This window comes from Sarcophilus harrisii, chromosome 3 (genome assembly GCF_902635505.1).
Source record: "Sarcophilus harrisii chromosome 3, mSarHar1.11, whole genome shotgun sequence".
In the NCBI taxonomy this organism is placed as follows: Eukaryota; Metazoa; Chordata; class Mammalia; order Dasyuromorphia; family Dasyuridae; genus Sarcophilus; species Sarcophilus harrisii.
In genome coordinates this window covers 383,160,035-383,448,392 of record NC_045428.1, presented here as the reverse complement: position 1 = coordinate 383,448,392, position 288,358 = coordinate 383,160,035, and the positions used below count along the sequence as shown (strand labels likewise).

Below are 288,358 nucleotides of genomic sequence, written 5' to 3'. Positions count from 1 at the left end.
TAAGGATTCTTAATATCAAAGAAGAGATTAACAAAGTTGAAAGCAAAGTAAACCATTAAATTTATAATAAAATTAGGAACCAATTTAGGGAGGAAACAATAAAATATGCAACTGCTAGTGTAATCTATAAAAACAGAGAAGTTAATTAAAGTGTTTGAATCAAAAATCATATTTCAAATGACTATTGATAGATTTGATTTCTTCCTCTGAAAACTGTCATTTCAAATCCTTTGACCATTTAGCAATTGGGAAATAGCTCTTACTTTTTAAAAAAATTTCACTCAGCTTGTACCTTTGAAAAATTAAATCTTTATCAGAAAAATTTGCAACAAAAATTTCCCTAGTTTCCTGCTTTCTCCTGATTAAGACTTTACTGGTTTTACTTATATAAAAACTTAATTTTGTTTAATCAAAATGATCCAGTTTACCTCCTGTGAACATCTCTATCATTGTTTGATCCTGAACTCTTTCCCATTAATAGATTTGACAGATCATTTCTTCTATGTTCCCTAAATTTGCTTATGATCTAATCATTTATTTCTAACTCAGGAACTGATACAAAGTGAATTAAGGAGAACCATTAGCACATTATACACAAGAACATCAATATTGTAAAGAAAATCAACTGTAAAAGATTTAGTTGCTCTAATCAATATAATAATTCAAAATGCCAAAAGATTGATTATGAAAAATACTATTCACCTCCAGATAAAGAACTGATGGACTCAAAGTGCTGACTGAAAGATAATTTTTTCCCTTCCTTTTTCTTGTTTTCTTTTAACATAGTTAATATGGAGCTATAGTTTATATAACTTCATATGTATAATGGAGATTGTATTTCAAGAATTCTTAATGGATGAGGGAGTTCATGAAGGGAGGTAGAGAATTCAGAACTGGAAAAAATAAAATTGAAAGAATATAAAGAGGAATTAATTAAACAGATCAGGTATACCAAGCAGACATGAATGCAAACATAGTAGACTAGTGTTCAATTAATCTAAAGACCCCAACTTCTTTTTTTTATTAAAGCTTTTTTACTTTTCAAAACATATGCATGGATAATTCTGCAACATTAGCCCTTGAAAAACCTTGTGTTCCAGTCCCTCACCCCCACCCCTCTCCTCTGAATGGGAAGTAGTCCAATATATGTTAAACCTGGTAGAAATATATGTTAAATCAAATATATGCACACATATTTATACAATTATCTTGCTGTACAAGAAAAATCAAATCAAACTACAAAAACAAATGATGAAGAAAATAAAATGCAAGCAAACAACAACAAAAATAATGAGAATGCTGTTGTGAACCACACTCATTTCCCACAGTCCTCTCTCTGGGTGCAGATTAGCTCTTTTGATCACAAGACCATTGGTACTGAAGACCCCAACTTCTGAGGTAAGGACTCACTAATAAAAACAACTGGGATAACTAGGAAGCAATATGACAGAAATAAAATGCAAGTCAATATTTCACATCATCAAAAGTATGAATTATTTTAGCTATTCTGAAAAGGAATCTATAACTGTACCCAAAAAGTCACTAAACTATCCCATGTTCTTTGACTCAGTAATATCACCACTTGACTTTATCAGCTGAGAACTGAACCTGGAAAAAAAAAATTAGAAAGAAATTTATCAAGTTCTCCAGCAAAGGGAAGAAAGGAAGGGAAGGGAAGGGAATGGCCTATGCTTTTGATCCTCTTTAAGTTTTACATTATATAGAATTCAAACAAAGATACACACACACACACAAATAGTTAATTGACTAGCACATTTTCATATAAAAAGTTGCTTGAGGTGTATGTATTATGTTATGTTATGCTTGGGATGTATAAGGGAAGGAAACCATATATTTCTCAAAGAAATTTTCAGCTCTTAGGAGGTTTCTGAGGTCAGCACAACCTGCAAGTTCTTGTTAAACATTAAACAAGTGTGGTCTTTAAGCATACAGGACTAATTTCAAAAAAATAAATTTTTCTCACAATTTCCCTCCTTTGGAACCTTTAAGTCATTCTTATTATAGTGGAAGTATAATTATAGAAGCAGAGAGCTAAATTAAAGGTTAAAAGAAAGTTCATTAAAATAACCTGTCAGTAGAGGTATTCCCCACTCACAGTGTTCATCTTATAAATAGCTTAATTAGAATTTCTTTAAGGAGTTATAGGGATCTGATTGGTGACATAATTTTCCCAATATCTCATAATCAGAGAAGTCAAACTGAGTAAGCATCAAAGACTTTAAGTCAACAAGCTTAAACTTGCATCAGAAGACAAATGCACTACATAATACAGAAAAATCTCTGTCATTGAAAGCAACAAAAGATAACCTATATAGTCACAGTATCACAAAAAGTTAAAAAAAAAAAAAGACATTCATATTTCCATATTTCCTTCAGTATTATAAAAACAGAATAAACTTAAGCAGGGTTGATAATCTCACACAAAATAGCTTGTAGTTCTCTGGTTCTTTAAAATTTTGGAATGGGCCTCATTTTCAGGGTCATTATGAAAGGGCATTCCTCCTACTACATCAGTTTCTCTGGTTCCAAGTCACTCACAAAGATTTCCTAGATAATTCTGCTAAAAACCTACCAATGACAAAGCTTAATACAACTTATTGGAGGCATAATACAGCATTTTACCATTCATTTGGTCTTCTAGTAATTATTTCATGTAGTGAAAACTAGTTCAAACCTTATAGAGTCAATGTTATACTGGTTCTTTTGTCATTATTCTTAGTAGAAACATTTGAAATACATTTATCCTAGTTTTTAGGGAAAAAAAAAAAACTATGTAATCTTGTTGCTTTTCTCAAAGCAAGGTTATCACATTTTTGTCCTATCTGCTTTGAGGATTTGTATTATCCTTATATCATTCAGAAAGAATGAGATACTTCAAAAACCTAATTTTGTACATAATTACATAACTATTATCAAATGGATAGCAAGTCTAAGAACTGACTATCTTAAGTTGAACCACAAATTCATAACAGAAAATTTAAAAACAATAAAATCTTTCATTCTTGCATCACATTAAAGTAATTTGGAAATACTAGCTTATTGCAACAAGATTCATCATATTAAAAAGTTTTTTACACTTCATCTGTCATGATCATAGAAATTTTATATGAAAAGAAGGGACATGGTTATAATAATATTAAAACTATCTCTTCAAGAGTAGAGACTGACTTGACATAATCAAAACAAAATAAAGCTTCATAAGCTCTATTTGATTCTTGTTGAGTCAGTTAACCTATTTTTGAACAATCAATGATATAGAAAAGTTCCACATTATTCACAAGGTATTATAGTCATGCTCAAAATTAATTGGGTGGGAAATTTTTCTATTAAAAGAGAAATAAAAACATGGAGAAAATTGGTCAAAAGGATACTATTTACCTTTGCCCATTCAAGGTCATCCCCTCAACCTTTCCAGATAGATATCCACTTGTAGCAATTTTCAGACTGAATTCCTTTTGAGTAGTACATGGCATTTCGTTTAAATGATGGACTATTGATTTAATGACAATGCTAACAATCACACTTGAAATCAAAATTCACAACAATACCAAATTTCAGTTTCAAGAAAATTCACCTCAAATAATAGATTTTACTAAAAATTTACTAACTACTAAAAATACTAAAAATTAGGGCAATATTGTTATTATTTGCATGTTGCAATAACAGTCAAAAATAAACACATATAAGGCATTATCATATTTATCCTTTCTAGTTTAGATCTATCCTGGAGCAAAAAAACAAAAAAAAAAACAATCATTTAGGAATTTAAAATAATCACTTTCTGGCATTTTGCAAATATAATAAATACAAAATAGCTTACTCAAAAATCAAGCAAAATGTCAGATACTATAAACCTCCAGACAATTGGATATTTATATTTCCTATTAAACCCTAAAGCAAAAATAAAATCTTTAATAAAACTAAGACCAGTTGATACCATTAGCTCAAAGATTTACATCTTCAATACAAAGTAATTCGGGATACTTTAATAGTTTTCATAAGTAATAGCCCAACAATCTATCAGATAAAATTACTCTTTACTATGTGAAAAATTGTAAATTCTTTTCTTAATCTGTGAAAGAGCTTAGGTTCTCATTAAATCACTTCCTTACTTTAGAATCTGACCATCTGTTGTCAGTAAGGCTAATAAGACCTTAAAACCTTCCCCAAATGGGAAGACTGAAAAACTTCACAGACAACAAAAAGGCAAGCTGTACTTTTTCCCCAGATAGTAAGTTGTTGTCATTATCATAATTATCATCCATTTTAAAATAAAATATGTCCAATTAAATATTTTATAATTTTTACATTACGTCCACAATCTTTAAAAGCTCCATTTATAATCCAACAGCATTCAGATTAAAAAGAAAATACTTTTCTAATGATGCAATTGTATCATTCTCTAGACTTTTTAAAATTAACATTTTTTATTGTATAATGATTTTGTAGAATTAACAATATAAAAATATTAGACTAACAGTAACATGGTATATTACATAGAATTTTTGTCAAATAATATTAATTCAGTTGAATGAATTTATTAATCATCTTATACGGGAAATCATATCACTACCAATTTGGCATTCTATACTAATCACACTGAAAACATTCATATAGCTTTTTCCATGTGCTAAGTAGTTTACTATTATTATTATGTAATTTGATCCTCACAACAACCATAAGAGGTAGATGTTCTTATCATCCAATTTAATAGATGAGGAAACTGAGACAAACAGAAGCAAAGTGATTTGGTTCTGGGCCCCACAGCTAGTAAATATGATTTGAATTCAGATTTTCCTGATCCATGCAGTTTTCAAGTGTATTGCTTTAATGCTAGTTATAAATGTATTTTACACTGAGTTTGGCTTTACAATGATTATCTTAATAAGAACATATTTCTCTTCAAATAAAACTATAATAAAATTTAGTTTCTGAACAAACTTCAACCCAATCAAGTTTGGATTGATGATAAATGGTAATATTGAAAATTTCAATTATCTTGAGCCATTAGCTCCCAATACCTCAAATTATAGGCCTACTGCTTCCAGTTAGCATACTTTCTGTGGTGTATAGCAGTCTCACAGTTTCATCCACTTTTGGAATCCATGAGCTTCTTAAGATTATGATATGCCCTTCTAATGATTCTTTGAGGAAAAATTTTTATAATGCTATACTCAATTTCATGCTGTAAATGTATTTCTATATTTTCTATTTGGCAAAGGTTATAGCTTGATAAAAACATAGTCTGTCTGAAATTGCCAGTATATATTTCTTTAAAAAGCTTTTCATATCGTTCATATCGTTGATCTCAATGAGATCAAAATTTTTCCCAAGTCTCTTTCCAAAGCTCCAGACCCATATTTCACATATTCTCCATTCACTCTGTCAGTACAAGGGGACTCCATACTTCTTTAAAAGTTTTACCCATTGTCTCATCTCTACTTGTCTCTTATGTTATTTTTTTTTCCTTTCAGAGGACTTTAATTAAAACCCTTCAAACTTAAAAACTTTATATTTTTAACAATCTTATACTACATTTAATTTTCTCTTCACTACTTTTCTTAACTTCATCTCATCTTCTTTTCAGTTATATTCTAATCTGACACTCTACTAAATCTCTCTTCTACAAAGTTGTTGTATAATATCAATTAATTGTACTTCTCAAATTGCATAGTCTATTTCAATTTAGGTGATTTTGTTACTAATTTATCTAAAAAATGCTGTTGAATCATTTCAAAATAACTTCAATTGTTTTCTTTTATAGATGAAATCATCATCTACCAGAACAAACACCCCCTAGGAAATGTTTTGTGTATATAATTTTAATCCTAACTCTATTGTAGTTGTTGAGTTGTTTCAGTACTGTCTTGAATCTTTATGAGCTGATCTGGGATTTTCTTGGCAAAGATACCAGAGTGATTTGCCATTTCCTTCTTCAGTTCATTTTATAAATGAAGAATAGAAGTAAAAGGTTAAGTGACTTGTCCAGCAAATCAGTGAGGCCAGATTTGAACTCAGAAAAAAAGAGTCTGTCTGACTTCAAACCCAGCACTTTCCACTTCACTATCTGACTTTCCTCTTAACCCTAGCTACAAACCTCCAAAAATCCACTAAGATGTTTTAGCATTACCTCTGGATGTTATAATTATGTCTAAACTATCATTTTAAAACGAGCATTAAAGATTCTACATTTCAGTGATGATTTTAGTCTCTCATTTATAATGGCCTAAATTTCTGTAAACTAGGAAAAAGATGTCCTTTTTTCCTGTCACTCTTTACCTCTGTAATTTTCAACCTGTCCAAAGACTGTGAAGGCAAAGAAAATGAAAGAATTTCCGTTTTTATCCTTCTCTCTCACTGAAAGCCTAATCAAAAGTTTAATGAAAGTCCCTGCCCAATATAACAGATAGATAGAAGAGTTATTTTAGGTTTGAAGCTTCACTAATCTTTCCCACTCTTCTAAGCTCCCTTTCTGCTTGGTTGTTCCCCTTCCAAAATCTCTCTAAGGTAATTGTGTGTGCTGGTGAACTTATGAAATAAAAGCCATAGTCAAAGTCTATCTCACTGTCTGCCAAATACAAATGCCCCTCACTAACCTAGGACCTTAAGTGTAGAATGAATGTAGAACTAATGCTAACCTCAATCTGCTAAACAAGATAAGACATTAATACTAATAAAACAGTTCAACTCCTTTCCTGTCAGGACACAAGGCTGACCTGGCAGCCCCTGGTTTCCAGTACTGAATTAGATAGATAGTAGATAGTCTCAGAGAAGGGAAATCTAACATTATATATCAGTAGTTAAATCAATCTAATTTGGGGAATCAAAATAACAAGCTTTGGATGAACTCAAAACAACCTGTTAGGGACCCAAAACCCATGGGGAAAACATTTTTGTAACAAGTATCTCTGATAAAGGCTTCATTTCTCAAATATATCCTTATCTCCAGTGGCTTCTCTGGAATGTTTCAAAGTTCAGCCTGGCCTCTAAAGTATGCTTTCAAGTTAGACAATTTTCTGCCCATGTAAAGCTAGTTGAAACAATATTAATAAATAATTCAGAACTTTTTTCCACATAAACATCTGAAAGGCTTTCAGGTAGAAAGGAAATTAAAATTACTCTACTTGATCCTACAGGATAAATCTAGAAACAATGAATATTAGTTCTACACAAAGTTAAGTTCTGTGTAAGAAAAGTTTTTCTAATAATAAAAACAGTCCAAAACAGTTAACACAATAAATAGTGGGTCCACCATAATTGAAAATCATCAAACAGTGGCTATATAGCCCCTTGATAATTATGCCACTCATGACAACAATTTAATTGAAGGTTATTTGTGTAATTACTTGGAGTTTTAGAGGAGGTGACTTAATCAGATTTTGCTGCCCAAGTCCAAAATTTGGCAGCACACCAACCTATGCTAAGAAGAGAAATAGAAGAAAAATTCATACAAAAAATGTGTATGCCCAAGTGAAATTTATTAAAAGACAATTTTTTAAGCATTTTTATTTAAAGTTTTGAGTTCCAAATTTCATCCTTCCCTCCCTCCTTCCTTCTCCTACTCCTTAGGGAGTAGGTACCTGAGAAGGTAAGCAGATGTGGGTTATACATGTGCAATTATGTAAAACATTTCCATATTAGTCATTTTGTATAATAAGACTCAAATAAAAGAAAAAAATGAAAGAAAGTGAAAAAAGCATGCTTCAGTCTGTAATCAAAGAATAATCAATTTTTTCTCTGGAGGCTTCATTAATCCTTTAGGACTAATTTATCAAATGGGGAATGACTTGTATTTTTATAAATGTGAATGTTCTAATTTGAGAAATAAAGTCTTTATCAGAGATATTTGTTACAAAAATGTTTTCCCAATTTTGTTTTCCTTATAATTTTAGTTATAGTGGGGTTTTTTGTGCAAAAACTTTTTAATTTTATATGAGCAAAGTAATCTATTTTACATTTCACAATGTTCTCTATATCTTCTTTGGCTCTAACTTCTTCCATTCAGTTCACCAAATACTGAATTGCTATGGTCTTTTACTATAATTTATATACAATCTATTCTACTAATTCATCACTTACTATTTCTTAGTACCAAATTGTTTTGATAATTTAAAAGACATTCTGTAAATGGACTTGATACAAGAGGACTGTGTGATCCTCCAATCTTCATTCATTTGGGGGCAATGATTTATCACTTTCAAATTACATTTCAATTTTTCCCTTTTAAATAGGAAAAATATTCTGTTCTAGGGATGATAACTCACTCTTTGAGGGCTTTCAGGTGGTAACTGTTGAGGAAGTAACATTATCTATCTATATTTTGGGATTTTTGAGCTTTGTAATTGGTTGAGGAGGCAAGGGAAGGATAAAAGGAAATGAAGAGGGAAGCTGACATTCTATGGCTAATTCCTTCACTTAGAGAGAAGAGACAGCTTTTCTATGGCCTTGGCTAAACCTCTGAGAGACTCTCTTTTGTACAAGTAGAAATAGTTATGAGATCATAAAAGTAACAAAAATGCCAAAATTTGCTCACAGGCTAAATTTCCAAATAAACTTTTAACTCTCCAGCACTAGTTTCCAGTCTCTAAATCATGCAATAGGTACAATGAATATACTTATATTTCCTTAGAGCATTTTGGTTATTACTTTACATAACGGAGTATCTCTTGTTTAAGAGAAGGATCAGTAAGCACTTGCCCAGGGCTAAAATAGCTCCCAATATAATCAGTAGCATATATTCTTGTTTAGGTACTATTTGGTCTAAATCAGTAGTTATTAAATCTGAATGTATTTGTATCATGAATCCCTTTGGAAGTCTGATAAAGTCCTATGAATCCCTTCTCAAAATAAAGGTTTTCAATGCATATAATAAAAGACAGAAGATTGTAAAGTAGGTCAATTGTATTGAATGAAGATTTTTTGTTTTTGTTTTTGTTATTAAAAAGCAGGTTCACAGACCCCAGGTTGAAAAGTTCTGCTGCTTATTTGACCAGTTGAATTGAATTGAACAAAGACAAACATACGAAAAATTCCTTTAAATCTGCATTTCTATATTTTTGTTCCTATCATGAGTTGATGTGAACAAAATAAATCATAACCTAATGGCCATCTTTTTCAGTTATAAGCCTCTTTATCCTTATTTGAGCTGAAACTTTTTTGAGTTTGGTAGAACTTGACAGTCTCTGTGCTCCTTTAGCACAGGTCAATAATTTCTCTTCACTTCCATATAGGAAGGAAATATTAAAGCACAAGTTCTGAAGTGCTCAGGATTTCTAGATACCAACACATATAGCCCATGCTAAAAACACAAATATTTGTATTTTTCCAGAAGAAATATTTTAAATCCTTTTAAAAATAATTCTAAACTATTTCCTGAACAATAGCACAATTTTAAATATATAAAAATATGATTAAAAATATATGCATTCAAAGACCAATACTTATTAGATTTTCTAATTCTTTTTTACATTAAAATGACCAAGATTAAAATCATAGAACAGATGTTAGTTGCAATAAAATTGGAAGAAAAACAAAAAAGCTTTCTATATAGACTTACCTTAGAACATTAGCTTATTCTTTGGAAGAATTCTACTTTGTTCATTTTAAAGGCACAATTTCCCCTCAGCATTGAAGCAACATTAAACAAGCATTGTGCCAGATTTATGAATTCTAATCTCTTGGCTGCCATACTCCCAGGGTCATTAATGATAAACCTTTGAACCTAATAGTGAGTACCTGCAAGAAACTCAAAAATGCACATTTTAATTGAGAATTTGACAGTATATTTCCCATGGATGCATATGAATAGGTCACATTAACATAAATAAAATTACACAAATAGTTAATGCTGTAAAGTTACCCATGCATATAACCTGTAAATAAAAGGCTATTAAATAAATTTTAAAAAAATTTTTTACAAATAAAAGTACATGGAAATAAAGGCAAAATAAAATAAAATAAAATAAAATTACACAAATATATTATTTATTTTGAACGTGATTCATGGTTCATGGAAAGAAATGCTTCTTAGCATGCAAACTTGGAAAATTTGGTACTGAGCAAGTAAAGATTTTTATTATTATTATTATTATTATGTGTGGCTCAATTTTATAGAGCTGTCTCCAAAACCACACTCAATAACAAGGCTCAAACTACATGAAATATATTCAACCTTATTTATATACTTTGATAACCAAAAACACATATAGTAATTTACTGAATAGAATTCAAAAAGGAACTGAATATATAGGGATACCTTTAAAGAAATGAATTGCATTTCCAATTTAAAAAAAAAAAAAAAAAACCTCATTTTTACACTAGAAGCTCAAATAAAGTAATAGTGGAATAATTGGTGAAACAGATGTGGAGAAATTGAAAGACCCTGGGAAGGAGAGTGCAACACTGAAGTAACTCTGGCTATGATAATAACTGAAATAAAGAACTGTCTACTATATATCTGAATGTATGGGTAAGAAGTCATGATAAATTCAAACAGAACCAGATCACTATGTATCACACACTGAAACCACAACTTCATGGAAAGGAAAATTCCTAGATCACATAATTCGAGTTGGAAGAAACCTTAGAGATCATGTGGTCTAATCTCTATTTGAACAAGAAACTTCCCTTAAAAAATGTCCCTAATAAGTGGCCATGAAACTTTTGTGAAGGATAATGAGTTATCCCAGCAATAGTTAGAAATAATCTGCTCCCTAACACCTATTGCCTGTTTCCTTGTTCTCATTTCTCTAAACCAAATCTTGCCCCTCACATTCCCTCTCATCAACTTCTTACCCCTTCCTCTGTGCTCTCTGTAAATCCATAAGTGACAAGCTTGCTTTCACCTTAAACCTTTTCCTTTCTCAATTTCATTGTACTCACTGAGACCTGACTCTCTCAGGGTGGAGAGGCTTAAAAGACCCCCTTCAAGCATTTATTGCACTTTCACTTATGGCTCTTCCCACAATTCTCTAGTCATGGTGGAGGACTGAGAATACTTGTTCCTCATTGCTACTTTTAAACTCACACTCTATTATTCTAACTCAATAATCTCTCTTCCTTTGAGGATCATTCAGTCCGTGTATGGCACCTAACCCAGACTCTGATCCTGCTATCTGCCAATCTTCAGGACACTCTTCTTCCTTTCTCAATGAGTTCAATGCCTCACAGTCTTTCTCTTCTTCCCAACTCCGGACCTTCCACTAGGGACGTCCAATATACATATTGATACTCCTTCAAACAATGTAATTTCCCAGTTCCTCAATTTACTCATTTTCCATGACCTTCTTCTCCACCCTACATCAGCTATACACAGAGATGGTCCCTGGATATATTTGAAACCTTTCCAGTCTGGCAGGACCTAAATAAAAGAACTTGTATTCACTTTTTAGAACCAAGGATCATTTCCACCATAGTGAGATTTTTCATAGAGGAAATATTTATTATTCATTTCCAACTATCTTTGATAAGGACGTATGAGCTCCAATTAGAATTTGAAGATGAAACATGATTACTGTTGTCATAATTGCATACAATCAGAAGTATAATAATTATGTTAATTGTGTGGCTGAAAGGTTCAAGAAGACATCTTATTACTTCCAGGTTCACTTCTACCTTTTACAGGAGACAATAAATAAAGAGAAATTGACTGAGAAAATAAAAAATAAACAGAAATGGAAAGCAAATAAATAGAAAATCTGCATGCTTTGCAACATAAATGCCATTTCTATGACATCAAATAGCAAGATTTCATAAATAGAAGTCACTGAGCTTGATACCTTAATTTTACATATCAAGAGTTCATAGATAGAGGTCACTGAGATTGATAACTTAATTTTACAGATATGGAAATTGAGACCCAAATATTATTGAGACCAGACCAGGAAAGGTTAAGCAGCTAGTGTCTAAGGCAGAATTTGAACCCAGTTGATCAAGAGATTTAAGTTTCAACCTACCCAGTTCCTCCTGCTTAACCTGTAATGTCAAATGTGTGTAATCCAAGTGAATAGTAGTAAAATAGGAAAGCTTCATATTGAAATAGATAATCAACTATGAAATAATTGAAAGTAGCCAAATTTCCCTAAACTAAGCCTGCTAGCTAAACTATAAGTATAAAGTACCAAAGTATATAATAGAACCATAGAATTAGAAGGAAACATAAAAATTGTATAAGACCAGTCTCCTAATAAGGCAATGGCAGCAACTGGACAAAGTGGTTAAGGAGTTTGCAGAAGGAATTATGTAGCCTCATAAAAGGAGAGTTCTCAACCTAGATTCCTTAAGAGAAGAGGGAGGAATCTGGACAGTGCTAATATCCCAAATACAACTTACCAAGGAAAAAACATGGAACTATATAGCCTACATTACTATCATGTGCTATATGGATTGTACATGTCTAATGAGTGTTATTGACCCCAAAATGCATTCCCCTGGAAGGGAGGAGGGCCCAAATCACAGGATGGTACTGTGAACAGAGACCATTATCAAAGAGTAGGATGCTGCAATGAAGAACAGAAGATTTTTTTAATGATCATTATTAAAGTACAGTCATGCATCTTCTATATGGTTTGCATTTTTCCTCTAGTATCCTTTGAAATGTTACACAATATAGTAAAAGTCTAATGTAACATAGGTAATAATCCTTTCACAAAAATCATTGTCTTATCTCTCAATCCTACTCTATGTGAAATATCCTATATTTGCCGCATAGGAATTGTTCCTTATTTAATTAATTTCACATTAAATATGAAAGTTTCAGGATATGGTTTCTATAAAGGAAGAAAATACGGTGTAATGGAAAGAAAACTTGACTCCATGCTCTTCCACTTACAAAATGTGTGACATTAGTAAAAGTCTTTTTAACATCTCTAAGAATTACTTATCTGTAAACTGGAAATAATAATACCTTTCCTGCCTTTCTTGCAGGATTGTTATGATAATCAAGTGCTTTATAGACTATAATATTCTATTAGAATGTAGATATTTATAGCTGTTTGATGTTACAATGAAATCTACTTCAACATAAGCACCTCAGAATTCAACATTCAATGATATATTATTTTTTAATCCTACTACTGCCTAAATAATTTAGGAGGAAATCAAGCCTTAATAGTAATGCAGTAACAGCAAGTTTAAAAAAAAATTGTCAGTTTGCCTTGTAAAGTACTCCAAGGAATCTTTTTAAAGCTCAACAAATCCGTGAAATATTCGTGTTTACAATTTCAGCACAATTTTCATTCTTTTAATGATTACTGTAGTGCTGATGTTATTAAAATAAGGAAAGCACATTAATAGAATTACTGAGATTTTTTTTTTTTTTTAAAGATGTTGACTGCCATCTCTTGGACTGTACTGGCATTGTCCTTTTTTAAAATACTCCAAATTCAGCCTCCAAATTCTACATATATGGAGTTCTTTCAGGATAGGGGAAGAAAAAAAAAAAACTTTTAAATTTTAGGTGGGGGAAAGATAAACATGTAAAGCTTATTTATTATAATTTGAACATTTAGTTTTAGAATCACTAGTGTAATATAGGTATCTTATTGAACTATTCCAGTCACATGCTTCTATTTAAAGCTCTTCTGGCCCCAAAGAAGGGCCCAAAGTCCAAGTTTGAGATACAAAATCAGTCACTATGTACTTTTCCCAGCCTCTAGTTCCCACCATATGATTCTAGAATTAATTTCCTAGTAGAGAATGATTGCTTTGATGGCATAATTGTACCCAATATATAAATGCCCCAACATCTTAGGGGACATGAATTTAGAAGAATCCACAACAAAATTATCTGTGCTCCCTTATCTCCAGCACCTCTCTACCAGTTTTAATATAGAACTAAATTAGAATGGCTGACCTAGATTTAATAAAATAATCATGAAAATTTAGGTATCTTAGTAAAAAATTATTTTCCACATCAATAAACTGGCCCAAAAAGTAAATATATATTATTTTAATTTATTGGATTACATATATGAAAAAACATGTTGCTAAAACATCATTGTGTTCTGGCAAATTTGTGAGATTTCCACAAGAGAAATTTTAATAAAATAAGATTAATATGCATTGGCATATTTTACTTTCAGTTTCTGCTGCAAATCACTGCTTAGACTATTCTGTTTATTCATTGATTCCTCCATTACTGACAAGAGATAGGTTCTAAATGGTCTTTTCATGTCTAGTCTTTGGTTTTATAATGAACTCTATATAGTGCAGAGTTTTGCAATATCAACTAAAGTATCATTCTTCTTTCTACTATGCTTTCTGGCACATCTATGATCACAATAGTAATTATCTCTTTTGTTACATCAGTCATTGAGGATGCTAAAGATAAGTCAACCCCACTGAAGAAAATTGATAAGTTGGATTCTATCAAGAAAAAAACACAACTAAAAATTAGTTTAGTCATTAAATCTTATTTTTGTTTTATTTGTATAGAAGTCACATTAGTAAGATGCTCATTAAATACTGGCAAATTTCTAGAAATCTAATCTCACTTATAGTGTTCAAAGAAGATATAGATAAGAAATGACATTTCAATCTATTCCCAACTTTTATAATATTTACATTTTTCCTTTCATAATCAGGATGCTAATGAATTAGAGATAACCGTTTCCCCCTATTTTTGATCATCACAAAGGTAAATACTCTATATTTTTCCTACAAAAGTTGATGCCATCATTTTTGTTTCCTAATTCCAACTATTTCTAAAAAGAAAAAGGCCTAGATCTCTTATCTATTATCAAATGAAATGAGCTCCCTGTAACAATAAATGCAAAGTAATGATCAAGTATTTATCTTTAAATGTGTCTATTTTTAGGTATATACTTGACAACTATTTTATCTAAACTTTACTTTATCTTATTTTATCTATACCTATTTCAATCATTTATGAGTTTCCTGATTCTTTGAGATATATACATGTTAACCTTTTGCAAATCTCAGGAAAAGTCAAATACAATTTCAATTTATATTTTCTTAGAAATTCATTATTTTTGAAAGTTAAATTATATCTGAGAGGCAGTTTGGCACAGTAGCTAGAAAAAAAGTTTGCCTTAGGATTTTTACATAATCTCATTTATCTTAGAATGAATCTGAACAACTCATTTAACCTCTCTCTGCCCAATTACAATTTTTAGAAGCAGTTTCCTCATCAGAGTTTCCAATACTTATGAAATCATAGCAAACTTCCCACTAAAAAAAAAAAAAAATGTGTATTCGATTTTCTGGTTGATTTTTTTCAGATAGATAAATATGTGTTTGTTCAAGTTTAACAAATGAAAATTACATAAGCTTTCATATTTTAAAATCAAGTTCCTAAACTTCTGGAATATATAAGGTTTATTCCTTTCAACTATTATTTTGTAACTTTCTTAAATTAGGCACATAAGCTTCTTGATGCAGGAACTGCCTTTCTTTTTGTCTTCTATCCCCAATGCCTAGAATTTAATAAATGATTGCTGAATGAATAAAGAATCCAGCAGGTTTTTTTTTTTTTCCACTAAAACAGAAAAGTTAATGATTAGTATAATCTTGAAGAGTCAAATTGTCTAATTACTATACCACCAAAACAATTATCAGCTTCTATAATTTTTAGGACTTCTTCCTAAAATTCATGGTGTTAGAATGGGAGAAAGGAAGGATATAAGCATTTATAGAGTGCTCATTATATAAATAGGAACTGTGCTAAGTGAGCACTTTTACATATATTATTTCTTTTCATCCCATAGAATCAACAAGAATGATATACTTAATATAATATATAAGAGCAACAAACTAGTGGAATTGTCCAGCCTTCTAATTTTTATAAAAATTCTTACTTGCCCATAGATAAAGATTGTGGACTATTTGCTCTAAGTTTGCTAAATGCTGATCTTTTCTTATTAACTTATCTTCACAAATTTTCGTTAATTTTTACTCCTACTCTTGTCCAGGTATATGTTAAGTCAATAACATAATCACATCAGAACTTCAGGCCTGCTTTCAACCCACAAAGAAGTGTACCTTTCCAAACTATAAAGAAAAAATGCAAATTGAGGATTCTATAAGGAATTATACTACACTACTTCAATATGTACTTGGAACAAAGAGAGAGCAATCTAAAATACAGCATGTACAACATAAATAAGAGCTCTCCTTAAAGAGAAAACTATAAGGAAGTAGCATGATGGCTAGAAAATTAAAGAGAAGTCAGTCAAGACAATTGAGTTCCAATTCAGGCTTTAACACTGCCTAGCTATGTGATCTTGAAAGTGATTTAATCTCCCTGGCCTTTATTTTTCTTATTCATAAAATTAAGGAACTGGTCCCTTCCAGAATAACATCCTATGATTTTACATTAATGAAGTTCTCTCCTTATACTGTAGCTTTCCTGAATATTTTAGTAGCTTGGGTCCTCCTACCTTAGAAATGTTTGGATCTGATCTCATTTATATACATTGTTCAAAAAAGCAAAGAATAGAAAGAAAAAATATATTTGGTTTAGTGAAGACACTCCAATAAGGAAAAAAAAAAAACACTCAGAGCTCAAAACAAAAGAAAAATAAGGCAAAAGACCCTAAAATTAAAAAAAAAAGTTTTTTCTAATCTCTATTTTTAAATCCTATGTAATCTTCAAAAACTAAATTACAAATGAATTGATTTCACTTTTAAAAATAATACCCCATCATATTTTTAATAGGTGCTAATAAACTCAAATGCAATAATTTCACTATCTCACTGTGAGTATAAATGGTAAATTATTAACAAATAATAAAACATAGTGATGACATGAAAATAGAGCATAACATTACCTCAGATTTGACAAACATCAACTGCAGTTTTTGAAACTTGTCTTGTTCAACCTGAAATAATTTGAGAATAAATAGTAAAGAAAATCTGTTATAAAATATTAATAATTTTAAAATACATAACATTAGAACAATCATTATCATGTCAATAAGTGTTGATTATCCATGCAATATTGTTATTGTCTAACTCACTATACAGGCAGTCTGGGATTAGACTACAAAAATCCTATGGAATGGTAAAGTGGAATATATTAATCAACATGAAATTTCTAAGCGTAAACTTTGCTTCCTTTTAAAAATGTAATTTTATGTATTTAAAAAACCCAATCCATAAAGGTAAAGAAGAATTTAGAAAAGCTTTTACTGAAATGAAGGAAGCAGTATGTATGGTTTCAGAGTATACTAATTATGACATCTGGTGGCTATATTATAAATAGCAAGAAAGCCAACTCTTCCACTTGGAATCTAAAGTACATTTGTGAGAATGGGCAATTTTTTTTACTATATATCATTCAACTAATCATTTTTTTATTCCCTTCATTCTTCCAGTGTAATCATTTAAGAATTTATTTAAGATTTATTCTTGTAAGTTAATAAAGATGACTTAAATTTACAGAAAACTAGAAGCAATTGAAATTTTTAGAAAAACCTTAGTTTAGAGTCAGATCATTTCATCATATTTGTCAATACTATATATATGTATACATATATACACATATATATGTATACATATATATATATATACATACACATGTATATTTATTCTGGCAAACAGTAAAAAAGTCAAATTATTGGAGTCGCTAAACTACATATATATAGCTATCCTTCTAGTACATGTCAACTTAGAAAATCATATATACTATTATCGATATTCTATTGTATTTTTTATTTTGTTAAATATTTCCCAATTTCATTTAAATATTTTCAGACAGTACTTGGATCTGCAGGCCAGCTACATGTTGAACACCTGTACTCTAGGTCACCAGTAAACTATTGCAATAGACTAGGTATGAGGCATTGAGAATCTGCACCAGAGGACTGGCTTTGTCAGAGGAGAGAATGGAGTGTATTCCAAGAGATGTTGCAAAGATAAAGTTAACAATTGTTGGCAACCAATTGGATGGGTAGGGGGAAGAGGGAGAGATGATATCTCCTACATTGTGAGCCTGAAGAACCAGGGGGATGGTTCTCCTGTACATATACTCTACCACTGTAATGGAGAAGGTAAGAGGGAGGAAGAGTTAAGGAGGAAAGATAATGAACTCTATTTTGGACATGTTTAGTTTAAAATGTCTATTGAACATCCAGTTGAAGATATTTGAAAGGCAGTTGGAGATGTGAGACTGCAGAGAGGCTAAGGGAGGATAGATAGGTTAATTTGAGAATTGTCAGCAGCATGGAGATGGTACTTAAATTCATGATAGTTTCATCAAGTGAAGTAAAAGTCCTATCCATTATCCTTAGTATTTATTGAAAACCCTGGGCTGTAATCTTCCTGTTTCTACAGAACTATTTTATCTTCTCCTCTCCATCTTATTACTTGCCCCTACTTTCATCTTCTGTATATTAAGAGAAAGGTAAATTTGTCAGATTATGACAGATACTGCCTTAACATACAACCTCAGGATTCTGAAGAGAGCAAGTAACCGTGGAACTATCTGAATGACATGTGGCTATTTAATAGTATAATTTAACACTTTCTTGGGAAGGTTCCTCCAGACATACATAACATGACTTGATCTTAAAAGGATTCATTCAAGGGCATGGTACTCTGCAACTTCTTTTGGCTTCCTCAACTCAAGACTCAGAAGACAATTAAATGAGTTCAGGCCAGGCTGAGTACAGGTCTTTCTGAATACATCATCATTTTAAGTGCCCTCCATTGAAACCTAACATAAATATTCATTATTTAGCCCAGGAGTTAGTAATATTTCTGGATACGATCTGAATACTAAAAATTGAGTGCTAGTTTGGAATTCAGAAGATCTAGGTTTAAAGCTTATCTGTGACAACCTATTTAAATATGGGCAACTCACTTGGGCCTTTTTGGGCCTGAATATCCTCATCTGTGAAAATGAGGGGTTTGAACTAGATAATCTCTAAGGTCCCATCTAATTTAAATTTAGGATCCTACAGAACAGTTCCAGAACTGAAATGAGTTACTAAAGACTTATGGGGAGGTAGGGGGGGAAGAGGAAGTGCTCAAAGATTTCACTGGTTTAAGTAGAAGATATTGAAACAATTGCTTGAGTTGTGCTCAGACTTTGGAGTAGAAGAGTTTACATTTCCAGCTTGATAGGTCCCAAGGAACAAGAGGCCTTTAAATGAAAGAAATATGAAGTTCACTCCCAAAATTTGGCAGCACTGAGTGGTAGGACCATCACTTCCTGAGTCTTGGTAACTATATGTTTTGGCCTAGATGTGATTTCATAAACGCAAGCATGTCTCATATTGGGAACTCTTTCCACTAATTCAGATCAACTTATCTAACTTCAGGTCACACAAGTTTTCTAGGACACTAAGATGTTTAATGATTTACCCTGATCATAGAACTGGCTTCAAAATTGTTCCTCGCTGTATTATCCCCTTCAATACAGACTTTCATTGCTGAGTAGATATACTGCCCAGAAGAGTAGTAATAACTCCATTATGCTGTCCTGATCAGACTTCTGAGGCACTGTATTCTCTTATGGGAATTACATTTTAGAAAGGGCACTAGCTTTCTCCAAAAACAACAAATAAATAACAATGAGATCAGGCAGGATGTTGATTGAGGAAAAGATATCTTTTCCTCAGCCTTCATCCTGCTTGATCTCGTTGTAGCCTTTGAAAAGTATTGATTACACTCTTCTTGACATTCTTCTTTAGGTTTTCATGACCCTACCTCTGGTCTTCCACCCCAAAAAGATTGTATGCCATTTATGAAGCAGCTTCAAATATGATTGAGGAAAAACATGTAAAATGTGTTTTTAAAAAATTATTTCTCCTGCATTTATATGACACTTCCAGAAATTAGAAAGTTCACTCTATCTATTTTAGGGATAGCTATAATGTTGCCATGACAATGAAGCAAATCCAAGTCACATGTATTCAATTGTGAATTCTGAGAGTAAACAAGTTCTATTTGTCCCTTGGTACAAGATAATTCTAGCTTTTTATGAAGCATAATTGTTTAACATTTTGAAAAAAAAAAAAACATTTTATATCTGAAAAATGGTACATATCAGACAAGAGTTAAAAGCTACTGTGAAACCACTTTCAGATGTTAATGATCAAGAGTTGGGAGAGGAAAAGCTTTATTTTTCTAACTACCATCAGCATATTTTATAATTACATGATTTAGTTGTGGAAGAGTTACAAATTTCAAAAATGCCACCTCATTACTGCTTCATTAGTTCATCACCCAATGTCCACAAATATATTTGAGAAAAAAAAAAAACAAGGGACTTTTTGAAATATTTGCAGTTTTGGTTGTTTGCTGTTCAGTTATATCAGGCTTTTCGTGACCCTATTGAGGGTTTATTGACAAAGACACTGAAGCAGTTTGCCATTTCCTTCTCCAGATCATTTTACAGATGAGGAAACTGAGGCAAATAAGATTAAGTAACTTGTACAGGGTCACACAGTTAATGTGTCTGGGGACAATTCAGAACTCAGGTCTTCCTAATCCCAGGCCTAGTGTGGGTAGAAATCCCATATGGATTTTCATAATTAAAAGGTGGGGGTGACCAAATTTGACTATCAGTAAATATTTGACTGGGTAGAAATCCCATATGGATTTTCATAATTAAAGGTGGGGGTGACCAAATTTGACTATCAGTAAATATTTGACTTGAATACCTTTTCTATAATCGTATATGTCGAAGGTCATGTAAAAATTTCTCAGGCAAAAAAGTGGAAAAAGTTAGTCTATCTACTGTGCCATCCAGTTAATATTTACATAGCTGTCACCCAAAGATGATTTAACGGCTTTAAGATTCTTTATTAAAACATTTTAAATCTATTATTCTCATAATATAAATAGGCAGCCAAAAACATGTAAGGTAGACAGCTGGCTTCAAAGAAAAACTAAAGAAGCTGGACAAAACTGTATTTGCATTGACAGGAGTTTGCATTGGCAGGTGTTTCTTTATATAGGAGTTCCCAAACAAAAAATCACAGGTTCAACTCCTCTCTCAATTCTAAGATAAGTTAAAGATTATATCTTACTTATCCTGCAGGAAAGTAGAAGGGAATGGGATAAAAAGGAGAGTGATATGAGAGAGCATATTGGGAGAACAAGTGGTCTGTAGCAAAACGTTTGAAGAGGGACAGGGTGAAAGCAGACAATAGAATAAATGGAGGGAAATACAGTTAATAATAGTAATTATAACAAGATTTTTGAAGCAAATTTCTCGCTTCTCAGAGAGAATTGAGTCAAATTTATTAAAAAAAAGAAAAAAGCCACGCCCTAATTGATAAAAGATCAAAAGATAGGTACAATGCCCAAGGGGTTATAAAATTATGCACATTCTTTGACCTAACATTACCACTTCTAGGCATAAATCCCCAAAGAAACTTTTTTTAAAAAGCAACCTATATATACACAAATATAGCAGCTCTTTTCAGAGCAAGAAATTGTAAACTGAGGAAATACCCATCAATTGGGGAACAACTGAATAAACTGATGTGACTATAATAGGATATTATAGTTCTATGGGAAATTATGAGCAGGATACTGAGAAAAACCTGGAAAATCCTCTCAAGTTATACTGTGTACAAAATAGCAATGTTTTGGGTTGATCAACTGTGAAAGACTTTGCTATCACTCAGCCATACAATGATTCACAACTACTATGAAGAAAGAGAAATCCTATTCATAACTAGAAAAAGGACTGATTATGTCTGCATACAGACTGAAGCTTACTTTTTTTAATTTTACCTTTCTTGAGGATTTTTTAGGGGAAAGATGTTTTATTTCAACACACAACATGACAAAATTTCACTTGTGCTTTCTTAATGGTGGCTGGGGATAGGGATGACTTCTAAAGCAAAGTTTAAAAAATTAACGTAAAAAATTTGCTTTAAGTATAATTGGGGAAAATAAAAATATTAATATTAAATTTTAAAAAGAGAATTAATCCTTTGGACATGACAACTCAAAAAAAATGTTGTAATGGTAAATAGAAGAGGTTATGAATCAGATTTGGGCTTGTATAACTGTAGCTAACTGTAAGTAAGCTAAATGGGAGATTGTCAATTAATATATCCCAAAGTTGGGAAAGACTAAATCATAGAGATGTCATTCTCAATATAAAAGAAATCAAGAAAAAGAAAACTGCAGTGAAATAGATGATTTAATCATATGATGAGATGCTTCCTGTGCTTCCATTCTGAGAAACTGCCTAAAATTACCATGCCTCAATTGTCCTCTCAAAAATTAAACTTCTCAGGAGGCCTATAGCTCTCCTACCTTGGGTTTCTCACAAAGTCCTATTCTCATTGCTCAATTCCTGAGTCTCATTTTGGAAAGAGGTATAGGTCTGGCATTTTTTATTCTTCTCCCTGCTCTACTTTCCCTTTTGGCATTTCCCCCCTTCCCAACACTACCATCCCACCCTGCTTTTTTCAGCTTTTTTATCTTCCCCCTGTTGGAATGTAAAATCCTTAAGATCCTTTTTTTTCCCCTTTTTTAATCATTTGTGTTTGTATTCCTAGTACTTACTACTAGCACATTGCCTGGCAGAATAAGCACTTAATATTTTTTACTGGTTGGTTAATAGATGCTCTCTGAAGCACAAAAAGTTTTGTTAAAGTTATGACAGAAAACATTAATACTGTGCAATAATTCTCATTTTATTTGAGCCACACAAAAGGAAATGTAAGTAATATGAAGAAAAATGACAAAAATATAACAATGTCAACATTCCATCATCAGAATGATAGTTAGGAGGTTAACAGTAAATAAATGCAGAGAACAGGATAAGCAGAGAATTTGTATTTTCAAATGTATACAGAATATGCACAAAAATACTAAATTATAAATGGCAGAAATAATATATACTGTTTTATTAAACTAAAATCAATAGATGTCCAAGAAAATGTAAAGTACTAAATAAAACCAGTTTTAACAAGCACTTATTACTAAGTATTACCATACACTGGTCTCAAGTGAAGGAGAGAGATGTCCATTAATAGTAATGTTTCAATTTGATATTCCTGAATAACCTGTATCATCTAGAGATAGTTTGTTCTCAAGATGAATGGGAATTCCATGTGACAAAAAAGGGACATTTTTTTCTATATTTAACAGCTTAATCTGATCACATATACTCATAAGTCTTCATCTTCGTTTATCCACTGCTCTGTTTGGCTGCCAATCTCTTATCTCTTTCTTCAGCAATGGTGAGACGGATACCTTTTCCACGAGGCAGAGAAATCCAAGGCTTATTACCTTTGCCAATAACAAAAATATTTGAAAGCCTAGTGGCAAAGCTATTGCCATTGGCATCCTTCACATGGACAACATCAAAAGAACCTGGATGCTTCTCCCTGTTGGTGATCACACCAATTCGACCCAAGTTAGCACCACCAGTCACCATACACAAGTTGCCAGTATCAAACTTGATGAAATCAGTTATCTTGCCAGTCTCTAAATCAATCTGGACTGTGTCATTCACTTTGATTAAAGGATCTGGATAACGGATTGTACGGGCATCATGAGTCACCAGATGAGGGATGCCTTTTGTAGCCACAAAGATTTTTCTCACTTTGCACAATTTATATTTTGCCTCTTCAGCTGTGATGCGATGAACAGCAAAACGGCCCTTGGTGTCATATACTAGACGGAAATGTTCTCCTGTCTTATCGATGCTGATGACATCCATAAAACCAGCAGGATAGGTAATATCAGTACGGACTTTACCATCAATTTTGATGAACCGCTGCATGCAGATCTTCTTTACCTCATCTCCTGTCAGAGCATACTTAAGTCTATTTCTAAGAAAGATAATAAGAGGGAGGCACTCCCGCAGCTTGTGGGGGCCAGTGGAAGGTCTAGGAGCAAAAACACCAGTTAATTTATCAAGCATCCAATGCTTTGGGGCTGCCACACGCTTCAAGTGTTTCTTGGGACCACGAGCCATGGCTGTGCTGAATCTAGGGAAAGGTCACAACAAGAAATTAACGATTAGACAAGACAAGCCATCAAAGAATTGTCCCCTCTCCCAAAATGTACACACACACACACACACACACACACACACCCTCAGATGGAATTCCAAGGTGCATTCTTTCAAACCAAGAACAAATTATCCTTAGATAACACAGGTTATTCAAAAATATCAAGATGAAGCATTACTATTAATGGACATATGTCTCCTTCCACTTGGGACTGGCATGTGACAAACAGTGGACTTTTAACTGATTTCTATCAATCTCTTATCTAGTGCATCTAAAAAAATCCAATTATCTCAATAAAAAAATTGAGACAATAAAATGAAATCAGGAAAAATCAAAGGATACACTAATATAAAACAAAATAGGATAATTATAAAATGTAACCAAAATAAACCTAATCTGGATTATAGTAAAAAATGACAACTTCCAAATTCATTTATACATTAAAGGATTTCTAACAAAACTAGATAAAAGACATTGTAAAACACACATGGGAAAAACAAACAGAAAACATCAAGGGATGCAATGTGGTTAAAAAAAAAAAGACTATGGCATTGCCATTTTCAGACTTCAAAATAAATTACAGATGGATTTATCATCAAAATTATCAGGTCAATTGTAGGTGAAAAATGAAACAAAACAAAAATATATCAATAAGATAGCAGACATATATAAAATATCAATGCTTGATAAAGTTATAGAAATTTTGTAAAATAAAAACTAGGGAAAGGATTCATTTCACATGCATTAGGGGACTTCAATAGGTTGGTTTGATTACTGATGATTACCTGGGGGTGAGGGAGAGGGGAGGTAGTATAACATCATTAATAAAGATGCAAAATGAAATCCTGAGCTACCCTCTAATAGGCAAAGATTAAAGAAAACCAGAACAAATGAGTACAACCTTATTAAAAATCCATCTAACACATATGCAGAATTTATAAAATCTCCTCTGACCTACTAATTTCATTGGTAGGAATATGCCATTACTACATTTTTAAAGTCTTTTTCTAAACATATTAGAGAGATTTTGTATTTTAACAATCATTTTACTTCAATACATCATAGATTCACAATTTCATCATCAATGACGTATACCAAACACTTCATTAGGTATCTCTTTCATGAATTTCTGCGTCTAAAACAATTAATCACTGATTCATTAAACCTCTGATGAAGGGTCTCTCTGAATTTAGCTTGGCTAATCCTCAATTGTCAGATATTCCTTTATTACCAAATAAGTACCAAACTCAAAGCTCAGCAGGACCCACCATATTATTACTTCTATGCAACAGAAACATTTCCAACCACTATATATTAACAAATCCTAGTTTTTTGTTTTATTGAGCACAGATTAAAACCAATTCTCCCCCCCCCCAAAAAAAAAAAAAAATTAGTCTAGGAACTTAGAATATAAAATATGAATGGAATTATTTTGTCTCTGAAAAAATATGCCCGATCATGGGGCATGAAAAGCTCTTATATTTTTTTTTTTACAATAGCCTTTTCTTTTTCCAAATACATACAAAAATAGTTTTCAAATTCCCCTTCAAATTTTTCTCCTTCCTTTCACTCCCCCACCAGACAGCAAGCAATCCAACATAGTATAAAACATGTACAACTCTTTTAAACATATTTCCACAAGTCATGCAGCACAAGAAAAATCAGATCAAAAGGAAAAAAACAAACAACAAAAAGATGAAAACTATCTATTTGGATCCACATTCAGTGTCCACAGTTCCCTTTCTAGATGCAGATGGCTCTTTCCATCACATTATTGGAACTGCCTTGAATCACCCCATTGCTGAAAAAAGCCAAGTCCATCACAGTTGATCATCACATAATCTTGTTGCTATATACAATGTTTTCTTGGTTATACTCACTTAGTATCAATTTACTTTACATTAGCATCAGTTCAAGTTAAGCCTTTCCATGCTTTTCTGAAGTCAGCTTGCTCATAATTTCTTATATCACACTAATATTCCATTACATGAAATATCATAACTTATTCAACCATACCCCAACAGATGGACATCCATCCACTCAGTTTCTAGTTCCTTACCATTATAAAAAAAGGCTGCTACAAACATTTTTGCACACATGAGTCCTTTTCCTTTTTTCAGAATCTCTGTAGGATACAGCCCCAAAAGACAGTGTTGGATCAAAGCGTACGCAGAGTTTCATAGCTCTTCGGGCACAGCTCTTTAAAATGATTGGATCAGTTCATACCTCTACCAACAATATATTAAGAGTTCCAATTTTCCCATATTCCCTCTTTTCCTGTCATTTAGTCAATCTGAGAGGTGTGAAATGGTACCTCATAATTATCTTAATTTGTATTTCTCTAATCAATAGTGATTTAGAGCACTTTTTCATATGCTAGAAATGTCTTTAATTTCTTTATATGAAAATTGTCTGTTTATGTCCTTGACCATTATCAATTGGGGAATGACTTGTATTCTTATAAATTTTAGTCAATACTCTACATATTTTAGAAATAAGGCCTTTATCACAAACATTGAATGCAAAAATTTTCCCCCAGCTTTCTGCTTCTCTTTTAATCTTGACTATATTGGTATTGTTTGTACAAAAACTTTTCAATCTAATGTAATCAAAATTATAAGAGAATACAAAGAGAAAATTCAATGATTTACTTATTTCAGAAATCAAATTTGAATGAATTCAATTTAAATTAATTGAATTCAACAAACTAATCCAACACATATTAAGTGATTTCTATATGGAAGGTACCAGGGATTACAAAATAAAACAATCTAATAGATGCAAATAATAACTATAATACAAATTAAAACTTAAATGTTTAAGTCAAACACAGAAGACTGAAACTTTTGGGTCCCTTTCAGCTCTGAATCTACGACATTTTAGCAGCTAGATATGTGGAAGCAGTTCATTTTGAGCAGTAGATAGTCTGCAGGAATACATATAGAAAAAAGTAGTTACTAATAGGATCAGAAAATGCCAAGTAGTCTAGTCTGGCTACAGTTTAAAATGTGTACTAGATGAGAGCATGAAATAAAACCAAGTCATACTAGTCAGATTGCAGTGATCTTTGAAAGATAAAATAAAGAATGCAGATATTAGAGCAGCATTCAGAGAATCATACACCTAGAGCTATAAAGGAATCGAAGGTCATTCAGCCCAACTCTCTCATTTTACAAATGAAGAAACTGAGATATTAAGTTAACCTGTTTCAGAAGGTAAGTAACGAAGTGAGTTCTATATATCAAGAACATGATTTAGAGATGAATATAAAATATGAAGAACATGTTGAAGTCTAAGCAAGAAGATCAGGTGGTAGGCTAGTTAGTAATCCAGACAAATGATCTCTGAACTTTTTGATATACTCCTGTCTGGGGGAGGAAAAACAAACAAACAAACTACTTTGAACATACATCTTCATTTATTATATATACACTTGGAACTGAAGTACTAAGGTGATGAATCTGGATGACTAAAAGGATATGAAGAGAGATAGATGAGTGGCAGGGTATAGAAACATTTTTGAAACATTTTTAGTTCAACCTCAAATGAATGAATGAATTGACTATGTCTTTTCCAGATTTTTATCCTTTAGTAAAGTTTATAAAAGGTTAAAAATAGAAGTTAAAGCCTGGGGAAAATAGACTATAAATGGTAGCTAAATGCCAAAAAGGGAAAAAATCCTTCTAATAAAGATGAATAATTACCTTTCAAATTTTGAAGCTATCAGGATAGTAATCTCATTGGTTACTCTGGGAGAGGTTCAGAATGGAGCTGAGTATTTAAAAGATATACTCATCTGCTGTTATATAGAAGTATTTTTTTTGTATGTGACCTCCACTAGTAGCCAACTAAAGCCAAGTCCCTTCTCACGTTGCTTAAATATATAAATTAGTTCCAAAAAAAATTGATATATTTATTTAGAAGGTTATGAAAATATTTTTCCCAATCCAATTCAAAGACTTCATGAAATGAATTCACTTACAAAAGTCCCTAGACCCAATGATCAGAAACTCAATATGCTGGATAGAAAAAAACAAAAGCTAAACCCTTTGAACATACTGAGACCTTTTTTGTTAAAAATTTTCATAAATGCTACCTCAAAGTTTCTTTTAAGAATAACATGTTGAGGGAGTGGGGTATTGAAGAGCATTGTCACTTTGAAAATTTCTTTAATGTTTGGATTTGGAACAATGCTAATTGATGTTTGTTTCTGACAGATTTGTACCTAAAAAGAGTATAGCACTGATATTTAGACTTTTCGTAAAGTGTTTTCTTTCAAAGAAAAGATATATAAGAAAATTATGAAACTAAAGGGAAGGATTCCAAAAAAAAAAAAAAAAAAAAAAAAAAAAAAATTAACCTTTTTTTTAGTTTTGTGAATAATTTATCTCAAAAATACTGACTAAAACAAAAATTTGTTTGTAAAGCCTAATAAGTTGTAATACTCTTTGCAAAGATTTAGGCCATGAAAAGTATAACAAAGAGCCAACACAGTCAGACTTGAGAAAATCTTAATTTACTGAATTGCTTCCCTTCTTTATAAAAATTTTTGTCATATAAGACTGCTCCCTAGCTAAGGGATGATATAGTGGAAAACAAAGTAATATAAAAGCAAGATATCAATGAAATGTCAAAAATTACAACAATAAAATTTCTAAAAAATGTTATTTAATACTGTTCCCTGGTATCATCAACATACATATTTTGAGCATTTTGAAGTTTTAATTTGATAGGTTTAGTATCAAGGATCTAAGTTGCTAAGGAATGAACAAATTTAAAGACAGATACTATCTTCAATACAACAAAAACCCCATCTTAAAAAAAGTGCAGATAATAACCTCTGGAGAAAATGTTATAGTTTAACTTACTATCATACATTATTTGAAAATATAATTATTTTGCCTCTTATTTATAACATTACATGAACGTTCAATTAAAATAAAGACTACACTGAACAGTAAGCTTCATTGTTATTCCCATAATGTAATGCAAGATATCCTTTTTAAATATTTATCAAACATATTTTCATTCTCTTTCTGTCAGACACACACACACACACACAATTCAAAAGTCTTCACCATTGCCTACAGGACATAATACAACATTTTCTGCATAGAATTTAAAATACAGCAAGATCTAGTTTCTTTCACTTTGTCTTCATTCCCTGGACATTCCAAAGTGGCAAACCGCTGTTCTTCCTAAAAACAACAATCCATTTTCTGCAGCAATGCTTCTGTGCAAGGCGGCATAACACATGTGAAACACCATTTATCCTTCATAAAATCCTTCACAGCACATGACTCAAATGCACAAGGCTTTCTTGAACCCTCTTATTTAATGCTCCTTACACCTTAATAAATTATCTATATGTCTTGTATCTTTCTTTTAATCATACTTATTGTAACCCCCCCACACACACACACACTCCCAGTAAATAAAGTTGTTGAAGGGCAGATGCCCCTCTAGGATTTTTTTTTTCCCAAGTTACACATAATAACGAACTTTTAAAGGTTTATTAAACTGAATTCAAAGGTCAGTGGTGACAGCATAGTGAAAGGAATCCTCCTGGGGTTCACAAAGATCAGTATTATTTCAAACACCAGCCCTAAAGTCAGAAGGACTGAGTTCACACTTAACACTTCCTAGCTGGGTGACTACCCTAGGCAAGTCACTAAACCCCAATTGCCTCAGCAAAAAAAAAAAAAAAAAAAAAAAAAAAAAAATCCCAACAAATGACTCTGACTGCAACACTATAGTGAGGAAATCAACGAGTGGTTTTTTGTTTCTTTTTAAAGAAGCTACTGACACGTTAAGGCCACGTGTACTTTTCAATGAGGGTGGGCAGTTTCCACCACTTAAGGTGTTTTCTTAAGATCATCCGGCCTCTTAAAATGGTACATCAACACAGAAAAATTAAGATACCTGGGGACCCCAGACCCAACACATAAGCGGAGAAATAGGGTCTCCTTCAAACCTCTCACCCTCTAAGTCCACACCTGGAATCAAGGGCACCAGTCAAATGAGCCTCGGGTCTCTCGATAAGTTTTCAGCTGGCCTGGGTCCGATCGGAGATTTGGAGCCCACCTCAACTTCACTCAAGGAGGCAACGCGGCTTTAGTTCACACAATTCGCAAGGAATGGTGGTCACTCCAGAATTTGCCTGACCTGATAACAAGAAATGAAAGTTAAATTGATAGGTGTTTGACAAACAGAAACAAGGTAGTAAAGTCACTCCGAAAATAAGACGCTACTTACCCGCGGGAAACCACGAGGTCGTCTTAGAACTTCCGCTCTCTCGGCCACACCTTCCAGGGCGTCCTAAGCGTACCTGCCAGACGTCAGTCGCGCAGGACCTCCTGAAGGGGCCTGAGGTAGCGGGACGACGTGACGCAGAGGGATTTCCTATCCTCCCCTCTCCCAACACGCTAAAACGGCGCATGCGTATCCCTGCTTCCGGTTACTTCTATACAGGAAGCCCCCACAATGCTCCGCGGCACCGGTTCCGACCTGTCGCAAAGGCTGCTTTTCGGCCGGGCGTGAACGATTCGCCTTCCGCGCTGGGCTGCGGTGGTGGCGGTGGCCTTCTTCCCTTCCCCTTTTCCCCTCCATTCGGGTTTGAGCGGGGCAGTGCCCTGAGCCTGGGCCGTCTCCGCCATGCCCCCCAAAAAACAGGCTCAGGCCGGGGGCAACAAGAAAGCAGAACAGAAAAAGAAGGAGAAAATCATTGAGGTAAGAGAGCGACCCCTCCCTCTTCCCTCCGGAACTGGGCCCTCCTGAGCGCCCGCGCCCGGGTCCCGCAGGCCCTTCGATCCCTTGAGTCCACGTGTCTCATCTCAATTCCAGCCCTGCCCCCTCGCAATCCTTCCTGGCCTCCTCGCCCACCCCTTTCCCACCCTCTTAACTTCTCTTCTCCCTGATCCTTGTAGTGACGCTTCTCTTCCAATCGTCATAGTGACTATGACCAGCGGCTGGTATGCGCTAGGAGTGGGGGAGGGAAAAGGAGAGGCAGGTACTGCTCTTGCTGCCCCTCCCCCACCTTTGCAAAACCTGTACTCAACATTCACTTTGTATTCTCTGGGGATTTTGTACAAGTACGACCATCCCCGCCGCCCCATTCCCCAATGTCCTCTCCTATATAGACTGAGGGTCTTTGTCCTTTTCATCCAGTACACTGTGTTTGAAGAGTTGGAAAGGTCACGTTTGGTCCCGCCAGTGATTTCTCTTTTAGCCTAGCAATTTCTTCAACTTTCTGGGCCTCGGCTTTCTCCTTTCCCCTACAGTCGCTTAAACAAAGAAAGACAAATGCAAAGAAAAAAGATTTCAAGAAATGTTTAGAGGTTTTTTGGTCCCACTCTCCCTGTATTATTGCCGTTCTGATGTCCTCTGTAAGGAAACTACAAAAATAACTTACAAGACTTACCCGATTTAAATAGTTTGGGGGGAGGGATCAGAGTAATTAAGATAGAATTTAGAAAATTTGTCACTCCAAATTATACATGGCCATAAACTCTTGGTGTCTGTTTAGCGTTAATTTATGAGGTGTTAAAGTCAAAAACAAGTTTTTAAATTTGGAAGTTTTTTAAAATAGCTCAACTTACCATGTACTTCTAGTTCTAGAATCTGAAGAAAGTGACATAAAATTCTTAGTGCCTTAAAAGGATTATCCTAAAATTCTTATCGTTCCTTAGTGTTAGTGTTGCTCATAATTATAATTTTAAAAGAAGTAAATTTTTCAAGACATGTATAATAGCTTTTATCTGTTTCCATCAGAAAAAAATTTGAGGTTCTTATTTCTCCAGTGCTTTTAAAAGTTAGTTCTCTTTTAGTTGCTTCTGTTACCACTTAATAGTTATGAAAGTCCAGTATATGTAGACCAAACCACATCAGTCAATTTGAAACATTTTATTTCAATAAAATATTTATGAACAAGTATTTGATAAAATAATTTGTAACAGTATAAAAGGTATTTCCACTCTCAGAATTTTTTTTAAAGGAAGAGCTTATTCCATTTTCAGATTGTCACAAAATAACATTAAGAAAGCTCAAATCTTTTCTCACCTCACCTGAAGCCATACTGTGTTTCAGTTAAGAATTGTAGGTGTAGAGTTGTTACCATTATTTGAAAGATTAAGTGGAGAATGGGCTGCCTCCCACTTTACTGGGAATATTTGGATTTTTTTTTTCACCTGCCTTTAGTTAGGGATAAGAAAGTAGAATGGCCTTTTACTTATCTACCTGCTTTCCCCAAATCCATGTCCTGTATATTGCACCGTATCTCACACTTTACCCAGGTATCATGAAATCATAAAAATGATTGTTGCTTGAATTATTCTATACTTCAACTACAGAACTTACATTACAAAGGTATTCTGGGGCTGTCATTTCATTCAACCATCTAAGTGTCTACTTTATGTACCTTTCAGTTATATAATATGTTGGATTTTTCTAGTTTTTTAGGAAGTTTATAGGCACTTGCAGTTTTCTATCTTCAGCCGGAGTGTTTTCTGCTAGGTATGTTATATTCAAATAACAAACTTTTTTCTTAACCAAAATTTTTTTTAAGCTTCATTTCTAAATAATTCTATCATTGCTTCTAAAAAGAACTTCAAATGTCATCTTATCTAATTTTTGAAGGGCAGTTTAGAATTTGTCCAAATATATCAAACTTTTTTAAAAAATAAATTTGAACTAACTCTTAAATCTTTAGGCTTGTTTTACTCAATAGAGAAACCTCCAGAGAAAAATATTATATCTCGTCACAAGAAAGCATTAGCATGACAAATCAAATATCAAAATTTAACTCTAGCCAGCTATTCAACTAAGATGAAACCCCCCCCCCCCCAAAAAAATACAGCTTATTTAAATTAAGAAGAATAAAGTTGGTAACTGAGGTTTCAAAACCTGTTTAGAATTATGCCTTAAATTTGCTTAGCCAGTTCTCTCCCATACTTCTGTGTCTTTTCAACCTCCAAGTTTTTACTACCATTATTATGTTTTTATTTTATTCTTGATGTAGACATTTTCATGTTAACAGATTTGTTGTGCAAATCCTATGAAATTTAAGAACTGGTTATGTTCAATTTTGTGCTATATGCAGATGAATGAACATTTCGTTGTATAAGTGAAAAATAGAATTTGACAACTAACTCATTAGATATTGAAGTTGCTCATTCTGTCAGTAAGCATTTATCAGATTACTTTGTGCAAAGAACCATGCCAAATATTGGGAATACAGAAAGGCAAGAAATATTTTGTAGTATATAGTATCTCACTGTCTTGTAGAAGACAGCAAAGGAAGAATATTTATATTAGAAACCTGGAAGATAAAGATATAAAGCCTTTAGCATAAATAGGAAAGTTTGAGAGAGAGGAGTGTTTGTGAAGAGGATATTGAGTTTGGTTTTGGATGTGTTAGGATTGAGGCATTTTAAAATATTCAATAATTGGTGATGTGGGACTGAAAATCAAGAGAGAGATTGGTTCTTTATATGTCGATCTAAAAATCATCTGTATTCAGGTGATTTGAACACATGAAAGTTGATAGTTACCAAAAGAGAACATAGAGAAAAGGTCCTAGGACATTATCTTGAAGAACACCCACAATTAAAGTATATGGAAATAATAATGAACCAGCAAAGGAGATTGAGTAAAGAAGTGGGTAATCAGGGAGGAAAATAACTGGAAAAGGTATTCAAAAATGTCAAAAGAAATAGAAGGACATGGACTGAGAAAAAACTAAACAAATTCAGTAATCTTTATTCATTGGTAAATGAAAAGAATAGTTTTTAATTAGTTTAAAAATAATTTTGAAGAGAGGAAATGGAGACAAAAAGTAGAGACAATTTTTTTCCCCAGAATATAAAGAGAGGAGAAATTAAGGCCATTTTCTTGAAGGAGATGGTAAGGGCTAATGTTTTTCTTTGTCAGCAAGACCAAATCAGTCTCTAACCTGTGTGTGGCCAGAACCAAACCAAGCAGGCTACACAAAAGAGTAAAGGATTAAACAGAAGTTTATTTCAAAGTGAGCCAGGACTCTTTGTCCTAGTCCTTTACTAGGACATCTTTACTAGAGCCCTAGTCCTAGTGAGGGGATCTGCTTTTAGTGTGGGGAGACATGGGTTACTTGAAATGTGCAATTGTGAGAAAACTCCTTTGCATCAATTTTTGATTCTTAGTTTCCTGTTACCCTTAATTAAAGGTCTCTAAATAGCACAGAGAGATGGTCCAGTTTCCCTGCCATGTTAGCACTAGGTTCAAACAATGCAATAAGTTTTCTCCTAATTTCCATAATTTCATAATTACCGAAAGGTCAGGTAAAAATCAAACCACTAAAGGGCTCACAGACTATTTTTAAGAAGGGAGATGTCACCCAGGTAACCAAGAAAAATCTTAAAACAGAACACTAAGATGATTTCTTCACTAGTCTCTATACTAATAATGCATTCTCAATATCTTCTTAATCAACAATATCTTTTGAGTCCCAGACGTCTCACATATTTATCTGATCCAAATATATCTTTTCTTGGACAGTATACTTTTTCTCAGGACAACTCTGAGATGGGCTCTGGTTCTATATCTTAGAGGTTCCTTGATAAATCTGAACTAATATACTTTAGTATAGTCATTGAAATTTGGTTCTTAACTTTACATACTACATGCTATTTCTGCCCTTACCTAAATCTGTATGTAATCTTATAAGAATCTTGTAGAAATTTATGAGGGTCCAACTGCAAAATGGACTCTTATGCCTTTTAAAATTATCACATAGATACTTTAGTAATGATGAAATAATTTCACTTTACCATCATACAATTTACAGGTAAATCCAATTTTTAGAACTTAATACAAAAACATATGCAAAGCCTGAATTTTGGAAGCCAATTCTGCATCTGTTTATAATTCTTATAGAAGTCTAATCCTGTTATTTTTCTCAAAATTTATTATTCCACTTAATTAGAAAACTTTTACATTACACCTTTGTGTTATTTGTTTAATCATTTTTCTCTTAGAAGAATATTAACTTTTTTTTTATTAAAATTTGGCCACAAATACAGGTTGAAGTTGTAAGATGTTCATACTTGTATCCTGTTATATAGTAACTCAGATATGTCCCAATATTACTTACCTGATACATTTAGTATTGTATTTACAAAACTTGTTGATTGTAAAAATTTGCTATAAAAAGGTAAAAGAGGAATGTAATTAAGTAGTCTTAACTAAGTTGTCATTATAACCAGAGAGGAAACTCCCTTAGTGTTGTTTGATTCTAGGCATGAGTCAGCTGCAATAGCCAATCTTGTAATCACAATGTATCAAAAGCAAATTTCAGGATCAATCGGTTGGGGAAATTTCCTTTTTGGAAAGGAAATAGCACAATGGAAAAATAAGGTGAGGAGGATCCTTCCTACCTGGGTTGAGCCTAAGTCATCCCCAAAACTTTTCCCTGGCATGGATATCCACCTGCAGTTCCCAGATTACAGCACATGCCATTTTCTATTCTTAGCTTCATGACACTTTAGACAGACAAGAATACCTGTAATCAAAGCTCGAAACAATAGTAAATTACATTCCCAAGAATTTTTACCTTAAATAGCAGAATTTCACAACTTAGGGCTTGAATATTTTTCCTGATGTTTTCCTAATGATTAACATTGCATTTATCCTTTACTTATAAATTAAAACTACTTATATTCAGGGACTTTAGATATACAGCAAATACCTGATAATTGACTCATCATTAATATGTTGAAGTTACAACTTTAATATAACTTAAGGATGTGTAACAGCATTCAGATTAAAAGGTTGTTTTGTCTAAACAGCTTTTCTGTTACAATGGTCTCTCAAATTTCAAAATATAAGAAAATTTAGAAATATAACAAACAGTAAATTTTAGTGATAGCAATTGCATTTCCAAATTATCCCATATAAAAATCATTGATCTTATTACCTTTGACATTTTCAAATCACTTTAGAGTTATCAGGTATGGAACAATTTCATTCAATTAAAGCAATAATAATAATATAGGGCTTAGCATACACCAATAACTATTAAATTTTGCATTATGTAATATATAACATATACGTGTGTGTGTGTGTGTGTGTATAAACACAACAACCCAGGAAAGAGTACCATTATTTTCTCTTTACACATTAACTGGGGCAAACAGATACAATAACTTGCTGAAGATTAATTTAAAAAAAAAAAAAGAAGAAGAAATTCTGCAACCCAAATAGAGAAGGATGAGCTTCTTTACCAAGGGCAAAGGCTGCCTGGGCACTGCTACCCTGCCCACGCACACGTGCACACACATGCTAGGTCTTGCCAAATGCACCAGGATCTTCCTGGGTAACAACAAGGCTTGCCAAGGGCTAGGTCTGCACTGAAGATACTGATTAGGCTAGAGCATGGTGGGAGGGAGGCAGAAAGTACTGGCTGCAAAATGGGTATCCCAGGTGCAGGTGTCAAGATCTTTCTATTAGTGTTAGCTCCTGGCCTCAGGGCAAAGTGGATGCTGGCACCATTTGCAGTCTCTGGGCAAGATTTACTACACTCAAAGTTATGCTCCCAGGCTTGCTTTAGAGAGGCAGACTGCAGGATGCCCAGGGCCATAGACTCCCCAGGGTCACTGCCAGTTTATGGCATTTCTGTAACCCAAGTGGACCTTCTTAGACAATGAACTACAAAGCTGAAGATGTAAAACAATTCAAATTTCTCTACATTTTTCTAATGTTTTTCCTTCTAACATCTGAGGGTGTAGGAATGAGAGAGGGGTTAACTGGGAGAAAGTTTGTTGATCTGGGAAAGTAATAGGTGATCTCTAGTTTAAAAACAGTATTCAAGGAAGGGTTAAGAAAAGGTTGCTGTTTACCATTTTTCCCTTCATTCTGGAATTAATTCAAAATTAGCTACCTTTCTTCTTGCTCTAGAACAATGAAGCTATTAATCTTGCTATTTACTTTCAACACTCTTAACCTTTATTTTTCGTTCAAATATATTCTATAGAATGGTACCCAGAATTTTATTAAGATATTTCAGAAAGGAATGAGTTCCTAAAATTACCCTGAAGTCTGAGGAATTTTGCTTTGTGATCATAATTCATTAATCTTTAAATTCCTTAATCTGCTAAAATGTTTTAGTAGTTCCACAAATTTTGATTATCTAACTATTTCTATAACTTCAACATAGCCAAAGCTGAAAGAAATCACAGGAGGAAAGATAACTTACAAGGTTTTGTGTTGGTTTTTTTCTCTAATAATTCTCTAATAATTCCTGCACAAAGCCTAAAGTGGGAATTATTCTTGCTTACTGGGGCAGTTGTTTCAACTATGAAAGTTCATTAATCTTTTCCAGTGTTCTAATCTCTCTGATTACAGACCTTAAAAGTGGCTGTGACTGTATTTTAAATCTTTCAAAGTAAGAGATTGCAATGCAGACAAGACAGAGATGTTTTACAAACAATTCTTAATAGAGTACACTTTTACAATTACAACTCTGATTCTAACTAGTTGGACTGAGGCACATTGTACCAAGGAATGCACACAATCACAGGTTTTACTGGACTGTATGGTGAAGGATCAGGGTTTGCCGAGAGGCCAGTTTATAAGAGATGTGCAGTTAAGAAAGAGTATTTTTTTTTTTAAACAACTTTTTATTGCCAGAACACATGACAGGGTAATTTTTGACAACATTATCCCTTGCACTCACTTCTGTTCTGATTTTTCCCCTCCCTCCCTCCACCCCCTCCCCCAGATGGCAAGCAGTCCTATACGTGTTAAAGAGGTTACTGTATATCTTAGATACAATATATGTGTGCAGAACTGAACAGTTCTCTTGCTGCTCAGGGAGAATTGGATTCAAAAGGTATAAATAACCCGGGAGGAAAAACAAAAATGCAAGCAGTTTACATTCATTTCCTAGTGTTCTTTCTTTGGGTGTAGCTGCTTCTGTCCATCCTTGATCAATTGAAACTGAGTTAAATCAAGAAAGAGTATTCTTAATAGAATGAAGATGAACCAGGTCTAGGAAGGGGCCCTGGACTTAACCTCAACCAAGGCAGGAGCTCAGATTACAGCAGAAACAAAGGCAAGGGACTCTACAGAGAGTGATTGGGATCAGACTCTGGAGAAATAATTCTCTGCTGGTGCCTAATCTGTTACTACTGGTACTGGAGAGTCTAATGGTCCAGTTCTGTTCCCATTTCCACTTCTGACACCAATTAATGTCAACTGGTTAGAATGGCCTCTAACCTGAGGCTGGCCAGAGCCAAACAAAGCAGGTAAAATAGAAGAGTAAGGAATTAAACAGAAGTTTGATTTCAAAGTGAGGAAAACTGCTTGCATACAAGGACATCTATGCTAATCCCTACCCCTGGGAGGGGGACTCGCTTTCATTTGGGGAGATTTCAGTACTTATAACCAGTGACTGTACAGTGGGGTATAGCTCTGACAATGAAGGGTTAATAACAGGGCTGCATGACCAGAAATAATTCTGGGATTTTGCTGTGGCTGAGAACATTCAGAGAGTGAATACAAATACTTGTTATACTAATGTCAGGGCACAATTTGCTTGCAGAGCCTTATCTCTGGTTAACAGGGTATCTCCTAATATCTTGACAGTTATGGGGGGTTTTTTAGGATTTAAGGGAAGTGAGCATGTTTTTAAGACAACAGGGAAGAAATCAGTAGATAAGGAGAGATTGAAGAATCGTGAATGACATGATTGGCTTTGCAAGTCTGCTGGAGAAGATGATAGAGCATGGAATCATATACAGGTATAGTAGAATTGTCTTTGACAGGGAGAAGAAGTGCTGTCAGAGATTAGAAAAAAAAGAGTGGGGACTAATGGGGAGGGGTTTTCAGATGAAGAAAATGAAAGAAGTAACTCAATTAAAAGGCATCAATTGTTTCAGTAAAATTAAGAGGCAAGTTCCTCAATTTAGAAGTGAAAGAAGAGGGAGATATGAAAGGCTTAAGGAGGAAAAAGAAGTTTTATAATAACTTATATGAAGAATGGGAGAATCAATTGGGGAAGAGTTAAAGGACTATCTTGCTGCTGAGAGGGCCTAATTAATATTGGATAATCCAGGATAAATTTGGCAAGAGATAAATTGAGCCTTGTAACAACTGAGATTAGAGAGCCCAGTAAGTGTGGAGTTAACATTGCTAATTAAGGGCAGCATTCAAAAGGAGAAAAAATGAACTAAGGTAAATGGCCTGAGCTAGTACTAAGAGATGAAAGAATTGAAGTTCTCAAGAACAAATAATTGATTTAGGAAGGGTGACACATAGGAAGAGAAGGAATAATTGGTAATTATTATTAAACTATATATCATATGGACTATGGAGTAAAATTAATATAAACATTAGTTTGTATTCTAAATGCACATCTATGTATTCAAATGTATCTCAAGATAAACATGCATCCAAAAAATGACTGATTAAAAAAGTAATATGACAAAATAAACTAGACTTTGAAAAATGTACTTTTATCTTTGTCTTTAAAAAAACTCTTTAGGGAAAGGGACCTGTATGTGCACGAATGTTTGTGGCAGCCCTCTTTGTAGTGGCTAGAAACTGGAAACTGAGTGGATGCCCATCAGTTGGAGAATGGCTGAATAAATTGTGGTATATGAATATTATGGAATATTATTGTTCTGTAAGAAATGACCAACAGGATGATTTCAGAAAGGCCTGGAGAGACTTACACGAACTGATGCTGAGTGAAATGAGCAGGACCAGGAGATCATTATATACTTCAACAACAATACTATATGATGACCAGTTCTGATGGACCTGGCCATCCTCAGCAATGAGATCAACCAAATCATTTCCAATGGAGCAGTAATGAACTGAACCAGCTATACCCAGAGAAAGAACTCTGGGTGATGACTAAAAACCATTGAATTCCCAATCCCTATATTTATGCCCACCTGCATTTTTGATTTCCTTCACAAGCTAAATTGTACAATATTTCAGAGTCTGATTCTTTTTGTACAGCAAAATAACAGTTTGGTCATGTATACTTATTGTGTATCTAATTTATATTTTGATATATTTAACATCTACTGGTCATCCTGCCATTCTGGGGGAGAGGGTAGGGGGGTAAGAGGTGAAAAATTGGAACAAGAGGTTTGGCAATTGTTAATGCTGTAAAGTTACTCATACATATAACCTGTAAATAAAAGGCTATTAAATAAAAAATAAAAATAAAAAAACCCTTTAGGTCTTTCAAGTGCTTTGGAATCACCAACATCAAATACATTTTATAGTCAGTTGAACAGAAATGCTAATTAATAAGTCTAGCTATTGAAATTAAGAGTTCACTATATTTTAAACATTGTTAGTGAAAGGAGTTTTGACTTCGTAAGAACTAGGTGTTAGTCACCTTACTATTTATTAATTAACAAGGTGATGTTAGACAAGTCACTTGACCTTCAAAGAAGTTGAATTAAATGAATTCTTTAGGGATGTTTAGATATTATCAGACACTATTATGGCAGCTTATAATCCTTCTCTATTCATCTTCCAATCAAGTAAGTATTACGTGCATACTCTGTGTCAAGCAATATGCCAGAATTGGGTATAAAAAGCTGAGAACAAAAGGAATCTGTGTTCCATTGAAAGAACAGTAAGTGCATGTATGTACAAAATAAATACAAGGTGATTTGAAGGACTAAAAATCATGAAAAGATCTATGTAGAAGGTAGAACTTTAAAGGAAACTGGAGGCTTTAAGAATTAAAAGTGAGGACGTAATATATTTCAAGCAGAAGAAGGGTGAGGACACAATGCAAAAAAGAGTATAAAAAGAAAAGTGGGGAAACACAAGAAAGCCAATTTGATTCTAAAACAGAGTATCTGAAGTAAAATATAATCAGACTGGAAATATAATTTGAAAACTAGTTTTAAAGTTAATGAGGAGAGAAGATTCTGGGAAGAGGACAGAACAGATCAGAAAAGTCTTAAGTTCTCCAGATTTTTGCTAACAAAATGAAATTGCACTTCAAAAATGTAGGCCAGTGAAAAGCAAATAAGACCTTGTCTTCTATTTTAAAAAAAAAAATCTTTTCTTGGGATTTTAAGTTGTTTCTTGATTTCTCAAGAAGTCATTAGATTTCATTTACTCAATTCTAATTTTTGAGGAATTTCCTTCATTGAGCTTTTGTATCTCATTTACCATTTGACCTACTCTTTTTTATTTTAATTTTCTTTAGTATCTTCTGCATATATATTTTAATCTTGTCCCCATTGTAACTTTCTATGGTCAATATTTTTTTTCTTGTTGTTGGCTTATTTCCCCAGCCTATTTCTTGATTTTTAATTCTTTGTTAAAATAGGGTTTTGCTTCCAGGGTAGAGGATATACCACTCCAATCTTGAGTTTTGTGCAGCTTCTAGGGACCTATAAGTTTTTGGTTTTTTCAAAGGTAGTATGATCTAAGAAGATTTACTCCTATTCTGGTCTGTACACTAATCTAGGAATGACCACAAGAATTTTTTTCTGCCCTGGAATTATAACAAGGGTTTCTGTTCCACTGCGGCCACGGGCTCTAATGTGCTTGTGCTCCTCCTCGCCCTGGGACTGCCCCCTAGGACTTTTATCTCTCTCCAAGCATAGGCAAAGCAACAGAGGACTGCCTCAGTGCTAAAAAAGAGATCCCAATTATTCAACTCACTACCATCTGTGGATTGAGAGTTCCAGAGCAGTTCCTACAAATACTGATTGAGTGGTTGTAATGTCCAGGCTAGCTTTCAGGGGGACCTCCGGATGGGCCTTGGTCTCAGCAGGAAAGACATCATAAGGATAGTCAGGAATAGAGTCTAAAATCTCTTATTGTCTCCTTTACAATATGTGTGTCTGTCACAGTCTGACCCAGTCTTGATCTTAGTGGAGGAGTGCAGGAGGCAGAAGAGCCACCAGGAGGATGGTCAAAGATGAAATGTATCATTTCCAGTCCTCTCAGCCCTTAAATATCTCAGTATGATTATGATTACATCATTACAGCACACTATATATGTGTGAATTAGAGAATCATTACATCTGCTTACTAAGTATATGTCAACTAGAGAACCATTATTAAGTTAACACCTTATTGTAAGTATCCTTGTTTCAAGTATACTTCTCCAGAGTTCTGGCTCTCTACAAGTGGTCCTAAGGCCTGATCGTGGGTTTGCTAGAGTTAGGTCTATACCTGTACTGGACTGTGCTTTACTCTCACCCAGGTGTAATAGACCTTTCCTGCTGACTTACTAAGTTGTTTTTGGTTGGAAAATTATTTCAACCCATCTTTTTGTGTGTGTTCTACTAATCCAGGAATTGTTTTACTGAGGATATTCAGAGAGGTTTGGGGGAAAGTGCAGGCAAGTCCCTGCCTTTTCCTCTAGCGCCTTGATTTCATTCCTTCAGACTTATTTTTCAGAAATAGCAGCTACAGATAGTATGGAAAGAGGAGAAATTGAAGGAAGACCAATTAGGAAACCATTGTTGTAGTCCATAAGAGATATTGAAGTCACTCTTAATTCAGGACCTTAACACACTTCTTCTGGACCTTTACAATAATTTTTTCATTTGATTTTCTAGTTAGTTGTACTAAGTACTAACTTTCCAAATAATTTACTTGTTAGTAAATTTGTCTCCCTAAAGTCTCTTTATCATCTTTGCCAGTTTGGTTAATGTGAAATATTTAACTAATATTTCTTTTAATAGCAAGCTTATATTTGGGGGGGAGGGGCACTCTGAAAACATGTATCCCTTGACTTTTTGATCTATTAGGAATTTCTACTGGTCTTGAATATTTTTGCCCTTTCCCTATGCATCTTGGGTATGAGATTTTATTTTTAATGCAAATTACTTTTTTTAATGATCACCTTTCTACCTTATTTGGTTCTCACAAGCCACAGCTATGAAAAAGGTTTCCTTCTATTCTCATAAATCTTTGTATGATAGGACTTTTTTACATATAAGTTGAGTATATATTTGAAGCTTATTATTTATGATTTTTTTAAAAGCAATTTATGATGCTGCACTAAATCTCTGCCATAGTATACTTCTTTCTAGTTTTGTTTTCGTGGCACATGGCAGGTGCATACTGATTAATTTGTGGAATGCCAGATCATTTGGCTATGTTGTGTGATTTTTGGATAGGAACCTCAATTAAAATTAAGGCATAAAAGGAAGTTTGTTGATGTAAGAGAGAACTTAATGACTAGGTAAAAACCTTTGTCTTTTTTCTTGGTAAAGACCCATTTGTGATATTCCTCATTTAGGACAAAACTTTTGGTTTGAAGAATAAGAAAGGAGCAAAGCAACAGAAGTTCATCAAGGCTGTGACTCATCAAGTTAAATTTGGTCAACAAAATCCACGACAGGTAAGTAATTTTCTTGTTAAGCTTAATTGTATAACTAAACCGAGAAATAGAAATAGTATTTAATCATATGAATTATTATTCTACATTTTGATAAGCCCCTTTCATTCTTTAAGCTACCTTGACTTTGGTTTGAATGGTTTTTGATCTTAACACTGTTAGGAACAAGAAATATCTGTTAATTGGAACTTAGTTCAGAAAATTGATTCTCTTTTCGTTTGATTCTGTTGGTGTCTTCCTATTAATCATATATACACTTCTGACTCCCAAGGAGGGAATAATCTTGTTTTTTAAAAAGCCCATAACTGGTAGAGGACAAGATTTGCAAAATAATCATAATAATAATAATAATAATATGAGTTTTTGGTTTTTGTTAAATTCTTTCTTCCCCTTCCTTGAGCATCATCTTTTATACCAATTTTTTTTTTTTTTAAAGATGAGAAAAACAGTTCAGCAAAGCTAACCACAACATATTTTAAAAGTCTAATGCTATATGTAGTGTTCCATGTGCCTGTTCTCTACTCTCTAAGGAAATAAAAAGTGGTGCCTTCTCTTTTTTGAGGGGTCTAAATTGGACATTATTATTTCTCTACATGCAGCTTTAAATATTTTCTTGTTCTTCACTAACATTATTGTAATCATTCTATATGTTGCTTTTCTAGTTCTGCCTATTTAATTTTTGCATCAGTTTTCCTGTACTACTCATCAGTTTTATTCATTCTTACATCATAGTTATAGTCTTTTACATTTCTCTCTATATGAGACTGTTCAGTCTCATAACCCAGTCTATGGACATCTATTTGTTTACAATTCTTTACTGATATAAAAAGTTTTGCTGTAAATATTTTGGTGTATTATTAATAATCTTGAAATATATGCCAAAAAATCCTAATATTTGGGTCAAACTATATGAGCATTTTTATCATGATTACAAGTTGCTTTTCAGAATTAAGCCAATTCACAGCTCCACCAACAAGTATCAATAGGCTTGTCTTTCACAACCCATTCCACATTTACTATTCCTATTTTTTGTCATCTTTGCTGATTTTCCAGAAGTGAGATGAAACCCCAAGTTATTTGGTTTCCATTGCTTTTGAGAATTCTTTATTCATATTTTTGACTGCTTATCCATTGAGGAATAACTTTTAACTTTATACATTTTAAAAATATTTTTTATGTTTAATTTAGTTATGAAATTTACAATGTAGCTCATATGTTTTCTCATTTTACAAGAAATTAAAAGTAGCAAATTAGAAGGGTCAGCATAAGTTATATCTTAAAAGCATATTATGCATTAAATAGCAGCCATTCAAAAATTTGGGAAAAGTAACATTAACTAAAACAACAGATATAAGAAAAAAGAACTAATTAAGAGAATTGATGGAGTAGAAATAATAGGAACATTGGTGTTGGGCATCGCGATAGAAGAGTATGATAACTTCATTTTAGGACATAGTGTAAAGAAGGTGAACAGAGCATGTCATGAGAAGATAGATTTGTAAGAAAATATGCATAGGACTCCATCTTCTAAACTTTTACAGAAGAAATCATAGGAGGATTAGTAAACATTCAAAGATGAATAAAAACAAAGTTTTGTTTAGAAGAAAAAAGGCAAGGGTTTACACTTGTGTAAACACTAGCATGTCAGTTGAGCAAGCTCATTACCAAATAATTTTTTTTTTTTTAATTTTAAAAAGCATGACATGAACTTATTAAATGGTATCAAGAACTAATGTTGCCTAGGAATTGTACAAGAGTGGGTGCATCTTTTCAAATTTTCTTTTATGTGAAATACTTCATAGTCATCACAGTTCCAAATAAATAATGTTACACCATGTACTTTTGCAAGAATGTTTGTGCATGCATGCATTCATAAATTCACATGCATAACTTTGTTCAAATAGATTTATACAACTGAATTTAAATGGTATTGGCCAAGTTTACAGAACTAGCATACACCTGTACTGACCGCCATAAGACTGTAGGAACTTTCAACTACTGTCACTTTTCTGTTGATCTTTGCAGTAAGATTTTAACAAATGTACCTCTTAAAGAAACTTGATAGAAGGGAAAATTGATTTAATTGTGTTTTAGTCAAGAGAATATGGTTCAGAAGATTTTTGACAAGTGTATGAAGTACTTGGGAAATAATTATTAATCAAAATGTTTTAATAAACAGAGCTAACAGTCCTTTGTAAGTTTGCTATATTTATAAGAAATTTTTTGAGGTATTTTCCAGTATGTATATTTCCTTTGAAGAATTACTATAAAATCAAAAAGAAAAAAAAAATATGACTTTAAGAAAGCTATCAATTCCCGGTAAAGAAAAAAGCCATTACTATTAGATAGACAAGGATAATGCCTGCATTGTATGATATAAAATTTTCTCTGTGCTATGGGAGCATAGCTTAATGTATGATATAACCAATCTATAGCATAACAATGCTTTATTGTATTTGATCTTTGGAATGTAAGTAATCTAAAACTAATATTTTAAATCTGAAATAATAGGCTGCACAAAATGAAGGTGATAAAAAATTGAAGAAAGATGACAAGAAGAAAGAACTTCAGGAGCTAAATGAACTATTCAAACCAGTAGTTGCTGCTCAGAAAATAAGTAAAGGTAAAATCGGAAATTCAGTTTCTTTTGTTAAGCATAACTCATTAAAAACTTTTAATCTGTTTTATTTGTATTTGTATTTTCAAAGCATACTTACTAAAAATAAGTAGCTTGTTGTTAATTAATGCTCTTTTAGGCTCAGTCCACCACTGATTAATAACTCCTTTTTTTTTCTGTTTGAGTCTATTTCTTTGTTTCTCACACATGGCATAATTGTGACATTTAAAAATGTTTTAATTGAATTAAAATTATTTTTATACTTTTATAGAGTACCTTAAGAGATAACTACAGGTAGTCTGAGACATTAATTTTGTGACTGCTTTCTCCCATTCCCCCAAAAAAGTCAGAATAGTCAAAAAACTTGAGTTACTCTTATTGCTATTACCCCCAATACATGACCTGACCTCTTCCCTAAAAGTTATTATTTCTGTATCTCATCTTTGCATGGCTGTGACCCTGTGTAATTCAAAGCCTTAGCTGCTTAGTCTGTGTCTCTAAGCTACATGAAAGCGTGTTACCAGCCTAGAGGACCCATTCATCAAGTATATTACTAACTTAACTAACTTTCCCACCTCACCTCATTGCAGCTTTGTTCTCTTTGAAGAAAGGGGCCATTGCTCCATGCCCCTTCATCCTAGATCTCTTTCTTTCTTGTTCATTTAGTCATCCTTTTCTCAATTCTTATGCTTTCAGCATTTTTTGATACTATCAATACAATTCCCTGCCTTCTAGATAGTTTCTTCCTATGTTAGTTGGCCTAATTGCTGTGTGCAGTACATAACATTTGATCTCCATGTTTTGTCCCTTGCCAAAGAATGAGTTGTCTGTTCATCTATTTCAAAGAATCCTCAGCTTCTCTCAAACTTCATGCTTATAAAAATGTCCACATACAAATTACATTGTATATGTTTTTTCTTTTTTTTTTTCTCTCTTTGCATTAACATATTGTGTACATTTTATTTTTCAGAAAGTTCTTTGAGGGCAGGGATGGTTTCATTTTGATATTTGTGTGCTTGTATGTAGCACATGCTTGTCACAAAGTAATTTAAAGAGATTTGTTGAATTAGATTAAATAGTAAAGAGATAACCAGATTTGATGGTTGTGAAGTGATCTTACAGTTATCAGAAAGACTTAATGCATAATAGATGTGTTAACCACAGACAAATATCTTAACCTCTCAGTGCCCCAAGTGCTCTTATCTTTAAGTTATGAATGAGTTACTAATGTTCTTCTATGGAGGAGTTTCCATATTTGTTTACCCTATTATATCATAAATCTGGACTTTTAAAAATGAATAGCATTATTTACATAATAATTATTGCTCTGTCTTTTATCAGTTCATTGAACTTATCAGTTTATTCCAAAACTTACTATAGTCCATACTGAAATGGTTCTTCTTGTTTCTTATGGGGTTAATAATACCTGATTCACTTATTTGGAATTTATATCCTGCCTACTTCCAAACAGGATCACTAGAAGATTATAATGCCAAATTTTCTTTTCATTTGTTATAGGTGCAGATCCCAAATCGGTAGTATGTGCATTTTTCAAACAAGGGCAATGTACTAAAGGAGATAAGTGTAAGTTCTCCCATGATTTATCTCTGGAAAGAAAATGTGAAAAACGAAGTGTTTATATAGACGCAAGAGATGAAGAACTTGAAAAAGGTATGTATGTAGTTTTTCTAGCATCAAATACGAATATTACTTTTTAGTTCATTGGTAGTTGGGTTCAGTACCTTAAAGAATTTGAGTAAACATATAATTTGAATTGCTTGCCTAAAAATTGCTCTTTCTCTTTTGACTTGTAAAATCATAATTCCTTATCATTTGGGGGTTGTTAAATTAAAAATATGTAAAGAACAATAAATTGTACTAGTACTCATTTTGTGATGATGTTTACTTTGAATAAAATATCCAGTTTTTTCTTAGAACAAATGTGTAGAAAGGAATAAACTGTTATTATATTAATTTTAACATCTTTCATATCTAGATACCATGGATAATTGGGATGAGAAAAAGCTAGAAGAAGTGGTGAACAAGAAGCATGGTGAGGCGGAAAAGAAAAAACCAAAAACTCAAATAGTATGTCCTTTTCTTGAATTGAGTTTGCAGTATTTGTTATCATTAGGGAGAAATTAATGTGGCAAGGTATTTGGCCTCTTAAAATAGGTCATGCCTTAAATTAATGTTATTTCATTGATTTGGTCATCCATCCAAAGGTGCATATTCCAGTCATTTTCTATAATCCCATCTCTCATAGGCCAATTCATTGTTTATCTAGAATATCTGCCCAAAATAATTACCTAGAACATCTAGTCTTCCAAATGCATGGCATAGTCAGAACAGTAGGTATTTTTCATTCATTTAATTCCTATAGATTATGAGGCTGATTTTTAAGGGTTCCTGGGAGGGATGTGAGAATGCCAACAAGATGGAGGTATTGTCACCCTTTCCCCATTGTAATCCCTGTCTCCTGGATTTTATTTCCCTAAAAGCTTTAACCTCCAAGCCAATTACATTTTTCTTTGATTGCGGAGGAGGGGGGATGGCAGGACACAAAAAGAATTATCTCATTCTCCCACCTCTGTTTAACTGCTTGTCCTAAATCAGAGAGTCAAAGGTAAGCTTCTCAGGAAGAGTTGATGCTTGTGTTCCCTTGGTTTCTCTGAGGGGAACTAAATTTCAACCACTTAGTTGGAAAAAAATGGCGACATTGGGATCTGGAAAATTGAATATTAATTCTTTTGTCTCACACAATTCCCAACTTCTGTTTACTTTGTAAAAATAGGTTCTTGCTATTTGTAGGGGTTAATTTTTACATTTGCACCCTTTGTGATATTTTCTCCCTAACAATCATTTTTTTTACTTACCATGTCTTCCCCATTTCATGCTTTGCCTGAAATTTTATTACTTCTTAAAAAATAATCATGATTTTAAGGCAAATCAGAATCCTTCCTTTATTTTTTCCTATCCATGAAAATTGGATTTAAATTTTGTAATTAAAATTTCAGTTGGTATAATTTTTAATTATTAAAACTAAAAGGAAACATTTTTCCATTTGAGGAGACAAGTTTTAGATGCAGAATGGCTTTAGCAATCCAAGGTATTGATATGATGTTCGTAATCATATCAATTTGTAGTTATTTGTAATTTATAATTCTTTAGTATGCTTTGTCTTTTCATGTCTCCATATTTCTTAATGCCTAAATTGTCATTAGAAATTAATAGTGCCTACATAATTATCTCAGATTACTAAGCTTGCATTTTATAAGGCAAATAAACATTTAGGATAGGTTATTTTATTATTATCTTTGATGGCTGTTAACATAAACTTTATAAATGTTAATGCTGAATTATATGAATATTTCATTAAGGATTCAATTAAATCTATGGTGGGTAGGTATGTGTATAAGTGTAATTTTTAATTAATTGACCATTACATTATTTTACAATTTAAAAGCTCCAAAGTTTTTCTTTGCATTTTTATTTTCTTTAAAATAATTGTTTTTAAGCTGAAATTTTGTGTAGACAAGAATTTACCTTTTCTGTATTCTTAATATTGTCACAAAAAATGTTCAAGGACAGAGGAGCAATTATCCATGAACATTATTGTTTCTTTACAGGTGTGTAAGCATTTTCTTGATGCTATCGAAAACAACAAATACGGCTGGTTTTGGGTTTGCCCAGGGGGTGGTGATAATTGTATGTATCGTCATGCTCTTCCTCCTGGTTTTGTATTAAAAAAAGATAAGAAGAAAGAAGAAAAAGAAGATGAAATTTCATTAGAAGATTTAATAGAAAGAGAGGTAACTATAAGTTTTGTTTTATTTTTTTTCCTCTGACCCTAAAGAAAGCCTTTGTTTGTGAGTTTTTAATTTTTACCACTTGAGGGCAGCAGCACTGTTTTGTTTGAAAAATATGATTAGTATAGCCTGTTTAATTGTAAAGATTTTATTGTTCTGACATTGAGCTCATGTTATTTTATTGAGATAGCTTCAAGCTTTTGCTCGGTAACTAGTTGGCTCAATGAATAGAGTGCTAGGACTGAATTTGGAAGACCTGAGTTCTCAGATACTCACTAGCTGTATGATCCTAGGCAGGTCAGTGAATTAACCTCTGTTTGCCTTAATCAGTTGGTAAAGGAAATGGTACACCACTCCATTAACTTTTCCAAGAAAATCCATGTGGAATCACAAAGTCAGACATAACTGAAGAAGATATGAGAAAGAAAAGATTTTGAGATAGAATCAAAATCTTTCCCTTTTGCAACTTTAATTATAGTGAAAGTTTTATCAAAAAGAAAGGGATGAGCAAGTCAATTTAAAAATATTTATTAAGTGTTTAATGTGTGTCACTTAATATAGCTTAGAAAAATCCCCCAAAGACCTGGGGGAAATAACACATAAAAGAAAGTTCACCTGCAGGGTAAATGGCAAGGCCCTAAAATCTTGGGTTACTTAGTTTATTTGATGTGCCAATGGACTTGAAACCTATGAGCCCCTTCAAGTTAAGATTCCTTGACCTGCAGCATCTTTAGCAGGCACCAGTGAGATATGTAGGACTTGGTAGGTCTCCATTTCATCAGAAGGAATGGAGTTATTGATGACCACCTCATTTATGACCTGTCAGCAATCAAGCAGCTCAGCCAAGGAAGAAAGAAGAATAGGGTATAGAAACTGACTGAAATGAAATATGGATTGTTTGGGTGTCTCAAGGTTTGTTTTTTCTGTCTCAGCATGGATAATTTACAATTGAGCAAAATTATATAAATGGGCAGTTTATAATATTATATGGGTTCATCAGAAACCTAATTCCTAAACTTACAAATTACATGATTCATGATCTTCAGTTAACATTTTTATTTTTCATTTGTCCTTATCAATAATTAAATTACAAGAAAAAATTAAATAAAACTTTTATTTTACTGCTTTCTTGGTGGTAATATTTAATTTTTTTGGCTCTTGAGAATATAGTTCTTCTGTGAAATACTTTTGAGAATTGCTTCTAATTTTATTTTTAAAAAAATTTGACTATTCAAAGTATGATATAATTAGATTTTAATACATTAAGTTGAACCTCATTTTTAAAGAATTATTGTCTTTTGATGTTTTGGGGGAAAACTTAAATGATGTTAACCTTATTTTATTACAAAAGTCTTCAGAAATAGTTCTTAGAAACAGGGACATTATAAAGGAGCTATCCTTTTGATAAAATATTGGAAACATGACTTTCTAAAAAAAAGGTATTAACTATTTTTTAATCTCTCCTAGCGTTCTGCCCTAGGACCAAATGTTACCAAAATCACTTTAGAGTCTTTTCTTGCGTGGAAGAAAAGAAAAAGACAAGAAAAGATTGATAAGCTTGAACAAGATATGGAAAGAAGAAAAGCAGACTTTAAAGCAGGAAAAGCACTAGTGGTAGGTTCTAAAATAATTATGTTAGTATTAATGATTGTATCCATATATGGATCATTAGACAAAACACTTGATGTAGACAAGTTTTTTCATTTTTTTTAAATTCTGAAATTCTGACATTGAATATGCAATATAATATCTCTGTGTGTGTGTGTGTGTGTGTGTGTGTGTATACATGACTAGATCAGTGGCCGTGAAGTATTTGAATTTCGTCCTGAGCTAGTTGATGATGATGATGAAGAAGCAGATGATACCCGGTATACCCAAGGAACCGGTGGTGATGAGGTAAAAGAATGCTTTTGATGGCTAATTATGACTTAGTTGTTGTTATAAACAATAGATTTTAAAGATAATGTTGAATCCAGTCCCCTCATTTAAAAGGAGGGAGGTGAAGCTTCTTAACATCACACAAGTAACAAAGCTACAATCAAGTCTAGGGCCTCTGATTTCAGAATCCAATTCTCTACCTACCAGATCATCCTACAGAATCCAGAGCATTTTGTAGAAAACTAAGTAAAACAAACCAAAAAAAATCAATAGAGAACAGAATTATTGGGAGTAGGTGGGGTAGGGAAGAAGAATATAAAAGAAGTAATGGGGAAAGCAGAGTCAACAAAACAATCATATTTGTGAATACACGTGGAAGTAATAGCAAATAGACTGGCTAAATTCTTCTTCTAGAAAAGAGTAGTAAGGATAAAATGACATTTCTGGGAATGACCATTTGCCCTTTCAGGAGCTCAAAAAGAAATTAAATAAGCATAAATCGCTTAGATTGTCATTCAGAGTTGAGCATTTTTACCTAGTGTCATGTAATATTAGTTTATTAGGTCATTTGAGAGTTGATTTTTTTAGATAGTTATGAAAAGTGTTACAAAAATTACATTAGTGACTGATTTATAACGTTTATAATTGTAACAAAATTTTCATTTTTGTGCTTTTTCTTGAAGGTTGAAGATCTGGTAAGAGTAAATGATATAGATTTGAGCCAGTATATTCCAAAGGATGTGGACGAGACTGGTATCACTGTGGCTAGTCTTGAAAGATTCAGTACATATACTTCAGTAGAGAAGGATGGTAAGTAGGCTAATTTATGTATATTTCCAAGATGAAGAAAATTGAATGAAGTTATAGTAAAAAACAAAAACTTTTCTCAAGAATTAAAAGTCACAAGAAATGTGTGGTTTTGTGATATATTTCTGCTTCTGATTGTTAAGAAATGAATATAATAGTAAAAGGTGACTATAACATTGTATATATTTCCCTTGGTTTGTAACTTCACTTGAGAACTAAATAAAGTATATTTTCTTTATCTCTTAGATGACATGATATAGCACTTTATTTTGTAAGATTCCCTTAAATTTTGGTGTGGTCTTTTGCCCTATTTAATAATTACAATAGTTTTGAGACTTCACCATTTTTTTTTAAATTAGACAATCAATCGACACAGATTATTACTGGAAAGTACACAAGACAGACAGTATATTTGAAAGTTGTATTTCAAATATTACTTAATGAACATCTTACAGAATCTATAGATTTTAGCAGCAAACTACTAGCTTTACAGTTAAGATCAGGAACCAAACAGTGAAATGGTAAGAAGATTATAAGTTGCAGAGCTGAAACCTAGATCTACAGACTCCAAATTGCAGCAATATGCTGAAGCTACTAGATGAATTGTCTGTCATAAAGAAACTTTAGGTTCTGTATAATTTTTTTTAAAAAAGGCAATATTTCAGCTTATTTATCACTTCTAAAGTTAGTAATAGGATTATAGTTGCATTGTTTAATGTTATTAGAGTTTCAATACACATATGATGTGTAATCAACTTGGTATTTTGACATCATTCTGACATAAAAGGTTTTTATAAAAGTCATACTTCAGTACTGTGATGGATCTTGTATCTTAGGACTTTCTCCATTAAATACTTAAGTACTCTCTATATTGTACAGATTCCACTCCATCCATCTGTCTTCTCATCCTGTCTGAATCTTGTCCACATACTGCATACATTCTTCAAAAGAGATCCACCAAAAGTATCTAATTCACTGAATATTTACTGACAATCTACTTTGTACAAGCAAGTGTACTACATCCTTAAGGAAGAGATAGAAATGAGTAAGACACATCTCTTCTTTCAAGGAACTTTGTTTTGGGGTAGACATATATGTTTTGTTCTCAGTAATACCATAGTATATGGCAATGAAACAAATACTAAGCGTCTCTTATAAACCAGTTTTTAAGTGGGAAAAAGAATAAATAGGAGATTTTCAGCCAAGTGATGGAATGGCTATTCTATTTTCCAGGTTTATTGATTTTTCTTTATTTTCAGATAATAAATTGAGTGAAGCTTCAGGAGGTGGGGCAGAAAATGGAGAACAAAGTGATTTGGAAGAAAATAATGAAGAAGAACAGGAAAATGGAGTTATTGGTGCTGTTCCTGTTGATGAAAACCTTTTTACTGGAGAGGATTTGGATGAACTAGAAGAAGAATTAAACACACTTGATCTAGAGGAATGACAACAAGCAAGTCAAATGGAAAAAATTTTCAGCTCAGCATAAATAGAAATTGACTACAATAATTTTTTTTTCTCCTGTCTAGAATTCTTAAACAGGATGTTTATGGTTTCTCACACTGATTTGGGGATGTACCCTTTCCTCAAAAAAAAAAAAAAAACAAACAAAAAAAAAAAGGAATATTCATCCTTACCACCTCTATTCTGACCTTGACTACACCTCATAGTAAGTTCAGAGTAGGTCATAAGAAATTTGAAATATAATGGTTATTACAAAAAAGATTTTGTAAATAATCGAAGTAGAAAGTATAACTGCTTTTTTCCAACTTGTGAGTTTCATTGGGCATGTGTTATTACCAAGTACAACATACATATTGAAAATATCCCTCATTTAAGCTGCATCTTTTTAATGAGTGATTTGATTTCATTTGTATTTATATATTTTAAAAAACAGCCTAAAATAAGAGCACTGTACTTCATAGACTACTTATGCAGATTCAGTGTTGGGTTTCTTTGGATAATTAATCAGATGGACATTAAAGATGCAGGTTCTTTAAACTGACAGCATCATCTGGAATGCCCTTTGTAAACCGTTTTAAATTTTCCCTCTGCATTTTTTTGCCAACAAAGTTGTAAATAAAGACCATCAAACGTTAAAAATCAAAATATGGGCTTTTTATTTTTTATGATTTTATAATTTTTATATATGTCATAAAGTATGTTGGCCATACTGTATATTTGTATGAAAATTTTTGTCTTGGTTCCATTTTGGAAATTAAATTTCTTCTAAATAGGTTGACAGTAATTGGTAGCAGCAGACATAGACCCTCAGGACTATATTGTTCAACTAGAATGCAGGTTTAAACATAAGCAATTCTAATCTACTAAGAAATCCATTTACATTGATAACAATAGCCTCCAAGACATCTATTCACTACTTAACCTAAAGTGAAAGTGATACTAATATTCAAGTGATCTCTTAAACTATTTAAAAACTTTAAGCATTAATTTCTCTACTATTAGTTAAAACTTAGTGTGCGCCATCAGAATACTTAAGGATTATTAATGTGATCTAAAGCTTAAGATAATTGCCATTGGCAATCTAGTCTTACCTTTGTCTTTAAAAATTAGTGTGACAAAAATAAAATCATTTTTCTTTTAAAAGAGACCTTTGACACAACAAAGGTAAATGATTTGATTATGCCGTGACAAATACCTAAACCATAAAACTTATAACTGGACACCTAATTAACAAATGAAATAGTAAAGAGTTGGTTGTATCCATAATATCATAAGAGAATTTAGGGATAGGGTGAAATTACAATAGCTAGCTTTTCTTCTGAAAAAGTGATGGTGATAATGAAACAGCTTAGTTCCTTGAAAATAACTCTGATTGTTAGCCTATTAATCATTCTGGGATCTCCGAGTCCTACTGGAACTAAAGCCAGACCCTGGGGCATTAGGGAAATACAAAATCATCAGTATTATTCAGTGAGTAGTTTTAATTATCCATTAACATGGTAATACAACCTTAGTAGAGAATGTTTATCCAAATAATATGCCTATTTCTCCCTTGTATCATAAATTATAAATGTTCAGAATTAAGACAATTCTTCAAATGCAACTGTATCATCAATTACCATTGTTTATGATTCAGAGTGGATATTATTAAAAGAAATTTAATAAAGAGTGTTATAGTAGAAGGAGCACTGGCCCTAGAGTCAGAGGGGAGATAAGTTTAAATCCTTCCTCTAATATATCTTTGTGGCCTTGGGCAAGTCACTTGGTTTCCCTGGTGCTCAATTTCTTCATCTGTAAAATGACTTTGGATTTGACTGGCCTCTGAGGACCCTTCTACCCCTAAATCTGATCCTGTGAATTATAGCTTCTGGGTTCTAATCTCTTTCTCGCTAATTAACTGTTTAGTCTTAAGCAGATCACTTCATTTCTCCACCCTCATTTTCTGTTAAATCTAGGAAATGCACTGGTTTACTCTCTGAAGTCCTTTGCTTCACCTAGAGTCAGATTTCTAATTTGTAAAGATGTTAATCACACAAAAATTGCTTTTATCTAAAAAGTGCTATCACTGGAACTTATCAAACTTTTGTGAAACACAGGCCATGCTTACAAGGATTGGATTCATTTCTTACCAAAGTAAAAAGGCATATTTAACTGGAATTCTTTATGTGGAAAAGCAAAATTTCTAAAATTTAAATATAGGAGTTATGTCTTAACTTTTCCTATCTAAGACCCTGATAGCTTTTTCAAAATGTTCATCACAATATATTATTAAATAACATTGAATTTTTAGCAATTATTTTCAAAACTATTTAAGAAGCTAGTCATTGGAGGAGAGGTAAGTGATATTTTCCCCCCTCCTTTGTCTTTATTTTGTAAACTAAATAAAGATCTTTCACATGCTAAATCAAGAGAAGTGAAAGATGACATTGACTTTGGGCTTTGGTTTTTGCTGCATTAATATGGGCCAATATAAATACTAAAATAAGATGACATATTTTGATGGCATAACTCAAGTTTAATTCTCTGGTCAAAGAAAAAGATTGTTAGTGCCTTAAAACTAATATATGATTTTTGAAGCCGCCAAATACCTAAAAAACCCGAGTAAAAAAAAGGGGAAATGTTTCAGTATTAAAAATTTGTCCACATGTGGCTGACCATAATTTTCCTTCAGCCAGTTAGTTTTTTTTTTACTCACTGTGCTGCTGTGTTGCTTCCATCTATCGGAGTCATGTACATTGGAAATGCAAAATTATTTACTCAGGCAGCTATCAGCATAATGGATATTATATCAGGCCTGGAGTCAGACCTAAGTTTGAATTTTCGTTCAAATTCTCTTTGAGTCTGGACAAATCTGTTTCCCTTCGTTTCCTCAATTGAAAATGGAAATAATAATAGTACCTATCTCACAGGGTTGTTGTGACCATCAAATGAGATAGTATTTATAAAAACTTTAGCAGTGTCTGGTACATAGTATGCACTGTCACAAATACTCTCTTCTATTCCCTTTTAATTTTAATATTAACCAGAAGAAAATGAAGTGGTCCTCTGAAGTATTGCAATGATAAATGTTTTCAAAAAGAGAGAGAGAAAGAAAGTACTTTTGGCTTTTCCATACCATGTTTACCTTTCATTTGTTCAAATAAATGTGAGTTAATACTACTTTTTGAAACTTTTCCAGATTACCTTAAAGCTAATTCTTTTTTTTTCCTTCTTGTTTAATACAGTTCTGTAAATTATCTTTTTCACTCTTGACAAAAGAGAAAATACTTTTAATCTTAATTTAGTCATTGGGTTTATTAAGCCCAGTCTTTAACCTTAAGCTTTTTATTGTAAAATAAGACTAGAATATAGATGGAAACTTTATCTTGGCATTTGGTATATTTGGTAAGATGCAGTCATTTTTCCAAAAGTTTGAAAACAATATTCTATTTGTTGTAAAGTCATTATTCTCTACTATGGTTTTGTGGGTTATTTTTGTTGGATTTGGCAAACTGCTTTTGAAAATGCAAGGTGTTTGAAAATAGTTAGATTGTAGATTTTATTCTACCTTTATTCACCATTATCAGAAGGCAAGGAATGTCTGGCTTACCATTAATGTGTATGCATAATTGTTTCAGCTTAATTTTTTTGGTCATTGGATTTGTCAAGCTAAGTTTATTCTATCTGTTGTAATGTTTAGAGCAATGATGTCAAATTCAAATAGAAATGGGATATACTGATCCATACCTAAAGATTCTAACTCACATATTGCCTTAGTTTTAAAATGTAATGTTAACTATTTTTTATTGTATTTTAATTTATATTGCTAAATATTTTCCAATTACATTTTATTCTGATTGAGCCCACACTGTGCCATATGTCTGACACTTCTCAATTCAAGTATGGTGCTAATAAGTTGAATTATGAATTTGTAGCTGGAAGTAACTTCAGAAAGCATAAGTTAAGTGGCTTGTCAACATTCATGTGGTATCTAGTTAGTGTCAAAAGTTAGTGTGTTTGGTTACCATTCAAACCACTTAATTTCTCCTGGGGAAAAAAAAAAAAAAAAAAAAAAAAAAAAAAAACAGCTTCACAGGTTGTCTGATTTGTGCCAATAAGTCTAGTTTGGATTTTTTTTTTTTCCCATCTTTTATTCAGTTGTAACAGCCTCTCAATAAAAATATATGAGGATAGATGACATTTGGTCAGCTTGGTACATACCCTTCAGCGCTACTAGGAGATATTTTGGTATCTTTTTTTCAGTGACAGAACAGTGTCTTTATAAATATTTAACCCTGTTGACTACTCTGTCCTATTTAATAGCCTTCCATTGTTCTTCCTGATTTTTTTTTTTAAGGTTCCTGTTCTTAATCCAGCCTTACTCTTGAAATTCATCTCTCCATATTTCTTTCTCTTGATCTATATCCATCCCCATGACTCAAAGAATCTTCATCACATATTATCAATAACTGCCCAATATCTCTTGGTGTTTCTCAACTCTGGTTTCATTTTTCCAATTGGATGTCTCCACATTAAAAACTTGATCCAAAGTTTAATTCATCTGTCTCTTCTCCATTTTTTGTGATGTCATCATATTCCACATCATCCAGATTCTCAACCCCAGAACCATCCTAATTTATTTCCACCCACCCACATATCTAATGAGTTATATCAAGTCTTTGCAGTTTTTCTAACCTTTCCAATCTGTCATTCTTCTATTCAAAACCTTTCTTAGTTTCCCATTCCTTGCCAAATAAAGGATGTACTCTTAGTCCCAATTCCAGAAAAGATTTCCACAGTCTGACTCCAATCTTTCTAATATTTCTCAAAGTACTCCTATATTAGTCTGTTCATTAGCCATAAACTTTTTTTCTTCAGCAATCAAAGCTGATTAATTTCTTTGTAAAGTTAACTGTTCCTCATTGGATTGAATCTGCCACCTTGGTCTTAGCCTTAGTCCATCCAGAATGACAGTTTTAATTAATAAATATTATGTTGGTCTTAATGGGAGCTACATATTTTCTCCCTAAATCCAGCTTGTATAAAATTTGAGTATGTTGTGCAGTTGTTTTGCTTCTTTTTCATTTCATACTGTCTTCTCTCAAGACAGAATTACCACCTTTGACCAATTAATTCATCTTTAGAACATTCCAGTTTTAATATCACTTTGTTAGCTGTGTATTTCCATTCACATTTCAACTGTCTTATCTTTCCATATGTGTACATCCTAAGTAGCGTAAAACTAAACCATGTCTCCAGACAAGACTATTCTTCATTTTAAGTTGGAACAGTGTAATGAGATTTGAATAATTCTATTATTCTTGTATATAATTTCAGTATCAGTTCTTTATCTTAATGATCCTTATTCTCCACATTTTGGTAATGTATATCTGTGTGTCATATCATAAAGAAACTTGTGAAATTCCAGGTATGTGAATAGTATTAAAGCTTTTAATGTTACCTGCATTTACTATACTTAAGTTGTCAGAATAACCAGTTTGTAAAGATTTCAAGTGACCGGGGTCGAAGCTTATTTTCAGGTTGTGAATGATTGTAAATGCTATTTTGTTAATAAAATATTTTTTCATAGATGAGATTCATTCTACATAGCTATTTGAGTACAAGACAAATAGCATTTATGCATATTAGTAAGAGACTTCATCCTTCACTATACAGTGAATCAACAAAATGAAAATGTAAGATAATTGTATAGAATGTTGTATCATAACGAAGTGATTTGGTCGTTTCTTAACAAGTTTTGAGAAGTAAGTAGTAGAGTTATACATAAATGAACACAACATTTGTGGCAAACTGAATTGTGATTGTCAGTCATACATTAGGGCCAAATTATGCAGTGCACCCAAGAAACAGACTCTTCAATAGACACTTTTAGTACCATTAAACTGCCATTTCCCTTCTCCAATGGATTACCTGCTACAAAAAGGAAGCTAATGAGTAAATTCTTAGTTTCCTCACCATTCAGCCAAGTAATCCATTGAAGAAATGCACAAAGTTTGAGTTTTCATTATATTCAGTATTATATATTCAAAACTGATTTGAAAGATGATAGATGTTTTCAGAAATTTGAAATGGTTTCTTTGTGATAATTCTAGAGACCTTGTTTCATTTATCGGTGTTGTCATTGTCAATTTGTGGCTGAACATACTATTGTTTTACTTATCAGAAAAATAAAATACTGCAAGTGTAAACTTTGATTTTTCTGACCTCTAACCTTCTAAACCTGTAAATTTCTGGCAGCTTCATCCCTAGTAATACTCTGCTTCCTATCCCCAAAGAAAGTCTTTGAATCAAATAATCAAAATAGGAACAGCTGAATATTATACCAGGCATGTTACAAGGTCTGTTTGTTTCAGGGAAAGAAAACATTGACTTATATGACTTGGATAAAGCTATCTTTTCTCCATAGAAGACCAGAAGAGGCAGAAGAAAGAGATTGTAGAGGACTAAAAATTATAGCAATTTACAATAGAATGTACAAGAGAGTCGATGAAAACACTGAAATTGGAAAAGTTATGTTAGATCATCAAGTAAATCTCACAAGGGCAAAAGACCATATTGAACAATCATGGAAGTAAATGTGTGGAGGAGGATGTAGAGCAAAAAGATGTTTTAGGCTATTGCAGTAGTTCCAGACAAGTGGATATTCCTGAAGCAGAGTTTTGACCATATCATCAGATTAGAAAGCTTCCTTATCTCGCTATTGTCTTAAGAATAAAATAGCCTAGCATTTAAAGACCTCCATGATCCAGGCCGTAACTACCTTTCCAGTATTATTTCATTTTGGTAAACTGACCTAGCCTTCCTTGTAGACTTCATTCCATTTAATGGACATACTTTGCACAAGTTTTGTCCATACTTGAAACATGTTCTTACCTTTGTTTTGAATCCCTAGCTTTTTTCAGTGCTCTGTTCAAACCCTTGTTCTCCCTTGGTTAAACGTGACCAGATAGGAAATGACTTGAAAGGTAACCAAGTTAAATGGCTTTAAATAACATCTGACAAGCTTTCATCCTAAAGATAATTGGCAATCACTGACATTTCCTGAGCAGATGAATGATTTGATCAGTCCTGTGCTTTGGGAACATCAGTGTGACAGATTAGGAGACTGAGACACCAGTTAGAAGACAGTTGCAGGGGGGTTGAGGGAAGAGTAACCAGATGGAATCAGGAAGATCTAAATTCAAATGTAGCTTCAGGCACTAGGCAAGTCTGCTCTTTTACTCAAAATTCCTTATCTGTAAAACCGGAACAATAGCACCTAGCTCCCAGGATTATGAGGATCAAATGAGAAAATTGCAAATAGCACAGTACCTGTCACATAGCATATTTAAAGTTAGCTATTATTTGCTTTAATAACGGATGCCATTTCTAACCTAGAAGAGATTGGATAATAATGCTGAAAATTTTTGAATAAGGGAAACAGGATTCATCAACCATGTTTTTCTTCTGTGAAATCATGAGTTTTATAAGAAAAGCCATGATCAGGAGCAATTGTGATTAGAAATGTGATAAGAAGTATATTATGGGTAAGATTATCAAGTAACATCAAGGACACAATTGGGATTATATTTTAAATTTTTTATGAGTAAAAACTCGTGCCTTCACTAAAAGATGGGAAGGATAGGAGAGAAATTGTTTGTTTTGTTTTTTTTTTTAAATGGAATGAATAATGAGTTTATTAGTCACTTGATTTTTATTTTTGAGTTCTTTTTCCAGGAGAGGCCAAAATAACAAGGAATCAAAATCAGTCAATCAGGAGGCAAAATGAATGTTGCTTGAGTTTGGCATACCAGTGATCTTTTGCAATGTCCATTGGGTGTACGTAGAATACCTCTATTGTGCCAGGAACCACAGGGCTGACACAAACTTGTTCATACTGGTCCCAAATGGATAGAACTTGCACAAACCTCTGTTTTCTTCTTATTGTCTTGCCTGCCTTTGTTGTAAAACCATATAAACTGTTCTTACCCAATCTTTGAAGCAGCAGATTAGATTTTGCACACGTGTATATGTGTGCTGTACTCACTCAATAAACGCTTTCAGATTTTTGTATTTATTACAGTGGCAGAAGAAGGTGAGGAAAGAATAAATAGCTAGAACAGTAAGGGAGCTAACCTCACAATAGGATCAGTTAAGGAAATTGAGTTGTTTAGTCTGAGCAAAAGGAAATTGAGAAAAGGTAGTGGGAAATTCGGTAGTTGTATTCAAATAAAGAAGGAAAAGAACAAATCCCCTATAATGCCCTCTTATCCTTTTGCCCCTCTGACTACATTGTTTCACTATGTCTTCTGGAATTCTCAGTTTATAATTCTCAACTTCATTTTAGACCGCTTCCTCTCATGCAATTTCCTTCCTTTACTTTCACTAAGATACTGCTTCCTTGACTTTTCCAGTAGTGATTGCAATATCTTTCATACCCCAACATGTGATATTAGTTACCCAATAGGAGTTAGGATATTCCTCAATTCATTTCCAAACTCCCTCTTTATTTCTATCATTCAGCAGTTTTCTACTCCTTTGAAAATATTCAAACTTAATCACCAGAACAATTCCCAGTGGCTACTATCTACCAAACTATTCCACCCCATTCCAGCATATTCTCTTCCTCTTTTTTCATTGAATTAGCTGCCTAACTGAAATTCCCTCTCCAGCTCAACTCCTGTCCTCCTTAAGGGACTTCAACATAAATGTTGATGTTTTCCTGAAATCCCCTAATCTTCCAGTTCTTTTGTCTGCTCAGTTTGCATAAACTACTCACTCCACCATAGTTATACACAGGAAGTCATACCTTTAAACTTGATATCATTCTCAAGTATTCTGCTTCCCAGATAAAGAACATAAATTCCTGTTACCATACCCTCTCATTTTTATCTCTGTCTCTGTATCTGTCTCTTTTCTTTCTCTTTTTGGCAGATCACCATCACTTATGCTGTAACTACACTCCTCACATTTCCCAGTCTCAAACTGATTGAAAACTAGTTCAACTTTAAACTATCCTCTATTTTTCTTGCTCCTTTGCTTCCTAGTTCTCTCCACTCAAACTTGCTAAATTCCAACCCTGAAATATGCCCGCCACTTGCCTTCTCTGTTCCTTCTTCACATGCTCCTACACTGAATTAGAATTCATGCAACTGTACAGACTTAAGTCCACTACAATTTTATTACCTAATCTTAACAGGTCTTTGCTGCCAACGAAATCCTTTTACTCTTATTTCATTGTTTCTCAATCAGTGTTCCAAATTTTCCTTCTCAAAGAGGGAATAAGGAAGGAACCAAACATTTATTAAACTCCTACTATGTGCCAAGTACTTTACAGTTATGTCATTTGATCCTCAAAACTTGTGTTGAGAGACAGGTGCTATTACTGTTACGTTTGGATTAACTGAGGAAGTCTGGTTAAGTGACTTAAGGCCAGCTCTGAGACAGAGCACCTGACCTAGAGTCAGGAAGACCCAAGTTCAAATCCATTTTCAGATACAATAACTGGGTAACCCAGAGCAATCAATAAATTCTAGTTTATTGAATGAAAAGCATGTTGAATTCCATTTTTCACAAATTTCTCACCTAATTTTCAAGAGTTGCTGTTCTCAAGAGTTTTCATATTTAAGAACTAATAAGATAGATTTTTCCCTTAGCACTACACTATGATTAGTTCTTTAGTGAATGCATGCAGTTTTGTCAAGCTAGAAATGTAGATATGAAGAATCACATTAAACGTTTCCACCATGATGCCATTTTTTTTTTCAATGTGACAAACATCACTCCTAGGAAAATTTGTTTGCTAATCATAAGACTCAACTGATAATTGAATTAATAAACCTTTATTGAATGGTAGGAAAAATAGAACCCTCTCTCTTATATTATCACCCTAAATCAGCATCAGATAGGATTAAAGATAGCTCCTTGGGTTGAAAAATCCAGGCTCTAACTTCATAAGATATTTCATACTTACCCACCTTTTTTGATTTTTCCTTTTGAATATACAACATAAACCTTAAAAATGCTATAAGAAGTCAGCTAAGATATTTCCTGTTAGGAATTGCCAAATGATAACATACTAATATTATATTTTGTAAAAGTTGGAAATGGTTAAAGTTTCAATATAGACAAGGCCTATCATCCGGTTTTGGGGTTTGATGGAAGCAATAAAATTTAGTAAGGTGGGGTAGGGAGGTTTAGCAGTAAAAAACTATTATAAATTATTATAAAATATTTTTTGTCTTCACCTTCGCCTACACACACACACAAAAATGCTTTGTAGTCTTAATAATTTATATTCCCTAAAAAGTTTAATTTTTTGCAAATCATTTATTTCATACTGTTATCAAAAGAAATTTTTACTGCTTTCTTCATTAAGATTTCAAATTTATTTAAGTTATGTCTGTTTCTACATAAAATTTTAGATCATTTCTGTAATTTTCAGTTTCTTAAATTGGGAAAAAAAAAACAAGTAAATATGTAGTATAGAGGAAATAAGTATTCAACAAAAAATTTTCTTTCTGCAATTTACTTCTTCATATACGGAGAAGAAATAATCACAATGTCTTTTTTATACATTCATTTTTAAATTTCAGATAGTATTATAACCAGTTTTCATTAGATCTTATGTCATTTCATTTTATCAATCTTTAAGTAACTTTTTTTCTTGAGAATGGCAAGTTTTGATATAAAGATATACTCTGAGTAAGCTACCTAGCATTTAAAATCTATATTAATTTCAGATTTAGCTACCATTTCATTGGTAACTGTGGACAAAGATCTCGGGCATAATGCTTTGATCTTACTGACTTATAAATGAGAATAAGACTCTCAAATGAGAAAAAGCTTAAATGCTTGACTACTGGAGGAATTAAATGTTGGCTAATTCAAAAATCCTATCCATCAATTTCATCTTCCTTTTTCCTTGATAAATACAACATCAGAAACCTGAATATATACATTAGCTGTCAGAACTTGTCCTAAAGCAGACAATTCACAGTATATTGACAGAGATGAACCAGTAGCATTTCAGAGCCCTTGTCAAGAGCATTGCTAACAGATGTTTTTATTGTACTGGTATTTATATATTTATTGAATATTTTGTAATATGCTACTTGGACAAAAAAGATTAAAGTGGGTGCAGCTATGAGAAATTTTAAAGAAAAACAATTTTAACAATATTGACTTTGCGTATACGGTAGGGCTTATATGATGTTCTCTACAATGTTCCTCAAATAAAATTTTCTGTCTTAAAAATGAAATATGAAGTCATTTGTAGATTTTTACATAAAAATAAGTTATAGATTTTAAAGAAAAGAACAGAATAAATTTTAGGAGCTAGAAATGTTATTAGTTTGTGAAATGACTCAAAAGGGCTTTTTAAAGAACTTTATACTTTTCAATTATTAACTTCAAATGTTCTCTGACTATTGTTGAATAGATATCAGCTAAGATTTGCATTGAAGCACATATGAATTAACAGGGATAGTTTTAGAAAGGGTAAATATCTGAATGAATCCTTCTATTCACTTTTATTTTTCTGTAGACATTTGGGAGATCTTACAGTCTATCAAATCCCATGTGAGTCTTTCTACAATATAGTGTCTTTTCTCAGGGGATTTACATATATAGTCTCATCTAATTATATGTTTAGACATATAACAAATGTAGCTTGACTAATTTTGGAAGTGCTCTCAAAAACTCAGTGCTAGAAGACAGATTTAGGAGCCATCTATTCTAACTTGTATCTGAATAAAAATCTCTTCTATGATGTACTCAACAAATGGTTACTAAGCCTTTCTTTGAAGATTTCCCAATGATAGAGAACACAGCACCATCCAAAGCAGCCCACCAACCCTTTACAAAAGCTCTAATTGTTAGGAAATCTTTCTTTACATTGAGCCTAACATATCACTCTGCACCTTCTCATTATGTATGGCTCCTAATGCTTTGTTTCTATAGCCAAACAGAGCAAGCCTAACTACCCTTCTATATAACAATCCTTCAAATACTTAAAGACAATTATCGTATTTTCCCTAAATCTTTTATCCAAAACCAGTGTCTCTAATATCTTAATCAAAACTCATATGGCCTACAAGGCTTTTAATGATCTTTCCAGTATGAAAGATTCAAGACAGCCTAAAAATAAATTATATGTGCCTATGAGAAAATTATGATGTTAGGGGCAGTTAGGTGGGACAGTGGATAGAGCACCAGCCCTGAAGTCAGAAGTACCTGAGTTCAAGTCTGGCCTCAGACACTTAACACTTCCTAGCTGTGTGATCCTAGGCAAGTCACTTAACCCCATATGCCTCAGCAAAAAAAAAAAAAAAAAAAAAAAAGTAATGATGTTTCTTAATCATAAAGTTCTTTGATGAGCAATATTTTTCCACTCTTACACATTTTGAGTGAGATTCATTCTTTATATTTTAATATTGCAAAAAGATGAAAACAAAATAATGTGATAACATTATAAGGAAACATTGAGGTACAAATTAGCTATTATATAAATGTAATGGACTTCAGAAAAAAATCAGATGTTGGAATCACGATGTTTGTTTTTTAGGATAGGAATAATTAATCTTGTCACAGCACATTGATCCCTTAGTTTTACTGTAAAAGTGACTGATACTTATTTAAAACAACATGATGGATAATAGTTCCAAAATAAAGATTCCCCTTTCTTTCCTAAAGATTCCATAACCACAATAACACTAATACCAAGTTATTTCCAATTTTTTAAAGAATCCATGATTTAAATAAGTTAACATTTTAAGTTCATCATTGGCACACATGCACATATATATACATGAAATATAGCATGGCATATAATTAAGTAATTTCTCTTTATAATATATCTTTTATGTTGTTTCTGACTAGTAATATACTGCAGTTTATGCTCTACATTAGCCTTTGTGGAGAGCCAAAATTTTAATCATTCAGAAATTAAAGTCCACAGTGCACAATTGGAAACCCACAATTGAAAGAAAATTGATGCTAAAAAAATGAGTTTTTATTCTACATGAAAACTTGAGATCATTGCTGTTTATTCTCTCAAATGCATTTCAGTCCATTTTGTTCCACCTTTTTGGTCTAGTCATGGGAAATTCCCTCACTCCTGGAACTTGCCTATAACATAATCACAGAGAATCATCTGGGCCCTTTAAGTGAGTTGCCCATTTTTACACAACCAGTATGTTCAGAGGCATATCTTTCTGAATCTTTTATTGATTACACTATATTACCTCTCAAGCCCTATATAAGAAAAGATGAGAAAGGTAGCTACTACAAAATGTCATAATATCTTTCTATTCTATAATGGCATAAAGATCCCAATCAAAGCTTTTGTAAGCTTTCTGCTTATCAACAATGAAGTAACTTCAATCCCTAAAAATAAAAACTCACACAGGTCAAGCACTCACAAGGTGGTCAGAAAAAGCAATGCAAGGACACTCTTAAGGAATCGCTTAAGAATTTTAGAATTGATAGTATGACAAGGGAGATGCTGTCACAGGACCACTCAGCATGATATAACCTCATCAGAGAAGGTGCTGTGCTTTATGAGCAAAGCAGAATTGAATTAACTCAGAAGAAATGTAAGATGCGCAACGTTAGGGAATCCATCCTAAATGTTCATATGGACTATTCTGTGTCCGACCTGTGGCAGAGAATTCCAGCCTTAGATTGGTCTAATCAGCCACAGTCAGACACACTGTTAACTTGACCTTAACATAAGGGATGTCATTTTGGTCCTCCTCAAGAATGAAAGACAACAACCAATTAACTTCAAAACAAAGATTAATCTTTTTATGTCAAATGGCTAAAGGAGATTTGATTTCAATGTTAGAAATGGTTCTTTCCAACTTATATGAAAGGAAAGGAAGTGAAGTAAACAGAACCAAGAAAATGATATACTACAATAAGGTAAGTGGAAAGAACAATCAGAATTCTGCAAAATTGTGACTGAGCTTGATCTCCCCAAAAAAGATAGGAAAAGATAATTTCCTCTCCTCCCTAGTCATAGATATGGAGCACTGTATATATCATTAGAATTTTTTTTATGTGTTGGTTAATTTTGCTGAATTTTTTTTCCCCTTTCTCTTTAAGTTCTTTATTATTAGCAAAGGCTTTCTAGAAGGGGATAGGGAAATAGAATATAGTACAAAATGTCAATGATGTAAAAATAAAAAACATCAATAAAATTAATCTCATCAATAAGATGAAAAAACTGAACTTTTTAGTGATATTAGATCACCATTAATATCTGAAGTAAATTCATCTTCCATAATTTTTTACCTTGATACTTTTTGTCATAAGCCAAATATTAAGAACTTTTTTTAATTGATAAGCTACAGCAAATTAGCTGTACTTTCTCTTTGACATTACTGTTTAAAGTTTGCTTGCAAAGAGTTATTCTGTGATTCATTTTCTTTCCCTTTAAATCAAATATAATTCCAGCAGATTAAACCATTTGTCATAGAGTTTCTTTTCAGTGGTCTCTTTTCAGTATTGTTTTTCATGGAGATGATTTTGTTAAAAGAAATAAACTAATAAAACCAAATTATTTACTACTTATAGTTACTGAAGCATCAAATAAGAAAGACAAGCTTAAACATTATTTACTCTTCCTGTAGTATAATTTGAGTTTCTTTGACAATTGAATGGCTATTTATAGATGAAGTACTTCATGACAATATTAATATTAAGGAAAAAAGTGTTAATTTGTTCTGTAAAATAATAAGTAAAATTTAAAAATCATATCTTATATTTTTCACTAACTAAAGCAGACTGAATAGAGTTTCAAGATATGTTTATATTCCAACCATTTTTCTAAAATTATACATTTATCAATGACAGTGAATATGTATAATATGTAGATATCTCATCTAATTCCTTTCACATCTAAATTATACTAATGGAGACAGTAAGTGCAAGCATTTACTAAGATTGTAAAACTTGGAGTACATTGATAAATAATGTCATTGGCATGAAAATAGCTTATTTATATTCATAGGCCATTATCCTTATGTCATCAGTGACACTGTCATTGTATAAGATTCTGAAGGGAATTACAAAGGACTCATGAGGCAGTGAAGTGGTACAATAGATACAGCATTGGTTCAGAAATCAGGAAAACTTAAGTTCAAATTTGACCTCAGAAATTTATTAGTTGTGTGAATTAGGTTACTTAATCCTTTTTGCCTCAGTTTTCTCAACTATAAAATGAGCTGGAGAAGAAAATCTCAAAACACTCCAGCATCTCAACCAAGAAAACTATACATGGGGTCACAAAAAATCAGACCCAAATGAAATAACTAAACAAGTACATGAGATACCATCCATAATTTCAAAAATTTGTAATTATATAATTGAAGCGGGTTATGGTCCCTTTAAGAAACTAGTCCTTTCAGATTGATTTATTCCATTCTGATTCCCAACCCCTCCTAGCTAATGCATTATCAATTCAAGAAGCTAGGACCTTTGATTCACAAATCCTGGTCAAAAGCACCCCTTTGAATTCCAATAGGAGATCTGGGCTTGTCTCAGCTCCCACTGGATCTGAGCCAACTTGGGCTCTCACAGCCCCCATCAAATCTGAGCCAACTTGGGACTCCACCCACGGGCCTCTTTAACTAAATCTCTCATTATAAAAAGAGCCAAACTAAAATCCTCTCTTTGCAGAGGTCCCAAATATGGCTGCCCTATGCTTGGCACGCCAAGGATCTCTGCCCGCTGGAATACTGTTTCCCACGCCCTCTACTCTCTACCCTCACCTATTTCCTTAACTAGACTTGAACCTTACTTCCAACTCCCATAATAAACCTCTTTTATCAATCTAGGTTTTCGGGTCTGTAAATTCCTTTACAGGGTACTCTTGCGCTGCCACTAGACCTCATTTAACTCCCTGACCACCAGAAATCATAATTTCATTTGGGTACCCCAAATCTAAACTTCATCATAATCACCTGAGAAGAGATGAATGGAACTCAGAGAAATGTTTGTAAAAAATAAGAACAGGAAAAGAAAAATCAGGTCAAATGATTCGTTCTTTTTTCAACTATTGTGTTCATCCCCTTTATTACATAGTATATTACTACCAACATAACTGTTTGCTCACAAGATAAAAATAATTTTTTTCCATTCTAAAAATAGTTTCCAACTAAAATTAAAAGGAAAATCTTACAAATGTAAGATCAGAAAATATGGGGAAAGAGAAGGCATTTTAGTCTACTACTGTATCTATTTTAGGTTTTGGGAATGACATATGGCAAGATAATTATTTAACTAATTTCACAATGTCAGATCCTATAAACCTATTTGTTATCTTTACTTGATACTTCTAATACCAATATAATCATTAAAATGCCTTTATTCATAAACCCATTTACTTGACAAAAGAAATAAGGATTACATTATTTCTCAGCTGAATTCCAACAATTTCTACCTCAAAATCAAATATAAATAAAATAAATGTGAAGAGGGGGAAAAAGTTTCCCAACAAGGTAAATTTTTCTGAGAAAAACAATACAACAGATGTCTGCATTATATACCTATTCTCCTTCCCCCACCCTCAACTATATTAGCAAGTTCTATTCTCAATTGACATTTGCCAGACTTGAATTTTGAGCTTTCTCCGAGTCTTGCACTGAAAATTTCACTTTCCTATCAAAGTTTTCTTTTAGCAGTGATCCAGCCTGACCACCCCCTACCCCCCCATACATTCACATGCCCACACATATGCCTGAACTAGATCACTGATCACCCAGTCCCAGAGGGATTAACAAAGGGATCCAGCAGAATAAGGGAAAGAAGAAAGAAAGTGAATAAGCATTTATTTAACGTGTAGTGTCACAAGTCAATAACCATTTCAAATCAGATTTGAACTCAGGTCTTCTAAGCCATAGGCCCAGAGCTACTTAGTACAGAAAGAAATAGATTACTATACAATATGTATAGTAATCTATGTAATGGAGGGATATAAAACCCTTCCCTGACTTTTCTGCACAGCTAAGATCAAACTAGACAATCATTACTTCCATGCTTAACACAAGGAAACTGTTGGCATCAGTATTCTGGACAGAAGTAAAGCTGTGACCATAGATGGGGAAGGAACACAACAGTGTACAGGTCTGATATAAAAGTATTTAGATCAGAAGAGAAAGGAAGTATGACAGAAAACTAAGGGAGATCTAAATATCAAAGATAGCTCTTACAATCTAATAGCCCTTTTGGGCCATTCCACCAAATTGCATTTGAACTCACAGACTGGTTCCCCAAGGTGCTGTGGCTATTTCAACTTCCAAGTTAGTTCTTGCTACCTCAGGCAATCAGGAAGGACACTAGATAGATTGCTGGGCTCCTGGAATCACAAAATACCTGAATTCAAATTCAGGCTCAGATATTTCCTAACTATGTGACCCTAGTGATGAAGTCCTGGCTTACTAGGTGGGCTTGGCAGAGAAAAACTTGAAATACTAATACAATTCCTCCCTAAGGGAAACAGGAAAGATGCAGATAAGGATAATTTTAATCTTATAGTCCCATCTTTTACAGAGGTAGGGAGTGAGTAGCCCCACCTTACTCTGTCCAGCCAGAAATCCAAATTGTATCAAACCCCTGAGGTTGTTCCCCCTATAAAACTTTCTGTCCATAGCTCATGCTATTTTTGCTGAATCCTTTATGGGTAAGTCTACCATAGCTTCTGCCTCATGGTATCTTTCTCCTCCTCCCTCTCTTATGCTTCCTGATGTCTTTCCTCTCATCTCCCCACCACATGTCTTTCCTCATTCCCCCACCATGCCTCATGGTGTCTTTCTCCTTTTTATAATTAACTAACTCTTTTAGGATGTTAAATCCTTTTTAGGATTTAGCCTGCCAGTTAAGGGGATGCTCCCACCTCATGAAGTATTTCCTTTCTCTTATTTTAATTGTGAGTTCCACTAGGAAACCTGTCTGTTCCATTTTAATTGTTAAAAAAAAAACAAAAAAAAAAAAACAAAAAAAAACTTTCCTGCTAACTATATGCTCTCCCAATTTTATTTCATATTTAGTATGTCTATTATATCTCTTCATTTTGTCTGTAACTTCTCCTAAATAAACTTACATTTCACCAAAGAGAATGGCCATTGTGAATTCTTCACATGACTGAACCCCAACATTTGGTGCCTATCTCAACCTCATCATTTGGTGGTAAACCCCATGATTTGGAACTAGGAATTGCTACCCTGAACACATCACAAGGCAAGTCATTTAGTCTCTGTCTATCTCTCTTTCTTCAACTGTAAAATGGAGATAAGTAAAGAATTTCTCTTGCAAGGTTGTTTTGAGGATCAAATGAGATAAAGTTTGTAAAAGTGCTTAACAAGTGCTGTTACATTGAACATACTTGACATATGCTTATTTCCTTGCCCATTTCCTAGAGTACTGAGGTGGCATAGTAGATAGAGCACCATTCCTGGAGTCAAGAGGACCTGAATTCAAAGCCAGCCTCAAACATTTAACACTTCCTAGCTGTGTGACCTTGGACAAGTCACTTAACCCCAGTTACCTCAAAGCAATTTTTTTTTAAAAAAGTGAGATAATAGACTCAATTATCTGTCACCAAAGGCATTTAATAAAGTGTCATAATAAGAAAGTAGTTATAAAAAACACCCCTCCTCCCCAGGGTACAGTCTCTCAAAAGTATATACTTGAGAATCTGTAAGAATAATAGACAAAGTATAATGTAATGTAATGGGATATACATAAGTTAATAGTGAATATGTTCATGGTAGTTCATACAGGGACTTGATTTACACTTCTTTCCTATGGAGTCCTCCCAATACTTCACTTTAGAGAACTCAGGTAGGCTTCTAAAGTCAGTTCTGTTCTTTTTTGCCAGGGATAGTTCTTATGACCATAATATGTGGGACAGGGTGCTAGACCCCTCTTTCCCACTCAGATACTATTCAGAGGCATCTTACAAACAGAAAGCATTTATTTGGTCCTGGCAAGGAGCAGTCAAAGTACATCAACTGGACAATCCAGCATGATGTGTGGCACATAACAGAAGCAGAGAATGAATTATATAGCAGAAAAGATGCCCTCCCTTTCCTGTTGATTTTTAAATTCATTGGCTGAATTGAAAAGGAAGTAACCATTCACCAATGGTTAGCTACACTACTTCCTGTGGGTCATGTTGATGAGGTCTAGATATGGGGTACCTAAATGAAATTAGGGTTTAATTGAGGTCTAGTGGCAGGTTCGGGGTACAGGGAGTCAAACAGAGCTCCCCTGCAACCCCCTTGGATTCAGCGCAAGGATATTGAGTTAAATGAAGTGTAGTAGCAGCGTGAGTCCCCAATAAAATCATTTATTGGCCCGAAAAGCTAGATTGATAAAAGAGGTTTATTATGGGGTTTGGAAGTAAGGTTAAAGTATAGTTAAGGAAATAGGTAAGGATAAAGAGATAAGAAGGGCACTGGAAATAGGGTTCCAATGGACAGAGGGTCCTGGCATGCCAGGCATAAGGCTAGCATGTTTGGAGCCTCTGCAAAGAGGGGGTCCCAGCTGGGCCCCTTTTATAATAGGAGATTTAGCTAGAAGGGCCGGTGGGTGTAGCCCCAAGTTGGCTCAGATCCATGGGGCTGGGACAGGCCCAGATTTTCTATTGGAATTCAAAGGGACCAGGATTTGTGAATCAAAAGGTCCTTGATTGATAATTACATCAATTAGGAGGGTTTGGGAATCAAGAAGAAAGGAATAAGTTAATTCTTAAAGGGACCACACCTGAATCAATGTGACTTCCTGAAGTTTATACCTAGAGTTTGATCTTTTCTGCTCTACAGCCCTCTGCCAATAGGGATCCAGTGACTTCCTGAAATTTGGGCTTAAAGTCCTACAGTCTCTGTGAAATCTTCACCTAGTCCTATGCAATATCTCATTTTTAATTTGTCTGGGGAATGTCTGTCTCTATGCAATCAACAAAATGTACTTTGAGCTTAAATTGACTCTGCAGTTGCTGCATGTGGGATCTCCTGAGTATCTTCACTGCTAGATGTCACAGCCAATGGGAGTAAAGAGATTCCCTCTTCCCAAGACACAGAGGTCTTCTCCACCTATCCTGGATTGTCTCCAAATACTATGATCTCCAGACCTTAGCAATTCAAGGCCCTCAGCATCTTGGCAAATTTCTTTTCTCATTCACCAGCCAGGTTCCCTTAAATCCAACAGAGAAAGAGGTACATACTTTATAAAGGAATCATAAATCAACATGCACTTTTGAAATCCTCTAGTAACAATAAAAATAGCAATTAGTATTTATAAAGTACCATATTCTCTCATTTAATCCTCACAATGACCATGGGAGGTAGGTTGCATTATTATCATGCCGATTTTATGGTTGAGGAAACTTGTTCAGTGACACAGAGATAGTAAATGTCTGAGGTTAGATTGGAACACATCTTCGTGACTTCAGGCCCTGCATTCATGAAGCCATCTAGCAACTTAGACTCATAGAAATCAATTTACTTCATTAATTAGAGTGAAATGTGTTACCAAAAAAGTTCTGTCATACTTATACAAAAAAAAAAGAAGAAGAAGAAATAGAATCTTCTCTTCTTCCCAAGATTCCAAAATCTGAACCCTAGATTGCAAATTGGGGGAAAGGAGGATAGCAAATAATATAATAGAGAAGGAGGAGAAAATCAGGAAGTATACATGGTTCCTTATTCCTTATTATTCTCCCAAGATGCTTGGGAACTCCACTCCTCTCCATAATAATTAATATACATTGCTAATACTTCTTATGCTGAAAATAAAAAGGGTATGGCTGCACTGGAAAAATATACAAGAAGAAATATAAGTGCTAAAAGGACTCTATGACCATAATATGTGGGACAGGACTCTCAGCTATGTTCCCAAATATCTAACACAGCACATTCATGATAAAACTGATAATACTCACCCAGTTAGAAATAGATAATTCTTGGGAGAACAGAAAAGTAAGATCAACTATTTATAAAATAAAATGGGCCATTTGCACATGACCATGATTAGCTATAATCATAAAACAAAAAAATGAGCTGAGGAGAGCCAGAAGGTAGGGCTAAAAAGGTAGTATAAGGGAATAAAATTGAAAAAAGAGAAGTGAGTAGGAAGGGAAGATCTGCAACAATAACTAGATAAAAGCATAATCAATGCTTAAAGAGTTAATAATTAGTCCTTCATAGAGGAGTTCTTAAACAGAAAGCCAGAATAATGGCTCCTTTATGTCATATAACCCAATTATTGAGACTTACATAGATTACTAAGAGAACTTATTTCTAGAATACAAATAATGCATTCAGAATAAATGCTTGTAAAAATAATAAAAATAATTTCTGAACTAGAGAGATGAATCTGGAAGTAAGTATTTAAAGAATTGTTTGGTTATCCAATGAATTAAAAACAACAACCACCTGGCATTTATTGTTATTTTCTTGGCTCTATAAAGGACACATTTCTATCAGGTCGCAACCCCCAAGGTTCAACTAATCCTTAAATAGCCTTTTGTAGAGGGCCACAGATAGTGGGGAAACTCTAGCTGAGGTAAAAGACTCTTCAGCCCAGAGGAAACCTGCTAACAATATCTGGTTCAGCTCCCCATCTCCTCTAAGGGCTCTTGGCTTTCCTGAGAAGTCAGGGGGCTGTAACAACCTGTGTTGTGATTGGAGCAGAGTGATACCAGGTGGCAAGCTACATACAATAGCAAGCTATTTATGTGATCCCACTTGAATAGTATATACTTAGCACATGTGCAATAGATACTTAGCACATGTGCAGTTGCTTTGGTTATATAAGGGTATAAGGCTATATAAGGGAGAAAGACCTTGGAATAAATGGACTCCATATTTTCACCATGCTCTGGAGTCTTGCCTCATGACTCTTCCACTAAGATGTTATGTTTTAATCACATCAGCATGGGGGCTCTAAAAAGCCTGTTATGTTTTGTCACCCCAATTTGGGGGCTCTAGAAAGCAATACAAAACAGCCTTTGTAGCGCAAAAGGGGAGAACCCTTAAGGTAAATGACAACAGGATTTCTGGGACTTTGGATTGGAGTGAATATATCACAATTGTTTCATAAATAATATCTTGCACTGTTCTGAGCCCCTAAAGGCACTTAATAACAAATTTAAACCATTATGAAATAATTCAAAAATTCCCTCAATTTATAATGCTTAGAATGTGATCTATTTATAACTACAACTTACTAATGAACAATCATCATTTCATATAATATTGCATAGTATACATCTACAAAAAAGATCTCAAGAAACTTTTAAACTTCCATCAGCTCTAGATATTAAACTTGAATGCATTTGGTAAATGAGTATGAGGTCAACTGTTCTATCTGTATATAAATCCACATCTACTCCTGTCATAGAAAAGCTTTCAAAAAAGGGAAAAGATGTCTTATTCTGAAGCCACATTTAGTCTTTTTTTTTTTTTTTTTTTGTCTTTTAGATGCATAGGTAGGCAATCTTGGTGTTTTTTTTTTTTTTTATATATAGGATCATAAATTATGAGTCTAAACTCTTTTTGGCATCTGATAGCCCAATTATAAGAAGGCAGCTACACGACTACCCTTGACATTTTTAGCCCAAAAGAATTCTTTCACTACTTGAATTTGCGGCTTCATTGATCTAATAAAAGAGGCATATCTGTAGAGAACACATTGAAGCTCAAATCCAGACTGTTATTTTTGGTGTATTATAAAAGCAATCCCAGAAGAAAAAAATTAAAGAAATACAGTCCTCTTCCCTTCTCTTATAGAAAAAATAATAATTTATATCCTTTTCACTGGAGCACTTTAGTATTAACTTTATATTAGTGACAATAGTAATGAAAACAATAATAAGAGACAATAAAACAATAGACAGAAAGCTAACCTCTCTTTTTTGAACTGTGCTCAGACATAGCTATTCCTTTACAGTAATTACTTAAATTTAGGTCAAATCATCTCTGTATTTTATTTCCTTATATGTTCAGAAGGAAGTAACATCCATTAGTTTTTACTAAAAGCTTTTTTGTTAAAGTTATAGGTTTAATGTTCTAGCCCTAAAAGGGACCTAGTAGGCCAATTAGTACAATCTTTCCTACCCCTGCCTTACAATTGAGAACATGGAACCCTGATATTGATTGTATGACACTAAGCAAGTTACTTAAGCTCAAAGTGCAACTCTAAGCATCTAAATTATGGAATAGTTCTCATATGCCTCCTCCATCACTAAGAGTTCCCCACACCAATAAAATCAAAACAAAATATAAATATGTCTAATGCCTCTAAAGGTGAGAAAAATGGTTTGGGCCTACAGAGACTGATGGATTTAAGTCCTGAGGCAAGGATATATAGCCAACATGATTTGGGACTAAAGTGGGACTAAAAGCAAAGTTGGGAGGGAAGGGAGGAGAAAAAGAGAGAATATACCAAGAGGACAAGAGCTTCTACTAGAAGTCCAGAGGCAAGATGAAGCAGGAAAGGAGGGCTCCCTACCCCCTCTCCTCTACCTTCTGACCCATAGGGAAGGGAAAGGAAGGAGAGAAGGTGTTAAGATCGTGTATTTTAAGATCAGCACGAGACAGGAATTCAGGTTAGGGGAAAATCGTCAGTCTTTATTCTCAGTGAAGAAGGATCAGAGGTGGAAGAGAATTGGCGATAGCAATGTGTGCAGCTGAGTCAAGAAGCTAGCTCGACCAGCAGCCACACAACCAGCAGCTTGGAGTCTCGAACCCAGCTCAATCTCTCCCCACTTGTCTTCCTCCCTCTCTCTCTGCCTCCACCCACCAAAATCGTCATTTCCTATACAACACATCAGGACTTGCACGGAGAGTGGGCAGGGACCATTCTTTATCCAATCATGTATATTAATAAGAGTATAGCCCAATTACTATCTAGCCTCATGTACTTGGGACCTCAGTGCATCAGCTCAAACCTCAGCCCATTACATTTCCCGCTTTCTTTTATTTTAGAACACCAGTGGTCATGCCATCCCTGACTCCTCAGGGAGGTCAGAGCCCCAAGGGAGGTGATCACAGCCTCCTAACTTCTCAGGGAAGGAGGTGAAAGCACCGAAAAGGAGGTGATCACAGCCTCCTGACTTCTCAGAAAAGGCGGTGAAAGCACTAAAAGGAGATGATCACCCTACCTGACATCTCAGGAAGGGAGATGAAAAGCACCAAAGGGAAATGGGGTTGCTAGCGGGTTTCTGGGCTGAAGGGTTTTATTATGCACAAACCCATCAGCATGGGAGGTATTACACAAGCACATAGCAATAAGCAGAAGGCTATTACAGGATGACCCTCCCCTCAGTCAGTGCAGGCTCGATGTGGTGTAACAAACATGAATTGTACACAAAGTAGTGGAATAGCAAACAATATAAATCAACATGGTGTTGGAAAAGATCACCAGAAGTCCTAGAAGGTGGGTATGTAAACAACAGTCACACATACACCTTCTTCAGCAGCCAAGAAGATAGTCCAAAACCAATCTATTGTCCATTGTTTCACATGTCAGGGAATCAATGATCCCCTGAGTTTTTGAAGTCCTGAAAAGTCTTTTTATGTGTTAGGGAATCCAATGATTCCAGCAGATTTTGAAGTGTTGTAACAGTCTTATCATTTCTCAGAGAATCCAATGATTCCTGAGAGTTTTCAATCCTATGTCTCAGAGAATCAATGATTCCTGAGGGTTTTCAAGTCCTATGTCTCAGAGAATCCAATGATTCCTGAGAGTTTTCAGATCCTATGGCTCAGAGAATCCAATGATTCCTGAGGGTTTTCAGAGTCCTATGGCTCAGAGAGATCCAATGATTCCTGAGGGTTTTGAAGTCCGACAATCTTTGATGTCCATGAGTCAAATGCCATAATTGCCACGCTCTTTCAATGGTGAGCACAATCAGCAACAGCACCACCCGATATTTCTTGGGTCTTCTCCTTTGTTTCAAAGGTCTGCTCAAATCTCTCTGCGATGGACAAGGAATATGGCTCGTTGGCACCCATCTGATTCCTTCTCCACCTGTAGAGATACAAGCAAACCCTCTCCCCAAAGCAGTTAGCCTATCTGGTCCTTCCATTCACCACTTTCTGGTCTCTCCACATCACCTGGCGATTATCTAAAGAGATAGTGGAGCTGCTTGCACTGGACACTGACCTTCCGGTGGGTTATAAAACCTGTCAGCGAGCCAGTGCATCTTTGATCAAAATCAAGAGTTAATAGTATAAAGAGCTAGATTTAGAAGTTCTCTAGGGTTACCTGTGACTCCCCTTTCTTTTTGTTTTGGAGTAGTGTCTTAATATCTCTGTTTCTCCTTCTCACTATTGCCTGTCCTTGAGGATTAAAAGGTATGCCTGTGGTGTGTAAAATCTTATACTGTGCCAAAAGTGTGCAAAATGTTTCGAAGTATAAGCAGGACCATTGTCTGTTTTTATTGCTTTGGCATACCCATAATGGCAAATGCTTGTATGAGGAATTCAGTGACCACTCGAGGCTGTCTCTTTTGCTGCTGGCATTGCAAAAGTGAATCCTGAAAAGGTGTCTACCTACAACATGGATGAAAGACAGACGACCAAAGATTTATAATGGGTCACATCCATTTGCCAGATTTCATTGGGTCTCAAACCACGAGGGTTCTTCCCTGGAGGCAGTGTAGGAGCGTGGAAAGGAAGGCAAGCCGTCAGGCTTTTACTATGCTCCTAGCTTCCTCTTTGTTATTCCAAATTGTAAACGTAAAGCTCGAGCAGCCTGATGATATTTAGAATGAGATGCCTGGGCTTCTTGGAACAAAGGGGTATTGACCAACATAGTTAGAAGGCCAGCTGCCTTTGAATTGCCATCAAATATGGGACCTGGAAGTCCACTATGAGAATGGACATGTAATATATAGATCTTACCTGGATGCTTTCTCACTTGCTCTTGAAGTTTCTTAAAGAGCTGATATATATTAGAGGCTGCAAATTTTATTTGGGCTGTGGCAATTCTGTGTACCACACCTACTGAATAGGCCGAATCAGATATTATATTTATGTCTCCTGGATAATAAGTAAGAGCTAGAATGATCGCGTACAATTCATTCTGCTGAGTGGACTGAAAAGGAGTTCTGACTACTCTCTTTATAGTTAGATCATGAGAGTACACAGCACAAATATTATGTTTGGATGCATCCGTGAAGATTGTTGGTCCTTGAAGAGGAACTTTAGAAACTTTTTCTTCAAGAGTCCATCGCAATTATGTAATAGTCTAGTTATCTTTAATGGAGACCACGTAAAAATTTGGAGCCATGGCTAATAAATTTGCCACTCTGGATGGTCTCACAACACATTAATTTGTGTATTGGTATAAAAGGTGTATATCTTATCAGGTCTTGTCCCAGTTAATTGTACTGCTCGCTTAGTGGCCTTTAATAAAATTCTAGCCACAAGTACTGGGTAGGGTGTAAGGCTTTGATCTGGTTGTGCTGGGAGGTTCACCCACTCTATCACACTGTGTCCTTGATGAAGGACTGCTGTGGGTGCCTCTTGTGTGGCAAAACTGATATCTCAAGGGTTTTTGAGTGACTCTTTCAACCACATTGGATAAAGCCAGTTCAACTTCTCTCAAAGCCTCTTGAGCTTCTTTTGTAAGCTGGCGTGGTGAATTTAAAGCACTGTCTCCCCTTAAAATGTCATATAACGGTTGTAACTGATAGGTAGTCAAACCTAACACTGGTCGCATCCATTGGATATCTCCTATCAATTTCTGAAAATCATTCAATGTGTTTAGCTTTTCTGTTCTTAAGGAGAGTTTTTGAACTGTAAGCACCTTAGGGTATACTTCATATCCTAAATATTGAAAAGGAGCATGTCTTTGAATTTTTTTCTGGTGCTATGTATAATTTGTAATTCCTTAGTGTTTCTATGGTCTTTTGTAGACATGCCTCTAACATTTGTTCCTCAGGTGCACATCCCAAATGTCATCCATGTAATGTAATAGCATAACTTTTGGGAATGCTTTTCTTACTGGAGCAAGAGCAGCAACAACATACATTTGACACATAGTAGGGCTGTTTTCATTCCCTGTGGCAAAACTGTCCATTCATATCTTTTATAAGGCTCAGCTAAGTTAATGCTGGGCACTGAAAAGGCAAATCTTTTCATATCCTCCTTATCCAGAGGGATAGAATAGAAACAATCCTTAATATCTATGACCCAAAGAGGCCATTCTCTAGGCAACTGAGTAGGAGATGGAAGTCCAGGCTGAAGAGTTCCATAGTTTCCATCTGTTCATTCACTTTTCTTAAATCCGTTAACATCCTCCATTTTCCAGATTTCTTTTCACAACAAACACTGGGGAATTCAAGGACTTAGAGAAGGTTTAAGTGTCCTTGGTCAAGCTGTTCTGTACTATATCTAATAAGGCCTGAATTTTATCTTTACTTAAGGGCCACTGCTCTATCCACACTGGTGTATCAGTTTTCCATTGGATAGGAACAGGTGAAAGTGTTGGCAGGCCTTCAACAGCAGCCCTGCTTAAAAAACCAAAGTACTCATTTTAACCCTAATTGCTGTAAAACGTCTCTTCCCACAGATTGATGGGGATTTTTCAACTATAAAAGGAGTAAAACTCCTGTTTTGCCTTCAAAAGTCCATCTCATAGGGGCAGTACTAACTTCAGCTGCTATTGATCCTCCTACACCAGACATGTAGGTGTCTGCTTTTAATCTTTGGCCAGTGACTGGGCCAGCTGGCACCTCTAATGACCGTCCAATCTGCACAGTGTCTACCAATCCTTCCAATGGAAGGCCATTTTATAGATTGTGAGCATAGGTCGGTCCAGTTGTTACAGCTGCTGTCCAGTAAACTGCTGGATTTTGTGATCTGGAATCAGAATCTGGGTGACTATCACCAGGCTGCTTATTAGGATTCTGTATGAGTAAACCTGATGCTACTATTTCTCCTGGGTGATAAGTCCACATTGTCTGCCTGTATTGGTGACTGGGATATTATCTACACATTCCCCAGTTTCCCACATCAGTATGTGGATAGACACTGTTTTGTATGTACTCTCAGGAGGTAAAATGGTCAAGCCTACTGTGCCTGGAGGCAAAGGATGCATAGGCTGGAGAGGAACAGATTTCACCTCTCCAGGGGTATCTCAGTTGTCTCAGCTGCATACAACTCTATTCTCCTAATTGTAATCCTTTCTTCCATCAGGTTGCTTCCTGGCTGATTGATTGTGTAATCCTTTCTGCCATCATATGGCTTCTTGGCTGATTGGTCATTATTGGGGTATTGGCGTCTAGGCACTCTCTGGGTGCACCATTGGCTGCCATCATGCCCCAAGTGTTTTTGCCTGGGGCCCTGGGGCTGGGCCCCTCATCCGTTCCTGAATCTGTCTACATTCTGAGGCCCAATGGAAGCCTCTGTTGCATTTTGGACATGGGATACTGGGTCTTGTTCTCCCACCTGCTTTCTCACTCTGCCTCTATACCAACATTGAGCTTTAGATGCCCTACTTTACCACACTGAAAGCATTGCCGTGTCTCTCTAGAAGTCCCTTGCTGGAAGGGACCCTGTCTACCATGTTGGGATCTTGGGAAGTCTGCATCATAGTCTGGCTATAAAAGGCATTTGTGCCACTGTGGCAAGCGTCTTATGAACTCCTCTAAAGGAGCATCCTTGGGCAGTCCTAGTATAATCCTCTGACACCTCATTAGCATTTTCCTTAGCAAGTTGCCTTATTAAAACATCTGTTGTTGGATTTTTCCCATTAGTTCTTGTGATAGCAGTCTGCAAATGTCCTACAAAGTCAGAAAGGGCTCATTGGCCCTTGCATTATTTTGTGAAGGCCTCACCTTTTATCATTTTATTGTGAATCAGAATCCCGCTTTGATAGCATTAGCAGCAATTTGCTCATATGCTGCTACTGAATAATTAACCTGTGCTGTGACGTCTGCATATGGACCTATACCTTGTAGTAGGTCATAGGTGATCGCAGCATGAACACATTTGACTATTTTGTTGGGCTTGTATCCTACAGAGCTCACTATATTCAGAAAGCACATGTAATTTTGTCCAGGTTCTAGGCATACCCTTGCTATAGATTTCCAGTCATCAGGAGTCAAGACTTCGAAAGCCAAATTCTGTAACAGCACCTTAACATAAGCTAATGTAGCCCCATAATTAGTGCAGGCCTTTTTAAGATCTTTAATGATTTCTACGTTAAAAGGAGCGTATCTTCGACTTTGTTGACCTGAGGCATTAGACTGGGAAATTACAGGAAACATAAGTGGTTGTAGCTCCCGGATGTCCACACCCTTTTCTTTGGCCTTCATTAAGCCCTCTTGAAGCCTGCTCAAGGTTGGTCCCCTCACTGCCCCCCCCACTGCCCCTCCTCCCTCCATCCCCGAGGGTGGAGTTGGTGGAGGAGAGTCAATCACTTGCTCCTGGGGTGGGGCTGAAGCCGCCTCCTGAGGGGAAGGTCACCACACCTTGCTCACTTAAGTCTCCATGCCCTGTGGGATATGGTCATTAATCTCTTCATTGTCTTCCTCCTTAATATCATGGCTAATTTGAGGAGGAGTGGAAGGAGCTAAGGGTTTTTTCTTTCTTCTAGGGATTCTTAGTGCTAACTGAAATACATTGTATAAATAAAATGCCTCCATGGAAATTGAATGAGGACCATATTCTCTGAAATGTATGAACATCTCTTGTCCAACCCGGGACCAGTTATCTCGAGAGATCTGCTCCTCCTCTACGATCCAAGGAGAGATGCAGTTTAATATACCCACAAATCTCGCTATCTGTTCCCAAGTTATAAGTAACCCATGTATTTCTGTCAGCTTAATCATGCCTTCCATAGCACTTCCTCTTGGGTGGGGTTGGGCAGGGATGAAGAGTCTTTAGCTAGCATTTGTCCCATTTTAGCCAAAAAAAAATTACTGGTTTAGTTTTTAAGAAAATAAGTTCCTTATTTGTCTATTAACAATACTCACCCAAGTTCCTGGTCACGGAGACTTCTTCAGTCCTTGGTTCCACCGTTGGGCCAAATGTTAAGATCGTGTATTTTAAGATCAGCACGAGACAGGAATTCAGGTTAGGGGAAAATCGTCAGTCTTTATTCTCAGTGAAGAAGGATCGGAGGTGGAAGAGAATCGGCGATAGCAATGTGTGCAGCTGAGTCAAGAAGCTAGCTCGACCAGCAGCCACACAACCAGCAGCTTGGAGTCTGGAACCCAGCTCAATCTCTCCCCACTTGTCTTCCTCCCTCTCTCTTTGCCTCCACCCACCAAAATCATCATTTCCTATACAACACATCAGGACTTGCACGGAGAGTGGGCAGGGACCATTCTTTATCCAATCATGTATATTAATAAGAGTATAGCCCAATTACTATCTAGCCTCATGTACTTGGGACCTCAGTGCATCAGCTCAAACCTCAGCCCATTACAAGAAGGGAATGATCAAAGAATTATATAATGCTCTTTTGGACAGCAACTGATAGCAAACTACGCTATTCGTATTCCCTACCCCTTCAACTGGGTATGACTGGAAGCTGTTTCTTTCTTATCTTACTATAAATTGGGATTTCCTGAATTAGTTTCTGCTCCCTCCTCATTGGGATTTCCTCAAATTAGTTTCTATAGAAGTGGTGCTGTTTGAGTGGTCTAGATTAGTGGCTATAAGAGAGTTGTTAAGAATCCCCTTTAAATTGGCCACAGGTTTTAGGAGTGAAAGAATTCACTCATTCCCAAATTATTAGTTGCAAAATGGAAGTTTATTGTTAGATAGAAATCAGTTTATTAAGAGACAGACTTCTATAGTGGCAGATCTATGGAAAATGGAGTTTTGCACTGAGAATACAGTTCTCAGTGGACAGAAAGTCCTGGCAGCAAAGGGAGCTGCCAAGGTCCATCTGCAAAAGACCTTGGTTGATGGAAGCTATTATATTGGGTGTCTTGGTGGGGGCTGGGACAGCCCAAGCAAATCAGACCCAGTTGGGGCTGGGACAGCCAGGACCTCTTTTTGGAATTAACAATACTTCAAAGGGATGCTTTTTGACTAGGATTTCTAATTGAATCAAAGGCTTTGGCATCCTGGAAAGATAACTTATCTTGGGAGAATAAGCCTTCCCCAGAAGGGGCTGAGAATCTCAAAGGGATCACAGATCAATAGGAAATACAGTTTCTTAACCACAACCAGCTTCAGAAGTTTTTCATAATATTGCATCTCTCTTTCAAGTCATGCAGAAACACTATAGTATATTTTCTCACCATTTTCTCTTAGAGCCTGGATTATCCTTCCATCATGAAGGCTGAGTTCTTTCTGGGATCTCACATTTGGGGGATAAGCCAAGAAAAGTCTTGCTTTATTCCTTTCTTAGTTATGTTTCTAACTCTCCAAATATCTGCACATTGCTTCAACATCTTTACACCCTGTATTTTCCTTTGTGCTTTAGGACCTTCTTTTCCTAGAATTTGCCTTTGCCATGGCAGCTCCAATTTTCGTATTGGTGAGTTCCTTCTAGAACCTCCATTTTGGGAATGCACCCAGCCATGATTCTTTTGCCTCCTTACTATGCTTTTCTGAGCTTTGCATCTTCTATTCCCTTTTCCCCATTCCACTTTTCAATCTTTTTCCACTCTTTTTTTGAGTTTTTTTTCCACCATTAAACTCCCTGAGGCAGAAATTGTTTTTCTATTTGTTGTATTTCTATCAATGGTGCTTAGTGTAATACTTGACACATAGTAAGTGCTTAATAAATATTTATTGCTCTCTGTGAGGGGGCAGGATGGTATGAGGATGCAATCAATAAAAGAGCACTGGTTCTAAAATTAGAGGACATGACCTTGATGCTTATTATCTGCACAAAGGTGCACATGTTACTTAACCATCTTGGACTCCACTTTTCTTATCTGCAAAATGGGAGTAGAGGAATTGGATTGAATGACCTCAGAAGTCCCTCTCAAATCCAGAGCTATGATTCTATGAATCATATAAATATTAGCAGAGCTAATTCTTTATTTCTTCTTCACACTGCCTGGAACACAATAATTTCTTAATCCTTGTTCACTTCATTCCACAAAAAGGGACTTTTGCAACAAGGAAGTACTTTGCTTGAGATATTATTACAGTGAAGTAGCTGCCTCAGGGCACAGTCCAGAAAAGAGAGACACATATGACCAAACCACCCATACCCTTTGACAAAGAAAAGCTGATATTGGGCATATACATGTTGCATGAAAACTAAAGACAACTCAATAGAAACAAAGGTTCAATATGTTCTAAATAATTTTTTTAATAGCAAAGAACCAGAAACAAAGCACATACCAATAGAATTGAGAATGATTTTTTAAAAAATCAAAAAAAGCTCTGGTATATGAACATAATGGCATATTATTTTGTGATAAGAATTAACAAATATGAGGAATTCAGAGACATATGAGATCTGATATGAACTGAGAGAGTAAAATAAGCACAACCAACCAAGAGAACAATATACACAATGGCTACAATATCATAATAAGTTAAATTCTGAGAAATGGAGAAAAATTCAAAATCTTAGGAATGATGATAAAGGAAAGAAGAAAGAAAGGAAGGAAAAGAGGATGGAGAGAAGCATGAATGGGGAGAGAGGGAGAATAAGAGGGAAGGGAGAAAGAAGAAAGGAAAAAGGGAAGAAGAGGGATGGAAGGGAAAAAGAAAGAAGGAAAGAGCAAGATAAAGCAGATTTTTGTATTTTTTTCTTCCTTAGAGGGACTATTTTGGGTGTAAGGAGGGCCTAAAGAGGCTAAGGGAAAAGTCTTCAAGAGAGACTTTTATTCCTTCCAGCAAGGGAAGAAGAAGGTAAAGCCAGAGGCTGGCCATTTTGCTGCCATCAGAGAGTGGAAGTACATGCTGGAATTATATCCTCTCAATTATATATTATTAGTCTAGGGAATGTAATTTCAAGGTTCAAGCTAAATTCCTGATTACTATTTCTTAACAGAGAAGAAGGGCCCAAGTTTTATATCCAAGGTTTAACCACTTTTCTACCAGATAATAATTTTACATTGAGCACACATAGAAATAACAAACAACAATAACAAAAAAAACAACAAAATGCCTCATTTATCCAAGCCAACCACAAAACAGAAATCAGAGAAAATACATATAAAGAAGCTCTTCCATTGGCAATGAGATAACTCAGCTCAACTATTGGATTGTGAGCTTCTTGAGAGCAGGGACTGTATTTTGTCTCCTTTTATATCTCCAAAGTTTAGTATAGTATCTGGCACATGATAACACAGAATTTAATGAATGTTTGTTGATTGATTAACCAACCAAAAGAGAGAATCCAGATCTCATTTCAAGGGAAATCCCCCAAAGTCTCGAATGTAGCAAGCTCAAGCTAGGCACATCTTTAAAAGTCTAAATACCATTTTCTTTCCACTATCTTAGTCCTTGAAGAGAGGCTGGCATCTCATATATTTTCTCTTGACATTGCAATCTCAAAGAACTTAGAGAGGAGAGAGAGATTGCTCTTGCCAACTCTACCCCACCCCCGCATGCAGGTGCTGGGTATTGAGCTAAAGAGTCTCTCATACCAAAGAGCTTTAATTCTTAGGTTACATTAATGAGAGTATTATGCAGAACACAAGACATCTGTGCATGTCATTCCTAGGACTCTTTCCCATATCCTTCCATAAGTTCATAACAGGCAGTCTATTTAACAATCTAAAATATATCTCTCTATTGGTTATCTCTCACTCTATATGATGGACCTCTCTTCATTTTCAGTCATACATTTCATTGATGACATTCTTTACACTGTTACTTCTTCATATATTCTTCATATTTCCTCATTATCTGCATTAGAGACCAAACCTTTGAGGAACTTTTACCATGAGACCTATTGAAGATATTGATCTCCCAAAATGACTTTCCTGGACACTATTTCAGGAAGCCTCAGTTAAGCTAAGTTTCATTTTCTCCTTTTTGACCACTTCACCCACACTTTCTTTACCAATTTTGCCATTTCATAAAATGTATCTTTTCATCCCCATTCCTCTCTTCCAAGTCTGGAATCAGAATCTTAATAAAATTAACTGCTATTGTCCCAGAATAAAGCATGTCAACATACTCTTAAGTCAACCTATTAAGGGAAAACAGATTTTGCTTTTGTATTCATATCACTAAGTATAGTGCTTGACACAGTATCATTTTTAGTGCTTATCAAAAGTTTTCTCATTCATTCATCATTGTAATATAATATAACATGATCAGGTTCACCAGGACTTCTTCATTATATTTTGGGTGATCTCCAACTTTAACTATTTGAAGATTGTAGAATATTATGCCATACTTTACTAGAAGAACACTGATGGGAGTGTTTCAAAGAGAAGTCTGGGGTCATCCAAGAACTTTGCAGTGCCACAAAAGCAATCAAACCTACTGTGTAACTTTGAGCCCAGTTTCAAGCTTTGCAAATATTATAAAGGATATTTAATCTCCCCAAACCAGTTCTCCCTTCTAAATTTCCATTCTTTCTTCTTTCTTTCTTTCTTTCTTTTTTTTTTTTGCAAGGCAATTGGAGTTAAGTGACTTGAATAGGATTACACAGCTAGTAGTGTCTGAAATTAGTTTTGAACTCAGGTTCTCTTGACTTCAGGGCTGGTGCTCTATTCACTATACCATCTAGCTGCCCATCCATTCTTTTTTAATAGTGAAAGACAATATGGTATTAGGATGGAGAGAGAACCTTGAAACCAGTAATACCTGAGTTCATATCCCACCTGTGATACATACTGTCTTGTGTGAACCTTGTAGCACCTCCTTCAGGTCTAGCTAATTCTCCAGCTCCCACTCTTAGTGGTCGATAGAGCCCCATCTGAAAACTATTTCTCTCCTCACAATTCCAAGATCAATATCAAGGGATAAGGTTTTTAGTAATGTTCCTAATGATGTTGTATTCCCAAATATTATTATCCATAGTTAATAAGCTTAGGCAGGAGGGAGGGAGAAGGTAGGTAGTACCATGAATAGAGCACCAGATTTAGAACCAAAAAGACTCATCCTCCTGAGTTCAAATTCAGGCTCAGACATTTATTAGCTATGTGACCCTAAACAAACACCTGTTTCCTCATCTGTAAAATAAACTGAAGAATGAATTGGCACACCATTCTAATTTTTGTTGTTTGTCATTGTCACAACCATCACATCAGGGAAGTGATGCTATGACACACAAAGAGTTGGATTTAAGTGAGGGAGGTCTATGCAAAGTCACCTCCAGAGCCGTCTGAGTCTAGTAGCAAGATATAGATCAGGATGACTGAAAATAACCCTAAATGCAGTGGGAGATCTTGACCTTTTTAAGCTAAGGTCTATAACTGATCTCAATTTGACTAAAGCAACCATATTTCAGTGATGAAGGCTAGGTAAGAAAGAAATGAAGGAAAAATTAGCCTTTTTTACCTAGTTAAAAAAAATCTGGGAGGGGAAGATCTAAAGGATTTCTGACCAAAACAGAAACAAGAGCAAATTACATTCACTCTGAAGCAAAGATACCCAAAAAACAACTAAAATGGAGCTTAGTCTGGGACCTTTTGTTGACCAATCAATGAAAGCCACAGTGATTGGGTTTAATGCTTGTTCCTTAAGAAAGAAATTTAGCCAGTAAAAAGGAAGGGGCAAGGAGGAAGGAAGAGAAGGAAGATGTGTTGCTCAGTCCTTAATGGAATAGCTCCTACTCACAGAGATTGTTGTTTGGCTTTTGTTCTTGAAGATGACCCTGTTATCTGGGAGGTCATGCCATAATATGTAAGTGAATTGGATTTAAGTGAGGGAGAGCTAGGTAAGTCACCAACCTCACTTTCTCCTCTGGAGCCATCTGGATGTCTTTTCCCAAGAAATCCCAAAGTGGTCAAAGAGAGTTGTATATGATTGAAAAATGACTTAATGATAATTAGCTTTTAGAAAGAGTGCTTATTGAGCAGATATAACAAGGACAGTTACCATACAAATATATTTTCATAATGGAGACACATTATGCTCTTACACACACTAAATACTTGAGTAAAGTGAGCTCAAACTTAGAAAGCACATATGGTCAAATGGGATTTATAGGGTGTTCATATTGTAAGAAATAAAATATCTTACCAATAACTCTACTGACTCATTGATGAATGCAGGAAAAAATTTCATTTTACATTCTTGAAAGAATGGATACCTAGGTTAATAGATACACTTTTGAAACTGCAATGGTAGTATTTTATTTCCTATCCTAAAACGCAAATCCCTCCCCTGATTCTCCATTAATTGGATGTTACAGAAGTTATCCAATGTGAATCTCCACCTCTCATTCTATATCCAGTTCCTGCTTCCAAGGAGCTTACTTTCTTAAGAGGGAAGATAGGGGCAAAAAATAAAGTATTCTTTTCAAATCTCAAGCCAACATTCCTGATTACAAAAGCTCTTCCCTGACCCCAAGGAGCTAATGTTCTTATGGAGAGAAAATTTTGAAGGACACTGTTCAAATCTAAAAGTTTCAATTTTCTAACAAGTTTCATTTTTCCAGTTTAATTTTCATAACTTTTATAACAATTACATAACAATTCATAACAATTGCAAATCAAATGCCCATTCATTTCTTACAAGATGGAATAGCACTTCTGGTGTGAAGACTTGCCAAATCCTTTTCAGGGGGGCTCATCTACCTTTAGTGTCTACATGATTCACCCAACTCTCTCATTTGTGGTTTCAAAAAGCTAGAGCTTCTTGGTGGCTATGGTGGCCATCCTCTAGTAAATCATCTTGATGGATAGGCTAAACCAGGTTGAGATAACTGACAGGACTCAAACTATTAGTCCTGTCTTTCAAACTATTAAAGAATTAAAAGGGTGTCTACCCCGAGCATGTGAAAACTTTCCCTGATGGAATGGATAGATCAGAACAATTCATTACAATAGTCACAAAAACAGCTGAGACATATGTTGTGGAGATCTTAGAGCTTGGTCAGAAATCAAAGATCATGCATTTCATGCTGAAACATCACAATTATCTTGATTTTTGTCTTGCCACTGAATTTTCATGACTGAGGTTGAAAAAATGACCCTCAACACACTAAGGCAGCTTCAGGATTCCATTAGGGTCATGACCTGTAGAGTTTGGTAGAGAGCTAAACCTAAAGGAAATTTCATTTCTTCATGAAGGAAGGAAACAGAGTTATTACGTTATTAGAACTCTATAGGTCATGACTGTGATGACTGCGCTAGCACGGGACACCTTAGAATCAGCCAGAGTCAGGATAAGCAAAAGTCCTTAGTCTTTATTCTTGGTCTTTAGGGATAGAAGTGAAGAGGATGGAACTAGGATATCCGCAACCACCTTATTCCTCATCTATGGCCAAAGTGACCCCGGCTAGTCTTACTCCACCCCCTAGTCCCTCCTACAATTCTCTGTATACACCAATCATCAAGCCAAGACAGGATAGTGGGAAGGGCCACTTTCCAAGAATATGCCCATAGAGTATTGTCCAATCAGTAGTTAGCCTCAATGCTTGGCTGTCCTGACCTCAGTGCATCGACTCAAGAGTTTCAGCCCTCTACATCTCCTGCTTTCTTTTATTTTAGAACACAGGTGGTCATGCAATCCCTGACTTCTTAGGGAGGTGAGAGCCCCCAAAAGGAGGTGATCACACCCTCCCTGACTTCTCAGGAAAGGAGGTGAAAACACCGAAAAGGAGGTGATCACCCCCCCCCCCCCCCCCCACTTCTCAGGAAGGGAGGTGAAAGCACTAAAAAGATGATCATGCCCTCTCCAACATCTCAGGAAGGGAGAAGAAAAGCACCAAAGGGATGTGGAGATTGCTAACGGGTTTCTGGGCTGAAGGGTCTTATTAGAAACGGGTATGCACAAACACTTCAGCATGGGAAGTATTACACAAGCACATAGCAATAACGCATAGACTATTAGTGATGACTCTCCCCACAACCAGTGCAGGCTTAATGTGGTGCAACAAACATGAATTGTATATGCAAGTAGTGATATAGCAAACAATATAAATCAATATGATATTGTAAGAGATTTCCAAAAGTCCTAGAAGGAGGATATGTAAACAACAGTCACACATATGCCTTCTGCAGCATCCAAGAAATAGTCCAAAACCAATCTATTGTCCATTGTTTCACATGTCAGGGAATCCAATGATTCCCCATGAGTTTTTGAAGTCCTGCAACAGTCTTATCATTTCTCAGAAAATCCACTGATTCCTGAGGGTTTTGAAGTCCTACAACAGTCTTCTCATGTCTCAGAGAATCCAATGATTCCTGAGGGTTTTGAAGTTCTACATCAATCTTATCATGTCTCTATGCCCAAAGTGACCTTGGCTAGTCTTACTCCACCCCCTAGTCCCTCCTACAATTCTCTGTATACACCAATCATCGAGCCAGCACAGGATAGTGGGAAGGGCCATTTTCCAAGCATATGCCCATAAAAGTATTGTCTAATCAGTAGTTAGCCTCAAGTGCTCAGCTGTCCTGACCTCAGCGCATCTACTCAAGAGTTTCAGCCCTCTACACATGACCCTAGTGGAGTCCTGAAGCTGCCTTAGATTGTTGAGTTTGTTCTTTGTGTGACTGGGCTCCCAGTGCAGATATTGCTGTCAGCTACTCTTACTCCCAATATTATTTCAATGGGATGTAGGAGCTGTGAGGGACTCTATTCTCCTTCCTATAAGAGCAATTGACCTCAGGAGGCAAAAGTCTCCTTTGACCATCATTCTACCTTGATAAAGTTTTAAGAATCTAGTACCATGTTTTTTTTTTTTGTTTTTGTTTTTTTTTTTTTTTGTCATTTTTCCACATCTCACATGCATTCAATATTTCTTGACTACAAAATTATTTCCATATTTTTATTAGTATTTTCTCTTACAAGACAGAAGTTTCAATAATTGCTGAGTTGATGAATCCAGAGATATCATTCAAGGTTTCTGTTTTCTTTAGGTCTGGTTTTTTTTTATGTCCAAGATATAATTCACCTGATGTTTTACTGTTTGCACAGTACTTTATATGTTGCAGATCCAAGTATTTACTTTCTTTGGGCACAGAACTCTACTACAATATATTGTCTCTCTTTGTTGTCTGGACCATCACAATACTTTTTTCAGCACATCTCCTAGTCTCTAATTTCTCTGTTCTGCAATGTCTACCACCAAATTGTCAAAATAATCTTGCCAAGACACAGAGGTCCCCTCTTCAGGGATCTTTAAGGGTTCCCTTTTAAAATTACATTTTTTTGTTTGGTGTTTGAATTCTCCATGATCTGACTCCAACCTATCTTTCCAGAGTTATTTTTTTTTTATTTCTTTCCTTCAAATTCTCTACATTTCCTGAAGATTTATTTATTTATTTATTTATTTACATTTCCTAAGATATTAGATAAACTTGGCATTCTGGCACATAGACTACCTCACATATTTGAAGTGCATTTCTTCCTCATTTCTGCCTCTTAGAAGCACATTCTTCAAGAGTCAACTAAAGTGACTCTCAACTGATAAAGATCATTATAATTAGCATTTTATAGCATATTAAAAATACTGTCATATTTTATTTTCACCACAGCTCCAGGAAGAAAGTATTTAAGGATCATTACTCTCATTTTGCATAGAAAGAACCTGAGACTCCAAATGCTGAATATATCTTGTTCATGGTCATAATAAAAGTCTAAGACTTTTGAGATACTGTCCAAATTTTGTAAAGAATTCAAATGAGTTTTTTCTAACTATATGCCCAATACTCTTTATTCCATGCTGTCTTTGCTATGGCATCCATTAACCCTCAATAATAAATAACTTGTCTCAGTTTTAATGACCTTATTCACAAAACGGAGATGGGAAAAGAATAGTTTTATACTTCCAATCTGACAAGGCTGTTGTGAATTTCAAATAGGTATTGTGATATATTCAAAACATTTTGAAAAGTATGAAGCACTGCATAAACATTTGCAATTCATTGCTTTCTGTGATCTATAAAAATTCAGTGTATAATGTAAGTTATTATTAGTTTGATGCTATTTCACACAAAAACGGATTCTCAATATGATCCTCTGCTTTGTTAATTTTCACCCCTCCCCCCAGGATCCAATTGCAATGATACTCCTATCTCTGGGTTTGTTTTAGCCACCTCTACCAAAGCCAAAAGGGGATAAATTTGGCCTACTCCCCCTCTTGATATAATTGGACCCATGATCAAACTATTTTCTATATCAACACTACAATCTCATCTTATCCCCATCCCTAGCTAAATCAATTTGCTTCAAGCATATGAATTCTTGAGTGACAACATTATATGGTGGATAGAAAATAAGCCTTGAACTTGAAAGATCTACCTTCAAGTCCAGTTTTTGTGTGATTCTGGACAAATTATTTTACTTCTCTGTGCCACCAGGCCACTCTCCATACCTTTAATTGTAGTCACTCCATCCTAGTAGAATTTAATTTAGTTGGGAGCTCCCAATACCAATGAATTTTCAGGTCTAATTCCATCTCCATAAACATTTCTAGCTAAGGCAGAAAATTTGTATCCACATCTTAGACACATACCAGTTGTGCAAAGTTTTGCTAATTGTATAAACCATTTAGCTTCTTTATGAACTTAAAAAAAGTAGGACGGAGAAGGGTTGGACTTATTAAAATGGATCACTACTATCCACTTTTGGTGATTCAGTTAGTCATAAATGATAATTTAGGAGAAACAAATTTTGTCTCCAAAAATTCTGAAGTCTTGGGCAAAAAGCTCAAGACCATAAGGGCATAAACTATAATTTGTTCATTGCTATCCATTGGTAACAACATATATAATAGACAAAATTTGTTTGGGAAAAGAATAGCTGGCTGAGAAGACAGTGCCTAACAATAGGATTTGGACTTACACTACAATTTAAATATAAAAATGTCAGCAATACTGTATCCCTAACCATGGCTGATTAGACTATATTTGCTAGTATAATTACAAAAATAATCAGAAGACCTTTAAGATAGGGAAAAAACTGTTTGTTTCTTTGTTTTTTTTTTTTGTTTGTTTGTTTGTTTGTTTGTTTGTTTTGTTTTTTTGTATTCACCAAGCCAGGTATTTTAGAAAGTAGATATTTCAAAAGGTAAAGGATCTGGCAAGGGGAAATTCTATTTTTTTATCTGACTGAACTAGTAGCTAGGGTAAAAATAATGAGAATCTTAGAGGAGATAAGACTTTCATAGAATTTATGATAAATTAGGGGAAAAATAGTCTGATATGTAGCATAGATTTGAGGAGAACAAAATTTCAATTATCAAATTTTCAAGATGGATCTAGGATTCTGTAGACTACAATTCTAAAAGGAAAGCCAACCCAGAATAGATGGGAAACTCTCAAAAAATAAAATTATAATTACAGGTTTGAGGGGAAAATGAAAGGTATTTGGGAATTTAATTCAGCAAACTCATCAAAAATATAGTAAAATATATATAAAGGACAGATGAAAACAAGGGCAAGTAAAAGAAGATAAATGAGTGTCAAATGGACAGTTAAAAATAGTGTCAGAAGATCTATATGAAATGATGCAGAATAAAGTAAGTAGAGCCAAGAAATCAATACACACAATAACTACAATAATGTAGATTTAAAGAGCAGTACACCAAGAAAAAAAATCAAAAGTAAATGTAACAAAATTAAAAAGATCAAATAAAACTTCAATGAAGTTACATAGGAAAAAATCCACAACCTAACCCTGTATGGAGGTAGGAAATCCACAGGTGTTACATATTATACAAGTTTTTGAACTTTTTCAATGTATCATTCAGTTGTGGTGGTTTTTCTCACTTCATTTAAAAAGAAAAAAAAAAGCTTATTTGTCATATAGAATGGCTCTCAGGGAGTATCTTGAATACTCTAATGATATGAGAAACATAAAATATTAATAAAAACTTTTTTTTAAAATAAAGCTTGTTATAAGACAGTATAGGAATCCCTTCAGTTTTAGACTTTTAATTTTTCAATTAGCACTTTCTTTTTCTAAAAAACTGAATTACTAAATGAGTATCATTTATTACTCAGAAGAATGCTGAAGATATGGTTTAGTATCTTTTTTATTGGAAAAGAAGTAATATGGATTAGATAATAATATAATTACATAATATTCTGACCTGATTGAATGGCTAGAACCAAAGAGTATATGTTAAGAATTCAACTGTCAGGAGATCTTTAGTAAAGTACCTCCAAGGATCTACTTGGCCCAGTGTTATTTAATATTTACAGAAAAATCAGTTATTTAGCTAAAGGGATATATGGCTTGTTTCTCAAATTTGTGAATGACAGAAAGCTAGGAGGGATGGTTCACATAGTGGACAATAGATGTAAATCCCTGAACTTACTCAAACAGGATAAAATCCAGTAAGGATAAGGAGAGGCATATCCTTGGATTAAAAAAAAAATCAACTTCAAAATTTCAAAACGGAGGAGACATAGATAGAAAGAAAGAATATTTATTATATGTTTACTATGCCAGACACTGTGAGGAGCACTGGGGATACAAATATAGTTAAGCAATACAATCCCAGGCACCACTTGAATGGGGAGAAGACAACACATAAAGGGGAAATGAAAAGAAGAAGGTGGGGGATGAGAAGAATAAATATTTATTGACTATGACAGGAGATTGATTCTTTTATCAAAGCAAATTAGGCTATCCTTTGCCTCAATTCTTATTTAGCTTTTAATTATTGAATAGGTTTTACCTCAGAAAAACCTTAAAAAGGTCAAGCTTTGACCTTTTCCACTGCATCAGGGTCCCTCTTATAGTACTGATCTATATTTTTGCCACTGGACCCCATGACCCTGGTGGAGAAAGTGAAGCTGATGACTATGCACATCTCTGCCTCACTTAAATCCAATTTGCTTGCTAGTTAAGACATCACCCTCCTGTTGCCATTAGTCTTCCTCAAGGACAAAGGAAGATCAACAGCTATGTGCTAAGTACTTTACAAATTGCTCATTTGATCCTCAAAACCACCCTGTGAGATAGTGAAGTATAGGTGTTATTATTACCTTCATTTCACAGTTGAGGAAAGGTAGAAAGATAGATGTTTACTTAGTTTTATATAGATGGAAACTGGGAGGAATCAGCATTTATACAGAAAGATTCATATATTTATGTGACAGGCACTACTAAGTGCTTTGCAAAGATTACCTTGTTTGAGACCCAGAACAATACTTCGAGGCAGATGCTATTATCAGTTCATTTTTACAGTTGAGGAAACTGAGGGAAACATAGGTGAAGTGACTTTCCCAGGTTCAGACAGCTAATGTATGAGATTAGTTGTCTGAGAATGAATTTGAACTCAGGTCTTCCTGACTCCATACACAGCTCTCAGTACACTATGTCACCTAGCTGCCTCAGATTATTTAGTCTCTGAGCTTGTTTCTTTTTCTACAAAATCCCCAAAGGAGTCTGTGAAAACTATTTGTAAACCTTAAAGCATTACATAAAAGTTAATTATTATAATCATTTTAGTTATTTATGCACATGTTTTATCTCTGCTGCTTTATTGAAAGTTCCTAGAAGGCAGAGACTGTGTCTTATTTATCTTTGTTGCTTAATTAAATTAAGTCCCTAAGCCCAGGGCCTAGTCTAATACAAAAGCAACAATTCTATACATAAAGAAATATCCTTGTGGAATTTATATATCATGAGTATTTCCATAATCACATCTGCCACTCAGCTTTAACCATTAATTGATCCAGCAATTCAGAACAACCAGTAAAAACAACTGTGGTTGTCTAAACATAGCAATATCACTTCCCAATCTGCTCTAGGTGTGTGTATCAAGTCTGAAATTGAACTTAGAAGCATAGATTCAGAGCCACAATGGAGACTGAAGACCAGCTAGTCTAATTGTATCATTTTATAATTGAAAAAACTAAGGTTAAATGATTTTCTCAGAATGTTTTGGTCTTCATAAGAACCATTGATGCTCCCACATTCTGCCCTCCTCATCACTTTCAGGTCTCTTTTAGTCTATTGTGTAGAAATTGTATTTGCTTAGGGGAAGCTTTTTGTCTGATCTATTAGGATCCTGAAATTCACATCTTGTTACATAAAAACCTGTGCAAATGCTAAACTTTAGGAGGAATTTAGTACTTAGTCTGGCAATGTAGAAATTAGAATTTAATGAGTTCAATTGCTCCTGCCACAAAGACAAAATGAGTTTGCCACATGTGGAAAAATATCTTTCTCAGTTCTGTACTCAGCCTAGCAGAAAACAAAACAAAATAAGCACACATATAAATGTGTATATGCATTTTAGTAAGTTTATGTCTATGTGAAATACATACAAATCTAGCTATAGATGTGTGTATGTGTGTGTGTGTGTATGTGTGTGTGTGTGTGTGTGTGTGTGTGTTTTGTATATGTATCTAGGTAAAATGCCAGATCAACTGCAGAAGTATTCTAAGCAGTTGTTTACTGAAACACTCACTGGAAGCCATTTTTCTCACTTTAAGATCAACTCCATAGGGATGAAAGGTTAACTCATTGTTTGGGACTCTGATAATATATAAAGAATGTTGTGTCCTGGATAGGTTGAAAAATTCCCACGGAGTGATCATCCCCATGAGTAGATTGAATAGATGTATAAAGGACTCCGATTATGTCTCCTTAATATGTCTGGACATTTCTGTGGAGTGATTAAATCTCAGCATAGGAAATGCTTTGATTGCTCAGGCAATCATATATTTGATCCAAAGATATGCTGGTAAACTTTTACCAAACAGCTCTCTGACAACATAAGACAAATTTTTAAGTTTGATCCGCATAAGCAATATTTTCTTAAGTCTCAACTCTACAATCCACAAAACAGTATTTGTCAATTTCTGGTATGTAAATGTTTACCCTGAAAATTTAACAATGGTTCTGCTATCTCTAGCACACACGCCCCCAATTTTGCCACACTTTAATACTTAGACAATAAAATTGAGACAAGTAGATCTTCCAAAGGTCAGTTGGACAGTCAGAGAAAGAGGTCCAAAAAAGTTAAAAAATCAGGGACTTTAAAGTTGATGGAAGTTCCTAGAGAAATGAAGCCTAATCTTCTGCACATTTCTCACTGCTTAATCTTACATCAGCTGAAGATGGTAGAAATGGAGAAGCAATGGCAGAGACTTCAGGACAAAGAGATGGGAATAGCTGGGAGAAATGGCAGATTGGCAAGTGATCCTGAGCTCCCATACCTGCAATAGAAAGGCAGTCTCTCTAAGTAACCCCAATTTTACTTCAACCCTCCCAAAGATAAACCTGAGTACATTAAACCTGGAGAAATGTTGCGATCTCCAGTGTAGTTTTTGAAGGATGGAGAGGCTAGAGTGCTGGGGTTGGAATCAAGCAAATCTATTTGAATCTTAGCTTACTTATTAATTATAGCTAGTCACTTAAACTCTCTGCCTCATTTTTTCATATCTAAAATGTGAATAATATCATTGACTTCAGAGGGATCATTGTAAGGATTAAATGATATAACACTGTGAATTTGAAATTACATAATATTGATAAAGGGTTCTGTAAACCTTAAAGTGCAATCTAAATGGTAGTTGGTATTGTTATTGGCACTAATAAAGTGGTATTTACCAAAGGAAAGGAAAGTTATTGCATTATTTATTATTTCTTTTGCATTCTTTATGTGAAGTAAAATAAAAGTTATTCCATATTCGATAGGCATTGGGATATGTGTATGTGTTTAGAAGCAAGTGTGACTTGCTCCTGGTCACATAACTAATAAGTGTCTGAGGTCAGATTTGAACTCAGGTACTCCTGACTCCAGGGCTAATGCTCTATTCACTGTACCATCTAGCTAACTCCCCGCCACCCCCAATATGTGGAATTTTTGCATGGAAATTATGGCTCCTTTGCTCACATCTCTGGAAATCTAGACATAATGTAAATTCTGAGGTTCCCAAAGAAACTAGGCTCAGGGCCTCATCAAAGAGAATGATTTGGGGACAATCCCCAAGATTGAACCTGGGCCATGTAAGCCCAGAACTTTTAGTGCAAAACCAAAGTTTATATAACTAAATACCAAATAAGTACAATTCCAAAAATGCTGACCATTCCTGTTTTATTTTTTTTAATTAGCAAAAAAATTTATGTGTTTGAAAAATATTTTAAATTACCATTACTTGTTCATAAAAGTCATTAGTTGGGAGGGGGGGGGTAAAGGGGAATATCTGGCAGTGTGTTGAGGCTTTCTTTTAAGAGCTCAAAGCCCTTTGATCTCAGAGGCAAGATGAATAAGGTGGGAGACTCATAGAGTGTGAAAAGAGCTCCAGTTTATTATGCCATACAGCCTTGTTAATATATATTTTTGCAAGTGCAATCAGTGCATGAACAGTAGGAAATCCCCAACACCATTTGGAGAAGCAGCTTGTGGGTTTTGCATATACATGGTATCTGCCAATGGGAGGAGAGCCAATCCAGCAATTCAGCAACTTGATAACCAGCAAGAGCCCTTGTCAATGCTTCCCTGCTCATGAGCAACTAGCTGTGACCCTCCAGCTCAATACTCATTCCCATAATCACAAATCAATATTTCTTGCTCAACAAAGATGTTTCTGCAATATGGCAGAAAACTTATGCATCAAAGATCGAGGTGGCCTTGGTACTTCCTCTCGGCAGGGTCCCATATCTCAGCAGCATTATAAAGTCAAAAAGCAACCATAGCATTTTGTCAAGTTAAATAATAGTTCATAGTACTTTATATATATTCTCTCACCTTATCCTCTAACAACCATGCTAGAAAGATAGACTAAGTATTACTATGTCCATTTTGCAAGAAATAAACCAAGTTTCATAAAAGTTGTAAATTATCTAAGATTACAGTATTATTATGTGAATCTGGAACTGAATCCTTATTTTTTTCACTCAAAATCCACTGTTCATTTTACTCTACTATAATGAAGTATTAGGGGCAACTAGGTGGTGCAGTGGACAGGATACTGGGCCTTTGTGAGTTCAAATTGAGTCACAGATACTTACTATCTTTGCGAACCTGAATGAGTCATTAAACTCTGTTTGCCTCAGTTTTCTCATCTGTAAAATGAGCTGGAGAAGGAAATAGCAAATAATTTCAATATCTTTTCACAAAAACACAAAATGGGGTTATATGGAGTCAGTCACAATTGAAATAACTGAACAACAACAAGGATGTATTGTTTCTCTAATTTGTTCATTGTAAAAATGGCTACCATCACATCCCCAAAGTACAAAATACAGGTTCATCTTAAATGTAAATGTTGCGTGAGCAGCACTTTTATTGATAAATTTTCAATGTAGCTCTCTTAAAATAAATATATATTGAATGTCATATTGAAATGGTTTCATTCTTGCTAAGACAAAGAGTTAAAATTCCTTCTAAAATCAATGGAAGTGTTGTGCTTAAGATTATGTGACATGTAGCTAGAAATAAAATTAAATCAGTGATTGGTTGATCCTGTATCAGAGGGAGGGAGTTAGAGTAAAAAGATTCAAGTAAGTCACTAAGATTCTCTGGACCTCAGTTTCCTCCTATGTAAAATAAGGATTTAGAAAAAATGATCTTTAGATATTCCCTTTCAGTTCTAAATCTATGATCCTATGAGTAATATAAATCAGTAAAGTGGTATAGTAGATAGGGCATCAGACTCCGAATGAGGAAAAAATCATCTTCCTGAGTTCAAATCTAGCCTCAGACACTTACTAGTCTTAACTAGTGACCCTGGGTAAGTAACTTAACCTGATTTGCCTCAGTTTCCTTATCTGTAAAAGGAGAAGAAAATAGCAAACTACTTCAATATCTTTGCCAAGAAAATCCCAAACAGGGTCATGAAGAATCAGACATGACTGAACAACAAAATGAATAATATCCTCATCAAAAAGTATTTGTTAAACTTCATATATATATGTGTGTGTGTGTGTGTGTGTGTGTGTGTGTGTATACATATATATATATCTCACTATGCTAATTTCTAGGGATGTAAAGATTTTTTAAAAAATGATCCTTTCTCTTCAAAATATATACCTAAAAATAATAAGTATTTAAAGAACAGGAATAGATCTATGATTTCATTGGTGTGTATCAGTCAAAACATTTAAATGCCTACTATATGCTGGGCATTGTTCTAAAAGATAGGGATTCAATAAAAGGCAGATAGTCCCCGCCCTCAAGGAGTTTACAATCTAATGAAGTAGAGAAATGTAAATAGTTATGTCCAAACAAAATATAGTCAGGTAAATTGGAGAAAAGACTGAGGGGTAATAAAGACATTTTGAATGAGAAACTCCTTGCATCAATGCATGATGGTGCTTTCTCAACTCTTTGAGAATGCCAAGAGATTAAGTGACTTGCACAAGGTCACATAGCTAGGACATGCCAAAGGCAGGCTTTGAGCCCACTCTTAGCTCCAGGCCAACTCCCTTTTCACTCCACATCAAAAAGTGGTCCACATTGCTAATCATCAGAGAAATATACATTCAAATAATTCTCAAATACTGCCCATCAAACTGGCAAAGATCATAAAAGTGATCAAATTCAATGTTAACATGTATTGCTAATGGAACAATACATTGGCTCAAATAACTTTAGAATGTAACATGGAATTATACAAAAAGAGTAATCTTCTTTCCTTTCAGTCAGAGATCTCATTACATAAGGGCTTGGGTAGCTATAATACTGTGTGATGATGAGAACACTTATCATAAGTGTAATTATAATTTCCTGTAAACCCAATATTATGAAATAAATAAGTCTACCACATCCCAAAAATCTTTTCCAAGACTTTCTCCCTCAGAACAAATAGCTTGTTTATTTATAGCCACACCATGTAACTATAGGCAACATCATCTTCACTATTCAATGTTGTTAACCCAAGTACACTGTATCATATTTTCACCAATGACTTTTATAATTAAGGGAAAATGTGTGGGTTTAGATTAGAAAAGATTGTGGGTTACTCATGTGAAAAGAGCAAGGGATGGACAGCGTTTCTGCTTCCACAAATACAAAATGCAAAGAGAAAAGTAGAATGTAGAAATATAGAAATCTTGGCAGTTAGGGTAAATTCTCCTTTCTGGACAGAGGGAAAAACATGGAAAAGAATTGCATAAGGAAAGAAGAAAGCCTGGAAGAAATGTCATCTTAGTTGACAGGAAGAATGCTTAAGTGAATGAGACAATAGATATTGTAAAGTTGGAATCAATGTTTTGAAGATTCAATGGAAGTGTCACTTTCTAATCAAAGTCTCTCCTGATCCCTTTAGTTGTTAGAACTTCTTTCTCCTGCCCCAACCCAAAGCAAGTTCCTCAAACATATTTTGTCCTTCCTCATTTCTATACGTGTTACTTCCATAAAGTATAATACAAGCTTCTTAGGGAAAGAGACTGTTAGGTTTTTGTCTTTTATTCCCAGCATCTAACATAGTGCCTAAGGAGGCACTTAATAAATGTTTGTCTAGGCTGGCACCCAAACAAAGCTTCCTAAAGAAGTCTATGTTCAGATAAAATCTCCAAGCTAATTTTAAGAAAGAGAGATAGCAGCATTATAAAGGCATCTAGCATCCCTGAACATCAAAGACAGCAGATGGCTGTTCAGCAGCCACAGGATAAATTAGGGTGCCTCACCACGACATTTGGCACAGGGCTCCTTGAGTTCCAGAAGTTTTAAAATGAGGGGAAAAATAGATGTGTCTCTCTTATACATTTTAGTTCTCTCATTTAGAGATAAATATTTTTTCAAATATGTTCATTCAAATGTCTGCATTAGGAAGGGGAAAAGGAAACATGAATAAGATTTACATTTCTAAAATAGATTTATCAAAGGAGATTCTTTACAAACAGCTAGAGATAGGAATGTTATGTGGAGGGCCTTCCAATCTGTATGAAAACTGGAAAAATGGTATGGCAGGTCCCTATAATAGGATGCAAAGCCAGCTCCAAAGATAGTTTTTCAAATTTCCTTTTGGGGATAAAGAATGAAATTATTATTGATGCGTTAGAGATAATCCTTCCTTTTGGGGAATTCCAGGATGGTGACTGGTGGGGATCAAGGTTTTACCTGATACCTCTACGTCTAGGTCTAGAGTGCAGTATTTACTTGAAGGGAATGAGTATAAGAATAGAATGTACCTGATTTATTCACTATTAGCTAACAAGGGATGATATGGAATATCTCATCTATGGCTCCATATACCACAGGATTATCTAGAACCAAATTAAAACTTACCTATGAAAATATTACTGGGAAAAAAAGGGAAGATTTTATATCCTGATTTTAGAGATGGAAACAAAAAGGGGACAGTTAACATTTAAAGAATAAAAATTTTTAAAAGGCATAAATTCCAATTATCTTTAAAGTGCCAGGAGAATAGTCTTGTTATCTTCTCAAGAAGAATCCAAAGCCACATAGAAGTGTTTATAGTTTTTTCTTTAGTATTTTATGAGTGAAATGCTAGCTCATATTCTAAAATGGAGGGTGGGATAAACTTTCAATGCACAAAGATATTGCTATTTATAGGTATGTATATAAATGCACATATTCTATAGCAAACAATATTCAGTCAGTAAATAAATATCTGTTAAAAGCTTACTATATCCCAGGCACTAGTTGAGTAACACTATTAGTTCAGCTCTTATCTAATCATGTCTTGCATCTAAAAAAAAGTCACACCTGAATGAACTGCTTTAGACATAGAAAGAAACAAATAATGACTATCTCAAGAGGTCTTTTGAAGGTCAAATGAGATAATATATATAAAATGCTTTGAAAACCTTAAAGCACCATATCAACATTAGGTATTACTAAAATAGAGGAAGCTAGGTGGTGCAGTGAATAACACACAGGGTCTAGAGTCAGGAAGTCCCGAATTTAAATATGGTCTCAGACACTTAGTAGCTGAGTAATTCTTGGGCAAGTCACTTTACCCTGTTTACCTCAGTTTCCTCATCTATAAAATGAGTTGGAGAAGGAAATGTCAAACTATTCTAGTATCTTTGCCAAGAAAACCCTAAATTTCAGACAAGACTGAAACAATTAAACAATAACAATGATCACAATAAGAAAAGCATATAAAACTCTAGATATCAAATATCAGAGAAAGCATTACAGCAGATAAAATATTGTTAGCTCTGGCTCACAAGGTGAATTGATAGAGTTAAGAAACATCTCATATTAAATATCTTTTATCTAATTCAGGGCCTATAGGTGGCCAGGAAAGCTAATAGTCAATGTGGAGTCAATTAATCAACAAGCATTTATTAAGCACCTACTAAGTACCACTCACTGTGCTAGAAATTTGGATACAAATGCAAAAGTGAAACAGTTCCTGACTATATTCTTTTTCCTTCTTCTTTTTATTATTTATTTTTATTTTCTCAAGTTATATGTAAAAACTATATATTTTTTAATACATGTACATTCATTAAAAAAAAAAGAAAAAAATTCCTTATGAATCATGTTGGGACAGAAAAATCAGAATAAAAGGGAAAAATCACAAGAGAAAAAGAAAACAGAAGAAAAAGTGAACATAGCATGTGTTAATTTAATTCAGTCTTTTTAGTTTTCTCTCTCTCTGGATACAGATGGAGTTTTCCACCCAAAGAATATTGGGATTGCCTTGGATCACTGAACTACTGAAAAGCAAATCATATGTCATAGTTGATCATCTCCTGTTTATATTCTAATGGGGATGGGTTAGGGGAGGGGATAGACACCCTGTTAACTAATATAGATATATAGCAAATATAACAAATAAACAGTCATTTGGTTGGGAGTGAGTAAATCACTTGCAACCAGGGGACTCCACTGGAGAAGGTAACACTTGAGTTGAGCACTGAGGAACCTAAAGGTTCAAGTGAGAAACAGGAATATTTGAGAGAATAGAAAATAGCTGGGGCAAAGTTATAAAGGCAGGAGGTAACATTTCAAGCATTGGATACAAAATGGCAATAAATAAATAAAAAGATAGGTTGGAGAGAATTCAAGTCTAACTCAATTCTCCATTTCCTATTAATTACCAACTATGTGAAAAACATTGTAGTAAATCTTTAGAGAGATAATTAAAAGACAAAGAAACCATGACTCTTGTCCCATAACATCAGGAAGAAATTTGATTTATAGTAAATTTGGTTCTACTGAATGTCACAGGAAATTCAGATAGTTTCATTTTAGTGAAATCTGTTTATACTGAACATATTTAACAGAATATAAGCTTCTTATGAGCAAGGACATTTTTGCAATGTATCCCTGGCACCTAATATAGTTTCTTATATGTAGTAAAATATAATAAATGTTTGTTAGTTATTTGATTCCTAGAAATTACATAACTAACTGGTAGGAGTTCAAAATAAAATGCAGTTGAATCATCTATGATGTAGATGACCTTTGAGATTTCCTTAGATTCTAAATCTATCTAGCAGTGTTGGTGTTCTGCTGAACTAGAGCAGTAAGGTGAGTCATCATCTCCCCCAGGGTCATCCTTTTATGGATCAGGTTAATCTTTCCCTTGGGGTTGTTTTTTTCCCCCTAGCCACTTGGTAATTCTCTTTTTGGAGTGACTTTCCTCTTAAACTGAACTTGGGAAGATGGATGCCCCAGCTCAATCTATTAGCCACTCATAGACTCTGATGACTAATTCCCCAGGAAAACCCCTAGTATAAGATATTTCTTTCTTTCTTTTTTTTTTTTTGCCCTGGGAGATTATAAAATTCATATAACTCTCTTAGGGGTCTGAGTACCTAGCCAGAGATCTCAGTCTTGCAAAAAAAAAAAAAAAAAAAAAATCAGTATTTTAAAGCTTTCTCCTTCCTAACAGAATGGTTTTTGATTTCTTTTTTTCCTAATTATAGCTTAAAATAGTTTCAACATAGAAAGGTAAACTATTAAGAAATATCGGTATCTATCTTTGGAGAAATCATTAGTTTCAAAAGCTATAGTTATCTAAGGACAGCTTGGAAAAGAAAGGGGACAGTATAAATAAAGAATCAATAGATCTGGCAGACCTGCCCTGAATGTTTACCACATTTATTCCTTTAAAAATGATATTCTGATCTCACTATACAGAAAATTGAGTCAAATTTATAAGAATATGTCATTTCCCCAACTAATAAATGGTCAATGGATAGGAACAAACAACTTTCAGATAAAGAAATCAAAACTATCTATAGTCACATAAAAATGCTTTAAATCATTATTGATTAGAGAAATGTAAATTAAAACAACTCTGAGATACTATTAGTACCTATTAATTTGGTTAATAAGACACACACAAAAAAGATAAATGCTAGAGAGGATGTAAGGAAATTGGGACACTAATGCATTGCTGGTGGAGTTGTAAACAGATTCAACCATATTGGAGAACAATTTGGAACTATGTTCAAAAGGCAATCAAACTGTATATACCCTTTGATCCAGTAGTACCATACTACTAGATCCCAAAGACATCATAAAAAGTGGAAAATGACTTAAATATACAAAAATATTTATAGCAGTTCTTTTTGTAGTGGAAAGAATTGAAAATTGAGAGAATACCCATCAATTGGGGAATAACTAAAAAGGTTGTGGCATGTGAATGTAATAGAATACTATTATCCTATAATAAATGACAAACAGTTAGATTTCAGAAAAAACTTGAAAGCCTTACATGAACTTATGTAAAGTGAACAGAACCAAGAGAACATTGTACACAGTAAGAATAATGTTGTACAATGATCAACTATGATAGACTTAGCTCTTCTCAGCAATGCAATGATCCAAGACCATTCCAAAGGACTCACAATGAAAAATGCTCTCCACGAGCAGTTTGCTACTATGCTCAAAAAGTTATTAAACTGTGCATACCCTTTGATCCAGCAGTGTTACTACTGGGCTTATATCCCAAAGATATCATAAAGAAGGGAAAGGGACCTGTATGTGCACGAATGTTTGTGGCAGCCCTCTTTGTAGTGGCTAGAAAATGGAAACTGAGTGGATGCCCATCAGTTGGAGAATGGCTGAATAAATTGTGGTATATGAATATTATGGAATATTATTGTCCTGTAAGAAATGACCAACAGGAAGATTTCAGAAAGGCCTGGAGAGACTTACATGAACTGATGCTGAGTGAAACAAGCAGGGCCAAGAGATCATTATATACTTCAACAACAATACTCTATGATGACCAATTCTGATGGACTTGGCCATCCTCAGCAATGTGATCAACCAAATCATTTCTAATGGAGCAGTAATGAACTGAACCAGCTACACCCAGCGAAAGAACTCTGAGAGATGACTAAGAACCATTACATTGAATTCCCAATCCCCATATTTTTGCCCACCTGCATTTTTTATTTCCTTCACAGACTAATTGTACAATATTTCAGAGTCTGATTCTTTTTGTACAGCAAAATAACGGTTTGGTCATGTATACTTATTGTGTATCTAATTTATATTTTAATACATTTAACATCTACTGGTCATCTTGCCATCTGGGGGAGTGGGTGGGGAAAGGGGAAAAATTGGAACAAGAGGTTTGGCAATTGTCAATGCTGTAAAGTTACCCATACATATAACCTGTAAATAAAAGGCTATTAAATAAAAAAAGAAAAGAAAAGAAAAAGAAAAATGCTCTCCACATCCTGAGAAAGAACTGATGGATTCTGAATGAAATTCCAAGGATACTATTTTCACTTTTAAAAAATCTTTTTCATGGCTTTTTTTCTTGCTTTTTGGTCTTTTTTTTCTTTTACTGCATTACTAATATGAAAATACATTTTGCATGACTACACATATATAATCTGTATCAAATTGATTACCATTTTAGGAGGGAAAAGGGAAGAGGAGAGAGAAAATCTGGGATTCAAAAAAATTTAAATGAATGTTAAAATTGTCTTTATATGTAATTAAAAATATAAAATCCTGTTTGTTTTTTATTTTTTGTTTTTTTAAAAATACTATTTAAAAGAAAAAGAAAAAAGTACCTAATGATAATAAATGGCCACTGTTAACAATCTATCTTTTATATACAGATATTTTCAAGGTAAATATATCTAAAAGCGAATCCTTGCTTTCTCTTATTCTAGCTCCTGGAGTAGTTGTTATTGTTACTTTTTTTTTTTTTTTGGTGAGTGATTTGAGAGTTTGGATTTTTTTTTTCCCCAAAAAAATGTAATTACTCCCTGATTCTTGCTTAGGGGAATTGAAGAGTAACTACTGTTGGAAATGTATTATTTCCAACACTTTTTTTTTTTTTGACCTGTGAAATGTACTATTTCCAACACTTTTTTTTTTTTGACCTGTGATTTACTTAATGTAAAGAGCTTCCTGGTAAGGAAACTCCCTCAAGAATTATGAAATTTAGACTTAGAGACAGAATTGCCTGGGACACTAGAATGTTATAAGTTGTGTCCAGGGTCTTGCATTATACGCCAAAAGTAAGGCTTAAACCAAGAACCTTATGACACTAAGGCCAATTTTTTAGTTACAAGCAGTCCTTGATGAATTGATTTGAGCTGAATTAAACTAAACTAAATTTAGATAGCTTAACACAATGGAAAGAAACCCGACTTGGAGTCAAAAAACTCTTGACTCAAGGTCTAGATTTGCCATTCGTTTTCTTTATGATCTTAGGTAAATCTTTTCACTTCTCTGGGCCTTACTTTTCCTCATCTATAAAATGAAAATGTTAGACTGTATGATTTTTCATATTTCTTCCACTTCTACCAGTCAATGAAATAATGATACAAAATAACCTTCATATGGATAAAAATCAAAAAAAGTGTTTATTGTTTGTGTTTGTATGGGGTAGGAAATTGGTAGTAACTATTATCTGCCATGGGCCACTGCCAGGACATGGAAATAGCTGTTGTTGTTTTTAAATAATATCTTTTTTATCTAATGGCATTTTCTATTTTGGTGTTTTAGCAGCTGTATTACTCTCTTGAGAGCAATGAAGTTATATGTATGCATCTATAAAAATCACTGACACTGACAAATTGATACTGCCCTTTTTGAAAAAAATAAACAATACCTTACATTCCTTTCTCTTTTTGTCCAAAGATTCTGAAGGCATCAAGAGATCTTAAATTGTTCTTCTCAAATTGTTATGATATGTAAACAAGGTACCTTATGTACAATTTATAGAGTACTGCCCATAATTTCATCTTATTTCTGGAAATACAAAGAAATTGTGAATTTGGAGGATTACGCGGTAAATATAAAATAATCTTGGAAGTTGAATGCAATACATACCTCCTTCTTAAGTAGAACTGATTATAGAGCCAATCCAAATTTTCTTCTTCTTTTCACAAAAGATATTTGTCATTTCAAATTCCTGATATCTGAAATTGCCAATCATGAAACTGGGAATGAGGGATAAAATTTATACTATTTGAATATTTCCTGAAAAATGATCTGTTGTTTCATGTGTCTATGTTTTTTTTTGTGTTATTTTTGTCACACAACTGAAAATTGAAAAGTTGAAAGGCCTTCACTAAGTTAGGCTATATATTTCCTTTAAGATATGCTTGACTCAAGCAAGAGACAATCTGGTACATCATTCACATAAATAGTTTTATCTGAGTATTTCCTTAACTATGTTGTCCTCTTGCAGAGGAAACAGCTCATTTCTTCTTTTTGGCCATAATGATAGTTCCAGTCCATTGACCAGTGGCAAATAACAGTACTTTACACCACTTCAGTGTAAAAACAAGCAAATATCTCATAAGCAGGCTAGAAGCCACAGGCTTTTATGTATTTCATTCATTATGCCACAACATGCTATCTAAAAACTACCATATAATTCTACAAATTCACAGTTCAATTTTATTGAATTTCAGTCAGTTTCTTTCAAGAGTAAATCAAAAACAGATGTTTCCCTTTTCTCTTAAATTATCCTTCCCTTGATCCAAAGATCAATAAGTGTTTCTGTGCTGTGGACATTTTTTTTCCTTAACATTTAGTTGCTGATGTTCTGTAATAAATGAACAGAGGGAAAAAAAGTTTAATGAAAGAAAACATTAATGTTTATTCTCTCAAATGAATCAGTATTTTTCTATAGATCTATTTGTTACCTGTGTGACTGGGCAACTTTATTTTTCTAAGCCTCTATTTCCTTAGTTAAAAAAAAAAAAGAAAATCAAACTCTGTCATTCCTTCTAACTCTTCATGTCATGATTTTAGTAAAGAGTGAAGAGAAACATTTCTGAAGTCATCATTTCAGAAAGACCACAAAAGATCTAAAATATTTATATATGTGTATCTTTTTTTTTAAATTTCCAAAGAGAACGAAAGCACTTAATAAATGAAGGGAAAAAAAAAACATAAAAAACATTTATATAAGACCTGCTATTTGCCAGGCACGTTGCTAAGTACTTTAAAAATATTTTCTCCATCAACCCTGAAGTCAGGAGTTTAGAAGCCTGAGTTCAAATTTGACCTCAGACATTTAACACTTCCTAGCTGTATGACCCTGAGTAAGTCACTCAACCCAATTGCTTCAGGGAGAAAAAAAATTATCTCAGTTGATTCTTGGGACAACCCTGGACAACATCGAAAGTTTATCTTCTTTGAATTTGTTTCCTCATCTATAAAATACTTAAATAATGACAGCTAATTCATAGGGGTTTTGATGATATAATGGATGCAGAGTAATTGTCAAATTTGTAAGTTTGTATGTATGTATATATATATATATATATATATGTAAAGATATGTTTATATATGTATGTATGTATGTATTTGCTTTTATTTTGGATTTTGCTCCCTTGGCATGTTAGAAAATAGGTATCTAGAGTGGAAAAGAAGGAAAATTTAAGCCTACAGGCTCTAACATATAGAGTCACAGAATAGGCTGGAAAATGTGGGAAAAACCAGAGACTAGAGGTAGATCCATATAGACAAAGAGAAGACAAAAAGTTCCAAATAGAAATAGAGAATATCTTTTTTAAAAAAACAAGTAAAAGAAAACCTTACTCAAAATAAAATATTTCTGGCAGAAAAGGATTTAGAAAAACCAAATAATTAAGGGAGTAGAAGAAAAAACAAAGGGATACCAGGTAAAGAAGCAATTGGAAAAACAAATAATGAAGCAGGGATATGGTTAGAAGGGGGGGAGGGAGAAAGTAATGGTAATGATCAATGTGTAATGACGTTAAAATGGAGAGGCTGGTGAAAGTAGAACTTTTTTATAATCACTACCTTGCCTCACCTTAATTCAATAAAAACAAAGGAGTTTATTCAAATCCATATTAATCCCATGCCAAATTCTCCCTAACATCTAGGAAGTCATTTTAGCCCTTTTGTGGAGAAAGGACGATTATTTAAAGACATTGCACCAGATTGAAAAGAGATTTTTTTTTCCGTGTTTTTTTTTCCCCCCGCTGCATCACATACCTTTCTTTACCTTACTAGGTCTCAGCAAAGAAGAATGTAAATTCTGGTCACATAAACTAATTGAGAGTTGAATTTGTGTTCCTACTGGAACTAGTTCTACTACAGAAAGTTGGGAAACATAGTTTCCAACATTTGTAATAATAAGAGATTTCAAAATTGGATGATAGTTAAATAGTTTAAGGTTTAAATACACCACCTTTCTCACTTAATAGGATGAGAGATTTATGGTTTCACTTGTGTAGAGAACTACTAGGTAACAAAACTCCCTCTCTAATGCAGAGACATATCTTTTCTGAAAGTTACAATGTTAAAAAGTTTCCTAGAACAGTTTTAAATAACTTGCTCAGGATCACACAGTCATAAGCAGCACCTAGGTCTTCTTGGTTTTGAGGACAGCTCTCTATTATGCCATATTGCTTCTACATCATCTTCATTTAATAAGTACAATTTTATAGGTGAGAAAATGGGCATATTTTTTAGAAAATACAATCATCTGATGACTTTATAATGGCAACATTTTCGCTGACATCTATACTTTAACAATGCCTATTCAGATTAAAGAAACAAACCCAACTCTTTGTCTCCTAGCCAAAGGATAATCATTAACATGAAAGCATTTTCCAGTAATCTGAGAACTTTCCCTCTTTGTTGGAATTAATTTTGTCTGTTTTTCTTTAATCCATCAAACAAGTAATTACCCTGTTATTGAAAGGATGAAGGCATAACCTGTCTTCTTATACTAACCCCCAGTAAAAAATAAAACAACAACAACAACAACAACAACAACAACAAAGGAAACAAAGTTTAGGCTTCTAAGAAAAGGTAAATGACAAGGAGATTCAAATATGCCCCCAGGCCTCTTAGTGTCTCTCAGTTTAAGGGGATATAATACCAAAAATGGATATTATGTAGCTACACCCTGAACTGTCTAGACGGATTGACTCTAATGGTCTTAAGTATTCAGCCCAGACAGTAATGACTTTGTGACTTCCGGTAAATTGGACGGGTGATTCATCCCACCAGCAGTCATGGGAAGTTTACTTGCTGACTCAGGATAATAAGAGACTTGCCTAACATGTTCTTTAGCCTAAATCAAAACAGAAGAAAAGTAGATACAGACACACAGACACAGACACAGACACAGACACACATACACACACGCACCAGACATACCAAAGAGAAGTTGAAGTAGGACAAAAGACATTACATACTGTAATTTGAAGCAGGTAGGTAAATTTAAGAGCTCGATTTCATACTTTATTTTATTGGTTTAAAGGGGAAAGCAGATCATTTTCAGGGCTCTTTCTTTTATGAGATCTTTTTTTACTTCTCAGGACTGACTCAGCTCTTTAGGTACAGCTTTCCAACTAAACATTTAAATAGGTTTTTGAACTCTAAGATATTTAATATAGTTTCTAAAGATAGTGGTTAATACTTGGAGCAGAGAGTTGGGTGTGGACTGGATTTTTACCCTAAGCGTCACTGACTCACTGTGCAACCTTAGGCAAAACTATTATCCTAGTCCTTGCTTATGAGCTGACTTTTCTGTTTTTAAGAAACTAGTGATATATTTGAGTCAAATCATCTGAAATTGAATTAATGTTGCACTCTGGGTCCAATTACTCATATTTTATGGATTACCTGGCTTCTTTCCATTTTCTTAAGGATGAACTATTATAAATTAGCAGATCACAGAATCGTAAGCCAGATCAAAAGAGATTTTAATTCTGAGGTCTGTCTAACAGTTTAAAAAATGATTTGGTGCAAATATATAGGAGTTAAAAACAATGATTAAAATTATCTTTGGCAAGTTTTTATAATTTCAAATTTCAAGGATTTCTCTCACCCATTTACTCTGATATGTTGAAAACCTCATAATTTCTGGGGTATGATATGGGGTATGTGATATGATCACATGCCCATTCTTTAATGAGGTTTTTATACATATTTTCCCATCAAATCATTTCTAATATTTTTCACTACCCTTTTCATTAATGATTTTTATTAATATCACAGTCATAGCATCTCAGTTGAAAAGCACATCCATGACAATTTAGTCTGACTTGTATCTGAACAAGAATCCAATTTACAACATATATGTATATGCATAGTCTGCATGTGTCCATAACAAATATACATGTGTGTATTCTGTTTGTGTTTGTGAATGTCCATGTGGATATCAGTCTTTTATTGAAGACATCCAATGAAAGAGAACATCCTATTAACTGATTAAGACCCATTCCAGTTTTGTATAGCTTTAGGCATTCAAAATTTTTTCCCCCTTTTTCATCAATTCCAAATTTGTCTTTTTTCAACTCTACCCAATATTCTCAAAATTATGCTGTCAGTGGACAAGTAGAAATTGAATCCTTCTTCCTCTTACAACTTTTCACATATTTAGAGAATGTTCTCATGTTCTTCCAAAACCTCTTTTTTAAGAAAAATACTGGACATCTCTACTTTCTTCAACCAATCTGCATTAGCATCATTACAAGGACCCTCACCTCATTGCCCTTTCCTGCATTTATCAATTTTATTTTCTAATTTATCAATACCCTTTCTAAAATACAGCACACAGACCAAATACAATAGTCCAGATACACTCTGATTAAGACAAACTACAGGATGAATGAATATCTCGCTTACTCTGGAGATCATGCCTCTGTTAATGCTGATGAATGCAGAATAGATCATTATCAAACTAAGAGCAGCATATATATACATACATATATGTATATATATATATATACATATATATATGTAATCCACTGCTGTGCTTGTTTCTATAGCATATATATGATAATCCACTGTTGATTTATTTTGAGCTTGTAATCAATTAGAACTTCCAGATCTTTTTCAGATAAATTGCTCTCTAATCATGCCTCTGCAATTGAGTACTTATATAAACCTAATTTAATCATGCAGGGCTTTCTGTTTAGCACTATTAAATTTTGTCTATGAGCTCTTTGAGAGCAGGAATGGTTTATTGTCTTTCTTTGTATCCCCAGTTTCTGTTTGCCTTAGTGTCCTCAACTGAAAAATGAAAATAATAATATCTCTCTTACAGGGCTATTGTGAGAAACAAATGAAACAATATTTGTAAAGTGTTTAACACAATGCTGGGTACATAGTAATTGTTTAATAAATGCTTCTTTCTCACCTCTTACTTTCTACCTCTTGAAAATAAAACATTTCACTACTGTGAAAATAATGATAGTCTGCTGCCATATGGTTCCATTCAGAATGCCTATGATTCTGAACCAAAATCTGATTAGGTAAAAGTTTCCTTCCCTTGGACACCATTACCAGATTTTTCAAATATAACCATGTCATGCATATCTTTCCCATTTTTTTTTTATCACACTCTTACCCTTCTCATCACATCTCTAGAACACTCAATTGTTAAAAAAACAAAACCAAAAAAATCTGCCTTTCACATTAGAGCTGCCTCTACCAGTAAGCTATTTTGTACATTCTGCATATATTTCCTTCCAAAAGAATGTAAACTCCTAGAGGACAGAGAGTATTTTATTTCTGTCTTTGAATCCTCAACATCCATTATAGCACTTGAAACATATTAGTAACCTGTAGGGTTATTGAATTGAATAGAATATCCATCCATAAGAAAGCTTGTTAATTATCTAGGCAAAAGTGTTAGAAGGTTATTACAAAACCTTAAGTAGTGATGAGGTCTTAGATTATAGTAGGATAATGATGGGGGGGGAGGGGATGTGAAAGGAATAGATTCAAGAAAGTTTATGGAGCTACAATATATAGGACTTGACTAATTAATATGAGCTGTATAAGAGGAAATGATTAAATATAGTGTTGAAGATTTGAACATAAGAGACTGAATAATAAAAAGTCAAATTATGTGGTAAAAAGGAAAATATATTATACCCATTTCAGATATGTTGAATTTAAGATGCTTGCAATCCAGATATTGAAATAAGATAATACTAAGAAGGAACAATCTTCTATAAACTGTTTTCTACCATAGACTAAATCTATGTGGCTACATAATGACTGAGTGGTATAAAGAATAAAAGACACTGCCATGCTCACTTTTACTGATTTTTAAGAAAGTATTTCATTTTTAAAAAGTAGAAGTTTCTTCTTAAAGTGACTCTCCTTTATATGATATAATATAATGACATAATGAAAACTGGGATTATTGTTTTCTTCTTCATCTCATTTTGCAGATGAGGGAATTGAAGCAAATAGGGTTAAATGACTTGTCCAGGGCCACTTAGCTAGTAAGTAGAGAAGGCTGAATTTGAATTTAGGCCTTCCTGACTCCAGGCCCAGTGCTGTAACCACTGCACCCTCAGCTGCCCCATTATTGTATCTAACAATAGATCTAATAACTACATAATTTAGAAATTGTGATGAGCAAAAATAAAAATTTCAAAATATACACAAATTAATATATCAAAAAAATTTCATTGGTGACAAAGTCACATGTACTGTTAATTGTAGTGTGATCTGCTGCCTATATTTATAACTGGAGGAAATACTAAATTTCAGCAAAAGATTAGGGCAAATAAACATGTACATTTTTTCCCATCCCAATCCACAGGCTACCCCAATAAGATTTTGAAATAGGTCATGTTTCTTGACTTTGTCCTATTTTTCATTCTTTACTTCTTTCTTATGTTCTAGTGTACTTTTCCTCAGTCATTTCTCTTAAACTGTTCCTATTTTTCACAATTGCTTCCTTTCCTTTATTTCTGAATTTACAGATTATCGAAATACTCTGTTTTTCTAACAGTTCCTGACACAGTGGGAGTTGAGTTCTGATAGTTGTAATGATGAAAAAATATAAACTGGGTGCTCTTAAGTCTGTGCAACTTTTCACAGCATTCTCTGTATTTCTTGGTAGTAAGGAATACTTGGTATTATTTCCTTCAGAATAAAATGAAATTCTCTATTTCATATGGACAGAGGCAATTGATGTGTATTCAAATATTTACTACCAATTGGTAAAACTCCATTTTTGTGGAAACAGTCTGAGTGAGAATTTCATACTAGAGAAACTAACTTTAAGAAATTTTTAAGATGCATTGTTCTGAGTTATCAATTTTTTGTTTATTTGGCAGAGATTTATAGAAAGTTCAAAGAAGGAAATTTTACATATATATTTGTATATCATAGAAGATTTTTTAATATTACAACAGGAAAAAGTTCAACAAAAATTCATTAAAGTTTAACTCATATTTCTTTTAAGATAAATATTGCTTTATGTATGATTTTCATCTTTTTTTAATAATTAGTGGCCATAGGTAAATGATAACATATTTTTACTTTCATAAAAATGTTTTACTTCTGGATTTCTTCGACAAAGAGATCTAACTCAGTTGCAATTGATCAAGGATGGACAGAAGGAGCTACCCCCAAAGAAAAAACACTGGGAAATGAATGTAAACTGCTTGCATTTTTGTCTTTCTTCCCAGGTTATTTTACCTTCTGAATCCAATTCTTCCTGTGCAACAAGTGAACTGTTCGGTTCTGCACACATATATTGTATCTAGGATACACTGTGACATATTTAACTTGTATAGTACTGCTTAACATCTAGGGGAAGGGGTGAAGGGAGGGAGGGGAGAAGTCGGAACAGAAGTGAGTGCAAGGGATAATGCTGTAAAAAAAACTACCCAGGAATGGGCTCTGTCAATAAAAAGTTAAAAAAATAAAATAAAATAAATAAATAAATACAAAGTTTTACTTCCACACTAACAAATAACTTCTATTCAATGTATAAAGCCTTGTATAAAGTAATAAATTATCATAATCCAGATTATTTACAGTATGTCTGATTAATGAATCTGCTGATTATCTATCTCCTCTCCTTGCATAATGTATACACTAAAATATCCAGCACTTTGACAATGTTTTTATGTTATTGGGTTTCCAACTAAGTCTGTAACTTTTTATAGGTTGTTGAGTCTGTGGAGGAAAATATGACTTTTAACTAATAGAATTTGAGGTTATAGATCTTTGTGAGAAATGAAATTGTTCCCAGAGCTTTTTAGGGAAGAATTATATGTGCATTCTAGGGATGCAGAGAGGGACCTATTTGAAAAGGAAATGATTTTCAAAGCTGCAGACATAGAGGAAGCTGTGTTGTCTCTGATTTTCTGCTTCCTTTCTTAGAAACTTTGGAGACATTCCCATTGCATAAGAATTGTGTTTTTCTCATTTGAGCTGAGATAGCTTGTTTCCAGATGAAGATCTTATTCACATTTGTGTATTTCCTAGTATATTCTGGTAAATTAGGTTCAATTTTGAAACATATGCATAAGACTCCTCCTTAGTAGAGAGAATAATGACTCATGCTAGCTTTCCCTTACATGTCTTCTTTCCAGTATTAATCTGTATAATTTTTCCAATTTCTGTTTGCTTAGATAAATTAATTTATTTACTCTTAGCAATGTGTGATGGATTTATCTATGACCAGCATTTGGTGGGAAGAGACCAAGCCAATGAGAATAAGCTTAAGGCTATTATTCCCCTTTAGAGCAACCACAGAAATGGCTCTTCTTCTGAATTAGACATATCAGTAAACAAATAAGAGTTTTCAGTTTTCTTGGGGTCTCTGGGGGTTTGGGAGAGCAGCCTTCATGTAAGGAGAGCAATCACCACAAGAGTAGCCAGGTGTTAAAGTCCAAATCCTTCATTATTTCTTTCAAAGTCTTGTCTCCTTTCCTGGGGTCCAGTTAGCTTTCTTAAAAGCCTTCCAGAGTCTTGGTTTCAGTGGAGAAACAAAGGAGAAGAACCTGCCACCATAGGGTTTGAGATGGGATGAATGAATCTGAGTCCAAGGGCTTGTGCTTCAGCTTCCTGACTACTTGTCTTCCCTAGCTTTCTCTGAATGAACCTGGCTGAGGCTCCTAGTTTATATGCTCTACAATGAGTATAAACCAATCATTAGGTAACTCGGAAACCATTATTTGTTGTAAGATTAAATCAATAATACTGAACTTAGAGAACTATCAAGCACCAGCTAAACTAGATAACCATTGTCTCATCAATTCCACTTAAGTTAGTACCTTATAAGAATCCTTGTTTCAAGTTCAGAGTTCTGGCCCATAACAACTTGTGAGCAGTGTTTATGCATTTAGGCAACCCATATGAACATGTTATTCAATTATTTCAGTTATGTATGATTCATTGTGACCTCATTTGGTTTTTCTTGGTAAAGATGATGGAATGGTTTTCCATTTCCCTCACTATTCCATTTTACAGATTAGGAAACTGAGTAAAAAAAGATTAAATGACTTGCCCAGGGTTACACAACTAGTACACATCTGAGACTGGACTTAAACTCAGGAAGATGAATCTTCCTCATTCCAAGTCCAGTACTCTATCCACTGTGCCATCTAGCTGCACCATATTTTCTTTTTAAAAAAGATTTTATTGTTTTCTTTTATTTTTACAATACTTAAATTTTCTCCTATATGCTTTCATTTCCTCTATCAGAGAGAGCAATCCTTTGTAACAATATTTTTGAAATTAATAAAAGAGGATGGAGAGGGAAAAATTTAGTAAAACTCATTGAAAAAAATTAAGACATTATAATAAATGTTCTAAAACTAGGAACTGAGATATTTCCAAAGGATCAAGAATAAGTCTTTTCTCATATATCTTCTTTGAGGACATATATCTTCTTTGTTCATTATATTTTCACAACATTTAGTTTCTATTTTTTTAAATGCTGTCCTTTTTAGATCATTTAATGATCATTATAATCATTATTTATACTGCTTTTCTGTCATTTTTCATCAGGCCATTAAAGTCTTTCTATACTTGTCTCAATTCATCATTCTTTTCATTTTTTATAGCACACTAACATTACATCCATGAACCACAATTTGGCATTTCCCCAAATAAAAGACATCTACTTTGTTTGCATTTCCTTGATAGCATGCGCGCGCGCACACACACACACACACACACATACACATACACACACATATGCACACACATATACACATACACAAATATTTTGGTGTCTATAATTTTTTTTTAAACTGAAGTCCTTAGTTTCCAAGTATGCTCATTTTTATTCAGTAAGTTTTTCTCTTTTAAGAGATTTAGAAACATTAACATTTAATGTTATACATGCTAAATTTGATTTTTTAAAAAAGTATTTTCTGCTTATTTTTATTGGGGGTACAGAAAGAATGCAGTCTTTAATCTTTTATAACTATTCCAATGAGTAAAACTAATAAAAGAAAGAAGTTACATTTCTTTTCTTCCCAAAGGATTTTATGTCTAAAATAACTATTAATTTTGATACTTCATTGATGTTTAAGTCCTTTTATCATCTAAATAGAGGAACTTTGCCTTTGAAACTGACAACTCATTTCCATTTCTCTTCTTATTTTATTGTTGTTATTGTTGTCAAAGCCTACTTAAATAGTATATCTGGATATTTTGGGCATATTTTAAAATCTTTTTGTTGATCATAACACACACATACACTCCAAACTTTAATTTTATTATTTGTTTAATAAGAAATATTATATACCATTATTACATCTATGTTTAAATTAATTGTAAGTAAATATAATAGTAGGCTTAGTGTATATTATTTCTTTTAATTACTTGATGTTTAGTCAGCTTGGTTCGTTTCTTGCATTGCTTATAATCATCTCTTTAGATGTCGATTTTTGTTAAATTATTCTAGGTCATGTTTGTCTTTGAAATAAATTATTTTGTTTTCAGACATTATGATCATGTTTATAGAATGTTATTTTTGACAGTCAATTCAATTTCTAAAGATTTTTATACATGTTGACATTTTTCTTTCTTTGTTTTTGATGTCTTATATTACTTTGACATTTCTTTAAATGTAACATCTGTTTATATGTTTATACTTGAAAAATGTTTTTAGTCATATGATATTTCATTTGCATTAGTGAATCAACATTTCTTCCCACTGATATGCCACATATTCCCCCTAAAATGTGTGCCTGATTTGATCCATTGAGGAAATACTTTGCTAACTATGCTATTGACTGCAGTCTAGTTTTTATTCTCTTTCAGCATTTCTAGAATTCCAATTAATCTGATATAGTAATTTTTACTTTGTCTTCCAAACCTTGCATATACACTGCTTGCCTTTTCAGTTTTGTAACTTTCTAGATTTGTTGATCTTTGCTTGATTTATTTTGTGGCAATATTAGATATTTCCATAGATATTTTTAGACCTTGAACATCATTTCCCCTAGTTGTTGTTTCAACATTTGTATTTCTTAACTGTTTACTTTTTAATTTATTAATATTTTAATTATCCAGTTTAATTTTTCCATTGAAATCAATTCCCTCCTAACCACTGATGCTTCGACTTGGATTTCCAAAGAAATCTTCCCTTTTATATTTGCTATATTGTAGAAGTTGTTTGTTGAGTTGCAAGTTTTCTTTGGTGTCCTACTGTTCAAAACTAGATTTGGTTGGATTTACTGTATTAGATTGACTTTGGTCATGCCGGGGCATGTGGCAAACAATCCCTGTATTGTGATTGGTGAGCAGGGGCAGCTAGATGGTGCAGTGAATAGAGCACCAGTCCTGAAGTCAAGAGGACCTGAGTTCAAATCTGATCTCAGCCACTTAACACTTCCTAGTGTGACCCTGGGCAAGTCACTTAATTCCAATTGCCTCAGCAAAAAAAACTAAAACAAAACAAAAAAACAACTGATTGGCAAAGAGATAGAAAAAGAAAAGCAAGCATTCTCTTCAGCATTAAGACTTATGTGGGAGCAGAGAAAGGATTAATTTTTAGCTCTGAGAAGTTTTTTTCTGGATTTCTTCAGATGTTTCTCTTTGGTATGATATAGCTTCTGCTTGACTCTTTGTAGTTCCTTGAATCTTCCTCCAATCCATCTTTATCTACTAATGTCATACATCCATAACTTACATGGTCACACAATTATTATAACTAATATAGAACTGTGACAAGTTCAGGAAGATTCACCAACAGCTCCTGGCCATGTAGTAGTATGTTACTTATATCCTGAGATAAGCAATCCTGATTGAGGAGCTCTTTTACATGCTGACTATTATGGGGGTATAGAGTTTACTAAGAAAAGGACTGTGCATTTATTAAGTAACATAGAGATATGTTGATCACTATCACAGGTGTAACACTTCCTCTGAGGAAGACAGACCTTTAAAGGTAAGCCTATGACAGTCATAATGACAGCATCACTGGCAGTGTCAGTGACAATAGCAAAACATCAAAGTCAGATTGAAGCAACACTAAATAGCAGACAGGCTTAAAAGTAAGTATTGGAAGAAACAATAATGGAGAGCCATAGAGGAAAGAGACAGTTGAGTATCATAGAAAACTATGAATCCAAGGATCAGAAGGAAGATGTGAGGAGATACAATGACGCACAAAGTCATATTGTGAAAGAACAAAGCCAAATCTCATTCTTCTTTAGCATGGTGACTCATACAGATTGTGTGAGTCCTGGATGGGGATAGGTACAGGTATTAAGAAACTTTCAACATTTAGCCCAATGTATGTAAACTCAGAGCTATGTAGTACAGATGAGCTATAGGTGACACATATAATAGTTTGTGTTGCAGAATTCTTTTTTTTTTTTTTTTTTTTTTTATTTAATAGCCTTTTATTTACAGGATATATACATGGGTAACTTTACAGCATTAACAATTGCCAAACCTCTTGTTCCAATTTTTCACCTCTTACCCCCCCCACCCCCTCCCCTAAATGGCAGGATGACCAGTAGATGTTAAATATATTAAAATATAACTTAGATACATAATAAGTATACATGACCAAAACATTATTTTGCTGTACAAAAAGAATCAGACTCTGAATTATTGTACAATTAGCTTGTGAAGGAAATCAAAAATGCAGGTGGGAAAAAAATAGGGATTTGGGAATTCAATGTAATGGTTTTTAGTCATCTCCCAGAGTTCTTTTTCTGGGTATAGCTAGTTCAGTTCATTACTGCTCCATTAGAAATGATTTGGTTGATCTCGTTGCTGAGGATGGCCTGATCCATCAGAACTGGTCATCATCTAGTATTGTTGTTGAAGTATATAATGATCTCCTGGTCCTGCTCATTTCACTCAGCATCAGTTCGTGTAAGTCTCTCCAGGCCTTTCTGAAATCATCCTGTTGGTCATTTCTTACAGAACAGTAATATTCCATAATTTTCATATACCACAATTTATTCAGCCATTCTCCAACTGATGGACATCCATTCAGTTTCCAGTTTCTAGCCACTACAAAAGGGCTGCCACAAACATTCGTGCACATACAGGTCCCTTTCCTTCTTTATAATCTCTTTGGGATATAATCCCAGTAGTAACACTGCTGGATCAAAGGGTATGCACAGTTTGATAACTTTTTGAGCATAGTTACAAACTACTCTCCAAAATGGTTGGATTGGTTCACAACTCCACCAACAATGAATCAATGTCCCAGTTTTCCGCATCCCTCCAACAATCATCATTATTTTTCCTGTCATCTTAGCCAATCTGACAGGTGTGTAGTGAGTATCTTAGAGTTGTCTTAATTTGCATTTCTCTGATTAATAATGACTTGGAGCATCTTTTCATATGACTAGAAATAGTTTCAATTTCTTCATCTGAGAATTGTCTGTTCATATCCTTTGACCATTTTTCAATTGGAGAATGGCTTGATTTTTTATAAATTAGAGTTAATTCTCTATATATTTTGGAAATGAGGCCTTTATCAGAACCTTTGACTGTAAAAATATTTTCCCAGTTTATTGCTTCCCTTCTAATCTTGTCTGCATTAGTTTTGTTTGTACAAAAACTTTTCAGTTTGGTATAATCGAAATTTTCTATTTTGTGATCAGTAATGATCTCTAGTTCTGCTTTGGTCATAAAGACCTTCCCCTTCCACAGGTCTGAGAGGTAAACTATCCTATGTTCCTCTAATTTATTAATAATTTCATTCTTTATGCCTAGGTCATGAACCCATTTTGACCTTATCTTGGTGTACGGCGTTAAGTATGGATCAATGCCTAGTTTCTGCAGAATTCTTTATAACAATATTGTTTTCACTAGATTTCTTAGAAATTACTTTCCAGTTTTGGTTTATAGCTAACTTTTTTAAATGTAGAAAATTGAATTAAGTACTATGTAACCAACAGATTACAAAATGCTCAATAACTACTTACATCTTGAACTTATTTAACTAAAAGAAAAGGTGTGAATTTTAAAATATTAAATGTATCCACTACAAAAAGTCCTCCCTCAATTCCTCATTGTAGCATGGAGACAAACCTGAACTCTCAAAGGTTTGCATTGGAATGCAAGATCTGACAAATCTAACCAACCTGCAAAAGCTTCAAGAAAGGGTCTAGTGTTGTGTTGTATGTTGTCCAAAGACCATACTGTGTTTGGAGAGGCATATCATTACCAGGTTGTCTGTGGGATATTGATTTTTTTTTTAATTACTGAAATTATCTAAGGATCTAGAAGAATTACAATTATGTATGTTAGCCATACTCCTAACTGGACATTTCATTATTAACCATTTGATTTTTTTTGTTGTTAGCATGTTTCTTTTCCAAGAAAAAAAATGTTTATGTATTTTAGTCTTTGAATCTTCACTAAAAAGGCCTTTATTATTTCTTTCCAATGATGTATGAAAAATATAAAATAAAAAATAAAAAATTACTTTAAGCCAGGGATTGTGCCAAATGCTGTTTATATAAATATAAACATAAATCCTGTCCCTCCCTTAAGGAGGGATCATAGTCAATAATTAATCATTTCTCAATTTATACAAAATGATAACTAGCAGAAAAGTATTACAGACTACATATCAAATGTTGGAAATTTAAGATTGTTCCATGCAACTGTTTTAAAAGATTCATGACTTATAGAGAAAACACCAAAACAAACAAACAAAAAAACTAGTAGCTAGTTGTTCAATTTGTTATTTTTAGCTGTGTATGGTTACTAAACTTACATATACCACAAGCGTTTGTCTATCTATAGCTAAGTCTCATAAGTTTCTAATTTAACTTTTTGTAGAAAGAAGTCAAATATATGCATCATTTTTCATCTCCTAACCTTATCATTTTTCTTTTTCATGTCATAAGTACTGCACTGAGAAATATGGCCAATTTGATAGCACACATTAGAGACATTACCACTTCAAGTCTTTAACCCAAAATTAAAGATCTTTAAGTAGCTGTAATGACTACTTTGCTTTGAGGATAAAGAAACATTTTTCATGATTCTTCTTTTATGATTTCACAAAATTTTGAGACTTTCATATGTTATTAGACACATAAAGATTAACTCTTTAAAAGCAGAATTTCTGTCTTCAATCAAAAAGGAACTTGTAACTCTGTTTCATGGGAACCTTGGGCTTTCTGAAGACATTTTGTGATAAATATAACTTATGTATGCTCCATCACTTACAGGGAAATCCCAACTAACATTATACCAGATCAAAAAAAAAATCTCAAAAAGTTTTCAAAAATTGTTCTAGATTAAGGTGGTAATTATTTTTGACTGTTCTATAGCTGAATATTTTGTCTTTCTGGGCTTCTCAACCTCCATTCTCAGGGGAATAAACATTATTAAATAAGTGACTGATAAAATTCATCCATCTGATCATAATAAATAATTAAAATTACTTAATGTTATACATGCTCATACACTGAGCAATTAATCAATTAGCAGAGTTCTATTGAGCAGCTATATATATATTCATAACTATATTAGAAGCTATGGGGATATGAAAGGATATTATGACAGTTTTATAATTAAGGAATTTACAATCCAGTTAGGGGGTTAACTCTACTATGTGCTGGTGAATAAAGAGATGACTAATATTTATATAGGATTCTACAAATATAACCTGGGATTCAATCTGGGAATTTGTATTCTAACTAATAGAAAGAATTATTATTTAACACTGCTTCTATTTAAAGCATAGTTGGAGCAAAAATGTGTGATGATCAACTTTGAAAGATTTGGTTCTTCTCAGTGGTTCAGTGATCCAAGGCAATCTCAAAAGACTTTGGATAGAAAATATCATCTGTATCCAAAAAAGGACTATGGACACTGAACTTAAAGCAACACATGCTATGTTTTTTTTTTTTTTTTTTTAATTTTTTTTCACTCCCATGATTTTTCCTTTTTATTCTTATTTTTCTCTTCCAATATGATTCAGAAAGCATGTTTGAAAATAAATATTAAATAAATTCAAAAAATTAAAACCCCCTAAAAAAATAAAAAAATAAAGCATAGTTGGTCAGAGCTCAGGAAAGGAAAGTTTTTCTTGTTCCTGACTTCAAAAGAGATCACTTATATTTTAGGCTTTTTTATGGTGTGGCCCCTGAGAGAGAGAAATATTGGGAGAAAAATCTAATAAGTAGAAGAGTCAATGCCTCAAGCATATTATTATTTCCAGTTTGAGAATTAGACTCTTAGCTCAGGGTATTTTACCTTGTGTGAGATGGGGGACCTTATATAAGGTGAGATAGTTCTCTTTAGTGGGAGAAATCATTGATGTGATTTATTTTCTGATATAGTTTAGTCTGTTTAACTTTTTTGATTTTTGCTTGAATTTGGCTTTTTAAAACTAAATTTGATTTTCTTAACAGAAATCTATTTTCTCCCCTCTAATCCTCATCCATCAAAAAAAGAAAAAAGAAAATTCTTGCAAAAATATGGATAGTTTTAACCAAAATAACTTGCCTTATAGATTGTATTTAATGGCTTAGATAGATTTCTTTGCTACTCTAGATTTGTGATGTCTTTATATAATTAGCACTATATAATGAGTCAAATGGATAATATTTCAGATAGGATCTGGACTAGGTGAACTTTAATACCCCTCTCAATTCTACAATTTAATGTGTTTATGATTTTTAATTTAAAATTTTTATTCTTTTTTTAAAAAGATTTTTTAAAATCTTTTTTAAGTTCTTTTTTAAATTTTAAAAAAATTCTACTAAGATCTGTAAGATAACAAAACTTTTGAAAAGTAAGATGAATTAAAAAATTAATCAATATATGTAAACTTACATTAAAAAATAAACACATAAATAAATTTTCTACAAAGACCAGCTCAAATAACACTTTATTAGGCTTTTGCAGAATACTCCAATTTTAGTATAATCTTTCCCTTATCTCAGTACCTTAGCTTAAAAGCCAATTCAATTCCATTCAAGCAATATCTTTTTTTAAAGCTTCACATGCTAGTCTGGGCAAAAGACAAAAACCAAATTGTCTATATCCTCAATAAATTTACATTATATTCAGTGAAAATAATAAGTATCCAGATGAGTAAATTCAAAATAGATAGGAAATAAGTACAAAGTAACTTTATTTTGTGGAGAATATTAACAACTGAGGGAATCAAGCAATCCTTTTTGTAGAAAGTGAATTGAATCTTGAAGAGAAATAGGCAGAAGAGAGGAGGCAGGAGTGAGAACATTCCAGCTCTTAGGGAAAATTTGTTCAAATAGTCTACCAATTGAAAGTTACAATGTTATGTTTGGGGTTCAGCTAGAAGGCCAATTTGGTTTTAGCACAGACTATTATGAGGAGGAAAAAGGAATAATGCCAAATAAGTCTAGAAAGATATATTGGATCCAGATTGTGAAGGACTTCAAAGAAGAAAAAAAATGACTGTATTTTATCTCAAAGGATATCAGTGAACTTTCAAGAACAAGTAAGTGATATGGCAAGGCAAATAAAGATGCCCTAGATAGTGGAAAAACTGGACACTATGCCAAATAATGATTGGTTGAAAAAATTGGGGATGATTAAGCAAAGAGAAAATGACAATCAACACTTACATAATTGTTTTTTGTTTATCAGAAGTAATTGGGGATAAGTGACCTGCCCAGGGTCACATAGTTAATATGTGTCTAAGGCCATATTTGAACTCAGGTTCTTCTGACTCTAGGACTAATTCTCTTTCTTCTGTGCACCTAGCTGCCCCACTTACATAGTTCTTTAAGATTTCCAAAGTGTTTTGCATGGTCCTCATAACAATTTTGTGATACAGGGACTAAAGGGATTGTTATCCTCATTTTACAGATATGAAACATAGGATCAAAGAAGTTAAGCAGTTTGCTATGGTGACACAGACAGGAAAAATCAGAAACAAGATTCAAACTGTGTACTTCTTTGACTCTATGGTCAGCACTGGCTATCTTGGATCTCAGGTCACAACACTTTTGCAGAAACAAAAACCATAGATCTCAGAAGTAGTTCTCAATAAATTAACACAAAAAAGCCTGAAGTTTGGAACAATTTCCAATTCCCTCCCACTTCCAAGGTGAGCAGAGCCCAACTTTTACATAAAGTTCAAATTAAAGAAATAGGCTGCGAAAATGAACAAAAAACAACATGAAGAACCATATCAAGTCATATATTCAAAAGACAACAGCATGAAAGGAGTTACAAACAAAGCCTCAAAGGAAAATTACAGAGAAACCCAACAATAATTTCTGGAACATATAAAGTAAAAGTATTTTTTAAATAAAATAAGAATGGTAGAGGAAAAATTGAGGAAAGAAATAAGTGATGCAAGAAATTTGTGAAAAGAGAATTAGCAGCTTGTAAAAGAAGGCCAAAAATATTGAGAAAATAACACTTTGGGAAAAATAAAATTGGTCAAATAGGGAAATATTTACAAAAATTCACTGGAGATAATAATTCCTTAAAAATCAGAATCATGCAAATGGAAACTAATGACACCTTGAGATATAAAGAATCTATAAAAATAAAGTCAAAGGAATGGAAAACAAAGGTAGAAAATGTGAAATATTTCATTGGAAAAACAACTACCCTAGGAAGTAGCTTGAGATAATTAAAGAGTTCTGGAATTATGGAATGATTAAAAAAAGAGAAAATATAGACATCATATTTCAATAAAGTATGAAAGACTGTCCCAATATCTTAAAATGAGCGGGAAAAAATATTTAAAGATTATTCTGATTATCTCTTGAAAGAAACCTTAAAATTAAAACTCTCCGGAATATTACACCCAAATTCCAGAGAGCCCTGGTCAAGGAGAAAATATTGAATGCAGCTATTAAAAAAAAAAAAAAAAAACACCTCCCACCAAAAAATTCCCATCCTTTCAAATACTATGGAACCATAATCAGGAGCACACAAGATTTAGGGTGTATCACGAATGAAAAGGAAACAGAAAGCTTGGAATATGATCCTTTGGAAGGCAAAGGATTTAGAATTACAACCAAGAATAGCATCCAGCAAAACTGAAATGATACATATCATTAGAACAGTTAGAAGGAATCTATTTAGATGGCATATATATGCTGGGATGATCTTAAAAAAAAATGGAGAGGTGAGAAATAGGGATGGAATGGGAGGACAGAGAAGGAAAATGTAAAATGGGGGAAATTATCTCACAAAAGGAAGAGGAAGTGGAGAGGGAAATGGTAAAGGTGAAGTCATCAACACTTAAATCTCAGTTTTCTTGAACTGGTTCAAAGAGGGAAGAATATAAATAAACACTCACATGAATATGGGGATATATCTTACCTAACAGACAAATGCAAGGGGAAGGAAATAAAAGAAAGGGAGGAGGTGAGAAAAGTAAAGACAGAGTAAGGGAAGCAGAGTATAAAGAAGTTAGAAGTAAAATAGGCTTTTGAGGAAGAACATGGGAGAAAGGAGAGAGAAAAAGAAAGATTAACAAAGGAAAAATAGGATGAAGGGAACTACATAGTTAGAAATCATAACTGAAAATGAATAGAATGAATTCACCAATAAAACAGAAACAGATAAATGGATTAAAAAAGAATCCTAAAATATATTGTTTCAAGAAATGTTTGAAGCAGAGACACATACACACACACAGAGTAAAAGGATGAAGCAGAATCCATGATGTTCCAGTTGAAGTAAAAAAGTCAGGGGCAACAATCTTGATCTTAGAAAGGTAAACGCAGAAATAGATATAATTAAAATAAATAACCAAGAAACTATGTTTTGCTGAAAGGTACCATTGACAATGAAGTAGTATCAATACTAAACATGTATGCATCAAATGGCACAGCATCCAAATTCTTAAAGAAAAAGTTAAATGGTTTATAAGAGGAATGTTTCAGACAGTAAAACTATATTAGTGAGAGACTTCAACTTTCCCCTTTCAGAATTACATGAATCTAAGCATAAAATAAATAAGAAAGACAATAACGAGATGAATAGAATTTTAGAAAAGTTAGATATGTCTCATTGTGATTTTCTTTAATGAAATGATTAACTATTTCTATGATTTGTTCTTTGGCCCGCTCATTTTTAGGATTAGATTATTTAATTTCCAATTAATTTTAATCTGTGCTCTTAAACCCTTTATTAAATGCAGTTTTTTTATTGCATTATGATCCAAAATAGGGCTTTCCTACATTTGGTTGTGAGGTTTTTATGCCTTGTTATAGAGTCAATTTTTGTGAAAGTACAATGTGTAGCTGAGGAAAAAAAGTAAAACATATTCCTTTCCATTCCTATTCATTTTTCTTCAGTGGTTTTTCATATTCAACTTTTCTAAAACAGCACTTAGGGAGAAATTTGATATTTCTAAATGCTTACATCAACAAAAGAGAGAAAGAATAGGCTAATGAATTGAGTATGCAACTAAAAACACTAGAGGAAGAAGATATTTATAACCCCTAATGAAACACAAAAACAGAAATTCTAAAAATCAAAAAAGAGATTAATAAAAATGAAAATTAAAAAATAAACTAATAATCTGGGAGCTGCTTTTGTGAGAGAAAAAAAAAACCTTTAGTGAATTTCATTTAAAAAGAAAGAAAAAGGAAAAAGCTGAATGAACCACCAATGAAGATGAAAAGATTCCTAACTATTAAGACTTTTTCAAAGTGAAATGGGCTGTTTTGTAAGGTAGTATTTACCCATTACTAGAGTTCTTTATGTAAAAGCTGGATGATTCCTAGTCAGCTTATTGTAGGGGGAATTTTTGGTCAAGTTCAGATGACTTCTGAGGTTTCTTTCAAAATTTAGCTTCAAAATTAAGAAATATTACTTTTAAAGTACTTCAAAACTGTTCAAAGAAATACACTTAAATAGTAAATTCTTTTTTTTTCTTTTTTCCTTCCTTCCTTTCTCTTTCTCTTTTTTTTCTTTTTTAAAATTAATTCTATTGTTGCTTTTAGAAATTATTAACACTCATGTTTTAAAAATGAGGTTCCAGTGATTTAGTTATCTATATAACATTCTTTCATATGTGAGCTGAGTGGCCTAATGCCACATTTCCCCCTTATATTCATTTTAAACTTTTTTATGCTTGCTATTCAGGTTTTGAGGTATATGAAAGAAATTTATCATTTTCTAATAGCACATGTGACTTTTTATGAAAGTATACATCACTTTACTTGATAAGTGATAATTAATATTTCCTTAGTTCATTTCTTAATTTTTTATTGGCATCAGTTTTCATCCTGATATGCAATGAACAGTAGTCAATTTATGATAATTCAGCCTGGTAGAGTAAAAAGAATATTGGAGTAGGAGCCAGAAGAGTTTAAGTCTAGTTCTGGTTTTTCATTAGCCTTTCTTATCTGTAATGATAATGTTTGCCTAATCTATCTCTTTTGGCCATGAATCTTTTGAGTAATATAAAGAACTATATAGTCTAAGTTATTGTTCTTCAATAGGTGATTACTAGTAGTTTAGTTATCGAGGTTCTTTGTTTCTCTTCATTATCTTTTCAGAATTTGACCAAACATTAGCACCAAAAGAGAAATAAGGGATGAAACTCAAATTAGTTCTTTTTTATAATTTTCTCAATAAATATCAATTTACTTCCCCCATTTTTGTTTATGTACTTTAAATTTTGTTTTTTCATACCTGCTAAAAATTAATTTTTTAGGAGGAAGTAAATTGATATTTATTGAGAAAATTTCAACATACTGCTTATTTGCCTACATCACCTTCTTCTTTCCCATGACTTTTCACTATGCTTTTTCTCTATGCTATAACTATTGTTCTCATTGCTTCTACAGCACCACTGTCTTTTCGTGAAAATGATAATTGTATAAATCCACTAAAAATGATAATAAAAAATGTAAATTGTAATTTTTTTCATTTTGTAGAAAGGAACAATTTAAGCAAAAAATCCACTTGATCATGTTTTCAGTATTTCCCATCTTTAAGGTATTTTTCAGTCATGTACCACATCCTCATTCCACTTGATCACAATCTCGTGTTTATGACATTAATATGTTGCCAAAGAAAAAATTGACTCATCAATTTAGCACTGTGACTGGAGTACATGATTACATGCTGGGTGGAAGGAATAAATCAAGCTGAAAAGTTTACTGTATTAGAAAAACAAGCAAGCAATATTATATTATATATTATGCATATTATAATAAGCATAAAATAGTAGGCTATGTGAAAAAAATCAGTTATAATGGTAACAACAACAACAGCAACAATATAACATTTAAATAGTGCTTACTCTGTGCCAGGCATTTTGCCAAGTCCTTTACAATAATTATCTTTTGATCCTCACAACAATTTTGGGAGGTAGGTGCTATTATTATCCTCATTTGGATGGAGAAACTGAGGCAAACAGATGTTAAGTGATTTGCACTTCAGTAATTTGCAGTCACAGTAAATGTCTGAGACTGTATATAAACTCAGGTTTTCCTGACTCCAGGTCCAGGACATTATCCACTACGCCACTTGGATCAAATTCAGTCCATCAAAAGTGTGTGTGTGTGTGTGTGTGTGTGTGTGTGTACCTATTTGTATTTATATATGTGTAAAGATATATTTATATGATATTCTATTGGGTGCTATGAATTCAAAAACAAAAACAGAATATACTCTTTTTCAAGTAGCTTACATTCACTGGAAGCATAAAACATAGGAATATATATATATGTCCAGTTCTAGAACTATGATTTTATGATTGTTGATTAGGAATGGCCCATGAGGAAGGGAGCATCTGAATTATGTTCTGAAGAAAGCTTGGAATTCAAATTTAGGAGCTGAGCAGGTAGTACATTTTAGACAGGGAGAACCATTTATGCAAAGTGGGAAATGAATGTCATATGTAGAAGAACATTAGTAAGACATTATGACTAGAAAAGGAGGAAGAAGAGCTAAATGAAAGGAGAGCCAGATTTTAGCAGGATTTAAATTCCAGGCTAAGGTTGTTCCATTGTCTTTTGTTCTGTTTCACCTGAGAGTCAAGAGGGAGGTACAAAAGATTTTTGAGCTGAGGAATGACATGATAGGATATATGTTTTAGGAATATAAATTCAGTTGTGCAGAGAATACATTGGATAGAGGAGAGAGTGGCATCAGGGAGACCAAGTAAGAGGCCATAAGTGTGGGTGTGGATGTAGGTGTGAAATCTCTAAAATTTGCTAACTAATTGAATGGGAAAAAGGAGAAGAAAGAGTCAAGGATGGCTCCCAAATAGTCATTTTTATAGCCAATAATAATAATAACAATAATAATAAATATTTAGTTGATACTTTAAAATTTACAAAATATTTTACGTGTTTATTTGATGCCCACAATAACTCTGGGTAGGTAGGTGCTAATATTATCCCTATTTTATTCATGAAAAACCTGAAGCTAAGTGAGGTTACATGACTTGTTACATATCTAGTTAGTGTCTGTAGAAGAATTTAAATGTGATCTATCAAACACACTATGTTACCTTTCATTTTTGATATATAATTATATACATATACACACAAATACATGCCAATACATGGGTGTAGACATATGTAGGCTCTAAGATTCTGGAGGCATTATACACACCCATATACAAACACACAAATGCACACACATATTAATATGTGCAATGCATATATGTGTATATATAAACATACAACACTACATTTTACATGTGTATATATATATATATATATATATATATATATATATATATATGGATATTTATTAAGATCACTATTTAGATCATTTTGGAAACACAAGGCACATCTTTCTCTCTTTGTAGTCTAGTAATAAGCAATGCAATGAAGACAATCAACTCTGGGAAGAATTTTGCTTTCCATAATAATATTCATTGCCACCATTATCATTATCATTATCATCATCATCATTATCATTTGAAACAGATCATCTCCAGTTTAAACAGCTGGAAGCTCTTTATTTCTTGTAATAGTTTTGTAAAGTTAGATTCTTAGTCATTTCATTTACCATGTACAGTCTCTATCCTTCCTCTTTTTATTTTTTATACATGCTAAAGAAGGATCTTTCTTTGTCACCTCTATTATTCTTAACCCTTGCATAATTTATCCTTGACTAGTTTCCCTCTTTCCTTATATTCCCTCAGTACCCTTCATATATTGTTTGAACTTTCAACCTAATTTAGTGCTAGAGTACTGGACCATATATAGAGAATCAAGAGCTAAGGAAATAATGTCTTCAGAAATAAATGTTACTATGTTATTTTCATCAGGATCTGATCAGAATTTATGATAATCCAAGATCCACATCTATTTTTTTCATATCTGGCTAATTTGCAGAAAAGTGATGCTTATGCATTCACTCAACATCGTGGGTGTTTTTATTAAAGTGAGCTAAGTCTAGGATTAGATCTCTGCCTACAAGGTTGGAACTAAACTATGTTTAATTTATTTTGTGTAAGACTTAAAGACAAATAAACAATAAAATGTGAGATGATGCTGACTTAATACTGGACTATGTTTTGTTCCAGAGTGCCAGACAAATACTGCATTAACTACATGAGGCCACTGGATCTGTCTGACCAGAGACTTTAATTCTCTAAGGTATATATCTATTCTCTTTTATTCAGCATTGGTAAATCCTCTAACAACCTGAGAAGGATAATTCAACATTTTAATCTGACTAAAATCTAGGCTTGCTTTATACATTAGGAAAAAAAAACAAAACGCCAGATTCATCATTTGCTTGTGGAATTGTTGATTTAATTGAAAATTTCTTGCTAGGTAGGGCAAAATAAAATGTTAAAACATGACCCATAATAATTAATTTATCTACGGTGCCCCAAGACAACCCTGTAAGGAAAGATAAAGAAATATAGGATTTCATAAACTAAGTGACATCCTTAAAAAACACAGTTACTAGGGCCTATGGTGAGGACTCCATTTAGTTTCCCAATTCCAACTCCAACATTCTGTTTCTTATATTGTAATCCCCAAAAGGAAGGGTTCCCTTATATAAAGAACAACCTTTCCATTTAACTTTTTAACAAGCCTTTATTGAGGGCAATGGTTTATAATTTTGGCAAGCACAAATCTTTTGAGTTTATGTTTTTCATGATATTCTTTCTTGAAGATACATAAGCATGTATACAAAGTGGCTATAAATGTGTCTACTGGCACATGTATAGCTGTGTGATACCCTGTACTCTCACCACTTCATATCTAGCTAGTTTGTTGAAGAATGCGCTCAAGATACTTTTGATGCTTATTCATTCATCCAATATCATAGGTGGATTTATTAGGTGACTTTTATGGCCAAAGTTCTGTGGATATAAAAAGAAAATGAAACATTTCTTGACTTGTTAGAGCTAACATTTTATTAGGAGGAAAATAAGTTGTATGTAGACAATTAGATACAAAATACATTGAAAATAAGGTCTATGTTTGGGAGAGGGGGTTTACTGTCCTCTATTCATGTGGAGATCATTTAATTTGGAAAAATGTGGTGGTGGGGGAGAATATAGTTCCAAAAGGAGGGATTTGACTAAGAGGGATATTGTGCTCCTTTGGTTGCTTTTCTATTTATCTCCCAGAAAAATGGATGAGGGACCTTTGCTTGCAAAACTTGACATAAAAGAGTAAGACCTAACTTTTTTTTTTTTCAACAAGGGTCCAGGTTGAGGGATGTAAAAAGTTAAAGACAATGAGAAGAGCCTGATCCCCCTCTTTAGAGAATAAGCACTCCCATGTTAGAACCCAGTTTGAACATGATAGTGGAGAGTTGAGAGGAACTCTTTAGGGAAGAGGGAGAAGGTGAAATTTTTCAGTTCCCTAGGACCATCAGTGATTCTGGTTCTTGTCTAGTTCATCTAGTCAGATGGATTGATTCTAATCAACCCTGGCAACCTGGTGATCCATTAGATTGAGCTCTAGTCCTAGAGCTATGTCATTATCATCTTCCTTTTCTTCCTGCTTTTTCCTCCTCCTTGTTATTTGGGGCTCATCTGAGTGTATTTACATGCTTTCTGAACTGTCTCCTTACACTGTCAACAGATGAGTTCGGACTATTCTCTGTATTTATGAAAATACAGAGAAGTAGAGTGTCCTGTGAGTTTCAGAGACACCAATAAAAAAAAAATTCCCCCACAAAAACTATCTGAATGGCCTTTTACACTGTCAGGGGATCAAATAGGGAAAAAGTAAGGATTTACCCTATATATTTTAGGAATCATGAAATATATATATATATATATATATATATATATATATTTACCCAGGATATTTTGGTTTTTCATATGAGGATGAGGGGGAAGACTTTGTTGAAATTTAGATATCTAATTCCTGTGGGGAGAGTCCCAGGGATTCCTCTGGGACTATAGCTTTTCTGTCTGAGAGGGGAAGTTTGTTTTTATTTCCTTTTTTTCTTTGTTTGCTTGGTTTGGAGGATCTAAGAAGGATTAAATGGATAGTAATCTTTATAAGCTTTCTCTCATTGTTTGTTTGTTTAATTTATACTACTTTGTACGTGGATGGAAATTTCAATCTCCATGCCTGCCCGGTATGATAGCTCCGGGCTCTACTTAAAGACTGTCAATTTGGGGACTGTCAAAGAACTATGCCATTTGAGATTTGAGACCATTTGAGATTATTCATTGCAAGGCATTAGAGGAGTGGGGAGGAAGACAAGGGATGCATTTGGAAGGACAATGCTTGAGTTCAATGGGACTTCCAGAAAACTTTATATAATTGGAATATATAGACAAATATGCCTTTCGCTTTAGAAATAAACTTTTAATCTATAGAATAGTTTAACAATAAACATTTTGCTGTTGAACACAGGGAGCAGGAGTTGCGGATGCCATATACTCTTTTTTCAAGGTCCCTCTTGCTCTGGATCTAAGCATTTGTGTATAGAGTTCAAACCTCAGGAAATCTAATTTCCAAGGAGAGGTCACTTTTTTGCCTATTTAAATGACTAGCTCATAGTTCCAGGGAAATTTATTTAAAATCTTAGATTTTGGATCATTTCTAGAATCCTCTCCAAAGCAGAATTATACAGATAATTAATGTATAATATAGATGAAGTGTAGGATGTTACTTAATTCTTCCATATAAAAGAAATGCTAAATATAAAAGACATATAAAGAAACATTAAGAAGAACTAAAATAAGCAGCATTAGTAACGTAACTCTCTCATGAGGTTGATGATTTAAATATCAACATATGATGGAGTTTGAGGGACTGCTAAGTAGGAATTTTATATTTTACCTTGCCTCTTTCTACCTTCTGGCAAGTCCAGGCATGAGTCACTCCTTGGTGGTATTTAGCCTCCCTGATGCAGAAACTCCTTTTGTTAGTAGTCAGCTCCAAATAAAGATATACAACTTCTCAAATTTCATTGTTGCTTAACACTGGAAATCTTCATCTTAGAATCATTTGTTCCAAGAGTGTGCTAATAATATTTAATAAACATCTCTCTAGGAAAAAAGTAAACATCTCCACAAGACAATTTTAAGACTAAAATGCATTTCTCCCAATCAGTTTCTTAAGTTTAGACAAACAACAAAACATCAAGGCAAGCCTAGATTTGTAATGTTGCCAATTGCAGAGGCTTAAATTCTAACAGAAGAAAATGTAATAATCCTTAGAGATGACTCCAGCACACTCCTGGCAATTCTATTACTTAAATTTAGAAAAGAAAAAACAAAACAAAACAAAAAACAAAGAACCAGGTAGGAACTCAAAATCTAGGTTCAGTCATGCTTAAACTCACACAAATCTTTTAGTTCTTATATACTTGAAATTCAATATTGATCCTCAAAATAGGGTGAAAGACATTGACTTCTTCCCCTATTGTTCTACAAATAGGCTTGAATATTTTGGACATAATTTATAGTAAGGAAGAAAAGAAATAGAAACAGATAAGTCATTTGCTTTGAAAGATCTCTCTTTGAGTCATCTATTCTTCCTGTTTAGTACTAATAAATGTTTTGTTTCATCATCTCCAAGTAAGAGCTCTATAGTGATAAACTCTGTCTGTCTCATGAAATTTTTAGAGATGTGGGCTCAACACTTCATGATGTATGCATGTGTATAACATGTATGTCAAGTTGCATGTTTTATATCTATATAATATATAGATACAAATAAAATATATGTGTGTATATATGTGTATCTTAAAAAAAGTTTTTCATTTGTATTAAATTTAACGTACTTTTTGTGAGGCAATTGGAGTTAAGTGTCTTGCCCAGAGTCACATAGCTAATAAATGTTAAGTGAATGAGGCTGGACTTGAATTCAGTTCCTCCCAAGTCCAGGGCTGGTACTCTTACCTACTGCACCATCTGGCAGCTCCCATATATATAAACATACACACACACACATATACTTTTCTGAAATCACAGATTAGAGCTGTATGAAATTTTAGATATCTATTCCATTTTTCCTTCCTTCATTTTATACCTAAGGAAATTAAGTCCCAGAGATTTTAAATGACTTCTCAGAGGTTACATATAGTAAATAGATTTGGGTTTTCAAGCAAAATTCTCTGACTTCCAATGCAGTAATATTCCTACACTATCATGCTGCTTTTCTATGTTGAATTTAAAGATTCTCTCTAACTTTTTAATAGAATTATATCTAGAAACGTGAGAATATTGAGAATTTACATGTACAAGTCAGGAAGCTAATTATCAGTTGCCATGGAAACTAAAACAAACTTTTCTAGATTATTTAGATAGCATTATAAAACCACATATTGTAATTTTACATACAATGTAGAAAAGTAATCATTACTTGGTGAAAATAATTAGAGCTTCTGATGTCAGTTTTTATAAATGTTCAAATATTATAATGAAAATGTATAACTTAACTGATGACAATAAATTCTTCAATAGAAACATAGAATGTCAAGTATATTTTAGAATGATTATAGCTATAAAGCTGAAAAAGTGTCTCAGGGATATGTAAAAGAATCTTACAAATGAAGAAATATCCTTGCAAATTTAAGGATATAAATCTGTGATATATGCCCCAAGGAGTCCAGAAATTCAGTGAAGGCTTAGGAATCTCTTAGGCCATCCTGAACCTATTGTAGACTAATATGAAATCAAAAGATAAAAATAGGAGAAGAGAGAGAAGAGAAGCAGAAAGAGGGAGGCAATGTGGCCTAGTGAAGAGAGACTCACTATGGATCTGGGGGAAATTATTTAATTTCTCAATACTCTAGACAACTTTCTAAGACTTTAAATTGCAGAGTAGGTGCAGGCCTGCATGGGTACAGGGAGTTCTACAGGAGCTCAAATCACTGAAATCATAAGTCCAATCTCTAGCATGTGTGTGTGTGTGTGTGTGTGTGTGTATGTGTAGAATACATACATACATATGCATATATATATATATATACACATACTTAGTTTCTATACATATGTGATCTATGCACTTATTTGCTGAGAAATATGGCAAATAGCTCATATTAATGTGTTTAAAACATTTGTGTATCTATCTGCCCAACAAATACTTATTATTTTTTTACATACTCTGAATTAAAAATGATTGGATAATATTCAGATAATGTTCTAACTATAAATAATTTAAAACTTACTTGGAGAGATAAGACTAATATACGTGGACTATTTAATCACAATAATTGTTAGAATTTGCTGTAAGTCTGTAAAGCACTTTAGAAATATTACCTAATTCTCACAAAAATTCTAGGAGATAAATATTATTATCCCCATTTTACAGATGAGAAACTGAGGTAAAAAGATGTTAAGTAAGATCCACCTGATCTTTATAATTTTTGTCAAATTTACTTTTGATTTTTTTTGGGGGCTGTGTCATTCTTTCCATTTCTATTGTTCTTGTTGTCTTTATTAGATTTCATTGATTTGTTTCCTTATTCACCCAGGGCTTGATGCCATGATGTAATTGGCAAATAGAATCTTTTGGACATCTTTATCCCATATGGGGAATTCCTCTTCCACTGAAGCTTTGCACAGGACATCTTTCATGAAGTGTTTTATGCCTTTGGCAAATGTCTATGTTCTGGTTCACTTTTTTTCTTTTTCTTCTGTTTTTTTTTCTTCTCTGTCATGGTTTTTCCCTTCTGTTCTTATTTTTTTTTCTCCCAACATGATACATAAATGAATAATTTTTAAAATTAATGTACATGTATAACCAAGAAAAAAAAGAAAACAATTTAAAAGCTTAAAAAGGCTTATCTTTTGATTTATGCATCATTTCACTCCTTAGAAAATTAAAGAATAATGTATCTCTGTAGTTGTGTCTATCAAGGAATATTATAGATGATAATGAAATTATGAAAAACAGAATAGAGATTTAAATCTTTCTGTTTTACCTAGCCATTTTTCTTCTTTTTTGGTAATCAATACCAATTCTATAGTATTATAAATTCTATAATATTTATCCTTGGTTAATGCATGACTGAAGATGAGATGGGTTATAGAAAATCATTATAGTTTCATAAAGGATATACTTCACACATAACTTTTTTTTTGCATTGAGTTTTTTAGAGATGAAAGAAAAGGTATATGATTCAACAATTACTGATGTCTTCTCAGTTCTTTTTTGGAAGGTTAATAGTACTTGTGATTTTTTGCTATAATCCAAGAAAGCTACGTTATGGAACAACTCTGGAAAGTAAAGTCTGTTAGTAATGAGTATTTCTGTGAGCTGCAATGGTGGTTTCCATGAAGTTTGATACTAAATTTAATAGCATTCAGTAGGAGAATGCCATTTGATATTGTCACCCCTTACTCTTTGAACTGCTAAAGAAGAGTACCAGGATATTGGTGCATAGTTGGATGATACTGATCAATTTCATTCTATTTAACCTCATCATTTTTAGGGTCAGGTTTATATGTGGTTATTGGGAGTTGATGACTACTGTGCTGAGAATTGTAAAAGATGTAGCTTAAGTCAGTGTCCTACAAAATAACACATGATCAGTACCTGTAACCCATCTACAAAGAGACAGTATCTTAAACACAATCTGTGCAAAATGTTGTGTGAGATTCAGGGAGTGGATATATCATTATCAGCTTAGCAAGGTGTTCAAGTGGAAGAAAAATTAGAAAAGGCTTTCAAAAAGAAATATTTTAAGCTTGATTTTAGAGGATGGGCAGGATTTTCAAGTGAAAGAAATGAAAGGAGGATGAGTAAGGGAATATAAAGCAGAGGGACATTGACTTTAAATATACAGGGGTAAGGCATGAATAGAAAACATTATGTTCCCCAGTCTAGTTGGAGCTTTGGTCATACAAAATATAACACTGGAAAGATAGCAGTATACTAATGAATGGCAATATGATTTTGGTTTTGATGAACACTATGAAGTGGTCTTAGCAAAACTTATGATTTATTGCTATATTGAAAGAAACCATTTCACTAGTGAATAAGCTTTCTAATATATTTACCCTATGAGCTTAAAACTAGAAAGTTTTTCTAATACTGAAATACAATAATGACTACCCAGCTAGACACACAGGTAATATTTAAAATCAACATTATTAAGTTCTTGGTATATGCCAGGTGTGGGAAATGTTGTTTTTAAACCGTGTTCCACTCTTCCTGACCCCATTTAGGATTTTCTTGACAAAGATACTGGTTTTTCCATTGCCACATCTTTTTACAGGTGAGGAAACAGGGTTAAGTGACTTGCCCAAGGTCATATAATTAGTAAGTGACCAAGAACAAATTTGAATTTAGGATAATGAGTTTTCCTGATTCCCAGACTAGTGTTCTGGTGAGTATAGAAACAAATAAAAAACAAATCAGTCCCTAACTTCACAGAGCTTCCATACCATTGGGAAAAACAATGTATATACAACTAATTACAAAATTAAACAAAGTAAATACATGGCATTTGGGGGTATCAATAAAGGTAATATGTAAAAAACAGCTCTCTACTTGAGTTTTGAAGGGAACATATTATTCTATGAGGCAGGAGTGAAAAGGGATCCATTGCAGACATTGAAGGCAATCTGTATAAATTTATGGTAAAGGAGGTGGACTGTTGCATGTGAGGAACAGTAAGTAGACCTATTTGGCCAGACTATATAGTGCAGAAAGGAAACTATGTGTAGCAAGTTTAGGAAGGTGGGCTGGGAACAGATTAGGAAGGGATCTGACTACATGATTATAAACTTAGGATGTCAAGCTATGGCTAGAGATATACTATTAGATGTTAACAGTATTCACATCTTATTTTTTTCTAAAATGGTTTTTGATGACAGCCATTTTAAAACCAGTATTTGATATACATATATAATGTAATTTAGGAAATTATTGCTGAAAAATCAATTTTTATACCAAAATATTTCATGGTAAGTATGGCATCCGTCACCTTTCTATTTACACACACATCCTAGTTTATCCTCTTCTCCTCTTGCCTGAATTTTGTAAAAGCTTCATCATAATTTGTTTTCCTGCCTCCAGTGTCTTTCCTAACTGACCTCTTGTTATACAGTTGGAAAAATGGTTTTCTAGAAGTTTGGATATGACCATGTCATTCTCTTGCTCATTAAATTCTAGTGGCCAGCAAAAAAATATTAACTCTTGTCATTTGAAGCCCATCACAATATATATCCAATCTACCTTCCTGATGGTTCATCTAAAACTGGTGTTACCTCATATAAATCATTCTTATCACTTCTCTCTATGCCTTTGAGAAAGTTATCTCCTCTGCTTAGAAGACACACATTCTCTCAACCTCTTCGAACCCTAATATCCTTCAATTCTCAACAAGAGCCATATTCTATAAGAAGTCCTTACAAATCCCTCCTCCCCCAATGCCTAACAGAGAATTGTGCCCTACAAAAAACTAGCCCTAATGAGTAATGGAATCACCTGAATATCATAGATATCCTATCTTGTAGTTAAATTTATGAGTAAACTTTGGAAACTTCCTAGCTGTGTGATATTGGAGAAGTCGGTCTCTATTTGGCACTGGAGAAGGAAATGGAAAACCACTACAGTATTTTTGCCAAGAAAACCCCTTGGACAGAGGGTCATATGATCAAATCATAGCGTCCAATATGACTGAAACAACAATGACAAAAACAAAATGAAACAAGCAAAAAAAAAAAAACAACTTTGGAAAAAGGAAAGATTAACAAGACTGAAGTTTGGGAGTTGTGAGTTGCATTGCTACATGTTTTTCCCTTCATGTATAGTTCACAATCATGTGTACTCTAAATTCATGTCATTTTTCCTCCACCCTACTACATGGACTCTATATATTTGTAAGAAACTGCACATTGATTGGGGGGTGGGGGGTGGAGGAGGAGTGATTTGTCATTTGACTGCCTTTGCCAAAAAATGTCTACAGGATGCTTTATTAGGAGAAGCAAACCCATGGGGACTTGCAAATGCCTTGAACACCTCCCTGCAGGTTCCTGGTTTCTTCCTAAGTGGGCAGAGCTTTGGTAAACTCCTTCAGAGAAGGGACTGTTTCATTTTTGTCTTGGGATTAACATCTCCCACAGTTCCTGGTACACAGAAACAATACATTTTTGCCGATCACTTAAAATGAAAGGAATGCTACATTTGAAAGTTCACTGGGTGATGATATTGAAAGATCACTGGCTCTAATGTGAGAGAGTCTGGATTTAATCCATTTCTGATATTTATTTGTCTGACTTTGGACAAGTCACAACAACCCTGGGTCTTCTTTTTCAATTGAGTTTTCTTCTTTTTAAATTGAAGGGGTGGCATTAGGTGGTCTCTGAGGACCATCCATCTTTGATGTATGATTCTGTTATGTAGGCTTGAATGGTTTTATCACCAGAATGATCTTGGGTAAGTTATAACTTCTGGGCAAATATGGTGAGCTGGAGTCTCTCAAAGGTTCGTTTTTTTTCTTTTTCTTTTTTTCTTTTTAAAGCTTTATATCTTCGTTGAAGTATACTGATGATCACCAGGCTACTTATGAAAAAATAAAGTAAATAGTTTAAATTGAGAGGACTTAATGTTGGCTGGGAAGGCATAATTCCTTGTGATAAAATCTAGGTTTTCAGTCACACTTTGCTACTACTACCTTCTGTTTGTTTTATTCAAGTTCTCTTTACTGTAGTAAATTCCAGATTTAAACACTAAACATCTAAAACGGGCTTTGTGAGTTTCTTCTCATCACAACATTGGGGCTCTCAAGGTGCAGAAAATCCAGAGAGTGGATGAGCATCCTCAGATTTTAAATACCAGGGGTAAATGTGTTCATTGGGATCAACTCGTCCTCCCATCACTCTCCTCTTCAGCACATCCTCCCTCTCCCAAGCTCTCTTGCGGACCCTTTAGTCCTCAGAATAAACAGTCATTCTCCTCTACGAGAACGTTCATCCTGTTTCCAGTTCCTTCTTTGACAGTCGCGCAACAGACGAAGGCCGAGCTAATTTGGAGTGTCCCAGCCAAAGCTCTGCCGGGTTAGAGAGCAGCCAGCGCACGGCACGGAAGTTTGCAGGGCTCTTGCCAGTCGGATGGCTGCCTTCCCACCCTCCTCCACTTCCTCCTTCTCTCCGACATCTCCACCGCCCCCGAGCCATCAGCTCCTCCTCCTCCTCTCCCTTCTCCGCCTACTCTTCCCAGCTCAAGTTGCACTAGGGCTGGGATGTCCCCCTGTTCCCAGGTCAGTGCCCTGCCAGCAGCAGAAAGTTAAGCACCCGACTAAAACCGATTGGAAGCCGAAAGAAACCGGATTAAGGGGAGGGGCTGTGGGAGGGCTAAAGGACGGGAGTGGTGGGCCGGTTTAAGCCCCAGCTCACGCAGCGATCTCCAGGGAAAATCGTCCCCAACTGGGAGAACCCCTCTCCCTAGTGGACACCACAGCCAGCTCTGTCCTCTTTCCTTTTTTCCGTGGGGCGATAGGAAAACTTCGTCTCCCGCTAACTTGCAGCAGGGGTGCCGGTGGGCGCGGAGTAGCTGCGACCAAGAAAGGAGTGACTGGGGCGCTAAGACGGGCGCTGAGCCGCGCGCTTCAGAGATGGCCCCTTGGCTGGGTAGGAGACGGCGGCGGCGGCTGCCGCTACTGCTTCTTCACCTCCGGGGCGGCCGCTTCCACCTCCTTCTCCCGGGCCTCCTCCTGCTGCTACTGCCGCCCCTGCCACATCTCTGCAGCGCTTTCAACCTGGATGTGGATAGTCCGGCCGAGTATTCCGGTCCGGAGGGAAGTTACTTCGGCTTTGCGGTGGATTTCTTCGCCCCAGATCCTTCCTCGTAAGTGGCCACAGTTTATCTAGGATTCTTCTTTGCTTTTTCCCTCCCTTCTTTCTACGCATTTTGTCGTGGGTTCTAAGCAGGTCAGCGAATCCTATCCCGACTGTTAGAGGTTGTCGAGAGCGTCCCCCATTAAGGGGGATGGGAGGTAAATTCAGGTTAGATCGCCTAGTCCCAATTTTTACACTTGAAAAAAGTGAAAGTCCAACAAAGAGTTTACTTCGTCTCTTACTCCGCGCCCCTCCTGCCAGTTGTAGGGACTGGGATAACCTTCACATTAAACCTCTTCTTTTTCACTTCTCTGACATTCCAACCATCCCTTTCCTTTGCTGTTTCCCCAAGATCGGGAGTTTCGTGCTCTTTTCCCCTTTCTTTTTTTTTCTTGCCAGGGTTTTTTTCTGAATTATTTTCTCATTTCCATCCCTCTTCCACACTGTCAGAAGTCTAACAACAGCTACATTGTTACTCTTAGTATGTCGTGTCTTATCTCTAGAACTTCCATGCTTTGCAGATTTGTGGTTGGGCAGATGTATTGAAAACACAATTTGGAATCATTGTTTCAAAAGAATGTGGGTACTTGTTAGGTTTTCTCTCTCTGGGAATTTACTTGAATCTTCCGTGGTTTGAGAAGTCGATTCTGCTTCAACTGTTCTAAATTCTTCGTGACGTGAGATTTTAGTTGGTGTAACAATTATTATCAGCATTTAATTAAAAAAGAAAACTGTTTCTTTTTCACATACTTACTGTTTGTTGGGGAAATAAGCCCTGGAGATTCGAGTGGAAGCATGATTTTATAAGGACACACATTTTATCATCCTTTAAATCTTTAAATCTAATTCATAAAACAAATAACTGTTTTGGAGTCTTTCTGAAACTAATTACATCAGACATTTTATGTCCATTCTTTCTCTCCTTTACTTATACTGTTTCAATGGAATATTCATATTTCATTTTAATTTGCAAGAGATAACAAAATAACAGGCTTGAGAATAGGGAGAGAATGGGCCTTGAGAATAGGCCTATTTTATTATACGTTTGTACCTGGTTTGATGATGATGTGCATATTTTTATGCATATCGTAACCATTAAGAATTTTTTCCATTGTTCATCATATTATTAAAAAGCAAACAAAACACTTACTTCTAAGTGTCATACTTAGTCATTCCATTGAATGTCATTTTAAAAATAAGCAATCTATTTAGATACAGGTATTCTGAACTATCTAGGTTTTTGTTTTGTTTTTGTTTTCTTAAAGAACAGGAAAAAAAAAACATTCTTGGGCTTTGGTCTTTGTTTTATGGCAGTTTAAAATTTTTTTTTTTTGTTTTGAGTTGTTTTATTTTAGAAAACAGGTTAACTTTGTAAAGTAATACAAATGACTTGGGCTAAATTGCGAAACGTTTGTATTCTTTGTTTTCACTTTCTCTCCATTCAATATTATTCATCTTTGCCTCTTATTTTGGTATCAAGAACATTTTCATATTTCTTAATGGTCTGATGTTTTATTGCTGTTAAGAGGCTCCTCTAAAATTCACTTTGCATAGAAATTCCAAGAATTTGGAAAGTACCCAGCTATCTAATATTGATTGTGAACAATCATTAAGACAGAACTAAATTCTCTTACCTACTGGAGTATTTTGCAAATATTATATTGCTAATTTTCTGGCAGGTCCTGTCAATTAGTAAAAATGCAATAATACTAATATTATCCTTGGAAAGATATGAGACTTAATGAGCTTTTGAAAACTTTTCTTCCCATTTGAAATCTGACAATGTTGACTTGTTGGCAGCAATGACAATAAGATGTCCAGAGACTTTGATTCTTACCTGTTGAAATATACTACTTGCCACATGGACGTAAGGATCTTTAAGCCTCCTTTCCAATTTTAAAGCTGACTTAAAGCTAAAGTAGTAAAGCTACTAAATATATCTTCAGTAGTGCTATAAATTTGAATTTGACATATTTTTAACAATTGACATCTTTAAAATTGGAATGTTGTGAGGATCAAATAATAAAGAATGTCAGTGACCTGGACCACTTTGTAAATATCAGTGTACATACACATATAACAAGTTTTGAGAAAGAAAAAAATCACCATAAAATAATATATTTCCACAAATAATAATAAAAAATATTTCTTAATTTACTATTCAGATAGTGGAGTTTAAAAAATACTTATTCATTGAGTTAGCAAAGGGATGCTGCAGACTATGGTTAGTACTTTTATAAATTTACTAAATAAATAAACTTATTCTAGGATACTTAAAACTATTAACATGAACTAAAATATATCCACTAAAGGTGGGAATGGGAGAAAGAGGATCCATGGATTCCTTCTAGTGTTTTTGTCTTCAAAAAGAAGATAGACTGGATTTGTTAAGAAATTAAAAGTTAATATAATCCTGATCCTAATGCTTAATACTAAATTTTAATCTTAGCTCAGCTACTGTCTGTTTGTACTACTGGGCAGGTCACAGAATTGTTCTTTACAAAACTTTTGTGTTTGAGAATGATACTAGTGATGTTATTTTTATAAGATATAGTCATGGAAGTGGAAAATATAACTATTAATATGAAAACTTTTGACAAAACATAAAGAAAAAGAAAATTTTAAAATCTTATTGATCTAGAAAACAGATTCTGATATAAAATTATAATTTATAGAAATAGTGATAAAATTGAAAAATGTTGATGAAAGGAATTGTAAATGACATCAGCATATATTTCATTTTCTTTAAAGTTTGTGACATTTGATAGATTAATAAATAGTGTCAAACTTGTCTAACATTTAGATATTTGGCCATATTTATGGTGCTGAGACTTGTAAGGGCCACTAATTCTATAATTTGCTAATCATACTCTTTGTAGGGGATGGTTACTCATAGCAAGCTGTGGAAATTAAAAAAAAAAAATTCCTATTCAAACCTCCCACTTAGTGCTTCAATAAGCCTAATTAAAAAGTTGATAGAATTATAAAATCATAGATGTTTTGAATCAAAAATGAGAAAGGAATATCTATCTGTATATACATATACATAAATATATATGCATATATTTAACCCCAAATATTTCATATTGAACAATGCTTAATTGACTAATTTATTTTTACATTATAGTACACTAGAACAATATTTTCTTAACTTTCTTTCTAAATATATGACCTATAGCATGGCAGTAGATAAGCAATCCTGGATGCTTGATCATCTTAAAGAATTTGGAGAGTAAACTTGAGAAAAGTTCACTTTGAGGAAATGGGAAGAAGTTCTGATAATTTCTTGAGCCCAAGAAGAAGAAAAATTCCATTCTATATATTCTTATGGTTTACTGGGAAGTAAGGGAAAAGAAACACCACCTAAAGGACATTGGGTTTAATTTAATCTCTTATCATGTTATTTAAGTAGTCAAACAAAAGTATATAATACAAGTCAAATGTTCATTGCATCTGTAAGTGGAAAGGTCTGTTGGACCATTTAGTATAATTCTTAATTTAATATGAAACTATGGTTGAAACCTCATGTTTATTGTGCAAGTTAGTAGCAGAGTTAGTTCAAACTTGGGCTCTCTGATTTCATATGCAGTGTTCTCATCTAAGTATATTTTATGTTATGTTTCTCTTAAGCAGTAGTTATTTGAGGCAATGTTTAGAAGTCTGAGTTCAAATTTGGGCTCAGGTACTGACTAGCTAGATAAATCATCTAATCTCTGTTTGCCTAATCCATTGAATAAAGAAATGCCAAACCATTCAATAGTGTCATTGTCAAGAAAATCTCATACTAGCTCATGAAGACCAAACAACAACAATTGGTTGTTTACTTCATAGAGAGGACTTGGAGACTGTAAAACTTGAAATCTGAACTCAGATCTGTATTAGCTGTATGATCATGATCCAGGTACTAAACCTCTCAGTGCTCCAGGCAACCATAAGACTGAAATTAGTGAGCAGTTGCCATTTGCGTTAGGTAAAAGTTTCCTACAATATTAATTCATGAAGGTAAGCTTTACTACATATCATGTTGTAGCAAGTATATAATTTATTCATTAAGCTGTGATAAAAAGAGAACAGGTGATGTTTATCAGTATCATTTTTAAATTTTAAAATTTCCTAAAATGTAGGCATTATTAAAAAAAAAAAATCCTACCCAGTTGGCTAACTTTTAGATGAAGAAGCTCTTACGATTTAGCTAAGCAAGCCCTTGGACATTACATACTGTCTGGCACTTCCAGTCTTTCTAGCTTAATAGGACCTACTAATAATTTTATTCCACTAGTAATAATGTTCAAGAACCCAGGGTCACTTTCACACCCTATAAGTATTGGAATGGGGTTAATGACAATAACTTGGTTGATAACATTTATTTTGTGAATTTTTTATTTGAAGTCTTGGTTTATGGTTATTTATCCATAGTCCAGATCTACCTACAATCAAATTATAAGTTAAGACAAGTATCATGGGTTCACATTTTTATATGGTATTAAATTAAGGTTTAAAAATGTAGTTGCTGGAGCCATCTTGAATATATAAAAAATTGTGTGACTTCTGGGAGCTTGGAAAGATGAAGTGTGAGTCAGTTCTTTGCATAAATCTTTTGTGTATGTTATATAGTTTGTAGGTTAGAGCACCCCCCTAACCATACCCTATTTCTTTTAAATCTTTAATTTCCTACAAAATCTATTGCTAAATATTGCTAAATACCATTTCACAGGGACAATTACACTGTTCATTCCCTAGGCTTGATGCATCATATAGTCTAATTAGAGAATTAGCAGTATAGAGAATTTGTCAGTGTAGGCCCCTTAGTAAATTTACTTTCTAGTCTAACGTAGCTATCTTATAGGGTATTTTTTCCATGTCTAATATTCATAGAGTCTTTAAGGCCTCTAAGGCTTAGAAATCTTTCTATTTATGATCAACTTCGAATTGGAAAAGACTAGAGGCATACAAGAGAGAATAAAAATATGGTAATTTTCTCCTGGGAAGTGCTAAATGGCATTTGATGCACCTAGGTTGTTCAATAGATAGAGTACTAAGTCTGGAGCCAAAAGACCTGAGTTCAGGTTTAGCCTCTGACACTTAACAAGTATGACTTTGGACAAATCACTTAATTTTTGTTTACTTTGATTGCCTCAACTATAAAATAGGGACACCATCACCATTTGAAATTTCAAATACAGACCCTTTGATAAGATATGTGACTATCTTGTCCAAGGGCCTACCCAGTGAAATTTAGAGAGAATCCACCAGAAGACAAGGCACTAACTGATAAAAATTAAGTCATAGAAGCCCTAAAATGGTTCACTGAATCCCAGAGGGATCTTAATTTCTGTTCATATATGAAGTATCCACATTGACATCACATTGTGGGGGTGTTGTGAGAATCAAATGAGAGATTTGTAAAACATTTAGCACACTATTTGGCACAAAATTGGAACAATATAAATACTACCTTTTCCAAATGTGAAAATGCTGCCTATGAGAGTCCTTATGCAGTTCCTAGGATGATTTAGACCAGCATTAGTTTGCATTTTGAAGAAATAAAGATTGAAAGTGAGTGTGAATACATGTGTTCCTCTGCTATAAAAAGGACTGGTGTCAGATATATGTAGAGAAATGGAAAGACTTGAGAGGAAAATCTTTATTTAGGTATTCTATTATGTACTTGATAATTTTCATTCTAGAATAAACACTTGTTTGACTTTAGTTTCAAAGAATAATTTTGTTGGCTTCTTTTGCTTGTGACCAAGCAATATTACACTTAATCCAAAATTATGCTAATCTAAGTGTACTTCAAACAACTTTCAAATATTCTTCTTGCTTATATGGGATATAAAAGCATTAAATTTCTTTAAAGTCATATTTTGCCTAAAATGCAATGGTTCGCTGAAGCATAAAACATGCAATTAATTTCCCTGACTAAATAACCTATAAAAAGGGAAAACTCAAACCTGGCTTGTTATTATAAATCTAGTACTGGGAAGAACCACAAAAGCCATCTAGTCCAACCCTCTCTCATTTTATAGATTAGGAAATTGAAGCATAAAGACATTAAATGACTTGCTTTCAAAGATCACACAGTTATTCTAGTTGAGATTTAAAGCCACATATTCCAACTTTACTTCCTGTGCTCTTTCCATTAACCCACACTGTTTTATATATGTTTGTAAATGACCCTTTTTAGGAGAGGTTCAAGGTAAATACTTTTATTGATTTGGTGTTGTTCTAGTCTTGTTTTTATTTATTCTTTATTATGGTATGTGGGGATATCTTGTATGTTTATGATCATTCATAAAGCAGATTTACTAAGATAGTTTTCACTGGCAATTGCTACTGGTTAAACTCCAAAATTTATAGAGAAATTTATATGAAAAGACAAAGTACAAGTATAGCATATATTTCTATCTGTTCCTTTAACATGATACTGTCTGCATATAGGTGTTTGCACATTGTCTATGTGATCTCCTTGAGGGCAGTGACTGTTTTTGCCTTTTTTTGTATCCTCAGCTAACACAGTGCCTGGTACATAGTAAGTTAAATTTGCTATTCTTTTTTACTGTGTTTTTTTTTTTTTTTTTTAGTTAATACCTTTTTTGGTTCTACACTGAAATCCTACTATGATGTTTCACTAATATGGGGATGACCCTGGCTTCTGAATATCATTTCTATCAGTTCCTGTCAATCTGTAGAAATTTCAAATACAGACCCTTTGATAGGTTATGTGGCTATGTTGTTCAGAGACCTGCCCAGTTAAATTCAGAGAGAATCGACAAGGCACTAACTGATAAAAATTAAATCATAGTAAGCCCTAAAATGGTTCACTGAATCCCAGAGGGATCTTAATTTCTGTTGGTATATGAAGTATACAAATTGACTAGATTTCACAGAGATCTTTAGTCAGTCCACAAATTTTTATTAAACACCTTACAATGTGTTGAGTCATCAGATGCACTAGAAATAGAAATTCAGAAGTTCAATATTCTCTGCCCTCAAGGAATTTCATTCTCACTTGGGGAGAAAACCTCTGTCTTTCTCTCTGTGTGTCTCTGTGTGTCTCTGACTCTCTCTCTCTCTCTCTCTCTCTCTCTCTCTCTTTCTCTCTCTCTTCTCTCCGTGCGTCCCTGTGTCCCCCTGACTCCCCTCTCCTTCTCTGCCTCCTCTTTCTACCTCTCTCTCTCTCCCTTCTTCTTTCCCCTCCCTCTCCTCTTTTCCCCCCTTCCCCCTCTCTCTTTTCCCTCCCTCCCCTTCCTCTTTCCTTCCTTCTCTCTCTCTCCATCTATATATGGAAGCACATAGATACAAAATAAGTTGGGGTTTGATTCTAACAAGTGAAAGGATCAGAAAAAGCACCATGTAGAAGATAATGCTTGAGTGTGTAGAAAACTAGAGATTCTAAGAAATGGAATTGGAAAAAGCATGGAGCATTTCCAGGGAAAAGACACAAGGCAGAAGATGGGTGAGAAGGCCAGTTTGATTGGGTCATAGGGTGTGGGAGTTAGAAAGCAAGTCTGAGATTGCCTAACTTTTGGCTTCCTTTCCTTTTCTTTGCATTGTGTCTTCAGGCATGTACATGATTATTCTGCTTTTTAAAAAGATGTTGACCTTTACTAGTTTTATTGGTTATATAGCATCAGATAAACAATTCAAACATGCTTTATGTCAGATGTGCCACTACTGAATTTTGTTTACTTTCAGAGCTTTGCATTTAAAGAAGGATAAAAAACTGAGTAGAAAGGCATCCTGTTAATTTTTTGCACACTCAAATTCTGTTACCAAATACTGTTACCAAGAATCTTGATAATGGTACTAGTCATAAAGCATAATGGTGAGTACATAGATATATAAAAGGGAAGTAAAGCTGGTTGTGAGGAAAAGGGATGAGTGGGGGTTTCTGTCATTTTTGCTGACATAGGAAACTGTCTTTGTCATACCTAACATCTACATGCCAAATTCTCACCACTGATTCTTATTAATACTTTATGGTTGATTATTCAAATTCTATTTGCTTTTCAACCTAGTCATTACTGGCCTTTTATGAAGACCATACACAAAAAGACTCTTGGCTCAGCAACTTTTTAGCATTTGTAATTTCCTATTTTTTCAGAGGGTATTGATATTATTGCTTTTGTTATTAAAAATCATTAGGAAATTTTAACTGTAACATTTCTATTACTATCTCATTTTACCTATTAGGGTATCTATACCAGATTACTGATTGACAAATACATATATAAATGTATGTGACTTAACCAGAGTCACCGAGCAAGTTGTGATCGCAGAATTCATACAAACTCAGACTTCCTGACTCTTAATCTTTTCATTGAAAAATGCTGCAGTTGCAGACTTCTTATTTAAACTTTTGTTGTGCCAATTCAAAGGTCTTAAGTCACTCTGACTTAACTTGCCTGCTTGTATGTTGTTTTCTTTCTTAATAGTGGAGCAGGATATTGGTAATTATAGGTTAAGATATCCATGACTGACCTTTGCTTCTAGAACACACTTAAACTATCTTCGAGTTTTGTTTTTTAAAATTACATGAAGTTAATTATCTTGATAATTTTAAGGAGTCTTTTAGCTTGGATATGTTTGTAATTTCTTATATTTTAGTCCACTTACTGAATGGGAATGGGGAAGCAAAGGACTTGGACCTTTAATTGTCTATGTACATAAACCCACTTACAACTACTTATCTCTTTAATAAATGAATTTAAAATGAAAAAAAAATTCTTTGGACATTGTAAGGAGTGAACCTTATACCTAAATTCCATTAAATTTGTATTTGATTTTCTGAAATATTTAACAAACACAGCTTTTGGTAATCTGTTTTGCTTCAGCATTTCTCATTTCCCTCACACATCACCATTGTCCAAAGAACATTTGTACTTTTAGTGCTGGGCTCTTTAATGGCTATTGTTTGTTCATCTTTTTCATTTAGCTTTGAATAGACATTTTCTTCTCTCTTTGTCCTATATTTTTTCCTATCTTTTTCAGTTCTTGGATACTTGTCAGTTATTTCATTTTTCCATCCATTCTTTCCCTTCTTAGTGGTAAAGTCTTTTAAAAAATCTTTTCATGAACCCTAAATCAAAATGTCTTGTCAAAAGGTCTGGTTGGCTTTTGGGACCAATGAACATTCTTTGTCAATGTTTTTACCACTTGGGTTTTGGAAATCAATAATGTTCCAACATTTCAGAAAGTCATTCTATTTTTAGCTAGATTCCATCATTTCCTGTGTCAGCTAAATAGGACATGAGGCTATGCACAAAGGACTTTGGGAAAATGTTAATGAACATTTGTATTTGTAACCTACTTATCATAATTTCATGCTTGTAATATGCATGTCAGATGCTAAAAAGCAACAATTATAACCTATCCTAGCATGTAAGTAGTTCATGCTGTCAGAAGTTTTGTTTTCATCTGGATAATATCCCTTCTTGAGCTCTTTCATCATTGTCTTTGATGAACTCTTGGTTTCCTAATAACTATCCTATTTTTGATGCTTGTTTCTCTGATATATAATAGCAAATTAAAAAAAAAACAAACAAATCTAAAACTAAGTTTAAAGAAACTCATTAAAGATGCCTTATGTAAATTCAGTCACTTGAAGATTATTTAGATGCTAGAAAAATTGTGTTTAGTTATTTATATTTTGCTCACCTTTGGTTGCATATTTTGCAGTAACACTATGGAATTGTTTAAATATGACTATTTTGGGGTCACCTGGAACTGCCATGTAAAAACAAAGGTAGAAGCTTATTCAGTTGAACTATTTGCCTTACATATTATTTGTTTTGTTAAGAAGAACTCAAGGGCAACCATCCGGATATAAACTTTTCTTTTTCTACAGTATGAAAAACTTTAAAAATCATTTTTTATTACAAAGAAAGATAAGCATATATAAGATATAGCATAGTATATTTTAGGTGTACATAGATATTGCTGTAAATGTCCACTTCATTAATGCAAGAATGATCCAATTAAAAAAAATTAGCTATGGCAAACTAATTAGTTAAAATAGCTTCCTTTTCTAGTCTTAAAAATATAGTTAACATTTTTTTTTTAGACAATGTGGAAGTTTTAAGATTTTTGTGATCAATTTCTTATCTGTTGGGTGAAGAAAAAATATTTATCCAAATTATGACTTTTAGTTACTCAATGATACAAATGTTATGCTTCAGACAGAACACTAGTAACTGAGAAAATCAATCAGTAAACCAAGAAGCATTTATAATTGTCAGGAATTGTCATAGCACTGGAGAAACAAAAAATGATAACAAAATAGTTCCTTCCTCAAAGAGTTTAAATTCAATTTGAAGGACACAACATATAAAAAATTTCATATAAAAGAAAGTTGGGCTTGAACTGATATTTGAATTGAGCAAGGGATTCTAGCACATGGAGATAAGAAGATGGAAAGGAAAGAAGGAAGTGAGACAACTTATACGAAGGAGTGGAGATGGGAAATGGAATGGTATGTTTTAAGTAGAGCAAGAGCTGAACATGGAGGATTTGAAGGGAAATGATAGGTAATAAACCTAGAAATGTAAGTTAAATCCAGATTGTAAAAAGCTTTAAATGCCAAACAAAAGAATTTGAATTTGACCTCAGAGACAGATAGGAGCCCCTAGAATTTTAGAGCAGAATACATGGTCAGAATGATATTTTAGGAATATCACATTGATAGCTATCTGAAAGATAGATTAGAATGGGGAGTGATTGGAGGGAAGGAGACCAATTAGATAGATATTTCTAACAGTTCAGGTGACAGGTGATGAGAGCCTAAACCAGGATAAGTACCATGTGAATGAGGTATGAAAAGTGTTAGATTTGGCATTAGAGGATTTTAATTCAATTTTCTTACCTGCTGCTTATTTCCCCATGACCTTGGACAGATCACAACCTTGGGTCTCAGATTTCTCCTCTTTAAAAAGATATTGCTGAACCAGATGGCCCCTAATTTCCCTTTTGAATGATCCACTGTTATTCAGCCTGTGGAGGATGTGGGAAATGTTAACACTATTAAGAACTGTTTTCTAGACTAATTTTGTGTGGGAAAGTGACCCTTATCCAAATTACTCTCAAGAATAAAAAGCAAAAAAAAAAAAAGTATTAATATCTCTGGCAAAGGGCAACTCCCAACAGACAAGGAGTCAGTAGAGGAGTACAAAGTGCAAACTGCAAAAACACAAGATTTTACAGATCCTAACCAAAAGCTCTCACTGTCCCCTTTTGATCTTTTTTTCCCTGTTGTCTGGGGGAGTCTACCCTAAGGGTGGAAATTAACCCAGAAACAAAACAATACTAGTAAACATCAAACTTTTTACCCATTAAGTACTTAAATGCTAATTAAGAAGTTGGGGAGTAGGAGGAGAAATATTCATCCAAGACAATCCAATACTTACAGCTTTTTAGCTATAGCTAAATTTGTTATTGCAAAGTCTCAAGTCACAATTAGGGCACTGATCAAAGCCACAGTCCCATGAAAGGTCTTCATTCAGCTTATTTTATTCAGTCACTATTTATTAACCTTTGAAGACCTCTCACACCATTCTTGATACGAATTGATTTGTCTTTTTTTTTCTCTACTGGGGTCTATCCTCTTCCTTTTAATACTCCAGGTCTAACTGGACCTTCCTCTCCAGGTTGTTCATTCTTTCCCCTGTGGTAATCCCAATCCATGTCCCTGAAGTTAAATTTCATGGCTTCTACCTTCCTTTGTATCAACCCACCACAACATTCTGCTTTGTGGTGTTTTTCCCTTTTCCTATGCCATGAGGCCCCTAACTCCACTATGCTTCCCAGTCTCACTTTTCCTCCCTACAGCTAAATAACTTTTTTTAGGATTTTTTCAGAATTTAGCCTGACAGCTAATAGCATATCTCAACCTCTTGGGGTACTCCCTTTCTACTGGGAAATTGTGAGTTCCACTGAGGAACTTGTCTTTCATATGCTTTCCCAACTCTATTACACATTTACCATCTATTCATTTTGTCTGTAACCTATTCCTCCAAATAAATCTATCTTTTGCCAGAGAGAATGTCCATTGTGAATTATTCACATGATTGAACCCCAACACTGGCTCTTACACACATTAAAACAAACTTTTCCAAATTAATCAAGCTCCCATTCTTGGCCCTACGTTGGGAAGGAATTGAGGAGGGAAGTTCTGGAGCAGAAGCCAGAGTCTGATGACTGGCTATTGAAAGCTTCTTTGAATTTATACCTAGATTTTCAGGGATTGACAGTTCCTTAGAATGGGGCACCTGCCCAAAGGAAACAACAGTATTTAATGCCTATACATTTTGGTACTTCATCCCAGTTCTTTCTAAAGGGTTATCTTCCTGGGATATTAAATAGGTTTTTAGAACCGGTTACCTTAGATTGTGATGGAGGACTCACCTAATCTTACCAAGGGAAAATGGGAGAACTCTTACAGACTCAAATAGTTTAGAATTTCCCAATATCAAAGGGAAAAGGGAATCTTTTATGGACTTTAACTTCCTAAATTTTCCCAATCCCATTCCCAATCACCCATGCAGTTTATCAGTTCTTACAAAAGAAAAGTCCTCTTAACCACTTAAGAGTATCTTTCCTCCTCACCAGTTTGCCCTATCTGGGTTGTTACTTTCCCAAGGTTCACAGTATCTTATCTTCTTTTCAAACTTTTCTCAGTTGGCTTATCTCTTGAGACAAATTAATCCTCTGTCTTTGCTAGCCCACTTCTGTTTCTGCTTTCTCTTGGATAAATTCTCTCTTTGGGAATTTACTCAAGTCAGAGAAGGAGTTACCGAGCCAAGTCCAAGGACCACCGGAAAACTTTCTAGAGAATGCTTGTTCAAAGATTTGGTGTTGGAGAGATGCCTGACGAATAGGAAATATCCCAGATGAGGCCCCAAACTTTGTAGGACAGAAACCTTTAACCAAATTAAAATCAGAGACTCAAGATAAAAAGAAAAAAAAAAAAAAAAAGAAGAAGAAAGATTTATCACAATCTCGCAAGAAAAAGCAACTCCCAACAGACAAGGTGTCAGTAGAAGAGTGCAGAGTGCAAACTACAAAACATAAGGTCTTATAAACCCTAATCAGAAGCCCCCCCCCCCACTTCTGACCTTTTCTTCATTGTCTGGGGGAGTCCAGACTTATATCCTAAACTGGGAAATCTATCCCAGAAACAAAAGAATATTAGTAAATAACAAACTTTTTACCCATTAAGTAGTTAAATACTAATTAAGAGGTGCGGGAACAGGAGGGGAAATGTTTTAACAATCCAAGACAATGGGACACCTGCAGCTTTTTAGCTATAGCTCAACTTGTTGTAAAGTCTCAAGTCACAATTAAGGCATAGGTTGAAGCCACATTCCCATTAGAGGTCTTCACTCAACTTAGCTCATTCAGTTTCAGGCACAGTTAGTCAAGAAATCATTTATGTAAATGTGCTGGGTTATTCATTTTGAGATTATAGGATCTAGAACTAGAGGGGAACTAAGAAATCATAAATATTAAACCTCTCGTTTTTACAGAGGAAGATATTGAATTCCAAAGAAGTTAAGTGATTTTTCTAACATCACATAGCTTTTCACTAGAAAGAGTATTTATTAAGTACCTACTATGTGTCAGGCACTGTAATAAGTGATAAGTAGGAATACAGATAGAAGCAAGCAAGCAAGCAAGAAATACATTCTTTCTTCTTCCTATTTTTTCCCCCTGGAGGCAATCTATCAATTATTTCTGTTATCACTCTCTTTCCTACACCTTCTGTTCAAAAATTCTGGGTAACGTTCTTGTATTATTTCTTGCATTATGATTTTTTTTTGGACTTTGTCCTTTTGTGGGACCTATATAAGTTGTTTCATGTGAATCATGTCTTTGAAATCAATGTTTTGCTTTTATAAAGACCAGTTTTCTTGTAAGATTATTGCTTTTCCCTTTCCTCTTTTTGATCATTCTTCACTTCTTTAAATTTGCATTTCATTAAATCATTAATTCCTTTGTTTCTTTGATGTGATTTGGTACTGGGAATTCAAGTATTTTGCCGATTATTTCTGCTGTGCAGGCCATATATTTTGATTTCATAATTCTGATTCCTCTCTCGATGAAGTATTGAGGAATTTCCTGCTGTGGTTCCATGCTCCTTTGAGAATTCATAAAGTCCTCTCTGTCTTAACAGGTATTGATTAATTTTAAAGGTACATTTATTTATTTAGATATATTTTTTGTTTAGCTGATTTAGGAGTCATATGTCCTTCTGCTGTTCAGATCTTCCCTGGTGATTTATCTGCATGTGTTCAAGGTTTTTAATTGATATTTATTCTGATATCTTTGATAATTTCAGTCTTTTTTTCTCTTTTATTTTCCTATCACTTAGTTCCTTTTTTTTTTTTTTTCTCTTTGAGAGCCATTTTCTGTAGTGATAAATCTTAAAGATATCTAAGCCTCTTCCTTTCCTAGGCTTCTCACTTTTCCCTGGCCTCAGTTTCTGTTCTAAGAGGTAGGAGAGAACTGACCTCAGCTGGAAGTTAGTCCCATTTCCTTCAGGCTAAGTAGGGTCACCTCATATACTAACACCCTGTTACACTTCCCTACTGCTTCTGTTTAGTTTTGTGTCTGAACATTACTATGGCATAGCATACTGCTGAATTACAGTCCTGGGTCGGGCAAGCTTCTTACTTTTTTCTACCTCTGACTCTGTGCATTGGAAGAGAGTAAAAAAAGGACAGAATTGAGTTCTGTTATAGAAATTTTGTCCCCTCAGAGCCTGGCGCATGATAAAGGGAAGGGAAGTGAGGCAAGCACATTAGGAATTAGTCTTTCTTGCTACTACCACTTCTAGTTGTTCTATCCTTACATCCTCAAACCATGTATAACTGCAGCAGTTTTTCTTTTGTGTATAATTCTTATTTTGGAGAGGTTTGAGAGATCCTCTGGCTTTCAAACATCATATTGGTAATGGGTTTCAGAAGTAGAAGTTTACATTGTAATGTGAGGAGAAAACCTAAAAAGGAGAGCTGGAAAGGGGAATGGTCACAATATAGCATAAAGATGGCTAGGAAGTGACATGGAGGCATGGATTTAGGCAAAAAAAAAAAAAAAAAAAAAGAGAAATTACCTATCAGATTCTAAGGTTGCAGTGGTGGGAGGAGAGAAGGGATGAATATTGCCAAATATAAACATGGTGATGAAATGGAGTGGAACTGACCAAGATGGAAGCCTGGTTCTGGGAAAGGATCTATTCTTACACCATAACTCTCCAGATTCAACATTTTTATCCTGATGAGAAAGTCTTTAAGTTTTAATATGATTGCATAAAACACAAAAACTGAGCTGGGATTAGTGGCTTTGCCTTTTTTTCTTTCTATTTTTGTCCATTTTAAGATGAGTAGAGTAGGAATTTGAGTGTAGGAGGTAAATTCAAACTCAGAAGATTTCCAGTAACCTAATGATTCATACAAGTAGCTATTAAATGTTCTAGGTTATTTTTTTAAACAAATTCTGCCCACAGTGGATGCATTTAAAAGAGATGAATATTAATAGAATTGAGTTAATTCTGGTTTGTTTAGATCCTTCATATTTTAAATGACTATATATTCTAACTTTGCTAGAAAAACTTAAATGATTTGTTTACTTCATTTTTTTAGGAGTTTAAAAAGTAGACTTTCCCTATGAAAACTTCAGTTAAATAGACACTCCAATTTAGGTTGATCAAATTCAGATAAAAAAAACGTAGATAAGAGATAGCTAGAAGGTCTGTCTTGGGGTCAAGAAGACTTGTTTTTGATTCAGTCTGCATATTTGACTTTGGGCATATTACTAGGTTATATGTGACAATTACAAATGTATTACTCTGGTTCAGTGGAGACATTTCCAGAGTTCTTCATACAGATGAAATCACAAGTTCAGATATATGTATTCCTTATACCAGTTCCAAATTTTATATCAGTTTTTAATACTTTAGATTATTTTTTTCAATTGATAAGCATTTAAACAAAAACTTTTTCTCCTTCCTTCTAAAAAATAAGGAAAAAAGTCCTTGTCACATATGGTAATCAGGCCAAATAAATTCCCATTTTGGTCATGGTCAAAAAAGACATATCATTCTGCTTATTTAGTCCATCAATTTTTTTTGTCTGAAATGTAGAGCATTCTCTGTAATTGAATATCCTCTGAAATTTATGATGTTGATCAGAATTCTGAAGTCATTCAAAATTCTTTATTTTTACAATGCTGTTCTATATTTAAATATATAAAGTATTCTCTTGGTTGTGTTTACTTTATCAGTTCATGCAATTCTTTTCCAATTTCTTTAAACTCTTCATCATTTCTTACACAATAATGATATTCCACTACATTAATATACTATAATGAATTTAGCCATTTCCCTGAGATGAGCACCTCCATAATTTCCAATTCTTTGCCATCAAAAAAGCTACTATAAGTAATATATAAGTTTAAACATAGGACAAAATTCTAAATAGTACTAAAAATGGTGATATTATAATACTTTTGACTACAGTGCATTGATGTACCTATTTTCCTTTAGTTCCTATCAGCATTTGTCATTTTCTGTATTTTGTCAAATACTTATCTCCTGGGTTTTAGGTTAAACCTCAGAGTTGCTTTATTTTGTATTTTTCTAAATTATTAATGTTTTGGAACTTTTTTCAAATGCATTAAAGAATTTGTATTTCTTCCTTTGAAAATATATTATTTTGGCCATTTATCAACTGGGAGATTAGTTCTTAATCTTATAAATTTGAATCTGTTGAAAATGAGTATTTGATTAGAGAACTTGTTGCAAAAAATCTTTCTAGTTTAATGTTTGTTTCTCTTTAAATTAAAACATATATTTTAATAATTAATTGTTTCCTTTCCAATTTTAGCTGTACTGTAAGTTGTTTATACAAATACTTTTACAATTTTATATAATCAGAATTGTAAGTTTAATCTTTTGTGACTAATTTTTATCTCTTGCTGGGTCATGAACTCTTGCCCCATCTAAAGATCTCAAAGGAAATTGCTTGCTCACTCTTTTAATTTGTTTAACATGTGACCTTTTGTTTTGGGGTCAGGCATCCATTTGAAGCTTATCTTGGTATATGGTGTGAGGTGCTGATTTGAATCTAATTTCTGTCAAATTAATGTCCTGTTTTACAACTTTTTAGTTAAATAATGAATGAGATTTGAGGATTTATCCCACACTAGGCTATAAAGTTGTTGTTCTGTTTTGCTTTTGAGAGTTGTATACATAATTTGTTCCACTGATCAATATTTCTTTTTTAACTAGTACCAAACCATTTTTGGACAGCTAAGTGGTACAGTGGATAGAGTACAGAGGATGGAGTCAGGAAGACTCCTTTTTGTGAATTCAAATCCAGCCTAAAATATTCACTAGCTGGGTAACCATGGAAAGTCAATTGACCCTGCTTGGTTCAGTTCCTCATCTGTCAAATAAGCTGGAGAAGGAAATGGCAAATTAATCCTGTATCCTTGCCAAGAAAACCCCAAATGGAGTCATAGAATCAGACATGACCAAAAAGCTACTCAATCACAAAATAATTATTTTGATAATTACTACCTTTCAGTTTGAGATCTTTTGAGATCTTGAGATCTGATTATTTCTGTTGAGATTCTTGACCTTTTTTTACTCTATATGAATTATTTTGTGTAGTTTTAGCTCTTCAAAGTTTTCAGGTAAGTTAACCACCAAAAATTCTAAAAGTGAATATTTCTTGGTGATATTTAACTTCACTAAAGTGCTCTAGATACAATGGGTACTCAACAAATGAAGGATTTCTTGGATTCTATTGTGAATCTTTATTGAATTAGAGTACCATTGCTTAAAGCACATTTGTTTGTTTGTTTTTTATTAGATTAATCAACCATGATATTACCTATTAAAAGCATTGACTATCTCTGTAAAATTAGACTTCAGAATCAAAATCACATACGTATGAGCTGTGTGATCCTTGGCAAGTCACTTAATCCCTATTTGCCTCAATTTCTCATTTGTGCAATGGGTACAAACTGGATAAGGAAACAGCAACCTACTCCAGTGTTTTTGCCAAGAAAATCCCATGGATAAAAGGTCCATGGAGTCATTCATGTAGAACTGAGAAGACTAAACAACTGTTTAACAAATAGCATATATCACATTGTGATCATTCAATGTCTGATATTTAATAAAGATGTCAAAAGAATAGAAAGCTTTATTTTAATTTGTGTGATGTCAAATCTTAAATCTTTTCTTTCTTTCTTTTTTTTTTTGTATAGGATGTTCCTTCTTGTTGGAGCTCCTAAAGCAAACACTACTCAACCAGGCATTGTAGAAGGAGGACAAGTGCTCAAGTGCAGCTGGTCTTCTAATCGAATGTGCAAGCCAGTGGAATTTGACTCAACAGGTAAATATGAAATAATTAACCCTTCACTTAATGTATTTTAGTTGTTAGGTTTTAGCAATTAAATTGAATGATTAATTCCTGGAAGTGGGAATTTCCTCCCTTGAACGTTTCTGAATTTTAAAGCCCATTAAATTATATTTTTCTCCCTTTCCAGAAAATATACAATGTAGTTTTAAATGTTTAACTGGTGATAATTTGATCTCTATTCTGATCAATGAGTTACTCTGTAGGTAGAACAAAACATTATTTTGCATCCTGTGTCTGCTAATTTAAAGTAATCTTTCATCACCTTCTAGTAAGAATTGAGTCCCAACAGGTATGAATCCTTCAAAGCTTTGTTTTGTTCTACCAAAACCAGTTAGGCATCTTTTTTTTTTAAACTCAAGAATATTTTGAGGATTAAAAAAGAAAACTTTTAAGGCTTCAAAAATGTGTGTCCTTATTCCAATCCAAAATTTTCTGGGAAATTGGAATTTTGTTGTTTTCATAACATTAGAGTACAATCCCTGGGACAAAGCTTAGTGCCATTATTGTGCCATTAGGTTAGGAAAGAAGGATAGAAAAATGATCAGTGGTAAGGCTCAAATTTCACCTTTACTTAGCACTTGTAAGTAACAACCTTCGATGAAAGGGAAACATATGCACAAACATACATGTAGGATTCTGTATGCACATGTATTAGAAAGTTTTCATGAATCTCAAACAAATATTGTGATATTTCTATGAGGCATAGTTTGGTATAAATTGGAATTGTAGTAATTAGTTGTCAAAATCTACAATAGAATTTAATAGATTATTGCTTTTACAAAAGAGTAAACAAGTAAAACATAACCTATATTTTCATTTTAAGTTGATTCTTTCTAGCTCCAAAATTCTTTGTATGTATGAAATAGAATTTTAGAAGCTGGAAAGGACCATATTAAAGACAACCCCATCTTTCAGAAGATTGTGATTCAGAGTCAATATTGTTATTAAGTTAATATATGTGTACCAGATGTTACTAATTAATATATCTTTTCCATTTGCTTGTGTGCTTGGTCATCAAAATTATTTTTCTCTAATTTTGCCACTGGTTAGTGGAAAACAGTCTACTTTCCTCCCTCCACTTAATTGCATCTATATTAAATCCTTTTTTTTTTTTTTCTTATCTTGCCTTAGGCTAACATTTGGAAAAACCCAAATGTAGGTGATTACCTCAGTTTTACAACAAATGGGAAAACACCTGTGATTCAGAATGTTACGGGTCAGAGCATGTCTGTCAGCCAGAAGAATATGTATACTTTTAAAATGAAATATACCATAATTCCGTTTTGGCAGGCTGGACTTATTCAGATATGTTTATTTATTTAATTTCAGAGATTACAGTGCAGCACATGGCAACATAGAGAGTGTTCTTTCAGGGATTTGGCCCAGTGTGCATTTAGCTAACTCAAAATTCAATGAATCTGGAAACAATCATATTTTATTTTCTTTATGTTATATTTTCAAAGTGTAGTTTCAGCAGAAGAATATGTTATTTGTTATGTTCTGAACCTGTTGGCAAGCAGGATTAAGTGCATTTGAAAAATAGTTTTTATTCTAGTGTTTTGACAGTATCATAAAGCACAAGGACTACTTCTCAGAGTATATTTTTTAAATAGATAAAATAAAATGCTTAGAATTATAAGGGAAAACAATTCTGTCAAAATAGTTATAAAAATGTTTAAAAAAAACCAAGTTAAATGATCCTAAGAACCCTTGATTTAGAAAGAATTAATTTTGTCCTTTCCTCTGGGGGGTAAAAAGAAAGAAAAAATCAAGTAAGCATGCAGAACCAACTAAATGTATGATCAGAAATTTTGAAACTTTGAGTATAGCTAGTTATTACATAATGATTTTTATCTAAAGAGTTTTCAGAGACTAGTTTCTGACCTCTAAGAATTTATAATTTATAGAAGAGAAGTGGGGAAAATGTATAAAAACTAGATACGCGATTTTATCCCATTTAGACCTTAAGGCATTCTATTTATGATATAGAAGAATGTTTCTATTTAATTTCCCCCCCTTATCTTGTATAATTAAAAAAGATCTGGGTATAAGCTGATATGCAATTTTTAACAAGGCAAAGGAGTCAGAAAACTATTAGAGTAATGTGAAAGATGAAATGGGACTTGTCAGCATCAGTATTTTGAAGGAAGGGAAAAGAAACTATACATTAGCAGTAAAGAATGTACATCTGTTCTGCTGAACAACAGTTTAAGGATTAGTTTATCCTTTGAATGTTTACATGTACCCAGATGTTAGACTTAAGTATAAATCATGACTAAGCCATTTTCCCACTGCTTGTGTGAGCATATTGCCATGCACTGCTGCTCAAGGAAAATGTATTTGGTGTTTTTGTTTTAAGACAATACATAACATAGTTTCTTGAATTTTTAAAAAGGTAAACTGAGTAAATATTTTTTCCCACCTTGATTTCAGAGACATTTTTTTTGAAGTTTTCAAGGAACTTTATTTGAATTTTAAGAAGTTATGTATTTTCATTTTTTATCTGATAAAAGTAGGTCTGAATAAACCAATAAGCATTTTTTATTAAAGCTTTTTATTTTCAAAAATATGCATGGATAATTTTTCAACATTAACCCTTGTAAAACCTTGTGTTCCAATTCTCCTCCCCCTTCTCCCCATCTCCTCCCTTAGGTGGTAAACATGGTAAAAATATATGTTAAATCCAATATAAGCATACATATTTATACAGTTATCTTGTACAAGAAAAATCAAATCAAAAAGAAAAAATAAGAAAGAAAATAAAATATAAGCAAACTATAACAAATAGATGAAAATTCTATGTTGTGATCCACACTTAGTTCTTACAGTCCTCTCTCTGGGTGTAGATGATTCTCTTCATTACAAGGCCATTGGAAATGGTCTGAATCATCTCTTTGTTAAAAAGAGCCACATGCATCAGAATTGATCATTGTATAATCTTGTTGTTGTCGTGTACAATGATGTCTTGGTTATGCTTATTTCACTTAGCATCAAGTTCATGTAAGTCTCTCCAGGCCTTTCTGAAATCATCCTACTAATCATTTCTTATAGAACAATAATATTCCATAATATTCATATACCATAACTTATTCAGCCATTTTCCAACTGATAGGCATCCACTCATCAACAAGCATTAAAAACATAAAAATAAAGATAAGTGTATTCAGACCAAAGTAGTTTTCCTTCATATATATATTGAAGTAACAATTTTATGTCTTCCCCTCCCCTTTTCCATTTGAATAGTATTTTTTGGTAGTTTCTATTCTATATTAACTATAATATCCCTTTCCTCTGACAAGTTCATGCACATTCCATAATGAGATTTGAATTGGTTAAGAGACAAGAGAGGGAAATAAATAATGGAAAGAAAAAAAAAGAAAAACTAAATAATGGAGCAATGAATAGTGGAAAATAGACAATGGATAAGGCAAAAGTAAAATGGAAAAATTATAGCACTACAATCAGAAGAAAAAGGAGATTATGGGTATTGTGAAGGGAACAAATTATTTCATGCTACATTCATTCACTCAATCATTTATTCCATGAGTTTTCTTCACAATCATTACTTATCGATTACTACTTTTGGTGTCCTCTAACCCCTACCTTTTTAGGGTTCTTCACTATAATACCTCATATTTCAAGTCTTCCCTTTCCTTTTCCCTTTCACCAGAACTTATATCTTGTGTGTCCCAATATTTTTGGGACATAGGTGGCAGTGGATTAATCAGAAAAAAAAGTTTTATTAATGTGTTAGCTGACTGTTATCTTCTCTCTCAGGTAATTTAACCTGACTACAATGGACTTGGGGACTTATCAGTGTGAGTACTCTTTCTAGTACAGACTCTAATCCATTCATAGTTTCTCATTCTGTGTGATTATTGTCCATGTCATGACATAATTTTCAATAGAAGGCCTGCCTAAATTTTGAAAACTTTCCTTTAGGTCTTCTGACATTTTATAAATACCACTGTAGCATGCAAGCTGACCATTTTTTCCTTCCTTTCATGAACGATTCACCTCAGTTCTGAACATAAATATATGTTTAACTGGATGATATTATATATGTTGTTTTATGCTTACATATTTTAATGCTCACTACAGAAGTAAGCTCTTGATTATTACTTGGGTCATCTGCAGTTTTGATTCTTCTTAGACTATGATCACCCCTGTAATCTTTTCAGCCATAAAGAATGCCTATATGAACACTGTTTTGTTTTTTCTTAAGACCTTTTCTTTCAGTAGCTTGAGGTTGAAAAAAATTAATACTTAAATTGTATTGTACATAAATAATGCTATATTATTTAAAAACCAATATTACTCTGTGATCATCTGCTAATTAACCAGCTTTGGTTGGATCTCTTCCAAGTGGGACCCTTAATTTTATTTATCTTATAAGCAGAACCATTCCTGTCCTTGCTTTCCAATCAAAGTTAAGGGTGATTTGGTCTACATAGATAGGTTAAACAGGGAAAACCTGATTGATAAGGCTTTTATTTTTCTAGCCAAAGTTTTCTAGATGGGTCTTATAATGCAACCACTATTTAAGTGTCAGATAATAATCATAATCAACCACCTCTGAAGTCCAGACTACTTTCCCCAGAAGCAGAATGAACATATCACCTGGGGAATTAATTCCCACTTCCTCCCCAGAAGAGGAAGTAATTGGGAGTTAATTGGGAGTAACTGAGCACTTTTAACCTACCTCCCCATTAAAATGGCTACCAATTGAGATTACTTTGCTTTGTCTGGGGTGGTCTAAATTACACTTTCAGGTCTATGAAAAGGAAGACCTAAGTTTAAAAAGCCCTATTGTTCCTCACTCTGGACCTTTGGTCATTGAAAAAAAATGATCCAATTTATTAGATACTGTTAGCCTAACTAATAGTGATAGTTAGCAATGATTGATCATGCTTGGAACTTTGTCATTACACTTTCTATCACTTTCTTTCTTTATTATCAGGTAATAAATGATATTGTGCTCAGAGAATTGGCCCAGTTTATATTTTTGTTAAATTTCATTCATGATGAATTAGAAGTAATTTATGGTTTCTCAGATGTAGTTCAACTTGTATTCTGTTTCCTATTGTTTCACCTGTGGTACAGATTTCTTGTGTGTGCATTTCCTGAGGCCTAGAAGTTCTTAGTGACTTTATAATCTTAAATTTTGTTTCTACTTTCTCATGTGGCTTTTCAGGTATTGCATTGTTAAGAGTCTGTACTCAGAAATTCCACTGTAATTGATGATCATTTGGAATCCTGGCAAATCTGTTCCACATGTTTGTTATCTTCTTTCTGGTTTCACCTGCATATATCTGGGATGATCTGGCATAACTGGGATGCATTAGAAACTTTCTGATGGCTTTTGCCACTCTCCCCACCTCCCCACCCTTACCCTTTTTTGTTTGTTTGTTTCTGTTTTGGATTTTTGGAGAGAAGTGATCTTATTTGAAATCTTCTGCCTTCTTTCTGTAATTTGGCAAACTGTCTTGTACTCTAAACCAGTATTGCCCCAAGGCAAGGGTGTTATAATTTTATGTATTAGAATACATGAATATTTAAAGGATTCTTAATGAATAATGCAAATTATGGGAACTAAAGATATCTTTGTGAAATTTTTTGCATGTGTGTTGGCCTCTCAAATCATATGGTGTAGGCACAGAATCAGACCTGGATTCCTTCAAAGAAGGAAGAGATAAGACTACTTTTACTTTTCTTATAACATGCTGAATTTCTTCAGTAGAATATGGAAAAGAACAGGAGAATAATGTAATGCCTGCTTTTCACAGATAAGAAACCCTAAGCCCATGAAGAAACATTGACTTTCTAATTGTCTCAGAAGCAATTAATGTTGGGGCCTTGTCTGGAAAACAGCTTTTCAATCTCCCAATCTAGTGATCATGCCCTCAAAAATAGATTTCTAGGAAAATCTCAAATTTTGACTATTGATTTTTAAAATATAACTGATCATGTAGGAAAGAAAGATGAGTCAAACTAATTAGTAGTCAATCATTTCAATGATAGAAGTTTTTGTGGTTTTTTGTTTTTTACTTTTCCAAGTTATAAATCATTAAAATATTCTTGACTGATTTTTTTTTGTGTTCCTTTTTTATTTTCTCTTCTAATATTTTCATTAGCATATATGTTATTATGATAAGTTTTCTTGACTTTGAGTCTACAGACTTTTTTTAAAGATTTTGGAGCTTTTTGAATATGGATAACAAAAAAATTACATTTTCATTTTCATTAACTTCATTAACATTTTTTTCAATTGCTCATTAAAAATTATTCTGAAAATGAGTCCAGGTATTTCACTAGATAGCCCTAAAGGGAATGCTAAACACAAAAAATGTTGACTTTAGATTTAGAGAAAAATTTGAGCAGTAGGTTCTTTAAAAACAACAAAACAACAATTATATCTATAACCAAATTCATCAAAGATTTGCATAATAATAGTTTGAATGGCAAGGAGAAAGGACTACACGGAACGATTTTCTTTTTGCTATAATTTCTTATTTCTAATATAATCGTGAATTCCTTTGTTGATCTGCTACCATTCCAGAGAGAGAATTTGATATCAAGGAAGAATTGATTTGATATCAAAGGGAGTTTTAATGTGAAATGTTTATATATGTTTTCAGTTGAAATGGATTGAAAAAAAAAGTCTTTCCCAAAAAGGACTAGGGGTACTGTTTTCTTTCTTTCTTGGCACTACAACTCTGTGGTCAGTCATTTAGTTCATCATCAAGCATTGTTTCAAAAACTGTATTAAACAATGAAGATGTAAAAAAAGGCAAAAATGTGGTCTTCTCTAAGTCACAGGCTCCATACTCCACAATGAAATAATAATGCTATCTTTTTCTCTAAAGAAATGCATTCATTTGATGACCATCCAAATCCATCTGTGTAAACTCTGGGCTCCATTTTTTTTAATTTTCCCCTTCATTTTTAAAATTTATTTTTAATATTGATTTTGAAACATTTTTAGTTCCAAATCACCTCCCTCCTGTCTGCTCTTTCCTCACCCATTAAGAAGGCAAGCAATATGATATCAATTATATATCTGGAGTCATGCAAAACCATATTTCCAGATTGGCAATGTTGGAAAAACTAAATAAAACAAAACCATCAAAAAAATAAAGAGGGAAAAATCCTTCAATCTGTACTCAGAGTTCTTCAGTTCTCTTTTTGGAGGTATATAGCATTTTTCATCATGAGTCCTTTGGAATTGCCTTGGATCTCTGACTTGAGCAGAGTAGTTGTCTTTCACAGTTGATCATCATTACAATATTGCTGTTACAATCTACAACATTCTCTTGGTTCTGCTCACTTCACTTTGCAACAGGTCATATAAGCCTTTCAGGTTTTTCTGAAAGTATCCTGCTTGTCATTTCTTATAGTACAGTAGTATTCCATCACAATTGCATATTGTTTAGCTGTTCCCCAATTGATAGAGATATCCTAAGTTTCTAATATTTTACCCCATAAAAAGAGCTACTCTAATGTTTTTGTACATATAGGTCCTTTGCTTTTCTTTGATCTCTGTTGAGTTACAGACATAGTAAAAATATTTCAGGGCCCTTTGAGCATAGTTCGAAATTATTATCCATAATGGTGGGAAAAGTTGACAATTCTACCAGCACTGTATTAGTGTATTTTTTTACATCCCTTCCAGATTTTATCATTTTTCATTTTTCTGTCATGTTAACCAATTTGATAGGTGTGAAATGATACCTCAGAGTTGTTTTAATTTGTATTTCTTTAATTAATTGTGATTTGGAACATTTTAAAATGTACTCTTGATAGCTTTCTTCTGAAAACTGCCTGGACTTATGTTTTGACCATTTATCAATGAGCAGATGGTTCTTAGTAGCTCAGTTCCTTGTATATTTAACATATTAGGTCTTTGTTAAAGAGACTTGCTATAAAACACTTTTCCAATTTTCTGGTCTTCTAATTTTGGCTGCATTAGTTTTATTTGTGCAGAACCTTTTAATTTTATGTGATCAAAATTATCCATTTTATTTTCCATAAAAGTCTCAACTCTTGTTTGATCACAAACTCTTACCTTATCCATAGACCTGGCAGGTGCATTTTTTTTTATATTCTCCTAATTTATTTGTGCTATTAATTAATTTATATTATTATATTAATTTAATTTTAAAGCTGAAGACAAGTTTATTTTCAGCCAATTAAGAAGGTTTTTAAAAATCCCTTTAATATAAATATTTAGGGAAGTATTCATCTTCTATGTCCTTGTTAACAGATACTTGTTCCAGAGTTGCCTATTTTGAAAGACCTTAAGTATGATCTTTAGTAATATGAGGAATATCAATGCTTTTCATTCCTTTAATGGTCTACTTTTTCATGTTATTCCTTGGGAATCTGGATTGTGACACAACTGACAAATCAGCCAAGAGAATGATGTCTTGGGAAGTGTAATGCTTGGGAAGAATCCAATGATAAGCCTGAGCAATTTGAATGCTTCAGGATGTATGAACTAAAGTTTCTAAAACTAAAATATATTTAAAAATTAGAAACATAAACATCAAGCTAAAAGCACTGTGGATTTTAGTTCCCTTAATTCTAAGGGCATATATGTCTTTTTTTCTCCTAAAACATAGATTAAAAACTTAGTTTTCCTTTCCTATAACAATGAATAATCCCAAATATTAGTGATCATAGAAAGGTCATTATTTTTGACTTACAAATGTAAAAGCTTGAAAGTTATGATGAGTTGTTCACTGGTATGAAAAAAATGATTCAGAATGTGAACTTCAAAGCCAGTAATACGTTCTAACTTGGAAATATTTGTACAGTAAATAGGATATCAGAACAGAGACTTATAGCAACTTTTTATGAATATAAAAGTAAAAGAACACATTATTGCCTATTTATATACTTAAACACTCAATCTTTACACTAGTCCTAGAGTCAGGAGAAGCTGAGTTCAAATTAGGTCTCAAATACTAGCTGTGTGACTCTGAGCAAGTCACTTAATCTCAATTGCCTCCAGAAAAAGAGAGAGAGAGAGAGAGACAGAGAGAGAGAGAGAGAGAGAGAGAGAGAGAGAGAGAGAGAGAGAGAGAGAGAGAGAAAGAAAATATCTTGAAATTTTTGAAGAATCTGGGAAATTTAAAGAAAGGATAAAAGGTAGGATTGTCTGACTCTTTCTCCTATGCCATTGCACTTGTAGCTCTAAATTAGAACACATGATTTAAGAACTCTTGATTTTCTTTCTGCCAATGTAGCTCATAAGAGAATTTCTCTTTCTATATGACTTTCGTCTATGCCTTCCTGTAAGTCCATCACATTCAATATGCTGGTAGTCTTTCCCTAGTTTTCTTGTGGCTTATTATGAGGTTCATTCATTTCAGTCATGTCCAACTCTTTGTGACCTCATTTGGGGTTTTCTTGGCAAAGATACTTGAATGGTCTGCCATTTGCTTCTCCAGCTTATTTTACAATTGAGAAACTGAGGCAATTGGAATTAAATGACTTGCTCAGAGTCACAAAAATAGTAAATATCTAAGGCTAGATTTTAATTTGGGTCTTCCTGAATCCAGGCCCAGTGCTTTAACTACTGTGCCAATCAGTTGCCTAGTTTCTTGAGATTATCTATTACTTATCAATGCCTTCTTTTTGTTCCCTGTAACATCCCCAACAGCATGATCATAAGCTTTATCATAATTTGAACTTTTGGTTCAACCAGAGATTTTATGTGATTAATAAAAATTCTTAAAGCTTTCTGCTTCCTTTTAAACAATTCTAAGGTATTTTGACTGTAATTTTTCTGGAATCAATAATAATTGTAAGATTAGGCCAGGGATAAGTCCCAGGATTATTACTTAATAATGAGGAATAATGGAAGTATATGGATGAAAATAGCTATTAACCTGCTGAACTTCTAACATGTCTCTTAGAAGACCAGATAAAAAACCTGAATGAAGTTGATATTATCTTTGTTGTAGTTTGATAATATAGAGTTTATCAAATTGTGTGTGTGTGTGTGTGTGTGTGTGTGTGTGTGTTTGTGCATACGTGGGTGCCCTCCCAATCAAAATGTTCCAGATGTTTTATCACCATGAAAGTTCCTTCTGTCTTTGTGGATTTCTTACCCTGCAGAAAGATCTCTACACCTGCAGGACTTTACTCTGGTCTCTACCTTAAGCAATCTGCATAAAGAATGTGCCTCCTATAACAGTCATGTTCACTCCTTTTTTCCTTATCATTCTTTATTCCTACTTCTCTGAACTTCCTTCTCATTGTCCTACCCAGCCCCTTTTAGCTTTCTTTTATATGTGATCTTTTCCAATTGGGAAGTAAGTGCCTTGAGAGCAAAGACTTTTCTTTTTTTTTATATATTTATATTCCCAGAACTTTTGCACAAACCTGATATATGGAAAGTGATTAATATCTGTTTGTTGACTTGATCTGATAACATCGTATTTCTATATTCATTAAATAAACAAATTAAGAAATTTGAAAATCAAATAATATTGGCATTTTATTTGAGAAAGTTATTACCGTAATTAACATTTTGGAATCCAAATTTTCATGAAGATGATCTGCCAAATGAAAAAAAAATTCTTGATTCTTAGAATAAAAAAGGACAGTAAGTAGTCATTTATACTATAAAACCTTTCATAAAGATTGAACTCCAGTTGAGCTTTACTGGTATTCTGCTTTTTGCTAGTAAGAGTTTTTCACAGCTTTGTTTCAAAATTCAAAAGAATTGACACTAAGATACACTAAGATCTTGTCAAAGGATAATTTTACTCTGGAGTTATAGCCCTTTTTATGTTCTTTTCAGAGATAGGATGATTAGGAAATTGATGGAGGGACTTGCAGGGAGAAAGAAATTGTTTTGAATTCATTGCAGTAAGGAAGGTGAATAAATCCAATATTATTTAATTAATTTTCCCTTATCTCAAATTGTAGTGAAATGATATATGTGCAAGATAAAAGGATCTTTCAGAGAAGTGCAAAGAACAAATGGTTTTGGTTTTAATAGGTAACTTAGTTTCTTCTTAGAGAAATAAATTACAGTAAGAAAATGATTTTAGAAGAAAAACATGTAAAAGAAAATATCTAAAAAGTGATTATGACAGTCATTGTGGTTAAAGGTACTAAACATGAACCAGATTCAGTATGAATGTTATGAAGTATCTGTTTTCTTTTGCTGGAGAATTAGGGAATGGCGTTGTTTTAAAAAGTCATGTCTTTTTTTTTTCCCTGAGCAAAAATGTGGCCAGTGACCCAGATCGTCTCAGCATTGGCTGAAGTCTTTGAGATTGTACACATGCATGCATTATGTAGTAATAAAAGGAAACAATTTTTTTTAAACAATACTTATGACCTCCAAACAGAAGACTACATTATTATTAACTCTTCTAGTACTTTCCCACTTATTTTGAAGTTTCATTTAGTTTACAGTTACTTTGCACTCCCAAAAGATATTCTTTGTACAAACCTTGAAAAAGAATAAGCAATTTTAGCCTCTGAGTTGTAGATAAATATATTTCTTCCTTTAAAAGTCTAAGCTGGTATGATTGTTTTTCAGTACTGTGCTAGCGAGAATCACACAGCATAATGTTTTAATAATTCAGCTTAGTTCACATATCTCCTCAATCCAACATTTAATCATTATTATCTGTCAATGAATTCTAAAAATCTAGTTATTTTTTCTTTTAAAGTATGAAGTCAATTGTCCCTAACTCCATAGTTAATTAAATCTTAGGTTTCTCTGTCAACAGTTTTTCCTTTTTTTTTTTTTTTTTGTATCAGAAGTGATACAAAGTGGTGTTATTTAATTTTCCACAAGATCATTTTTTGTCAGTTCTCATTACTATACCTATTATTAAAAAAAAATCTCAAGAATGTTCCCCCAATCTTTTTCCTTTTCATGCATTGGAGATGGGAGAAATCTATTTATAACAGCTATGGAAAAATTGCTGATATTAAGATTTGAAAGAAAAAGATAGAAAAACCTCACAAACCAAAGGTTTTTCCTGTGTATTTTATAGGAAAAAAAATCATTTTCCAGATTTTTCTTATCTGTCATAAAGTATTTGATATGAATGTCTAAATTTGACACAGGAATATGCTTACAGATTTATTAAGTATAAAAGGCTTTATATTTCCTAAATATTCTATTTTTAAAACTCTTATCAGAATGAATTGGAAAGAATAGAGAGACCATTACCTTCTATTTCTTTTACATCTTTCGGTTCTCTCTTTCAAAATGAGTGAATCTTTCAAACAATGCAGAGCTTTGTGTGGGTGCCAGGTCCAATACACTGGCATGAGGTTCTCTTTCAGTGACCTACTATTTTTCTTTTTTCTTTCTTTTGTTTAGTTATTCCTTCTCAAGAGAACACAATTCAGAGGATTATGATGTGAATGTACAAAAAAACTCTCACAAAAATACTTTATATGATGAGACCAGTGGTGATTATAGGAAGAATTAGGCAGTACAAATATGCTTGGATAAAAATTTGTTAGAATATAAGTCCTAGAGAAAGAATACTCAAAACAGGTGAATAAATGGTGAAAGGAATAAATGAGATGAGTACAATAGAAATGGGAGGAAGTATGTCATGCTGAGATAGTAGGAAAACTGTATTTGAAGTTAGAAGACCTGGATTGGAATCTTATTTCTATTCTTGCCTCTGTGACTTTGAACATGTCTTTAACTTCTCTTGTTCTCTGTCTTCTCATTTACAAAATGAGTGCCTTGGATTAAATTAGCTTTTATGTTCCTTCTAGATCTAAATCTTTGATTTTATGATCCTCTCACTATCTGTCTGAGTGCCATAGAAATTAAACAATAAAGAGGTTAATATAATGTAGAAAAATGAAGGATAGTTTCAGGGAGAAGATGAGACTTGAATTGGACTTGAATTGTAGGAAAGACTAAACAGAATTGTTTCAACTTTTCAAATAAGAATAAAATTCACCCTGAATTTTACCGTAGATGGAATAAGTTAGTATGATACAAGTAATCTAATTCTTGACTTTTGGTTGAATGATAGTCATTTACATTTGACATTATTGACAATTTGATAGCTTCAGAGTGAAATCTGTGAAAATCTTTAGATCTGTATTTGAGCTTCTAGAAAGTAGCATTTTTTTTGTTTTGATTAATCCAGAGGGCAGAAAAGACCACCCTTATCATGAATCATAATTCTGCTACTGTTTCTCAAGAAGCTTCTCCATGAAAAGGTAGGAGATTACATTTTTGTGAAAGTGTCTTAAATTGTATGTACTCAAGTAATATTAGCTCATAAACTCCATTCACCCCATAGATGTTTAAGGTTACCTCACTTTGTTCCCTTGGGATGGTAATTTGGTATAAATCTTTCCAAGAACCAATTCATGTTGTATTTCTTCTATTTTCATCATGTTAGGAAAAAATGCCTTCATCTGTTTTGGCGTAATATAGAATGGAGGAATATATTTGTGGTCTTTTCAAGCCAATAATGACAAAATATTTAAGGCTCTGTTTTTAAAGTCATAACCATAAACTTTGTAGCCAAGTACTTTGAGTAAAATATTGTAGAACAATTAGAGCTTTCTATTAGACAAACTTTTAAAATTCAGATTAATAAACATTTTTTAGAATCCCTTAAAATAGCATTTTTTGGACTATATTAAAAATTGTTTTAATGCACTAAATGATATACTAGTGAATGTTGGCATATTGCTATGGATCTGAAAATAGAGATAGAAACTCTTGGAGACTGTTGAATTTCGAAATGGGTGTCATATGGGGGAAGTGTGAGTGAATTCAATTCAATTCAACACTTGAACAAATATTATTTAAGTACCTATTATATAGAGGTGACAAAATCTGGGTTCAAGATCTTCTTATGACACATCCTATTTCTGTGACCAAAAGCAAGTCTCCTTTTTAGTGCCCATAAGCTTCTTCAAGACCATAAATTTGTATCAATTGAGGGAGTTATACCAGAAATTTTCTTTGCCAATGAAATCATAGATCTGTAAATGCCACCTTCCTTGCGTACTTCCAAAGATGGCAAGTACTGAACTCATATCATATTGTTGGGATATACCAAAGATGTTGGGATACTGAGGTGTGGGCTTTGATGTTGTCTCTTAAAGGATTCAGGCTCAAACCATCTCCAAATCAAGCATGAACATTTATTTGGAGTGTTTACTCAGAGTAAGGGATCCCGTGAATTTCCTTTTCTTTCTTTTCTTCCTTTTCTTTCTTTTTTCTTTTCTTTTCTTTCTTTTCTTTTTTTTCTTTCTTTTCTTTTTTCTTTCTTTTCTTCCTTTTCTTTCTTTTTTCTTTTCTTTTCTTTCTTTTCTTTTTTTTCTTTCTTTTCTTTTTTCTTTCTTTTCTTTCTTTTTTTCTTACTTTTATTTCTTTTTCTCTTTCTTTCTTTTCATTTCTTTCATTTCTTTCTTTCTTTCTTTCTTTCTTTCTTTCTTTCTTTCTTTCTTTCTTTCTTTCTTTTTCTTTCCTTCCTTCCTTCCTTCCTTCCTTCCTTCCTTCCTTCCTTCCTTCCTTCCTTTCATGCATGGGTAATTTTACAGCATTGACAATTGCCAAACCTTTTGTTTCAATTTTTCCCCTCCTTCCTCCCATCCCCTCCCCCAGATGGCAGGTTCACCAATACATTGAACTTCCTTTTTAAGGGAAAGGGGGCAATCCAGAAGAATGAAATGAGGATTTTTATTCAGAAGGAAAGTAAGAAAAAAAAAACAGGAGAATTGAACAGAGCAGGAAAATTGGATAGTCTCCAATTATTTTTCAATACTATTAAATACATAGCAAAAATCCCTGTGACTAGATTAAGGAAAAGGCCCTTTTGTTCTAATGAAGTCCAAGAGGTAGAGTAACAGAATTATTGGGGATAGGGCAGTAGTTAAGATTCTATCAATATCATTGCTTACGTCTCTAGTCCTAAGGTAAAAGTGCTGTGAGTGTCCAACATAATTTTTTAAACTGTAATTTTAAATTACATTTATACTCTTAAAGTTGTAATTCTAATTAAAATTTTCTAGATGGTTCATTTGTAGAGACAGGAGCCTGTATTCTGAGACATATAATTTACAGATGGGGAGTAGAATCTAATGACTGGTTCACTACATATACCAAGTTGGCTAAAACACACATTTTTAGATCCAAAATAGTCTGGGGTAATTGTTTCTGTTGACCCAGCCCCTGTATTTCTGAATTGACCTGGGGTCATCCATTGTTAGAAGGAATTTTGTTTATTTCTAGAGGTAAGTACCTACTAGTCCCAAATCAAAAAAGACCTCATAGCCAAAACTGCATAATGAACAATGATTCAGCTCAGAGTGAAAGGGGCATAGACTTAAGTCAAATTACCTTTTTATTTCTACCTCAGGTAAATTATCATTTACCGCTAGAATGAAATTTAAGCACTGGGAACATCTAACTCATTGCAATTATCACAGATATAATCATAGACTTTGGTAGCAGTGCAAAATCTCTTCCTTTTTAATTTCTCTTGATTTGGACAGGGAAAGAGCCAAAGTTTACATATAGTTAGAAACCACTTCTCTCCAGTAAATAATTCTAGTTTAACATTGTAAACCAGTTTCTGGGAGGGTTGTTTAAATCACTCTACTTCTGGAAGTAGTCTCATTTTAAAGCAATTAAATCTTTTTTTTTTTAATTGACATTTTTGGCACATACCCCCAGTAATGGGTCACTTCTCATCTGCCATACAAATGGATTATTCTTGGCATAATGGACTTGAAATCAAGAAGAGATGAATTTGAATCCCACCTTGAATACTTACTGTGTGACCTTGGGCAAATCACTTAAACTCTTTTTGCCTCAGTTTCTCAAACTATAAAATGGAAACAGAAATGAAACCTACTTCTCAGGGTTGTTGTGAGAAATCAAATGAAATAACACATGTAAAATGTTTTGCAAACCTTAATGTCACTTACTAGGATTATTGCATGTCTTAGGTCACCTATGACTTTAAGGCTCTGTAAGGCCATCTAGGACAGAAATCTTAATCATCTTTGTATCTCTTGTACACAGTGCTTGGTAGGAGCAACTTACATAAAATGCTCAGTTATTGCTAGATGAATGAATGAATGAATTGCTATCCTAATTTGTTATGTTGTATAGACAAGAAAATGATATGATTATTTCTTGAGGAATAGTTTATCATTCAGGCCTTACTGATTGAAATATCAGTGTGATATAGTGGAAAGAGTGTTGGGCTTAGGAAAAATATGTGCTAAACTTGGCTCTGCCAATATTCTTTGATCTGGAACAAATCATTCAATTTCTTTCAGGTTCTTCCTGATCTGCAAACTGAGGGTGGATGTAGAGGGTGAGGATTGGTCATGAGTGTGTATATGTAATTTAATATTTTATTTTTTCCCAATTAGATATACAATAATTTTAACATGAAACTTTAAAACTTTGAGTTCCAGATTGTCTCTCTTCCTTCCTTTCCATTCTCCACATACATGTAACACATGTGAAGTTATGCAAAACCTTTTCAGAAAACAAAGAAAACATAGATCCTCTTGTCCTCCCCCCATCAAGAAAAACCCTCAAGATAAATTGAGTTTAAAAAAGTATGCTTCAGTCTGTATTCAGATACAATCAGTTCTTTTGCTGGGTATGAATAATATTTTGCATAAGTCCTTCAGAGTTTTGTTGGGTCATTATGTTGCTAATATAGTGAAATCATTCACAGCTAATCATTTTACAATACCGCTGTTACTTTGTGCGTAGTACATTTCACTTTGTATCAATACATGGAAGTATTTACAGGTTTTCTGAGAATATCCTCATCATTTCTTAGCGCAGTAGTATGCCATCATAATTACATATTACAGTTTATTCATCCATTCCCCAATTGATGGGCATCACCTCAGTTTCCATTTCTTGTTCCCAGAAAAGAACTGCTATAAATATTTTTTTGTACACAAAGGTCCCTTTCCTTTTAAAAAAAAAAAAAATCTCTTGGAATACAACTCTAGTAGTGGCACTGCTAGGTTTGCATGGCCCTTTAGGCATATTTCCAAGTCCTCTATGGAATGGTTGAATCAATTTGCAAATTTATCAACATATTTTTCATATGGCTGTAAATAGCTTGATTTCTTCATCTGAAAACTGTTTATATGTTTTGATCATTTAACAATTGGGGAATGCTCTTATTTAGTTTTTTTTTAAAATTAATATGACTCAGTTCCCTACGTTTGAGAAATGAGGCCTTTATCAGAAAAACTTGCTTCAACATTCTTTTCACAATTACTTTTGCTGTTTCTCTCTGTTTATTTTATTCTCTCTCCTTTCACTCTCTTTCCTCAAAAGTGTTTTGCTTCTGACTATTCTCTCCCCCAATATTCATTCCCTTCTATCATCCTCTTTCCTTTTCATATTCCCTTCCCCTTCTACTTTCCTACAGGGTAAAATAGATTTCTATACCTAATTAAGTGTGTATGTTATTCATTCTTTGAGCCAGTTCTGATGAAAGTAAGATTCACTGACTCCCTCTTCTTTCCCTCTCTTCTCTTTCATTAAAAAAGATTTTTTTCTTGTCTCTTTTATGGCAGATAATTTATACCACTTCACCTCTCTCTTTCACTTTCTCCCAATACATTTCTCCTTTACCTCTTAATTTTAATTTTTTAGATATTATTTCTTCATATTCAATTCACACCTGTGCCTTCTGTCAATATTTACTCCCTCTAACTACCCTAATAATTAGAAAATTCTTATGAGTTACAAGTATCATATTTCCATGTAGGAATGTAAACAGATTAACTATATTAAATTTCTTATGATTTTCCTTTCCTGATTAGCCCTTATGTTTCTCCTGAGTCTTGTATTTGAAAGTCACATTTTCTATTTAGCTCTGATCTTTTCATCAAGAATGCCTGAAAGTCTTCTATTTCACTGAATACTCATTATCTCACTGATATTTAATTTTGATAGGTAGATAATTCTTGGTTGTGACCCTAGCTACTTTGCTGCCCAGAATATCATATTCCAAGCTCTCCAGTTCTTTAATATAGAAGCTGCTAAATCTTGTATTATCCTGACTGTGGCTCCAGTATATTTGAACGATTTCTTCCTGAATGCTTGCAACATTTTCTCCTTGATCTGGGAGTTCCAGAATTTGGCTATAATATTCCTGGGAGTGATCATCTTGGGATCTCTTTCAGAGGATGATCTTTCCCTTTCTATTTTAATTTCTTATTCTAGAAGATTAGGACAGTTTTCCTTGATAATTTCTTGAAAGATGATGTCTAGGCTCTTTTTTTGATCATGGCTTTTGGGTAGCCCAATAATTATTAAATTATCTCTCCTGAGTCTGTTTCTTAGGTTAGTTGCTTTTCCAATGAGATAGTCCATGTTATTTTTGATTTTTTTCATTCCCTTGATTTTGTTTAATTGTTTCTTGATTTTTTCATGAAGTCATTTGTTTCCATTTGCTTAGTTCTAATTTTAAAGGAATTATTTTCCTCAATGAGTTTTTGTACTCCCTTTTTCTGTTTGGCCCAACTTTGCTTTTTAGTATTCTCCTCATTGGCTCTTTGTATTTCTTTTTGTATCACTCTTATTTCTCTTCTTAATTTTTCCTTTACCTCCCTTACTTGATTTTTAAAATTCCTTTTAAGCTCTTATTGTAAGCCAGAATTGCATCCTGGATTGGAATATGGGCAAAACAACAGACTCCTGTCTCAATGCTAGTAAAGAGACTCCTACAGTCTTCTGACCAGCTGTCCAGCTTCCTTACCATCTGTAGGTGGAGACCTCTGGAAGCTAAGTCCTGCGGTTGCTGTCACCCTCAGCACTGATCCAGTGGCTCCCAAGCCCTGCTCCTGGTGTGCTGGGGCTGTTCTGCCATAGCCTTCTCCCCCTAGTGTGACAAATCTTTCCTGCTGACGTTCTAAGTTGTTTTTGGTGTCTGTGGACAGAGCAATCTGGAAATTGCCACTGCTATCACTGATTCAGAGGTTCCCAAGGTCTGTTCCTGGCCTTGTGCTGGAACTGTGCTGGAACATCTTGTTCTAAAATGCACTCTCACCCTGGTGCAACAGATCTTTCCTGATGACCTTCTAAGTTGTCTTTGGCTGAAAAATTGTATTACTGTCTTTTGGGGATTTTGACACTCTAAAATTTTTTTAGAGATGTTATTTAAATGTGTTTGGAGGGGTTTAGAGAAAGAGCTCAGAGAATCTCTGCCTTTACTCTGACATCTTGGATCCGCTTCCTAGGAAGTAGGTGTTTTGCCTTTTAAAGATCTCTTCTAGCTTTATAATGTGCAGTTAATAACTTAGACTGACTTTTCCCACTTCATTGCAATTCTTATTTACTAAAGTTTTGCTCAAAGTTAAATTCTTCCAAGATTACTGTAGTTAGTAGATTTTGGATTTGGATGGACCATCATGTATAGGCTTTGGTGTTCCCTCAATCTCAAATCTTTCTTGAATTTAGTTCAGCAGTTTTCCAGTCTTTACCTAGAAGGCTAAGATATGCCTTTTAGTTCAGAGTTGAATTTTGTGATGAAATTTAGTTGAGTATAGCAAAGAATCCAACATATCAATATGCACATGCTTTAGTGGAATAAGTATTGTCTTTGGATCTTTTTATCCTATTTCTATACTTCTTTCATTGAAAATAAGTAATTTATTTCTATAATTTCTACTATAATTTAGAGAGGTTATAGTTTGTAGACTTCCAAACCTGCAAATGACTCCTATCTAGTCTTCTTTCTAGAGCTTCGGTCTTTCCTAGATAGCTAATGTCTGATAGCTCTTAGAGGATAGGATCATGGCTTTATAGCTGAAAGGAAATTTGAAGGTTATCTGGTCCAGTCTTCTCACTTTGCAGATGAGGAAACTGTGGTTCAGGTAGGCTTAGCAGAAAAGGTCAACAGAACTGTCTAGGATGGAACCAAGATTTGAACTTGTTTTCTGATTCCAGATCTGCCATTCATTATACTATATCATAGACCTGGCTTGCTAGGAGTACTAAGCAGCATATCAAAAGCCAAATAAAGCCAAATATTCTTTAACTCATTTGCTCAACCATTCTTGATTTGTGCATCATTCTCACCTTCCATATCCAGTTGCCTTTCTTTAAGTCTTGCCTTTCTTTATAAGAATATATATTATTCCCTCTTTTTCATTCCCACTGCCACCATCTTAATCCAAGTGGTTATACTCTGTAATGGAAGTAGCTTAAGTTCAAAAGACAACTCTCAGCCATAGCATGGTCATTCAGGAGGGTCTCACTGAGTAGATGTTATGGCCAAGAATCAAGAGGACACTTTGCCAACTTTGAGGAGAAGTAGCACAATAAAATATTTGTGCTTCTTTGCTTGTCCAACATTTAATTAAGCACCAATTATGTACCTAGCAACTACCTTATTTTCAAAGCATATGTTACAGTGATAAAACATTTTCAATAGGAAAATAAATCAGTGTGCATGATTACTTATAAGTGAAACTGAGTTACTTAAAACCGAGTAACTTATAATTTTTACTTAAAACTAACATTAAAACTTTTAAAAAAAGATATGAGGGACTTAGATCAGCTCTCTGTGTTTTGAGAATTTCCTCTAGAATTATGCCAATTTGTGTCTGTCCCATGAGGCCAAGCATGGCATAACATCTAGGCCAAAAAAAAAATCCCAGAAGGATTCCATATCAGTGGCATATTTTGGCCAAACTTGGCATAAGAAAACCTAGTGAGAGAAAGTCCCAGAAAGCGGATTCCATACCAGGAATATATTTTGCTTTTTGTCTCTCTACATGGGCATTTTGCATACCCTGATGATTACATCAGCTGATTGTGAGAAAAATTTTACTGTTGTTACAAATGTGACTATATCATAAACTGCATGTGATTTCAATTTAAATTAGATTGCTACATTTGTCACTCTTCAAAAAATAACATCTAAGTAGACTGTATGTAGGAAATGGACTAATGACAATTATTTTTTGTTTTTCTTAAACTGAGAAGAAATATATCTACTCATGCACTTCTTTATAGAATATTATACTACTTAAAATCATCAGTAGGTCTGATGATCAGTAGGTCTAAGATCAATTATAGACTCATTAGAGAAGAGGTTCTAAAATTTTTATTTCAGGACCAAAAGAGTAAAAATGATTGAAGACTCCAAAGAATATTGTGGTTCATGTCGTATATTAGAAATTAAAACTGATAAACTATAAAATATTTTTTCATTTAAAATAATGATCAACTCACTATAGTATCATTTAAATAAAAAATAATGATTTTTCAAATAAAAAACAATTTATTGAGAAGAGTGACATTGTTTTAAATATTAGCAAATCTCTTTAATATTTTTGTTCCTGTAGTATCTCCATCTGATTGGATAGCTTTTCTCAAAATTTCTATTTAAGGAAGGAATACAGGCTAGTCATTTGGTCATTGCTTTCCAGGTTGCAAATCAAACTTGTTATGTGTCTAAACTCTTTATTATTAGCATCTTCACTGTAGCCTTGGAATTTATTGGAAATGTCCTCTGTCCTTTGGGGTCTTTCCTTCTGATTGGATAATTCCTTCCAGAACCTCCATATAAGGAAGGAAGACCAGCATTGTCTCATTATTCTCCTGACTGTACTTAATATTTCTACTCTCATTCCCTCATGCTGGGTACCTATCTTCCCTCCCTTCTCCCTCTCTCCTTACCCTCACATTTCAGTTTGCCTTTTTGTATTTTCTTCCCTATTGGAATGTAAGATTCTTATTTTTTTGAACTTGATTTTTATTCCTAATGCTTAGCACAGTGCTTGACACATAATAAGTGCCTGACAAATGCTCTTTGACTAAAAGACAAATATCTGGTTTAATAGAAGATAACTGAATTTTCTTATCTGTTTCTGCATTAAATTTGTTGTGTAATAACAATACATTTATATAATATCTACCAAGTGCCAGACACTGTGCCAAGACCTTCACAAAAGTTATCTTTTTTATCTTCATGGCAACTTTAGGAGGTACCTATTCCTATTATTCCCATTTACAGTTTAGGAAACTGAGGCAAACAGGTTTAGTGAGTTACCTAGGTCATACAACTAAAAAGTGTTTGAGGCTGTATTTGAACTCTTCTCTGGGTGTAGGTGGCTCTCTTCATCACAAGATCATTGGAACTGGCCTCAATCATTTCATTGTTGGAAAGAGTCACATCTCAGATTGATTTTTTTTTAAGAAGCTAAAAGAGGCCATTTTGCCTCATTTTTAACTTAGCCTTAACCACTGCATGAGCATTGCCTCAGAGAAACTGAGACCTGGGAAAGACTTTATCTTAAAAAGGGTAAGATCTTCCTCTACATCTTGGGTCATCTCCAATTGTTCTGATTTATATCTTGCCACTGGATGTGGATGGCTGTGGAAGAGAGAGTAAGATGATGACTTTGCACAGCCCTCCTTCACTTAAATCCAATTATTTGTAAGTCAAGGTATCATCTTCTTGATGTCACTGGTCCTCTTCAAGAATAAAGGACAAACAACAATTACAACTTTTTTACTGTAAAATCAGAGAGTTGAGGAATCAACAATTCATGTCATTGTGACATCTCTTGGAGTGGCACCAGAGTTTAACTTTTTGGTTTCAAGGTTATTCAGCTGAATCCTACAATTTTGGAATCTAATCTGTAGGGGAGAAAAATATGTACAAAAAGAACATAGCATGGCTTATTCTCTCCTCCTTATTTTGACCTTGGCATTTAATTTGAGTTATGGCCAAGGAACATATGGATCACAGAATAATTAGCATTATAGTTGGCATGACCTCCTCATTTTACAAATAGCTAAGGTCCAGAATTGTTGATGTACTTATATAAAATTACAAGGGTGGCTAATAGAAGAGGCAAGACTAAAATTAAAATTTTCTAACTCCTAATTCAACTGCTCTTTTCATTATATCATGTTCTTTTTTATATCATATTGTTCATGGAGGGGAGGGTAATGAAGAGGAGGAGGGAGGAGGGAGAGAGAGAGAGAGAGAGAGAGAGAGCGCAACCCACACATAGTGGCAGGGAAAAAGACTTCAGAAAAGATGATAGTTTTATGTTTTATGTTAATTTTGCAATTTGCATAACTACTATTTTTTAAATTAGGCTTGCAGTGTCACCTTGAAGATTATCATATTATAATTATTTATCATAACTATTTTAAGCAATGGATAGTTAAATTAACTTTTACTAGAATGTATCTATATGTTAGCCATCATCTATGAGTTAAAATCTTTTGTTATACAGAGATTTTTGTAGCAATGAGATTTGATTCTAACTTTTGAGGACCTTTGTAGGTTTGCTAGGGCATTCATAGTTTATGGTTAGTTTTGACCAACAAGTCAGAATAATTATGTATATGTAAAAATATATCTGTAAGTATATGGTCATACTGAAATTGATCTGTAATCTCATCAATTCAAAAGTTCCCTCCAATGATGTGGATTTCAATTCAGTCTAAACCTGCACATTCTATGTGACTTATCTATTCCTTCTCAGAGATTCGCTAGCAGAACCCACCCAATATGTTAGGGACCTCCATTATTTTCTTCCGACATCTCAGTGTGCCAACCAAGGTTTTTGGCTGCCCACCTGTCATCCCTTTCTTTTGCTATATAACCAGTCTATTTTCTTTTCACATTTATGTGATTATTTGATTATATCTTTTATTTCTGTTGTTCATGGTTCCTCATTGGTTTTATTTTGCAGACTCCTCACAGTCACCATGTATTTCTCTACTGCACCATGTATATTCTTTTTCATAGCAGTTTTATTCTTCAATATAATGCTGATATTAACAAAATTAATCTTTTCTTTCCTTGGTAACTGAGTGAAGGAACTTTAAATTTTTCCCAAAATGTACTCTCTTCCCATCTAACTCTGGACCCAATCCATCAATTGTTTGTATCATTTATCCCAGATTTACATACTGATGGACAAGTTCTATAAAGTGACCATCCTAATGCATCCCGAAATCTGGTCAATAAACATTCTTAATCCATTTGGTCTTTCCTATATAGTTGATCAGGCTAACTATCTTAGAGAAATCATGGATCTCTTCCTGGAGATTCTGCGGTGTTCTGAGGCTTGATACAATCACACAATGGTATCTGGGGAAAAAAAAAAAGTTTTCTAGGGACATCATCACCATCCTCAGAAATTCTACCTGGATTCTGCCAATTCTCTTCCATTCCAGTTTTTCCTCTATTGGGAAGCTTACATCTCCATATTTTCCCTTTGCCTGATGTACATTATCACAGGGTCACTGAACAGGGTTATTTCTTTTGTATAACTTCTAAGGAATCTTGAATGGCTTTAATGTATGTATGGGAAACACTTTGTTGTAAAAGAGTCTGAAAAGCACAATTCTGTTTTACTAAATCAAATGCTTTCGGTATACAAAGCCTATTTTGTGTGTGTATGTTTCCCTATTTTTATCATCTAATTTTATGGTTTGTCATTTAAAAAAGAATTGTACATAATAGAATTTTTCTGTTTGCATAGCTCAATCTTATACTGATTTGGACATGTCAAAAATTTAAGTTGGATATATTTGTGAAGTCATGTTTCTTAAAAAATATAACTAATAGTGTGGATGTTAGCCTTTTCTCCTTGTAGCAATGTTAAAAGGTTAATATTAATTTTATTTTTTTGTCATTTGTCATGGAAATCATTCTTGAATAAAACTTATAGGCTTATTGTAGGCATTCTTCTGGGTTCTCTATTAACTACCACTTCTGCACAAATATAACATAGGGAAAATTGATGTTTATAATGGGGAAATAAGCATTGGAGAATTCTTAAGTACCTTTGGTGGTGAGTGAAATCTGAAGTAACTAAGGAAACAAAGATTTGCATTTCTGAGCATATAGAATTATTAAGTAGTGCATGCCAATTGCATAATAAATCTGGGACTAGGCTTCTTTAGCATGGCACCGAATCCTGAATACTGGAGGAGACAGATTTTTATTCATTAAAAAAAACCCCAATAATGAGGTTATAAAACAGGATATATAATTAATTAGTCAATGTGATTTCCAATTAGAAGAAAGATTAGGGACTTTCTGAGTTGGAGAGAGCAAATAGATTCAATTCCTTGAAATTAGAAAATGAAGTGTTCCATTTCCCATAAAGGTCTGTATTTACCAATAGAATGTGAAAATAATAACTGATGGACCAGTATGGAGCTAGTTTTCACATATAACATATGGGATGTTTAATTTTGAGAAAATTCCTTGCATTATTCTTTGTATTTGAATGGATTTCTGGTCAGCAAAATCTAGGCCCTAACTTAGAGGTCTCTAAGCAACAAGTAGAAATGGTCCAGCTTTCCCAGCCAGGTTAGGTTCAAACAGTGTAATAAGATTTTCTCATAATTTCCATAATTGAATAAAATTTTACTCATAAAACAGAAATTAGATTAGACCTATAATTTAATAGAAAGACAACTGAATTAGATCCAGAATTGAGTCATAAGATGGAGTCAGTTTGGTTTACTTGATTCTCACAATTTTCTCACCTTCCATTCAAAGATAATCTAAATGATGTTTACTATTAATTGTGTTAAGATATTATATTTTAATAATCTGAATCCAGTTTTTAAAAAATTGTTAATGAATGTGTTTATTTCTCTGTCAAAATATTTGATCAACCATAATCATAAAAATATTGCTACATTATTTAAAAATAATGTTAAGAGTTTCTTTCCTCCCATTTTTCTTCTTTAGGCAATAGAGATTATGCCACAAATGATCCATTGGAATTTAAGTCTCACCAATGGTTTGGAGCGTCCGTGAGATCTAAACAGGATAAAATTTTGGTAAGTTCTTTAGATGATTTAATAGTTTAAGTTAATTAAGTAGTTCAGTTAGTTAAGAAAATCTCATGTGCAAACTCTAAAAATAAGTTTTTTTATGCCCCCAATATGTAAATGCTATCAGATAATGACTTAAAAGGAACTTAAAGTTTCATTTATTTATTTTGCTTTTCTGATCATCAGGTGACAGGTAAGTGGCACAAAAGGAAAAAGTGCTAGACATGGATTCAGAAAGATCAAAGTTTAGATCTTTCAGATATTTATTTATGAAACTGCAAAGTTATTTAGTCCCTCTCAATCTTGGTTTTCTTCTTTGTAAAATGGGATAGTAATAGTATCCACTTCCTAGTGTTGTTATGAGGATAAAATAATAATTTTGAATTTCTTGGCAAAAAGTGTTATCTAAATGGTAATTGTTGTTATCTATTAATATTAATATCATTGCTAATTTCCCCTTGGAATTTTTTATGTTTGTATAAACTTCATATTTAGCTATAAGATATGTAAAAATGTAGTTTTAAGCTTAATAATGTGATTCATGGTGGAATGAAAGTATGTGATATATGAACAAATTTTTGATTAAGGAACAATTTTCATTAAAGACTCATTTTATAAAGGGCTGTATATTAAATAGGGCTCATTTTTTGCTATGGAAAATTATAATCTAATGAAGAAAATAGAGCCAGTTCATACAAGATGCATATCTGAACTTAGTTCATTTAAAATGATACTACTTGGCAAGGAGCTGGAAACTGAATGGATACTCATCAGTTGGAGAATGCCTGAATAAATTATGATGTATAAATGTTATTGAATTTTTTTGTTCTATAAGAAATGATCAGCAGGATAACTTCAGAGAGGCCTGAAGAGACTTTCGTGAACTGATGCTAAGTGAAGGGAATAGGACCAGGAAAACATTGTATATAGGAACAGTAAGATTAATACGATGATCAGTTCTGACAGATGTGGCTCTTTTCTTTTTTTTTTAAATTATATATATATATATATATTTGTTATAGCTTTTTATTTACAAGATATATGCATGGGTAATTTTTCAGCATTGACAGTTGCAAAACCTTTTGTTCAAATTTTTCCCCTACTTTCTCTCATCCCCTCCCCCAAATGGTAGGTTGACCAATACATGTTAAATATGTTAAAGTATAAGTTAATTACAATATATGTATACATATCCACAGTTATTTTTCTGTACAAAAAGAATCAGACTTTGAAATAGTGTACAATTAGCCTGTGTAGGAAATCGAAAATGCAGGCGGATAAAAATAGAGGGATTGGGGATTCTATGTAGTGGTTCATAGTCCTCTCCCAGAGATCTTTCACTGGGTGTAGCTGGTTCAATTCATTACTGCTTTGGAACTGATTTGGTTCATTTCATTGTTGAAGAGGGCCACGTCCATCAGAATTGATCATCATATAGTAGTGTTGAAGTGTATAATGATCTTCTGGTCCTGCTCATTTCACTCAGTTTCCAGTTGCTGGCCACTACAAAGAGGGCTGAGATGTGGCTCTTTTCACTAATGAGATGATTCAGGCCAATTCCAATAGACTTGTGATGAAGAGAGCCATTTGAATTCAGAAAGAGAATTGAATTGGAATTGAACTGGATCACAATATAGTATTTTCACTTTTTTATTGTTTGCTTTCATTTTGTTTTCCTTCTAATTTTTATCTTTTTTATTTTGATTTTTATTGTGCAACATGATAATTTTGAAAATATACATAGAAGAATTGCACATGTTTAATATATTGCATTACTTATCATCTAGGAGAGGGGACAGAAGGAAGGGAGGGAAAAAATTTGGAATACAAGGTTTTGCAAGGGTGAATGTTGAAAATTATCTATGCATATGTTTTGAAAATAAAAAGCTTTAATAAAAAATGATTCTACTAATCTGTCATATCTGTACATATGACCTCAGCTATTTGGAAGTACAATTTCAGTCAATCAACAAGCATTTATTAAATCTTTATTATGTGCCAAGCACTGTGGTAACTCCTGGGAATACAAAGATAAAATTGAAATAATTCCTGTCTTCAAAGCAGCTTATATTATAACAAAAAGACAATATCTACATATTATCTACATAATATGTAAGACATCTAGGTGATGCCATATTTACAGTTGTGGGCCTGGGATCAGAGACTCTGGTCTATGACATTAGCTATGTGAACCTGAGCAAGTCCCTTGATCTTATTTGGAAGTACACTAGAATGGGGAAGGGAGGGCAATGGGTCAAAAAGTCTTCATTAAAAGGTGGTACTTGGACTGAGTCTTGAAGGAAGCTAGAAATTCCAAATGTTAAAGGTGAAAAAGTACATTTTATGTATGAGAGACAGCCACTGTTGAAAGGGATTTGCAGAAGTATAGGTATAGTACAGCAAGTATTCCAGTACGACTATATCATAGTATGCATGAAGTCTAGTAATGTGTAAGAAGAACTGGAAAGATAAAAAAGGGCCAAGTTATGAAGATAATTTAACTGCCCAACAGAGGAGTTTATATTTTAATTTACGGTTTATTGAATAGGGAAATAATTAGATATATGCTTTAGGAAAATTTCTTTAGCAGTGTGGGGGGATGTATGGAAATAAGTATATTGGACCAAAATAGGAAGCTTTGGCAGTCATTCAGCTGAAAGGTAATGGAGGCCTGAACTTAAAGTGATATCCATGTAAATGTAGAGAGAAGGGATGAATATAAGAGATGTTATAGAGATAGAAATGTAAAGATTTGGCAACAGATTGAAGATGTTAGGTGGGTAAGAGTGAGAAGTTAAAGATCGCAATGAGGTTTTGAAACTGGTTGCCTTGCATGGATAATAAGTACTCTTATTGACATCAGTGGAGTTTGGAAGTAGAGTTTGCTATAGACTGAAGAAAAGTTTTGTGAGCCATTAGAGTTTTAAAAAATTTTTTTCAAACATTAAATTGCTCTAACTACTACCTTTCATCAAAAGAGTAATAAAAGAAAATTGTGATTTCCCCCCCCCCCTCTCTTTTTGTCAAAGATTTTTATTAAAAAGGTAGGTAGCAAAGCAAATGGAAGGAACTTCAGACAAGGAATCAGGAGGCCTGGATTCAAATCTCAGGTCTTCCCATAGCCTTTTATAGGTCTCAGTCTTCTCATTTGTGTAGAGAGAGAATTGGAGTAGATTATTTTAACAACCCTTCCAACTCAATGAAGTTATGATATCTTATCTGTCCATATCTATATCTTTACATTTATATCTATATATTAACACACACATCATACACACATACCCTCTAATGATCTGTTTAATAACATGGGGTTTGGTAGCTTGGAATAAGGAGACAAAATATATCTAATCAAGAAAAAATTTTCACAAGAATGTAAAATATGAAGGTTTTCTGGAGGCAGCCTTAGTTTCAATTACAATCAATAATTACTCCAAAATACAGCCAGCTGGTAAAAATGCAAACGTTTATTTCTCCTTCCAAAATAGCCCGGTTAGTTGAGGCCTATCTCTCTTCTTGATTCTAAGAGCTCTCTCCGAATGTCTCCAAATCCAAAGGTTTGTCCTTCCAACTCCAGCCAGCCCGGTTAGCTCAGGCCTATCTCTCTGCTTGGTTCCAAGAGATTTTGCAGCTTTGTCCTTGGCTTCTGCCTCTGCTTTCTTCAGCCTCCAGCCAGCACCTAGTTGGAAGATGCAATTTATCTCTCTTGCCTCAAAGATAGGGCTTGTGGGTTCCAAGAGCTCTTTCCGACTCCAAGTAAAACTCTCTCGAGTTCCCAAGAAAAACCCCTTCCAAGAAACCTCTCTTAAGTAACTCCCACAAGAAAACTAACTGAAGCTCCAAGAGCTCCCTGCATATATATGTATATACATATATATGCAGGGAGCTTGGAGCTTCAGATCATATATATATATATATATATATGATCTCCCAAAGGTTAACTCCTCCTTCTGGAGGGAGAGGGATTCTGGATTATCTCCCAGAGTGCTCTCTGGCCCTAAGGGAGGTGTGAATTCAGTGTTTCTTTCTAAACCCTGAACTCTCCCAAATGTGTGAACTCCATTGAGTACTTAGATACTTATGAGCTTTCTAAAGGTATGAACACAAGCATTGTTTCCATCAGTATTAGCAACTTATCACCTTGTAAGGATTTGCTCTAAGGTGTGAACCAACAAGCACTGTATCAATTCTATTGAGTTAACACCAGGATTCTGACATCAACCTTGAGTTTTCATCTTGTTTCAAGTTGAGTTGACACTAGGATTCCAACAGTAAAATATAACCATTTTCTACTGGTGTGTATTGTCATTCAGTTCTTTATAACTATGACAGTTAATATGATTGGGAAGAAATCATGAAAATTTTGTAGCATGGTTAAAAAGAATCCTGAACATCTTTAAGCCTCTAAAGAAATAAAAAACAATTACAATTATTTGCAAAAGTATTATTTGTAACAAAATTAGTCACATCTTTACTGTTCCAAGAAGGCATAGTAAGCATCCAGTCTGGTATCAAAATTTAGCTATCTTAAATTTTTTTTCAGTCTTTGTTCAGAACTACAAAAATTCTTTCAATCCTCTTCTTTCTTCACCTGCTAATTTGATAAATTTATGGAATCTCAAAGTTGGAAGGAACCTCCGAGGTCATCTGGTCCATACTTGAAATAGCAAAACCCAAAGTGTCCTTGGCCATGATCATCTATCTCCCCTTTGCTTGAAGAACTCCAAATATGGGGAATTCACTGTTTTCTGAGGAAGCTCTTCCCACTTTTAGACAACTCTAATCATTAGAAAGTTTTCTTTATGTATCTTCTATTTTTCATTTTCTACTCATTATTATTTGTTATTTTCTTAAATTTAAGATAGCTAAATTTACTTACCAGATTAGATGCTTAATATACCTTCCAAAGAGTGAAGCATTCCTCCTATATAGGCAACCTTTTACACATTTGCACCAAGCCATTATGCTGCCCCTAAACATTCTCTTCTCCCAGTTAAACATTTCCACTGTATTGTTTTTAGGGGCAGCTACATAGTGCAGTGGATAGGACACTGGGACTGAAGTAAAAAAGACTCACCTTTTCAATTTCCAATCTGGCCTCAAACATTTACTAGTTGTATGATACTGGGTAAGTCACCTAACCCTGTTTGCCTCAGTTTCTCATCTGTAAAAATGAGTTGGAAAAGAAAATGGCAAAACATTCTAGTATCTTTGTTATGAAAACCCCAAATGAAGAATTGGACATGAGTGAAATGAGTAAGCAAACAATACAATTTTAAGTATGGTTTTCAGAGGTATAACACCATAAGAGGTTTTCAGTTCCCTTGCCATGCTGCTCACTCTCCTTTTTACATACTCCAGTTAGTTCTTCTCCTTTCTAAAAAGTAATTAATGCTGTGTAAAAATGTAGATTTGTTCTGACCACAGCAGAGAATAGTGGTATTATGTATCACTTTTATTTTTCAAGATATTATTCTTCCTTCTATTACTTCTCCACTGACCCCTTTCTTAACCTATGTGTTTTGTATGAACATAGTGCCAATCTGCCTTTAAATAGACTTGTATTACCATTAGAAAAGAGCAGTACAGATATGATACATGCCTTATAAAATTTAAAAGTAATTCAAAACTAGTCTTCTGACAGCCTTATATCATCACTCATTCTGTGGTTTATTTTTATTTACCTTTTACCATGTTGCATTTCTTTCAGATAATTTGCTCTGGCTTTCTTTGAATAGCTTGCCATTGGACCAATTTAATATGCCTTTTTTAGGGAAACAAACAAACAAACAAAACCCAAAAAACAAAACTCCAAATTGAAAATGTTGTTTGTAATATACTATACTAGTATATTGGTATAATTATATTGCATTATTATCATATATTTGTAACATTTTAATGTACTCTATAAGTCTTATACTAAAATTGCCTAGTTGATATGAAAGGAGAGAAAAACTGGTTCTTTGAAAAGACAGTGCAATTAATAAACATATTATTAACTGACAAAAGAGAGGGAAACCAAATCACCAAGAAAAAATTTTAAAAGAACAAGATTTATTTACAGAAAATGAAAAGAATTTTGAGAATCTACTATTCAAAACTATTGTAGCAAAACAAAGAATTTTTTTTTAAACAAAAGAATTGTTACTTTGACAATATAAAATACCCAAATTACTAAACATGTGAAGCGTGTTGTGGTCCCTTTAAGAAACTATATTTCCTATTGATCTGTCATTCCCTTCAGATTCTCAGCCCCTCCTGACTGAGACATATCCTCCCCAGACAAGTTGTCTTTTCAGAATGCCAGAACCTATGATTCAATTACAAATCCTGGTCAAAAAGCATCCCTTTGAATTCTAATAGAAGATCCGGGCTTGTCCCAGCCCCCGCTGGATCTGAGCCAATTTGGGCTCTCCCAGTCTCACTGGTTCTGATCTGCTCAGGCTGTCCCAATCTCCACAAAGACACCCAATATAATAAACTTGCATCAACCAAAGTCTTTGCAGATGATCCTTGGCAGATCCCTTTGCTGCCAGGACCTTCTGTCCACTGAGAACTGCATTTTCAGTGCAAAACTCCATTTTCTATAGATCTGCCTGCTGGAATAATATTCTTTTTCAGTATTATCCTCTCTTTATCCTCACCTATTTTCCTAACCAGACTTTATGCCTCTCTGTCAGGCTCTGTCAGAATTTCTAACCTAACTTCCCAATCCCCATAATAAACCTATTTTATCAATCTAGGCTTTCAGGTTTGTAAATTCCTTTACAGAGAATCTTTGTGTCGCCAGAAGAGAGTCCCCAAAACTCCTTATCCTTGTGCCAAATCCCAAGGGGGTGCAGGGGAGCCAGACCTCTCCCTTTGGTTCCCTGAACCCTGAACCTGCCACTAGACCTTATCAGTTAACTCCCTGACCACCAGAAACCCTAATCTCATTTTGATTCCTTAAATCTAGACCTTGTCACATGGAATAGAGATCTTAAACAATACAATCCCAGGAAATAACACCAAAAAAGACATTTTTTAATGTCTAAGTTCCAAAGAGGGGAAAAAATCACTTTTCCACATAGATTTATAAGTAAATTCTATTAAACGTTTAAAGAGCAATTAATTCCTGTTTTAATCAAGAGGCTCTCAGAAAATATTCAACAATTTTTTTTTTTAATGAAACAAATACTGATAACAGAAGTTTTGAATAAAGGTCAATGTTTTGATATGGGAGCCACCTGCCAATGGCTGCTGAAGGTCTAACTCAGACCTATAGAATGGATCTCTTCATGTGAGATGATGATGATGATGATGATGATGATGATGATGATGATGATGATGATGATGATGATGATGATGATGATACAAGGAGACTGAGAGGCAGTTACATTGTCTGACCTCTCTCTTTCCTCTGTCCCCAATTTATTTCATTCCCCATTCACAAGCAACACCTGTATCAGTAAAGGCTACCTTGCAATTCTTCAGATGCTATGATCTACAGCTGTAGAGAGGTTCTTGGAGAATTGACCTGCCCCTTCACTTAGGCATGGTCCTTAACAGGTCAAGGAAAAAAAAACTATAGCAACATATCAAAGAGTTATTCATTATTGCCACATTGAAGTTTTGTTAAGGGATAAAAATATGAACAATTACAACAGTTCTCATTATGATATTCGGAATAATAGTCCAAGTCACATAATTATATGAAGATGGATTTTTTAAAAAAGTCTTTGATCAATTTTAATCCTCAGTTATGAAAACAAAACAATTTTAAACATGAGAGTGTCATTTAAAATATGATAAAATGTATATATCTAAAATGAAAGACAAGAATCAGTTTTAAAGGATAAAATTTAAAACTTTTCAGCAAATACAGGGGAAAAACAAGAATATTGAGGAAGAAAGGGATACATTGTAAATTAATGAATTGTAAGAAACAAAAAGCATCTGTAATAAAAGAATAGAAAAGGAGAGGAATTCTTTAATGTCTTTAAAATAACACTGATCCTTCTTTGCATTTCTACTACCTCAATTAAAAAAATTGTTATTGTCAGGAAACTCAAGTCTATTTTAAAGAAAATTTCTTTTTTTCCTAACAAACAAAATAAACTATTTAATAATTCATCAAAACTGTCATCACCCTAGGAAAATATTTCTACCCTATTTTCAACAGGAGAAAAGAAGTAATTCAATATTGGTAGCAGTGGTAAATTTTTAACATATATACTTAGGTGAATGAATCTTTAATTTTTATAGTCTTTCCATACCACATCCCTTATTGATCTTAATATGTTTTTTCTTCCTTTTAATTATATTTGTTATATTACCTTACATATATATGGTTTAAGGTTCTTTTTTGCAAAGGCTTCATTTCTACTAAGCATCTATTTAGGTAAAAGCTATAGTTCAGTCTTCTGTCTTTACTGAGTTCCACTTCTTGCTTAAATTTCAACCCCATTGCTTATTCAATTTGATGACTAACAGAGCTGTTTTCCCCATGTTAATTTTTTTTTCCTTTTGAATGAGATTTATTGGTGTAAGGAAATCCTGGCATAGAAACTCTCTCCATCAATGAAGACTGACAGTTTATTTGTAATTTCTAGTCTTTAAGTTAATTAAAAGTAGAGAGGCTCTCTCAGAGTCACACAGCCAGCATGTGTCAGTAACAGACTTAAATTCTGCTCTTTCTGACTTCAAAGGCAAGCCTGTCTATTCACTAAACTATGAAACCCCTCACCCTAATCTTCTATACTAACTGAGGGAATAGGTAATTTATGGTTTTCATTACTATAGTTCTGTTTTAATGAAAGTTAAGATAAGTTTTTTTTTTATAATCTTTCAGACTAAAATGAAATAAGTAAATGATCCACATGGATCATTATGTAACTAAAAACAAAAAAAATTTCCCTTTCATTTATGTAGGCAACTTGTAGTGAACACCTTTCTGGATTTGTGCCTTACCTATACAAATAGTCTGGAAGAGTTGTTTGGGGACACTTAGAATTTAAGTAACTTGTCTGGTCAAATAGCTAATATAGCGTGAGAGAGGTTCAAGATCAGTTGATCTTTTATATCAAACTGCCTTTTACATTTGTCAGTTGTATTTACCCCAAAAATGGGAAATCCATTCAAATAAATGAAATTACTCTTTTCTGTAGATTTTTTTTGCTATATAAAATGATAATAAAATGTTTCTTACATGCAATTCCAAAATAAACATCTCTGAAAAGAGCAAAACAATTTCTCAGCCAAAAAATTGTTCTTAGAACATTTAAAAGAGATTGTTCACAGTGTCTTTACTGGGCATGTAAAGAGATTATAAAAAAGGGATAATGGTCCACATGTACAGAAATGTTTGTAGCAGTTCTTTTTTGTAGTGGCAAGGAACTAGAAACTGACTGGATGCCCAACAGTTGGGGAATGGCTGTGAATGTTGTGGAATATTATTGTTCTATAAGCAATGATCAGCAGGATCGTCCTGAAGAGACTTACATGAACTGATGCTAAGTGAAGGGAGTAAAACCAAGACAACATTGTACATAGCAACGAGATTATGTGATGAGAATTGTGGGAACTGAATGTGGATCACAGCATAGTATTTTCATCATTTCTGTTGTTTGTTTGTTTTGTTTTCTTTCTCATTTTTCCCTTTTTGATCTGATTTTTCTTGTGCATTGTTATTGTGGAAATATATATAGAAGAATTGCACATATAACATATATTGGATTACTTCTCTCTGGGGGGGTGGCAATAAGAGAGGGAGAAAAATCTGAAACACAAGGTTTTGTAAAGGTGAATGGTAAAAATATATTTGCATATATTTGGAAAAATAAAATACTATTGAAAATAAAAAATAAAAGAGACTTCACAGGAAAAAAATTAGTCTCTAATTCAATTCAACATTTGAGCAAAAAAATTAACAATTTTTTTGGAAATGAGTTCTGTTAATTTCTTTAAAGTAGTACTTATTTGTCTAATTTATGTGCCTTTCAATAGGACGTGAGAAAGGTACTTATTTTCAATCTTTCTATATTCTACAGACATTTATTTATCATATTCTCATGTGTTCATTGTGACTCTAAATTGTTTAAACTTTGTTGTGGCTTTGCCTGCTTGATTTTAAATAGTGTATTTAATAGTGTATAAAACTAATATTTACTGGTTCTATTTCTTTCTTTTTTTTTTTTTTTTTGGCTTCAGGCCTGTGCGCCATTATATCATTGGAGGACTGAACTGAAACAAGAGAGAGAACCTGTTGGAACATGCTTTCTACAAGATGGAACAAAGACTGTTGAGTATGCTCCTTGTCGATCAAGTATGTGAAGAAAATCTTCTCTTATACTTTGCAACAACTTTTTAGAAAGGGATGTAAAATTTATTTTGTGAAAATTTGCATATTTTCTCACAATCAATTTGGTATAAAGATTGTGGCTGAATATGTTTTCCCGTGAGGTCAGAATGTTTGTATATAAATATAATCCTATCATTCTCTGGATTCAGTGGACTAATCTGCCTGGCTTTCTCAAGAAAATCTTAGTTCTTACTCTCTAGAACAGGATTTCTTAAAACTTTTCCACTTGTGAATCCTTTGTGTTCAAGAAATTTTATGTGATCTTGGGGATATAGGTATATAAAATAGGTATACAAATTAAAAATTTGCTGATAAGAAGTCTTAATTTCACACACAACCCCCATTCAATTACACGACCCCATATGGGGTTGTTACCCACAGTTTAAGAAACTGTTCTAGAATAGTAGTTCATATAATTAGGGACCTTGGAATCATATCTGTAATCATCATTATACAGAAAGTCTCATAATTTCAATTTGGCCTTTTATGTTAAATATACCACCACCACATTTCTGGTAGCTAGCATGTTATAATAGTTGGGAGTTCCAGTTTTAGGACTTGAGTACATGCATCTTCCATTGATACTACCTTGTGATGTAACCTTAGTCAAGTCATTTTTAGTGCCCCCAAAGCAACTCTTTGAGGCTATAAATTACAAATGACTTGTAATTCTGCATCTGTGAAGAATATTTTCTGGGCAATAGCCTTGTAAGGTAGTTTAATTAGTAGTACTTGTTTTTACAGAGAAGGAAACCGGCTTGCCCACTGTCACACATGTAAGTCATGTATAGGACTAAGGCTTCTAGGTTCAATTGCAATATTATTCACACTGTGGGACCCTTCTGATACAGTGATCCAAAGGAATATTCAAAGCCCAGCATATATTTTAATAGCAAAATAATAGCTATTGGATGGAATTTTTGTCATTACTTTTCTGATGCTAACATGAAATATGGATTCAATTTATATTCACGTGTAAGAACCTTCTAAGAGGCCCTATGTTGAAGCAGGGAATAGCACTGAGTCTGACATCAGGAAGACCTTACTTCCAATCTGGACTCATATTTATTAGCTATGTATTTTAACTGTAAAATAGGAATAATAATAATAGTACCTTTCCCAGAATTTTTGAGAGGATCAAATGAAATAACAATTGTAGAGAACTTAGCAAAGTTGCTACTACATAGGAAACACTATATAAATGCTAGCTGTCATTATTATTATTGTTCCCCCCAATCTGTTGATCTGCCTTTGTTTCTAAGTTCTTTTTCCAATAGAGAGCAGCTACTCTGCTCAGCTTTTTTAGTGAGGAAGAAACTGGTGTCTTCTTCCATCATTTATCACATTTCCTAAATGTGGTAAAAATGTTACTTTCCTAACTGAGATATCTCAATTAGGAAATCAGAGAAAATATCACAAAATGAATTCTTAAGATTTAAGGTGGATAAATTGTGTTTCAAGGTCAATTTTTTTAAACTTCAGTTTTCAAATTTTAAGTTTTGTGTTCATCTTTCTGGCTCTTTTCTAGTTCTATTTTTTGAAGTGAATATAGGCTATAGAGTTCTTATTTGTAGAGATTTTGGGGGAGGCAACATAGAAAGTTGTTCTTAAAGCCAGAAAGACCTGTGTTCAGGTCCCATCTCTGATAAATACTTGGCTGTCTGATTCTGGGTGGATCTCTTCACTTTTCAGTGAACTAGTTCACTCTCTAGGCCTAGATTTCCTTATCCAGAAATTCTCTATTATTAATGAAATTATAGGTCTGGTCCCTTTCCCAGACCAAATGTTAGATTTAGTCATTGTTCTTTCATTTTATGTTTCGAATCTTCTGGGATTGATAAGTTTAAGGTACAGCAAATCTTTATCCAGAAGTTCATTTCCCACTAACTTCAGAGATTCAGAGTGAATCTGAATTAATATAAAAAGGCCTTTCAGATTGAAAATTAACCAGTCTGTGTTTTAGGGCCATGCTTTTTACTACTTTACAGCCTCTGTTGTAAATTGTTAACAGAATTCCTACAATCTTTATTTCTTGTCTTAAGTTAATAGCATATTAGTAATAGGAAATTAGAAGAACCCTATAGGACCAGGCACATCAATGATTTTGAGGAGGGGCAGCTTATTTAGACACAAGCAAAAAAAAAATGTAAAAAGGAAATATATGAACTTTAAAACATATAGTAATTGGAAGTACTTAACGTAGGAGCAAAAAAATCTATACACCCCAGTTATTCATAAAAGCATCATCATCATCAACATCATCCTATTTGTCATTTGTAATGTATTTTAAAGTCTAAAACTATTTTACCTACAATATTTAATTTGATCCTCATAACAAACCTGTGAAATCAGTACTTATTATTATTCTAGTTTTATGTGAGTTAACTGAGATTGCTGGTTATTAAATGTCTTGCCCATGAAAGCATACCTAATATCAGATTAAAAATTGGAATTATTTTTCCAAATGTATGCAAATATTGTTTTATCACTTACCTTTACAAAACCTTGTGTTTCAGATTTTTCTCCTTCTCTTATCCCCACCCCCCCAGATAGAAGTAATCCAATATATGTTAAACGTGCAATTCTTCTATATATATTTCCACAATTATGCTGCACAAGAAAAATCAAATGAGAAAGAAAACAAAGCAAACAAACAACAACAAAAAAAAAAGATGAAAATACTATGTTGTGAACCACTTTCAGTTCCCACATTCCTCATCACATAATCTTGTTCAGATCTTCCTGATTCCAAGTCCAGTCTTCTGTCCCTTATAGTATTGTTTAATGTTTGAAATATTGATGAATGTTATAAAAAAGTTAAATTATGTTCAGTTTTCTCTGCCTAAGAAGCTAGGGGAGTTTAATAAATTTAAGGAAGATTTCCATCGAAAAGTTAAAAGAAAAATGCTCTAGTGCTGAAACAGAGTAATCTTCAGTTTTCTGGGACATTCTCATATGTACAACATCTGAGTTCTTGATACAACAAAAATGAGTTATCACAACAGATTGTTTATACATGAATGCTTTTTTTTCTTTTTTCATCATGATGATTGATGATAGACTATATTTCAGTTTATACACAAGCATCCATTGCCATGGCCTTATTAGTTCTTTAATATAATGGAGAATGTCAAATCATAGAAAACTTTTCTGGTAATGATCATGCTTCAATTTTGAAAGGGACCAGAGAGGAATGGAGATTTAGTAGAAGGAAATTGCCTAGACTTTCACATGGCCACTGTAGATTCTCAAGGAACATTTGTTGAATGGATGAATGAAAATTACTTTTGAAGGTGATCTTCATATTTCTTTGTCTCCTTTTTTTTAATTGTTGAATATAATGAAGGTAGTCTCTTAAGACAGAATAGTAATGAAGGAAAGCTTTTTTTGAAAAAAAGAAAAAAGTAAAGCCAATTAAGATTTGAGTTTTTGATAGTATATCTAACCTCCAAATTAAAAATGCCACAACTGAAAGTAAATGCAAAACTGTTTTTCTCTGACCTGTATGACTTTAAATGATACATTCCAATAGGACTCAATCCCTGGGCCAAAAGTGGGGACTAATTCTATATTTTCAGGTATAATGAACAAAAGAATTCTAATATGAAGTATAAGAAGAATGTAAGGGGCTCTGGATTCTAATGTGGGTTCTTTTAATGACCACCTATGTGATTTTGGTCAACCTTTTTCCTCTGTGTGGCTAAAATGTAGATTGTTTTGAGGACATTAATATGAATTTAATTAGAAAGATTGGTAGCAGATCATAGAAGTTCAGAAATGCCAGGCATAAAAAATATGTATTATCCTCTAACATAAAAACCAGTTGGATTTCTGAAAGGGGGAATGATGTGATCAGATTGGTGCCTTAGGAAGATTATTTTGTCAACTGTATGGATGAATGATTGAAGAAGGAGAGAATAGAAAGAGGAGCTCACTCCTCACTTTCCCAGACTATATTGATGGCAAAATGAGTGCAAAGAAAGTATTAGATAGAAGAGATGTCTTAGAAGTTTAATCAACAGGATAAGGCAAATTATCAATGGCTAGTGACAAGAGGAAAAGAAAAATTGAAATATGATCTTGAGATTGTGATTCTATGTAACTGAGATATTAGTGAAAACACTAAGAAAGTTTAAAAGAAAAAGATGACAAGTTCAGTTTTAGACAAGTTGAATTTTAGGGGCTGGTGAAATAAAAACTTCAAGCAAGTGGAGCTATTCTCGAATAGAATGGTTTGTCTACTTTGGAATGATTTTTCCCTCTGTAAAGATTAATGTTAAGTTAACACTAAAGGTGCATACGTTGGGGGTATTAGACTATATGGCCTCAGAGACCATTCTGTCAGTAAGCAATTATAGAGAAAGGACTAGAGGTAAGGAGAGGTATGGGTCAGGTATGGATTATCCCCTTCTATATAGATCAGGTTTGGTGATTGAGTTTTGAAATACATTTAAAATATTATTTTTCCAGCTCCATTCTTAAAAACAATTTTTTTCTTTCCTCTAAGCCTTTTCTGATGTATTAGGATTTATTTAGAAATTACCTCATCAGTGTCCTTTGAAGTGGTTGTTCATTTCCTTGATTATTACATTGTGTAGGGACTCAAACATATGTTGATGCCGCTTTAGTGAAATAATAAAGAAAAAAATTGAACATTAATCTTGAGTATAATTCAATTCAGAAAACCTTAATATATATATGCAAAGTTCAAGAATAAAAATAAAATCCTTTAAAATGTTGAAAAATATATACTCTTGTTTAATATGCACCTGCCAAATAATTTGAAAAAGAAAGTGTTGGGTTTTTTTTTTAAGTGCAGATCATAGAAACACTGCCGATTATTGTACAGTTCAATAATCAGGGCAGAATGTGTTCATAAATAGACTAAAATAGTCTCCTGATGCAACTGCAACAAAGGATATACAATGGTTGACTTGAGGTCAGAGCAGAATTCCTTAGAATGATTCACCATGCTTTGGAAACTCAAGAAATCCATGTTTTTCTTAGTTCCTTTGGGTCAGAAAAAAATTTAAATTAGTAATAGTATTATGCTCTTTATTACTAAAATGAATATTAAAAATGAATTAGGAATCTCTGAACATTTAAAAAAAACTTTAGAATATATCTTGAATAAAATACCATATAGTTAAAGTTATGTTGTCAAGAATGTTTAAGATTTTTAAGATTCAAGTATTAAAAACATATGAGGTGGGGCAGCTAGGTGATGCAGTGGATAGAGCACCAGCCCTGAAGTCAGGAGGATCTGAGTTCAAATGTGGTCTCAAATACTTAACACTTCCTAGCTGTGTGACCCTGGCTAAGTCATTTAACCCCAATTGCCTCAGGGGGGGGAAAGAAGAGGTTTTGGTTTCTCAAATATAAACACAGTATATAACAGCAAAAAAATGTTATTTATTTATTATTTAAATACATTGCTATTAAGGAAAAAAAGGAAATGGGAAGGAAAGGGAATAAGCATTTATATAGTACCTAGTATGTTTCAGGCACCATGCTAAACAATTTTTACTAATATTATTTCATTTTATAAAGATCTTTTAGTAAACAGTTTTTACTGAAATTTTTTTCTTTGGTATAGGACAGAAAAGATATCAGAAAATTAGATTTTTTAATTCAACAGATACTTAATTGGGCACCTACTATGTGTTAGATACTGCAAAACACTGAGGGAGATGTAATGATTTAAAATCACTTGACCTTCCTGAGCTTCAGGTTCTTCCTTAGTAAAATGTGAGGGGAGAAGAATAGATAGCCTCTGAGGTTTATAAATCTACAGTCTTTCATGCTCTAGATCTATAGTCCCATGTAAGTATTTAATTATAAAAAGTAGCCCCTCATTAGCCCCTCAGAACTCATTTTGTTTGAGTCTTATTTTACATTGGATTATTCAGAAGTAATAACATTTGCATACTGTATGATCATCTCCTGAAACTCCAAACTACTTAAGTGTATGGTCTTTCTGGATGGTTAATAAGCCTTTAGATGTATATCTTGGAACTTTTTCACAAATAATGTGAGAATATAATTGAATTTTAACTACCACTTTTCTGGCATTTATGATGATTAAATGTTGACATAATTCTTACAAGTGACAAAATAAAATTAGGGGGTGAGATAGGAAAGGGGAGGATTAGAGAATCTTAGTTTTTTTTCAGCCCTGTTCTTGATTGATTGGTCCATGTAGTTCTTTGTTTTTCTTATCAATAATATCAATAATAAAGCTCTAAAAATTTTGATGCCTATTGTCTTTACTGGGATACCTTAACAAATCATTCACCCTCTAACTGTGGCTGAGCTGTTTTTCTTATAATTTATGTAACTTTTTTTTTCTTTAGAAAATATTGATGCTGATGGACAGGGATTTTGTCAAGGAGGCTTCAGCATTGATTTTACAAAAGTAAGTTATTAGTCCCTATTCAATAATAAATAAAACTAAAATCTACCTTACTGCTTTATTATCTATGACAATGGATAGGTTAGACATAATATGGATAATTGAAATGCACAGATAGTAATAAGAATATGTTGTTCAATTGCTTTAACTTTAGCTCATCATTAATTCTTAAAGCTATTATTATATTATGGGAATAGAGATATAGGAATATTTTGATCTAGGCATTGGCCAAGGCTATTTTGGCCACAACTGTTGAAGACTATCTTCAAAGTCATAAAATAGGGAGGAGTACTTATACTGTCAAAAATTATAGCTCCAAGAAATAATAGTTAAGTGATATTATTGTTATTATTATTAATAAAATGGTTAAATACCAAAATATACAAATCTGAATTTTACTTTCTTTCTTCCCTTTTTAGAAATAGTAATAATAAGCAGTAAAATAAGTAAGTTATAGGAGAGGAAAAGAAGAAATAGAACGAGTTTTCCTAGAGAGTCTGAATAAATTCCTCAGAAACTGATAGGTGATTATTACTGTACAAATTAACAGTTGAATTACAAATTATTTTTTAAAAATTCAAGTCAAATTTTATTTTGGTGGGGGCTTTATTGGTAATTTTGTTAATGCATAAATAAGGCATGATTAGAACAGAGTACAGTGAATTGTGATTTTTGTCATCTATTATGGGACATCTTATAAATGCATAGATTTAGAGTTGGTAAAGCCTCTTGGGTCATCTAATCCAAACACCTAATTTTGTAGGAAATTAAGGATAAGAGATGTGTAATGACTTGTTCATAATCACAGAGTCAATCTTCAACCTAGGATTGGAAACCAGGTAAAAGATTCCAAATCCCATGGGTTGATTATTTGTTAATTACACTGTTGACTTTCAGAGTCTTTTAGTGCCAAGTGAAAAATATATATTATAATCAAAATAATTTAACCTTTACATGTATTGAGACCTGGTTTCATCTAAATAGCCTTGCATCCTGGTCATCTTTTCCATTTCTAGTTGGATTTCTTCTCATAATCCTTGACACATTGGTCCTAGTCAGAGAATCAGAATATTTGTTGCTTTCATTGCCAGTTTTGATATTCTCTATTTGTTGCCATCACTTAGCAACATTTTCTTCTTTAAGATCAATCTATTAATCATTTTCACTCATGTGGAACACAGTAGCTATTGTCTATCAACCCCAAGTTTATTCTTCCTCCTATGTCAAGGAGTTTAAAACTTGGCTCACAATCTTTCTCTCCTTACCAACTCCTGCCATTTTATTAAAGGCTTCAAGATTCATATTGATGGTTCTCTCAAATGCCCTATTCTCCTAGTTTTCTCATCTTCTCAATCATGAGCAACTCTTTTACTCCAGCTTAGGCAAACGGAGATAGCCAAATCCTAAATCTCTACAGATTACTTACAGATGCTCTAATTCCTCTATCAAAAATTCTGACATTTATCTGATTCTAAAATTCTGTTATTTCATCTTTTTCTAAAACTTTAAATTCTCAAATATTTTAATTTGGGGAAGGGGTAACTTTTTAATGTAATTGATAGAGTACCTGACTTTGATTTAATAAAACTTGGATTGAAACCATGATATGTTGGTATATATACACACACACACATACCCAATGTAAGTACGCATATATATGTGTATGTATGTATGTATGTATAAGTATATATGTATGCATGCATATATATTTAAGTATGTATGTATATGTGTGTGTGTATGTGTGTGTATGCACGTGCGCTATATCACTCTATCCAAACCATTTAATTTTACTGTTTGAGACAATGCTCTCAGGTGATGAATTATAGAATAATTGCTGATTTAATTTGGTACAGGGAGTTCCTCACCAGGACATTTCTATAGTACCAGACAAAAAAAAAAAAAAAAAAAAAAAAAAAAGAGACTTTTCTTAAATGTTTTTTATTTATATATTTTCTCTTTGTCAAATTTTCAAGTGTTTTTTTTTTTAAATAAATTCCAGTGCAGTAATTAATGCCCTAGATAACCCAGGAAAATATTGATTAAAAACCGAATAAGCAAGATAATGACTTTTTTATAGATTGTGGGGAAAGAGAGGCTATGATAAGTCAAATTAATTAAAACTATAGACACCACAGTGTCATGATCATTTATAAAAAATGTAATAAAGTATTACTATCTTGTTCTTATCCTTTTATTTGTATTTCATTTAGGAAGGGAAGTGTTTATACTATTTGTCTAAATTAATTACTTAAATAATCCATTCCTTATTCACTTCATATGCCAATGTGATATTCGTGATCCAAACTATAAGGTTTCTATATAAAGTGAATAATTTTAACTGTAGTAAAATAATTACATTTAAGAGATTAGTTTATTTTCTTTATGTTTATAGCATTACAATAACCAGAAATATTCTTACTTCATAATACAAGAACTGTGATGCTCAGTTTAGTTTTTAAAAATAATTTCTAAAGCCAAACATCACAGATTTTTAATTGGGAATCATTTAGACATTAACATTGCCAGTATCATCTGGTCATGCAGTCATGATATATTGAAACTAGAGATATTTGGAATTTGGGGGTAAATTTGTCCCCTATTTTATATATATATATATATATATATATATATATATATATATACATACATATATTTAATCTTAGACTGAAACAAGTAAGTACTTTATGTCTAAAACACTCAATTAATTTTCTGTGATTTGTAATAGCCACAGAATAGGACTAGGAAAGTTCACAATAGATTATCCACAATCAACTGAAAAAATGTGCCCTTTAGCTTCTCCTCTAATTCTGTCAGATTGTTGCTATAGGTACCAAAAAGAGTTTCCCTCCAGTGAAGCATGAAGTTCCTTTGGTAATCATTAGGATGGGAAATGTGCCTCTGTAGTCACAGACTTGATAATCAAAGTTTAATAATAGAAAACCCCTTGTTAGAATAGCAGATACAGTCAAGTTAACAGGATCCATATTTATTTTGACATATATACTGATATGCCATTTTTTGACATGGTGGAAAAAGTAATAGGCCAAATGATATTAAGTTAAGAGAGTTTTATTTTTACTTCCCTTTTTGTTCTTAAAATATATCTTAGTAAAAATGACACATACCCGACCTGAATAGAATTAATTTTAATTTTAACATTAATTTACTCAATATTTTATTATGAAACATATAACTTTTAAAAGAATTATTTTTTTTCTGCATCATTTTCCTCTCAGGCAGACAGAGTACTTCTGGGAGGTCCTGGCAGTTTTTATTGGCAAGGTAAGTAAATTAAATTATTCACTACCTGATACTGATTTTTGCTAACCTATTTTGTCTCAAAAATGTGTTTTCCCAATTTTTGTATTAAAATATTCTCTATTTAAAAATGAAAAATGCTATTTAAAATGAAAATTTTATTTACTAATCATTAAAATCAAATGTAGTGTACACTGGGGAAGAGAAAACTTAAACAAGAGAAGTATTTGCTTTCTTGAATTATCTTGGATGGGTTTTTAAAATTATTATAGATATTTTTATTTGTATGTCACCTTTATATATGAATATTATCTTCCTCCTCCTCCCTTTCCCAATAAGCTATTTCTTTTAGCAAAGAATAAGGGAGAAAAAGTTGGGGTGAGGGAAACAGTTAAATAAAACTGATCAACCCATCAACTGAGTCTGGCAGTATATGCTGTGTTCTACATCCATAGTCTACCCATCTTTCCAAATAAAGGAAAAAGAGGGAAGTGCTTTTTAAAGTCTCTTCTTTGGAGCCTGGGTAGGCCACTAATTGTACAATGTCCAGTTTCTTTTTCTGCTGTTGTGTATTTTCATTTACATTATGAGTTTTCCTATGCTTCTTTGGAATTCTTTCTTTTCATTACATTAATTACCAGAATTTTTTAGCTATTCCTTAATCAAATGGGGCTGTGTGGTTTCTTTTTTTAAAAATACTATTTAAAGAATCTATAGTTTTTATCATTAGCTAAATTCACTATTAGTAAAACAAAACAAATAGAATCCATGTAAAATGGTTAAAAATAAAATGAATAGGCAACTTATTTTCCTATTTCATTTTCCATGTGATTTTTTTTAATACCCCACCCCTAATCCCTTTTTATGCTAGTCTCAGTTGTTTCCTAGTGACAGTCATAGGTTTAGACTTTATGAAAAAGGAGAATAAAGGATATATAAATTGAAAGAGAAGAGGAAAAATGGAATAAAAAAAATGAGGAAAATAAATGGGCGGAAAAGAGAGGAAACATGCAAATCAGGTAATATTTACTAGAGAAAACCAATCACATTATCATATTTTGATTCGAATTTTTAAAATTTACTGAAATCGTTAACTAAATCTCTGAGCCTTCTACATGAGTTTTTTTTTTTAAATCATTCTTTTCTCCCTTTTTCCCCCCACCTCTATTCTGTCTGCCAACATGAACAGACTGGCATGCTGTGGGAGAGAAGGAAATGTCACATGGTTATGCCTGTGAGCCAAAACACTGTCAGGAAGATAGATTTTGCATTTACCCATCAGAGTTGTTTAGTAATTGTTTCTTTTTTGTACGTGTGTGAAGTGATTGGTGATATATTTAATAAATCGACTTAAATGGATTATTTTGTTTGAAGTTTTATAAATACAATTTAAGTATTTGAATGATGTCTGTAGGTGCTTTTCTGCACACTATAAATCTGAACTATGCTGAGGACTCGGAAGATTTCTCAACTGTTGATGTAATATTTAGTGAAGTTTTTATTATGGTTAGGAACAGCAGTAGAAATGACATGGAGGCTAAGATTTAATAATAATTTCAACGATTCACTCTGTGAATGAGAGAATACTTTAGTAAAAAAAAAAAAGTCACCGGTGCTTCAAAAAAAAAAAAAAAAAAAAAGCAGACTTAATTGTAGACGTAATAGGAAAAATATTTGACTATTAAGACTTGAGTTCTGTTATGAAAATCAGTCAGTAAACATTTAAGTATCTACCATGCTAGTCATACTGCTAAATGCCACAGATTAAAAAGAAAGAAAGAAAGAAGTGAAAGATAATATCTGCCCTCAAGGAACTCTCTCTCTTTTTTTTTTAATAGCTTTTTATTTACAAGTTATATGCATGGTAATTTTACAGCATTGACAATTGCCAAACCTTTTGTTCCAATTTTTTCCCTCCCCTCCACCCCCTCCTCCAGAAGGCAGGTTGATAATACATGTTAAAGTATAAGTTAAATACAAAATAAGTATACATGTCCAAACAGTTATTTTACTGTACAAAAAGAATCAAACTTTGAAATAATGTACAATTAGCCTGTGAAGGAAATAAAAAATGCAGGTGGACAAGTTCTTTCGCTGGGTGTACCTGGTTCAATTTATTATTGCTCTATTGGAACTGATTTGGTTCATCTCATTGTTGAAATGGGCCACGTCCATCAGAACTGGTCATCATATAGTATTATTGTTGAAGTATACAATGATCTCCTGGTCCTACTCATTTCTCTCAGCATCAGTTGATGTAAGTCTCTCCAGGCCTTTCTGAAATCATCCTGTTGATCATTTCTTACCGAACAATAATATTCCATAATATTCATATACCACAATTTATTCAGCCATTCTTCAATTGATGGGCATCCACTCAGTTTCCAATTTCTGGCCACTACAAAGAGGGCTGCCATAAACATTCTTACACATACAGGCCCCTTTCCCTTCTTTAAAATCTCTTTGGGCTATAATCCCAGTAATAACACTGCTGGATCAAAGGGTATTCACAGTTTGATAACTTTTTTTTTTTTTTTAGAGTTTTTTTAGTCTTTTTTTTTTAATAACTTTTTATTGACAGAGCCATGCCTGGGTAGTTTTTTTTTTTTTTTTTTTACAACATTATCCCTTGCACTCACTTCTGCTCTGACTTTTCCCCTTCCTCCCTTCACTCCCTCCCCCAGATGGCAAGCAGTCCTATATAAGTTAAATATATCACAGTGTATCCTAGATACAATATATGTGTGCAGAACCGAACAGTTCTCTTGTTGCACGGGAAGAATTGCATTCAGAAGATAAAAATAACCTGGGAAGAAAAACAAAAATGCAAGCAGTTTACATTCATTTCCCAATATTCTTTCTTTGGGTTTCTATCCATCCTTGATCAATTGAAACTGAATTAGATTTCTTTGCCGAAGAAATCCACTTCCATCAGAATGCATCTTCATACAGTAAGTTTGATAACTTTTTGAGCATAGTTCCAAATTGTTCTCCAGAATGGCTGGATGTATTCATAATTTCACCAACAATGTATTAGTGTCCCTGTTAAGGAACTCACTTTCTATGGAGGAAACAACAGGCAAATAAGTAAATAGAAATTATATATACTGGATAAAAAGGAAATCATTAATACTTGGAAGTCACTAGCAGTAAAAAAGTTTGGGAGAGGCTTTCCTAGAAGACAGGATGATAAAATGGTGCTAAATGAAAATGGTAATAAATATATTTGCTATCTTTCATCTCTTTGTTGTATCATATGTTATGGCTACATAGCTTGATTAGACAGACACAAAAAATTAAATCTCTATAAATTGTATAACTTCTTTTGACATTAAACAAATGGAGAAATTACTGGTGTTACTAGGTACTGACTCTTTATGGAACTAAGTGCGTATACAAAAATACATACATACATATATATATATTTTGTTTTGTTGCACTTGTTTGTACTCATACAGACTTGGCTTGGGTTCTGTGGAGTAACCTAGAGCCAGAGCTCTTCTGACAAAAAATAATAATAGTAATAATAATAGTTTTCATTGCTTTTTGAGGTTATGCATATAATCATTTAGTAAAATCAAGTAAAATCATTTAGTGAGAACTTTTTGGAATTGACTGGCATTATGGAAACTTCTGTCCCATCACCACCAACAACAACTACAACAAAATTCTACGTTCTTTTTTAAGTTTTAAAGGTTTTGATTATAGTTATAGAAGAATAACCTGAAGAATTCTATATGCCTTTCCTTAAATGCCAGTGTTATTCTGAAGCAGAACAAGTCCATATAATTCCTTAAATACCTAATTTATCTTCATGAAACTGCTCAGACATTGATAGGTAGAATTAAAAATAATTCAAGTTTTTTTTTTCTTAATGTGAGTAATTGAGAAGTTAATAGTGGGATTCTTACTTAGGGATTCCAAGCACTGTTACAAATTATCATCTAATGGTAGCATTAGGGAAAAAAAACAAACAGGTAATCCTCCTCTCTCCTTTTTTTTTTTTTTTTTTTTTTTTTTTTAAAGATTCATAAGTAAAATTCTATTGGAAAGTCACAATGTTCTTTCTTCCTCCTCTCCCAGGTCAACTCATTTCTGATCAAGTGGCAGAAATTGTGTCTAAATATGACCCCCATGTATATAGCATCAAATATAATAATCAGTTAGCAACTCGGACAGCTCAGGCTGTTTTTGATGACAGCTACCTAGGTAAGTATTCTAAATATATAACCTAATTTTTCAAAATTTGTTTTATTTTTAATTTGTGGAATAAAACAAACATTTTTATAAGGTAGTATAATATAAAAAATGTTTGCACATGAAACTGTAAATTTATGTACAACTTGCTATTCCTTTCCTTTTAAATATACAATTATATAAATTTCTTTTTTCCTTCTTTTATTTTCTTTCCTCCCCAAAATCCTAGATATAGCTACTTTTAGATAAATAGGTATGTGTGTGTGCGTGTGTGTGTACATACATACAGATGGAAAATTATACTATGCATACTTTTATTTATCATTTCTCTTAGTGCAGATAGCATTTTTTTCTATGTCCTTTATAGTTAATTGAGTATTTATAATAAAATAACTTATTTGCTCAAAGTCATTCTGGGTTTTTGTTGTTGTTGTTGTTGTTTGTTTGTTTGTTTTTAGCTGGGGCAATTGGGATTAAGTGACTTGCCCAGGATCACACAGCTAGAAGTGTTACATATCTGAGGTCCTTCTGACTTCAGGGCTGGTGCTCTACCTACTGTGCCATCTAGCTGTCCTTTATAGTCATTCTTAAAGATATATTGCTGTTATTGTATTCAATATTCTCTTGGTTCTGTTTATTTTGTTCTTCTAAGTTTATAGAGCTCATCATTTCTTACAGAATAATTGTATTCCACCACAATCATATACCATTATTTGTTCAGCCATTTTCCAATTAATGGCCATCCTTGAAATTTAGTTCTTTGTTGCTACACAGAAACCTCCTATAAATCATTTTAGAACAGCTAGATTCTTTTCCCTTTTCCCTAATTATCTTTGAGAAAAGACTTAAAGTAGTATTGTTGGGTCAAAGGGTATAGGTGGTTTAATAACTCTTTTGACCCAATTCTAGATTGCTTTCCAAAATGGATAGATAAGTTCACAATTCCACCAACAATGAATTAGTGTCCCAGTTTATCCATGTTTTCTCCAACATGAGCACTTTCCTTTTCAATCATTTTAGTGTCCCAGTTTATCCATGTTTTCTCCAACATGAGCACTTTCCTTTTCAATCATTTTAGCCCATGTTTTATTATGTTTATGGTTGTTTTATTTTGCATTTATCTAACCAATAATGATTTAGAGCATAGATCATTTTTATTATTTCATTGGAAAATTGCCTGTTTATATCCTTTGAACATTTATCAATTGGGAAATGACTCATTCCTATAGATCTGACAAAGTTCTTTATATATTTTAGATATGAGACCTTTATATGAGAAATTTTTTGAATGAATGAACCTTGTTGATCCTCTAATCTCTCTCCCCCCCCCCCAATTTTATGATTACGGAAACTGAGGCTCATGGAGTCTTAAATGATTTAAGTAAGATAACATAGAAAGTGAGTAGTAAGTATCAGAGTCATGGCATTACTTGGTTTAACTATAATTATTTTATAACTTGAGGGTACAACATGACTAATTATTACTATTAATGTATTTGAAAGTTTTTTGATCAGTGAAGAACATAGAGTGATGTTTGACCTTGGACAAGCTATTTAAACTCCCTAAGATTCAGCTTCTCTATCTGTATAAAAAGAATCAATAATATTTTTATTATCTACCTCACATAATTATTAGAAAAATATCCTGAAAAGCACAACATAAATATGAGCTGTTACTTTTTGATCAGATTTCTTTTAATCACTGTATTGATATTGTGGAGATTATCTTCATCTCAGGTTTTCACATTATATTGGCTTAAATTTTTTTTTTCTATTCCATCCATTTTTTATTTTGATGTTATAACAGTTTAGAAACTATATTATAGAAATGTGAAATATAAATGATGCTTATGAAATAAGCATAATGTTTATGAAATGAAATAAAAATAATACTTAATTTGCTATTAGCTTAAGAAGATCTGTATTTTTCTTGGCTCTGTGTGTGTTGTATACATACACATATATATGTGTGTGCAAATGCATGTGTTTGAATTATTAGAGTATTATTAGAGTAGCTGATGAGCCACCCTTTGTAGAGACAAACCTTTAATAACTGTAACAAAGGCAACTAAATGGTACAGTGGATAGAACATTGAACCCATAGTCAGGAAAACCTGAGTTCAAATCTGGCTTCACACACATAGAGGCTATGTGATCCTTAGTAAGCCATTTAACTTTTATCTACCTCCATTTCTTCATCTATGAGATGGGAGAATAATAGCACCTATGTCCCTGGGTTTTTGTAAGGATTAAATGAGATGATATTTGTAAATACTTTGTACATGGGATTTTGCAATTGCTAGCTATTATCATTATTATTTAAAATATTAACCAAGCATTTAAGTGCTTATTATGTGCCAGTAACTACACAATAAGAAGAGGACTAAATTCTGCTTTGTTTTCCTGTATGAAGTCTTGGACTGTTAGAAATTACATCCAATATGAATTTTAAAAATACTGTATGGAATACATATTTTACAGCCTTAATAGTCGTTGGTATATTTTAGCAAATTGCATCTTTAAACCAATAAGTAATAAAATATCTTCATTCCATGTAAAGTTAATATTCATCTACTCTTTCCTTTGACTAAGATATTTTCCCCTTTAAAAGTTAGAGAATTTTTGTTTTGAGGTGAAGCATACACATAGAATCAGATTCTCTCTCATAATTTACATTACTTAAAAAGCTATATAAGAACATGAAAAGATAAAACCAATAATTTATGCATCAGGGAAAATCTGACATTTCAGCTCAGTGATTGCCTTTCCTCTGTCAGGATCAATAAATTTGGTCTTGCAGCTTAAGCTATATAAATAAAGTTAAGGTGGCGCAATAATATGTTGTTCTAACAGGTACATTCTATTGAAGTATTTAGTGCAGTTACTCTTATTTAAATTCATGTTTCCTACACAAAAACACACATACATAGTATACATTTAGTTGTTTTGATTGGACTAAAAATATTAGTTTATTAGTGGACTTAGATAATTTTTAAAAGTTATATTAAAATCCCCAGAAATCTTATAGTTTATTATATTTGGTTTTCTGTTTAGGCTACTCTGTGGCTGTTGGAGACTTCAATGATGATGGCATAGAAGGTATGATGCTTTAAAAAAAATAAATATAATTAAAATCTTTAAGCTGTCAGAATACATTATGGCTAAAGATTGCAGGGGTGAAAATAGATTTAGAAACATCATGATTATGAAATAAAATAATGAAAGAATGTACATTTTAGTATATTGAAGATAATTCTAAACTTTTAAAAATCGTAGGCTGGGTTTATTTTTCTCTAGTCCTCCCTCAAAACAATAATTCTTAACCCTCTTTAGGCTCAAATAATGTTACTACCTTTAGGAATTTATGGTGGCATTATTGTCCAGGACCTTAAATATAAACTACTTTGCTTAACATTTTAAGTCTTATATCTCCAACTGATAGGAACACACACACACATACACATGCACGTGTGTGTGCGTGTACATGCACCTAAAATTTATTATGTTTAGATTTTCAAAACCTGCTCTTTGAGTAATGGGTAATCATTTCCAAACAAGTACTGTGTCAGAAATGAACCAAAACTAATTCTGAAAGACCTTTTTATTATAGCCTAAGAACTCACTAGACACCCTTTGCCAGGTAGGAATGTCATTATTTCCTGCTACATGCTACCAAATACTTGGAGAAGAGATGGGCAGACATGTTTTCCCCTGATGATTTCTGAATTCTAGAACCTGAAAGAAAACAAATATAGACATACATCTAGTTTAGAGAGATTTCTTCTGTTAGGAAAAATCCAGACAGTGAGCCCCTTGCAATTGAAGTGGGACATATTTTCACTCTATAAATTGCCCCTCCCCAAATTTCTTCATACAGATTACCTAAAAGATGAAAGGTTTGCCAACCTAATGCAAGTTTCTAACTTTTTTATTTTTTAAAATACAATTGGCAATAATTTTTTGCATGGTGGCTACTATACTTATCTACCAATGTTCCACTCCTGTTTGCAACCTAACAGTTAAATTAGCTAGATACTTTGAACCTTTCCATAATGTTAACCATTATACTATTTCCACATACATTCTTCTCTTGTAGGTAAACTTTCTTAAAATTGTAAGCTAATTATTAATTTCTGCCCTCCACACACATCTTTACATAGACCCTTTCCCTCAAATATTTGTAATACCTTTTCTTTCTCCTAAACTTTGCCTCTTAATCCCCTTCAGTCTTCCTTCACATTTATTCTATAAAGCCTTGAACTCCACTTAATTTTGAATACTATCTGCCCAGCATTTCTCTACTCAATTTTCTCTTTATTATTTTATATCCAAGTACATTAGCCTTATGTATTGTATTTCTTTCTTATCTCTTCAGTTAGATCCTGCTAAGACAAGGAAATATGCCCTAGTTATTTTCAAAAGTTTTAGAAGGATTTGGTTGTGTACTTTACTAATCCTTGATTTTACTTGGAATATGACTCCTTAACCACAGCAAGAAATCAGATATCAATTTTAATTTTCATTTTCTGTTTACCAAAAAATACAACAAAATAAAAATATTTCTTAGTATTCAGATTTCTACTAACTATAAACTTAATTTTACTCATTTCAGTAATTAAAGTAATTGCATTTTTCAGACTTTGTTTCTGGAGTCCCAAGAGCTGCAAGGACATTGGGAATGGTAGGAAAATTGTTCTTTTTTAAAAAATTTATTTATTATAATAACTTTTTATTGACAGAACCCATGCCAGGGTAATTTTTTTACAACATTATCCCTTGCACTCACTTCTGTTCTGATTTTTCCCCTCTCTCCCTCCCCTTCCCTAGATGGCAAGCAATCCTATATATGTTGAATATGTCGCAGTATATCCTAGATATAATATATGTGTGCAGAACCAAACAGTTCTCTTGTTGCACAGGGACAATTGGATTCAGAAGGTAAAAATAACCTGGGAAGAAAAACAAAAATGCAAACAGTTTACACTCATTTTCTAGTGTTCCTTCTCTGGGTGTAGCTGCTTCTGTCCATCATTGATCAATTGAAACTGAATTAGGTCTCTTTGTCAAAGAAATCCACTTCCATCAGAATACATCTTCATGCAGTATCGCTGTTGAAGTATATAATGATCTCCTGGAGGAAAATTATTCTTTATAGAAATTAGGTTATCTCATTTTTTAAAACCATATTTTCATGAAATTTCATTTACCCTAAACAGGTTTATATTTATGATGGAAAAAATATGTCTTCTTTGTATAATTTTACTGGAGAACAGGTAAGCCTCTTAAAATTGCTTTGTATTTTATATATATTAAATATACTATAAATATATGTACATATGTATAAATACATATTATTACAATCACACACATGTATAAAACATGTTGTATGATCTAAAATATGTTCCCAACTTTTATAATGAGAGTATAGTATTCTATGTTTGACAGTTAAAGTTTTTTTATTTTTTTATATCAAAATAGTTTCAGAAGACCCTTTTGTATCTGTGGTGGGAAAATATCATTTTCTTGATTGATGTAGCAAAATTTTTGAGCCTTGATAGAGATAATTTAGTATACTTTTATACATATCTAGAACAGTATGTTATTTGTTCATTGCATAATACATACTCCCTTTTTTGTCTGCCGTTTAAAACACAACTTCTTATTTCATTCAAAAGAAATTTTAAAGTATCAAATTTCCCCTTCCCATATAAGATATTTTGAAACAATTTATATTACATACATTGCAGAATTAACAAATTAAATAATTTTAAAAGAAAAAAGCAAAATAACAAAACAAAAAATTAATCAATAGTTATTCAAATAATTTAAGAATAAATCCTTTAACATTTATTAAAGATTCAGTCATCAAGCATTAAGTGTTTACTATGTGTCCCATCCTGTTTAAACATTAAGAAAATAAAGAAAGGCAAGAATATTTCCTGACTTCAAGGAACTTAAATTTTAATAGGGGAGATAACATGTAACTTATTAGGTAAATAAAAGATACTTACACAGTAGATTAAGACCTTCCCCAAAAGGTAAGTGTATGAGCTTAATTTTGAAGGAAGCTAGAGATTCTACAAATTGGGGGTGAGAAGGCAAAGAATTTCATTACTAGGGGACATTGAATATTCTAGGTGAGAACTGACAAAGAGCTGAACTAGAAGGGTCACTATTTTGAGTAGAGAAAGCGGAATGTTCATATGTGAGATTGTGAAGGCAGAAATTACAAGAGTTGGCAACTGTTTAGATATATTGGGCATATGAGAATGAGAAGTCAAGGATGACACTGATATTAAGAGCCGGAATGACTGATAGAATGGTAGTACTCTCAATAGTAATAGGGAAATTTAGAAGAGGGAGTTTGGGGAGAAGAGTAGTTATATTTTGAGCATGTTGAGTTTGAGATGCCTATAAATATACAATAAGTTGGCAGCTTGGGAGCACAATGCATAAAGTGCTGGGCTTTGAATCAGGAAGTCTGGAGTTCAAAACTGACATCAGAAACTATGTAACCTTAGTCAACTTACTTAATCTTTATTTATTTGTCTGTAAAATGAGGGTAATAATAGCCTCTACCACTAGGGTTGTTGTGAGAATTAAATGAGATGATATTTATAAAGTGTTTAACACAGTGCCATAATATGTACTAGAGAAATGGAAACTATCATCATCATCAGTAATGACACTACCACTATCCAGTTAGAATAAAATAAGAGGGAGACTAATGCTGTATATAGATATAAGAATCATTTACATAGAGATGATAATTGAATTAATTTAAGTTGATGGACTCACCAAAAGAGGTAACATGGATAAAAGAGGAGAGAGTACAGGACAGAATCTTGGGTAATATTTACATTTAATAGGCATGACATTGATAAAGATTCAGCAAAGGAGACTGAGAAGGAGAGCTGAGATAGGTAGGAGGAAAATTAAGATAACAGCATTATCACAAAATCTAAAAGAAAATAAATAGGGAAAATTCATTAATTATCATTAAGTAATTAATTATCATTTAAACAGTATTAAATTTTAGATTAGATAAATATATTCTTGGCCACTGAGAATGTCACTATATTAAATATTGTTGACATTAGCTTTTTAACAATCTAAATGGAATTTGGAATTAGCATCCCCTTTCTGTTTGGGGGAGAATGTCACTGGATTGAGTCTAGTTATGATATAATTATAAAATGACTAGTAAAGTGATTGATAAGGAGGACCAAAATTTTCACCTCTTTTCAAAAGACAATTTATTTAAAATAGCAATTAAAAAATCCTTTTCATTCATTTTAAAATTTTCTAATAAGTAGTAATTGCCACTTTTTTTTTACTAGAAATTTATTTTTTGTGTGAGAAATGCCAGCTTCTAGAATTCAAGTAAAAAGAAGTATATGTGAGTGTCTGAGTAAAAGGGAAGAATGCCATACATGAAGAAAATCTACCATAGATGTTGTTTCATGGTAGTTCCTGATGATAGGATGTGATGGCCTCTGGAAGAACCTTAGAGACATTTGAACAAGTTCATTTAGAATTTTCACATTCTTACTATCACAAAATTAAGGAAAACAAATAAGTACTTAATTCCAAATTGTTGGTTTTTTAAAGGATAATAATAGTGAAGGGGGAAACATAAGTATTTTGAAGATTTGTTGAAGATTTGAAGACATTTGAAGATACTTTTTTTCTGTTTGAAAAATAAAAGACAAAAATGGCATCTATAAACCATGTTAGATGGAATTTTAATATATTTTCATCTTGTTATCCAGATGGCTGCATATTTTGGATTTTCTGTAGCTGCTACTGACATTAATGGGGATGAGTAAGTTTTTCTTTTAAAAAATGTTTCCCACAACAGTTCCTTTCATTGTTTATGAACAACTTTATTATGTCTAAATAAACTGATTTAAAGTCATTTTTTCTACCCTCTTCTGTATATACTTTTATCTCATGCATCGCTGTAAAAACATACCTCATCTTAAAAATGTTTGAAATGGTCACAATTTGTTATCCTAATTAGAGACAGATCTTTTACTTTCTGTTAATCTTTCTAGTATCAAGGAATGAACTCATTATACAAATGGTTTGCAGATGCAACACAAACTTGAAGGCAACATCAAATGATCACCCTAGAGATCACTTAATGTGTCTGATAGTTGTACGAGATGCAAAAAGGATGCAATAAGTTAGTGACAAGTAGAAAATTGGTTATTGATAGGGATATGCAAGATTTTCTGCATATTGAAAGATTATTCTTTACAGTTATGCAGATGTGTTTATTGGAGCCCCTCTCTTCATGGATCGTGGATCTGATGGCAAACTTCAGGAAGTGGGTCAGGTCTCCATGTGCCTGCAGCAAGCTTCAGGAGGATTTCAGATCATTAAGCTGAATGGCTTTGAGATATTTGCCAGATTTGGCAGTGCTATTGCCCCTCTGGGAGATCTTGACCAGGATGGCTTCAATGGTAAGACATCATTTGATGAACTGTTGACTATTGACTTGCCAAGCTTAGCCCACAAAATCATAGAGATCTTAGATATGGTAGTTGATGTTTTCTTTGCAAAGAAAAAGTTCAAACTTTAGTGAATCATATTAGATAAAAACATACTACATACTACTTTCTTCTTCTAATATATCTACTTGAAAAAGTCACTCTCCTGAATTGTCATCTTCCCTTAGGAATATATTATCAGATTTACTCGTTGGTAACATTATTGTTGCTATCAATAGACATACTTCCTATATTGTAGTTTGTGGATTTGTTGTTGGGCTTAATGCTACTATTAGCAATGTCCTCTGCAAAAAGTATGGAATAAATATTCTACTAAGCTACAGTGCCCTCTTGTGCTGAGTGAGCAGAAAATGTAAAATTTCCTGGGCTCCGAGAGTCTCTAATGTTACATATTGCCCCCCCCCAAAAAAAAAAAAAAAAAAAAAAAAAGGCCAGCTTGGCTCTGCTGAAGACTCCCAAGAATGGGAGATCCATTACTTATTATGGAAGTCTATTACACTTTTGGATAGCTCTAATTTCAAGTAAATAGATGATGTAATGGGCACTTGATTTAGAGCAGGGAAGAACTGAATTCACATCCTGCCTTAGACATTTTGTGTGATCCTTAGCAAATCACTTATTATCCCAGTACTTCATCCCTCATGAAAAAGCTGGACTAATCATTTCTAAAGTCACTTCCATGATCCATAATCATTTCATCGATATAAAGCCAAAGCTTTTGATTTGTAATAACTTCCACTCATTGCTCTTGATTCTGTTCTCTGGAACCAAATAGAGCAACTTTACTCTCTACTCACGTGACAGCTCTTGAAATATATATTTTTTAAATGACTTCTCTCTTAATTTTTCTCTTTAGCAAAAACATATAGTAAAATTTTTTGCTTCCCCCCATAAAGAGAATGAATAGCTGGAGGCAGCTGATGGCTCAGTGCATGAATAATTGGGTGTAGAGTTAGGAAGGCCTGAATTAAAATCCAGCTTCAGATATTTCCTAACTATGTGACCTTGGTCAAGTCACTTAAACTCTGATGGTCTAACAGAATAGATCCACTGGAGAAGGAAATGGCAAAGCATTCTAATATCCAAATGAAGTCACAAAAAGTCAGACACAATTGAAATTACTGAAGAACAATAAGCAGCAGCATTTAATCCTGTGTAGAGGTCGCAGATAGTGGGGGAACTCTTGGTAAGGTATAAGCTCCTTCAGTCTAGAGGAAACCCACTGACAATATCTGGTTTGGCTCTCCATTTCCCTTTGGTTCCCACCTCTCTTCCTGAGAAGTCAGGGAGGGAGTGATCACCCCCCCCCCCTTTGGTGTTCACACCTTTTCCTCAGAAACCAAGGTGGGCGTGACTACCTTTGTTCTACTTAAAACAAGGGATATTTACAGCAGGGTGCTTATAGTTAGCACATACTCAGTGTGATTGATGAGATAATGGTTCTGTAGTTCCCACATACTTAGTGTGCTATAATAATGTAATCATTCTGAGATATTTAAGGGCTAAAAGGAATGGAAGAAACACTCTACCTTTGACCATCCTAGTGGCTTTTCTGCCTCCTTCACTCCTTCACCAAGGCTGGTCCCAAGATCCTCCAAAGAGCTAGTCTGGACAGTACATTTTGGCACCTGAACAGGGACCTCCAGAAGGACACAACATTTTGGTGGGGTAGCTAGGTGGCACAGTGGATAGAGCACCAGCCCTGAAGTCAGGAGGACCCGAGTTCAAATCTGATCTCAGACATTTAACACTTCCTAGTTGTGTGACCTTGTGCAAGTCACTTAACCCTAATTGCCTCAAGGAGCAGCTAGGTGGTATGGTAGATAGAGCACCAGCCCTGAAGTCAGCAGGACCCGAGTTCAAATCTGGTCTCAGACACTTAACTCTGGACTGCAGCTGTTACAGCTGACCATCCTATGCTCACTATCTATGTAAGTGGCATACCATTGAAAGGGTTGGTAGACATGGGTGCAGATCGTACAGTCATTAGAGGTGCCAACTGCCCAATCACTAGCCAAAGATTAAGGCAGACACCTATATATCTGGCATAGGAGGATCAATAGCAGCTGAAGTTAGTGCCACCCCTTTGAGATGGATATTTGAACGTGAAACAGGAGTTTTTATTCCTTTTGTAGTTGAAAAAATCTCCATCAATCTGTGGGGAAGAGACATCTTACAACAGTTAGGATTATAAAAGAGTACTTTGGCTTTTTAGTCAGGGCTGCTGTTGAAGGCCTGCCTCTACTCTCACCTGTTCCCATTCAATGAAAAACTGATCCACCAGTGGGACTAGAACAGTGGCCCTTAGGTAGTGATAAAATGCAGGCCTTATTAGATGTAGTACAGGAGCAACTTGACCAAGGACCCTTACAACCTTCTCTTAAGTCCTTAGAATTCCCCTGTATTTGTTGTAAAAAAAGAAATCTGGAAAATGGAGGATGTTGATTGATTTAAGAAAAGTAAATGAACAAATGGAAATAATGGGAACTCTTCAGCCTGGACTTCCATCTCCTACTCCATTGCCTAGAAAATGGCCTCTTATAGACATTAAGGATTGTTTCTATTCTATCCCTCTAGACAAGGAGGATATGAAAAGATTTGCCTTTTTAGTGCCCAGTGTTTAGCTGAGACTTATAAAAGATATGAATGGACAGTTTTGCCACAGTGAATGAAAAATAGCCCTACTATATGCCAAATGTATGTTGCTGCTGTTCTTACTCCAGTAAGAAAAGCATCTCCAAAAGTTATATTATTACATTACATGGATGATATCTTGGGGTGTATACCTGAGGAGTAAATGTTAGAAGCATGTCTACAAAAGACCATAGAAACATTAAGGAACTACAAATTGCATATATCTCCAGAAAAAAATTCAAAGACATGCTCCTTTTCAATATTTAGGATATGAAGTATATCCTAAGGTGCTACAGTACAAAAACTTTCTTTAAAAACAGAGAAGTTGAACACCTTAAATGACATTCAAAAATTGATAGGAAATATCCAGTGGATGCATCCAGTGTTACACTTAACTATCTATCAATTACAACCATTATATGACATTTTAACGGGAGACAGTGCTTTAAACTCACCACACCAAGCTTACAAAAGAAGCTTAAGAGGCTTTGAGAGAAATTGAATTGGCTTTATCCAATGTGGTTGAAAGAGTCAGTCAGAAACCCTTGGAAATATCAGTTTTTGTTACAAAAGAGGCACCCACAGCAGTCCTTCACTAAGGAGGCAGTGTGATAGAATAGGTGAACCTCCCAGCACAACCAGAACGAAGGCAGTGTCCAATGCGAGCAGCTCCACTATCTTTAGATAATCGCCAGGTGATGTGAAGAGATCCAGAAAATGGTGAATGGAAGGGACCAGATAGGTTAACTGCTTGGGGGAGAGGGTTTGCTTATATCTCTTCAGATGGAGAGGGAATCAGTTGGATGCCAATAAACTGTAATCACTTTGTCCATTGGAGAGAGATGGAGAAGACCCTTGAAATGAAGGAGAAGACCCATGAATCATTGGGTGGTTCCATCGCTAACTGTGCCCATCACTGAAAGAGCATGACAGTTATGGCAATTGACTCATGAACATAAAAAATTGTTAATAAGACTGATGCAGGACTTTAAAACCAGCAGGAATCATTGGATTCCCTGAGATATGATGAGACTGTTGCAGGACTTCAAAACTTGCAGGAATCAATCGATTCCCTGACATGAAATAATGGACAGTAGATTGGTTTTGGACTACCTCTTGGCTGCTGAAAAAAGTGTATGTGTGATTGTTATTTATATACCCTCCTTCTAGGACTTATGGAAATTTTTTGTAATCTCATGCTGATTGATATTGTTTGTTATATTACTATGTGCTTGTGTAATACCTCCCATGCTGATGGATTTATGTATATCTGTTTCAACTAAAACAAAAGAAAGCGGGAGGTATAGAGGGCCGCAGATAGTGGGGGAACTCTGGGGAAGGTATAAAACCCTTCCGCTTAGAGGAAATCCACTGACAATATCTGGTTTAGCTCCCGATTTCCCTTTGGTGCCCACTTCCCTTTCTGAGAAGTCAGGGAGGGTGTGACCACCTGTATTCTACTTGCAGCAAGGGATACTTAACAGCAGGGTACTTATAGTTAGCACCTACTCAGTGTGATGGATGAGATAATGATTCTCTAGTTTGCACATATTAGTGTGATGTAATGATGTAATCATACTTAGGTATTTAAGGGCTGAGAGGACTGGAAGAGACATTCTATCTTTGACGATCCTGGTGACTCTCCTGCCTACTTTACTCCTCCACTAAGACCAAGGCTGGTCCCAAGATCCTCCAGAGAGCTAGTCCGAACACTACAATCCTAATTGTATTGGAACAAATCCAGCAGAATATAAGCTCCTTGAGGTCAAGAACAGTTTCATTTTGTATATCCCAAGTGCTTTCCATATTTTTTTATATCTAATGGGCAATTTAATCAATGTTTGTTGAGTTGAATTGCATTAGGCACATTAACAACATTTTTGTCCCTACACCAAGAATGAGACAATTTGTAAGAAACTAGTAACTTAAACAAAAACAACAACAAAACGACAAACCCCCTATACTTTAGAAAATATTTCAGGGATATCCATCAGTTCATAAAGGAATAAAGGCAAAGGACATTTTTTTATTAATAATAATAGTAATAGTGAAATATTCTTTACCAACCTAATGATGAATTAATCTATCTAGTCCTTCCTGTAATCTATCAATATTCAGAAAAACAATATTCATAAACTATTGCATTTTAAAATCTAAAGAAGCCAAGAGTACAAACAGACCACATAGTTCAGCACTTTTGGGAAAGGAAAAAGAAACTTCCTCCCCTTCCCTCTCCTGCTTGAATTCACACCTTGAAGGAAAGTTGTTTGATATTTAGTATTCAAAGTTATCCTAATAAATTAGTAGCTAAGCAAAACTAGTCAGAAGTAAATTTTCCTCCTTAACATATAGTATCAAAGATTTCACTACTGTGAAAGTTTAGCATAAATTAAATGGAGTTGTTTAGACAGATTTAAGTAATAAGACAGTAGGACCAATAGAACTCATCATTAAAAGTATTCAGAGCAGAGGAAGATATGAAATTTGGAATTTAAAAGTCTTGTAATAGGAAAGAGTGACTTTAAGGATTATATTCTCTTAACACTTTTAGAGAAAGTTATCAAAACTGAATTTATGAAATGATGAACTGCTCACATGTATCAAGGACAAGATATAGATTGATACTTGGAGACAGTAGACCAATCTGCTGCTGCTAAACAAGGCATAGATATGGGATTTGATTATTAAGGAAGGACACTAAAAACAAAGCAGGAATCACTTTCCTATCTTTGTACAAAAGCACAATGTTTATATCTGAGAATATGATATGCAATTGTAATAAAAATTTCCAAGAAAGGGATAAAGAAGGTAGATGAATTTCTCTTGTGAAGAGTGCCTTAAGTACAGCAATGCAGCATTAGAACTCAAGATTAGCAAAAAACAAAAAAAGAAAGATATGATAAATATATATAAAATCATAATAAGATGGATATGGACTCTTGTTTGTCTAATTGCAATTGCAAGAAATTATCTAAATTTGATATCCAGTTATCTTTATAAGAGAATAATATGTATAAAAGAACACACACACATATACATGTATATATATATATGTACATATATATATATGAACAATTTTAAAGATATGGTTGTTACTGAACTTAAGAAAAAGGCACTTATTGGACAAATGAGGAAAGAACCTGTTTGGGTTAATGGTTAATAAATTATTTATTAGAAAGAAATGCAAATAGATTCAGTGAAATTTTATATTTTATTATGCATAATAGCTCCAAAATTGTATTTAAAAAAAAAAGCACAGTCCTAATCTTTAGAGGTTAACATTATCCAGAAGAATCATGGTCTCTCAGAATACTCCTTAATATCACTAAAGTATTGAAATGATTTGGTCTGACCCATTATGACATTTCTTAATGTTGAATTCATAGTAGAAATTGCTTCAAGTAGAATATCTTCCTAGTGTCTTTCATATTACAATGGTTAGAAATACGCATAAAGCTCAAAGCAGCATCTTAAGGAAATGAAATACTCTTTTTTAATGTGAAATCATCTAGAATGAAATCCTCCTCCTTCTTTAATCTACTCAATTATTCTGTAACTCTGTAACAGAACTCTGTTCTGTAACTCCTGCAAGTAGTTTTTACATGATAAAATTTTAGCACTATGTTGAGATCTTGACTGTGAATTGCTGTTATAAATGTTAAAGAAAATGCTATTAAATCTGATGAAATCCTAAACACATTAAAATTTTGTGAGCAAGCTTGAAGGTGTGTATTTTAAATTAGTTTTTAATTATATGACTAATCTAACCATAACTGTGACTTCCTTTGAGTTGGATATTCAATATTATATAGATGATGCTTTTATTAGGCATATTTGTTTTAAGAAATTACCTCCCATGTTATGTTAATGTTGATCTGGTTTGTAATGAAATTAAGAAACAGAAATATCATTAGTTACATGAATAAGATAGAGTGCCTAGGAGTTCAAGTTTATTAATACATCTATATAACAATTCATAAGCCAAAAGACTATCATAAGTTAATGTAAGAAGGATGATGGGGATTCTAGGAAAGCTTCAGGAGGCCACCAATATAGATGACTGTTTCTTGATTTTGTACAGAAATTGACCTAGAAAAGATCAAGGTAATACATAGAACCTGTCATATTGATGATACATGTTCTGTACATATCCAATTTGATGAGTATTAAGCATTTTTTATATGTAAGGCATTATGTTAGATGCAAGGTGTATAGAAATAGTTGTTGCCTTCAAAGAACTTAACATTTTATAAAGGAAAGTTAATATATGATAATTTGAGGAGGGAGAATATACTAAAATTCTGGACAGGTTCCTGGGAGTTCCTGTCTGTAGGATTTAGTTTTAAGTTAAATCTTTAGCTTGAAAGCCTTTTGTGCTTCAAATTAGAAAAGCTAGAAAATACCTCTGTACCATAGAATTATCTCCTTTCCATAAGTATATCCTGTTGAAACATTTTTCTGGGCCAGATTGATCTCTACTATCAAGAAATCAACAAAATGCTTTTGGGATATGGTTTGTTTTCATTTGAACTGAAGCATCGACTTTGAATAAGATATGCTCCACTCAAGTTCAATGTTGCATTTATATAACAGAGTGGTTTATGACTATCCATAAGTCTTTTTCCTGCAGATGCTCAGACTTTCTTGTCTTCCTTTTTTATTCACAGATGTTGCCATTGCTGCCCCTTATGGGGGAGAAGACAAAAGAGGAATTGTTTATATCTACAATGGAAGAGCCACAGGCTTAAATTCAGCACCATCTCAAATCCTTGAAGGACAGTGGGCTGCTCGGGCCATGCCACCAAGCTTTGGGTACTCATTGAAAGGAGCCACAGATATAGATCAAAATGGATACCCAGGTGGGCATTCTTTTAAAATAGCATGCACACACATGTGACATCAGCTGTAGAATCTGTGTTTACTATGTTGATTTATAGTAAAAATGAAATGTCAAGTGATTATATTTAACTAATTTCCATGTGATTTTTGTGAAGAACAATAATGATATATGTGGTTTGAAAAAATTCCTGAAAGTCAGGGTACCTGAGTTTTAGCCTCAGTCTTATTACTAACTAGTCAAATGGCTTTGGGCAAAACATTTCATCTTTCTTTACCTCAGTTTCTGTACCTGCAAAGTGAGAAGGTTGCACTCAATATTCTCCAAAGACTTTTTCAACTCTAAAAATGTATGTTTATGGAAACAGATCAAATTATCTTATACATATATATACAGTTTTATATATATACATATATAAATGTATATACCTACATAGAACTCTTAATATATGTATACACAAAATATATAATTAGGAGATATTCAAATAGAATTATATACATATTTTCTAATTCTAATTAACTATACGACTTTAATTTTTTCCCATCTAGAATTGCAACAGAAGAGCATGTCTTTTTTATGTATATAATGGAGAATTTAATGTTCTTCAATAATTTTCTGAGTTTATTCCACTTAAACAATTAGAGTAAATTAAGCTTAGTAATATATATAGTTTATATAATATATATAGTTTACACCTAAAAACAGAAAAGAAAAAAAAAAAGAATGTAAGTGTATTATAATATATATATATTAAGAAAAAGATCAGAAGAAAGGCCAGAGAAAAGCACATATAAGGAAAGCTTTGAAAGCTACAGAATGAATTTATGGTATTCTTAAAAAGGAAAGCAAGCTGTACCTAAAAGAAATATGAAATTTCATGTAAATTTTTTTTCTTTTTTTGTTATGGTTATAATGGTAGAACTTTCCAAGCTCATATAGGTCTCATTAGCCACAGTTGTACTTTGACTACAAAGTAGTGATGTTATTTTGGTCCTCTTTGAGAGCAAAGAACAATAACCAACTAATATGATAATGATAATTGTAATTATTACTATGGCTAGTGTTCGCATAACATTTTTAAAGTTTGCAAAGTATTTTTTTTTTGTTGCAAATATTATCTCATTTGATCCCACCATAACCTTTAGATTTAAATACTATTATTATTCCCTTTTTACAGATGAGGAAACCAAGATAGACAGAGGTGAAGTGTTTTGCCCAGGGTCACACAGCTAGCAAATGTTTAAGGTTAGATTTGAACTGAAGTCTTCTTGACTCCAAATCCAATGCTGTATTCATTTTGTCACCTAGGTGTTTCTCAGGTACTTAATTATATGGAAAAAAGCCATTTTTATTGATGTTTGTTTAGTTTTTAAAAATAAATTTTACATGCACTATTGAATGCTAAAAATCATGATTTTGGTAAGACAACTAAGGAATTGGAAATTAATTGATCTCTTAATACATAGAGTGAGGGACATATCTAGTATGACAGTTCATAATGAAAATCTTGCTTAGAAATTTGTTTCCTAGAATAGGTTATACATACAGGTAAATTATTTTTTCCTTGACTAGTTAGGAAAAAAAAAAGTCTTTTTTCCTAAAAGACTCCTTTGTCAGAGTCTTTAATATGATGATATATTGAAAACCACAGATATTGATATCTTTCCTTTCTGTGTCATCCAATATAGGATCTTATTAAAGCTGTATGTGAATTAAAAAAAAAATTATCTAGGATGTAAATTTAAGCTGTAGTCTAGAAGTTAAACTTCGTGGTAAATTATTTAAATCTTCTATGTTTTCCCCATTTGCCTTTTAAATAAATGTTAAGACATCATTAGCAGAAAAAAAAAGTGAGAATTTCAGAGTTCTTATTTTATGAGTACAGGAATAAGAAATGAATGAAGTTGTGCAGAAGTATAAATTTGAATGATCTGACAATTTTAGCCAGGCATTTTTTCTTTTTAATTAGTAACATAATTTATAAATAACTTGGTTTTATTCTTTTGTAGATTTAATTGTAGGTGCTTTTGGTGTGGACCGAGCTGTTTTATATAGGTGAGCAGGGCTTCTGGAGCCTCTTTTAGAGGATGATCCAGAGTCATTTGACAATTCTCTAACTAAATACCTAGTAATACATGAACTCCAACTTAACTCTGAGGAAATAAATGATAATACTTGATATCCACTATTTAATTGCAGCTGTTAGTTATTCTGATGTATTTATAATAAATATAATTATGGCTTATAAATTTTTTAAAAGTCATTCAGTTCAGACCTCTACTTTTTTCTTTTCAAAATTTTTACATTGGTTTATTTCTGTTTTTATCTCTGTATTTGTCTGTAGCATTAAAAAATATTTCTGCAAAAGCAAGAAATAAATTTCAAGTAGTTCTAATGTAAATAATCCTGTTAGAGAAATTAAGTATTAAAATCATTTATGTTCCTGTTCTGTTGCTGTATACTATGATTTTTAATGTCATAACTTTTTTTTTTCCTTTTGCAATTTAGGACATTTTTGATGCATCTGTACTTCAACAATTCCATATATCTTAAGATGTCATCAGAAAAACTTTTCCATGTCTATTCTGCTCTACTAATATTACTTAGTATTTGTATTACTTAGTAACTACATTTTGGGGGGTAGGAGATTATGTTTACATATGCCTAGTAAACCAGCCTGTAAAATTAAATCTTCTTGATTTGTGATGAATAATCTTAATTTGGGTATTATGAAAAAATTGATGTTTACAGATTCCAACTCTTTGACTCCTGTTTGGAGACAAGACACTCTGAACTAAGCACATTTAAGAAATACAATCCATATGTATCTGTGTTTCAAACTGAGTAAAATTCAAAGGTTTCTCTCAATTTATCTTATTTTCTTTTTTTCCCCCCTTAAAACACAACCATCATCATCACAGAGCCAGGCCAGTTATCACTGTAAATGCAGGACTAGAAGTTTACCCCACTATTCTAAATCAAGATAATAAGACCTGTCCACTCCCTGGCACAGATGTCAAAGTTTCCTGGTAAGAATGTTTGTTTAATAAAAAGCATCAACATGATAGTTAATTCATTAGGATGGTAAATGTGTTAAAATAGTTAAATGAAAGAATAAGGGAAAGCAAATATAAAACGTGTTTTATGGATAGTTTTATTTCAGTTCCATAATATGACCAAAGAAGTAATCTCCAAAGAAAATGATACCAAAGCTCTTGAATTCATATGATTCTTCTACTGATTGACATAGATGTTTTGATTTGATTTGATCCATTTCCAACTTGATCTGATTTGCCTCTCCTCAAGCAATTTGGTAGCTCTTTCCTTCTGGGGACTCAACATATTGATGTCAAACTTAGTGCAGATAATTCAATGAATGCCCACCTTGGCTTAACTTCTTAGCTTGAGAAATAAGCCTCCTTGGCAGCTGTAATTAAAGGCATGTTTGGCACATGCTAGTTATGTTACCAGGGACCATTCACTTAAGATTTCAGTGTCCTAGAAAATCTTTAAGACTAAAAGTTTCCCAACAGTTGCTAGTTTGCATTAATGGATGGATTTTCTATATTTGGTATCTCTTATATTAATGAAATAACAGGTCCAGACCAAAGAAATAGAGGGAATAAACAATAAAATCATAAAATTTGATTTTTGTTTCTATATAAATCCTCTAAATGTTTAGTGCATTTGAATTACTTATGTTCCCTTTCCAACTTAAAATACTAAGTAATAATTAAATATCCTGGGTTGAAATCATCTTTTTAATGAAGCACTTAATGTGTCTTGGGAGATACAGCTTCTTTTTGTTCCCTCAAATAAATAATATAACATAACATTTATATAGATCTTATGATGTGCCAGGCACTATGCTAAGCATTTTACATCTCTATCATGATTCTTAGATTTTCCTTATGTCTCTGATATACATTGGAAAAAACCACGACATGAATTAAGAAATGATTTAAAAATAAATGATTTGAAATTATACAGAAATATTAAGAAAAAAACCACCTTATTACACTGTACTATATGAAAGTGTCACTGAAGAGTTTGTGAAAATACAGTTGCTGTTGTTGTTGTTGTTGTTGTTTTGTAAATAGAATCACATCATCCTCTTTGGTTTATATTATCATTTTAGAATTTCTTCATATTCATTTTTGGTTATGTTTAGTTGGCATTGGTTCCAAACACATTTAAGTATCTTTTGTCTTCCTCTCTACTCCCAGGAAGCTGCACACTGTTCATCAGCCTGTCAAGTAACTTATGATTATAAACATGTATTTAAGTGCTCTTGGGTAGCTTGCTATTTAAGAGATACTCTGTTGCATCCCTTTGTTAAACTGAAACAGTTTAGCTGGGCCTTTCAAGGGCTATGGCTGGCGTGGCAATTGATGCTTAGTGAAATGCCTGGTTTGGGGAGGGAAGAACAGTTTGTAGCTTTTACCACAGTCAGGGAGCACAGTTGTAGTATGATGAAGCTAATATCAGGAGGGGGATTGGGAGTTGAAATGGAAGACAATGTCTGAAGTATAAATGAGATTAAAAAAAACAAACAAACCCAAAACACAGTAATGATGGGAGATGGGGTTAGAAAGTGAGGGTAAGGGTTCAGTCTACAGTGACTCAGAAGTAGAACAAGTAACAAGATTGATGAATTAGAACATTTTTTGCATCATTTTCCACAGGTACCTAGGTGTTTTTAGGCCTAGCCATGCATTTTAGGCTTCAGTTTCTTCCTGTTCTTATTTTTTAAATTTTTATTTAAGTTTACTTGTTTCTTCCTGAATGGTATTTTTTTTTTAGTTAAATGTAAAGATAGTTTTCACCATTCATTTTTGTACAACTTTGAGTACCAAATTTTGCCTCACTTCTTCCTTTATTTCCCCCTTCTCCAAGACAGCAAGTGATCTGATATAGGTTAAACAGGTACAATCATTTTAAACCAATTGTATTAAAATCTGGAGAGTAGGAGTTTTTCCCCTGTGGTCCATGTAGAGACTTTTGGGAGGGGTGTGTATATGTTATCCTAGATGGGGGGAAAATTATGTCTTCATTTCAATATAAATTTTCTTTAAAATCCCTAATTTTTAAAAAATATTTATAAACATTTTTTTTTTTCTGAAAAGAGGTCAGTAGGTTTCACCAAACTGCTTAAAAAATCTAGGACAAAAAGTTAAGAACTCCTGCCATATAGGAAGTACAATGCACCCAGGCATTGTTCTCTATGGCAAGAAGTGACTATAAAATAATAATTGATACTGTTAAATACAGGATAGCTAGAGGGTCAGTGAAGTGCTGGATTCAGCTTCATATACTTACTATCTCTGTAATCTGGGTCAAGGCCTTTAACTTCTCTGCCTCAGTTTACTCACATGTAAAACAGGGATAATAATAGCACCTACTTCCCAGGATAGTTGTGAGGGTAAAAGGAGATGAAAATTGTAAAGTATCAAACTTTAAAGCATTATGAATACTAGCTATTATTATTAATAATAGCTCTCAGGAAATGTACTCATTTTATGAGTTCTCTATGCTTTTATTAAGGAGATTTAAATGAGTTGTTCTGTTTCTTCTAAAGATAAAAGGGGAACAAAATGGACTTAATTGACTATAGGAAGAGTTTGAATTAGAAAGGATTATTATTCTACACTTTACTTTTTAAAGTTAATTTCAGGACATGTATAAAGATATCAATTAAAATTTTATAATATAAATTGGGGATTAGAATTGTGAGATATAGATACTGAAAAAGAATATGTCAAGCTCTTCATTGGATGGAAGGACTTATAATTTTCATTTCCCCACAGTTTTAATGTGAGATTCTGCTTAAAGGCTGATGGCAAAGGGAGGCTTCCGGAGAAGCTGAGTAAGTTGTGCTGCAAGGGAAAATTACTGTGTTTGCTCTTTGGGTCATAGAGTATTTTATAATTGATAAGTACTAAATCAGCTGTTTGTACAATTTGGAGAAACTTTCCACAAAGACATTTCTTTACATTAAATTTCCTATAAATCCCTCTTGCTTTAACATCTGTTTTTGTATTAATGGCCCCTAGAAACCCTAAGGCAGAATAGAATATCTTGGGGGCTCGTGAAACTCAAGCTTTACTACAAACCCTAACACATCTCCTTTTATTGAAAAATGGAAATGTTTTGGCCATATAAAAAAAAATAGAGCTATAACATGTCATATTGCTTAGTGATAACTTTTGCGATTTTTTTTTTGTGATCACTTCTTCCCAATATTCTCAAAAAGTATTTTCATTCATTTAAATTGCAAGAATGTAAGAGTATGCTATAGCTAAATAATTCAGTACCTAGTAATCAACTTAGTTTTGAGCTTAGTATATATAACATCAGATAAATATTTATTAAATGAGTTTTGTCAGTGTTAATGATAGAAGATTCACTTCTGAAACTTATTCTGTTACTTCTATCAAGAACTTCCTCCTGCATGTTTGGATCAAAAAAACTTGGCATCTCTTTTACATTGTTGGTCTTTTTTTTTTTTTTTTTGATGTTGACCAGTCAAATTGTGTGACCAATATTTTCCTATCTTGTATAAGAAATTGGTTTGCTGCAACACTTTGAAAGGTTTAGGGCTAGGGCTTAGGGCTATTTTGTTCTAAATGGGCAGCATGGAATAGTGAAAACAGAGTCAGGAAAACTTGGGTTCAGGTTCCATCTCTAGCAAACACTGCCTATATGACCTTGAGTAAACCACTTAATCTCTTAGGGCCCTAGCCAACTCTCAAACTACAAATTGCCTTAGGAAGAACTTTAGTATCTCTCTTCTTTTATAAAATCAGAGATCTAATAAAAAACAAAACTATGTTAATATATGACGTGTTAAAGATTTAATTTCACTAAAACTTAGAATATTGGTTGTCTGTCTAGAATATTATTATTTTTGTGGAATTTGAAGGCAATTTTTACTTTAAAAGAAAAAAGGATTCTTTTACTGGGAAATCCAGAGAAAAGTGTGTATATTATTAAATGAGGAATTTTTTGTGTAAAATGACTGCTACTTTTTAAAATGTTTTATTTGTTGACTTTCATAGATTTCCAGGTTGAACTTCTTTTAGATAAACTGAAGCAAAAAGGAGCCATTAGGAGAGCCCTATTTCTCCATAACAAATCACCCGGACACTCAAAGAACATGAGTATTTTAAAAGGTGGTCAGATGCAATGTGAGGAACTTACAGCATATCTACGGGTAAAAACAAAACAAAGCAAAACAACAACAAAAAAAGATTTTTGTCATTGTTCTTAGTATGTAACAATATCTTATAGATGTTATATGTTACAAAATACTTTGTAGCCATCTCCAGTCATCCTGCCCTATATCTTACCACTGGATGCCATTGGCTCTGGAGGAGAGAGTGAGGGTGGTGATTCTGCACAGTTCTCTCTCATACATCCAATTCACTTGCTTGTTATGGTATCACTTTCCCGATGTCATGGTCCTCTTTGAAAACTAAGGACAACAACAATGATTTTACCTGTATTATCTACTTGTTTTACTTTCTGACCCCTTTATTATTTAAATGAAAAGTTTTGAGATTTTTTTTCATATTGCAATAATTTTTTAAAAAAGAAAATAAACTGAAGGTAGGACTATTTACTGAATAGGTGCTATATAAATGCTAGCTATTATTATTATTATTAAATGAAGTTATTCTTTCTGGGCATCTTACTCTTTCTAGAATGCCAGGAATCTCAGAGCTAGAAGAAATTTGGAGAACTGTTTTACCCAAGTCATACCTAACGAATAATGCCTTCTAATAATATCCCCAACAAGTTACCATTCAGCCTTTGTTTTGATGATCTCTAACTGAAACAACGACTGAGGGAGGAAATATATATTTATTAAGCTACTAGTATGTGCTAGGCATTATGTGAAATACTTTAAGAAATATTATCATATTTGAGCCTTACATTCACTCTATGAGGAAGGAGCTATTATCATCCCCATTTTGACAATTAAAGAAACTGAGGCAACAGTGAACGTGACTTGCCCAGGGTCATGTAGCTCTTATCTAAGGCTGAATTTGATCCTAGGACTTCCTGACTTAAGTCTAGTTTTTTTTTTTTTTGTTTGTTTTGTTTGTTTTTTGTTTGTTTTTGAGACAATTGGGGGTTGTGACTTGTCCCGAATCACAGAATAAGTATTAACCATGTGAAACCAAATATGAACTTAGGTCCCCCTGACTTCAAGGCTGGTGCTCTATCCACTGCACTATCTGTCCCAAATTTCGCAATTTTGTTCCTGATGCTATTACTATGTTGATGAAAGCTTTCATCACCTTGCCTGTACTGTTGAAGTAGTCTTCAAGCCTCAACTCTCTCTATTTTGATCCATCCTTCATGCAGCTATCAAATCTATTGTCCTAAAGCATGAGTCAGCTTATAGCATCCCCCTATTCAATAAACTTGCATACTTCCAGATTATCTCTAAAATCAAATGTAAAATACTGTTTAGCTTTTACACCCTTTATACCTTTTACCTTTCAATTTTTGACAGGACACAAGATATCCCATCTTCTGACTCTTGGTATTTTCACTGGCTAGAACAACTCAAAACTAGAAGGCTTGCCCATCTCATCTCTTGTCTCCTTACTTTCTTGACTTCTTTCAGGTCTCAACTAGAATCATACTTTCTGCAACTAATCTATCCTGCTGAATCCCCTTAATACTAGCATCCTTCTGAGGTTATCTCTAATTTATCCTTTGTATATCTTGTTTGGACATAATTGTTGGCATGTTTTCTCATTAGACTGTATGTAAGCTTCTAGAGAGCAGAGACCATTTTTTTTTTTCCTTTACCTTTATATCCCTAGCCAATGTCTGGCACATAGTAGATGCTTAACAAATTTCTGTCGAACCTTCAGAATTTCTCAGGCTTTTGTTTTTGGAATATAGAAACAAGTGATGATAGGATAGTTAGAAACAAATGAGAAGTAAATGAAGTGTGCATCTGTAGGATTTTGCTTTAAATGTTGGGGATATTTTGCCACTCATCATAGTCATTTTCATTCCAGGATGAATCTGAATTTAGAGATAAGCTTACTCCAATTACTATTTTTATGGAATACCGATTAGATTACAAGACAGCAGCTGATGTGACTGGATTGCAACCCATTCTTAATCAGTTCACTCCTGCCAATATTAGTCGACAGGTACTATATTTGTTCTACTTTTTCTTAAAGCACATATTAATTTCATTTTATTTTTTATATACCAGATCAAAACAGAGTAGGGCAAATATATGGATGTATATGTTTGTGTGAATGTGTGTGTGTAAGTGCTGTATATGTTCCTTGAGGAAAAAAAAAAAAAAGAAAAAAACTATGTAAAAGAAACTCAGTTTCTCTTACAAACTTTTTTCTAGTTTGTATATTAAAATGCAGGTTTGTTGATAATTGAGGTTTACAATAAAAAGAAAAATATTTTTTAAAAGGAAAGTGATTAAGGGAAATATGTGAATTGTAGATGAAAGAAGGAAAATTATTGACAGAAGGAATTGAAAGAAGGAAATTTCTTGATAGCAATTTGGCTTTGATAAGATCTTCCCAAAATATTTTTACTCAGTACCCTTAGTATGTTTAATCATGTTGAAGGTACTATTATTTTGGAAGGGTTTTTTCTCCTATGATTTTTGACAGCTATTTAAAAGATTTTTCAAGAAATGTTTTGAATAATTTTAGAATAATTTACTATTTGCTTGCTTATCAAATATTTCTGTCTCTTCCTATTTGTACTTTATTTTATAGACACTCTAATTTACCCAGACATATCTCTGTACTATAATCACATGCCAAAGAAAGATACAAATAGTGACATTTGTTCAAATGTATAAATTGAACATTATTTTTTTTTTAGGCTCACATTTTATTGGACTGTGGTGAAGACAATGTCTGTAAACCCAAACTGGAAGTTTCTGTACATAGGTAAAGTTTATAGCTATGTAAATACATAATCAATAAATATAAAGAAATTATTTTTTAAGAAGTAATTTTGATAAAAGATTACTTTTCTTCATTGTGACTTGAGAGTTCCATGATCTTAATATATTAGAGATAACAAAAATTAATATGCTTATATAAAGTAATTATTATCACTATCTTAGAGATTCATAAATAAAAGTAGTTTGTGGTTTAAAAAAATCAGAATTCTCTTCCACCTGACTTAGAGAAAATATCTAATTTATTTGTAGTAGGCTACAGATTCACTGATAGTGTGATCACTTAACTGTTGTGATATGGGAGCCACTTGCTCATGGCTGCTGAAGATTTAACAACTGTAGAGTGGATCTCTTCATGTGACAGGATGATGATATACAAGGAGACTGAGAGGCAGTTGCATTCTGAACTCTTTCCTCTTCCCTCTGCCTCCAAATTATTTCATTGCCAGTCCACAAGCAATACCTGTGTCAGTAAAGGCTGCTTTGCAACTCTTTCAGATGTTATGATTTACAGCTGTGTAGGCTTTCAGAGAATTGACCTGCCCCTTCACCTAAGCATAGTCCTTAACACTTAACTGTATATGTGTTTGATTGTCCAACCTTGGATGGAAACAAATAATCATAATCTCTCTTCCCTTTCTCCCCCCCCCCCATTATTCTTTTCAGTCATATAATTAAAATATTTTGTAATCAACTGAAAACAGGAGGGACAATGTATACATCATATAATGTGTTTTTAAAAGGATGGTTAGGTTAAGAATAAGCTTTTGAACAAAAGAAAAGAGAGGAATTATTACTATAAGTCTCGTAAGAGGTGATTTATCAGTATTTATTATTTTATTTGATTATGGGGGAAAGTACTAATATTTCTATTCATTATATAATGTTCTTGTTCTATTGAAATGCAAATTTTCTTAAGCCTTCTCAAATCATTTTTGAAATGATTACTCCATGGACTTGGTTTTACCATGTTCTTCTCATTTACTGCCTGGATCTGTATTCATTTATAGTGATCAAAAGAAGATCTATATTGGTGATGACAACCCTCTGACACTGATTGTTAATGCCCAGAATTTAGGGGAAGGAGCTTATGAGGCTGAGCTTATTGTGTCCATTCCTCCCCAGGCAGATTTCATAGGTGGTGTCCGTAACAGTGAGGTAAGCTTCTAAATCTAGAATTCTTTTCTAATCATTGAAATGCACTGATAAGCCTGATTAACATTTCTGAGTTAATGCTTACAGTGCTGTTGTAGAGATACCATGCCTATTTTATCCAAGGACATATTTCTAGAGTGTCAAGTGTCTTATCTATCACAAATGTCTTCAAGCCCAGCAGTCTGCAATCCTGAAATGTTATGCAATTTTTGACATCTTGCAGAAGCACTTGACCACTTAACACAATATCTGAACCAAGCAAGCTTTTCTATCACATTCTATATTAATAGTTAAATAAATATTTCTGACTTCTCTAAAGAACTTAGACTTATAACATTCCATTCATGTGCAATAGGAATATATATTAGTTTTTTCCATTAAATATTAACTTGAAAATTAATTAAAAACTTTAATATTTAAGTGCAAATTTCTTCAAAGAATTTGTGGTCTGTGTTTATATTGAATATTGTGTCTTTTCAATCTCTTTGTCTTATTGTAGACTTTATCAAGGCTGTCCTGTGCATTTAAGACAGAGAATCAAACACGGCAAGTAGTATGTGACCTTGGAAATCCCATGAAAGCTGGAACTAAAGTAAGACAACCTACTTAAATTCTATTAACATTATTTATTTATTTATTTTTGCTGAAGAGGGAGCAGAATGTTTTTGTCAATATCACAGTTCACGACAAGAGAAATATTTTCTGAATATTTGAAAAGTAACTTGGCATAGTAAATAGGATCCTGAAGTCTATCAATAACAGTCACTAAAGATTTATTAAGTATCTGCTATGTGTCAGGCACTGTGCTAGGCACATGGGAGGTTTGGGAGGGGGTAGTAGATTTGAAACTAAGTAGGAAATATGATAAAAAAAATAAAGAATATAGTTAGAAAGTTCTGGGCCCCCTAAAAGAAGGCTTTAGGAGGAGTTTATTTCTCTGCTTCCCATCCTTCCAATTAGAATGGAGAGGCAGCTGAGGGTACTGAGAAGTTATTGAATGTCAGAAAGGAATCAATCTCCATGATGATTAGATTTCAGGTAATGGGCTTATCCTAGGGAAGGCATGATGATCCTTGGAATAGAAACCAAGCAGATCAGCTGGATGGAAAATGAAGAGAAATATTGCCTAGCTAATATGTCTCAGAGGTGCCAGCTTCAAGTCCTAAAACTGATATTTACTAGCAGTATGAGCCTGGACAAATGCTTTAACTCGTAGGTGTCTCAAGGATCTCTAGTGGGTTGCAATATGCATAAGGAGAAGAAATTCCTAACACAATTGAATAAAAGATTATCTATTTAAATAAGTTTTTATTTCAATCTTTTTTATTGGCTGAATTTTGCTTATTTGAGACCAGAATTAGTACTTTCATGCTTTACACTTGAGAATTCTGCTACCATTTCTCCCATTGGTAAGTTCCCCTTGGAACTTATCTTCTTTCCTGACCTGGCTCTGATTCTGATTTTCAGTTTCCTGACTTTAAAATCATGACTTCAAGCTTCAAGTCAGTGTCCTCATATCTTCCCTGTCCCTACCCCATTCATGTCCCTTTTGTGTATTGTTTTCACATATTTGAAGTGTAAGCTCCTTTATGGCAGGAATTGTCTTTCTTTTTTATTGTGCTTTTATCCCAATACTTAGCATCATTCCTATGATATAGTACGTATGCATTTTTCTTTCTTTGCTTCACTGTAATGAGGAGAAGGTAGAACATTTAAGTTAATGTATGTATCTCCCCAAACTTATTCCAACAAATGCTAGTAGTATCTTGATTGTGGGGATATTATATTTCTTCCTCCCTTCCTTTCTTCCTTCCCCCCATTCCTTCCTTCCTTCCTTCCCCCCATCCCTCCCTTCCTCCTTCCCTCTTTTCCTCCTCCCTCCCTCCCTCTCTTCCTCCTTCCTTCCCTTTCTTTCTTTCTTTCTTTCTTTCTTTCTTTCTTTCTTTCTTTCTTTCCTCCTTCCTTCCTTCCCTCCCTCTTTCTTTCTTTCTTTCTTTCTTTCTTTCTTTCTTTCTTTCTTTCTTTCTTTCTTTCTTTCTTTCTTTCTTTCTTTCTTTCTTTCTCCTTCTCTCTCTCCCTCCCTCCCTCCCCCTCCTTCCCCCCTCTCTCTTTCTCTCCCTCCCTCCCTCTCTCTCTTTCTCACTTTCACCAGATTTGAACTCAGGTGCTCATAAATTCAGGGCTGGTGGTCTATCTACTGTGCCACCTAACCGCCCCCAAACCCCAGTTTTTTAAATGCATTCCAGCTCATTCTCCTTCCTATTCATTTCTGAGTCTAATATATAGGCCATTTTTCAGTGCATGTTCCAGCTGTATGGACAACAATCAGTTGAAGTATTAACTGAGTAGACTGATGTTTTAACCATATGTCTTAGTTTGGCTTGTAGGTTAATTGTCCATGAATTGCTAGCCCAACAACTTTTGAGTAAATATGGATTGCATTTACAAACTTCATTTGAAAATAGAAACATCTGGGACAATGTCTTTAGGAAATCCTTTTTCTTTTGCATTGTTTACATTACATACTTTATGACAGATTAAAACTGGCAATGATAGATAGCTTCATTTCTTCATTTGGCTAACCAGTAATCACATAGTCATCAAACAGTTATTTTATAAACTTAATTATCTTCTTTGATTGTTTTACATTCACCCCATGCATATAAACTGTTTTCAAGTCTTGGGTTTTTTTGTTTTGTTTTTTTTTTAACCTTCACAGCCACTCTCCTGTATATCTCTTTCATTCTATTCACATAGTTACTGCTTTCGTATGGGATCTTACTTTTTCATGCTGGGCTTATTGCAGTTAATTCTGGTTCATCTCCCTGCTTCAGATTTTGTCCCACGCTTAATCATCTTCCATGTTCCTAAAGCTCAAGATAACCATGTTATCTCTGTGTTCAATAAACTAGTGGCTTCTTTTTTTTTTCCCTTGCTGAGGCAATTGGGGTTAAGTGACTTATCCAGGGTCACACAGCTAAGACATGTTAAGAGTCTGAGGCTAGGAGGGGCAGAGCCAAGATGGTGAAATGGCTTCATTCTGAGCTCCCTTCTACCCTCATTACTGATTATCAAACTCAGCCTCTGAAATAGTGCTTGACTGGTAGAACCTACAAATATTGGGAGTACAACAAATTACCGGCAGAAGATAATCTGGAAGATTGCCAGAAAAGGTCTATCTTGATCAGGCAGGAGGAGGCCAGTGCAGGCAAAGAGGCAGAACATGGAGGCTAGGGCATGCTGAGTGGGTGGGGTGTGGTCTCTGCGGGTGGAGAATTTGCAGGGAGGACTCTATCACACATTGGGTGATCTTCTTTGATTGCAAAGCAGTAGATCAGCAGAGAAGTTACACAAACGCAAAAGGTACGGTGTACCCCAAAACATCAGAGTTTCACAGAAACTCTGTGGCCACACCCACCTAACACCGAGAGTGACTCATCATGACCACTGCACAGTTACATAGCCACATTCCACAGCATGGGGCTCTGCCCAGGGCAGTCATACTTCTACTATGGGGCTCTTCCCAGGGTACTCACACTTCTGCAGCTCAGCTGCTCTTTGCAGCCCATTTGCAGGACAGCTATTGTCCATCTGTCCCTGTTCTGCAGAGGAAGATGGGAACCTCTTTGTCCTGAAGGCATACCCCAAGGGATTTTTAAAAAATGAGTAAAAAAAACAAAGCAAGCTCTAATTGTAGATAGCGTCTATACTGAAAGAGAGCAGATTTCCAACTCTGAAGAGAATAAAAGCAGACATTCTCCAGACAAAATCCCAAAGGAGGATAGAACTTGGTCCCCATGACACAAGACTCTCCTAAAAGAAATTAGAAAAGATCTTAAAAGAGAGCTAGAAGAAAAATTGGAAAAGGAAAGAGAAGCTCTGCAAAAGTGTATAGAAAAGGTATATAACTCATTAAAAGAAAGATTTTGATAAAGTGGAAAAAGAAAACAACTTCCTGAAATGTGAATTGGAAAAGGTAAAGAATTCCCAGGGAAACGGAATTTGTGAATTGGAAAAGATAAAGAACTCCCAGGAAAGTAGGATTTGTGAATTGGAAAAAGAAAATAACTCATTAAAAAAAATTAGTGAAATGGAAAAAAAATTCCATAGAGCAAAACAACTCATTTAAAAAGTCAATTGGACATATACAAAAAGAAGTGAAAAAAGTTAATGAAGAAAATAATTTGTTAAAAATAGAACTTAACAAATGAAAATAACATCAAGAATCAGTCAAGCAAAACCAAAAAAAAATTGAAAAAAAAGAAAAATATTATATGTCTACTTTGAAAAACAACAGACGTGGAAAATAGATCTAGGAGAGATTATCTAAGGATTATTGGGCTCCCTGAAAATCATGATGAAAAAAAGAGCCTAGATACTATTTTTCAGGAAATCAACAAAGAGAACTGCCCAAATGTAATAGAATCAGAAGGTAAAACAGTTTATCAAACACCTTCTGAAAGAGACCTCAAAATGAAAACTCCAAGGAATATTGTGGCTAAATTTCAGAACTATCAGACTAAAGAAAAAAATATTACAAGCAGCCACAAAAAACAATTAAAATACCGAGGAACCACAATAATGATCACTCAGGATCTAGCAGCTTCCACATTAAAGGATCAAAGGGCCTGGAATCTGATATTCCAAAAGGCAGAAGAACTTGGAATGCATCCAAGAATAAACTATCCAGCTAAGCTAAGCATTTTCTTTCAGGGAAGAAGATAGACATTCAGTGAAATAGGTGAATTCTGTTTATTCCTAATGAAAAAACCAGAACTAAACAAAACATTTTATTTCCAAATATAGGACTCAAGAGAAGCATAAAAAGATAAAAAGAACTCTTGAGAACTGTATTTCTTTTACAGGCATACATAAAGAGCATGTGTATAATTTGATTTTACTGTTATAATGTTTTTTAAAAGAGAATTAGAAGTGGAAAGATTGTGTCAAAAAAAAAGGGAAAAGTGGAGGTTAAAAGAGGGAAATAACATCTCATGAAGAGACAAAGGAAACCTATCATATCTGAGGAAATTAAGGGAGGGGGAGGAGCATTGTGAGACTCTTACTCTCATCAGATTTGGCTCAAAGAGAAAATATTAGACATAATTGGTTTATAGAGAAACTTTTCTCACCTCATTAAAAAGATGGAGAGGAAAAAGGAAAATAGTAGGCTAAATAGAAGGGAATATAGGAAAAAAAATAAGGGAAAGGTATAAAAAAGGGGGAGGGACTCAAAGGGGGTGGAAGGGATTCTAAAGAGGGAGAGCTGTGTGAGGCAAGTGGTGCCCATAAGTTTAAATCTGGGGAGGGGGGTAAAGGGGAAAAGAAAAAGAAAACTATAATCTGGGGATAATAAGATGGCAGGAAATACAGAATTAGTAGTTTTAACTATAAATGTGAATGGGATGAACTCTCTCATAAAGCAGAAGCAGATAGCAGAGTGGATCAAAAGCCAGAATCCTATAATATGTTGTTTACAGGAAACACATTTAAAGCAGGGTAATACATGCAGAGTAAAAGTAAAAGACTAGAGCAGAATCTATTATGCTTTAGATTAAAAAAAAAAAGCAAAAGCAGGGGTAGTCATCTTTATCTCAGATCAAACAAAAGCAAAAATCGATCAAATTAAAAGAGATAAGGAAGGAAATTATATCTTTCTAAAGGGTAGCATAGACAATGAAGCAATATCAATACTAAACATACATGCACCAAGTGGTATAGCATCTAACTTCCTAAAGGAGAAGTTAAGAAAGTTGAAAGAAGAAATAGACAGGAAAACTATAATAGTGGGAGATCTCAACCTTGCACTCTCAGAATTAGATAAATCAAACCATAAAACAAATAAGAAAGAAATTAAAGAGATATTAGAAAAGTTATGTATGAGAGATCTTTGGAGAAAACTGGATAGAGACAGAAAGAAATATACTTTCTTCTAAGCAGTTCATGGAACCTATATAAAAACTGAACATAGATTAGGACATAAAGACCTCAAAATTAAATGCAGGAAGGCAGAAATAGTAAATGCCTTCTTTCCAGATCATAATGCAATAAAAACTACATTCAATAAAAAGCTAGGGGGTAAATAGACCAAAAAGTAATTGGGAACTAAATAATCTCATCTTAAAGAATGATTGGGTAAAACAGCAAATTATGGACGCAATTAATAATTTCACCCAAGAAAATGACAATGATGAGACATCATACCAAAATTTGAGGGATGCAGCCAAAGGGTAATAAGGGGAAATTTTATATTTTTAGAGGCTTCCTTGAATAAAATAGAGAAAGAGAAGATCAATGAATTGGGCCTACAACTTAAAAAGCTATTAAAAGACCAAATTAAAAACCCTCAATCAAACACTAAATTTGAAATTCTGAAATTAAAAAGAGAAATTAATAATATTGAAAGTAAAAAAAAAAACTATTGAATTAATAAATAAAACTAAGAGTTGGTTTATGAAAAAACCAATAAAATAGATAAATCTTTGGTAAATCTGATTAGAAAAAGTAAAGAGGAAAATCAAATTGTTAGTCTTAAAAATGAAAAGGGAGAAATTCCATCAATGAAGAGAAAATTAGAGCAATAATTAGGAATTACTTTGCCCAACTTTATGACGATAAATTTGATAACCTAAGTGAAATGTATGACTATCTTCAAAAATATAGGCTGCCCAGATTAACAGAGGAGGAAATAAATTGGTTAAATAGTCCCATTTCAGAAAAAGAAATAGAATAAGCTATTAATCAACTCCCAAAGAAAAAATCCCCAGGACCAGATGGACTTACATGTGCATTCTACCAAACATTTAAAAAACAATGATCTCCAATACTATATAAACTATTTGAACAAATAGAGAATAAAAGACTCCTTACAAATTCCTTTTATGACACAAACATGGTACTGATACCATAACCAGATAGGTTGAAAACAGAGAAAGAAAATTATAGACCAATCTCCAATACTATATAAACTCTTTGAACAAATAGAGAATAAAGAACTCCTAACAAATTCCTTTTATGACACAAACATGGTACTGATACCTTAACCAGATAGGTTGAAAACAGAGAAAGAAAATTATAGACCAATCTCCCTAATGAATATTGATGCAAAAATCTTAAATAAAATATTAGCAAAAATATTACAGAAAATCATCTCCAGGATAATACACAATGACCAAGTAGGATTTATACCAGGAATGCAGGGCTGGTTCAATATTAGGAAAACTATTAGCCTAATTGACTGTGTCAATAACTAAATTAACAAAAACCATATGATCATCTCAATAGATGCAGAAAAAGCATTTGATAAAATCCAACATCCATTACTTTTAAAAAACACTTGAGAGTATAGGAATAAATGGACTTTTCTTAAAATAGTCAGTAGCACCTATTTAAAACCATCAGTAAGCATCATATGTAATGGGGATGAACTGGAACTATTCCCAATAAGATCAGGAATGAAACAAGATTGCCCATTATCACCATTATTATTCAATATTGTATTAGAAATGCTAGCTTTGGCAATAAGAGTTGAGAAAGAGATTAAAGGAATTAGAGTAAGCAATGAGGAAACCAAATTATCACTCTTTGCTGATGATATGATGGTCCCAAAGATTCTACTAAAAAGTTATTAGAAATAACCCACAACTAGCAAATTTGCAGGATACAAAATAAATCCACATAAATCATCAGCATTCTTATTTATCACTAACAAAATCCAACAGTCAGAGTTACAAAGAGAAATTCCATTTAAAGTAACTACTGATCATATAAAATACTTAGGAATCTATCTGCCAAGGGAAAATCAGAAACTTTATGAGCAAAACTACAAAGCACTTTTCACACAAATTAAGTCTGATCTAACCAATTGAAAAAATATTAAATGCTCTTGGATAGGGCGAGCAAATATAATACAGATGACAATACTACCTAAACTAATCTATTTGTCTAGCACTATGCCAATCAGACTCCCCCAAAAACTATTTTAATGACCTAGAAAAAATAACAACAAAGTTCATATGGAAAAACAAAAGGTCAAAAATTTCAAGGGAATTAATAAAAAAAAAATCAAATGAAAGTGTCCTAGCTGTACCAGATCTAAAACTATATTATAAAGCAGCAATCACTAAAACCATTTGGTATTGGCTAAGTAATAGATTAATTGATCAGTGAAATAGGTTAGGCTCACAGGATAAAATAGTCATTAACTAGATTAATAATCTACTGTTTGACAAAATGAAAGGCCCCAGCTTTTGGGATAAGCATTCACTATTTGACAAAAACTGCTGGGAAAATTGGAAATTAGTATGGCAGAAACTAGGCATTGACCCACACTTAACACCATACACCAAGACAAGATCAAAATGGGTTCATGATCTAGGCATAAAGAATGAGATTATAAATAAATTAAAGAACATAGGATAGTTTACCTCTCAGACCTGTGGAAGAGGAAGGAATTTATGACTAAAGAAGAACTAAAGATCATTATTGGTCACAAAACAGAAAATTTTGATTATATCAAATTGAAAAGTTTTTGTACAAATAAAACTAATGCAGAAAAGGTTAGAAGGGAAGCAATAAATTGGGAAAACATTTTTACAGTCAAAGGTTCTGATAAAGGCCTCATTTCCAAAATATATAGGGAATTGACTCTAATTTATAAGGAATCAAGCCATTCTCCAAATTATAAATGGTCAAAGGATATGAACAGACAATTCTCGGATGAAGAAATTGAAACTATTTCAAGCCATATGAAAAGATGCTCCAAGTCATTATTAATCAAAGAAATACAAATTAAGACAACTCTGAGATACCACTACATACCTGTTAGATTAGCTAGAATTACAGGGAAAGATAATGTGGAATGTTGTAGAGGATGTGGGAAAACTGAGACACTGATACATTGTTGATGGAATTGTGAATACATCCAGCCATTCTGGAGAGTGATTTGGAACTATGCTGAAAAAGTTATCAAACTGTGCATACCTTTTGATCCAGCAGTATTGCTGCTGGGCTTATATTCCAAAGAGATCTTAAAGAAGGGAAAGGGACCTGTATGTGCAAAAAGATTTATGGTAGCCCATTTTGTAGTATGCTAGAAACTAGAAATTGAATGGATGCCCATTAATTGGAGAATGGCTGCATAAGTTGTAGTATATGAATCTTATGGAATATTATTGTTCTGTAAGAAAAGACCAGCAGGTCTTTGCTGAAAAAGTCAATGCTGAAAAATTACCTATACATATAACTTATAAATAAAAAGCTATTTTAAAAAAATAGTCTGAGGCTGGATTTGAAGTCAGGTCATCCTGATCTCAGGACTGTTGCTCTATCCACTGTGCTATCTAGCTGCCCCTAGTGGCTTCTTATTATTTTAGTAAGCTAGTGGCTTTTTATTATTTCTAGGATAAAATGTAAAATTTTTTTACTTTTAACATCCTTTTCAATCCTGTACCCTCCTATCATTTTTTTATTATAGCTTTTTATTGACAAAACATATGCATGGGTAATTTTTCAACATTGACCCTTTCAAAAACTTCCGACCTGACTTTTCCCCTCCTTCCCACCAAATCCTCCCCTAAATGTCAGGTAGTCCCATACATGTTAAATATGTTAAAGTATATGTTAAATACAATATATGTATATACACACACATATATATATACATCATATATATATATATATATATTTTTACACACACACACACACAGAGTTATCTTGCTGCACAAGAAAAATCAGATTTAGAAAGAAGATAAAAATAACCTGAGAAGAAAAACAAAAATGCAAGCAAACAGTAACAGAAAGAGTAAATGCTATATTGTGATCCACACTCATTTCCCAGTGTTCTTTTGCTGGATCTGGCTAAAAATAGTTTCCATTTCTTCATCTGAAAATTGTATGTTCATAGCCTCTGACCATTTATCAATTGGAGAATGGCTTGATTTCTTACAAATTAGAGTCAATTCTCTATATATTTTGGAAATGAGGCCTTTATCAGAACCTTTGACTGTAAAAATGTTTTCCCAGTCCATTACTGATTAATTGGAACTGATTTGTATTCTCTCACTGTTGAAGATAGACACTTCCATAAGAATTGATCCTCATATAGTATTGTTGTTGAAGTGTATAATGATCTCCTGGTTCTGCTCATTTTACTTAGCATCAGTTCATTTAAGTCTCTCCAGGTCTCTCTGTATTCATCCTGCTGGTCGTTTCTTACAGAACAATAATATTCCATAACATTCATATACCACAATTTATTCATCCATTTTCCAATTGATGGGCATCCACTCAGTTTCCAGTTTCTAACCACTATAAAAAGGGCTGCCACAAACATTTTTGCACATGTGGGTCCCTTTTCCTCCTTTAAGATCTCTTTGGGAAATAAGCCTAGTAGTAACACTGCTGGAACAAAGGGCATGCACAATTTGACAACTTTTTGAACATAGTTCCAAATTGCTCTCCAGAATGGTTGCATCCATTCACAATTCCACCAACAATTCATCAGTGTCTCAGTTTTCCCATATCCCTTCCAACATTCATCATTATCTTTTCCTGCCATCTTAGCCAATCTGAAAGCTGTAGAGTGGTATCTCAGAGTTATCTTAATTTGCATTTCTCTGATCAGTAGTGATTTGGAGCACCTTTTCATGTGACTACAAATAGGTTCCATTTCTTCATCTGAAAATTGTCTGTTCATATCCTTTGACTATTTATCAATTGGAGAATGACTTGATTTCTTATAAATTAGAGTCAATTCTCTATATATTTTGGAAATGAGGCCTTTATCAGCACCTTTAATTATAAAAATGTTTTCCCAAGTTTATTGCTTCCCTTCTAATCTTTTCTGCATTTTTTTTTGGTACAAAAACTTTTTAATTTGATGTAATCAAAATTTTCCATTTTGTGATCAATAATGATCTCTAGTTCTTCTTTGGTCACAAATTCTTTCCTCCTCTACAGGTCTGAGAAGTAAACTATCCTATGTTCTTCAAATTTATTTATAATCTTATTCTTTATTCCTAGATCATGAACGCATTTTGATCTTATCTTGGTGTGTGGTGTAAAGTGTGAGTCAGTGCCTAGTTTCTGTCATACTGATTTCCAATTTTCATAGCAGTTTTTGTCAAACAATGAATGGTTATCTGGGGTCTTTGCATCTGTCAAACACTAGATTGCTATAGTTATTGACTATTTTGTCTTGTGAACCTAACCTATTCCACTGATCAACTAGGTTATTTCTGTTGTAATGGACTGAAGCTCCAGTTAATGCACTGAATTCCCAAGCACATGAGACTAAACAGTAATTGGACCATACTCTATTAATATATATGCTTGGAGAAAGAATGGCCCCCGGCCACTCTTTGTGCAAGTCCTGATGTGTTATATAGGAAATGACGATTTTGGTGGGTGGAGAGAGGAGTGGAAAAATACTGCTGGCTGGCTTGTTGATGCAGCTGCACACATTGCTATTGTGATCCCCCCTTCACCTCCGATCCCCCTTCACCTCTGATCCTTCTTCACCTCCACTAAGAATAAAGATCTACGATTTTCCCCTAACCTGAATTCCTGACTCGAGTTGATTTTAAATACGCAGTCATCACATTAGCCAATACCAAATGGTTTTGGTGATTGCTGCTTTATAATATAGTTTTAGATCAGGTACAGCTAGGTCACCTACATTTGCTTTCCTCTTCATTAATTCCTTTGAAATTCTTGACCTTTTGTTCCTCCAGATTAATTTTGTTGTTATATTTTCTAGGTCAGTAAAATAGTTTCTTGGGAGTTTGATTGGTATAGCACTAAAGAAATAGATTAGTTTAGGTATTATTGCTATCTTTATTATATTTGCTTGACCTATCCAAGAGCACTTAATATTTTTCTAATTACTTAGATCTGACTTTTTGTGTAAAGTGTTCTGTAGTTTTGCTCATATAGTTCCTGACTTTCTTTTGGCAGATAAATTCCCAAATATTTTATTTTATCTACAGTTATTTTTAAATGGAATTTCTCTTTGTATCTCTTGCTGCTGGATTTTGTTAGTGATGTATAAGAATACTGATGATATATGTGGATTTATTTTGTATCCTGCAACTTGGCTAAAGTTGTGAATTATTTCTAATTGCTTTTAATTTGATTCTCTTGGGTTCTCTAAGTATACCATCATATCATCTCCAAAGAGTGATAATTTGGTTTCCTCACTACCTACTCTAATTCCTTTAATCTCTTTTTCTTCTCTTATTGCCAAGGCTAATATTTCAAATACAATATTGAATAGCAGTGGTGATAGTGGGCAATCTTGTTTCACCCCTGATCTCATGGGGAATGGTTCTAGTTTATCCCCATTACATATGATGCTTACTGATGGTTTTAAATAGATGCTACAGGATATTTTAAGGAAAAGTCCATTTTTTCCTATACTCTCAAGTGTTTCTAATAGGAATGGCTGTTGGATTTTATCAAATGCTCTTTCTGCATTTATTGAGATAATCATATGTTTTTTTGTTAATTTGGTTATTAATATGGTCAATTTTGCTAATATTTATTTAAGATTTTTCATCAATATTCATTAGGGAGATTGCTTTTTAATTTTTTTCTCTGTTTTTGTCCTACCTGGTTCAGATGTTAGTACCATGTTTGTGTCATAAAGTCATTTCGTAAGAGTCCTTTATTCCCCATTTTTTCAAATAGTTTATATAGTATTGAAGATAATTGTTCTTTAAATGTTTGGTAGAAATCGCATGTAAATCCATCTTGTCCTGGGGATTTTTTCTTAGCAAGTTGATTAATAGCTTGTTCTATTTCTTTTTCTAAAATGGGAATATTTAAGTAATTTATTTCCTCTTTTATTAATCTGGGAAATCTATATTTTTGTAGGTATTCCTCCTTTTCACTTAGGTTGTCAAATTTATTGGCATAAGTTGGGTAAAGTAACTCCTGATACTTGCTTTAGTTTCCTGTTCATTGGTTGATGATAAAATGGTTCTCCCTTTTTATTTTTGAGAATAACAATTTGATTTCCCTTTTTCTAATGAAATTAACTAAAGGTTTATCTATTTTGTTGGTTTTTTTCATAAAACCAACTCTTAATTTTATTTATTAATTCAGAAGTGTTTTAGTTTCAGTTTTATTGATCTCTCTTTTTATTTTTAGAATTTTAAGTTTGGTATTTGATTGGGGGTTTTAAATTTGTTCTTTTTCTAACTTTTTAAGTTGCAAACCCGAGTTATTGATCTTCTCTTTATGTAGTTTATATAAGTAAGTATCTAGAGATAGAAAATTTCCCTTTGGCTGCATCCCACAAATTTTGGTATGTTGTCTTATTATTGTCATCTCTTGGATGAAATTATTGATTGTGTTCATGCTTTGCTGTTTCATCCATTCATTCTTTAAGATGAGATTATTTAGTTTCTAATTTCTTTTTGGTCTATTTTCCCCTAGCCTTTTATTGAACATAATTTTTATTGCATCATGATCTGAAATAAATGCATTTAGTATTTCTGCCTTTCTGCATTTGATTTTTAAAGTCTTTATATCCTAATATATGGTCAGTTTTTGTTTAGTCTCCATGAACTGCTGGGAAGAAAGTGTACTGTTTTCTGTTTCCATTCAATTTTCTCCAAAGATCTATCATAAATAGTTTTTCTAGTATTCTATTTACCGCTTGAATTTCTTTTTTATTTATTTCATGGTTTGATTTATCTAGTTCTGAGAATGCAAGGTTGAGATGTTCTACTATTATAGTTTTGCTGTCTATTTCTTCTTGCAACTCTCTCAACTTCTCCTTCAGGAATTTAGATGCTACACCACTTGGTGCATATATGTTTAATTTTGATATTGCTTCATTATCTATGATACCCTTTAGCAAGATATCGTTTTTTTCCTTATCTCTTTTAATTAAATCAATTTTTGCTTTTGCTTGATTTGAGATCAGGATAGCTATCCCTGCTTTTTTTTTTTACTTCACCTGAAGCATAATAGATTCTGCTCCAGCCTTTTACCTTTACTCCGTATGTATTGCTCTGTTTTAAATGTGTTTCTTGTAAACAACATATTGTAGGATTCTGACTTTCAATCCAGTCTGCTGTCTACTTATATTTTATGGCAGAGTTCACTCCATTCACATTTACAATTAAAATTACTAATTTTGTATTTTCTGCCATCTTATAACCCTAAATTATATTTTTATCTTTCCTTTTCCCTTTTATCTTCTCCCCAGTGTTTTACTTATGACTACTACTTGCTTCACACAGCCCTCCCTCTTTAAGCTCTTTCCCTCCCCCTTAGAGTCCCTACCCTTTTCTTAAACTTTTGCCTTACAATTTCTACATTCCCTTCTATTTAGCCTACCCCTTCCCTTAGGTGGGAGAAGTCTCTCTGTAAACCATATATGTCTAATATTTTCTCTTTGAGCCAGTTTTGATAATAGTAAGATTCACACTATGTTCATCCCCCTCCCTTCTTTCCCTAAGATATAATAGGTTTCTTTTGCCTTTTTGTGAGATGTAGTACCTCCACTTTCCCTTTTTTGTGATATAATTTCCTTTCCACCTCTAGATCCTTTTTTTATATTATCACAGTAAAACCCAATTATACATGTATTCTTTATGTATACTCATAACAGAAATACAGTTCTCAAGAGTTTTCTTTTTACCTTTTCATGCTTCTCTTGAGTCCTTTATTAGGAGGTCAAACTTTTTTGTTTAGCTCTGATTTTTTCATCAGAAATAAATGGAATTCACCTACTTCATTGAATTTCCATCTTCTTCCCTGGAAGAATATGCTGATTTTGGCTGGGTAAGTTATTCTTGGCTGCATACCAAGTTCCTTTGCCTTTCAGAATATCAGATTCCATGCCCTTTGATCTTTTAATGTGGACACTGCTAGATTCCGAGTAATCTTTACTGTGGCTCCTTGGTATTTGAATTGTTTTTTTTTTCCTCGCTGCTTGTAGTATTTTTCCTTGGTCTGATAGTTCTGGAATTAAGCACAATATTTCTTGGAGTTTTGATTTTGGGATTTCTTTCAGTAGGTGATAGATGAATTCTTTCAATGTATATTTTACCTTCTGTTTCTATGATATCTAGGCAATTCTGTTTGAATTTCTTGAAAAACAGTGTTTAGGCTTTTTTTTCATCATAATTTTCAGGGAGTCCAATAATTCTTAGATTATCTCTCCTAGATCTATTTTCTAGGTCTATTGTTTTTCCACGTAGGTATTTAACATTTCTTTCTTTCTTTCTTTCTTTCTTTTTTTTTTTGCTTGACTGATGGTTGGTGTCTCTTCGAGTCATTCATTTCCATTTGTTCAATTCTGATTTTTAATGAATTATTGTTATGGGCTAGAACTCTGAACTTGAAACAAAAGATTCTTACAAGGTACTAAGTCAGTGGAATTGATAGAGACAATAGTTATCTAATTTAGCATGGTTCAATATGATCAATTTAATCCTACAAGGAAATGTTATGGACCAGAACTTGAAACAGAGTACTAAGTGGAATTGAGGAGACAATGGTTAAATCTAGTTTAGCATTGATTTAATCCTACAACAAATAATGTTTTCCCAGTGATATAATGATTGGTATATACCCAGTGTGGAGCATATAAGCAAGAAGCTCTCAGGGCCAGAAGAAATAAGCACACTAGAAGCTCTTGGAGGCTGAGACAGATTCATTCCATCATTCACCTTTGTAGTGGCTGGATATTGAAACACAAACCTTTGGATTTGGAGAGATTCAGAGGGCAGAGAAGGAGGCAGGAGCTCAAGCTCTTGGAATCAAGGAAAGAGATAGGCCTCTAAGAAAGCTAACCAGACCCCAGGAAAGGAGACAAGCCTTTGAAAGAGACAATGACGGATTTGGACTTTAACACCTGGCTGCACTTGTGGTGATTATTGAAGTGAAACAAAGGCTGCTCCTAGAGACCCCAAGAAAACCTCAACAGGGAACATTACATTTTAGAGAGAACATTACAAATTATTTTCTTCATTTACTTTTTAAATTTATTTTTGTAATTGTCCAATTGAGTTTTCAAATGAGTTTTGTATGGAATTTCTTTCCATTTTGACAGTTTTATTTTTTAATGAGTTATTTTCTTTTTCTAATTCACAAATTATGTTTTTTAGGAAGTTGTTTTCTTTTTCCATTCTATCTTTTAATGAATTACATGCCTTATATGCCAGACCCTCTTGCAAAGCTCCCCTTTCCCTTTCCCATTTTTCTTCTAGCTCTCTTTTAAGAGCCTTTTTACTCTCTTCTATGAGAGCCTTATGTAGTGGGGACCAGATCATATCCACCTTTGGGTTTTCATTTAGAGACAGTTTTTAGTCTCCTCAGGGTTTGAAATGTGCTCACTTTTAGTATAGAAGCTATCTATAGTTAGAGCCCACTTTGCCTTTTTATTCATTTTAACAACAACAGCAAAAAAAGTTGCAATCTGCTTTGGGGCAATGAGGAGTTACCAAGCTTCCTCAACAGACAACAGACAACATGTTTTGTATGTAAGTAGTTCAAATATTTTCTACCCTATGAGGTCCTTGAAGGCCCAGTGCTTATTTAGCACAGAAACTATTTATATTAATAAATAATATATTTATTTACTTATCCAATGACCTACTCTGTGGATGTATTTATCAGTGTGAATCTTGAAACACTTCTCTAAGAATAAAAGTTACAAGCGATCCAAACTTTATTGGAAAACCGTGTGTGAATAGGTTGCAACTGATTGTCAACAATAACCTTATATTTAAGAAGAATATCATTCTTGACAGTAAAGACTATTAGTCAAGAAATACAAAATCAACACAGAAAATGAGATGTTCATGTAACAAGAGACTGATAACAGGAGATGGGAGGTCCAAAAGCTCTACTGCTTAGAATAATGCCTGTTATATAGTAGGCATTTAATGAATGTTTATAATTTCTTGCACTGGCAGCCATAACATTAAAAATATGCTGAAGAAAGCATCTATGGAGTAGCACAGAGAAGCTGAAAACTTGGGTAAGATGAATAGATATGGATGGGTTATGATCTGAAAGGAGTGAGTAAGTACGGTAATGAAACCTAGAACCACTGTAAACAGGACATCAGATGTTATAAATTCTTACATGTTTCTTCAAAGCATGAATATAATGGTGGGAAGATGAGAAAATAACATGCATTTTATTTTTTCATTATTTTTGGTTTTGTTTGACTGATTCTTGATGTTTTGTTGAGTCATTCATTTCCATTTGTTCAATACTAATTTTTAGTGATTTTTTTTTCAGTTACCCTTTTTAGCTCTTTTTTATTTAGCCAATTTAATTTTTAAATGAGTTGTTTTGTTTAATGAATTTTTTTCATGTCACCAATTCTGTTTTTCAGGGAGTTGTTTTCTTTTTCCATTTTGTCAAATTTATTTTGTAAGAAGTTTTATATATATATATATTTTTTTCATTTCACTAAATCTATTTTGTAAGCAGTTTTCTTCAGATAATCTCTGTTTCTTTTCCAAATTCTCCTGCAGTGTTCTCATTTCCTTTGCTCTTCCCCCCCCCCCCCCCAAACTCTTTTAAGATCCTTTTTGAATCCTTCCAAGAGAGACTTGTGAGATGGGAACCAATTCATATCTCCCTTTGGGGTTTCTTCTGGAGATGATTTGCTTTTAGTGTCCTCAGAGTTTGAAATCTGTCCTGTTTCTCCATAAAAACAATCTATGGTCAGAGGTTTTTTTGCCTTTTTTGCTCATTAAAAAAAAAAAAAAAAAAAGGTTGAGGTCTGCTTTTAGAATACATGGGAGATTGTCCAAGCTTCCTCTACAAGTGACAGTGACTATGCTGGATAGGTGTGGCCAAGTCCCACCTTATTCTGGGGTTCAGAGGCTTACTATTTGCCTCTTGTATTTATGTTGGGTGTCTCACAGCTAATCTGCTGATCTACTAACTACAAACTAACTACTAACAAGACAGACTAGCCAACACTATTATAGAGTCTTCTTGCTGGTTGGCAAAACCCACACAGCCCTGGGTCTCTGCTCTGCAATTGCACTTGGGCACCTCCCCCATGCTTGATTGAAACAGACCTCTTCTGAAGTTCTTCCAAAATATTTTCTGCTAGAAATTTGTTACATTCCAAATATTTGTGGATTCTGTCACTCCAAAACCAGTCCAGAGACTTGATTTGGTATTGTTCTGAAGGACATCCGGGAGAGCGCAAGTAAAGATATGTCTCCTCTCTGCCATCTTGTCTCTGCCCCCTCAATAACATAAATTTTAAAAAGAAAATATTCTTGAATATTATTGGCTGGTAAAGCAACCCTATTTTCAAATTCAGATTTTGAATTGATGAGGTTGAATTTGGCATATACTGCAAGAGAATATCAGTGTTCATCAGTTTGGTTTGTTTTCATTATTAGGAGGTTTCCATGGAATGGTAAAAATGGGGAACTTTTTTCTCCCAACAAATACATTGTCAATTTTTTAAAAATTTAAGTTGGTTGATATATAAAACATAAAAAAATATATAGAAACATAAAAATTATACTTGGTAGCAAATTTTAATAATTAGGTGCTAACTCATCTTTATATCTTATCTTTTTTTCTGCCTTCCTAGCTTTTAGCTGGTCTTCGTTTCAGTGTGCACCAACAGTCAGAGATAGATACTTCTGTGAAGTTTGATTTACAAATCCAGAGGTATGAAAATAATAGGAGCTTTTTCTATATGCCTAATAGTTTTCATAGAAAATATGATAAAATCATTAAATTTAACATACTTAATTTTGTATAGAAATGAGAATATAGGTATTATCTTGGTTTCAACATAATTGAAAATATAATGTAACTAATGGAAATAAATTTTCTGTGGGACTAAATTTGATTAAACATACATATCAATATACATTAATTTAACCAATAGATAATTATTTATATTATAGGCTTTAAGAAGAAGTTTAGAAAGATAATTTATTTTTAATCTTTGAAAAATGTTGGAATTAATTGCTTTTTATAGTTATTAACTATATTTTTAGAAATCATAGGTATCCTTTACACTTTTTTTTGGATGTTTGAAATATGTTCATTTTTAATAAGTGCTTTCAGACAATATGTCATTGAGAATTTATAAGTGCCTAATTCAGTGCCTAACTGCTTCTTTTCTTTTTTTCTTTTTAGCTCTAATCTGTATGATAAAATGAGTCCAGTGGTATCTTACCAAGTTGACCTTGCCATTTCTGCTGCTGTTGAGATAAGAGGGTCAGTAATTTAAAAAATATGATCCCTGTACTTGCTTTCACATTAGATGTTAATCCTATTCCATGGGATGATATTCTAATGGCCTCTTTGTTGAAGTCCTCAAACGAATCACACCTAAGATGACATATGTTAATTTTAGAATGTGCTTCAATGCTAAGAGTATTTAGTCATTGTTTTGGAAAATGGCAGGCACTAACATAACAGCCACAGGTATGATGTGTTTATTCTATTTAAATTATTTACCAATTTCTGTTAGTTTCACATTTTTTATAAATGTAGTTTTGTGTGATTCTTTCATTTTTTTCATTCTCTCTGCCAATAAACTCTTATTAAACATTGTATGTGACACACAGTGCTAAATGCTGAGAATACAAAGAAAAACATAAACCAGACTTTACTCTCAGGGAGGTAAAAGTTTAATGATAGAGATAATGTACAAATCATCACATAGAGAAAACATACAGTGTACATAGAATGTAATCTCAGAGCAAAGGTATACGAGTAGAAGTGGGGGAAGAACGGATTTGAGAAAGGCCTTTTTATTTTTTGAAAATATTAGGATAATTAAAAAAAAACACTAATGGTATGATCTTCATATTCATGGGAAGTTTGAATTTTCTTTGGTCATTATTTAGAGTCTCAAGCCCTGATCATGTCTTTCTTCCTATTCCAAACTGGGAGCATAAGGAGAATCCACAGACTGAAGAGGATGTTGGGCCTGCTGTGCAACACATCTATGAGGTTTGCAATTATATGTTCACCTTAAAATATCATCAGTATTGGTAATTAATATTACTTTTAGCCAGTAGGGAAATAAAAAATAACTTTTTCATTACTGTTCAGTTTCATGTATTTGTCATGTTCACTTTAAACTTAATATTCACAGAATCCTTAGATTTACTAATCATTTCATTTTCTAGTAGTTGAAGTAGTTATACATGATTTTATAAATGGTTTCAAAAAGATACCATTTTAAACCATTTTGTTTTATAATCATCATAATGTAGAGCTGAACTTGGAATCAGGAAGACCTGAGTTTTAGTCTCACTTTTAACAAATACTAATTCTTTGACTTCAGGCAAATGTTCCAGAAACTCTAAGATTCATGCAGAACACTTGCTGATGTGTATCAGTAAGGGGCATTACCTCCACAAGTGATCCTTCTAACAATGAAAATGCAGGTCCAAACTCTTTCTCCACAAAACCACAAAGTTCTTAAAAGCTTTCACAAATAGTGTTGAATTTTTAAATGCCATTAGTCATCTATCACTAGATTAATACTATGATTTTGAAGTCATCAAGAAAATTCTGCCTTTATTCTTATTAATAGTATTCAAAGTATTTGTTAAGATGCTAATCTTAAGGTGGATGGGAGAGGACATCTTTAGCTGTAACATTTAATTGTTTTTCTTTCATTAGCTGAGAAACAATGGTCCAAGTTCATTCAGCAAGGCGATACTAAATCTCCACTGGCCTTACAAGTATAACAACAATACTTTGCTATATATCCTTCACTATGAAGTTGATGGACCAATGAACTGTACTTCAGATATGGAGATTAACCCATTAAAAATTAAGGTAATATTGTATTTTTTTATTCAATTTTTCTTGATTAGAATGGAATTTTTCTATATCTCTTTATAACTACATAGGGCAGATGAAGATAAAATAACACATTTTAACGTACCAACTAACTCAGTAAAACTAGTTTTGTTTGCCTTTGATATTCTGGGTTGGGTTGTTTGTTCTCATAAACTGAATAAAGTTGGACTTAAGAAAACTCAAGGGAGCCATACTTTTACAGATTGTCTAGGGTGCTTCAAAAAGTATTTGTCAATGACTCAGTCTGTGGCTTGTTTCCCACCACATATGCTAGGACTGATCCAGAGCCTTAGTATGATGTCAGGGATTCTGTGTCTTTTGGATAAAATATAAAAATGAACTCTTGGCAATGTTGACTTTTGGTGACTTAGAAGAATTTTGTTTTAATTTAAACTAATAGCAAATTATTATAGGGTATCCTGAAAAGCAGATTGAGGGAAAGAAAGAAAAAAAGTGCTCTTAAGATGAGTCCAATTGTAATATATGTTTGCAGTATGAAAGTTCTAGCCTTTATTGGGCATTCCAGAAGTTTATATTTTTTTCTAATCATAATGAAAAGAAAGATTCAGTGAATGAGATATTTCTCTTCAATGGACATTATTCATCATCGTCACCATTATTATTATTATTAAAGCCTGGGCTCTCCTAATCTCATCTAGGCTTAGTCATGAACAGCATTCACAAGCTTGATCTCAATACTAATCAACAGCCTGGACTCTTTGACCTGCTCCCTTTTTGATCTGAGCCAATTTGGTTTTCTCTAGATAGTTTGGTGGCCTCCTGCTATCTGAGATTCACCTTATTATGCCAAACTTGGTATGATAAACTTTAGCCCTACTGAAGCTCTTAACTCCTTAGCTCAAATGATATACTGTTGGACCACACTTAAATGTGGAACTGAGAAAGTCTATTAAAAATGTTCAAGGGAACTGTATCTTTAAGGGGCGGTTCAGTTCACCAAAGCTCTCCACAGCTGTGAATCACATCACATTAAAGAAACCAAAAGATATGTTTTGGTAATCTTTATCTCACTTTCTGAGTAGAACTGGCTAACTCTAGAAACCGCTTTGATCCACACTGGCATTCAGTGATAAAGTCCGGAGGTCATAAAACAAATTTACTGATGCAGATGTTGTTTGTGAAAGAATGTATGCTTTTATTTTAATAACCTTGCTGTACTTTAAAAAAAAAAAAAACTTTTATATATTCTCTGTTGAGAATGGAATAAAGAGAGTTTCAGAGATTTTCACTGCATTGCCTCTCCGTCTTCTTGTATCATTGTCCTCTCACGTGACACAATCTACTCTGCTGGTTAGAATTAGATTCCCAGCAGCTACTAGCAGATGGCTTCCATAACTATATACCATTCTCAGTTTTTTGGTAGCAGCGATATCAGATAGATACCACTACTTGCAGCAAAGCCCTTATAGTATATCTTTATAGGCATAGTACATCCATATTCTTTATTTTCTTTCCTGAATTTTTTTTGTCATGTATCTAGTAGTGAATTCTTTTATCACAATATGATGTGATACCATTTTTTGTTCACCAATTGTTAATCCTTTCTGGGATCCTTTGTATAGAATTATGGGATCATGGATTTTATTTAAACCTGGCAGGGATCTTATTAACCTTAGTTACTGTGTCAAAATTTAAATATAATATAAAATATCATCAATTACTACAATTTCTCATCATTATTAATAATGCAATCCTAGATTTCAACTCCTCAGATAGATGACAAAAATGAAACAAATTTAGGACAAGGTGACCGCAATCATCACATCAGTAGACGGGATATACCGCACAATGAAGCAGATGTACACACTTTGGTAAGTACTTTTGGAACTTTGCTGATTCACTTTTACTCTCAAAAAATAATTCCAAAGAAAACAGACATTTATATAATAGCAGTTATGAACAAATGTATAAATATACTATTCAGTCAGCAAATATTTATTAAGCATCTGGTACATGCAAGATATTGTGATAAGTGCTGGGCATATAAAACTAGGCAAAGATAGTTCCTACTCTCAATATGCTCATAAACACTATCAGGTCCTTGTATTTTCCTGATAGCCAATCAAATAAATTAACTTTTCTGATAAAAGAACATTTCTAGACTATTATAACACATATTCCATATTCCTTTTCTTGAAGCCCTTTTTGGCCACCCTCCTGGCTATAGCTTTTCTTTGAAGTAGCATATTTCAGTGGAAGACTTATTGAAAAACAGTTAGACATCTACTGGTCATCCTGCCATCTAGGGGAGGGGGTGGGGGGTAAGAGGTGAAAAATTGGAACAAGAGGTTTGGCAATTGTTAATGCTGTAAAGTTACCCATGCATATAACCTGTAAATAAAAGGCTATTAAATTAAAAAAAAAACAGAGGGTAGCAGGAGGGTATTAGGTGGTGGGGGCAAATAAAATAGGAGAGATCACAAAAAGTAGGTAAAGAACGAATTTGGCCCATTACACAAATTTTGCTCAGGTCTTACATTCTATTCACCATCTTCACCTCGTCAAGTAAAGCCTTAATATAAATATAAAACTGCACATATCCCTGACCCATACTCACTATAACTCTTGAGTGCCTATATTAATGTTACTATGACAATTCTCACATTTTTTTTCTGTTCTAAGTCTCCTTGGTATTCAAATATTAACTATATTTTTGTTGACAAAATCTAGACACATTATGGCATTTTCCCCCTTTCCACTTAATTATCTATAATGGATGGATTCTATACTAGTTTCTCTACTATTGTTCAATAGCTCACCCTTATATGTAGCAGTGATTTTTGGCTCTATAGCTTATTAGATCCTGTCAGCTCTAATTGATGATCATCCTGTGATCCCAATTTGACTTGTTTTAAGTTAGCCTACAAGATTATAACATCAATGATGTGTTTTATCTATAAAGTTGGAAAAAAATTCATCAGATCACACTATCATAACAAATTAGATCTGGAAGGGACCCAAGATGTCATCTAGTGTATCCCTTCATTTTAATAAATAACATACTCAAGTTCATATCAGATTTTGTGACTCCAAATTCAGTGTTCTTTCTACTATATCATGCTGTATCTGAAAGGTGTATCTATGGGTGAGAAATTAAACCCAGCTTCATATATTTAGTAAGGATTCTGCAATGAATAACTAGGTAACCAACCTGTTTGGACATTTCCAGTGATGGGTAAACTTAATTTCTTTTCAATCAATCCATTCAATTTATAGGCAATTCTTGTTATTCAAAAGGATTTTTTTGTGCTTTGAAGGAAATCTTCCTTTTGGATAAAAGAAGAAAAAGTCTGACCCCTGTTGTGCATGACATCTCAAATGTCATGTCTCCTGTAAACCTCCTCTTTTCCATTCTAAACACCTTAAATTTCTTTAATCGTTCATTATCACTCCACTTGTTTGGCAATGTACCTCTTAAAGTATAGCATCCAGAATTGGACATAGTATTCCATAAATGTTCCCATATAGAATATAGAAAATATTCCCATACTTCACTCAATCCGAACTTTATAATTCTATTAATATGTATATTATAATATTGAAGCATATTTAGCTTGTTGTATATAACCACAACATTACATGAACTTATGTTGTCACATCTTCTCTATTCTCATGTAAATTTTTTAAAAACTATATGTGTGTGTGACATTATTAAGAAAATAAATTTCATCATATTATTTTTCAGTTTATCATTTTGAGCCCTGTCAAACTCTTTTTGAAATCTTGATTTTTTTTGTCACTTAGTAATATCACTGTTCCTCCATGTTTTACCCCAACTATATATTTGAATAAAGATAACAGGTTTTAACGCAATTCATTGATAAAAATATAAGTGATATTGGACCATGTGTACAAACCTATAATAATCTGGAAAACACCTTCTTCTCTCCCGGTCTCCCCCAGGTTGATATCTCTTTTTAAAGTAATGAAAAACACTTTTAGGAAGAGTTGTCAAGGAGATCAAACCAACAAGTCAATAAGTATTTATTAAGCAGTTAATATATGCTGGACACTGTGCTAAGCCCAGAAGCAGAAGCAAAAACACAAAGATAGTACCTGACTCCAAGAAGCTTTCATTCTAATGTGGAAAGACAACAAAGTTTTTAGTCTAAGTGATGTTCCATTATCTCTCATATGTGCAGAAGCACATACGTACATACAGGAATTATTTTTTCAAGTTCATTATAGTAGGATTTATCCTATATGTAAATTTTAATCCTTAATTTTCAGAATTTTAAATAATTTTTTTTTTATCAATGCTCAAAGTGATGTTTTCTTGAAAGTTCAACAACTCTGTTCTTGGCAGGGATGTGGAACTGCTGAATGTTTGAAGATTGTCTGCCACGTTGGTCGCCTTGATAGGGGAAAGAGTGTGATCTTGTATGTAAAGTCTCTGTTGTGGACTGAGACATTCATGAATGTGAGTAAAGAAAATGTTTTCATGTTGATCTATATATTTTTTCCAAACAAAAATTGGCTGACAACTAAGATATTATGTCAATGATATTTTCCCTACAGAAAGAAAATCAGAATCATTCATACTCCCTGAAGTCATCAGCTTCATTCAACGTCATCGAATTCCCCTATAAGAACCTCCCAATTGATGACATTCACAACTCTACATTAGTAAGTAATTTGTATGGAAATGTGAAGTCAATGTACACAATCTAAATGGCAGAAGAACTGTTTTAAATAAGAAATTATATTGACCAATTCAAATAATATGTATGAGGACTTTGATAGGTTATTCTCCAAGTACAAAAGCTTGACTCTTTATTTGATCATTCTTTCCTACTTTAGAGTAATGTCTTATGATAATTTATATTTTTGTGAACAAAATTATTACGTGGACTAGAGATCAACTGCTTCAATAGTAGCAGACAATTATGTAGCAAATACTTTGACATTTTAAGTTTCCAATTAAAGTGATAGAGAGCCATAACAACATAAAACCAACTTTTACAAGTGCCTGGGACTTCTTTTAAAGAAGATTTAAAAAGTTGGGAACTGTGTGGGTACATGTGGTTCTGTAGTGAAACTGCTAGATGGTTCCACAATTAGCTCATTAAGCCTAGTCTATTTCTTTCTGAGCCTACTAGTCTCTGTTGCAGAAGGAGAAAATCACATTGAATCTATTTCTAATGTTAATAATTCATATTTATACTTTACAAAGGATCTTCTCCACCTTAAACCTGTGAAATAGATAATTCAAGTATTATCATATCAGTTTTATAAATGGAAAAGTAGATTCAGAGAGATTAAATAACTTGATGTGGTTAAAGTCCAAGAAAATGCCTATTTAGTCTCAAACCCTTATCAAAAGTGAAGAGACTGTATACTCTGTCGATATACTGAGGTCTTTCCATCACTTCCAACACACTTCATATATTAAAAAGCTTTAAGCAATTATTATGCCATTATTTTCTTATATTTGTTGTATTTTTTCCTAATAGGTTACCACTAATATTACCTGGGGTATTCAACCATCACCCATGCCAGTGCCTTTATGGGTGATCATTTTAGCAGTTCTAGCTGGATTATTATTATTGGCTGTTCTAGTCTTTGTAATGTACAGGGTAAGTAATACATATTATGGAGGGGGTGCAGATGGGAAGGGAAAAATCTATAAGGATGACATTTTAATGAGGCAAAAGTCATGTAATTTAAATGTCAGTAAATCAGTCAATAAGCATTTTAAAGTTTCTCCTATATGCAAGGCATTCAATGGTAAGTGCTGAGGATACAAAAAACAAGCAAACAAACAAAAAAGGCCTGTGTTTTTAAATAATTCATAGTCTAATGGAGGGGAGAAATTTGATATAATCAGAAAGGGAAAAAAACTAACTTTAAGGGAGATGATGAAATGCTTTTTCTAAAAACATTTTTTAGAAAGTAGGATTTTATTCAGGACTTGAAGCCAAGACAAGCAGATAAAGAGTACAAGAATTCAATAAATAGAGTATTGTTTTAAAAAAAAAACAAATATATCTCCATTTGAAAATTTTTTTAATGCTTTTCTTGATTTTAGCAGTGATTTTGGTTTTTCTTTAAATTATAGATGGGTTTTTTTAAACGGGTCAGGCCACCTCAAGAAGAACAGGAAAGAGAACAGCTTCAGCCTCATGAAAATGGTGAAGGGACTTCAGATGCTTAACAGCTTTTAATTTATGCAACTAAACTTTAGAATTGCCAAATTCATTATGGATTTCAATTTCTCTCAAGAGGAATAAACACTCCATGACTGCACTGCTAATCACACCCTTTGGCATAGATGAATATCCCAACAATGAAATGAGACAATATGTGTGAACCATCTCTTGTATTAACCATGTTTCTAATCCAACTAATAATGCACATGCTGACATGTGGGGAAATCATAAATATCATTTAGTGATTTTGATAATCATATTTCAAGAGACTGTGCCTTGTTTGATGCACATCAGACTGATATTTCTTGAATTGCACATGGTTTTAATGAAAATCTTAAAACCAGCAGCTTTTGTAGTTACTGTTTCTTACAATGGTTTTATTTTTTTTTTTCTTTAAGACAAGAATTTATTTGGGCCTTTGCATCCAATTCTTTTGTACAGATTCATATTGTTAATTAGTATTACACTACAGGTGATTTTCAAGCTACTAATGGATGCATACAACTTAGTGAACTTTGGCTTACAAGATTATTTGAATTCATTTTACTACTTTACTATCTATGTGACTCATCACATCATCATCATGTTTCTAAAGTCATCATGTTTCTAAAGACTATAAATGGCCTAGCTATAAACATAATGTTCAGAATCACTAAAAATGTTTGAGCCTTCTGTTTTTAATTATGTTTTAATTTTTAAAAAAGTTTTTGTCTGAAGGACAAGCACTTTAGTTAGTCAATCTGTAGTCATGCAAAACATTACATGTTTAACTGCAAACTTTTAAAAATAGTAATTGAATTTTAATAACTACATTAAAATCACCTTCCTGAAAGCTATAAAGTAACAAATCATTCCAAAATTGCTTTTATTCCCATTTTTATAATTAAATAATTTAGATGTGCTCCTGATCAAATAATTTGGGTACTTCATTTTAATCAACTTTTAGGAAGTAATCATAGGCTATTACAAGTGAAAATAATATGAATGAAAAGATATTCATTGTTGATGTAGCTGCTTATTGTTATTATTATTTACTGTGTTCAGTCAATTTTGTAATTTGAGATTGTTTTTCTTAAATTACATTTTCATTTATATTTTGAAACTAACTTACCAAAAAAAAAAAAAAAACCTCCAGATAAATGGAAATAAGTTTACTTTGTTTTGAATTTGCTCTTCCCTCCTTAGCAGAAATGTTTATTTGTAAAACAGAATCAACCCCACACCCCACCCCAGCTCACCAGTGGGTTTATTTTTGGAGTAAGACATTACTAATATAAAATGTTTTCCTAGAGTTAAGATTAGTTATAAAACAACCTTTAGTTTTTCATAATCTGTAATAGTTTATAAAAGCAATTTTTAAAAATCCTCATACAAAAACAAAAGTAAGGCTAATTTTCCAGGCATTTTAATGATAGCTATATATGCAGGAAACTTGTTTTTTTCCAATCCCTAAGGTGGTGAATCTTCAAGAGTGAGATTTTGATGTGTTCACCATGCTTTAGGGTTTGAACATGATATTTATCATCAGCTGATTCTGACTTTGCTAACCCTATGTAAGGACATTAGGATGACAAAATTAGGATTAAGAAAACTGAACACCCTTTGTAAAGTTTGGTCTTCATTATGCAGTGTTAAATATTTTTCTTTCTTAAATCAAGTATCATTTCCCCCTTTTAAGTATTATAGGAAGCCTCAAAAGTATTTCCTTTTTTCATTGAATAATTCTTTGTACGTGAAATAATGTTGGGCTATATTCACAAAATAGAAATATATATATGTGAGCTTATACAAATTATTTGCTTAGTGAAGTTCTTTATGTAATTTTAATAAGCATATTATTTGGCAAAAGAATTTAAAATCAAATGTATTTTTGGAGCAGTGCTTTTTGCCAACAATTTAAAAAGGGATCTTACGTGTAGAGTAAATATTTTATATTGTGAATGAACTTGATATTTTGTAGAGAAATTATTTGTGATAAATATCCTAAGGCCTTTTCACTATGTAGCTACCTTGAATTTTACTGATACCCCTCAAACAGTCACTTTAGCCATTTTCATAATTGATAATATTTACTGCTACTGAATCGTTTATGTGGCAATATACACTCATCATTTAAAGTCACAGAAATTTTAAAATTAGACATGTTGCAATCTGTTCTCTTCTTGGCCTGTACCTATAATTAAAGCACATTGTAGTATTATAAAAGCAAAGACTGGATGATCCATTAACACTGGAGATAGTAGTAAAAAAAAATGAAATATATCCAGAACTATAAATGTGACTCATGAAAAAGATGAAGAAATGCCAAATCTAATTTTTATAAAATGTATAACTTAAAGATTTCTCTTTCTGAAGCAAATGTTGAAAAAGAATGAAAATATTGGTTTTTATTCCAAAGTATGATGTGAATGTATATAGTTTTCCCTATAATAGTTCTACTATATATATGTGTGTGTATGTACATATATATATATATATCTGTATTGCCAAAAAAATTGCTACTTTGTTAATGAGTAATTTACAATTTTAGATATATACCTTATAATTTGATTCTTAGAGATAGCATAAAAATGAGTTTGAAAATTTTAATTGGCAATAAAGGTACAGTTAGTATGACCTAAAAGTTAAAGTATAAATATTTGCTTAAAATTTGCTTTTTATAAGAAACTTTTACTGATAGTGCTACTAGTATTACCCCTTCCTTTCCTTTTTCCTTTATCTTTTTATTTTTTTTTTTAAGTTGTTAAGGGTGTAATTTTGGTGATGTTGTTCTAGGGACATTTAAAACATAAAAACAAAAAACTTAATAGCCATTTTAAAAAAAGAGTCAGTTTTTCCTCAATTTTGAAATTAATGTAATCATGCTGATTAAGGTAATATTTACTTTCAGAGAAAATGTGTGATTGGAAAGTTAGACTTCCAGAATTGAGAAAATTCTGGAATATTTTTTTAAAATTATCCAACTAATTAAAAATAAGTTTGATGGCAGGATCATGACAGGATCGTGATAAGCACCATGTTGCTGGTTTTCACAAATCCAATTGGTATAGGTTGGTGTTTCTTCAAAAGGTACAGAACTCAATGCTAAGAGGTTATTATCAGATGTCTTTTTTATTTTCTTTTTTACTTTTTGGCATCATACTCTTTGGTAACCAATCATCATCAACACTGCCACCTAGTGTAAAAGTAATATGTTACCTGTGGTAATTTTTAAAATTAAAATTAAAAGACAGTTTCTCTTGGAAAAGAAACAGAATTGAAAATTTTATACTAGAATCAAGAAACCTATGATGCATTCATGTTTTTGTAGTACATGTTTTCATTGGTGAAGTGGTTTGGAGTAAAACTTTGTAGACTTCCAATATGAAGAGTATTTACTAGGTACTGAAATTTTGGGGGATAGGTACTGAATCTTTTACTTTTTATTCTCAAGTGCAATATAACAATTTAACAAGGCTTGGGTAATTCCAAAGTTATTATTAATTTAATAGTCCTAATCTAATAAAAGATTGTGCTTTTGACAGTCTGATTCTGCTGTTTTTATAAGGCAAAAGAACTTTGCTTTTGTTCCATTCAGAAAGTTGATTTTAGACTGCATTTAGGTATCATTTCTAACCAACCTAATGCATTAAAAAGAAAATACTGTACTACTTAATAACTTATATCCTGACAAATAGGAGCCTTAAGCCTAGAAGTCTATAATCTGTGACAAAGTAAAGATCTTTTATTTACTTAAAAGGGAGAAATAACATTCCTTCAGTTTCAGTGGAAGTTTTACCTGTTAAAGAAGAGCATAATTAGTTCTATGTGGTTTTAAAGCATTTTATGACAACTTAGAAAATACATGTATCAAATTGAATGATACATAAAAACTGTAGAAAGCAATTTTCTTTGTTTAGTTACTCTGACCACCCATATTGGGTATGGCATGAAAATAAAATTTTTCATTTTCTAACTCAGTGATTTGAGTTAGATAAAAATTGATACAGTGCTCTGCAAAGTGTTTGCAAAGTATAACTATAGTAACTATACAATAAGATTGGGCAGGGCATATGATGCCACTTCTGCTCTTGTTCTTTATATTTTCACTGTATCTTTTCCTTTAAAAAATGTTCTTTTGACACAATGAGCCATCAGTAATTCACTAAATGGTAACTTTGTGGCCATAAAGAGAAGAAATGAAACAAAAGCAATATAATCTTAAAATATATTCTTATGAAATCATTATTCATGGAAATAACAACAATCCTTAGAATTTAAGTAAAATATATAAGGATTTAAAAAGGCAATATCACACTGACCTTTTAAAGTAAGATTGGTTGTTATTTGGAAAACTAGACAGTTATCTCTAAATTTTAAAGAAATATATATATATATATATATATGTAGTAACATTTTAGATGCTATATATATATATATATATATATATATATATAAAACATCTAAAATGTTACTACAAAAAATGTTAGTAAACTTCCTTTCCTCCCCCAGCTGTTCAATAATAGAAGACTAAAGAAAAATCAAGTTATCCTTTGGAATTTTTGAAATATATTCATTGATCAAATATTTATAATTTAAAAGGCATGGAATTAACAAAAACAACCATATCAATTTATTCTAATAAAAGCAAAATATAATGATAAGAGGTCTATGAGTTATAGTGCTATGTTTAGAAAAATGATTACTGATATTAACTTACATTGTGGCTATTGTGATATGTTTCTTAAATTCATTTTATCTCAGAGATCCTCTTCCACCTCTGTGATAAGGTTTATTTGTTGAAATGAACCCTGATTTTTTCCCCAAATATGTTTTAAGATGTTTAATGATGGTGTACTTGAGTAAATCCTATTGTAAAAATCCATCTTGAGTCCTGAGAACTTTGCAATAAAATACCTCTACATACAAAACCAAATGCTTTGATTTTTTTTTTTTTTGAGTAAGAGTTTGGTGTATCTGTACTGCTAAAGCTGTGACAGAGTGCTGCTAGCAAACTTCTATAAAAGTTGCGAACTTTAGATGGTATAGTACAATTTCAAAATGTCATTTTCATTAGCACAGATTAATTCAGTTTTTTTTTTAAAGTATAGTAAGCCTCAGTTTTTGTTGCTGTAATTGTTTCAGTGGTGTCCAGCTCTTCATGATTCCATTTGGGGTTTTCTTGGGGTCAGAGATACTGTAATGGTTTGATATTTCTTTCTCCAGCTCATTTTTACAGACAAGAAACTGAGGCAAACAGGGTTAAGTAAATTACCTAGGATCACATGGTTAGTAAGTGTCTAAGGTCATATTTATAAATCTTATAAATTTATATGTCTTCCTCACCATGCTTCTGGTGCTCTATCCATTATACTATCTATCTGCCCATTAATGTTAATTATTCAATGATAGTTGGGGAAAAAAAAAAGTATTTTCATTTTGCCTTGTTTGACAGTTCAGATGTCTTCAGCAGTTCCTGAAATTTTATAAAGTTGAATCAAAATGCAAGAATTTGATAATGATTTCAAGAGACAGTGGAATAATAAGAAAATATTAAAACAGCCACATTTACAATTTCATTCCTATCTCTTTAAATCAATTTTTTCCTTGATATCTCAGTTAGAAGTGTAAGCCTTAGACTAAAGGTTAATTATTTATCTTCCCCAAAACACAAAAGTAGAAAGCAGTAGAAATTCTTGGAAAATGACAATTAGTCTAATATGCTTTTCGGGTAATAAAGTTCAATTTTCTTGCCCTTCCCCAAATTATGAACTTTATTAGTGATAATTCAAACATATAAAGACTTTCAGTGACTTGTGTATGAAACTTAAAAAAAATAAAACCCTTTAATTTCAAACGGACTCCCAAGGTATTTTTTCTCTTGTCTAAAGGCTCAGGAAAAAAAAGTCTAAGATCTTCAACTGTAAAAAAATCCAAAAATAGAATTTGAGATGGTATGTGCAAAGCACTTTGTAAACCTTAAATTGTTATGGTTAACATTTATAGAATTCTTTAAGGTTTACAGCATTTTGCATATGTTAACTCATTTGATTCTCACAATAACTCTGTGAGATAAATAATATTGCTATTCCCATTTTATAATTGAGGAAATTAAAAGATAAGTGACTTGACTGGGGGTCGCACACATGAGATGTGATTCAAACTCAGGTAATGGTGATAATGATGATGGTGGTGGTGATGATGAAACAACACAGTGCTTACTGTGTACCAGACAACTATTCTTTCATTTGATCCTCACAACAATTCTGAGATGTAGGTTCTATAGACTATCTCCATTTTACAGATGAAGAAATTGAGGCAAATAAAGATTATACTCAGAAGGAACAAAGATTGAAACCATGATCATGTGACCAGATTGGAAGTTAGTCTATCTAATTCCAAAGTCTATCATTCTATCCACTATTCCAACAACAAAAAGATTATAAAAATCAATCGCTTAGTTAAAATACAGGCAATAGAAAATTTGATTTTAATAACTCATTTTCTCCCTTTTGTAACTAATTTTTCACATCTAATTCCTCAAGGATAGGAACTATCCTTGCCTTGTTTCCCAGTGTTTAGCATAGTGTCTGGTATATAGGAAGTACTTATTAAATATCTTTTGATTGATTCACTATGTTCATTTCCTATATATTATATGGTTTTAAATATTAAATCAAAAGGATACTTATGTATTTTCTCATGACAAATTCATTAGTATAATGTTTTACTAAATACTCTAGATGTAAAGGGCTGAAACTCTTGAGTTCATGCACTGAGGTTTGAACAAGCAAGCACTTAAGGTTAATTACCAATTGGATAATACTCTATTAGCATTTGCTTGGAAAATGGCCCACCCCACCATTCTGTGGTGGCTCAATTTGTTGGTGGATAGAGAGATTGGGGGGAAGATTTAAAGGGTGGAGGAGAACAAGCGAGGCAACCCCCTGCAGTAGAAGAAAAGAGGAGATTTCTGTGTCCACTCTCAGTCCTCTCCCTTCAACAAAGAATAAAGATCAAGGACTTTTGCTTATCCTGACTCCGGCTGATTCTAAAGTATCCAGGGTGCTAACGTGATCATCACATCTAGGTAGTCTTTAAGTGAATATCCTAATTTTTTTTTTTTTTTAATAAAGAAAAAGGATAAACAACTATGTATCAACTCTGTACAAGAATTTTCTTAGTATTTCCTAGGGTGGGGGGAAATAGCCTGAGATCATAATGCTGAAAAATGTGCTCATCCTCCCTGTCTCTTCTTCCCTTCATTGAATTTAGAAGTGAATTGCACTTAATCCAACCCTCTCACTTTGCAGATGAAGTGGTTTGGTTTTTTGGTTTGTTGGGTTTTTTTTGTGAAGCTTACATTAAACCTGAAAGTAGCCTGGGTGCCACAAGCATCCAAGATTTTCTTGTTAACATTGTTTCTGGTCTATTAATTATTCTCTTAATTTAGAGAAACCAGTATTGGGAAGGTGAAAAAAGACAAAATAAAATCAAGAAATGACTAACAAGATAGCAGAAATACAATTTTATTTAAAATTGTGATCTTAGGTAGGTTTTAAAATACAATTACTTTGTATTTTATGCAATTGTATTGTATGCAATCAAGATATATAAATACAAAAGAGATTAAACACAGTCTATTAAATTACCTGTCTTTTATCTTTCCATTGATGTTCATGGGTTATTTTCTTTTATCACTGGAATTTCTTTCAGTGAATTATGCATAAATTATATTTGCTAACATTGCCTAAAACCAAATTATCATAGCTCTTATGTAGCTGTTTTGGCTAAAATTATGTCTAGAAAATATCTATGTTTATTCATCTACTTTCCTGAATCCCATGAACATAATAAATAAAATCTTCCCTATACTGGAGAACTATATTATTTAGAAAACAAGGAATAAAAAAATCTATATGATCTCTAGAAAAGACATCTCCATCATCAGGGACATTAGAAATGCTGAAATTAAGATTGTGTCAAATTACAATCAACTACAATAAATTTAATTTGGTTACTGTAAAAAAAAATGCTAGATTTGAAGTCAGAGCACCAGTGATCAAATTTCAATTTAGCTATTTAATAAACAATAAATGTGATCAAATTACTTCACTGCTTTGGACTAGTTTATTTTACAAACAAAGGCATTTGAGTGGATAACTTATAAAACCCCTTGAAATTCCAAGTCCTATAATTTCTAAGTAGGTAGAATCACATCAATTTTATTTTTTTTGCAATTTTGTGTTTTTTGCATTTATATATTTTTTAAATCACAGATGGTAGTGATAGGTTCAATCTTTGTTCCTTCTGAGTGCATCATTTACTTGGTTTCATAGACTCCTAGAACTTTAGAGCTAAAAGGGATTTCAGATTATTTGGATCCTTAATTTTATGTAAGTAGAGGCCCCAAGAGATGAAATAACATTCCTAAGGTTCCATAGGTAAGTACTTGGTCAAATGAAACCCAAACTCCAGTCCCTTGGGTTCTAGTCAAAAGATCTGGTTACTTAATAGCTAGACAATTATGTGATACTTTGTTCCAGGCACTTAGCTTTTCAATTACCTTATTTGGTCTTCACCACAATCTTGGAAGGCAAGTGCTATTATCTCATTTTACAGATGAGGAGATTGAGGCAAACAGGTTAAGTGACTTGCTCAGTAAGTATAATTACTATACATCTTCAACCAAATTTAAGTGCAGGTCATCCCTGATTGCAGGACTTTATTATTGCATCACCTAACTGCAAACCTGTTATTGAATATCTAATAACAAAGCCAAATAGTAATAGCTGTTATTTCCTTTTAAAAAAATCCTTTTTTGTATATACCTAACGATGTTAGAGAGAATATATTCGTAATGAAAAAAAACCATTTTCTTTACCAAATAAATGGAATTTCAAAATACAATAAAGAAAACCCATGAGTATTGTCACTGAACCAAATCTTAAAGGAAATAAAGGTTAGCTAAAACATGGTCCCTACCCTCAAATGATTTGTAGCCAAGTAATGGGTAACATAATTCACAATGATATGTTGTGATACGCATCTCCATTTTAGTATCATTTTATTTTTACTAATACATGCAAAAATAGTTTTCAACATTCACCCCTGCAAATTTGTATGGATCATCTAAACATATTTCCATCTTCATCATGCTGCACAAGAAAAATCAGATCAAAAGGGAGAAAAAAAAAAACACAACAACAAAAAGGTGAAAATTCTATGCTTTGATCCACATTTAGCTTCCATAATTCTCTCTCTGCGTGCAGATGACACTTTCCATCACAAGTCTATTGGAATTACCTTGAATCACCTTATTTATTGAAGAGCCAAGTCCATCACAATTGATCATCACATAATCTTGTTATTGTTGTGTCCAAAGTTCTATTGGTTCTACTCACTCACTCAGCATCAGTTCATGTAAGTCTTTCCAGACTTTTTGAAATCAACCTGCCCATTTCTTAGAAAACAATATTTTATAACATTTATACATCAACACTTATTCTGCCATTCCGCAGCTGATGGATATTCATTTAATTTCCAATTGCTTACCACTACAAAAAGAGCTGTCACAAACATTTTGGCACAAGTTTATCCTTTTCCTTCTTTTTGATCTCTTTTGGATACAAATTCAGTAGAAACACTGAATCAAAGGATATGCACAATCATTACTATTAAATCCACATATACATTAAAAATGGGGAAAAATGCTTTAAAATGAAACATTTGACCTATAACAAAATAGGATAAATCATTTATGACAGAATCTCATTTAGAGAAATAAAGAAACTTACTAATACTTGAATAAGAACCTTTAATTTCCTTATTCTTCCATCATTTTTGTTGTCCTTTGTTTTAAGATGTATAAGCAGAACTGATTGAACAACTTACACTCATTCAGTCACCTATTCCAGATATTTGTTTTTGTGAACTTCTCCACTTTAACTCGATAGGTAGGAAGATGCAAAAGACACTGCTCTGCACTGAGAATGTAATGAATTTATCTCTTCCTATTATATTTTTAGGTCGTACAGCGAATAGAGCATTGGGTCTAGAGACAGGAAAACCTTAGTTCAAATTTTGTCATAAGTCACTTCACCTCTGTTTTCCTCAGTTTTTTACCTGTAAAATGGGATAAATAACAGAACACCTCAGCCTTGTTATGAGGATCAAATGAGATAATAATTGTAAAGTGCTTAACATAGTGCTTAGCACATAGTTGTTGTTTGTCCTTCTTTCTTGTAAAGTACCATGACAACAGGGAAGTTTTGCCATGACATGCAAGTGAACAGAATTTAAATGAGGGCCAGCTATACAAAGTTTCCAAAGGGTCCAAAGGGTCCAGTGGCAAGATGTAGATCTGGAACACTAGAGATGGCCATGGATGCTTTTTAAGTTAAGGTTTTTAACAAGTCTCAGTTTGACTAAGGCAATGCCCCATCAGTTAAGATTAGGTTGTTATTCTTTGTCCATCATTCTCAAAGAGGACTATAACTAATAATTATATAAAAATTAACTTATATTAGTTATATTATCTAACTCTGGGGGTTCAGTGAGATTACTTTTAGAAAGTCTATTCCTTTCCCAAAATGTCCAGGATAGTTCTAAACATGGAAGGAACTGTCTTTGAAGGTAATTAAATTCTGTAACTAGAAAGACAGATAGAATAGATAATTCAGGATCTTAATATTAAAGTTATCCATCTGATGGTTGTTCGTTTCTTACTTTTTTTTTTCCCTTGAGGCAATTGTGGTTAAGTGACTTGCCCATAGGTAGGTCACATAGCTAGGTAGTGTTAAATGTCTGAGGGCAGATTGGAACTCAGATCCTCTTGACCTCAGGGCTGGTGCTCTATCCACTACACCACCTAGTTGCCTGGATAATTGTTTTTCCTATGTTATCAGCCTCTTTCCTTTTCTGATCATATAATCAAAAAGTTCCTTATTAAATGCCTATCTATGCACACATGTGCTATACCTAGATACCATTTATACTCGGGCAATTTCCTGGCTTCTCTTCACTATCTTGGTTTTGCCCCCGATCTTAAGAACAATTGAGAACTGTGGTGAGGATAAGCAAGCTGCCATATGTTAGCAAATGTAACTTGTTTGCAATGTGACATAAAAAACAACTTATCTGGAAAATCGATCCAGGACAGAGAATTTAAGAATAATTGGTTTACCTGAAAAGCATTATCAAAGGCATGATATTTCAAGAAAACAGCCTTCATATCCTAGAATGTGAGGGTAAAATAATAATTGAAATAATCCACTGATTACCTCCTGAAAGAGATCCCAAAATGAAAATTCTAAGAAATTCCATAGTCAAATTCTAGAGTTATCAAGGTCAAGAAAAAATATCTCAAGCAGCCAGAAAAAAAAAAAATCCAATATAAAGAAGCCACCCTCAGAATTATCCAGGATTTAGAAGTTTCTTCATTAAATGGCTGGAGGGCTTGGAATATGGCATTCTAGAAGACAAAGGAGGTTGGAATACATCCAAAAATCAATTACCCAGCAAAATAATTGAGTATAACCTTTCAGAGTAAAAGATGGATATTCAACAAAATAGGAAATTTTCTTTTTTATTTCTTTTTTTATAATAGCTTTTTTTTATTTTTCAGCTACATAAAATGATAGTTTTTAACATTCACCTTTGCAAAACTTTGTGTTCCATTTTTTTCTCTCACTCTCCCCTTCTTTCCCCTTCCCTAGACAGCAAGCAATTCACTGTAAGTGTAATTCTTCTAAACATATTTCCAAATTCATCATGCTGCTAGAGAAAAATTAGATCAAAAGGGGGGAAAACATGAGAAAGGGAAAAAAAACAAGTAAATAACACCACCCCCCAAAATGTGAAATTACTGTGCTTTGTTCCACATTTAATCTCATAGTCCTCTCTTTTTGTATACAGTTGGCTCTTTCCATCACAAGTCTATTGGAATTTCTTTGAATAACCTCAAAATAGGGAATTTTGAAGCTTTTCTGAAAAAAAGCCAAAGCTGACCTGAAAATTTGATCTTTAAATACAAGACTCAAAAGAAGCAAAAATAACAAGAAATATAAACAGAAAAAAAAAACCCAACATGTTATTCAATAAGATTAGAGATGATAGGTAAACTTTTTTTGAGAAATTCCAAAGTGGTTTTTCTTGAGGTCAGGATAGCAATAACTAGTCCAAAATAAACATGTGGCAAATTTACAATGGCCATTCTCTTTGCCAAGAAGAAAGTTTATATAGGAGAAGAGTTTCAGACAAAATCAGAGATAAAATTAGCATTAGGAGTGACAGATATAAAATGAAGTTGGGAGAGCATATAATTAGACTGACCAGAGTCAATCGAAGTAAGGAGAAAGACACTATTAGAGGAAAAGCACTATAAGGGAAAGAAAAAGAGTACTTCACAGTGGATTTAATCTGAATAGAATTTAGCAAAGATCTTCATCTTAAGCAGATCTTTTATAGAGGAAATATAGTCTTGGGATTTCCCAGGCATAAAGGCTCAGAAATCAAGAAGAAGGGTCAAAGAGCTAGATGGAATGCACCTGACACTCCAGTTCCTGGACTTGTCTAAAAATACACCAATCAAGACAATCTGGAAAAGCTGACTTCTTATTGGTATGTAATTATGTTTGATAGAGTTTACCTTATGATTGTCTTAACTTATGGTAATAAGATAGTCTGGGAAAGCTAAATTCCCTTTAAGTTGTCTCACTGGTTGTTGTGAATGTCTTTTAAGATGTTGACTAGATTGGAGACAGGATGGATGGACTGATAATAGACTATGATTTCACCTTATCCTATAGTTACAGGATTTGGGCTTCTTCCTTACAGGGGAAGATGGTCAATTCACATAAATTTTTCTTTTTGTATTTGTTTATTTAAAACTTAGGTGCAATATAAAAAAAAAACAAAATAGAAAAAGAAAGGCAGAAAAAGAAAACATTGTTATGCACATAGCAGAACATTGGGGAGGATTAAAAAGATGTAAAAAAAGATGCTTCAAGAAAGCATATGTTATAATAGAAGATATTGTATTCATAACTGTCTTTTTTTTGCTTCCGTATAGATTTTCTTTTGTACACCCTCATTCTTAAGAATGGTATGTTTGGGCAATTAGAAGGACACTGGGATAAGAGAGTATGGGTAAAAATTTATTTTGATGTGATGATGAAAAAAAATGAGGAGAAAAAAAGGATTGTATTGAGAGGAAGAGGAAAGGGGGAGGCATAATGGGGCAAATTCATCACATGAAGAAACTTGAAAGATTTATTACAGTAAGGGAATAAGAATAAATAAGGGTTAGGGTGAGCATTGTTTGAACCTTGCCCTCATCATATTTAGCTTAAAGAAGAAATAACATACACTTCATTTGGATAAAGAAATATAGCTTATTCTATAGGAAAGTAGGAGGAGAAGGAGAAAAGAAAAGGGAGTACTAATAGAAGGGAGGCCAGAGAAAAACAAAATACTTGTGAACATGGACAGGATGAAAGGAGAGTGAGAGAAACACACAGAGAGAGAAATAGAGAGAGAGGGACACAAAGAGAGAGAGACATACAGAGAGAAAGACAGAGACAGACAGACAGTGATAGACACAGAGACAGAGACAGAGACAGAAAAACAAGCAAAAAGGATGGAGAAAAATACAATTAGCAAAGATGTGAACATGAATGGGATGAATTCTCCTATAAAATAGAAAGCAGACAGCAGAGTGGATTAAAAAAACAGAATTCTACAATATGTTGTTTACAAGAAATACATTTGAAGCAGAAAGACACAGACTGAGTAAAGGTAAAAGGCTAAAGCAGAATATATTCTGCTTCAGCTGAAGTAAAAAACAAAAAGCAATTGTAGCAATCCTGATCTCACACAAAGCAAAAACAAAAAACAAAAATAGATCCAATTAAAAGAGACAATGAAGGAAACCACATCTTGGTGCTATAGACAACAAAGTAATGTCAATACTAAACATATGCACCAAGTCTGAATAGCATCCAAATCCTTAGAGGAGGAGATAGGTAAATTGCAGGAAGAAATAGAAAGCAAAACTTTACTACTGGGGGACCTCAACCTCCCCATCTCAGAACTAGATAAATATAACCATAAAATAAACAAGAAAGAAGTTAAGGAAGTGAATAGAATTTTAGAAAAATTAGCTATGCTAGGGTTCTGGAAAAAATTGAATAGGGATAGAAAGTAATATATATTTTTCTTTCCTAGTAAATGGAAACTACATAAAAATTGACAATTTTATTAGGGAATAAAAACTTCACAATCAAATGCATAAAGGCAGAAATATTAAGTGCATTTTTTTTCAGATAGTGATGCAATAAAATTACATGTAATAAAGAGCCATGGCCAATCAATAAATCATTAAAACTAATTTAATCAAAGAGAATGATAATAATAAGACATACCAAAATTTGTGGGATGCTGCTAAAGTGATACTTAGGGGAATTTTTATATCTCTAAATGCCTACATGAAGAAAATTAAGAAAAAGCAGATCAATAAATTATGCATACAACTAAAAGTGCTATAAAAAGAATAAATTAAAAATCTTCCATTGCATATCAAATAAGAAATTGTGAAAAACCAAGGAGAGATTAACAAATTTAAAAATAAGAAAACTATTGAACTAATAAATAAAATCAAAATCTGATTTTATGGGAAAAATGCATAAAATAGATAAACTTTTGGTTAATTTTTAACCAAAATTTGGTTAAATTTTAAAAAGAAGAAAATCAAATTACTAGTGTCAAAAATGAAAAAGATAAATTCACACCAATAATGAAGAAGAAATTGAAGTAATAACTAGGAGTTATTTTGCTCAAGGTATGCCAATAAATCTGACAATCTGAATGAAAACTGTGAATACTTACAAAAATTTAAACTGCCCAGATTAACAGATGAGGAAATAAAATACTTAAGTAACTTCATCTTAGAAAAAGAAATTGAACAAACCATCAATCAACTTCCTAAGGAAAAAATCTCCAGAGCCATATGGATTTACAAGTGAATTAAATTACATTTAAAGAAAAATTAATTCCAATACTTTATAAACTATGTGGAAAAATTGGCAAAGGAATCCTATAAAATTCGTTCCATGACAAAATTGCTACTTACATATAAATCAGGAAGAACCAAAATAGAGAAAGAAAATTATAGACCAATTTCCCTAATGAAAATAAATGCATAAATTTTAAATAAAACATTAGCAAAGAGATTACAACAATTTATCACCAGGATAATACAGTATGACCAGACAGGAGTTATACCAGGAATACAAAGTGGGTTTAATATTAGAAAAACTATCAGCATAATTAACCACAACAATAAGAAAACCTATAGAAATCGGATGATTATCTCAATAGATGCTGAAAAAGCTTTTGATAAAATATAGCACCCATTACTATTAAAAACATCTGAGTACAGAAATAAATGTGGCATCTATCTAAAACCAACAGTAAACATCATATGTAATGGGGATAAATTAGAAGCATTTCTGTTAACATCAGGGCTGAGACAAAGATGCCCATTATCTATTATTTAGGATTGTACTAGAAATGTTAGCTTTTCAATAAGAGAAGAAAAAGAAATCGAAGGAATTAAAATAGGAATTGAGGAAACAAAACTATTATTCTTTGCTGATAATATGATGGTATAGTTAAAGAATCAACTTTAAAAACTATTTGAAACAATTAACCACTTTAGCAAAGTTGTAGGATATAAAGTGAACCCACATAAATCATTAGCATTTCTATATATTACCACAGAGGTTGTGGTTCATTTATTTGTTTAGATTTTTTTTTTTTTTTTTGGACTAGGTGAAAGAGCAGATTCTTTGCCTCAAATGCTACCTTGTCTTCATCACTGAATAGGTTTGGCCTCAGTCAAAGCAAGACTTGTTGAAATCCTTAGCTTAAAAAGGCCAATGTCTCCCACTTCATCCAGGACCATCTGCACTCATCTTGCTCTATATCTTGCCATTAGACCCAGATGGCTCTGGAGGGGAAAGTGAGGCAAATGACCTTTCACAGCTTTCCCTCACTCAAATACAATTTATTTGAATGTCATGGCATCACCTCCCTGACTTCATGGTCATCTTTGAGATAAAGGATAGACAACAACTATATACTACCAACAAAGCTCAGCAGCAAGAGATAAAAATAGAAATTCCATTTAAAAATATAGATAATATAAAATATTGGGATTCTATTTGCCAAGACAAAATCATAAACTATAAAACGCTTTTCACACAAATAAAATCAGATCTAAATAATTGGAAAAATATCAATTGCTTGTGGGTAGACTAAGCTAATATAATAAAAATAACAACTCTGCCTAAATTAATCAACTTATTCAATGTCATACCAATCAAGTTTCCAAAAATATTTTATGGAGCTAGAAAAAAAATCTATTTTTAGAGTTATTTTCTCTTCTATCAAGTTTTTTACTCCTTTTGACTCTCATTTCTTTTCCCCAATTTTTCTTCTACTTCTCCTATTTACTTTTTGAAATTTAAACTTCCAGAAGTTTTTTTTTTTGGGGGGGGGGTTGAAACTTATTTACATTTTCCTTTGATGTTTTCCATGTAGCCATATTGACATTGTTGTCTTCTACGTTTGTGCCTTGATCCTCCCTGCCATTTAATCATTGTCTATATTCACTTTTTTTTTTATTGTTGTTGTTGTTCATTTTTTCTACCTATTTTATGACTGTATTTTTATTTAAGAGTTGGTTTCTACTCTTGTTCTGTCTTAGTGGACTTGTGCTGGGCTTTGGGACATTGTTACTGTCTTTCATTGGGCTTTAACTTCCTTGATTTCTTCTTAATGCAGTTTGTCTTACTAAATTCTAGCTCTGAATTCCCTCTTCTACTCATATGAATCTTGCCTAGGTTTATATGTAGATTGTGGTATATTTTTATTTTTCATGTACTTTCTGTGATATGAGTATTTATGATGCTTTTTTGCCAATCTAATGACTTGTACTGGAAGGGGAGAAGGGTATCCTCCTTTCTGGTCTGCTCCAGGTGCAGGTGTCATTACTGGCTTGCTATTGAGGTGAGTCCTCACTACTGGCAGGCCTCAGGGAAGGGATTTTATGCTGGCCAATTATGAGAGCTTGATCTTGCTACTGGTCTGTAATGGGGGTGGAGCACTGCAGTCTATACAAAGTCTGTACAAAGACCACAATATGGTTGAGTTCAATATTATCAATGAGTATTACACTCCATTACTGAGAATGTGAAATTCATTTTTATAACTATAATATTTTGTGATCCCATCTTTGATTATTTTTCACTACCTCTAGACCTATTCTTCATCCTTACTATGATCTTGTTCTTCCATTTTCAGTAATTTTCCAGATATTCATCCTTACTTAGATTACTCTTCTACTTTCCTCATCTTGAATTTGCTAGTTCAATGTTGCATTGTCCTCTACACTTAACTCCCTTGATTTCTTCTTAATGCAGTTTGTGTCTTACTAAATTTTAGCCCTGAATTCCCTCTTCTCCTACTCATATGAATCTGGCCTAGGTTTATATGAAAATTGTGACATATTTTTATTTTTCATGTTTTTGCTGTGATATGAGTATTTATGATGCTTTTTTTGCCAATAGCAAATGCTTACATAAAATTTTTAAATAGATCATTATCTTGAGTATTTGATTACATTAAAGGGGAGTTTTATTTCCTTTCTTATTCAAATGTGATTAAATGGCTTTGGAGGATGAATCATAATTATGCCAACTGTTACAAATTATGTTATCTAAATACTGATTGGGCCTTCATTGCAATAGTAAGTTCTTCTCTCTTCCATAAATGATTCTCTATTATACTCCCACAGAAGTGGATCTAATTTCTTTTCTCAATCATCTTACACCAAATCCTATATCATCCCTTCAAACTATCATTCTATATAACTCATAATTTTTATGGTCATTTTCCAGGGGAAAATAAGATATTTACACTCCTTGGCACTGCTTCCTCCTTTTTCTTTATTTTTCTACTTTTGCAATTTGTTTGTCCAATTGCATTACTCAACTGAAACTGATCTCTCCATACTTGCCCAAGATCTCTTCATTGTCAACTCATCTGGCCTTTTCCCAGTGCTTATTCTTCTTGATCTCTTCAGCCTTTTGTATTGTGGTCACCTTTGATCCTGGAAATTCTTTCTGCTCTAAGTGCTTATGATATAACATATTCTGACTCTGTCTCTCTCTTTCTATCCCTGTGTCTCTCTTTCTTTCTTAGTTCTCCCTCTACCAGTCTGCCTATTCCTTTCTGATCTCTTTAATTGATTATTATGTTCTCCCTCTTATTGGGGATTTACCCCAAGATTCTGCCCCAGGTACTCATTTCTTCCTGCATTCTCTCTTGGTGATTCCATCAGTTTCCATGGGTTCATTTATTATGCCTATGAAAATGACTTCTCTATATATCCATTCCTAGTTATCTCATATGAACTTTAGTCTCATCTCCCTAATCATCTCTGGGCATTTCAAATAGAATTCATTCTCTTCCTCCTACAAACTTCTCTTCTCAACTTCCCTATTTCTATATCATTTTAATCATTCAGGTTAACAACTGTGTTGTCATCTTTATATTTCACTCTTGCTCATCCCACATATCCATTTAGCTACCTAATCATATTGATTCTCCTAGTACAACTTTTCTAGACCCTTCTCTCCACTCAGATGATCATCATTTCATTTTAGACCCTCATTACTATTCATCTGGAATATCACAAACACTTTCTAACTAATCTTTAAGTCTTGCCTTCCCTCTCTGATCCATTTTCCACACAGCTCCCAAAGCCAAAAAATAGTTCTTGCTCTCAAAAAGTTCACGATCTAATGGAACAGATAAATGAATTAAAAATATGAAAATCAGGAAAGAAAGGAAGAAGTGTATTAATTCTTGGGCATGGGGAAGTACTGCAATAAGGTACACAATGATGAGATGTTTGTCCTGGCAGGTCCATAAATAGAAAATCTGGGAAGAGTTCTTGATGTTCATCCTCTACCCTCTTCATCAGAAGAAAGGAGATACTCTAGGGACAGAAAGTACTGAGGAGATGCAAATTTCAGAATGAATTTGATCTTGCAGGAAGATAAATTTCTAGAGACAATGAAAAAGTCTAATGAATAATTCAATGGGAAGCACTGATCAAACCAAGTATATATTTTTACATTTACCTTTTCAAATTTTTGTCATATGTGAAGTCCTTTTGAAATGTAGCCCAATGTTATGAATGTAATCATTGTCCTTTGATCTTAAAGAGGACCAAAATAACATGACTATGTTGGCGGGTCAAGATAGAGTGTGTTCATTGATGGGCTGATCAAACCAATATGAGCTCAGAAAACCAAATATATACCAAAGGTTGGGGTACAAAGACTGGGTACAAATAGTTCATATGAACATTTGGAGTATAAATGTCTAAATTTGCACACTCAACTGAAATCCCCTTCCTAAAGTTACCCAACAACCTTTTAATTGAAAAACCAATGGTTTCATGTTGAAATGGAACAGGAACTTCAATCAGTTCATCCTGCCTACATTATCAGAACTTTAATCCACCCATCCTGTTTCCAATGTCATATAGAGAGATGGATCAATTCCTGAGATAGTCCTAATTAGAATATCTAAGACTGACTCAGCTGTTTGATGCAACTATTCTTACAGTGTACCTGCTCACATAAAGTCCACTTCACTCAAAAGAGTTGCTTAATCATATTTTATTTAGCCTTGCTTAATTATTTTTATTAATGCAATTTGACTAATTTGATTAATTAATTTCAATAAAGGACATACTTTGTGACTGTGATAAATGTCTTGTAAACTCTTTACATTGCAAAGTCTTCTCTGGGCCTATGGTACCTGGGGAAATTATTTACCTGTTATTTCTTCATTATGAAATTATTCTCCTATCTTTCTATCTGTTTGTTTTCATTCCATTAAGTATGTATATTTCAATCAAGCATGGGAAGTATTGTATGAACTGATTTTCATTGAAGAATGAAATAAGCAAAGCCAAAAGAACATTATACACATTAATTACAATAATGTAAATAAAAAGGAAGGAAGCTTTTCTGAAAAGCTAGAAAATCAAAGAAGATCTAAAACT

At 33.3% G+C, this 288,358-nt stretch overlaps 3 protein-coding genes across 4 annotated transcripts; 2 read left to right on the top strand and 1 right to left on the bottom strand.

Moving 5' to 3' along the window:
• Positions 1 to 22,619: 22,619 nt before the first annotated feature.
• LOC100928280 (40S ribosomal protein S4, Y) lies at positions 22,620 to 30,314 on the bottom strand. Of its 2 annotated transcripts, none has more exons than XM_012544868.3 (3): positions 30,222 to 30,314; positions 29,948 to 30,131; positions 22,620 to 23,942 (listed from the first exon to the last, which is right to left on the bottom strand). In XM_012544868.3, the coding sequence occupies exon 3, from the start codon at positions 23,927 to 23,929 to the stop codon at positions 23,138 to 23,140; it is 792 nt and encodes a 263-aa protein (XP_012400322.1). In that variant the 5' UTR covers positions 23,930 to 23,942; positions 29,948 to 30,131; positions 30,222 to 30,314; the 3' UTR covers positions 22,620 to 23,137. The 2 variants fall into 2 exon arrangements, with proteins under 2 accessions (XP_012400322.1, XP_003764080.1); XM_003764032.4 differs by having other exon boundaries at positions 29,963 to 30,131.
• A 70-nt stretch (positions 30,315 to 30,384) lies between these two features.
• On the top strand, positions 30,385 to 57,968 carry ZC3H15 (zinc finger CCCH-type containing 15). The gene is given in 11 exon segments (XM_003764033.3): positions 30,385 to 30,679; positions 30,681 to 30,695; positions 43,231 to 43,332; positions 45,841 to 45,952; positions 47,465 to 47,617; positions 47,943 to 48,034; positions 49,576 to 49,758; positions 51,223 to 51,369; positions 51,550 to 51,651; positions 52,317 to 52,443; positions 53,700 to 57,968. Coding segments are annotated over 11 exon segments (1,497 nt in total). The 5' UTR covers positions 30,385 to 30,403; the 3' UTR covers positions 53,888 to 57,968.
• Positions 57,969 to 145,070: 87,102 nt separating this feature from the next.
• On the top strand, positions 145,071 to 273,149 carry ITGAV (integrin subunit alpha V). Its single transcript, XM_031960349.1, has 30 exons — positions 145,071 to 145,694; positions 163,955 to 164,082; positions 189,852 to 189,943; positions 200,123 to 200,237; positions 206,627 to 206,688; positions 209,922 to 209,967; positions 214,027 to 214,152; positions 217,195 to 217,239; positions 218,778 to 218,821; positions 219,357 to 219,413; positions 221,913 to 221,965; positions 222,406 to 222,608; positions 229,958 to 230,149; positions 232,137 to 232,182; positions 233,049 to 233,156; positions 235,935 to 235,993; positions 237,186 to 237,340; positions 239,166 to 239,303; positions 240,007 to 240,074; positions 241,099 to 241,246; positions 241,743 to 241,835; positions 259,830 to 259,909; positions 260,387 to 260,467; positions 261,103 to 261,208; positions 261,887 to 262,045; positions 263,788 to 263,901; positions 266,397 to 266,510; positions 266,609 to 266,716; positions 267,544 to 267,666; positions 268,149 to 273,149. Exons 1-30 carry the CDS (start codon positions 145,462 to 145,464, stop codon positions 268,242 to 268,244), a joined length of 3,192 nt encoding a protein of 1,063 aa, XP_031816209.1. The 5' UTR covers positions 145,071 to 145,461; the 3' UTR covers positions 268,245 to 273,149.
• The last annotated feature ends 15,209 nt before the right edge of the window (positions 273,150 to 288,358 follow it).

Excerpts from the sequence above, each read along its gene's own strand:
- LOC100928280 (XM_012544868.3), bottom strand. The coding sequence starts at position 23,929 with ATGGCTCGTGGTCCCAAGAAACACTTGAAGCGTGTGGCAGCCCCAAAG.
- ITGAV (XM_031960349.1), top strand. The coding sequence starts at position 145,462 with ATGGCCCCTTGGCTGGGTAGGAGACGGCGGCGGCGGCTGCCGCTACTG. Across the intron at positions 189,944-200,122 it reads CTAAACAGGATAAAATTTTG|GCCTGTGCGCCATTATATCA; the intron begins GTAAGTTCTTTA and ends TTTTGGCTTCAG. Across the intron at positions 230,150-232,136 it reads AGATCAAAATGGATACCCAG|ATTTAATTGTAGGTGCTTTT; the intron begins GTGGGCATTCTT and ends ATTCTTTTGTAG.